Source organism: Anabrus simplex, chromosome 2, assembly GCF_040414725.1.
Source record: "Anabrus simplex isolate iqAnaSimp1 chromosome 2, ASM4041472v1, whole genome shotgun sequence".
Lineage (NCBI taxonomy): Eukaryota > Metazoa > Arthropoda > Insecta > Orthoptera > Tettigoniidae > Anabrus > Anabrus simplex.
Window position 1 is genome coordinate 951,618,282 of NC_090266.1, and position 227,850 is coordinate 951,846,131.

The following is a 227,850-nucleotide window of genomic DNA, read 5'->3' on the forward strand; positions in this document are numbered from 1 at the left end:
TTCTCCACCACAATCACACGCAGTAACCTACACATGGCAGATGCCGCCCACCCTCATCGGAGGGTCTGCCTTACAAGGGATGCACTCGGCTGGAAATAGCCACACGAAATTATTATTATTATTATTATTATTATTATTATTATTATTATTATTATTATTATTATTATTATTATTATTATTATTATTATTATTATTATTATTATTATTATTATTATTATTATTATTATTATTATATTTGAGAATAGAGGTGTCTTGAGTGAATACCACCGCAACAACGCCGGGGCCCCCTATGAAAGAAGAAAAGAAGACGTCGAAGAAGACACCTAAACAGCCCCAGCACCATTGCTGGCTTCCCTCCTCCACATACGGAGGCGTGGCTCCAGGGAGCACTGGAAGCTGGACAGTGGGACTCGTCCTGTAGTCCAACAGCCTGGACGCCACTGAACCCGCGCAAGGAACCCCGCAGTGCCAAGATGGCTGATGCCCTATAACAATGAACATGGAAAGAAAACGGACATGATTTGTGCATGATACATACTCCTCAATAACATAACCTGGAATCTGCCAGCCCACATTCTTGTATTTGCTATCTACAAACTGTCAGATTTTACATGTAGGCATATTTCTATTTCAGCCTATGTGGTTTTGTCCTGATCCTTACTACTCCATTACACCACCATCGATACCCATCACCACATCTGGCCTGGTAACATGCGGAGCATGGTGACAGGCAGATGTTCCTGTGTATCACACACCCAATCCTCCCTGCTATCTCCTTCTTCTTAGAACTAAGAGCACGTCGGAGAGGATGTATAACTGTAGTCGATCGCTACGCGTGGAGCGCCCCCTCCCACCAAGAAAAACCACCACTCCATTGCACTGCGAGCTTCGGTGTTATCCGTGTCAGTCGAAACCCTTGATAATGCCGAGCGCAGTCTTCGTTGAAACGTTGGGAAAATCACATGCTCCTGGACCACGGCCCACAAGCCCGGAAAAGATTGACATGATTTGTCTGAACTACGTTGCCTCTAATTTATTTACCGCCCTCGCATACGAACTTTAGGATATATATTTTTGATTTCTTATAAGCGGTACATGATAAACCATTCCTGTTTCTAGCAATGAATTCTGCACACAAATTTTGGGGGAGACTATACTTATTTTGCTACCTGGTAAACATTTTCCAAACATGATTAAATTAATTCTAATTTACATTAAATCTCGAACCTCGATATACACAAAAAATCTGTACGTGTTATGTCAATTCGGATGGTATTTTCTCGAAATCAGCAGATCGTTTTCCATACATTAACCTCTCTTCACCAATATAGGGAAATCATTGCATGCTAGTGTTATGTAAAGGCAAGTAGGAATACATAGATTAGAATATACAAGCAAATAATGCTCACATGCCGTAGAAGTAATATCAAGTTCTTGGAAATGTAATTTAAATTGTATGTTCTTTTGATGTGATAGGATTGAATGTGTTTTAAGTCTCGGGTACGGTTTATTCCAGAGTTAAACTAGGTAACTCTTGAATTGAACAGTTGTTAAATTTGTTGTGATTAAGGGTGATGCTGATCCGTTGGAGATAATGGCGTCCAGGTTGAGGGAGATCGTTGGTTCGATACAAAGTTTCGAGGGTTGGATCGTGAGACGAGATAGTGCATGCCGAGTGTGGAGCATTTCTTTGTAACTGTCATCACAAGATTTCAGGTGTTTTAATAATGTGACCGAGCTCCATAGCTGCGGTCGCTTAAGTGAGGTCACTATTCACTGTCGGCAGCCCTGAAGATGGTTTTCTGTGGTTTCCCATTTTCACACCAGGAAAATGCCGGGGATGTATCTTAATTAAGACCACGGACGCTTCCTTTCCACTCCTATTCCTTTCCTGTCCCATCATCGCCGTCGTTCTGGAGGATGTATTCATGCCCCTACTAAGAGATGAAGTGAAGAAGTATAGCAGAACGGTTTGAATCAGTGTGGGATGTTCCGAACTGCGTTGGAGCAATCGATGACAAAGTTATTCGGATAGGGGAGCTTCCCAAAACAGCGTCAACCAATTTTGATTATAAACATTCAACCGTTTTGATGGCATGCTGTGCTACAAATATACTATTTACGATGATAGAATGTCGATATGCTGGAAGAAGTTGTGTTGGGGGGCATTTTTCATGCTTCATCATATAAGCATTGGTTGACCAGATCGCATTTTAATATTCCGCCACCATAAAAACGTTCACAGGATGAAATTGAATGCCTCTTCCCCTACTAATTCTGTGGAGACGAAGCATTTCCACTATCAGGTTACCTTATGAGATCTTAATCAAAAAAGGTTCTGGACAGCGTCAAGATTATTTTCAGTTACAGATTAAGTCTGGAAAGGAAGACAATAGAATGCATTTTTGAAATGATTTCCGAAAAATCTGAAGTTCTCAACAGCCCTATTCGTCGTCGAAGTTTTGAGAAGGTTAACGGCATTGTAAAATCTGAGAGAAGGAATTAGGTACACAACCACAGGAGAATCAGAGAACTTTTATGGAGATGCTCCCGATGAAAATATGGTTGTCCTTGAACCTTTACCTCAACACCCAATTAATGAACAATCCACGGCTAACTATGCACTAAACTATTTCGGCAATTATTTCATTATTCCTCGTGCTGCACTGCATTGACAATGGATGTATTGCATGTGAAGCGCGCAAGTTAAATTTCAGCGTTCACTTTGGACTTATCCAATTATCATTTGAAATTTCGCACTTATACATATATTACACTCTTCGTCAAATCTGTTGTACTTAAAATGGAATTTCGCTATTTTTATGGGTGTAGACATATACTGTAATAACAAATATATAACACTTTTTACCTGTCAAGTTAAATATTTTTCCGATCTCTGACCATGCCTGTTCATTTAAATCCTTTCTTGAATAGCCGTCATTTGAGAAACTGTACAAAAAGTCCCTATTTTCAACATTCTCGACGAACAGGGTTTCCATAATGACATAATGATTGACCGGAACAGGACAATAAAGCGGAGAGGATTCGTCGCTTCAAGCTCGCGATTTGTACTGCATGTAGCTTGTGACGCGCATCCTCCACTTCGCATCCTCGGCCTGTCCTAACCGCCTGCATGAAGCCTCCCAAACAGAGAAGTGTCGAATGGGCTACAAGGTGTCACCAGCTTACCGGTTTTTTGAAGCTCCGTGTGCGAAATTTCAAATGAGAATTGGATAAGTCTAAAGTGAACGCTGAAATTTAACTTGCGTTTATGTGCTAATTTATTCAATTTTATTCGTGTCAGTTTGTCTTTTCGGAACAAATTATTTTTAATCAATCGTTGCCCATAATTTATAGGATAGCTTCACCTTGGTTTCCTTCCTTCCCAAAAATTTAGGCCGCTGTCAAATGTATACATTCGCAAGTTAGAGTGCGAACCGCACATGCCTGATGTCGCGAGTATAGTCGGAGCAATACCAGATGTTGGTACAATACGGGGAGATAATGAATTATAGTTTTCACCCAGTTTTAGCTTAGGCTCATGATTAACTGATGTTTAGTTCTTGGCGATTTGTGATACAAATTTTCCTGTCACCTCGTTTCATTATCATTGTCCCGTCCTTCGATCATGTATTTTTCATTCCGTACTTCAAAGTTGCTTCCTGGAGGAGTTGTAGTTTCAGGGGAGTGAGATCTTGTCGGATAGTTATGTGTGTGTCCTTCAGTCCTTTCCTGTTTGAGAATATTGCGTTCTTCTTCCGATAGGACGCAAACTTCACTTTCTTCTAAACAGAGATCAACCCCAATTTCCCCAATAGTATTTAAAATTGTCGTCCGTATTCTTGTGTGCGGTCTCAGCTACACCGAACACTAACTAGCACTGGCATCTCGTGTAACTGTTCCAGATCGTTTGTATTTTCCTGTAAAATGGACTCTAGTTTGTTTATGACTGTCCCTATCGTACAGAGGACCCCGTAAGTATTAAATTACCATTACCTATATTGGCGTCTATAGTCTCCTGCAATTGCAGTCATGTACTCTTGTATTAGTTTGGCAAGGTGTTCAGGATGTCCCTGCTACACAGTGCGTCCCAGATGGCTAGCTTGAGAAGGCTATCAGCACTTGTTTCACTTCACGTGGCATGGTATTTCTGTCTGCTGGTAGATCATAATCATAATAATGTGAGAAAAAAATATTCGCATCACAAATCGTTTACACTGAAACAGTTCGAGTGACGTTTCGTAAAGTTCACAAGAGATGGGTCACAACATTTAAGGTCTTTTAGCAAAATGGTGAGTTAGTTCATTGACAACCACACACCCAATCCCATTTTCGTACATATTTTTGAAGTCCTAGTTATATGTTCTATTTTATCCTTAACATCTTATACAACTAGTAGGGAATATGTCACCTACGCGACTGCTCAAAATGCAGATCGTTTGTTTTTTCCTGTAAAATGGACTCTAGCTTGTTCATGACTGTCCCTATCGTACAGAGAACCCCGTAAGTATTTAATTACCATTGTATTGATGTCTACAGTCTCCTGCAATTTCATTCATGTACTCTTGTATTAGTTTGGCAAGCGTATTCAGGATGTCCCTGCTACACAGTGCGTCCCAGACGGCTAGCTTGAGCAGGCTATCAGCACTTGTTTCACTTCACGTGGCATGGTATTTCTGTCTGCTGGTAGATCATAATCATAATAATGTGCGAAAAAATTATCCGCATCACAAATCGTTTACACTGAAACAGTACGAGTGACGTTTCGTAGAGTTCACAAGAGATGGGTCACAACATTTAAAGTCTTTTAGCAAAATGGTGAGTAAGTTCATTGACAACCACACACCCAATCCCATTTTCGTACATATTTTTTGAAGTCCTAGTTATATGTTCTATTTTATCCTTAACATCTTATACAACTAGTAGGGAATTTGTCACCTACGCGACTGCTCAAAATGCAGATCAGTGGTGATTGATTTATACGAAGTTCGGGTCGTTGTGGACCTAATTCCGTTGCCGGTAATAGGTCCTCTTAATTTAGAATTCCAGTTTGTAGATACCTCATCCGATTAATTTCAATTACTATAACTGACAAATCACACACAAATAAATGAAATGTACGAGGGTTATAAATAAAGATCGGTCATGCGCAAATAAAATATGGGAGCGATCAAGTGGCACTGTTGTCGATGTGTAGTGTGCATTCGATGGGCATCTAGTTGGGAGTGTTGTCTCTGTGTGGCGTTGAAGTACAGAGTGTCGATTTCACTGCTCTAAGGCATGTTTTCGAAATGTGATCAGCGTTCGTGGATTAAAATCTAGGTTGCCCGTGGCAAAAATGCATCATTGTTATCGATGATTACGTGAAGCCTGTGGCGAGAATGCATTACCATATAGGACAGTTGCACGATGTATCAAGGCGTTTCGTGCGAGTCGGAATGAAACTGCGGATTCACACCGCTCAGGTCCATTCCCCAAGATCGGATTTACATCGTGAGTGGTCTCGTTTCCGTAGATCATCAATGGACTGTCCGGGAATTATCCATGTGACACATACCGACGAAATGTCAGAACATGAGGAAAATTGTGTCCCGTTGGGTTCCAAATCAACTCACCGACGTACAGAAATGACACCGGTGTGCACTGGCTGGCATCCACCTGGACAGATACTGCAAAGAAGATGCATTTCTACAGCGTATTGTCGCCATTAATGAGACGAGGGCATGAGCCTTAATTAAAAGGTAAATCCAATGAATGGCGTCACCCGGGTTCGCCACACCCACAGAAATTTCGACAGGAACCCACTCGGGTGAAGCTTATGCTGATTGTGTCATACGACTACGAGGGTGTTGTTCTTGTGCATGCTATGTCTGAGGGATAAACCGTCACCAGTGACTGATGTTGCCGATTTCTGAAGCGACATCTGCATCCAGCAATGAGGGGCAAACCTCCACGTGTATTCCGAGACGATAATCCTATCATGTTACATGACGACGCACATTGTCATGTCGCAAACAATATCAAGCTCTTATTGCAACGGTGGCATTGCAAGATTTTGGAACACCCTCCGTACTCACCAGACACGAGTCCTTGTAATTTTGACCTGTTTTCGAAGTTGAGGGAACCACTTCGACGACGCCGATTTCCTCACGGGGCACCTGTACTCCGCGCAGTAGGGCGCTCCGTCGTTGTAATCAATAGAGAACGCCTTGCCAATGGTCCCAACAGCTTCCCTACATTTGGTAAGAATGCAATAGACTTTGCGTTTGACTACAGTGAAGGAATGTAATGCAATTGTACTTGTTAGTTCATTAAATATTGCCACTACTTTGTTTACAGCCCAGGTATCTATGCTGCTAGAAGAAGGTGAAACAACTAACAAATCCCTATATGAACATAACGTACCAGATTTTTAAAAATTTCCCCCTGCTAAAAACATCTCAAATCTACTAGGTCAATGGAAAAGTTGCTACAATGGCATCACTGCTTTGATTCACTCTAAAACAATGGAATCTAATACATGAATTTTTCTCTTCTTGTTTTAAATTTTTCGTCATAATATTTGTGTTTCTAGTTTCACACATTTCCTATTATGATAAAGCTTTCCTTCGCTCAAAAAAGGGGGCTGAAACTTCCTAGGAAAAATAGGAAAATCCTTCGAACTCCCAGACTGCTCTAAAGAAAGTCATCAAAACTGTTCCAGTCACCATCTGTACAGAATACCAACTATGACGAAGATTTGTATTACAGCACCGATATTCCCAAAAGCTTTGTGGCCTTAGTCAGTGCATGTTGCTCGTTAATGAAAGAGAAAGTCCACAACTAGAATGCAACCACTGCTATGTTGCCAAGTTTTCCAACATATGAGAAAGGCGTATAATGCACAAATGCCAGAAAAATAACCTTTTAAAGAAATATAACATCATAAATAAGTGTTCTCTTAAATGTATTAATTGATGGTAGGGTACGTGCCCGTGTGACCTAAGGGTAGAACCGTGCATGAAAAGAACACCTTAACTTATGTTACTCAGGAGCGTTACTTTGTGCGACTGTGTACTGTCCGCCATGACACTATAATAAGCAACAAAGTACATACCTTGTGCGGATTTCGAAAGCGGGGGAACAAATAATAATGAACCAGTTTGATTATTAGTCACTGTTGACCGTGAACAGCTTACTTAGCCAACCGTAGGCAGTGTTCTGGTGTGTTGTAACGAACCAGTTTGATTATTAGTGACTGTTGACCGTGAACAGCTTACTTAGCCAGTCGAAGGCAGTGTTCTGGTGTGTTGTGCTTGTGGATGAAATTTTAAAATTAATGCACAAACTAGAGGATACAAACTCCTTTAACTGTGTTCAGTACATGAATACAATAATGTAAATGAACATGGTATATATAAAACTACCAGAGATAAGAGCAGTGCACAAACACAAGAAGCTGCTAAGGTTAGTGATAAAGTAGACATTACACAGTATCGTACTGTTAATGATGGCGGTGTGTTGTGTAAGGTTAATACCCAGATCGATAAGCTAAATTATATACAAATTCACCAGGATAACAGAACAGGCTGTTGTATTTGAAGACATTGATGTTGATCCTGAGGAGCTTGCTGCGGAGCAGCACTATGGTGTTTAAGTAGTACCTTTTGAAGCTTCTAGTAATAAGGAAGATGTCTTAAGAAATGAAAATATACTAGAACCAAAAGAAAAAACCGGGAGGAAACTTAAAGTCAAATATGAATATATCACGAAGATTAAAAGAAACCGTTGTTTTGAAGGATGTCAAAATCAGAGCGAAATAACAGCAATTTTTTTATCATTTTTGTGGCATAAAAGGTACACAGAGACAGAACAATTCGTTGCCATCTTGAGTTCAACAGGTGTTAATTAAAAGAAAGATAACTAATGCAGCATTAAGTTATCGATTGAATACTATTGAACAATGTCATTATCGAGGGTGTGAAGAAGAGTGTGAGCATGCAGCTTGTTTTGAAGAATTTGGATGTATCCCAAATGCGTATTACATATACACCAGTGCCGGCTTCAGCAGCAGTGTTGCTGTGCCACGACCGTATGCTTTAAGACGTCAGTAAGCATTACAAATGTCGTTGAACTACTATTACTACTACTACTACTACTTAAAATGAGTACGGTATATAAAATTCAAATATCCTGCCAAACACATCTATTCACTGAAGTCATCTCTATGGTTTGAGCCTAACTTCAAAATAAAATTTCCAATTCTTCGAGTTCTATGAAACCTTGTCAAGTCTTGTTTGGCACGGTGAAACCTGCCTTGGGTTAACAGAATATCAGTAGAAGAAAATCCTGTGCGGCATGCAGCGGTAAGATGGCAATATGTGCCATTCTTCAGATGGCACAGGCTGTCAAGCCAGGCAGAGGCCACCCACCAGGCCTTCTGCAAATACAGTGGAGATAATACGCGACACTCTGCGAGATATCGAGGGACAGCGATTAGAGCTCTGTCTAGCGGAGTGACCTGAGAGTTACTGATTCTGTCATAAGAGCACGTGTACTTATTTGTGAAGTTTTTGGGGTTACTTGTGCGTTTGCATTAAGTTGACATAAGTAAATGGTAGCGTGTGTCATTCCTTTATATCTCCTGTCAATATGAGTGGAAAGATATGTGCTGCGTTTGGCTGCAATAAATATGAAGTGCAGAAGGATTCTCGGTCTTTCTTCCGTTTCCCTCGTGACAAGAAAATGTAAGTAAATACTCTGTTTTCATATATATTCTTTCAGTTACAAAGATATTTTTATAGAAGGCATATTACCTAAACTTCTGACCTGCGCGACCCATATTTTAGCTGGCTTAAAATGTAATAAGCTTATTTTATTGTATTAGTGCAGCAGTTAACCTTCAATACCGATGTGTTGTTGTAGGTGTGATCTGTGGGTTTTGATTTAAGTAAGGAAAATGCTTATGCATATGTGTGTGGCTGGTTGTGTTCCAAGTTACCCCAATTGGGATGCCGTAATGCGCTGTCAAGCACTGAAGAAAATATGGGTGATGATGATGATGCAAATTTGCTTTACCCTAATGTAATGGCAAGTATTGCTTATAGGGAAATTTGAATGTTTTTGCGGCTAAACTTATATATTTTTTCTGTTAGTAGGCTTCAAGCTAAAAGGAAAATTGGCCAGTTCTTAAAAGTAAATTCATTGAGTCGTGCGTGTAAGGAATGTGCCGATATTTTTATTGACAAGTGTTCTAATGTGATATACAATGCTTTTAAATGAGAAAAAAGACAAATCTAGCCGTGAAAGTTCAGGCAAGTATGCTAAAGCTAAAAATGTAATGCATAAATGAAAGATCACAGCAGTCCATTTCACATCTTGATTATATGTCTAATTTCAGTCTCTAAATAATAACCTGTTAAATAATTCTTTCATGTATCCAGAATTGCTTTTGCAACTTTGAAGTTAATATTTTAGCAACACATTCTTTGTAGACGTAATTTATTTATCAATTTCCGTAAATACATTTCCATTGATATTTGAATTTAGCGCGAATTTTCAGGTCACGCCACTAGGAGCGCCACTTCCGAATTGACACCCATTTTAACAAGATTAAATCTGGAAGTTTCGCGTATTGTCTCTACTGTATTTGCTTTAAGGGAACCAGGTAGTGTGGAATGACCGAAAATAGAATTTGTTTTAGGTTCAAAAAATTCACCATTCTTTCCCGATTACACCAATATGTAACACATAGGTATAGAAAATATATTTGAGGTCTTTATTGATAATTGAATGTAACCTTGCATACGTTAATTACATGAAACGACACGCCCTCAATTTGTATTCCGGCAATATTTCTCGTTCTACTTCCTGTAACTGAAAGTGGGAAATTTTGTCATCTTGGGAGATTCTTTTGTTTGTCACGTTGGCTAGCGTGTGTACGCATTTATGATTTTCATTTGTTTTCCCGCCTCTCAGTGGGCTTTGTTTATAGTGAATTTGTCGACGATTAGGCAGAAGGTTGCGAAAGTTGAAGAGGCACATGAAGATACAGAAGGTTACTGATGGTAAGGCACTAGGAGGTCCTGGCCGACTGACAGACTAAGAAATAGACTTACTGCAGACTTACTTTCGTTTAGCAATTAGAAGAAACACCAACAAATTGAAGGCCATGCATGAGGCTGTGTAGACGTCATTTCTACACAAGTGCTCCACTGACGAAACGCCACAGCATGCTCTCTGCCCTAAAGGTCCAGACTCTTGGTGTAAGTACCAGCGATCCCAAATTACTGGGGAACAGTACCGGTACAGCCATAAACACTCTCTCCCCTATGCAGTAACGGAAGTCATGAAACCTATTTACAGGGACCTGAGCAAACCTGAACACCTGAAGAAATGCTTGCACAGAAAGATTAAAAACCCCAATGAAAGTCTCATTTTATCTCGCGCCTCCTTCCATTTTTCCGTTTTGTTCCATTTTCCAAACATTCTTAAAAATTTAAGAAATTATTATTGTACATTTTGATGGGTGGATATGTGAAGTTTAATGACCTTGTACTGCATATGTGTAAACTCCCCAGGAAGAAGCGAAGAAATTGGCTCTTCTTAAACCCAGCCTTTTCTCTTTATTTAAGCTAATTATTACTACACATTTTGAGTTGTGATTTAGAAAGGCGTACTATCACACCAATTTTTAATTTAGTAGAGTTTCTTGCTATTGAGAAAAATAATATCGATATCTGACTTACTTTACAGTAATGACGACGGGTAAATAAGATAATGTTGAATTAAACAAAAAAACTGTCGTTTCAACTGCAATATAAAAATGAAAATAACTTAGGTCTAAACCCTTTTCATGGCACCATGTTCAAAGTATATTTTGCGAACAGATGTCCCGTTTTGAACCTGAAGGAATATGGTCACATTGAGCGTTTATGGTAGATTTTGGTACCAGGTGTGACACTTTCTGGAATTTCCACAGTTTGTTTTTTCGAGTAACAATGTGATAGTTGTTTTACTTTGTGTGAACAGTGATAGCAGGACCATGTAAATGAGATTTCTCAGGTTTTTCGGGTGCTTGTTTATAATGTCTTCACTTTTATCGTCTTGGACCTAACCTGCAAAATAACTTATATCTGCCACTGATATACGCTATAGAATTGTTCACCTACAGTTCTGCCAGGGATAGCTGCCGATAAAGAGAAAAGAATCAGTGAGTTTATTAATACATTTTTAGTAGTTCCCTACATTATAGCCGTTAGAAAATTAGAAAGCTGTACCATGCGTCAGAAGATTAGAAAGCTGTACCTACCATCCAGCGTATGAAACTTAACAAGTTTCCAAAGACTATATAAACAGGATTCATAGTTTAACGACAAAGCTCAGCAACTCGTAATGTGTTTCAACGCATATTTAAAAGAATTTAACCTTGGATTTCATGTCCCCGAAAAGGACAAGTGCATAAAATGTGAAAAGTCAAACATGTTGTGGAAGAAATCCTTGATCCTGAAGAAAAAACAGGAACATCAGAAATACAAGTGCCTGAAAAGGAATAGAGAAATATGGAAAAACATTGTTCCAAGTGTGTTATTCCAAGCATGTATCATACCGAGTATCTAATACTGATGATATTGTGTCGACTTGGCGCGGTAGTAAAATAAATTAACACTAGACTGGTAGCTTCTATACTGAGATTTATTAACTAAGCACTAAACTACAGAGGACTGCACATAACTTTCGCTCACAACACACAGTTCACACGCGCTCTCTCTCTCTCCCCCTCTCTCTCTTAGTTTCTCACTTGTTCCAACACTGCAGACTATTCTTACTAGCTAAACAGTTATGTCACAAAGTCAAACGGCTACACGCTCTCTCTCCTTCGTCGTCAGACCGTACTGTAGCACGCCAGTCCGACAGTCACGTACTTCACATTACTGGCAGTCACTCACTGACTGGGCTTACGACTGAACTACACCAACTACGACCCAGACAAGTCACTCCTCTCTTATATATCTGCTCCGGTCCTTCCAGAACAGTTCCGATGCTGGATGATCCAGGAACCTCGCGAGACGGAAGACTACAGGTTAATCGCCTGGTAATTTCCATAGTCCCATGGCGCGCTAGCGTGGACGGAAGCGAGAGGGGGCCGGTCTAGCACTTAAGCCCTGTTCGTGATCAGCGTGGTCGCAGCGTAAGCGGGTGGGCCGATACGGTGATGCCGCCAGCCCGTAGCAAGTTGGCATAGCGGACGCTATAACCATTACACTGCCCCTTCCCGAGCTGCTCCACGATACGACGCCAAGCGATCCAGGTGAACAACCATCATCTTCCCTCGGGGAGGCCGCCGGATCCGGTAGACATCGTCACCAGGATCAGCGACGTTATACTGCATCATCTGGCCCATACTCCTTGTACGTAGGCCCGGCTCGCAGCGCAGGTGCGACACAGCTGGAACATCCTCTCAACATCGTTCCTCAGGTGCAGCCAGTAGTAAGGCTGTCGGGCACAATCTAGGGTCTTGTTCACCCCCAAGTGGCCGGCAGTAGTGCCCCCATGCAACTCAGTCAGCACTTCTTTCCTCATGCTATTGGGAATCATCAGCTGGGCAATGTGCTTCTTTCCGTCGGTCGATTCCCACACACGGATAAGTACCCGGTCACTAACTATGAGAGACGCCCACTGGGCCCAGTACGCCTTATAGGTTGGACTGCGTTCGGCGATGCCTTTCCATTCCGGTCTCTGCCCGGACTATACTTCCCGTAAAATCAGCTCGATGTCGTCGTCCTTAAGCTGTTCCCTCCTGAGGGCATCTCGACCCCATCCTTCAGCGGTGGTTGCCCTCACGGCCCGGACGTCCACGATGCCCGCTTGTCTCACCACTTTCTGGCAGTGTGCACAGTTCTCAAGGCACATTCTTCTCGACAGAGCGTTGGCGTTGCAGTGCTCCTTTCCTTGTCGGTGCTCGGCGGTGAAGTCGTACTCCTAAACGCGTTGTACCCAGCAAGCTGTCTGTCCTTCTAGGTTTCTGAAGCTTAGTAGCCAGGTCAATGTGGAGTGGTCGGTGCGCAGACGGAAATGCTGCCCATACACATACTTGTGAAGTGCTCCAAGGTCTTCGCGATTGTGATAGTACATATATCACACCCCCGAATTATATGTAGAAGTTAGAGATATTATTGTCAGTATTCCATTTATTATTATTATTATTATTATTGTTATTTTCAGTACTTCATTTGTATAGTTTGTCATTTATTTATACTTGTAAGCTGGAAGATATCCACATATGTAGGTATGAGTAATATGTTTTGCACGAGTGGGAAAACATTGCTTTAATAACTCTGGTAATTTGGATGAGTCATGTGGCTACCCCAGTGTTTGTTGTGATGTACTTGTGTCGGGAAATTCCATGAGTCATGTATATATCCCAGCCTGATGAGATGAGCTTGTTGTTGTATTAGGGAAGTTCGTTGACTCGTGTAATAAACCCCAGAGTTTGTTTATCTCTTGGAAGCAAGGAGAAGTTCAGGGCATGGTCTTACCAAGAGGTTCACTCATGATTGGCTGGCAAGCACCAATCCAGACGTATCATCTGGGAGGAGGGGTATGTTGATGTATATAAAGGTTGATCATATGGCGGCAACCAGGTGACATTGTAAAGGAACGAGAAGGGAGACAACTACAACCAGTGACACTGTATAAGAGAACCACACTGTACGAGAATTAAGAAGGACCACAACTGACACACTGTACGGGAAGGAAGTGGCGCTGATACACGGTACTGGAGTGAGACGGCTGCAATGGACTGGACTTCAAACGTTCGTGGAGCGTAGCCTTGTTATGTTCGTGGAAAGTGGCTGATCGACAAATTGTGGAGAGCGTACGCATTAAGTATTGTAGTACTTGTGGAGGTCTGTTATTATATGTTGGTGAAAGCTATCTCAGACTTTCCATAATTTATGTTGAGGATCGACAGGCGTGTGTTGCTAAGAATGTATATATCTTTACAACAAGTGTTAAAATATGTGAACACAGTATTACAACGTACAGTATCTGTGTGATGTGATAACTGCTGATTATGAGAACCAGCAAGTCGAATTGATACAGAGACAGTGAAGGGTATTTATCTATATATATGTACATTGTTCATCGGACTATCTACAAATGGTAGTTTAGTTCTCGCTTTCGTTTTCCCACTGTTTTCATTGTTGTTGTTGTTGTTGTTGTAAATATGGAGTCTTCCAGCAATATTTTATGTGTGTATTATATGTATAATGTTGTATGTTGATGAGGTCCTCATGCACGGATTTTGTTAAGAATATAGTTAGCTATTTTAGAATCAGTGGAGTTTTTGATGAACCTAGGTGCAGTTCCTACATATTTAGTCGTTTTCAGGAGGTTAAGTAAGGCCTGCAGCAGATGTACCAGTACGCAGCATTATGTACACGCCCTGGGATATAAAGTTTATCATGCTCTATCAAAATTCGAGGGATCCATTCTAGTGAACTCTGACGCCCATTCTACGGACAGTTCGGTTAACTATTTTTATTAAAGTAATTCATTTAAAGTATTCTATGAAGTTTTTGAGTAATGTTATTTACATATTTTTATTTATATATTATTCATAATATATTTTATTATTATTTATTGTTAGCCATCAATAAGTTACAGTTGGTTTCCCAACGTGTGGCTGAATGATTGGTACATCTGTTAGGCTTATAAGCGTAGGTGCACTTGTCAGGTGTGGATGGAATTCTGGAAACTATATCAGTGAAGTGTTTTATATGTACGTGATTTGTATATTGGAGTATGAAGAAATGTTGTAGTGAGTCGAGTATTATAAAACTGAGAAATAGAGAGGTTGTTAAAGTTGCTAGTACTATGAATCAGGATAAGAGAAGTCAAAAGAATTCCACCACATTGAGTTTATCTAATTTAAGTGAGATTAGCGAAATGGCTGATAGTAGGAAAGATCAATCGGTAACGGTAGGCGAGGAACCGAATAACCCGACTCAATCTCAGCACGTAGGGTTTGTTGAGGAAACGGTTCAAGGGGAGGCTTTAACTTTTAGTATGATTAAATCGCTATTTAATGAATTGTCTAGTAAAATCGATAATCAGAGTGTTGAATTAAACAGCAAGAGTGATGAATTGTCCAGTAAGATTGATAGCAAGAATGAAGAGTTGAAGGGTGAATTGTCCAGTAAAATCGATAATAATAGTATTGAATTATCCAGTAAAATTTATAGTCAGAGTAAAGACTTGAAGAGTGAATTGAGTTTTTTAAGTAATGAAATATACAGTATTAATAGTGAATTAAATTCAATTAGTACGGAACTGTCCAGTAAGATTGAGAATCAGAGTAAGAAGTTAAATTCAGTGAATGTTGAATTGTCTAGTAAAATTGATAGTTTAAGCAGTGCTGTGAATGGTAGAATAGATGAAATGACCAGAAGTTTGACCATCAAAGCAGGGAAATTCAGGAAGTCAACAGTAAGGTAGAAGCTCAATGCTTGGAACTGACCGAGAAAATCGAATGCCGATTTAATGTAGTTAGGAAGGAATTTGTGGAAAACAGCAAGGAATGTGATAAAAGAATAAAAATAGTGGAAGATAAAGTCGAAGAAATAGACAGAATGAAAACCAGTCAAAATGTTTTAGTGAAGCGAATAGATGAGAAGAATGAGAAGTTGGACAAAGACCTTAAGTCGGTAAAATATGACCTCAAGTCAGTAGAAGGAAATGCCAGAATGGTAGTGGAAGAAGGAATTAAATCATGTCATGTGAAATTAAGGCAGGAGATCCGTCAAATCCAAGTAGGTAGCAGCATATGTAATAGGTACGGTACGTATCTTGTACGAAGGACTCTGAATTACCCAAGTTTAATGGTCGGCAGTTTAATCCGATGGAATTCTTGAAAACGGTGGAGAAATGGTTTTCAAAGAATCTTGACGATGGTTTGATTGAGTGGAGCATGGTGGATGAGATGTTGGATGTTGCATTTGTTGGAGAGGCGAGATTTGGTTTCAAGTTTACAGAGAGGGTATTTCGAGTTTGGAGGAATTTAGGGAGAAATTTAGTTCTAAATTTTGGAGTGAAGCCATTCAGGGAAGAGAAAGGGAACGCGTGCTATTTGGCAAATATAGACCTCAGGAAGGTGTGTCTATGACGGAATATTTCTTGGCGCATGTTCTGATCAGCCAGAATATTGAAGGTCTAGCATCGGAGAGAGATACAGTTCGCCAGATGTTGAGGCATTTGCCTGAGAAGGTCGGATTAGCTGCATGTATGCAGAATATCATTACGATTAAGGAATTAGAACAGTTTTTAGAGAGGTTTGATGCTTTGGAAGGGCAGGGGAGGACTACGCAAAGTGAAGGTAGAAATTACGGGGATAATGGGAGACAAGGTAATCAACTAGGGGGAGATAGGAATAATCAGAATTAGAGTCATTCTAGGCAAGGGAATCAGGGTGGTAATTCCGGAAGGGAAAACAGACACTTTAATCAGGGAGGTAATCACCAGGAAGATTATGGCAGAAGACCTAATCAAGGGGAACCAGAAAGTAGGGGGCGTACGGATCAAAGACCTCCAGATCAAGTGCAGAGACATGATAATAGTGAACAGTCCACGTCAAGTAATTTAAACTGGAATCGGACTTCTTAGTTGGGTCGGATAGGCAGTCCGATACCGAAATTCCTATTCACGTGATGAAACAGGTAAGTTATGATTTAGACGTGAAAGAGGAATTATTGTATGACCATGTGTTTTGTGTTCAGGGTGATTTTGAATATAGGGGGCGTGATGAAGGTAAGAAAGATGTGTCGGATGTCTTAGTCTGTGCTAGTGGTGATGGTAATAGCGGTGTTGCGATCGATAATCTTGTGGAAGTTTCTGAAATTGAAAGTGACGTTTTTTGTGAAGTTGATGAAGGTTGTTTTGTGAGTGAAGAGTGTTCACGGAGTATACATCATGAGGATATTTTTGTCCATTTAAGTGTACGTGAGGAGAGTAAAGTTCGGTCCATTATATGTGAAAATGGTGACTTTGAGATTAATGAAACTTCTGATAAGAGAGTCGAAAATAGCAGTGTTGTTGGCATGAAAGTGGTGCAAGTAGGAGCTGATATGAAAGGTGGTGAAAATGGATTAATTGCTGGGTCATTAAGTAGTAATGATAGCAATTTCGAAGTGTATTATGGTAAGAATTTCAGTAATAGTGTGAACGTGAGTGAGAATGGAAGTGTGCGTGAGATGAAAGAAAGTCTATTCAAGCGAGTGTGTAATGTTTTATTTAAGGCTGAGAGTTGTGTGAATGATTTGAATGACGTTCTGAGTGATAGCGATGTGGAATGTGTGAAAAAGTATGTGACTTGTTTGCTTGCATTAATTATGGGTTTGTGGAAGAGAAAACATAGTAAGATTCCCGAATGTTTCAGAAAGAGGGATTTCTTGGTTATGAATGTTCTGAATGAAAGCTTGTATGATTCTTGTGTGACTGAATGGGATGAATGTTTGTGTGTAAGATAGAGTGGATTCTAGACGTAGTTAGATTTTATTGCGGTACGCATTCCTCGTTTATCGATGCCAATGTTAAGTTTATATATAGTTTTTCAATGATATCCGCGTCCGTATACTGTGGACAGTAGAATAGGCAAGTGTGCTTATACGCTCCTAACCACTGACAACAAGGTCCTTGCGACATTTAATATCTATAGCCTTCGCAGATATAAGAGATAGGATCTGCACCTTGGATGTATATATTATCAATTATGAGTTATGTGTACAGTAGCAAGAAGGGATTGTGTTCAATAGATATTAAACAATCAGAGTTGTATGTATATAGCCATATTATTATTATTACTATTATTATTATTATTATTATTATTATTATTATTATTATTATTATTATTATTATTATTGTTTGGACAAATTGTATTTCGTGTGTGCGAATACAATGCAGTAGACGCAATGTATATATCATTATTACAGTAAATTAAGTGTTCAGTTAAGTCATTATAAGGTTATGTATGAAGTTCTGTTTTATGGTGAATCATAATATGTGATATCATCGATTCACCAAGGGGGCGTTATGTGATAGTACATATATCACACCCCCGAATTATATGTTGAAGTTAGAGATATTATTGTCAGTATTCGATTTATTATTATTATTATTATTATTATTATTATTATTATTATTATTATTATTATTATTATTTTCAGTAATTAATTTGTATATTTTGCCATTTATTTATATTTGTAAGCTGGAAGATATCCACATATGTAGGTATGAGTAATTTGTTTTGCACGAGTGGGAAAATATTGCTTTAATAACTCTGGTAATTTGGATGAGTCATGTGGCTACCCCAGTGTTTGTTGTGATGTACTTGTGTCGAGAAATTCCATGAGTCATGTATATATCCCAGCCTGATGAGATGAGCTTGTTGTTGTATTAGGGAAGTTCGTTGACTCATGTAAAATAACCCAGAGTTTGTTTATCTCTTGGGAGCAAGGAGAAGTTCAGGGCATGGTCTTACCAAGAGGTTCACTCATGATTGGCTGGCAAGCACCAATCCAGACGTATCATCTGAGAGGAGGGGGATGTTGATGTCTATAAAGGTTGATCATACGGCGGCAACCAGGGGACATTGTAAAGGAACGATAAGGAAGACAACTACAGCCAGTGACACTGTATAAGAGAACCACACTGTACGAGAATTAAGAAGGACCACAACTGACACACTGTACGGGAAGGAAGTGGCGCTGATACACGGTACTGGAGTGAGACGGCTGCACTGGACTGGACTTCAAATGTTCGTGGAGCGTAGCCTTGTTATGTTCGTGGAAAGTGGCTGATCGACAAATTGTGGAGAGCATACGCATTAAGTGTTGTAGTACTTGTGGAGGTCTGGCATTATATGTTGGTGAAAGCTATCTCAGACTTTCCATAATTTATGTTGAGGATCGACAGGCGTGTGTTGCTAAGAATGTATATATCTTTACAACAAGTGTTAAAATATGTGAACACAGTATTACAACGTACAGTATCTGTGTGATGTGATAACTGCTGATTATGAGAATCAGCAAGTCAAATTGATACAGAGACAGTGAAGGGTATTTATCTATATATATGTAAATTGTTCATCGGACTATCTACAAATGGTAGTTTAGTTCTCGCTTTCGTTTTCCCACTGTTTTCATTGTTGTTGTTGTTGTTGTTGTTGTTGTAAATATGGAGTCTTCCAGCAATATTTTATGTGTGTATTATATGTATAATGTTGTATGTTGATGAGGTCCTCATGCACGGATTTTGTTAAGAATATAGTTAGCTATTTTAGAATCAGTGGAGTTATTGATGAACCTAGGTGCAGTTCCTACCTATTTAGTAGTTTTCAGGAGGTTAAGTAAGGCCTGCAGCAGATGTACCAGTACGCAGCATTATGTACACGCCCTGGGATATAAAGTTTATCATGCTCTTTCAAAATTCGAGGGATCCATTCTGGTGAACTCTGGCGCCCATACTACGGACATTTCGGTTCCTTCACGTTTATTAATTTATGAAGGTTTTAGCACTATTTTTTATTTACATATTTTATTCATGATTTTATTTATTATTATCATCAAAAAGTTACACGATGTCCAGCAATTCCCGACGCATCACGCGGTAATTTCTCTTTGCTTTTGACAACGTCTTGCTGAAATAGGCGATCACCTTCTCCTGGCCGTTTTGCACTTGTGAGAGTACCCCACCAATTCCACGTCGCTGGCGTCGGTGTCTACGATGAACTTCTCCCCAGGCTTATGGTATCCTAGGATGGGTGCCGTACACAGGGACTCCTTCAGCTTCCGGAAGGCAGCCTCCGCCTCACTTGACCATTGGAAAGGCCTCCTCTCTTCGGTGAGCCGTGTAAGATGCTTTGAGAAGTCTGCGTAGCCAGCTATAAATCTGCGGAAGTACTTGCAAAAGCCAAGGAAACTCCTCAGTTCTCACTTGTCTTTCGGCACCGGCCAGTCCCTGACAGCTCCTAACTTCTCCGGATCCGTGGCTACTCCCTCCGATGAAACGATGTGGTCCAGGTAGCGCACCGCCTTCTGGACAGCTGGCATTTTCCGGGATTTAACTTTAGGTGAGCCCCAAGTAGCCTCTGGAACATTCTCCGCAGGTTCTCAACGTGCTCTCTGACCGTGTAACCCACAATAATGAAATCATCCAGATACACGAGGCAGGCGTCGTGAGATAGCCCCCTCAGTACAGACTCCATCAGTCGCTCGAAGGTCGCCGGCGCGTTGCAGAGGCCGAAGGGAATCACGGCGAACTGGTAGAGCCCTTGGCCCGTTGAGAACGCCGTCTCGTCTTTGTCTTCCGGATGGAGCGCCACTTGCCAGTACCCAAACTTCAGGTCCAGTGTCGAAAACCACTGGGCGCCAGATAACGTGTCCAGGGTGTCATCTATCCGAAGTAACGGGAAACAGTTCTTCTTCGTGACGTCGTTCAATTTGCGGCAATCGACGCAGAAGCGGAGCTCACCGTTCTTTTTCCTACACCAGGACCACTGGCGATGACCATGGGCTGCCCGACTCCTCGATGACTCCCCGCTGCTTCATGTCACCTTTGCATTTTTCACCATGATCTAGGTTGTACGTTTCAATTTCTTCGCAAAGTGAGAAGTCTTTGCGAACGAGTAATCCGATCGAGTTTCATCCATGAGCAAACTGCATTGGCCTAATACTTTATATGATTTTAATGCTTTACTTTTTGTGGTGAAATTAACGGTATAATTGTGGTGCCGTTAAAGATTTTATCAAGGGGAAAGAAAGGTTATTACAAGAAGCTGGCTGTGCGAAGTTGTCAAGGGGAAACGTGATATCCCTTCTGGCAACTTTAAAAATAACCTGATGATGACACACATTAATGTTAACGAGAGTACCGTCAACACATACAGAAGGAAATTCACCCTTCATTAGAAATCCCGTCGCTATATTATGTGGATTATCAGGCCAACGTACTATGTTAAGAAATGTTACATTTACTGTAACATCTACGACTTTGGAAACAGTTCTGCAAATAATTGATTTTGATGTCCCATGCATTGCTGCTACACCGCGCAGCTGGGCACACTTCCTTAACCATTGTAAGCATATAAGAATTTGTTCTTTTTCGGAAAGGAATTGACTTCTTTTTGTTGCATGTTTCAATAAATGACCGATCATTTTAAGAATATAGTCAGTCTGTGTTGGGGTAATACGAAATCACTCGCGAAATTCCGTCGAAGTGAGGTTATGAAAATTAATGCTGTCTCTGTGCGTTCTCTTAATGGATTCTTCATCACTGTCCTCATTTGATGCCAACAAAAGCTCTCGTCGTAACGTGTTTATATCACTAAACCAAATTCTACGCCGAGAAACTAGTGTACATACTTGTTAATTAACAGACGAAAAGGGAATCATATCTTTGCAAGATTTATGAAAATTTTCACGAGGAACATAACAGGCTTGAAAAGTGAAAAGATTCTTAACTTTTCACTTTGCAAGCTAAATCTGAAAAGTGATGGTGGAACAAAATCTGAACTGAGAAGTGCAAAGTTGCAAAGTTCGTTCGTGGAACAGGACCCTGGCCGATTTCCAACTTCTTCCCCAGGGATACCCTGTGGCTGTCGGATTGGAGCGGCGTCGCCGATGTTAATGCGATGGCACACTCCATCCCAGTGGCGTGCGGTGAACATATTCATTACCCCAGCTGCAATAATGTTGTTTAAATATAAACAATCGTAGCCCCACTACACTCTCTATAGTCAACAGTACCATTTTATAAGGCTGCATTTTTCGTGGAATGGCCTACCCAAGAAAGATCTTTCAAGAATATTTTCAACCACACGCTCGCACATTCTTCCAAATTGATATCCACGGCAGTGACGACACCATCATGACTTAATCTATAGCAGATTTTATATAATGTAGTTACAGTTTCATCCGGTGACGCTTCGTGATAGTACAAGCACGGTTTTCACACAAATAGACAGGGACTATTTGTTTTTTACTTAAAAAGCCCAATCTAAACTGATCAGCACAATTTAACTGGTATTTTACCGTCGCTGAAGTTTTATAGTTTCACTCGCATATTGATTGTACGTGCATCAACGATAAACGAGGGAAAATATTTGTCATGATGTATAACAAACGTTATATTCATGAAGAATGCCACAGAACTCGCGAAACCTTCACCTATAATCCAAGAGGAACACTACAAAAATTGACTATATACCACCATCACAGACAACCAAATACAAAATTCTTTTACTTCGCGCTTAACCCTGTGTTCATGCTGGGCAACCTAAATACTTTTCTGCGGCTATCGGAACACATACTCTACACGTGCTATCAATGAATTGCTCGAAGAAACTGTATACATGCCGAAACCCAAGACTAAAATATATTCTATATTACAATTGATTTCATATACTGGTTCTATTTTTATTAGCAAGACGACGTGTAAGTGGCTATACTGTTAAGATGTTGATATTTTTCTTGCAGGATCTAGTGGGTGGCGCTGAAGACTTCAAGTGTTAACTATTAAAACTAACATTTCATTACCTAAGCTAGCTGGCCTGTCGCCGTAAATTGCTATCGGGGGAGAGCCTACAGCTCCGCCCAGCTCCCAGGATAAGGAAACTTCAAGTGCATGCATCACCCAAGCGATTTTAAATTTCGCTGGGGTAGCTCTCTTTTGCGCCTGCAAGGCAACCCAGCTCGCTGGAGAAGCTGAATTGTGGTAGTGCGAACGGATTATCGAGACAGCTGTACTTGGCTTGGCTTAGATGTCCGCAATTTTTTTAACATTATAAAAGGCGTTTAGTGTTAATACAAAGTTCTTTACCCCAGCAGCGCTAATAATTTAGAATACACAAAAAAATTTACAAACCTTTTTTCAATAATATCTGTTACTGGGCTCGCTATATGTTCTGGCTATATTGAATCAAGACCTTAGAAATGCGGGCTGTACCTTATCCAGTTTAAGTACTCTAGATCCACATATTAATTTTTACACTGGAATCTGAATCAAAACAGAATCTCAGTTATTTAGACTTAAGCATTACTAGACACTCCAACGAGCTATATTATCGTAATAATAATAATAATAATAATAATAATAATAATAATAATAATAATAATAATAATGATAATAATAATAATGATAATAATAATACTGTTATTTTCTTTACGTCCCGCTAACTACTTTTATGGTTTCCGGAGATGCCGAGGTGCCGGAATTTAGTCCCGCAGCAGTTCTTTTACATGCCAGTAAATCTACTGACACGAGGCTGACATATTTGAGCACCTTCAAATACCACCAGACTGAGCCAGGATCGAACCTGCCAAGTTGGGTTCAGAAGGCCAGCGCCTCAACCGTCTGAACCACTCAGCCCGAGTATATTATCGTATCTTCAAAAAACCAACTTAAACAGTTAGTACAACCCAAAATGATTCTCCCCATCCTCAATCCCATGAAAAAAGCGGCATACTGTAGTATGTTAAATAGAGCACTCACCATCTCCGTATCTAAAGGCCGGTCTCAACTGATTAACATTTAGCAACAACATGTTAAATGTTAAAAGTGTTAAATGTTAACTGGTGACACCATCAGCATGTTAAATGTTAAATGTCAAATACTGTTTCATTTAACATTGTGTCCACACTTAATAAACATGTTAAACTTAACATCCTTTGTTTATATACAGGTAACCACATTGAAAGCTTTAGATAGGGAAGAATGGCGGAGTATATTTCATCGGCTAGAGGGCTGAATATCATGATAGTCACGACGCCTCAGTCATGAGGCAAAACGAAGAAGAAGAAGTTCATCCTATCAATTTATGGTAATACATTTAGATAGTGTCTAGTATTTTTAAATAAGGACAATGGACTCAGATGAAGAGGAATTGGCCTTTGTTATTGCCACTGTTGCAATTTAGAAAAGCAGTTTTATTAGGCACATTTCCTCCCCTCACTATGCTCATTGCTTCAAAAGCAAACCACTTTGAAGTATAAACTTCGTTCGCTCCCGACTACCGAATTTTCTGAACTTTCTGCAATTCTCGACTGTACTGGGAGCGGAGGGACGCTAGTTTTTTTTCATTTACTCGCGGGAACAATTATAGATATTTTCGAGTTCCTGGAAACTGTCTGCTTTCTTCGCTTTATATCTGTATTCCTCTGATGAGACATCCCACAAATAAGACCTTTCTATTATATCATTAATTAAGTCCAGATTAATCTTCTTGCTCTACTCCATTCCCGACTATACATTTTAGTATAGTGCAGAGAGAACGACACACGTGCGTGTACTGTATTTGTAGCTTATAACAAAGAGAAGGATTGTTGCGGAGTGTTGTAATTATAATCCTACTTCATGAGGAGCACGTCGTTTGCGTCGTTTAGGTTATGTGTTGCCATGGAAACATCATGGAAGTTGCCGAAGCTGTGCCGACAACGCACGAACAACGAATTGACTTGACATGTTTTCCACTTGGAGCGGAAAACACGCCAACATGTTAAAAGTGTTAACTCAACATTCTGAGTAAACATGCAAAGTCAATTGGAAGACACAATCACAATATACATGTCAACTGTAACATGTTAAATTCAACATGTTGGTGTTAAATGTTAAACAGTGGAGACCGGCTTTAAGAGAGACCTTCAAAATGAACTGAATGTTATATAGGACCTAGTTTTTCATAACATTTAAATTCTTCATGTACCAGGATGTACACCTGCCCCGTTCATTCAAAAGAAGCGCCTTGGAGAACGCCATCTGATATATGAAGTTTGCAACAACTAATACAAGTAGTTTGGACTTTTCTCTACAGATGTCTCTACTAAAAAACTGATGTTATGCCCTCTGATGTGAAGAGGAATTATTAAAATTGTTAAGTAATTTTATATTTTTAAGTTTACTATACTGAATTGATTATTCTTTGTTTTTGATCTCTTCCCGCCAACTTCAGATGTTGGCCAATAGAAAATTTTGTATGTTTATCTTTCAGCCAATCAAACTATGTCTAGTAATTATTTAATTACCCAATAAGAATTGGGGGTGTGTCAGGCCTTACCCCAGAGCTCTCTAGAACCTTCCTCTCAGGTATAAAAGCTGGTACATTTTCGACAAGGTCGTCTTATACTTTGCTCCAGTCTAGTGTGTGTGATTGTAAAGGGAGGCGGGGTTGCCTCACCCATCATTGAGTAGTCCATCAGCTCAAGGTAATGGCAGTCCTCATTTTATGAATTGATAGTTTTTGAAAGCTAGCTCGAGGGGAAGGTTTCCGATCCTTAACTATGTAATTTTAATTTTCTGAAATGTAAATCCCAAGTTCAAATGTCAATTTCAAACAAGTCGAAAGAACAGCTGAAATCAGGGAATAGGGAGTGAGATACCCTCTCGCATTCCCTATCAACTTAATTTTGAGGTGACTATGATTTTGTAATAGTTTATCATCTCTGTAACTTAAATATTTTCTCCATCTAGTCACCTCAGTAGTATAGGATTCGCCCCTGTAACTTCGGGCTATAAGCCCAAATAGGATTTTAAACTTCCATTTCTATTTTCAAGGAGCGCAAGTGTCCGCGTCCTCACCATTTTGAGTTTTTGTCCAGTAACTTAACCTGTTGTTTTTCACAAAAGTCTGGTAGGATGGGTACTCGATAGCCCTGTCAAACATTTTCATTCCCTTAATGGTAAGATGTTAGACTATTGAGCATCAAAGACAGTAAATACTGTTTGAATTGTAAAATGTAGGTTGTGCCTTTGATAGGCCAGGACATTTCTTGAAAATATAAATTTTATAGAGCAAAGATGCTCTGTTTATTAATGTAAAAGTTGAATGGTGTCTTTGGAAGGCTATAATGTTATAAGGTTTAGAGAGTAATCTCCTAGACAAACTTGTAGAGCAAAGAGGTTCTTACCTTTGTTTAAAAGAAATTGGGAGATCCGCCTCCTTCACTGTTTGTTAATGGGAGAAGTTGTGTTCATACAACATTGGTAATTAGGGAGCTGCAAGCTCAAGTTTGCTAATTTGTCATTTGTTGATTGCTCTGATTTTCTAAACATTGTCACCCAACTTGTAAGCAAATTTTGGTACCTGAAATTGTAAAGTCTAACTTTGAAAAAAAAAAAAAAAGAGAAGGAAATATAACTCTAATATTAAAGCTTTAAATTAATCTTTGACTGACTAATATAGACCCATTCATGCACCTTCTTTCATCTCTGTCCACCACGGTAGCTCCGTAACACTTCAAGATACACTCGGTATACTCAATGTGGATAAGAAGGGTACCATGGTCAACATATTGGAGAACTGTTACATTAATTTAGAACAGCACTTTAATCCTAACTATAATATTAAAGAAATCTATGAAAAACCTAATATTCTGTCTGACAATCATTCCCAAATACGCAAAGTATAAATGTACAAAAGATGCAACGTTAAGTCTACCAATCTACTCATCCCCACCTACCCGCCCCTCCTCACAAATCCCTCCAACCCCTAACATCATAAGCTAAGCCTCCACTCTCTTTTGGCAATCAGTTTGGTGTTAGTGTCCATGCCGAGTGCACACAAATTACGAGGAACATGGGGGCGAGTCTCATATAGCTATATGTTAATCTTGATCTTTCAGCTGCCCTTCTTATCTTGAAATTCACTTCAATTTTTTTTTCAGATATTTACTTCACACTGAATTAAAACAAAGATCATTACATCTGATGGAAAGGCCACTTATTCAAGTTGTAAATGTTCCCTTCAGACTTACAGTATATAAACTGTTACTCGTATATTCTATTCAATAACGCATAACTTGTAGATCGAATGGGTCCACAATACACATAAACAATGAATATCAGCTTCAAGATCAATTCTTGACTCAAGATTACTTGTTTATTACAAGGACATTGGCATAGTCCAACAACACCATTCATACCAGTTTTAATGTGTTATTTTAATTCCAATTTTAAATGTGTAGTCTTGACTTCTTCACTGTTTTAGATTAAGACATACCAATTTGTAGTAATTTATTTCCAATTTTGATCATGGCTGAAGATGTAACAAGGTCAAAACTAGTACCAGTAATATAAGATATAATATTAATCTAATGGTATTGAATTGGGGGACATTTCTCTACCCTTTGATAGTGATCAATTGTCAATATGGACCATAATGTAATTTGTAACTTACCACCATCTCTACTACCCAGCTGGCCAGCATTCCGAAGGCAAATTTTTCTTTTTTTCTACCAACGGTACTCAAACTGGCTAAATATGGTGTCTGACAAAGTGTTGACACTGTAATGATCTAATAACTAGTCTAAAAATTTTTGTTGAAAGAAAACTGTTCATGTAGTCTGATTTCCTACCACATGGAAGCTCTCAAACCAGCCTTAATTTTGTTTCATTGGGCTATAGTTTTTTTCAGAAATTGATATTATAGAAGACAACAGTTAAGTACTGAGCGGACATATACAACAAATTTATAAAATACAGTATATCAAAATTCAATTTCGAAGATATTTAAGAAACGATAATAAATTGCTCACAACTTTCCCACACCCAGATTCTCTTTCCTGCTATCTACCCTTTTTACCCTTCTTCTCACATGCTGACTAAGTAGTGTTCTGTAACAACATAGCTGGTGTTTTTAATGTTAGGAATATCTCGTATGACCTCATGAGTGGAGATTTTCATTAATAGTTCAAAAGAAGTTTAAAGGCAGTTCTGTTGCACAATGGCGATTTACTACCTTCTATTGCTGTAGGTCATTCCGTCCATTTAAAAGAATCGTACGATACTTTGAAAGTTCTGCTAGAGATTGTGATGTATGCGGAACATACAGTATGTGTCTCTGTTATTCGTACAGGCTTCTATTTTTTATCAAGTCTCATATATTCACATTAACAGTTGAGAAACTAAAATTAAACGTACCCTACGGGTAAAAACATGGTTTGACAATGATAATTCTTTAGTGAAAACCATACTCATTTAGATACAGGCAGGAAGATTTGATATTAATGTGCCGGCATCGACAAACGGGTGTACTAGTTGTATCCGTACACATGGGCAGGATGATGCGCACCATTTGTTTGCGATGCACGGAAAAATATCAGTGACATCATACGACTAGTCAAGTGCATTAGTCTTCTTCCTAGTGTATCTATGGTGGGAATGGGTAGGTGTGTAGAGTTAAGTACGAAGCGTAAGAACGTTATACTTAAACTGGCACTTAAAGGATTTTCGTTACGAAAGAATGGGCAGCTGGTCAATAGAACGCATTCTACGATGCAATATGTAGTTGATAAATGTAAATACAATGGCACTATAAAGAACACGCCAAGGAAACCCAGGAGAAAGTGAACTGAAGGGGAAGAACGGTTTGTTGTTCGAACGATTAAGTCAGATTCCAAATTAAATGTACCAGTATTGAGGTGACTCACGGGGGAACGAACTGGAAAGATCAGCAACTCCACCATCCGTCAGAATCTGTATCGGCATGGGTACTATGGAAGAATCCCTCGGAAAAGGCCATACGTAAGTAGAAAACACAGACGGCTTAGACTGATATTCGCTAAGGAGCATATAAATAAGGAGAACAAATTCTGGAATGATGTTATCTGGTCTGATGAGACAAAAATAAACCTTTTTTGGTCAGATGGCATCCACAGAATATGGAGAAAAATTGATACGGACAGTGATGTGGCAAATACACTTCCAACTGTAAAATAAGGTGGTGGGTTTGTAATGCTTTTGGGCTGTATGACAGCCAGAGGTGTAGGTAACGCGCATTTCATTGACGGAATAATGAACAAGGAGGGCTATAATGCAATCCTTGAGGGCAAACGTGAACCGGAGTGCCGAAAAATGGGGATGCCACCTGTTTATATGTTCCAGAATGATAATGACTCAAAACACACTGCCGAAATTAATAAGACATGCTTCATCTGGAACATTCCTAAGCAGCTTAGAACACCTCCCCGGTCTCCAGATTTAAATCCCATCGAACATCTCTGGGCTACATTGAAGAGGAATATCCGTAGGCAACGTGTGCTTACGAAGGAGGCACTTAAAAGTGTGATTCTTCAGGAATGGCAGAAAATCAGCCCGGGCATGTGCAAGAAATTAGTGTATTCAATACGGTGACGATGTCAGGCAGTTATAAAGGCTAGGGGATATTCCACTAGGTACTAAAATGTTCCAGGGACCCTTTATTTTTTGTTTACTTCAAGTGTTCAATTTGCCTGTACGAATAGGAAAGATACAAGATTATGGGCGAGCTTTTCTTTAATAGAAGCCGTATGATTTGTTAACATTGTTGTAAACAGATATAGTAGATATATGTTTTCTGAAGGCTTTGTTGAATGTGTGTTCAGTGAATAAAATCCTTTTTAGTTTATTATTTTCTGGCAGTGCGTTGAGGTACTAACGCAAACAGCCCGTACGAATAGAATAGGTACATACTGTAAATGGAACGTCTGTAGTGATCTAAAAGTGCTCTCTTTTCTTCTAGGCCAGCAATCATAATTGAATAAATATTCCTGTTTTCTTTCTGAATGGGACAGTAGGACTAAATCAGAGCATTAGAGCAGAAAGAAATTTTCCATAAAGGAACAATTCAGTTCCTGGAGAAAAGATGTGAAGTATGAAACACTGGTTTCTCCTTCTAATGGCCTTCTTCCACCACTCCATATTAAATTAGGCTTGATGAAGCAATTTGTTAGTGCTGTGAATAAGGACAGCGATTGTTTCAACTTTCTTATTACAAATTTCTCACAGAAAACTAAAGCTAAAATAACAGCAGGTATTTTTGGTGGACCCCAGATTCATGAGCTTATGCAGGACGGGACCTTTCCTCAGTCGATGTCAGAGTTAGAGAAATCAGCATAGTTGGCACACACAAAAAAGTGATGGAAAACTTTCTTGGCAACAAGAAATCTGAGAACTATGAGGAAATTGTGGAGGAAATGTTACATTTTAGAAATCTTGGTGTAGAATGAGCATTAACAACTCTTTAACAGTGCATTTTCTCCACAACCATATTTATTACATCGCTGCGAATCTTGGTACGGTGAGTGAAGTACAGGGTGAGCGGTTTCATAAAGATATTAAAACAATGCAGAATCTGCTATCAAGGCCATAGAGATGTGTCAATGAGGGCTGATTACTGCTGGTATTTGAAAAGAGATACTAGTGAAAGGCATACCAGAGCTTAAATAAAAATTAAATTTTCTTCTTCCTAACAGTGAAAGAAGTTTGGAAATTCATATTTACTGAAATATAGCTCTCTTTCTTTCAATAAATTCATTAGGTATTGAAGTTAAAATTAAACCTATAAGAACTGATTTGTCTTAGTTATACGCCTTTAATACAATATTTCATTTAAAATATAAGTACTTTAACCCTAGAATGGTCGGGTGGAAAATTTAACATGAAAGGTCGGGCTGGTCTGGTAGACCCCAAAGGAAAACTCCCATAAAACGTTTTAAAAATTATTTCCTTTTACAATATAAAACATTGAATAATAATATAGAATGTTCTCAATAACTTTAACTCAAATTTATATTTTTGCATTGTTTTATTAATAAAAAAAGAACTGCAAAGGAAAATAATCTCAACATTTTAGGTGGTACAAGTAATGCTTATAAAAAAATCATGACAAAGTCCACTTGATATGCCAGTTTGATAATACTATTTTCTGTAAATGAACTCATTTGCAGTGCAAATGGCTGCCAAAAAGTAGCATAGATTTAATATTGTAACTAAATTACACTCTAGTGAAGTTCCTGAACTATTAATGCAGTTTACACGTAACCTTTCCACATGTGTCAGGCAAACCCAAACTTTGCAGATCTTATAAAAAATAAGGTTCCTAGAAGGAAACCTTGTTTTTGATATAAAGGCCAAAGGCAAGCATTTATACATGTGGAGGCACATGCTTCCCCTAGTGCACCATCACTGCATTGTCCTACATAAGAGGCTTGCAGTGGTGTCTCAACGGCGCACTCGCCGCCAGCGTCTTGGAAAGGTGTAGCAATCCAATTGATGAGCCCACTGCTACACTGGGGCGGAACGCTGGTAATTCCACGATTTAATTTCGTGTGGCTATTACTAGCCGAGTGCAGCCCTTGTAAGGCAGACCCTCCGACGAGGGTGGGCGGCATCTGCCATGCGTAGGTAACTGCGTGTTATTGTGGTGGAGGGTAGTGTTATGTGTGGTGTGTGAGTTGCAGGGATGTTGGGGACAGCACAAACACCCAGCCCCCGGGCCATTGGAATTAACCAATTAAGGTTAAAATCCCCGACCCGGCCGGGAATCGAACCCGGGACCCTCTGATCCGAAGGCCAGTACGCTGACCATTCAGCCAACGAGTCGGACAATTCCACGATTGAAAAAGCCTAAAGAGCTTAAAGTTTTTTGCAGATCTTGTAGAAGTTTTTTGTCTAGTTGTCCTTGCACATGTGATATCTTCCTCTATTCCCAGGCTCCAGCAATTCTCTTTTTTCAATAGCTGCACCTGAAAGCCTTTCAGCCAGAAGTCAAATTTGTCAAGGTAAACAACTTTGATGTACTTACTCTGCCAACTGATTTTCCAAGCTCCTTGAGGAATACATGCCTTTTCATAACCATAAGGTTGGATCTTAGCGTAACATATACATTTAGGGCTGCAATATTCAAGAAAACAAAGAATAAACAAAAAATGGCCAGCATCTTGTTCCCCCTCGTAACTGTACATTCTGCACTCATACCAACCACTTCATCAACGCCATCCTTGGTGCCATTGCAGGAAGCGATGACTTTTGGATTCCTTTTGATACCGTTTTCTTCATCGATTTATACAGTGTTATACATAGACAGACATGCCAACTTTCAAAAGTGAAAAATCAGGAGAAATTTCGCAGTGAATCGCGACGTATTACGACACATTACTGATAGCAGAACATGTACAAATTCCTGATAATTCTATACATTAACAATTCTATTTGTCCATATATATATTTTTCATCATTTACATGTGAATACTAAATACTGGACATACCTGAACTGTAGGAACATGTGACTTCTCATCCTTCAACATGGTGATCACATTACGAGTAATTGTTGTTCAACACACCAGTAGCTGACTTAGCTCTCTTTAGAACTCGGAACTAAATTTTTGCTCAAAGCACTTCCCATGCTGAACTGATTTCAGGGTTAAAAGTTTCTCCAAAGTTTGTTCAGACAGCAAGGATCTGAACTGTGCTTCTGTCTTTGTGACTCTGATCAAAATCCTTTCACATTCTGCATTGCTATGTGGAACTGATAAAATAGCAAGCATCACCTTAGAGAGTCTGTCACCGGGCGAGTTGGCCGTGCGCGTAGAGGCGCGCGGCTGTGAGCTTGCATCCGGGAGATAGTAGGTTCGAATCCCACTATCGGCAGCCCTGAAGATGGTTTTCCGTGGTTTCCCATTTTCACACCAGGCAAATGCTGGCTGTACCTTAATTAAGGCCACGGCCGCTTCCTTCCAACTCCTAGGCCTTTCCTATCCCACCGTCGCCATAAGACCTATCTGTGTCGGTGCGATGTAAAGCCCCTAGCAAAAAAAAAAGAGTCTGTCATATTTAAGTACACCATCAGATGATTTCATCTGACCTACCAATGCCCATTGGACATCAATTCTTCCTTTTGCCAGGCCTGTTTCTTCGAGCTGAAAGTTACAGAACTGGGAATGCAGAATATCAGTTTCTTATCCAAATGTTCCGTTTCACTAGTCAAAATGTTCGAACACTTGTTAATGAAAAATCTAAGGCTAGAAAATGATGCCCTACTTATAGCAGAAATATTTGCAACTTCTGCATTAATTAAAACTTCATCTTTGAATGGAAATTTGTGTACCATGTAGTCACACGATGAAGAGAAACACTTTCTAACAGACTTTGAAGAATATGCACTTTTCCTCAGACTTCAAGGTGTTCACTAAAACAAACGCAGAGTTCCCTATCATCAGATCACAATCACCCTTTTGATTTGCTGGAGTATGATAATCTACATCAAGGAGAGAGGAAGATCTTTTAATAACGTCTAGTTTCACAAACCTTGCCATCACATTCTTCAATAGTTCCTCCAAAACTGACCTCAATAAGTGGATGAGTGGCATACTTGACTGAAGAGCTATGTTTGGATTCTCAAAGATATCCATAAAACTTGAGAGGAAAAGGCAAAAAGGTTTATGTAAATTTGATGAAAGGAACATGAAAAGTCGTTCTTCATGTGACAAGGCATGCCTCTTAGTGTCATAAGTAGTTTCATTTTTCTTAGTGAAACTGATGATTGGGGTTTCCTTTTAACTGAGTGAGGTGAAATATTATGACAATCCTTATCGTTTTCAGACAAACAAGACACATCTTGTTGATGCTTGTTGTTTAAAGGGGCCTAATATCGAAGGTCATCGGCCCCCACAAGACACATCTGCACTTAAACTGTGCTTAGGAATTTTATAAGTCTTCAAAGTTCCCATCTGAGAATCCTTACAATTTCGCTCCTGAATAATGTAACCAAAGGGTCCCACTGAAGCAAAATCCTATCTAAACACCTTCTTAGTGATAACCATCGAGTAGGCACATGCTTCAGAATTTTCCTGATCTCGGTGTTGTGTAAAGTCTGAAATTCTCTGAACTTTTCTTTCCTCTTTGCACTCCTTTCCAGATAATAAAATATATCAATTATACTTCATCTACATTTACGGGCAAGCACGCTGCACCCTTCTCGGCAGCAAGATTAATTAGGTGACAAGAGCAGCCTACGATGATTATGTTACTATTTTCCCGCTTCAAACATCCTGCCACACCATTCTTTAATCCTACCATTACTGGAGCATTATCAGCTCCAAGAGCTAGGCAGTTTTTTTTAATTGGAATGCAGAATTCCCGAAAAGTTGAGATCAAAAGATTGGCAATGTTAGCTCCAGTAGCATTCCCTTCTAAATTAGGCACAGAGAGTAGACAACTCTGAATTTCATTGATTTCAGGCCTAAAAAATGTTACAACAATGGGATATATTTTCAAGTCGCGTTTATTGCTACCACCAGTAGCAACAGAAAATGCATTCACCTGCAAATGTGATACAATTTTCGCCCTTTCTTCCATGCACATTTCTGTAATGATAGCCGCTGTTTTCGTTCTAGCACACCCATATCGTTTAGCGATTTCCGAATCAGGAAACATTTTGCGAAACAAAGGTCCCCGCATGATCGGCACAATTTACAGGCAGGTTATGTTTTACTATAAATGACGTAAATAACGCCTTGGCATTCGTCACAGGATTTACATCTTGGTTTTTACATGAAAAGTTCAGTTTCTGGTTTCTTTCTACACACTGGACACTCTCCTTATGTTTTTTTTGTTTGCATACGCTTGAGTACCTATATCGCATTTCCCACCATGTGCAAATGAAAAATCACACCTACATATAGTACAGAATGTGAACATTGTCCCTTTCTGGATTCACTCAAACACGGAAACTCTTCCCTATAAGCACTTTTAAACACTGCATCATATTTCTTTGACATTTTGGCCAAAACAAATATTAAGGCACAACACAAGCACTTCTGCAGGTCTTACCCCGGGTAGAACGACTATGGTGTGCTACTTCTGAGGTTAGGTTACTACAAAGAGAATGTTACTCGCTTGCAAAGAGAATGACTGTATTATAGACCAAAGAGGAGCACATGACTGGCCGCCGTGCCTCGTACTGCCATCTGGTATTATTATTAGAACTACTATCGACCAGCCATACTCGGCAATATATCGATAGAACGAGGAAATCCGCAGGAGTTTAAAATACGAAAATTACTCTGAAAATCGGGAGATCGGGAGGAACAATGAAAAATTGGGAGACTTGGCACGTCTGCATAGAGAAAAGTAGACGTACACATCTGTTACATTTTGGCATGTGCAACACGATGGTAACCACCTCCTAAAATCCAAACATATTTGAATATTGTTCTTTTCATTTCTTTGCAAGGAATTCCCCTTGTATTTCCTCAAAGTACGAACAAGCAAAAGTTTGTTTCCTGTCAGAAGTTTGTTAGTGAGCCTGTGAAAGGTAAACCGATTATCCAGTTAAATTTTGACCAATGCCTTTTACTGGATCCACTAGTCATAAGCAAACGTCGTCAGACTTATTACTGGCACAAAATGGGCTTTCTGGTTGAGTTTCAGCATAAACAAAGTCTTTAACATAATAGCTCCTAGCACAAGGCATCATGAAGACTTTTATATCATATTTGGATGGCTTAGAGGGGATATACATCTGAAATCAGCACCTCCCCTTACATGGTACTAGCATTTTGTTGACAGTAACATATTCTGAAAGTAATACCTCTTACAATTCAGTACAATGAGGTCCAAGAGCTCCATAAGGGCTGCTAAATTATCTTTAGACTTTCTTCCTTTCTGTGAATGGATATCATCAAAACGATGACACGTATAAGAAACCTGAACCTTTCCAGAGACCTAGCAGCTCTAAATATTATAATTCCTGTTCCCTCTGCATCCCGAAAGTCCTCAATATTAATTTTACTTCAATGTAATGAGCCAGCAAGATACAGGAGACTAAAATAACGATCTATTCGTTTGTAGTTTCGCTGCACACAGCTGGGTCATGCTTGTAGTTAGATGTAACTGATCATATAAAATTACTGATTGCACCAACTACCAAACATACATGAGGTTCATTGAAAAATAATGATGATTCTAAGGGAGTGTGCATTCATAGCATCCCTTACAGGTCTTGGTAAATAAGTAGAAACTAAATCGTGGCTTTGTATTTGGACATTTTTTGGAAATCTGTCTTTTTTCCACTTAAACTTATTGTCTTTACCAAGAAGATAATGACAAGGATTACCCTCATTTGGAACATACCTGCAACTTGTGCCTGTAGCATTATAAACACTGTTGTCAGATGTAGTGGCTTCACTGATGTTTGGAATGTTGATAATACCCATTTCTTCCTCTATACCATTCACTATTCGAATAACTATTAGAATCATGTTCACTGCTCAACACGATATCTGGGTCAGCATCAGAATCATCAAATTCACTGTCATCGTCACATAAAATCCTCTCTATTTCCTCCCTTGACAAAGTTGCATGTGATGCCAGTGTTAAAGTTTCTATAATATGTTGATTACTATTGTCTGTTTAACAATTATGCAATGTACAATCCATAAAACCTAAAAGTAACTAATATATCACACGCAAAACCCACTAGCATGTTGGACTACAGTCATTACATAAACGGTTGGGCTGAGTTTGAGAGACCCATGACTACTTTGTGATAGTTACAAAGATTCTTCAATGAAGCCTCATATTTACTCCTGCAGCACATTCTGAAGAATGTTTCAGGAGAATACAGAGTGCTCAAAACCTGTAGTTGCTGCGGCCTTGTAGTTATCATGAAAATGTGTACTAATGGGTTCCACACACCCAGGCCCCGATTTCAAGTAGTTAGCGCCCTGGGCAAACATTATTTAACCGTCCACCCCTCTGCTCGTTTTTCTGTTCCTTTAAAAAATAATTGTTTACAAATTAAATATTAGACTTTTCAAGATTTTGAGTTTTAAAACAGCACATTATGCAAATGCAGTTAATTCTCGTAATTAAACTTATCAAGCAATATAAGAATGAGGCTGTTTTTATTTTTATTTAAAAAGCCGTTGGTTTAGCTTGATAGTTTGCATGCAAGTAAATAATTTTAGAAATAAGACACATTTTCTTCATAAAATTTAAATATATAGATTAAATTCAGGTTTTAAAGTTAGAATAGTTTAAAGTGTTTTGTACAGTCTAATAAAATAATTGGAATAATTTGTGGAATGTAAAAGTAATTTGAGTGTAATGAATTTAAGACGTAATTCACGCAGGCCATAATTACTCAATCCGCCGGCCGCCGCCCCTCAAAAACTGGCGCCCTGGGCAAATGCCCAGTCCGCCCATTTGTAAATCGGGGCCTGCACACACCCAGCTCGACTGTTTTGCCCAATACAGTAAAATTGAAAACATTTGAATTCGGAGCATTCGTATTATATACTATATATCCAGGTGGAAATAATAATAATAATAATAATAATAATAATAATAATAATAATAATAATAATAATAAATTCCTTTTGTAGACCAGCAAATTACAGTAATGTCCCTTTGAACATAGGCAACTATGGTAATTCAAACCCGTTTAAATATCGTGTAAGAATATCACTATCTAGGGACGATATATACATACATACATACATACATACATACAATGGAACCTCGATATCTTGAATCACCTCAGGAGATAAATTTTATTTAGAGTTATTGAAATTTCGATAGATACAGAATACCGTTTTTTAACTACGTATAGCACATAATTGAATCATATGTAACTACGGGCTTATACTGAATACACTATTTTTAACAGTATTTAAAAATATACAAACACTCTTTTATGGCATCACTTTAATTATAACCCTTATTATAGCAACCTTTTTAGAAGACAGAATACAGTACATACAGTAGTGAAACAAGAAACATACCTTTGGAAACAATCTGTTAGTCTCTTCTATTTGTTACTGTTAATCTTTTCTCGCTTCACGTCAAAACTTCTCGTCAATACCACGCAGCCGAGATTCGTAAGCAGAGCTTGTCATCCGAGACTTCGGCGGTTACTTTTGTACGTGACCGGTAATTAATTCACACCCAAGAAACAGCGAGGGTTCGCTAATTTTCCGATCATTACAAGTTTTAGTTTTTCGGTTCCTGTCATATTGTCTCCCAGCATCACTGTAAACCTTTCTTTACTTGTTAACTGTTCCTCACAAATCACAAATGCTGCATTGTACAGTTAATATTGCACAAAATTCGAGTTACAGAGTATTTTTTGCTTCAAGGGAGGAAATATTTGCTTTGAGAAATATGTGTAACTGAATTTCGAGTAATAGAGATAGTAAATACATGTGAAGAATAGGACAAACAGCTGGGAAATTTAAGATACTTCGAGATACTGAAAATTCGAGTAATGGAGGCTTGAGATATCGAGGTTCGACTTTATAGACACAAGACACACAGAGAGAACAATTCATCTGGACTTTGCAATAGAGTTAAATAGACCATAAGGAAGATATGCATATGTTTACACTAGATTAAATAACTGATTGAGGATTTATGCTGAAAAAAAAAAAAAATGAACATAGTTCAAAATTTCTGTAATAACTGATGTACATAAAGGGAGATTGCCAGTTAAAAACCTTCCCCATGGAGCTGATTCTTTACTAAAGAAAAGCTGCTGTGCCAATGTTATGATCAATTGCAAGATGTATCTTCTGTGAAGAAAATAATTATCTGAACTAACAAAGTTACCAGAAAAATCATATAAATCTATAACCATCAAAATTCTGTATTTTTCATATTAAAAATTATTTGTGTATTAATAACATTTCATCAACATTTTTGTCTCATATGAAAGTATATTAATAAAAATCTTCTTACTATTTTGAAAAAAATGATACTGTTCCTTCAAATAATATTTTTATTGATGTATGGAAATGGATATCCACTTAATTTTTCTCCAAGTTCATTCCTTCTACTGTTTCATGCACATATGGAGAGGTCTTGTATGGCTTCATGATGGCATGGGATGATTAAAACTCAGCTACAAATTAATCAAAGCACTTCTGCATTTTCTATTTCAGATCATACTATCATTTCATGACAGATGACTTTGCATAGATTATGAAGGATACATGTACTGCAATAAGGTTCATGATCACTTTTGGCAGGCTCCAACAGGTATTTACAAGAGAATTCTAAAGCCTGTATTGCCCACATCAGGTAAATGGGATGACTACTGAATGTCTTCTATAACTCCTAGCATGCAATCAAACTGTCACAAAACATAAGTGGAATCTTAATGACACAACAGGTGAAAATTGTTCATTAAATAAATTAACTTTATTTCTTCTTGATACCATAAAATCATATTAGTACCTAATAATCTACACATCACAGTTTATATATATTCATACAAAGAACAAACATTTCAACACAATGTCTTTTATAATAATGCAGGTCTCTGGACACACTACTCGGTTTATTCATGGCTTGGAAATGTCCAAAATTTTACAAAATAGACCTTAACAGAATTCAACAACTAGGTATTCAGTATCACCAAATAAAAATCCTATACTGTACTTATAAAATATATAGCATGTCTACACGATAGGAGTCACCGAGAAATAATATGTTCATCAGTACAGTTTTTTTTTCAGATTCAAGACGACAATGTCAAAAGCCATACCACATATGTCCATGCACCACAAAAACTTGAGCAGAGAAATGTCACACAGCTCAGGTTTTTCACATTTAATGCACAAATCACAATTCTGCGACTAGTTCAGCTTTGGTTCACGTATTCCTGTGAAAGGAGAAGAATATTAAAATTATGGATTGTCCAGTACAAGCTAAGTAAATGGGATGAAAAGAAAATATACACATACACAGATTAAATCTTTATTACAGACTGTGTGTAATCCAGACCCAACTGGAGGTGAAAACAGGAAACTGATAATAATAATAATAATAATAATAATAATAATAATAATAATAATAATAATAATAATAATAATAATAATACAGACTGTGTGTGTATCAGTATATAGTCTGAGAACCTCAGTGAATGAAGCAAGTGCACCACAATGCTCTGTTGAAAACTAGAACTGTGGTCTCTTCTGTTTCTACACCACTTACATTGAAATCTTTATAAACCAAGTCTAATCATTGTCCCTCTAGGTCTCTCTCTATTCTTTTCTTCCTTCCATGGCCAAATTCACTACTCTCCCAGGCAACAAATCCTCCTCCATTCACTTCACATGAACCTATCACACAAGCTACAATAGTTCATGCAAACATGTTCATTCCTAAATTAGCATCACTACAAATACCCTTTCATCATTGTTCCTATGTATTTGTACAAGATATAATTTTTATTACTTTGGTAAGCCAGAAAATGGTGTAATGTAAGGGTAGATTCATCTGTAAATTCACTGTATTAGTTTTGCTACATCTTGATTCACGTTTTCTGAATACTCTACACTTACCAAGTTCTTGAAATTGTCCATCTGCTCCAATTTATTATTCCCTACCCGACATTCTAACATTTTAGGATTCCAGCCAACTGATATCATTTAAATATTGGACATGTTGGTTTTCATTCCAAAGTGCTGCATTTCTTTTCCAAATTAATACATTGCAAGTTTTTGACACAGTCTGCCATTAACACCAAGTTACTGACAAGTCACACTTACAGTACTACATTTTCATCCAACTCAATCACAATATCCTACCAATTTACATCATTATGTACATGATCCATGCACTACAAAACATAAGCTTAACCTCCTCAGTAACAAATCTGTTTTTGCATTCAATGTGTTATATATGACTAAAGTAACTTTAAAATATTCACCATAGAAAATCAGTATGTTTGGTTACATTGTTTTATGACATGCAGCATATATGCCACATCAGTGCTCAAGAGGTGATTTAACTACAATTATTCTTTTTTTTGTATACTGTATTATTGTGAGTACACAAAACCACATGTAGACTATATGCTACATACAAACTGGGGAGGATAACAATTTTTTCTTCTCCCAGAATTTTACAAGTGTATAATGAAAATATGGTTCTGACAGTCCTTTTATGGTCTAAAAACCACATCTATCTTATCATATCCTCCAACAATTATTCTGTTCTCTTTTCCAAACTGGCAAACTTTTTGCTTGGTGTAGTGATTAAAAAAGACTTATTTAATGTAGTATTTCCTTGTTTGCAGACTGATGCAACAATTACTTTCATAGAATCAGAAGAAATTCTATCCAAATCCTATTACTCTATGAAGTCACTTAATCCCCAACTTGCTAGTACATTTGACCCATTCTGATAGAATTGTATCCATTTTTACTATTTTATGACACTACAATCCATTTACTATCCTCTTCACTTTCTTGGGTGCAACTGTTTTACCATCACTGACCTCAACCCAATTAATTCTGCATTACCAAACTTTAACAGAAAGATTTCCTCTTACATCACATAACATTTTCTAAAGAATGTTTTGATTTGTCCGAAGATTTCCTAGGATCAACAAGGAGTTTATCCGACATCCCTTTTGCCTCCCTTTTTGAAACACTTTATCACACTTTAGATAGGTTTACCTGAGACCTGCTTGTGTGTTTTCTTTTTTGTTTTTTAACTTTATAGTTTTACTGCTATATTACTGCTCAACAGTGCAACAGAGTCAAAATAACTTGAACCTGCACTGATTTAGTGCGCACCTCAGTGTTGAGACATACCTAGTCATTTCTGAGCAAACCAGCTCAGAGAGGATATTTTCAATCCCTTTTTCAGCCTTCAGTGCTTGTGAAGCAGAGGTCAGAGATGGCATTTCATCTCCCAATGCTCAGATATGGATAAGTTAGTGCCACTTGACACGAAAAATTGGGTGGCATCGAGTGGTGGGTTTAAGGTGGTTTCCTACTCTAACGAGGACACCTTGTTAGTTGCAACCTTAGAGAGAATCCATTTTTAAATGTACTCTAGCTTATGGAAGTAACCAATTTCCTGGGATGTACTCAGGACTATCCCTGGTCTTGTATGACAGGTAAGTTAACAAAAGTAGTTATCTTCAGTGAACAGAAGGTTCCCCATTGTCAGCTAATACACAACAGAAAATATTATCAAAGATGGTGCTTATTCCTTGTTGCATGTTGGGCCAGTTTTCAACCTCACCTCCAGAAAGGAAATGTGGGCATTTTTAGTCATTGTAATAAATATGGAACTAAAGCTGTTTGCTAATAACATGGCTGTCTCCAGTCATGATGATGATTGTTGTTTAAAGGGGCCAAAGAGATAGGTCATCGGCCCCTATGGTATGAGGTGTAACAAAATGCAAATTAAAACTTCAAAATGTATCCACTGACTAAAATCTGAAACAAATGGTGATGAGAAAATGATCGTGAAACAAAAACAATCAGTGGATCCAATTCACAATGTCTTATTCATTGGGATGATGCTTATTATCTAAAGGGGTCCAAAATCCAGGTCACCGGCCCTTCACAATGGTATTAATCATTGGTAAAGCAGAACCATGGTGTTCCTCCTACAGTGGTACTAATCACAGGTAACATAGGCTCATGGTGTTTCTTGCATGGTGGTACTAATCACAGGTAATATAGACCCAGGGTATGTCACACACAATGGCACCACTCGCAGTTAATGCAGACCCATGGTGTTCCTCACATAGTGGGACTAATCACGGGCGCTGGTATTCCCGTGGTGTTCGTCACTTGGTGGAACTAATCGCAGGCCACGTCAGAAAGAGGTACTACTCATAGGTAACACAGACCCATTCTGAACACAGCGGAACCGACCAGTGGAATACGCATGATGACCTCTATTGTAAGCAACACTCAGACCCATGGTTTTCTTTGCATGGTGGTACTAGTCGCAAGTAATGTCGACCAATGGTGTTCCGCACGTAATGGTACTAATCACAATTATTCTCACGGTTATAATTTCATCATCCCTTGGTCGCCCCTTTCAACAGGCAGGTGATACCAGGGGTGTAGCCTTCGCCTGTGTCCACCCACCCAGAGAGAGAGAGAGAGGGGGGGGGGGGGGTCTTCAACACTTCGAAAATGAAGTGCCAGACAAAGAACGACAACAGCCACAAAGAGCATGAAAATGGAAGACTCCTTAGGCCTCGAAGGCTCTAATACTGTCGGGGTCAGGAAAGAACAAGAGCTGACCAAGGGAGGTCGGACAGGATAGATGAAAGTGAGGAGCCCGGCACAAGTAAATGGAAGCAATGCCAGGGCTCAGCTAAGAGCCCCATGGTCACCAACCCACACTCCCTAGTTGAAAGTCCCTGGGGCCCTTTTAGTCACCTCTTACAACAGGCAGGGGATACTGGGGGTGTACTCACCATGTGCCTCCCCACCCACAGGGGGTTGTCTCTAGTCAATGCCTGGCCCACACTATGTAGCAATGTCACAGAGAGAGGTAGTCACCGTCCTTTAACTAGACACAGCTGGGAATAAAATAAAGTCCCAGCTACTTGTATTTCTTTTTTGCTATTTTGCTTCACGTCGCGCCGACACAGATAGGTCTTATGGCGATGATGGGATAGGAAAGGTCTAGGAATGGGAAGGAAGCGGCCGTGGCCTTAATTAAGGTACAGCCCCAGCATTTGCCTGGTGTGAACCCACTATCTCCTGGACGCAAGCTCACAGCTACGCGCACCTAACCGCACAGCCAACTCACCCACTGTAATTTGTATTTCAAAACAATGATGAATCATTGTAGACCTACATCACTGTGAACATTGTCTTGTAAGCTTGAACTTAATATTTAAGAAGGCAATCAACAAAACAAATACATACTATGTCATTAAATATTTCTTTATTTATAATATAACATATTAGTTTGCCTGATGACCTTATGGCGATGACTTATAAAATTTCCTTTCGTTTTTACACTTGTCCAGGAATTATTTCCTAATGAATATTTCAAAATACATGCTCACTATCACAGGGAACAAAAGCTTTTATAGTGCTCTCTTAAATTTGAAATAGTAACTAACTTCCCGAAACTTAATTTCATAAAGCAATACACTATTTACCATGTTATTATCAGTTATGAGAGACAATGTTTTTAATCCACATAAATGTATTTAAGCAAGACATCTTTACACGTTTTTAAATCTGATCCTGTAAGTTTTTTTCAATTTGCTGCATGTCGCACCAACACAGATAGGTCTTATGGCAACGGTGGTATAGGAAAGGGCTAGGAGTGGGAAGGAAGCGGCCGAGGCCTTAATTAAGGTACAGCCGTAGCATGTGCCTGGTGTGAAAATGGGGAGAGCATGGAAAACCATCTTTCAGGGCTGCTTACAGTGTGGTTCGAACCCACTATCTCCTGATCGGTAGCTCACAGCTGCATGACCCTAACCACATGGCCAACTTGCTCGGTCCCTGTAAGTTTGTTAAACAAGTTATCAAGTTAAATCACCTATTTGAAATTACCAAAGCCAGAAGGAACTAAAATGCTGTTTTATTCCTGGCAAAACAAAACAATCATCTATCTTTAAAGTCTACAGATCATTTTACATAAATTCCATCAAACTAAGGGTTCATGACTTTTTTGTTCCCAGAAGTTTAACAACATTCTTCTCTCCCAACCACCACAGCACAATTAACTAATTAACAAAGATTGGAGTGTCCACCTATTCAATACCGTAAATAATACTGTGTCTCGCATATACAGTAGGCTGTACCTTTTTTTTCAAAGTTTTAATTTTGCAATGCACAGATTATTGTTTTACTCATTTGGGCCTAAAACACCCGAAAACAATTTTTTTCCTTATTTGGAACTGTGCAACCTGTCCCGACTCACACACAAACATGTCCATACAAGTTGCGTCACAAGAGTGGCGCTCTCATTGTTATTGTCACTTAGTTTTCGCTTATCGGGTAGCTAGCAAGGATTGTTTTATATTTCAAAGATGTCAGTGGGACTGAGGAGCAATAAGAAAAGTATTTTCTTGGTTGGTGAAGTAAATCACCAAATAACAGGCACAAAATTACCATCTAATCGTCAAGTTCTCGCAGTTCGATTTTTCAACATACGTGAGGTTAAGTTGACTGTTGGTGAAAGCGTAAATCTTGTCATTTGGGCGTGCAATATATTCTGGAAAAAGGCTAGAATACCTACCAGAGCTGTGCCTAATTGTGTTAAGAATTTAGTGGTTCTTTATCAGGTCTGGCAAGAACTGCAAAAAAAATAGCATGAAGATTCAGGATTTACATAGGCGCCGCGAGGAGAACATTCAACTTGAATTAGATGATTTATTCAATATCGCACATGCTGATGCTCTCGAAAGAATAAAAATCGAAGAAGATAAAATATTTTTGCAAAAGCAAAGAGAGATGCCTAGCAGGGTGCCTAGCGGGTGTTGACAAAAAGTTGGCTGAAATTGAAGAAAGGGCCAGGCTGAGAAAACTCCCAGAAGACAAAAAGAGACTAAAGCAAATGCCTTCCGCGAGCTCATTGGAAACTGCAACTTTACAGACCTTTGATACACATGAAGATGTAGAAGAACAATCTACAAGCTCTGAAGAAAGCTTGGAAGAATCTCTGCCATCCACATCTCAGTCTGTAAGTTCTTTAGCTACGTCGACAGGAAGAGGAAAAAAAGATTTTATCACATCTAAATTAGTTGCAAATTTAGACAGATGTCATCTAAGCATCAGAGATTCTGTTTATATAACTCAGTCTGTAGTAGAAGCACTTGGTCTTAGTTCTGACAATTACCTGACCAACAAATCTTTTACTCAACGCATTCAAACACAAATGAGAAAAAAAGATAGAGCGGGATCCATTAAATCCAATTTTCAGAATAACATGCCCGAAGTAGTTACTGTTCATTGGGATGGAAAATTGTTACCTGCTCTGGACGTAAGAACTTCTAAAGAAGAATGCCTACAAATTATTATTTCATATGACGAGGAACGACAATTTCTTGCTGTGCCGAAGTTAGACAACTCTTCCGGCAAAGAGCAAGCGAAAGCAGTATCAAATGCCCTTCATGACTGGAACCTGGATGATAACGTACAAATAATGTGCTGTGATACAATAGCATCTAATACAGGATGCTTGAACAGAGCGTGTGTGCTTTTAGAGCAAAAACTAGAAAGCAAGTTTTTACTCTTTCCTTGCCGCCATCATATTTACGAACTGGTGCTCAAAAGTGTGTTTGAATCAAAGATCCAACAAATCACCAGCAGTCCTGATATTCCGCTGTTCAAAAAGTTTAGGGACAACTGAAAGAATATTAAACCTAGTGCCATCGAACTGTGCACTGATTTTGTCTAACAACATCTCTGTGAGGCAAATAATATTGAATTGGTGAAGTTTTTTAACAATGATCTGGCAAAATTGACTGTATGAGATGATTATCGCAAGCTCATTGAGCTCGTTTAAGCTCGCTATTGTTTTTCTGGGTGGAGACATTAAAAATAACAAAAATCAGACCTCCTGGTGCAATGCATCAAGCACGATGGATGGCAAGAGCTATTTACTCTTTAAAAATGTGTTTAATGCAGTTCCAGTTTAAAATGAGCGCTAAGGACAAACAAGCTTTACAAGATGTTTGTTTATTAATTGTAGCAGTTTACGTGAAGCCCTGGCTTGGATGTAGTTTGGCGATAAAAGCACCGAATCAAGATTTTTGTTTTTTAAAGACCTTAAAAGATTACGAGAAAGTTGACAAGTTGATTTCCACTGCGGTTTTAAACAAGTTCAGTCAACACTTGTGGTACTTGTCGGAGAAAATAGCCATCCTTTCAATTTTTGATGATGAAGTTGATGAGTAGACCAAAGGAAACGTTGTAGAAAACTTACAAAATGAAAGCTTTGGTGATTCCGGAAAGAGATATGTTCCATCGAAAGAAGAGATGTCTGGCTCTCTATACGGCACATAGTAGACTAGTATTGTTTAATCTGGTATTTAATTTAGAACTTAGTTGTTTTATTTATAGGCATTACAAGTTTTTTTTATCTTGTGTCAGGGAAATCTTTGAGTGACTTTCTTTCTGTCAAGAGTAAAGGTTTATTTTCACGACTGCAACTTGACAGTGGTTTCCTTCAAGGACTTGTACCTTCATGGAAAGACAACGTGGCATTTGTGGAAGCTAAAAAGAAGGTTTGTACCTTAAAAGCAGTTAATGGCACAGCTGAAAGAGCTCTTAAACTAATGACAGACTTTCATGGTTTGATTACCGCAGGTGAAGAACAGAAGCAGTTCTTACTACATTGTGTGCAAGAACACACAAAAATTTACCCAGACTGTAAAAAAAAAAGAGACTTTGAAGAGGAAATATCCAAACGATTAACTATAAAAATTGTATCTTTTTTGTTATTTACAAGAAGAGCATTATATAAATTTCTGTTTTCATTTATATTTCTCTAAAATAATTGTTTTGGGTGATCATCTACAACTACATTTAACCCGCCATCGGTAGCGTTGTCCTCATTTACGCGAGAGGTAGCATGTATAGGCGCTCCTTAACATCAGCTTGGTATATGATTTTAGTTCTTATACGGGCTCTTCTGGGTAGTTTGAATAAATTATACTAGTATTTGGTTATTTAGTATATTTCTAGGTATATACATATATATGTATATACTTACATATTTGTATATATCCACAATTGTTTATTACCTAAATATTTGCTACTACAATTTCGACTCTTACACCGTTTTCGTTCTTTTAGACGGTAATTATAGTTTTGTTTTATCAGACTGGTTTTACGTTAGCCCTTTATATTTATATGAATCTACATAACTATCACTAAATATTATGAAAAGGAACAAAAATCCTTGGCATTACAAATGCATATTACAGCACAAAACAAACCTTACCATGATTTGTAAGTCTCATTATTTTCTATCATTGTCCTATTCACTCATTCCTTTCAACTGTGTGCACTTCCCCCACTCCTCCATGTGACACGTGTGCATGAATCATCGCGTAACGAAGCAAAAGATGTGACTAATATACTCATTTGAGAATATCTGGAGTTTGAAAAGTTTGAGTCTTAAACCAAAAACTTTTCTTAATAAGGAATGCTTTTGTTAGGAGCTACCTAACAACAATACCGATGGCGGGTTAAGAGACACTTTAAGCAGCAATTTCCTAAAATTTTTAGGCCCTGTCGGCACGGGTTAAAATTAATGTAGGAAGTTGAAATTCCGTACTTGGGTAACTAATAGACTAATAAACACAATAACAGGGTATGTGTTTCAATAAATGAAAGATTTTTTTTCCCCCCCCTTTTAAGGGACACCCTAATATACAGTAATGTCTTTACCAATTGTGATTGAGACTGACGATGACCCAGTGGAAGGGTCAAAACTAGTCCCCAATATGTAATGATTAAATTAAATTAAATAAATTAAATAAAATTAAATAAATAATTATAACATATAATTTACGGTACTGAATAGGTGGGCACTCCTATCTTTGATAATAGTGATAACTGTCAATACAGCCCAAATAAAATTAATTTCACACCACAGCAGAGTGCGACGATTCCAAGTCCAGTTGGTAAAGGACCGTGAATAATGTGGCCATGATTCACTCAACCAATTTCCACGTTCCTTGAAGCATTTTTGTGCTTACTGTCAGTAGCAGATATGCTTTGCTCTGATGAAAACCAACTGAACTTGGCTGAAGCTTGGCGGCTATTTTGCTAAAGACTCGTTAAAATAAATTGGCATTAAACAAAAAATAATGAAAATGAAATGGCATATGGCTTTTAGAGCCAGGAGTGTCCGAGAACATATTCGGCTCGCCAGGTGCAGGTCTTTCGATTTGACGACCGTAGGCGACCTGCGTATTGTGATGATGAAATGATGATGAAGAAGACAACACATACACCCAGCCCACATGCCAGCGGAATTAACCAATGATGGTTAAAATTCCCCACCCTGCCGGGAATCGAACCTGGGACCCCAGTGACCAAAGGCCAACACGCTAACAACTTAGCCATGGAGCTGGACACAAAAAATAATACTTATTTAATAAACATTGAAGGGAGGGGTGTGAAAATGGGAAACGACAGAAAACCATTTTTTAGGGCTGCCAATGGTGGAATTTGAAGTCACTATCTCCCGCATGCAAGCTTATAGCTGCATGACCATAACCGCACGGCCAACTTGCTTGGTGAAAGAAAGATGGTTAGTGCAGGTATGCAGGAAACTGCACTACCACAAATATAACTGGGGTGATAAACAGCCGAATGCATTCCTGATAAAACCGGTGGTCACTGATCGACAGCACAATGCGTTCGCTGAATGCAAAGGATGTTGCACTTTGTTTTTGAGCACAAATCAGCCAATACTTCAGCTTTAGCTGATGAGAAACCTTCAGATAATAAGTATGGCAGCTCAGAAACACCTGATAGTGCGTTGCACAATTGTGACAACACATACACTACATAATGGACTTGTTAAATTATAGAAAATTCCCACCTATACAAGTTCATATGTTTATTTTTATATATTACATATTTTGTCCTTCGTAGAGAACATCAACAGCTTGAAGCTCAATCATTGATAAACTTAGAATCAAGGTATCATTGCAGGCAAGGTATATACAAAGTTAAAATATTCTAAAAGTATACCTATACTGAAAAACTGAATATTAAAATACATTTGCAAGTTTGTACTGTGTTAAAATAACATCTTATAAGATTAGAGAAGTTTCATTTATTCAAAGAGCAAGTGGTATATGATGTGATGTGCAGTATGAAAGAAGTTCTCTTCAGAACTATACACTTAGTTTAAAACTTGTACAGGCATTTAGTAAAATAAGTAGAGTTCATGCAACGTGCTCTATGTTACGTAATGAAGTTTAATTAACCCTGAGAAATGACAACATGTCAACTATTATTGAGTAATACTTGAAGTGGAGCTTTTCTTGTAGTTGCAAATTAAGGCTGGACTGGTAACGTATGATAAATGTAATAAACCTATAAATGGAGAGGCCTAATAAAAAAATGTTATCAGAAGAAGAATTTGAACATAAATAAATTGGAACAGTCCTTGCCGGCCCTACACTACTTGACCTGTATCAAGTTGTTGCAAGTCTGAGGCCCAGTTTATCCAATCTCAGTTAAAAGAACAGTAAAGCACTGTTTGTTAACACAGCATTAAAAATTTAGCAGCATGTTAAGATTCCTGCGTTTATCCAAACATTTCCTAGGAACTGTTAGCGAACACGGTGTTAACTCTCACAAGAGTCACGATCATTGAGAATCTAGAAGGCAGTTTTTGAGTGCACTCCGATGTGCTTTTGTTTTAATACAGCTGTAAACCAAGATGCATGAAGTAAACGTTTATTAGAATTTTTTGTCTTGATCGTGGATTTTCTGTTGCTCTATAGACCAACATGAAAAAAGCCGAGAAGAGAATGTGTAGTTCAAATTTCTCTTCTTTTGGAAATATTTCCAAGTATATACATACGTATTATGGAAAGTAAGCAAAGTAATGGATCTGTGCTCAAAGCTGTAAGTGACTCTTACCAGAAAATTTTTAGCGAATTCAGTGTGCATACTGATCTTAGCCAACATACAATTATGCAACTGAAAAAACTGTATGAAAATCATCTCTTCTGTTTCTTACTCTTTCCGGAAAAGACCTATCATATTTCAAATATCACAATACAGAAGTTCTGCATCTAATGCACCTGCCATATTTTGAGCTAACAGAGAATTTAACTGCTTGAAACCTGGGCAGTTAAGTTAACTGAGAGTTTAGCAGATTGCTAGCCTTAACCAATGTTGAGTAAATGCTAATTTGGTTAAGTTTACTGTTAAATTCTTTAAACATGCAGTTACATTTTAACTGAACTTGAATAAACCAGGCCTGACACTAGCTGACTGTTGCTACATGTGCTACGAGTGTGGAGGAGAGGTCAGAGGGGAAACTGGGAGTGAACTTGTAGAGTAGGTAGGAATGTGTTTGGCATGAGCTGACGAGGGGGTAGAGTGGATGAGGGGAGTTTGTCTGCCTGGTTGGTGGGAATGTTCTGTTTTACCTGAGAGGATGTTAATTTGTTTAACAAAATTTCATAAAACTAGAATTTTAAGAAAAATGCATATGGATTAAAATAAATATTTATATCTGTTTCTTAATTTAGAACTTTGTTTCCATTAATACTTCATTAAAAGATGGGTCTAGTACAATAGTACAATGGCACAGTTATTGCGCTATTGTACTAGCTGTAGTACCCAGCATTGCCTGGATAGTTTTTGAATGTTTACCTTTAAGATTGTGTTACCAGTTGTGTGTGAAGTGAATTTTTATACAATTCCTTTTTGACATGTTGACTAATATTTTACGATCTATTACGTAGTTTTAGTTACTTAGATGTGTTTAATTTCAAGGTTTAGATTATTTAATTTTCAAATAAAACTTTATCCTTATGGAAATTCGAAATGACTGAAGTATTTCATCCTGTCAAAAAAGTAAGCAATAACTACAGTATATGTAATTACCCATTGCACTATAGATACGATGTACACTGTTTAAGCTGTCATTGAGACAGTCACCAATCAGCCTTGCGACCCCTAAAGCAGTGGACTCAGCACTAATCCTGGTAACTCAGACTCCCGTCTCAATGGAGGCTGAATGTGGACTTAAACGTATCCAGAGCGTCAAAATTCATCTCAGCGACACATAAACAACGGATTTGACATTATTATAGGTTATTTTCCATTATTTTTACATGTCATCACCTCCCATTCCCCACCTCTAGCGGGACTTGGGACATTCCATCCCCAAAGTTCCTCCCCCACCTCCACATGGTGAGTCATATGTGTACCAAGTTTTGTTGAGAGCTATTCTGGAGCATACTTCCTTACACCCATAATCTCGGTAATTTTTATATTCATTTTCACCCCCGACTGTGCCTGAAGTATGACTTAACCAGCACCCACAGTGTCACAGTTCAACTCACGAGGGAACGGTATGAAGTCGAGCGGCGAATTTCGATTTCATTTTTACATATTTGTGAAGGTCTTTTTAAGCTGAAACAGGCAGTGGAAGTCTAATTTTTCGCTGGTCCTTTTTAAGGGGCCATTTGGGAGCTCAAAGTTGGCGGTGCGAGCAATGAATTGTACAGTACGTGCCGGCACACGTCAGCGGCTGTCTTGCCTCGCCTTCCCTCTCCACTCCTTCGGTTCTCCTCCCTCCCCCACCACATACGGCTGCCTACAGTTGTAAACAGGGGATTGCAGGTGAATTCATTATGGAATAAATAAACAAAAATTGTTTACAAATCACTACATAACATACAAATAATACATAATCAAATATCATCTGCATCATCATACATTCAAAGTGTTAAGAAATGACTTTATTCTAACACAGTCTGGCATTGGTCCATTGTTCATGGCATGATAGTGAAAATCTAACACAAAATGTGAATAACAAAACACAAGACAGCAATGTGCGCACCTTATAAACGAAAAATTGGTACAATAATTTCCAGCACACTTTGTATCAGTCAAATCATGAAAATTCGTTTGTGAGACAGTATGAAATTGTGGTATATTGTCAGTACTGGAATAACCACCCACTTGCCAAGCATATTTCAGCATTGGTACAAAACAATCACCTTGTAATTGGTTATGCGCTAGTATTTGACTAATTATAATGAAAAGTCTGTTTTTGGGTTTTAATTTTGAGTGGCCGTGTAAATTCCTTACCCGGCAAATGTTTTCCATTCGACGGACTAAACATTTTAGTTGTCGGAAGAGTCCAAGATCTGGCAAAGATACATAGTTCCTTTTGGTATGTATTCAATTTGTACATGTTTGTTCGTCAGGAATTCAAGTTTTGCATTTTTGCCTTGGCTACTGAATGGATCTATGAGAAGAAGATTTCTTCCGTCTTCCTGTAATTGTGGATGGAAAACGTTTTGAAACCAGTCACGTACATGCCCTTTCCCCATTTTCCCGGAAGATGAACAATCAATTACGACATTATTTAAAGGCATCCATGTAGGCTTTGATACTTTCTTGTACTCTAGGTCCAAACCTTCCATTAATTTCTTGGAAAACGATCAAGAACAAATGTCCCATTTCTCCGGCTTTAGAAATGTGATATTGCACTGTGTGGGAGTGCGTAAAACTATTTCGGCAAACAAACGTAGCAAGAACGTCTTTCACACCATGAAAATCATAACTTCTCTGTGTTGCCATTTCGAACTCAACTCAGGACTGGTCCGAATTCCAAATATTGGCATCCGGGATCTCTTTCTTTTCTTGCAATTCATTAATGAATGTTACAGACTTTCTGGCCACTTCGTGTCGTATTTCTTCGTCTGTTTTAAATGTTTTACTGACTAGTTTGGTTACTTTTCGGAACCGAATTTTCAAACGCCTTTTAAGGTTTGTCAAGTATGACTCGCTTTGGAGAGAGTGTTTGGGGCAAAACAACTCTCTACCCTCATCAATCCAACGCTCAATGTCCGATTTTGTGACATATAAATAACGCATCCTTGCCTTGGTGAACTCTTCTTTCACATAAGCTCGAACCATCGCACATTTCCTAATTTCTCCATTGTCTTCAACGTAGTTGACGATTTCATAAATTTGTCTCCGAGTCTTCTTATACTTTCATACGGCGTACATAGGTCCTCGTTCCTTTATTTTTTGATACATGTCCAACAATGATTCGGAATCATAATCTTCCACTGACTTACAGGGCCTTCCTCAGCCATCACAAGACTTGTTATCTTCGTTAAACTCATCTCCGTGTTTGCGTTTTTCAGTGTTGTTGTCCCCTCCTCAACGCCATCTTCGTCTTCTGAATCAATGAAAACGGCTTCTTCCTCCTGAATAAATTCGCATTTTCTCTCCAAAATTGCATCAAACGTTGTCTTTATTTGTTTATACATGATTTGCTCTTCATCGGAAAGCTCTATAGATTCCTGAATATTAACACCGTAGGCATTAATAAGAGCTGCAATAATGCTGCAAGCGCCATAACAAAGTAAAGAATCCAACGCGATCTCCTGTATGTGGAATAGCCATCAGTCGTGGAGAACTTGACCAAATATAATAGGACTCGTCTCATATACACAACTGTTGGCAGCCGTATGTATTGGGAGACAGAGGAGAACCGAAGGAGTGGAGAGGGAAGGCGAGGAAGGGCAGCCACTGGCCGTGAGCGCCGATGTGTGCCAGCATGTACAGTACTGTACAACTCAGGGCGCGCACCGCCGACTTTGAGCCCCCAAATGCCCCCTTAAAAAAGACCAGCGAAAAATTAGACTTACACTACCTGTTTCACCTTAAAAAGACCTTCACGAATATGTAAAAATCAAATCGAAATTCGCCGTTCGACTTCGTACCGTTCCCTCGTCATAGACCTTGTAATAATGGATTCGACATTAATATCAGTCGTTTTATTTATTTTTATGTTTCCTCCCCAAATAGTGTATTTTCCAGAAGGTAAGTCATATGTGAAACAAGTTTTGTTGAGAGCTATTCTGGAACATACATCCATAATCTCAAGTTACTTTTTACATTAATTTTCAACCCTTCTCAACCTCCATTCTGATTGCGGCTGAAGTACGACAACCAGCATCCAGAGTGTCACAGTTCATCTCAGTGACCTTGTAAACAATCGATTCAACACTGATATCAGTCTTTTTCATATATTTTTATATTCCACCCCCTCCCCATAGGAGTGTTTTCCTCCAACAGTATTTTTTTCAGATAGTACGTCATGTGTACGAATACTGTATGAGGGCTATGCTGGAAGAAACGCACATTCATGTGTAATTTCGGTCATTTTGGACATTTTCCTTTTCACCCCTTCTCATCTCCATGCCAATGGGGGCTGAACATGGACTTCAACGAAATCCGGAGTGTCATTATTCTTCTCAGCAACCCCGAAACTATGGACTGTAGGGTTGGGCACTATGTCCCTGTTTCGGCACAAGGTGCCGGTGCACAGTTACGTTCCGCTGTTCCAGAACACCGAGTGTCAATTGTTCCGAAACATTCTCAAGCGAGCCGGAGACACTGACTCGCTGTCCCATCAGAAGCGCCGCTATGCACTGCCCTTCGCCTACTAGCTGAACTGTGCAGCGGGCGCACGGGACGCGGGACTGCAACTGCGCAGTGTAGAGAGAACTTCGAGAGGCAACATTACATGCTCCGCGCCAGTGGGAACTGGGAGTGTGCCTGTACGGAACGTGCTGTGTGGTGTGTGCCTGTGTGTAGTTATGGCCATGGTTCAGCACAAAGCTGCAGGGAACGTGAACGAACAGTCGGAACACTGAAATTCGCGCCCAATAATCACGTTAAAGGCTGCTATTAGGTTAAGATTTTTCCGGTCAATATAAAATACTCATAACACGGTTACAATGGCAGTGCAGGTGTTTAAAAGTAACCAATTCAAGAATATTTTCACCAGTTGAATGTATTGGCCTGTATTGTGAGTAATTAGTGAGTAATTAATATCACGAAAATTTCCCTCAACACTTTCTCGGGGATTGACGTTAAACATTAATTTGGACTTTAAGGAAACTTTTAAGCCCAAGAAAAATATGGGTCGTCGCTTTGGAATTAAAAATATAACTGGATGAATACATTGTTGTACTTTCCTGCTGTTAGGCCGGACGCACATTGAGAAGCAGTTAGCCGCAGAGCAGGGAAGAGCAGAGCAGAACACCGCGAAGCTTACGAAATTGCGAAGTGGACGTGAGCGCACATTGCCACGCAGGGTCTCGTCGGTTTTCAGAAATAACATGTTTTCTTAAGACTGTGTGATACTGGGGCATCCAGTATAAAGAGGCTCTTTTTTCTTTTTCTTCAAGCATTCGCGATTTTTCTCATTTTGTTAGTCATCTTCACAATTTCCCTTGTGCTGATGGCAACGCGGTTATTCAGCTTAAAACAATCGCAATAAAAACAACCACCTTCGCCAGTTTACAAGACTGAACAATATTTCTATGTTACAGATATTCGGCGTTCATATGGACTAAGCAAAGAATTTAATTCATGATTATTTTTTATATTTTTTACGTCGCACCGACACAGATAGGTCTGATGGCAACGATGGAATAGGAAAGGGCTAGGAATGGGAAGGAAGCGACCGAGGCCTTAATTAAGGTACAGCCCCCCCCCCCAGCATTAGCCTGGTGTGAAAATGGGAAACCACGGAAAACTATCTTCACGGTTGCCGACAGAGGGGTTCGAACCCCCTATCTCCCGAATGCAAGCTCATAGCAAGGCGATCCTAACCGCACGACCAACTTGCATGGTAAATTCATTAATAGGATCACAGTGGGGGAGAGGGAAAAATATGTATTTACAAATGTACTGCTAGATTTTCATCTAGTTGTCACAAGACACAAGATACTAAAATCAATCAACATTGACAATCTGTTGTGAATGCGTTTGCATTTATATTTGACAAGACATGATTACGTATTTATCTCTTCACATAAATGTGATGATGGATGACGGCGACGGAGTCGGCGATGATGCTCTCCATAATCAACATTAGATCTTTGTCTTAAATTCTATATGTTGCGAGAACTTGGGTCATGGATTGTTTCATAGATATATGAGGATTACATGCTTTTGTTTAACGCCGCACTAACATATCGAAGGTTTTCGGCGACGGAAGATGGGTGGAAGATTGGGAAGGTAGCGGGCGTGGCCTTAATTAAGGTACAGCCCCAGCATTTGCCTAGTGTGAAAATAGGAAACCACGGAAAACCATCTTCAGGGCTGCCGACAGTGGGGTTCGAACCCACTATCTCCCGAATGCAAGCTCACAAATGCGCGACCCTAACCGCACGGCCACTTGCTCGGTGGATTACATTTTAGGCCTTTCTCTAAACTACCTTGTTACGCAGCGTGAATAAAATGATTTATAGCCTGGACTGTAGTGCCTTATTCCCCGAATTTACATACCGATTTTAATTAAATTCTGTTCAGCCATTTTCTCACGAACATACATACATACATACATTCATACATACATATATGCGTACATACTGCATTGCAGTCCACATGATTCACATAGTACCTACAAAACATGGCGCGACTGAATGGCTGTGGTAATTTTCTCCTCCATTTTTTAACTGCGTGACACGTGCGCAGGAAACTGTGTTTCGAAGACATCCCGTGGTAGGCGGAAGTACGTGCAGAACCGGCCTGCTCTGCTCTGTCCTGCCGTGTCTGTCAACTTGCGATGGTGCAATGATTTGTGTGGATTACAAAAATCTGCTCTGCGCTGCACTGCTTTAGCTGCTTTGCCTGCGTCCCAATGTGCGCTCCGCCTTATGCTCTCTGCACTTCGAATTCCTTCCCTCTCAACTTCCATTTACTTTCTTCAATATCTCGAAAATTTCCCTCAACACTTTCTCGGGGATTGATGTTAAAAATTAATTTGGACTTTAAGGAAACTTTTAAGCCCAAGAAAAATACGGGTCATCGCTTTGGAATTAAATATATAACTGGATGAAAAAATGTTGACACTCCAACACAGGGCGGCACACAGCCGGTATCGACAGGCAGACACAGCCAAGGCCGACTAATCTATCTAGTGCGGCCTTGGCACAGCACGTTCGGTTCAGGCACATTCCAGCTGAAGCGGAGCATGTCCTGTTGCCTCTCGAAGTTCTCTCTAGGACGCAGTTACAGTCCTGTGTCCCGTGTCTCGGCACTCTGTACCGAAGCACTCCGCCTCAAGTTCCTAATGTTGCGGAACAAGTGAATGTTCCGGTCTGCCCAACCCTAATGGACTGTACATTAATATTTGACATTGTCTATTATTTTTATATTTCACCCCCTTTTCCGTATTTGTTATAATTCAACCCCGCCTCTAGCGGTGCTAGCGGTACCTTAGCCCCATAGCAATTTCTTGCAGATAATTTATGTGTGTACCTAGTTTGGTTGAGAGGTATGCTCGAACATACACACATATGTCCAAAAACTCTGTCAATGTGGTCATTTTCTTTTCTTCACCCGTTCTCACCCCCTTCCCACCCTGCCGACTGGGACTGAACTTTGTCTTAAATGGCATCCAGAGTGTCACAGTTGATCTCAGGAACCCCAAAAACTACGGATTTGACTCAAATATCAGTTGTTTTTTTATTATTTTTACATTTCATCCCTGCCCTCGGGGACTACAGAATTTTTCTAGATGTTAAGTCATACTTGTACCAAGTTTGGTTGAGAGCTATGCTGGAACACACGTCCATTACCTCATTCATTTTGGAAATGGACTTAAAAATGTCACTATTCAACTCAAGTGATCCTAAAAAGTATGGATTCGACACCGATTATTTTTATATCTCACCTCCCCCACCCCTACGCTTGCTAGGGTTGTCATATATATTCATCTAGTTTTTCTCCTGATAGTAGGTCTTAAGTGTACCAAGTTTGGTTGAAATCACTCCCGTAGTCCCGAAAACTATGGATTCAACACTAATATAGGTAATTTCTAGTTATATTTCACCCCCTTCCCTTGGGGTTCTAGAGGTATCTTGCCCCTGCCCCCACATATCCATAATTTTGGTCACTTGGAACATTTTCTTTTTTTAACCTCTTCTCACCCCCCCTGCCAGTTATAGCTCAACTTTGACTTAAACAACATTCAGAGTGTCACTGTTCATTTCAACAACCCTGAAAACTATAAATTCAACACTATTTTTGATTATTTTTATACCTCACCCCTTCCAACCCCTACTACTGGGGGTGCTAAGGTTGCCCATAGCCCCATGTGTTTTATCTCCTGATAGTAAGTCATAAGTGTATCAAGTTTGATTGAAATTGCTCCAGCAGTCCCGAAAACTATGGATTCCAACGCTATTATTGCTCGTTTTTAGTTATATTTCACTCCCTCCCCTAGTAGTTTTCATGGTGTCTTATCCCCACAGTATATTTTCCAGATAGTAAGTCATACTTGTGTCAATTTTGGTTGATAGCTTCGCTGGAACATATATACGTACATTATCTCGGTCATTTTGGCCAATTTCTCTTTTACCCCTTCTAAACCCATATGCCAACGGGGCTGAAGTTTGACTTTTAAAAAATCTGGAGTGTCACTATTCATCTCAGCAGGTCCAAAAACTATGGATTCAACACTATTTTTGATTACTCTTATATCACACCCCCTACCACTAAGTGTGCTAGGGGTGTCTCACTCCCATATGGTTAGTCTTCTGATAGTAAGTCATGTGTGTACCAAGTTTGGTTGAAATTGCTCCATTAGTCCTCAAAACTATGGATTCGACACATATTTATATTTCACCGCCTCCCTTGGGAGATCTAGGGGTGTCTTGCCCCAACAGCCTTTTTCAAAGATAGTGAGTAATATTTGTACCAAATTTAGTTGACAGCTATGCTGGAAAATACACACATACATCCATAATCTAGGTCATTTTATTTTTTCACCCTTTCTCACCCCATATGCCAGATGAGGCTGAACTTGGACTAAAAATATCTGGAGTATTACTATTCATCTCAGTGACCCCGAAAAATGTGGATTTCACACTATTTTTGATTATTTTAGGGATGGCTTACCCCCACAGTGCTCGTCTCCAGATAGTAAGTCATAAGTGAACCAAGTTTGACTGAAATATCTCCAGTGGTTTAGGAGGAGATGTGGGACTCTCTCTCTCTCTGACAGATTTGATGTATAATGTAACTTACAGCGACATGCAGTTCCTGGTGTTCTCATCTTGGGGGAACTGTGAAAAAGAGAAAACTGTGGAAGTCCTCGATTCACAATCTGACCAAGAATAAGAATAATAATAATAATAATAATAATAATAATAATAATAATAATAATAATAATAATAAAAAGAATACACTTACAGCATAGGTAAATATGTACTGTCTGTACTTGCAACTTTCAAAGTTTTGTTAACAAATTTTGATTTTGCTGGCACTACCTATAGAATCCTCCTCTGCGAACCATGTGACCTTGCCGCGGTGGGGAGGCTTGCGTGTCCCAATGATGCAGATAGCCGAGCCGCAGGTGCAACCATATCGGATGGGTATCTGTTGAGAGACCAGACTAACGAATGGTTCATCGAAAGGGGGGTAGCAGCCTTTCGATAGTTGCAAGGGCGGCAGTCTAGATGATTGACTGATACGGCCTTGTAATAATACTCAACATGGCTTAGCTGTGTTGATACTGCTACACGGCTGAAAGCAATGGGAAACTACAGCCGTACCTAACTCCCGAGGACATGCAGCTCTCTCTGTATGAATGATATACTGATGATGGCTTCCTCCCGGGTAAAATATTCCGGAGGTAAACTAGTCCCCCATTCGGATCTCCGGGTGGGGACTACACGAGAGGGGGCGATCATCAGGAAGATGGATACCGACATTCTGCGAGTCGGAGCGTGGAATGTTAGAAGTTTGAATCGTTGTGGTAGGTTAGAGAACCTGAAAAGGGAGATGGATAGGCTAAAGTTAGATGTAGTTGGTATAAGTGAAGTACGCTGGCAGGAAGAACAAGATTTTTGGTCAGGCGACTACCGAATTATCAACACAAAATCAAACAGGGGAAATGCAGGAGTTGGTTTAATAATGAATAAGAAAATAGGGCAGCGGGTAAGCTACTACGACCAGCATAGTGAAAGAATTATTGTCGTCAAGATAGACACCAAACCAATGCCCACCACAATAGTACAGGTCTATATGCCTACTAGTTCAGCGGATGATGAAGAAATCGAAAGAATATATGAGGAGATAGAAGATTTAATACAATATGTAAAAGGTGACGAGAATCTAATTGTGATGGGAGACTGGAATGCAGTGGTAGGCCAAGGAAGAGAAGGTAATACAGTAGGAGAATTTGGATTGGGACAAAGGAACGAAAGAGGAAGTCGGCTGGTTGAATTCTGCACTGATCATAATTTAGTCCTTGCCAATACTTGGTTCAAACACCACAAACGACGGCTGTATACGTGGACGAGACCTGGAGACACCGGAAGGTATCAAATAGACTTCATTATGATTAGGCAGAGATTCAGAAACCAGGTGTTGGATTGCAAAACTTTCCCAGGAGCAGACGTGGACTCTGACCATAACTTGTTGGTCATGAAATGCCATCTGAAGTTGAAGAAATTGAAGAAAGGAAAGAATGCAAAAAGATGGGATCTAGACAAGTTGAAAGAAAAGAGTGTGAGGGATTGTTTCAAGGAACATGTTGCACAAGGACTAAAAGAAAAGGCTGAAGGAAACACTATAGAGGAAGAGTGGAGAGTCATGAAGAATGAAGTCAGTAGGGCTGCTGAAGAAATGTTAGGAAGGAAGAAAAGATCAACTAAGAATCAGTGGATAACTCAAGAGATACTAGACCTGATTGATGAACGACGAAACTACAAGAATGCTACAAATGAACAGGGCAGAAAAGAATACAGGCGATTAAAGAATCAAGTGGATAGAAAGTGCAAGGTAGCTAAGGAAGAATGGCTGAAGGAGAAGTGCAAGGATGTCGAAGGCTGTATGGTCCTGGGTAAGGTAGATGCTGCATACAGGAAAATCAAGGAAACTTTTGGAGAAAGGAAATCTAGATGTATGAATATTAAGAGCTCAGATGGAAAGCCACTTCTAGGGAAAGAAGACAAAGCAGAAAGATGGCAGGAGCATATCCAACAGTTGTATCAAGGTAAAGATGTAAATAATTTGGTTCTGGAACAAGAAGAGGCTGTTGATGCTGATGAAATGGGAGACCCAATTTTGAGGTCAGAGTTTGACAGAGCTGTGAGTGACCTCAATAGGAACAAGGCACCTGGAATTGATGACATTCCCTCTGAATTACTGACTGCCTTAGTAGAAACCAGCATGGCAAGGTTATTTCATTTAATGTGCAAGATGTATGAGACAGGAGAAGTCCCATCCGATTTTCGGAAGAATGTTGTTATACCTATTCCCAAGAAAGCCGGTGCTGACAGGTGTGAAAACTACCGCACCATTAGTTTAGTATCTCATGCCTGCAAAATTTTAACACGTATTATTTACAGAAGAATGGAAAAACAAGTAGAAGCTGAGTTGGGAGAAGATCAATTTGGCTTCAGAAGAAATGTAGGCACACGTGAAGCAATACTGACTTTACGTCTGATCTTAGAGGATCGAATCAAGAAGGACAAGCCCACGTACATGGCATTCGTAGATCTAGAAAAGGCATTCGATAATGTTGATTGGACCAAGCTATTTATGATTCTGAAGATGATAGGGATCAGATACCGAGAACGAAGAATTATCTACAATCTGTATAAAAATCAGTCTGCAGTGATAAGAATCGAGGGCTTTGAAAAAGAAGCAGCAATCCAGAAAGGAGTGAGGCAAGGCTGCAGTTTGTCCCCTCTCCTTTTCAATGTTTACATAGAACAGGCAGTAAAGGAAATCAAAGAGAAATTTGGAAATGGAATCACAGTCCAAGGAGAGGAAATCAAAACCTTGAGATTTGCCGATGATATTGTTATTTTATCTGAGACTGCAGAAGATCTCGAGAAGTTGCTGAATGGTATGGATGAAGTCTTGGGTAAGGAGTACAAGATGAAAATAAATAAGTCCAAAGCAAAAGTAATGGAGTGCAGTCGAACGAAGGCAGGTGATGTAGGAAATATTAGATTAGGAAATGAAGCCTTAAAGGAAGTAGATGAATATTGTTACTTGGGTAGTAAAATAACTAACAATGGCAGAAGTAAGGAGGACATAAAATGCAGACTAGCACAAGCAAGGAAGAGCTTTCTTAAGAAAAGAAATTTGCTCACTTCAAACATTGATATCGGAATTAGAAAGATGTTTTTGAAGACTTTCGTGTGGAGTGTGGCATTGTATGGAAGTGAAACATGGACGATAACTAGCTCAGAAAGAAAGAGAATAGAAGCTTTTGAAATGTGGTGTTACAGAAGAATGCTGAAGGTGAGATGGATAGATCGAATCACGAATGAAGAGATACTGAATCGAATTGGTGAGAGGAGATCGATTTGGCTAAATTTGACGAAAAGAAGAGATAGAATGATAGGACACATCTTAAGACACCCAGGACTTGTTCAGTTGGTTTTTGAAGGAAGTGTAGGTGGTAAGAACGGTAGGGGTAGACCAAGGTATGAATATGACAAGCAGATTAGAGCAGATGTAGGATGCAATAGTTACGTAGAAATGAAAAGGTTAGCGCAGGATAGAGTGGCATGGAGAGCTGCATCAAACCAGTCTATGGACTGATGACTCAAACACACCTATAGAATAATCTCCAGCTGTCACTGGTGTGTACCAAGCAGCTTATGGAGGGGGTGGAGTGGAGTGGGGTATGTCTTTTGGGTTGTGTGTGGGTTTGTCTGCTGATTCTTTTTAAATATGAGTCTTCTAGAATAGGAATGACTGTGTTGAAGAGAATATTTGTTTTATCTGAGATTTCATGTAAGTTGAAGTTAGGATTGGCGTATTGGTCCATGTTGATGTAAAAATCTTCCATTAGATTGAGCAATGAGCCTGTAGGGTTCATATTTAAAATTTCCATGTCATTCTCAATTTTAGTGAACTTATGTTTATGATTCTCGACATGTTGCAATATGGATGAAAAGCGATTATATTTAGTGGCATTGATATGTTCGTTGTAGCGAATAGAAAAACATCTGCCGGTGCGCCTGATGTAGCTGGCTTCGCAATCATTGCATTTCATGCGGTATACTCCTGAGTGGCTGTAATTGTTGTTTTCATTGACGGATTTAGTATTATGTAAAATGGAGGAGTTATTATGTGTGTTCTGTAAGCTATTCTGAGATTGTGTTTTTTGAAAATATTGGTTATGGGGTGGATGTGGGTGTTGTTAAAGGCAGAAAGTGCATAGTCTTCCTTAAGTTTGTTGTTTCTACTTAATTTGGATTCCGGTTGATGTTTTATTTTGTAAATGATTTTGTTTATCATGTTTCTATTGTATCCATTATGCTCCGCTATTACATGAGTTAGGTTAAGTTCTTTTTTTAATTCTTCCTGAGATAGGGGTATGTTGAAAGCTCTGTATATGATACTGTAGTGTGCTGCCTTTTTGTGTGCATTACGGTGAGTGGAATATAATTTTATAGTATTAGATGTTTGTGTAGGTTTTCTATAGATTTTGTACGTTAAGTGGTCTTCAGTTTTAGTGACAGATAAATCAAGATAATTCAGAGTGTGATCTTTCTCAGTTTCCATTGTAAATTTTATATGTAGGTCAATATTGTTTAGCTGTTCAAGTATATTGTTTTCGTTTGTGAACCTGCAGTCTATGACAACAAAGACGTCTTCTACAAATCTGCACCAGAATGGTATATTGTTCATTTTGCTAATTTCTGAGTGTTCTAAGTGGTCTACGTAGATCTCAGCTAATATTCCTGAAGCTGGCGAACCCATGGGAAGGCCTTGCTGTTTGTAGATAGTATCATGGAATCTAAAGTAATTATTGTGGAGGGCAAATTCAAGTAAATTAATGAATTAATCAATTTCAAGGATGCTTAGATTACTGTGATTTCTTAAATTTGATTCAATTAATCTTATTGTTTTCTGTACTGGTATGTTAGGGTACATGTTAATGATGTCATTTGATGCTAGAATGTGGTGTTGCTCAATTTTCAGCTCTTTCGTGATGTTACAGAATTCTATTGAGTTTCGTACTGATTTCTTGGCTAAGAATGTGTAGTGTTCTTTGAGAAATGTTTGTATGAAGCATGATAATTTGTAAGTCGGGCTTGATCTATAATTTATGATCGGCCTCATGGGTACTTTATCTTTGTGGATTTTAATTAATGTTATTTGTTTTACGTCCCACTAACTACTCTTTTACGGTTTTCGGAGACGCCGAGGTGCCAGAATTTAGTCCTGCAGGAGTTCTTTTACGTGCCAGTAAATCTACCGACACGAGGCTGACTTATTTGAGCACCTTCAAATACCACCGGACTGAGCCAGGATCGAACCTGCCAAGTTGGGGTCAGAAGGCCAGCGCCTTAACCGTCTGAGCCACTCAGCCTGGCTTTGTGGATTTTAGGGTAGGCTTTTGCAGTCGGCAGTTTTGGATTCATTATGGTTACCTTTGTGGTTTCTTGCTTGTTAAGGAGAAAATGGGTGTTTTTCAATAATGTTTTGAGATTTTTTTTTGGATACTGGCAGTTGGATCTTTTTGTTTAATTTTGTTTTATTTGAAAGGTATAGGAGTCGTCCAAGAAACACTGTTTAGTTTTAGTGATGTATTCGTTTCTGTCGATGATGACTGTGGTATTACCTTTGTCTGCCTTAGTTATTAATAGATTGTTATGCTTAATTTTGTCTTTGAGTTTCCTGAGTTGGATATTATCGGTTTTGCTTCTATAGTAGCTGTTGTTGTTGTTGTTGCCAATCCTGTTTATGTATTGCGGTAATTTCTTCTTAACCTCATGTCTGATATCGCGTAAATTGTGGGGAATTTTATTTAAAGCATTTTCAGTTTGAGCAATGATGGTTGTGAGGTTATGAAAGGTTGATGTGTTTAGGTCCTTTGCTCAATATACTGATTTCTGTTTCATCGAAGTTCGTGCCTGTTAAATTCATGATGGGTGGGTGAAAGGTGTGTTTGTTTTTTTGTTGCATTTGAAGGGGGTGTTACTGTCTTGTTTGTTTTGGGGTTTGTGACTGTTTGAGTGCATTTAGTTTCTTATCTAACGTGTACTGTTTCCGGATAGCTACGGTAGTTATTTTGTCTTGGGTTATTTGTTGGAAGTTATCCCAGAAGCTATGTGATAAAACATGCAGTACGCTCCCGACCACACACACACACACACACGCACGCACGCACGCACGCACGCACGCACGCACGCACACACACACACACACACACACACACACACACACACACTCTCTCTCTCTCTCTCTCTCTAGCACACAAACCATTTGGCAGGCACTCTCTATCAGTTAATCTAATTCCTACCTTTCTTTTTCTTCTTTCTTACATTTTTTGAATTTACATGAGCAGGAATGCAAGTATGAAGAGGGGAGCTCTCTCAACCTACTTTCATATAATTTAATATGTCATACACAGCATATTATGCCTCAACAAGGATTCAATTAAACTAGCACGTATCAGCAACGATATAAACTAAGAATGAACACAGTACCTGTTGAACAAGTTACAGAACCTCAATTTTGCTGAACACAATGTTCCCCGCATATTTGCGGCCCTACAATGCACCTAAACATAGCTATACTACAGTTGGACATAACGTCGGCATACAGCATAGATATTTGAACTTAACATCAAACCTCAGTGACCTCTTGAACTCCAAGAATTGTACCCTATTTTTAACCTTTTAGCAATACAACTTTTGGAATACGTGGCACTCATAGGACTCCAGCAAGCCAAAGCCCTTTATTGTACCATATGTAAATACCATAACATTATGTATTTTATTAGAATAGTGGCATTCTTGTTTCATTTTAGTAGTGTTTTATTCTGCACAATCGCTATTAAGCAGGTTCATCAACAGCTGATGATGACCTATTTACAGGTCGAAACCGGTACTGTCTTTTAATGTAAATATTCTAGACACTTGGGTAAAATAAAGTATTGATTAGGTGGACAACTCATCCTTCATACTTGTGGGCTCAAATTATCAATACGGACATGAAGCTGATAGATTATAGTAGATCTGTGGTGTTCTTCACATAGTGGTACTAATCACAGGCCACAATACTCATGGTGTTGTTCACATAGTAGTAGAGGCGGAAAACTATCGAAAGTGCTATAGATAGTTATCGATAGCGACCACTATCGTCTGACATCGATAGTCAGTTGCCTACTATCGATAGTCAACGATAGTTTTCTTTTTTCGTTATTGGCTTATTTTTCGCACTAACAGAAATTGTACAGATGTTTCACTGTTTGGTAGTAACTTTAATAACCCGGTTTAAAATTTTGAACTTCATATATAGATGCCCGAAAGCAAGATACCTGATGTTTGGAAGTGGTTTAGGCATAGTGAGGATGAAAAATTAGCTAAGTGCAACGAGTGTAGAATACTGTAATAGAACCCCTACACCAGATTATCCGCAAATGGAATTATATTAGATCGTTCAGTATTCACAGCATTACATTTTTTCCACACGAATGTATGTGCTAGATCTACCAACACCATTGTTTCCAGCAAAATATTTTCCTCACATTCATTAGAAATACCAGGTCATCATGCAAAAAATCATTATTACTACTATCAGAATTACCAGTATCATTTAGAGATTCATCTTTGATGTAGGCAAGTCCTTCATTTTGTCATCAGACAAACATTTCTTCCTTTTCGCGCTCGCCATTTCTGTTTACCTTGTCAGCTGGCGAGTTAGAGATTGTATAACTTATAGGCGAGAGAAGATAAGGCAAATTTTAGGCCAAAGGCTTCACGAAAGCAACTGAAAACTCTCCTGCCATCCGTGCAGAAGGCTGTAACACATTTTTTCCAAAGATATTACTATACCCGAGAAAATGTCGGGCAATCGCAAATGAACACTGCAGCTGAACGAAAATTTCTCGGGCGGTCAAGTTATGGGCAAGCGCGTGCAGCTCGAGAATGTCTCGGACGTGCCACTAAATAGATTTATGAGTGATTCCGATTTGAATTTCAGAAATTACATAGCATGAAATAGTTGTAATTTCTACTGAATTTTTGTCTGGATTGTGTTCAGTGAAGGTCCTATTTTCATGCATAATGATATGATTCTTTCCACTTTTTAAAAACTATAAATTACTATCGATAGTTTGCCGCCTCTACATAGTAGTACTAAACATAGGCAATGTACCTTTCAGTCACTGATAAAGATCCTGACTTACCTTTTCCTAAAATATTATATAGATATACACTATCTACACACTTCACAGTTACTCAGAGCCAACACTCAATCAACATTTAATACGAAGTCTGAGCATCTCCTTTCGACTATTAACATAATAAGAGGCAGCAGCTGCATTCTCAAGCTAAAACACTTCCAGCATCGCTAGTCGAGAACCCATTCTTCACTTCTGCAACGGGATTGAGAAGAATGCCGGATCCAAACTACATAAGTTACAATAATCATAAGAACAACGTCAACCAGCCGCTACCTAAATATTATAAAATATCAAAGCCATTTTGACAGTGCTGATGTAATTATTTTATTATTATTATTGATATATACAGTCGTATCAGCACACACTTTATTAAAACATAACCGGTTTTTGGACACTAAGGTCCATCATCAGTGTTAATATTTAAATTTTAAATTTAATTTCACGACATTTGACGACACACTTATGTGAAATTAAATTTAAATTTTAACACTGATGATGGACCTTAGTGTCCGAAAACTGGTTATGTTTTAATAAAGTGTGTGCTGATACGACTCTATATATCAATAATAATAATAAAATAGCTACCTGAATAGTTAAATAATCTTACACTCAAAACAAAACCTCAACTAAGAGTGGTTAAAAAATGACAAATTCTAGAGAACAATATTTTAATACTTCAACCAGTTTGAAAAGAATTTCCAACCAGATTCCATTTAACATGCTAAAAAAACACAAACGTGTTCAAGTGGAACTTTTAATATATAAACTAGGATCACAGTTTTAGCCATAGACATTCAAACCAACATTGAAAATACGGACATAACAATCAACTAGTTCTTAAAAAGTTTTTTATTCATAAGATTTCATCAACAACAATCACCCATCTCATCCACACTTTTAGATGCTTTTCATTATGCAAATTGTCAAATAGAACGTACAATAAGACTTTTTAACTTTGTATAAAGTAGTATATATATAATATTATTGGAAAAGGTAAATCAGGATCCTGATCAATGACCAAAAGGTATGAGATAAAGGCTGATGATGCCCATACAAAGGGCAAAACATGTCCCAAAAAATTATTATGACAAGATATAAATCTTTACTTTACTTTTATCGAATAGGTGGTTATCAATAAACATTCACGACAATTTTTGATTTAACATGCAATTCAATACGGACCAACTACGAGAATTATTACTGGAGTGTGTATCGTAGAGATAGGACAGGAATGGTAGGAGGGGGCTTATTCATTCTGGTGACGAAAGACTTTGTAAGCTAAGAAAAAGTTAAAGATAAGAAACATGAAATTCTAGGTGTAAGACTCATTTCTAAATAAGCATCTTGATGTCTTTGGAGTGTACAGACTGGGAAAGGGTAGCGCTGCCGCTGATTCAGAATTATTTGATATGATAATCAACTATGTGGGAAACAATATGGAAAGGATTGTGATTGTAGAGGGAGATCTCAATTTACCAAATGTCAATTGGGAAGATAATGCGAAAGACAGGAAGCATGACCAAGAAATGGCAAATCTATATATATAAAAGAACATGTCCTGACTGACTGACTGACTGACTGACTGATTCATCATCACCGAGCCAAAACTACTGGACATAAAGAAATGAAGTTTTGGGGATACATTCATATTAAGATGCAGGTGCTCGCTAAGAGAGGATTTTTGGATATTCCGTCGTTGAAGGGGTGAGAAGGGGGGGGGGGGGTGAAATTTTAGAATGAGTGTATCTATATCTCAAAACTTTAAAAGTTTACAAATGTAAAAACTGGTATTTGGAATCTCCTTTAAAAATAAGGAAACACGTGATTTTTTTGTTTTTGGAAAATCCAAATAGGAAGGGTGAAAAAGGGGTTGAATGCCTTTAATGAGGATACTTATATTTCAGAAACTGAAGATATTACAGACCTGAAAATTTGTATTTGGAATCTCCTTAAAAAATAAAGAAACACATTTTCTTGTTTTTTGAAAATCCAATTAGTGGGAGGTGAAGAGGGGGGTGAATTTTTAAAATGAGTATCTATTTCTCAAAACCTTAAAAGTTTACAGATGTAAAAATTGGTATTTAGAATCTCCTTTAAAAATAAACACGTATTTCTTTTTGAAAATCCCAATAGGAGGGGTGAAAAGGGGTGAATAATGGGTTGAATGCCTTTAATGGGGGTACATGGATCTCAAAAACTGAAGATATTGCTGACCTGAAAATTAGTATTTGGGATCTCCTTTAAAAATAAAGAAACACGTATTTTTTAATTTTTTGAAAATTCAATTCATGGGGGGATGAAAAGTGGGGTGAATTTTCGAAATGAGTATCTATATCTCAAAACTTTAAATGTTTAAGATGTAAAAATTGGTATTTAGAATCTCCTTTAAAAAAAAAGGAACATGTATTTTTTGTTTTCGGAAAGTCCCAAAAGGAAGGCTGAGAAAGGGTGAAAAACGGGTTGAATGCCTTTTATGAGGATACTTATATCTCAGAAACTGAAGATATTACAGATCTGAAGATTGGTATTTGGGATCCCCTTTAACAATAAAGAAACACGTATTTTTTGTTTTTGGAAAATCCAATTGATGGGGGGATGAAAAGGGGGTGAATTTTTAAAAGGAGTTGCATTCCTTTTATGAGGACACATATCTCAAAAACTAAAGATATTAGAGTCGTGATAATTGGTATTTAGAAGATCCTTTACTATTAAAGAAACGAGTATTTTTCGCAGGAAAATTCACTTAAGGGGGGGGGGGGTAGAGCGAGTGTGAAAGGAAGTGAAAAAAAGTGATTTATTTTTATGGAGATACTTATATCTAAGAACTGAAGGTAACAGACGTGAACATTGGTATTTGGAATCTCCTTAAAACATAAAGAAACATGCTTTCCTTTTCGGGGGGTGGGGATAAATAAACTTAACGGCAGTCGTGTGAAAAATGCGTTGAAACCAATTGATTTTACTGTTCATAATGTACCTATTCTGATCATAAACAGATCATTTTTCATCTTTCCTTTGTTCACTTTCAAGAGCCATTTTTTCCTTTGGAGTACATAAAGTTAGATTACAGTAGATTCTCCTGGCATATAAATAAAAGTTTAAACACATCTGAAATAAACTATAGGAATGATATTGGCTGTGGAACGGTTCACCTCTATAATAAGGTCAATAATGCTCGGAAGTATATTATTCGTGCCGCCAGAAATCTCGCGCACTTGCCTACGTGCGAAGATGGTGCTGGTCAGATTGTCAGCAATGACAATGGCAGCAGATGTAATTTACTGCCAAAAGCGGTCTTGCATCTTGATGTGGGGTCCAGAACATCAATAATAATAATAATAATAATAATAATAATAATAATAATAATGTTCTGGACCGCCGTCCAACTGTGCGGACCGCGCTAGAAACGGGTCCTGGCCGGGTAGCGACTACGAATGCACTCCGGCCGCGGGTTCAGTACCGCCAAGGCACCCAAGACGACACCACGCCGTATCTCCTCAAGGATTTGAACCATATTAAAAATGCTTATAGGAAAAGATGGCAAAGATTTAGGGACCCAACTGACCGAGTGGAATACCTGGAATTATCACGGGAAGAACGAAATCAATTGCTGGAAAGAAAGATTGAAGAATGGGTGGAACTTTGCCGTAATCTCTTAGAAAACGAATCAGATCACGAATTTTGGCAGATTCTATCAGAAAACGAGTCACATTGCGAATTGCGGCGGATTATATATAAAACGTTAAGCATTCAATTATAAATTTCATTATAATACCGTAGCGAAGCATGGGTATCTTGCTAGTAAGTTAATATGGGAAGGACAGCTGGTTCAGAAAGTGATGGAAACAATCAGAGGGAAGAATATTCTGGACGTGGTGTTGGTAAAACTAGATAAGCTCTATAAAGAAACCGAAGTAACAGATGGTATTAGCGATCATGAAGCTGTTTTTTCCGTAGTTAAAGATGTGTTAGAAAGGAAGGTCTTAAAAGTAGGACTATTAGGCAGTATCATATAGCTGATAAAACAGGCATGAGGGAGTTTTTAAAAAGTAACTATGATTGGTGGAAAATCGTAAATAAAAATGTAAACAGACTCTGGGATGGGTTTAAAGCAATTGTTAAGGAATGAGTGAAAACAGGTTTGTACCTTTAAAGGTGGTAAAGAATGGTAAAGACCCACTACATTATAACAGAGGAGTAAAGAGACTAAGAAGGAGGTGTAGGTTGGAAAGAAATAGTTAGAAATGGCTGTGGAAGTAAGGAGAAATTGAAGGAACTTACTAGGAAATATGAAAGTTTCTTTTAAAACAACCAAGAACAATGTTCATCTTTTCTTCAATCAGCACACTATCAATAATGGCAGTATCAAATTTCAGAAATCAGGTGTTTACAAATTAAAGTGCCAGCAGTATTCCGCCAGTTATATTGGATAGACAGGCCGCAATCTTAACATAAGGTATAATGAACATGTTAATGCGTCAAAGTACGGCAGATTCTCAGCATTCGGTTCTCATATGGACGACACCAATCATACATTCACGGGCATACAACAAGACCTTCAAATTCTCCATTTATGTAAGAAAGGAAATCTATTGAACTTTTTAGAAAACATTTTTATAAATATTGATAAAAAATGCACCCCGATTTATAATCTTAATGAGATATCGGAGGATATCAATATACTTTGACGAGTAAATCAATAAATTCTTTTCACGAAGGCGCGTGAGTAATACTTTACCTCACGCCTCTCCCCTTACATCAAACTCCCCTCACAGTCAGTCCTCAACGACCTTCGAGGACGTCACTCAGCTTTAGCACTTGAGGTGGAGTGGTTGACGTAGGACGGGCAAGGAAGTGAATGACTGGATGGGCACTTAGTTCACATTTTAATTGAATTTTTTTCTTCAGTTCATTCATAGTTTTCTTTTTTGGGCCCCTATTGTCAACACACAATCAGGTTCAACTTGCATCATCAGTATAACTCCACCTCCCAATTAAGAAAGCTATTTTAATGTGGCATCATCACAACACTGTTTTATGTACAATATGCACATCATTTTATTCGCACAGCCACTTACGGTGTTTTATAATTGACAATTCATTGTTTTGAACAACAATTTTAACCTATGATTTTAATTGGACTTCATGCTTCATATCATGTTCACGCCACACCATTTTAATATTGAAGAATGACAAGACGCCATCACGCCGCGTCACAGGATACAAAGACTTTTTACTTACATATTTTAACGTGTCCTCGCCTTATTTTTAATGTTTTGTATTTGTGACTGAAGATGTCCCATAAGAGGACGAAACATATTTCACGAGTGTAATTTAATGTAGTCTTTTTAATAAAGACAATTACAGTATTGTAAAGGTGCAATTATAAAATCCATATTTTCAAAAGTTTCTAGAAAAGAAGTCAGCTAATGATAGCAAGCATAATTGGCAGTCAGAGAAATTTTAGTGAAAAATGGAAGGGTACGTATAGGTATTTTAAGGCAGAAACAATTTCCAAGAAGGACATTTTAGGAATCGTTAATGAACAAGGGGAGTGTGTATGCGAGGATCTTCAAAAGGCAGAAGTATTCAGTCAGCAGTATGTAAAGATAGATGTTACAAGGATAATATCCTGTTAGAGTATGTGGCTCAGATGACATGAAGTGAGATTAGCATTCATTTTGCTTACATTATAAAAATAAATTACTAAACAGTAAGAAACCAATCCCAATCCATCTCATCCTAATAAAATAATAATAATAATAATAATAATAATAATAATAATAATAATAATAAACAGGCCAGTCAGTTTGACATGCATTGCATGTAAGCACTGAGGAAGCCTTCTTTCTGATTATATTAGACATGTTTGCGAAATTAATAATTGGTTCGATAGAAGGCAGTTTGAGTTTAAGAAAGGTTTTTCCACTGAAAGTCAACTTGTAGGATTCCAGCAAGATATAGCAGATATCCTGGATGCAGGTCAAATGGACTGTATCGCGATTGATCTGTCTAAGGCATTTGATAGGGTGGATCATGGGAGACTACTGGCAAAAATGAGTGCATTAGGACTAGATAAAAGAGTGACTGAATGGGTTGCTATATTTCTAGAAAACAGATATGATATGAGTAAAGAAGTGGAATCAGAGGTAAGGCCTTTTGCACATGATGTTGTTCTGCACAGAGTAATAAACAAGTTACAAGATTGTGAGCAACTGCAAAATAACCTCGATAATGTTGTGAGATTGACAGGTTAAAAGTTAGGTTGTGAGTTTCAAACAGGAAAAGTCCTCACAGTTTTCATTAATGCATTGATGGGGTGAAAGTACCTTATGGAAATCATTGTAAGTACCTAGGTGTTAATATAAGGGAAGATCTTCATTGGGGTAATCACATAAATGGGATTGTAAATAAAGGGTACAGATCTCTGCACATGGTTATGAGGGTGCTTAGGGGTTGTAGTAAGGGTATGGTTCCAGTGTATGGGACCCTCACCAGGATTTCTTGATTCGAGAACTGGAAAAAATCCAAAGAGAAGCAGCTCGATTTGTTCAGGGTGATTTCTGACAAAAGAGTAGCATTACAAAAATGTTGTAAAGTTAGGGCTGAGAAGACTTGGGAGAAAGGAGACGAGCTGCTTGACTAAGAGGTATGTTCCGAGCTGTCAGTGGAGAGATGGCGTGGAACGACATTAGTAGACGAAAAGTTTGAATGGTGTCTTTAAAAGTAGGAAAGATCACAATATGAAGATAAAGTTGGAATTCAAGGGGACAAATTGGGGCAAATATTCGTTTATAGGAAGGGAGTTAGGGATTGGAATAACTTACCAAGTGAGATATTCAATAAATTTCCAATTTCTTTGAAATCATTTAAGAAAAGGCTAGGTAAAGAACAGACAGGGAATCTGCCACCTGGGCGACTACCCTAAATGCAGATCAGTAGTGATGGAATGATTGATACAGTCTTGATAGGATGGTAAAACACTACATTATCGCATACATGCTGATACACAGCAATGAATGTTTGCCTATTGGATGTGTGGCAATCAGGAAATCATTCTTTGAACAATCAAAGGGCAGCTTCTGAATTACCGTATTTCTCTGAATCAAAGACGACCCTGCATGTAAGACTATGTCTACTTTTCCTTCAAAAAAATTAAACCAGGCTTAAAAAGTGTTTTGTGAAATCATATGAATGCCTTTCTTGTACAGTATACATTTTTAGACTATCTTTCTTCACGCCAACGCCGAACATTGGCTTTTGTTATGCCGTTATTTTCTTGCAGCTGCACAATTTTTCTTTATTTCTGCAAGTTTCATAACCATTAAATTAAAATTGGCATCATAATATTGAACAGAATCCATTGAAAATTTGCCTGCATTACCTGTTCCATGTCTCTACAGTATGACGATCCATCAGGAAAATATTCCTGCTGCCTATAAAACCGTTACTTTTACTAAGTGTCGGGTATAACCGGCTGTCACTAGATGCACGTCTCGCTTGCTGGCTTCGGCCAACTTCAGCGGCTAGCGATTTATAATGAAGATGCGGACGTTGAAGGTCAATTAAATTTATTGTGCCGTGGTATGGCCATTCCGCCCCTGCGTTTTTAACGCACATACCTCCCAATTTAATCTTCAACTTCTTTAAAGCGTCCTTGTTGTGAGCCTCTGAATGCATTTATTTGTACATTATGCATTTTGAAGCTTCTCGTCTTCATGCTACAGCGGAACATTAGCTTTGGTTATGCCGTATTTTTTTGCGGCTGCGCGATTATTCTTCATTTCCGCGTGTTTAATATCCATGAACTTACAAATGGCATCATAATACTGACGAGAACCCATTGAAAATTTGCCAGCAAAACCTGTTGCACGTGTCTTCACAATACGACGATCCATCACGAAAATATTCCTGCTGTCTGTAAAACTGTTAATTTTACTAAGTGTCAGGAACACTAGATGAATTATAACTCCTCCACCGAGTAGCCATGGCCTTTCTACGAATTTGAAGGCTCTCATGTTTTGATGACATTCTGTGGATTCGAAAAACGTTTTCGTAGAGGCTAATACAGGGACATGTTTTTATCTATACAGGGGATTGTCTCGCAATCGGTCTGCGAGCCTGTCTCTCGCCAAGTAGAATGTTGGTCTTCTTCATTATTTCCCGAGAACCAGTGACGTTATGCAGAGGCGCTGTACAACCGGTTGCCGAAGCTAGCGATGTAGCCTACAGGCCTAACAAAGACGCGGACGTTGAAGATAGAGTTTCATGCGTGGGTGCATGGGAGGGGGACGAACGGAAGAAGCGTGGTTACCGTGGTGGCTGCCAATGGTGTTCATTACTGTTAGGTCGCGAATGCAAGACGACCCTTGATTTTTCGCACGAGATTCTGAGGGAAAAATACGTCTTGGATTTGGAGAAATACGGTACTAATATATTTGCTTCACCATAAATAAGAAGCATAGCAGCAAACTTGTTTAAAAGACAGCAGTTTTACTGTGCTTGCTGTCCATAGACAGACCACATCCGTTATTATCAGCCTAGCAATAACCAATTTGTGTGCTTGTTGCGATCCACAGCATACAGAAGCAGGCCACTCTACTGCTGCATGTGTTCCTCTTGTATTCCAGTACCTTACATAAAAGTACTCTGTTTTATGTCATACCTGTACCATCGTAATACCTAAACTATATGCAAAAAAATAAAAGTGGTTTTCATGTATGCCTTGCAAATACCAATCTCTGCTATCCTGCATGATTTTCCCTGTATATTAGGAGATATAGAGGGTTGTCATGCATTTGGCCTTTTATTTCTGAACAACCTAGTAATAATAAACTTTTCCAACTCTTGAAAACATTAACCCTCGAAGTGGCGGTCATTTATCCTGTAATGGCAGCGATATTTTACCGGTGTCGCAGACTCTTAGTATAAATTGTGTTAAAAATCGTTGACATGTTATACATAAACATCACACCCTTTTATCCTCAAAAGTACAAGGAATAAGATGATGATGATTCTAAAGCTGTTATTTATCATCCACAAAGTGTAAGACCAAAAATATGTTGAATTTGTTTATATTATTTATTTTTGCAAATGTTTTGCTATATATAATATGTTTATATTTAGGTAAATTTTAAAAAATGACATATACAAAAGAAGCACCAGTTCATAGTAAATAGGTGCGACCCAGTATATAGTTTATAATACTGTTCTTAGCTGGAAAAATTATACAACAATGTATACGACAATTGTATGCTACCACTTGTATATTTCACTCAGAGTCACTTGGGTGGTTCTTTCTTTTTACTCCACAATTGTCAGGCCTCCAGAAGTGCGCTAGTTTATGATAACACCCCTGGTGAATACCACCATTACACCCTCGACACCAGAATGTAGACTACTTCTCCTTCTTTACTTTCAAGCACACAACACATAGGCGATTGTTATTCTGTGGCAATTTTTCGAGAGCATGAGAAGGGCCTCCTGCATGACCTGTTGGCTTCACAACTGGAATTGGGAACTATAGTGATCATGAAGTCTCATCTTGTTAAAGGCTTATCAGCGTTCTTTATGTACAGGACGTATGTGTCAAATAAAGTCATATCTAGAAGATTTGAAAAAAACTGCTTCCAGTACCTTCTAGTGGGTCTGGAACAAGTGGCATGGAAAATGCACTTACCTTTATTACCTACACCTCCCATGAAGTTATTGTACTTATGAATCAGTAGCGATTTCAACCCCTCATTTCCCTCAGTGTAACATCCTGTTGTTTCCTTGTTTTCGTCTCTTTATAAGCAACCAGTAGAACGTCGCCTTGCCTAAAGTAAACGATTTTCCTAGGTTCAAGTTTTGTACCTAAAACAATCTGAGACAGTCCCTTTGAAGATTTATTCACTGTTCCTGTGAGGAAATGATTCAGTATTGCTGAGATGAGTGCATATCAACACTTCAGATTGATATCAGAAGGAAAACTGGCGACTAAAAACAGCTGGCTCAGCTGAGACATTCGTGTGGCCGGCCACTGAGTATGTAGCAGCTAGCACAAGACAGCGGAATTATGACGCTACTTTGGCAACGATTTACACTAGATTAGTGTAAGATGTTGTTATACAAACTATTTCATGATTATGGCCGAACATTTCTCCTTCAATTGATTCATAATTAGCACATTTCGATGAATAATAATAAGATTATCGAAATAAAATAAAGAGCATGTCAAAACGCCTGATATCAGGCGTTGCCACTGGGCAAACGCATAAAACGCCTGATATCAGGCGCTTGCCACTTGGAGGGTTAACAAAATTATAGGCTACTACTTAGGAAACACAGAGTGCTTTGTTTTCCATGTTTTCTGTGAAAGAGCTGATTTAGAGCAATCAGCATTTTCTTATGGGTTAGTTAGAAAGGTTTGAATAGCATATTTTAAATATGCCTAGGTTCTTAAAATTTGTTTCAATTTTCCACAGGAGACACATATTTGATGAGATTTCAAATTCAATCAGTGGACAGGAATAGATCTTACCTTACATCATTCGGAATATTTCAGTATAAAACCTGAATCTGCAATATCATAGCTGTAGGCAATCTGTAGCAATTTCTCAGGTGCTCTGCAAAGAGAAAATTAAAAAAATAGGTACTTTTACGTGACTGCTTATATTGTGATCATAGCCACAGATCCTTCAGTCTTATGTGAAACCCAAACAACAGAGACAAAATTTTTCATTATAAAAATCCCATATGCACTAGCCGGGGTTCATACCACGACCATCTTGTTGAGAAGAAAATGATTCTCCCACTCGGTTACCACAGCTCCAAAAAAGATAAAATAATTTCACCTTCAAGTTGTCAACAGATATGTAGAACATGAAACAATCTGAACTGCTTGTCTGAGAAACTTTAAAAACATATTTTGCTGTCACTCCTCCTAAAAAATTAATACTGCATACCTTAATGAGGATGAAATATTCTGACTTTTCTTGTGCTAGCCTTACATTATTTCTGAAAAGCAACCTTATCTTTGAGTGAGAGAAAAAAAATTATATGCGGACTTATACTCAGGGTTAAATAAAGAAAAGAAAAAATAGGCAGTTTACAATACACTAATAATACAGTATAATACAAATGACTCCAAAGTAAACAAACCTCAGGTAACAAGAATACCATATTTACTGCACTGAAGGTCAAGGAATACTCAAGTCATAAAATGACCGATGTACAACACTCTTGCCTGCCTGCAATGGCAGCAATAGCATGCTTAAGAATAACATGGGGCTCTAGCCAATTATTACCGGTATACATCCTATTCTAAGTGCATTATTATTCAATAAGGTAACTTCGTTGACAAGGTTTAATTCTGGTGGTTGGAAAATAATAAGAGATACAATGTTGCTCTATAAGAATCATCCTACAGCTTCACATTTTAAGGCAGTGAAGTAATGTACTGCAATTTGTTTACACAATTTCCTACTGGTAACTGAATTGGACGCTGCTTATTTAAAGATCACTTTGTTTGCTCAAATGAAACCGAGACTTTAGAACAAACATCGCTATTTGAAGAAAGAGAGCATTGTGCATGCATCAGGTGATGGCTACATACTGTAGTAACAAAGAAATCTGTTATCATCGGAAAATGCCAGCGTGATGTTTCGTACGTGTGGAAGCAAAGTGACTAGGTATGGTTTTGCCAGGAGTTAGCACGCACCGCAGTCTTACGTAGCCAAGCGCACCAATTCAAACATGCGAACTTTAACACTATCTGTAGGGCGCGCAAGTTAATTTCGGAGATAAATGTTTTGGCTGTTGCATTATGCTTGGCTCATTTAACATGTGTGCAAAATTTACGTAAGATCTGTGATTCTGTGGTACGTGCCTTTCTCTAGTGAGTGCATATTTAAAGTGCATGTATATATATTTATTTTCTTGCCATTTGTTTTACGTCGCACCAACGATGGTAATGAGAGATGAAAAAAGGGCTAGAATCAGAAAGGAAACAACTGTTGCCTTAATTAAGGTGCAAAAATAGGAAAACCATTTTCAGGGCTGCTGGCAGTGGGATTTGAACTTGCTATCTCCTGAATGCAAGCCGACAGCTATGAGATACAAACCACCTAGCCAACTCACTCTGAAGTGTATAAAGAAGTACCTTGTTTGTCATCTAAATGCTTGAGAAAACATGTGGATATAACACAGTAGCTATCAATAGAAAGCAGAACAGTGCCTTAATATGACTCAAGAATAAGGTTTGAAAGAGATAACCCACAAGACAAAGAGGATGATTGAAAATAAAAAGCACTACAAACCTTGCTTCAAATATTTGGAAGAAAAGCACAAAGTAAAAAGCTATGGACTCATTAGGACTGTTGTTTGGTGCTCCCGAGACAGTTCTGAATTCATCTATACATTTTTTGATAGCCCTAATTATGTTAAGACACACTCTGAACATTGTACATCATGAAGCTTGTTTATGTGACTGTGGGTGTAGTAGAGACTTTTGCTTTATAGTTGGGGGAGGGGGGGGGGGGGGGGTGAAAGAAGATTTCCTATAGATTTGAAAAGCGAATTTGTCTGAAGTTCTTGTGATTGTGATATCGGGAAAATTAATTGAATTATGGTCTTTGTCTTCCTTAGTGAACTCAATACAGTTATCTAAGCTGTTTAAAAATGGCGGCAATGGGTGTGTGATATATTAAGCGTAGTGACGGAAAAAGAAAAAAAAAAAATATGTGAGTAATATCCACAATTCTTCAGGAATATACTGGAGGTCAGTAACATTTAAAACTCAGGAAACCATTAAAACCAAATCTAATTAGCACTCAAACAGTTAAAACTAAATAAATAAGATAAATAACATCATGGTGTAAATAATGATATCATGGTGTTCGTGTGCTCCCTGTGTGGCAAGAAAATAAAAAACAATCAACAGGCTGTAGGCTATGATAGTAAATGCGAATGTTGGTTCCACATAACATAACATGGGTAAAAATGAATGAAGAAACTCTCCAAATTTTCCATAAGGAAGAACAATTCCAATGGTCATGTAAACTGCATTGCACAACCTAACATAAATGAGGTTATGGCGAAATTTTCAAAACAACTTGAAGAGTCCCTCAATGTACTAAAGGAAGAAAACAAAGAATTACTGAAATTATCAACCTTTCTTTCCTAAAAATATGACAACCTTAAGAACGAACTAGACACTTTGAGTAAAGATAAGAAAAATGCGGAAATTGCGACAATGGCAGCCGTGAACATGCTTGAAGACTTGAAGCAGTATCAACGCAAAAACAATTTACTAGTGTATGGAGTTCTTGCTGAAAAGGATGAAAAAGTGTTCCAGAAAGTAACCAAAGTTGGCAAGGCGCTGGGTGTCGATATAAAGCCCGAAGGTACTGACTCTGCACACAGATTTCCATCCACGAAACCTGGACTACAACCGATCGTGAAGTTTGTTAATCGATGGAAGAAAGAAGAAATCCTCAGTAGCAGATGACAAAGAAAAGACACTGAAAATGAACAAAACAGGATATCGTTTGGTAAATAACATCTATCTCAATGAGCACTTAATGCCTAGAAATGAGACCCTCGCCAAAAAATACCGCGAGCTACGGCAACAGGGAAAAATATTTGGCACATGGGTCAGGGACTGCAAAGTTAAGTTCCAGGACAGTCCTTCGAGGTTAGTGGCAAAACCTTGAAGTTCTGCATGAACTTGCTCACTTCAGCTGATCTGGAAACAACTAGATAATCTTTCCTTGTGTTGTACCCACTTCAATTCCAAGCTTTCTTCTCTTAATTTCAAATTTGGTCCTTACATAACCAAACATGGATCCTGAAAAATTTCTTAAAGTAGAAGAATTTAAATGCGAAACCCTAAATAATTATATAAAAGATAGAGTTTTAGAAAGTAGATCATTGAATTGAAAGCTGTACACATAAATGCACAAAGCATGAAAAATAAATTTGAAGATATCCAAATTATCTTAGATGAGATTAAAGAAGTAGATATTCTTGTAATCTTTGAAAATTGGTTAACCAACAAACTAACCCAGGCTTTTGAAATTAAAAAACTACATTTCTCATCATGTGGTAAGAGAGCAGTCAGGTGGGGGTGTTTTGCTTTATGTTTCAAACAAATGGAAAAGCAATGTCATAAAGGAAGTAAATAAATCTCATAGCATACTGCATGTCATGATTACAAAAGGAAATCTAAGATATGAAATCATTACCATCTATAACCCACAGGAAAGTAACTTGCCAAGTTTTATGTTTGATCTAGAAAATATCCTAAATAGTAGTTCAGGGCATACTTCAATAATACTTGGAGATACAAGTATAGACTTGCTCTCAACCTCCAGAAACAGAACTTTGTATGACAATTTAATAACAACTTACGGCTATATGATATGTAATAACAAATACCCAACTAGAGTATCAAAAAAAACCTCCACATTAATTGATCACATACTGGTCACAAACAGTAGTAAAAAAATGTCATGTATTCAATATAACAAATAACTTAAGTCATCACTACCTACTGGTATGTGAAATTTCTAGTGAAAAATCGGTTCCAGAAGTACCAATAATCAAAGATAGTGGCAAGCGATTTGTAAATTACAACAAATTAAATCAGTATATCCTACAAAATAAATTTAACTGTGAGGAAATGGACAGAAACACTTATTATAATAAATGTATCGAGTATATTAGCACGGGAATTGAAACCAGCTTAATTTCAATAAAAAGATGATGATGATGCTTGTTGTTTAAAGGGGCCTAACATCGAGGTCATCGGCCCCTAATGGTACGAAATGAGACGAAATGGAATGACAAATTAAAAGTCCAAAATTCTCCACTGACCAGAATTAAAAACGTGAGGATGAAGAATGAATGGATGGATATGAATTTAAAACAATCAGTGGATGTGACCCACAATGCCTTACATTCCCAGGAACGAACGTAAAACAATAGGATTACTGACCAAGGGACCGCTGCTATAGCATAACACTGAATCGATGATGCTTGCAGTCTAAAGGGGGTCCAAAATCCAAGTTATCGGCCCCTCATAAGGGTACTTATTGCTACGAATGTAGAACCATGGTATTTGTCATGTTGCGGTACTAATCAAAAGAAGCAGAGACTCGCGGTATTCCACACATTAAGGGACTACTCACAGGCTATGAAATTCGACATATAATAGAGACCTATGGTTTTTCTCACATTGTGACGCCATTCACAAGCAACGCAAACCTATGGTGTTCATCACATAAGAGTACTAACCACAGGGACCTGCACTATCCCGTGGTGTTCCTCATATAGTGGGTACTAATCATTGGCAAGGCAGTACCATGGTAGCTATCACCCCCTGGTCCTGCTCATATGGTGTGGTACTAATCACAGGTAATGCAAAAACTGACCGCATGGTGCTCCTGTGTGCTACTAATCACAAACCTATATGGAGAGGGCATTGTTGGATGCGCTTGAGAACGGTTGGCTGTTGAGAGAGCTCTTGCATTACTGTAGTGATAAAGTTGTTAAAACCTATTGAAATAGCTTAATTTTTTGTATTTGTGATTCATTTAGTGCTATTTATATAGTGGTGTTTAGTGCTTGTTGGTAGAAATTGGGAGTAGTGATATTTATTTAAATTCTATAACAAGTAATTCAGTTGGTCTTCAGTAAATTACGTTTTCTAGGTTAAGTAGGCTAGCTAGGTGAACCTTGTTTCTAATTTAGGTTTAGGAAATACTTTAGGTAATAATATTATCTTTAAAAATATTTGTGAATATTTGTAGGTTCGTTGGTATAATACTTACAAAGGCAGATTATCATAAGGAATAGTACCGTAACTTCCGCCGAAATTTCTCCTGTATTTCGTATAGATATCCATCCAAACTATCGCAAAGGTAATAATTTACTACATTAAAAAACACGATACGCCTGTAAACTTCCATTTAAAAAGTAGTTAATGAGATTACACAGTAATAGTTAACAGTCGTATTGTTATTGATTATTGTCGCTCCTCATATTCAAATATTGCATTGTTGACTACAGTCGTGAACAAAGGGAGTACTGTAGTCAAGTAAATATAAATAAAAATCAGCTGATCTTGTATTCCAATCATTTGTACTTCTGAGTAGGTAGTTAAAGTATCCGTAATTTATATTTCGCTCCCTCGATCTTTCAGTATTTATGAGCGGTTAGCTAATAATAATAAAGTTCATATATCCCAGTAATTGCAGTTCAAGTCCCTGGAGTAGTAGTAGTTGTTTTGATAGAAATATTTGAGAAATTATTGTAGACAACCTTGTATTTTTCAGTAGGCCTAATTAAGGACACTTTTATTCTCCGTCCTGTGGAGTAGGGAAAAATAATAGTAATCCACCAGCTGTAATAATCACATAACCACATTTCAGTAGAATTGTAGTGAAGATAAGGTATAATATATTAGATAGTATCTTGCCAGTTATATTCGTGTTTTTCTTAGTGTATGGCAATCCTTTCGATACTTAAGCATTTAACCAAATGCAGTGTAGTGTAGTGTAGATACATTGTAGTATAGATACAGTACATTTAGATAGTGCCGTATCTTGCCTGCTATATTCGTGTGTTATCTTTCGTGTGTATCTATTAGACCGTAATACTAATAATAATTTGTCTAAGCATTTAGCTTCGTTGGTAATCTTTGAGTACAGTAGTTCTTGCAAATTTCATTTCTGTTGTGATTAGTAGTGACATACAGTACCGGTATCGTAATTAGGATACATCTGAAAGTAGTTTAAAAATTACTGTAGTGTACTGTACAGTAGTATACGAGTAAATTCCTATTAGAATTTAGTGTGCTTATTTTATTATTGTAAAATATTTGTGTAGTACTGGTGTAGTAGAGGTATACGTAGAAACTCTTACTAAATACTGTTGTTGTAATTAGGATAGGCTTAATTGCAGTTTGGAATTGTGTAGTTCTTGTGTATTACTTTCGATATTCAGTAATTATCAGCAGTTTTTATCGTGTTAGGGGTTGTAGGATAAAAAACAGAGCACGACTAAGTAGTATTGTAGTGTTGTAGTCGTATATTAATTACCTTATTGTTGTGTGATCTTTGAGTAGGTACTATCCCAGACAATATATCCCTCCGTTCATTTAGTTTTTGCAAATAAGTTATTTTATTTTTAATTTCATTTTTTCCCCGTAAAGAATGGCTAAGGAGCGCGAGTGTACGAACTGTCGGTGTGGCGAGGCATTGAGGGCTATGAGGGAGGAGTTGGAAAGTTTGAGAGAGATAATGAGGATTCTCACAGAAGACAGGAAGGAAGATAGGACTCCCTCAAACAATGTACAGGTTACAGTAGGTGTACAAGAGGGAGGGGAAGGAAAGGGGGGAGTTGTAGAAGACAGGTGGTATAATGTTTTAAGGGGAAGGAGATTGCAGGCTAAGGGCTCTATTCAGGATCAGAATTCAGGACAGGTGTCTGTGCGAAATCGGTACGAGTCACTCCAGGTAGAACAACAGAGGGAAGATGAGGGACAGGGAACTGTTGGTGAGATGTGTGGAAGTAGGAGGAAAGGAAAAGGTAGGAAAGGGAAATGTAGAGTAGAGGATAGGAAAAGACAGGTGGAACAGGGTCATGGGAAGGAGAAAAGGGAGGAGGAAGTAGCTTCTGCAGCTATCAGGAAAGATAGGGCTGACCAGGAGGGGAGGGGATCAAATGAGGTGGGTGGGGTTGAGGCTCTGGTCATGGGGGATTCCACTGTTAGACACGTGGGGAAAGTGTGTGGAGGAAAGGGAACCAGGGTAGAATGTTATCCAGGAATTAGGTTGAGACAGATGTTGAGGAAAGTAGAAGAGAGGGAGGAGGGGAAGGAGAAGGTGGTAGTGTTTCACGTTGGTAGCAACAACATAAGGCAAGCTAATATAAGTACCAACATAGTTGGAGATGTGTGGGATCTGGTAAATGCAGCACGGGTGAAGTTTAACAAAGCGGAGATTGTTATTAGTGGAATACTGTGTAGGAGGGATACTGACTGGAGGGTGATAGGGGATTTGAGACTATGGAGTGGGTATGTGGGAAACTGGGAGTGAAATTTCTAGATCCTAATGGGTGGGTAGGAGATAGGGATCTGCGCTCGGATGGCCTTCATTTAAACCGCAGTGGTACGTATAAGTTAGGAGGTTTGTTTGGAAGGGTAATAGGGAGGTACATTCAGGGAAACGGGATGGCCTAGGGAGCGGTGATAAGGGAACAGGGAACTGGAAATCAAGTAGGGATGACATAAAATTGTTAGTGTTGAACTGTATAAGTATTGTAAAGAAAGAAATAGAATTAAGTAATTTAATAGATTTATATTTAGCAGATATTGTAATAGGAGTTGAATCATGGCTGAGAAATGATATAATGGATGCAGAAATTTTCTCACGGCACTGGAGTGTGTATCGTAGAGATAGGATAGGAATGGTGGGAGGGGGAGTGTTCATTCTGGTGAAAGAAGAATTTGTAAGCTACTCAAAAAGTTAAAGTGGAGACACATGAAATTCTAGGTGTAAGGCTCATTTCTAAAGATAATAGGCAACTTGATATATTTGGAGTGTACAGATCGGGAAAGGGTAGCACTGACGCGGATTCAGAATTATTTGATAGGATAGTCGGCTATGTGGGAAACGACATGGAAAGAAATGTGATTGTAGCGGGAGATCTGAATTTGCCAGATGTCAATTGGGAAGGAAATACGAACGACAGGAAGCATGACCAACAAATGGCAAATAAGTTAATATGGGAAAGACAGCTGATTCAGAAAGTGATGGAACCAACCAGAGGGAAAAATATCCTGGATGTAGTGCTGATAAAACCAGATGAGCTCTATAGGGAAACTGAAGTAATAGATGGTATTAGTGATCATGAAGCTGTTTTTGTGGTAGTTAAAAATAAATGTGATAGAAAGGAAGGTCTTAAAAGTAGGACTATTAGGCAGTACCATATGGCAGATAAAGCAGAGGCATGAGGTAGTTTCTAAAAAGTAACTATGATCGGTGGAAAACGGTAAATAAAAATGTAAACGGACTCTGGGATGGGTTTAAAGAAATTGTTGAGGAATGCGAAAACAGGATTGTAGCTTTAAGGGTGATAAGGAATGGTAAAGACCCACCTTATTATACTGGAGAAACAAAGAGACTAAGAAGGAGGTGCAGACTGGAAAGAAATAGAGTTAGAAATGGCTGTGGAAGTAAGGAGAAATTGAAGGAACTTACTAGAAAATTGAATCTTGCAAAGAAGGCAGCTAAGGATAACATGATGGCAAGCATAATTGGCAGTCATACAAATTTTAGTGAAAAATGGAAGGGTATGTATAGGTATTTTAAGGCAGAAACAGGTTCCAAGAAGGACATTCCAGGAATAATTAATGAACAAGGGGAGTGTGTATGTGAGGATCTTCAAAAGGCAGAAGTATTCAGTCAGCAGTATGTAAAGATTGTTGGTTACAAGGATAATGTCGAGATAGAGGAGGAGACTAAGGCCAAAGAAGTAATAAAATTTACATATGATAACAATGACATTTACAATAAGTTACAAAAGTTGAAAACTAGAAAAGCAGCTGGAATTGATCAGATTTCTGGGGATATACTAAAGACAATGGGTTGGGATATAGTACCATGTCTGAAGTACTTATTTGATTATTGTTTGGTCAGAGGAGCTATACCAGATGAATGGAGAGTTGCTATAGTAGCCCCTGTGTATAAAGGAAAGGGTGATTTACATAAAGCTGAAAATTACAGGCCAGTAAGTTTGACATGCATTGTATGTAAGCTTTGGGAAGGCATTCTTTCTGATTATATTAGACAAGTTTGTGAAATTAATAACTGGTTCGATAGAAGGCAATTCGGTTTTAGGAAAGGTTATTCCACCGAACCTCAACTTGTAGGATTCCAGCAAGATATAGCAGATATCTTGGATTCTGGAGGTCAAATGGACTGTATCGCGATTGACCTGTCTAAAGCATTTGATAGGGTGGATCATGGGAGACTACTGGCAAAAATGAGTGCAATTGGACTAGACAAAAGAGTGACTGAATGGGTTGCTATATTTCTAGAAAACAGATCTCAGAGAATTAGAGTAGGTGAAGCTTTATCTGACCCTGTAATAATTAAAAGGGGAATTCCTCAAGGCAGTATTATCGGACCTTTATGTTTTCTTATATATATAAATGATATGAGTAAAGGCGTGGAATCGGAGGTAAGGCTTTTTGCGGATGATGTTATTCTCTATAGAGTGATAAATAAGTTACAAGATTGTGAGCAACTGCAACGTGACCTCGAAAAAGGTTGCGAGATGGACAGCAGGCAATAGTATGTTGATAAACGGGGTTAAAAGTCAGGTTGTGAGTTTCACAAATAGGAAAAGTCCTCTCAGTTTTAATTACTGCGTTGATGGGGTGAAAGTTCCTTTTGGGAAAGGTCTTCATTGGGGTAATCACATAAATATGATTGTAAATAAAGGGTACAGATCTCTGCACATGGTTATGAGGGTGTTTAGGGGTTGTAGTAAGGATGTAAAGGAGAGGGCATATAAGTCTCTGGTAAGACCCCAACTAGAGTATGATTCCAGTGTATGGGACCCTCACCAGGATTACCCGATTCAAGAACTGGCAGCTCGATTTGTTCTGGGTGATTTCCGACAAAAGAGTAGCGTTACAAAAATGTTGCAAAGTTTGGGCTGGGAAGAATTGAGAGAAAGAAGAAGAGGTGCTCGACTAAGTGGTATGTTGCAAGTTATAAATTTCATCTTTTTTTGTCCATATTGAAGATCTAATTGTGATACAAATTCTTATAATTTTGTTAATTAATTTCGTGTGGCTATTTCTAGCAGAGTGCAGCCCTTGTAAGGCAGACCCTCCGATGAGGGTGGGCAGCATCTGCCATGTGTAGGTAACTGCGTGTTATTGTGGTGGAGGATAGTGTTATGTGTGGTGTGTGAGTTGCAGGGATGCTGGGGACAGCACAAACACCCAGCCCCCGGGCCACAGGAATGAACCAATTAAGGTTAAAATCCCCGACCCGACCGGGAATCGAACCCGGGACCCTCTGAACCGAAGGCCAGTACGCTGACCATTCAGCCAACGAGTCGGACATAATTTTGTTAATTACCACTTATTCAATACAATAAAAACGTAGTACAAACTTACATATTTATTAAGATGTTTATATGGTACATGTTTCGGTCCTTTTTCGTGAGCATCATCAGCCAACTATTATTCACTTAAGGTTGTATAAGATCACGAAACTATTCTTTTGGATTAAGATTATTCCTATAAAACTAATTGACAAATCTTATAATATTTTACAAGTCATATAACAATAAAATTATGTCTTTAAGTTAAAACTTTTGTCTAAAATCTATCTAACATTTTATTGACGAAACTCATCTGGTGAACATCTTTTAAATTGTTTAAAAATAAAAAATAAAAAACTTTGGAGATCTGGCTAATTGTATTGATTCATGTTGCTTAACTTGTATGATTGTCGTTAAAACGTCGTAAACTATATTGACAATTTTCTGCAGTTGATAATTGTCTATGTTATGGACATTTGACTTGTTCTCGTTGCTGGAGTAACATTTATACAAATGTATTGGCATTAATTTTATACTGTCAATAGGATAATATTGTTCGTGAACAAACTTGTTGATGAAACACTTTCTCGTATGTTCCAATATGGCTTGTTGGTATATCTGTAATGAAAGATAAAAAAATTATATGTTTATGGTTTTGATTATAATTCTGTATAACTTCTTATTGGACGAATTATCACTTACTTTTCTTTCTGCTGCGTAATTGTTGTGTTACTCCTAGCCTCTTGTGAACTACTTGTTGTTCTGTTTGCACTTCTTGTATTATATGAGTGAGTGTGGATGAGTTTACGTTTTGGCGGGGAGTGGGAAGGGGAAGTTAAGGTAGGCGGTGCATTGATAGCTGCAGTAGATTGTGGAGGGGATTGTCTAGGAAAAGTAAGGGGGGGAGTTGAGTTTGTTTGCGTCAATAAGCCATTAACTTTTGTCGGATTAAAATGTTTATAGAATTTATTTATATCTGATTTAAGCATTTGTATTAGTTCCGGTAATTGTTCTAAGATGGGGTTCTTTATTTCAATTTCGTCATTTAGGTTTTTATTTTTGTTGTATTGTTGATCTAAATGAATGTATATGTTTTCCAATTCCGTCATTTCTTTTCCTCTTTCTACTCTTCTTAAAATTTTTAAATCCCTTTCAATAGTTGTAAAACTGTGTCCAGTTTCTAGCAAGTGTGCACCCATTGCAGAATGTTTCTTGTGTTTGGCTGCATTTACATCTTCGAGATATCTTATCATAAAGCTTCGACCAGTTTGGCCAACGTACGAAAAATTGCGTTCTGTGCACGCGAGCCTATATATTCCAGATCCTTGATATTGATTACTATTTATATTAACTTTATTGTGGTTGAAGAAAATATTTCGGTTCGTGTTTTGGGTTTTGAAGGCAATGTTAATATCTCGTTTTTTGATGGTATTAGTGATTTGGTATATAGCTGGGTTAGTAAATGTAAAAGTTGCAAATTTGGATTTCTTATTTTTATCTGGTAAAAGATTAGTGGCCAATTTTATTTTCGCATTATTAATGATCTTGTTAACCATTTCTATTTTCTAACCGTTATTGAGTGCCAGATCCTTTATGAAATTAAGTTCTTTCTTTAAACTCTTACTTGTTAGTGGAATTTTTAGGGCTCTATAAACCAAACTCAAAAATGCTGCCTGTTTGTGAGAATTGGGGTGGAGTGACTCGTTTTTAATCGTTATTGGAGTAAACGTCGGTTTTCTATAAATCTGGAAATCAAATTTATTTCCTGCTCTCTTTACATTTATATCTAGAAAACTTAGCGAATTGTTCCTTTCATCTTCTTTAGTGAATTTTATGTTACTGTCTAATTTATTTAAAAAACTTATCTGTGCCAAATTTAGTAGACACTCAAAACAAAGTAAACTAAATCTGGCTAAAGAGCGAGATAAAAACACATTACAGAAAAAAGTTTTTTTTAAACTTACAACTTTATCGTACACACTTAGAAATCTTTGAGCTTTTAACCCCGTTAGAATGGCAATCAGTACAACAATTTACTAATGAGAAACTCGTTGGTATATTAGAAAAGGAACAAAAAACTCTAGAGAACAAAATATCACATTTAAGAGAGAACAAAACAAAATCCGATAAACGTAATACAAGAATAAAACAGACTAACTCAGACCTTAAAAACATCCCAACCACTGTAAATTTGTCAGATATCACCTTTACGGATAGTGAAATGAGGTTACTGAATAAAGGATAACCACTGTAGCTGAAGTAGAATCTAATATAGGAAAATTGCCTTTAGAATCGCAAAAAGATACAAGATTCGAGGTTAAAAAGAAACTTCCAATTTTAGTAAAAGAAATAAATAACAACTTAAATCCCGACCTCACTAAACAAATCAAAGAATTAAAGACTAAAAATCAACGAAAGCAATATAATAGTAACCAAAGCTGATAAAGAGGAAACTACAGTTATTTTAAATAAGTATGATTACATTAAGAAAACAGATGCTTTCTTTTTTTCAAATGGAGCCTATTCGATAATACAAAAAGATCCTACAGTCAAAATTCAACGGAATCTAAAGAAATTGCTTAAAAATTCGTCTTTCCTCTTTAATGAACTAGAGTGCCAGAAGCTGATAAATATGAATCCCAAGATACCGACAGCCAGAGCCATGCCCAAAGTCCATAAAGCTAAAATACCTATGCGACGTATAATCAACTGCATGAATAGCCCAACGTATAAAACATTTATTGCAGTAAAATAGCCATAGATTAGTGAAAGGTGTTATAATAATTTAACACTTGCACCATTGGTCGCATAGTCTCTGATTGATCTAGTCCTCTTGTTGCAGAATTCTAAGTGATATCGTTCACATAACTGTCCACATAATGTACACTTGCACGAGTTTGACGGTTCGTGGAATGTTGTGTTTTCGCAAATGACATGGTGGAATCCATGTACTGCAAGTCTTGTAAACACGTGCCTCGTCTCAAAATTTCCTGCTGTCCATGTACGATCGATCATGGCCCCAGTTCCATAGAATTCCGTGGGTACTTCTTCTCTTTTCCTTGTTAGTGCTCTTAGTAGGTTCTCCGATGCCGTTGTGTTACGTAGGGGGTACATTGTCCTTAAATCCTCTATGAGGAAAGTTTCCCGTGCGAGAAGGTAGACTAATCTGGATCTTGTTGTTTTTGCCACTCAGATTGCTCTTTTGATGTATGTTGCTTTAACTCTTTCCAGTGTTGCTAAGTTCTTTTCATTCAGGTGTGTCCATATAATTTCAATCCCATCCGTGAGTATTGGAACGATTTTCGATTTGAAGAGCGCCATTGCAGTGTCAAGATTTAGTGTTCTGATGAAGCTTATTTCGTTTATCGCTCTAATTGCTTGTGTCGCTTTCTCTATTGTGTGTGTAGTGAAGCATTTTGCAGACTGCTGGAGTGTTATCCCTAGATACTTGTATTCTTTGGTGACAGAAATTATTTTCCCTTCTAAGGTGATTCTTGTCGATTTTGGTATTTGCCCTCCTGATCTGAACACCATCATTTCCGTCTTCTCAGTGTTAATTACAAACTTGTGTTCAATGTACCATTTTCCCCACTTCGTCTATAGTGTTCTGCAGTTTCTTTAAGCTTTTTGGGCCAATCACAATATCATCCGCATAGGCGTATGCTGCTACATCTTCATTTTGTGCAATTTCCATAATGTCCTTCGCTGCCAGGATGAATAGCAGAGGGCTTAGTGGATCCCCTTGGAGTACACCATGTGTTTGAATTATCGGTTCTGAAAGGTCTAGGCTGTCCGAGATTCTTATCTTGTTCCATTCATTTATGGAGTTTATGATTCTTGTCCAGACGCTGTCTCTTCCTAGAGTTTCCTCGAGCTTCCTTTATATTAATGCTTGGTCCAGGAGATCAAAGGCTTTTGTGAAGTCTGTTAAGATTGTATAGTATTTTTCCTTCTTTTTGATGGCTTCCCATAGGTTATTTAGCAGTAGTTCCACCGCTGCGAGAGTGGATCTTCCTCTCCTAAACCCGAATTGAGATTCTGGGAGGTGCTCTTCAACTGTGTCCCTTATTCTTTCTGTGATTAGTTTTGTGAATACCTTAAAAGGATTGTTTTCCAGGGCTATTCCTCTGTATTTATTTGCGTCCTTCGAGTCTCCTTTTCCTTTGAAAATTACCTTTACCATTGATTGTCCCCAATGATCTGGGATTTTGGCTGTTTCTATGCATTTATTGTAAAGTTTCGTCCAAATTGGAGCTAGTAGATGAGCTGTGTCTTTCAGGTATTCACTGTATATCATATCCGGTCCTGCAGCTTTTTTCTTTTTTGTGGATTCAATAATGTTTTGAACCTCAGTTGTAGTAAGTGGAGACCATGCTGCCGTCTCATGCGTTGTATGCACTTGGTTGGTTTCCGATGTTCCTTCTCTTCCTTCTGTGCTGAGGGTGTCTTTGAAATGTCTCGTCCATTCCTCCATGCTGATATAGTGGGTCTGTGCCTGCTTTCGAGGGCGGATTGCTATGAATGGGTCTCTCCTGGCTTCCTCAACTATTCTTCTTCTTCCTTCTTCCCTGTATGCCGTTTTCTTCTCCCGTGTTAGTGTTTTGTAGCATCTTCTTTTCTCGGTGTATGTCTGAAGGAGTGTATGATTCTCGATGTCCGATTTTAGTTGGTGTAGAGCTTGAAGCACCTCTTTCCTTAATAGGAAGCACTCTTGATCGAACCATGCTTTTGCTGTTCGCTCTTTCCTGGGGCTGGCTGCTTGTGTTAAGAGTTTCTCCAGTTCATGCACAGCTTCCTCTACATTTGAGTTGTCGATTAGTGTTTTGATTTGTTCCATCTGTTCTCGGCATTCTTCCACTTTTCTAACATCCAATCTCCTTGAGAGTGGTCTCATTTCTTATTTTTTCTTTGCCTTCCATTCACTTTGTATGTCGATGCTTATTGGAATGTGTTTTCTTATTGGTGTGTGGTACGCGCACCAAAGTGGATTGATATCCCCTTTTATTTCTCCTCTTATGAGGGCAATGTCTATAGTGCTCTTGCCGTTGAAGCAAATATATGTAGGGACATTGGTGTCGTTTAGCAGGTTGAAACCTTCTTCTTGCAGTGAATCTATTACTAATTTTGTTTTGTGATTTGGTATGTCCAACCGACAATTTAAATCCCCTGCAATAACTAGAGGGATGTCTTTCTTGCTCTGTGTTATTTGTTAGCCCAATTCGTCTATTATATCTATAGCTGTAGCATTTGGCTGAAAGTAGATTGCTAATATTGTGATGTATTTTGTCTCTATTAGAATGGAGTGGTTCTGCTCTGATGTCGATACAATTGGTGTTATCCACGGTTTAAGAAGGACTGTTATTCCTCCTTGGGGTCTTCCTCTTTCTCCTTGTTTCGCTAGCAGGTGTATGCTATAGTATTCCGGGTGCTGCCAATGGTCTGTGAGAAAGGTTTCCGTGAATATAGCTGCGTCATATCCTTCAAGAAAGTCTGGTGGAGCTATGCATGCTGTGCTCTTTAATCCTTCTACGTTCCATAACATTATTTTCATCCTTCTTCTCCCATCGTTTTTTCCAAGTCTTGTAATTTCCGAGAGCTTCCAAGTTGTTTTATTCAAGTGATGTCCCTGTTTCTCTTCGAAAGGACCGAATAAAACGGTAGCGTCTAACTGTTACTCCTGGTGGCCAGAATTCCCTCTTGTTTGCACTTTCAAGGAAGTTGAAAGTATTCCTACCTTGAAAGCTTTGGTGCTGTATCTTGTTTCTATCTCTTCGCAAGTAACGTTCTCTGCGATTCCCTTTTTGGCTAGGAATCTTTTTACGGCGTCTTTCGTTGTCTCCTGTTTTAGTCTTCCCACATACAGCCGGGTGCTGCCAATGGTCTGTGAGAAAGGTTTCCGTGAATATAGCTGCGTCATATCCTTCAAGAAAGTCTGGTGGAGCTATGCATGCTGCGCTCTTTAATCTGCTTGTAAGTCATCGTCCTTCGCTCCTGTACCGTTCATGGTATGTTGCTGTCTCTCTGGGCGTCTGTGCCTTTTGTGGGTTTGTCTTGTCCATTTTTCCTCTTCTTCTTCATCATCCGTTGTCTGATTTTGTTCTTGGTGTTGATGCGGTACTTCTGCATACTACTCTTGTTCTTGCTTCCGGGTGGAGTGGTTTCCCCTTCCACTACTCTCCTCCGTGAGGTGGTTGATTCTCTCTCGTATGATGTCGTTCTTATTTATTCTTACAAATTCCTGTGGTACAGGGTTCTGCTGCTTTGTAGCTGCCATTTCCTCTTTAATCATATTTTTTATATTGTGTGTGATGTCTTCTATCATTGCTCTCATTTGATTGTTGACTTTTTCAGTAATTTTGTATTCTAGTGATTGATGTAGCTCGGGGTCCAGATCATCTGCCGTTTCTCCGGTAGGTGGCAGCGTGTGCAGAGTGCCTCTTGTTAACTCTCGTTCTTGGTCGCTAGATGGCGCCACTTGTCCTGCTACGCAGCTGTCGTTCTTCTCTTGTAAGCTCTCTGTTTGTGTTCCCTTAACCTCCATTGATGGCATGTTGTCATCATGGTTTTTTGATTTTTGAGCCTTTTTCTGCACAGTGATGTAATTTTTCAGTACACTCACCGCTTTTAGGATTTCCTCCTTCCTTTCTTTCTTCATATAACCTCCTGTTTCCGTGATATCTGTTAGGTATTGTAGAGCATCTTCTACACGAGCTTCCGTGTCGTCCGCCATTTTCAAATTTCAATAGCCCAACGTATAAGACTTCTAAATTTATACATCATTTTTTTAAAAAGCACTATAAATTTTACAATAATTCTACAATCAATAATTCAATAGAATTCTGTGATAATCTTAATAAATTCGAACTGCAACCACATCATAAAATGTGTTTATATGATATAAGTAACATGTACCCTAGCATACCGATCAATGAAACCATTAATATAATCAAACTAAATTTATTCAATCATAGCAAATTAAGTAGGTGTGAAATAGAAGAATTCATAAATGTACTGAGATTTGTTTTAAATAATAATTACTTCACATTTAATCAAAAGATATATCATCAAATGTGCTTGGGAATGGGTGACCCTGCATCAGGTACACTAGCTAACATTTATAAGGATCATTTGGAACATGTTAAAATTTTGAATAACATAGATGGACTAAACCTTTGGCTGAGATACGTGGATGACACGTTTGTTATAATAGACAGTAAACTGAACAATAGTGATAATATTTTGGATTTTTTTTAAAAATTAGAGAGTAACATAAAATTCACTAAAGAAGATGAAAGGAACAATTCGCTAAGTTTTCTAGATATAAATGTAAAGAGAACGGGAAATAAATTTGATTTCCAGATTTATAGAAAACCGACGTTTACTCCAATAATGATTAAAAACGAGTCACTCCACCCCAATTCTCACAAACAGGCAGCATTTTTGAGTTTGGTTTATAGAGCCCTAAAAATTCCACTAACAAGTAAGAGTTTAAAGAAAGAACTTAATTTCATAAAGGATCTGGCACTCAATAACGGTTAGAAAATAGAAATGGTTAACAAGATCATTAATAAGGCGAAAATAAAATTGGCCACTAATCTTATACCAGATAAAAATAAGAAATCCAAATTTGCAACTTTTACATTTACTAACCCAGCTATATACCAAATCACTAATACCATCAAAAAACGAGATATTAACATTGCCTTCAAAACCCAAAACACGAACCGAAATATTTTCTTCAACCACAATAAAGTTAATATAAATAGTAATCAATATCAAGGATCTGGAATATATAGGCTTGCGTGCACAGAATGCAATTTTTCGTACGTTGGCCAAACTGGCCGAAGCTTTATGATAAGATATCTCAAACATGTAAATGCAGCCAAACACAAGAAACATTCTGCAATGGGTGCACACATGCTAGAAACTGGACACAGTTTTACAACTATTGAAAGGGATTTAAAAATTTTAAGAAGAGTAGAAAAAGGAAAAGAAATGACGGAATTGGAAAACATATACAGTCATTTAGATCAACAATACAACAAAAATAAAAACCTAAATGACGAAATTGAAATAAAGAACCCCATCTTAGAACAATTACCGGAACTAATACAAATGCTTAAATCAGATATAAATAAATTCTATAAACATTTTAATCCGACAAAAGTTAATGGCTTATTGACGCAAACAAACTCAACTCCTCCCCTTACTTCTCCTAGACAATCCCCTCCACAATCTACTGCAGCTATCAATGCACCGCCTACCGTAACTTCCCCTTCCCACTCCCCGCCAAAACGTAAACTCATCCACACTCACTCATATAATACAAGAAGTGCAAACAGAACAACAAGTAGTTCTCAAGAGGCTAGGAGTAACACTAAACAATTATGCAGCAGAAAGAAAAGTAAGTGACAATTCTTCCAATAAGAAGTTATACAGAATTATAATCAAAACCATAAACATATAATTTTTTTATCTTTCATTACAGATATACCAACAAGCCATATTGGAACATACGAGAAAGTGTTTCATCAACAAGTTTTTTCACGAACAATATTATCCTATTGACAATATAAAATTAATGCCAATACATTTGTATAAATGTTACTCCAGCAACGAGAACAAGTCAAATGTCCATAACATAGACAATTATCAACTGCAGAAAATTGTCAATATAGTTTACGAAGTTTTAACGACAATCATACAAGTTAAGCAACATGAATCAATACAATTAGCCAGATATCCAAAGTTTTTTATTTTTTATTTTTAAACAATTTAAAAGATGTTCACCAGATGAGTTTCGTCAATAAAATGTTAGACTTAGATAGATTTTAGACAAAAAGTTTTAACTTAAAGACATAATTTTATTGTTATATGACTTGTAAAATATTATAAGATTTGTCAATTAGTTTTATAGGAATAATCTTAATCCAAAAGAAGTGTTTCATGATCTTATACAACCTTAAGTGAATAATTGTTGGCTGATGATGCTCACGAAAAAGGAGCGAAACATGTACCATATAAACATCTTAATAAATATGTAATTTTGTACTACGTTTTTATTGTATTGAATAGGTGGTAATTAACAAAATTATAAGAATTTGTATCATAAGTGGTATGTTCCGAGCTGTCAGCGGAGAGATGGCGTGGAATGACATTAGTAGATTTATAGGAAGGGGAGTTAGGGATTGGAATAACTTACCAAGGGAGACGTTCAATAAATTTCCAATATCTTTGAAATCATTTAGGAAAAGGCTAGGAAAGCAACAGATAGGGAATCTGCCACCTGGGCGACTGCCCTAAATGCAGATCAGTATTGATTGATTGCTACCTAATATAGTGGTACTATGCGCAAGTAAAAGCGACCCATGGTGTTCCCCGCGCGGTGGTACTAATCAGAAGTAGTTTCATGGTTCCAAGACAATCCCCCCTTGGTCGCCCCTTTTAGTCACCTCTTACGACAGTCAGAGGATACCGTGGGTGTATTCTTTGTCTGCGTCCCCCACCCACAGGGGGTTGTGTGTTTGGTCCGCGAGAGGTATTTTATTTCCCTCAAGTCCGCCGGCAAGCCGGTTAGGACCCCTCTATCCGCCACCTGGGGCACGCCATGTGGGAGCACCTCTCCCCCTGCTACGCCGGCGTAGTAGGTTCGTGGTCAATAAAAAGAAAGAACCCCAAAGGCATTCTTCTAAAACCTTGGGTTACCCAAGAATTACTATTCACATTAAAGACTCACTGTTTTCGAAAACAAAAGTAAGAAAAACCCTCTGCAGAGGTAATTGAGGAATATAAAAGAATCAGTAATAAAATAACCAAATTAAAAAGAGAGTTACAAAAATGTATTATTAACATAGATTACAAAATTGCAAAAACCAAAAAGAAACATGGTTAATAGTCAATGAAGTTTTGTTAAATAGGAAGCTTGGACATAAACATGCGATCAGCCATCTGGTGGTAAATGATGTCAGCATTACAAACACAGAGGATATATGCAATAATCTAAATGAACTATACATTAACATAGTTGAAAATATAAGAAAAGGTCGTCCTGAAGATGGGCAGGTTCATGGCAGCACAACAGCTGAAATTCAAACTAATAGTATTTTCATGTCTCCAACTGATGAATGTGAAGTGCTCAAAATTATCACTTCTCTAACATATAAAAATAATTTAACAGAAGACAAAATAATCAATGTCATGTTAAAAACCTGTGTTGAAAGTTTAGTGCCATATAATGCGGAAATTATTAACCGTTCAATTCTCAGTGGAGAAATACCCCAATTACTCTAACGTGCCAGAATTGTACCTATTTTTAAATCAGGAGATAATACAGATCCATCCAATTACAGGCCAATTAGTATATTATCAGCCATTGGAAAACTCATAGAAATGGTAGTAAAAATTAGATGGGTAAATTTTCTGTGTAAAACGAATTACTTTTCCAATAATCAATATGTGTTTCTCCCAAATAGAGGAACTGATAATTCCATACTTGATACAGTAATAGATGCCCAAAAGACCTTAGATGAAAATTAATTAGCAGCAGGGCTACTCATAGATCTTAAAGAAGCATTTGACCTGGTTGACCACAAAATACTTCTGAACAAGTTAAAAATATACTTCTGAACAAGTTAAAAATAGCACACAAATGGTTCCAAAATTATTTACCAAACTGAACACAACATGTGATAATTAATGATACTAAAAGTTCAAAACAAACATGTGGGAGTACCACAGGGCTCAGTACTAGGTCCTATTCTATTTTTTATTTATATCAATGACATACAATCTTTAACACTAAAGGGAAAATGTAAATTATATGCCAATGATATCTTAACTTATAAAGGACTAAGTGAAACACAAATTATGGAAGATACAAATTGTGACTTGAATAAGTTATGGGACTGGGCTTTATCTCAAAAAATGATCATAAATGTGACTAAAACAAAATACTTAATCTTTCATAAAAGAGCCCATAAGATCACAGCAGCTAATACTGTTACCCTAAAGGACCAAGTCATAGAGAGAGTCAACTCAGCTAAGTATCTTGGTATAATATTAGACTTAACACTTTCCTGGAAAAGCCATATTGATTATGTAATCAGCAAATTTACCCCTTTGATAGGAATAAAGCACAGATTAAGATACAGTAATTTCTCTCATCAACAATTGAAGTGCATATATTATGAAATGATCCACCCACATCTAACATACATACGCTTCATTTGGGGAAGATATGAAGTTTTTCGGAGTCAAATATTCTGCCATTCCATAAACAAATTGCATTTTCATCATCAGTCTTGTATGTATAACATAGACAGGAAATTAACCCTCTCTACTGTTAACTTCTCCCATTTTAGTGAAAATCATATATATGAAACTAGAGGATCATTAAGGATATATCCCTCTCACTCTAATTCAGTAAAGTGTGGAGTGAAAGGCATAGAATCATCAATGTTTAGGGAATATAATGTGTTGCCTCCTGTTATAAAGAACTCTAAATCCGTTGTATGTTTCAAGAAAAACTGAAGGAATATTACTCTTGTACAGATATCTTAATATAATCCCTATCTAACCAACTTTAATTAATACAATAATATATTGTCCATATTTAATATCTTACAGCCATGCAATATCTGAATATACTTCTGAAAAACTATGATGCTAACATGCTTTTAAAAAAAAACCAACTATGTCTTAGTTATCCAAAAATGTACTTGTCACTTTACTGAAAAATCTATTGTATATGAAATGTAATTATTGTGTCACCTTAAGAAAAGTATGTACTCTACTGTCCTTATCATGAGCCAAAGGTTCATGGGACCTTTTGTCACCAATAAATAAAATAAATAACTCTGTATGGTTTCCTTGTAAAATAAAGCATTTCCTCCATGGAGTAGCTGCCTTTCGATGTCTCACTTATAATTAAGCAAAATTTACTGATTTACCTTTAAACTAATGACTAAATGGTTAGCATGTTGGCCTTTGGTCCGATAATAAAATTAGCATAGTACCTGTTAATTCTGTGATTAATTAGAAAGGTCTTTGTAGCTTGTTTTGAACCCAGCAGCTACTTTTCAATGTAGGTTTTCCTGAAGCATACATCCCCTGAGATGACAGATGATCATTAAATTTTCTTCTAAGAAGATGTAAGGCTGGAGTATCTGGTTTCAGAAATAAATTATACCAGCCTGTGAAGATTTTCCAGCAAAATTAATTGTATGTGATATATGTTACATTTAGTGTCCTTATGTAAAAAATAAAACCAGAAGTCCATCTCATGTTTATGTTAAGGGAGCTTCGTTGTTGTAAACAAGGTTTGGATTGGTTGTATGGAATGCAGGTATGGACATGTCTGAGAGAAAATATTTTATGTGCTTTGTTTTGGAGAGGAGTAGGTATTCATATTGGAACACCGGAAGAACAATTAGAACAGTTGCAGTTTGCACATGCACAATGTCAGACAAGGTCAAAATGCCAAGATCACGTATCTCCGTAGTCTGGGAGGAGAATCTGAGAACGTGTGTCACGCCTTTGTCTACAAGTTACAACGTGCACTTGAAGTCAATTGAGTGAATAAGTGAGTTAGTTTGTGTTAAAATGGGAAGTGGCAGTGATATTCGGAGGCAAAAATGTGTGAACAATCCCAACTTTTTGTTATATATGTGGCCAGTATATACAATTAAAGGCCAGAAGTGAAATATTACGCCATTTATAAAAAGCCTGGACTTAGTATATTTTAACATGAAGTTAGGTGATCAGGACAATAATTTTGCATCCTATATTGTGTGTAAAATGTGCGTAGGAAACCTGCGGCAATGGTACAACGGGTTGTTGCCGTCAATGCCATTTGGAATCCCAATGGCTTGGCTGGAACAAAGAAATCATTTTGACAAATGTTATTTTTGTGTATGTCAAGTGTCCGGGTTCAACACGAAAAACAAAGCACATTGTATATCCCTGCCTTCCATCTGCTATAATCCCCGTACCACATAGACCCGATATTCCTGTCCCAAAACCATCAATACAGTTACCAGAGAGCATGTCTTCATCATCTTCAAGTGCGGAGGATGGCGATTATGATACCTTTGTACTGAATGTTGAGGATAAAATTCCATGTCTTTATAATCAGTGTGACTTAAATGGTTTGGTGTGTAACCTAGGCCTCACTAAAGAAAAGCGTGACCTTTTACGATCAAGATTAAAAGAGAAATTTTTTACTTCCTGGGACAAATTCATATTGTTACAGAAATCAGGAGGAAGAATTCCGGCAGTTTTTTATTCACGAAGATGAACTTTTGTTTTGCTGTGATATACCTGGCTTGATTAGTTGTCTTGGAACTATTTACTAAGCAAAGGACTGGCGTCTATTGATACCAATAAAAGAAGTCTCAAAGGTGTTCTTCTGCAAAATGGAAATAAACTTGCTTCAGTGCCAGTCGCCCATTCAACATCTCTTTGTGAAAACTATCACAATTTATCTATGGTGTTGCAGAAACTGAACTACAATGAACACAGATGGTTACTGTGCTGTGATTTAAAAGTGTGCAGTATCGTATTAGGGAAGCAAGGATATACAAAGTTCCCATGTTTTCTGTGCGAGTGGGACTCTCGGGACAGGGATCGTCACTGGTTAGTGTCTGAGTGGCCCAAGAGGAAACAGTTCGTGTCTGGAGAAAAAAACAAAACATATTGTAAATCGTCCATTAATTGATCCTCAAAGTGTGCTACTGCCCCTTTTACATATTAAATTTGGAATTATGAAGCAGTACGTGAAGAGTTTGGATAGAGGCAGTCCCTGCTTTCGGTACCTCTGTCAGAAATTTCTAGGACTGTCGGATGTCAAAATTAAGGAAGGTGTTTTTGACGGCCCCCAAATTCAGAAGCTTATGAAGGATTGCAAGGAATCAGCTTCATTTCCCGTATCAAATCCTATAATAATATATATATATATATATATACATACTGTAAGTATCAAAAAGGTGGAAATTTACTGTTATTGATTCATTGTAAGCTTATGAAGGATCCAACATTCAGTACGACTATGAACGAAACACAGCTTCAGGCATGGGAATCATTCAAGGATGTTTTTAGCAAATTCCTGGGTAATGTTAAAGATTTCAACTACCAATGGATTGTGGAAACCGTGCTGTACAACTTCCAGAAATTGGGTTGCTGCATGAGCTTAAAATGACATTTCCTGCACAGTCATCTGGATTATTTAAGAGCATTCAGCAAGGAACATGGTGAGCGGTTCCATCAGGATCTAAAAGAAATGGAATGGAGGTATCAGGGGCGATGAGACGTCTCCATGATGTCAGATTACTGTTGGTGTCTAGTGCAAGATAACATTACCTGAGGAACACAAACGCAAATCAACACAGCGTTCATTCGCATTAAAGTGCAGCAAACAATAGTGTTCTTGTAGTGAGATTCATACATTCTAGCAATGAACATGTTATTTTTTTGTATATTCGTTGCAATTTGATCGTCCCATTAAAATTACATATATTCTCTATTAGGGTGTTTTCTATCAAAATCACAACAATATATCAAATTTTGATATTAAATAGCAAAAAAACTGTACGTGATACGCCAAAATGGTTTGCACATTTGAAATCAGCAAACCTAAATTAGGGTAAATCACCTCTTCAACCTTTCGCCGGAGAGAACTTTTTTTTCTGCAGGCGGGTGTTATCTGAGTTAAAGGCATAAAGTGTACTTTGAAGAAAAGAAAAAAAAAAAAAAACCCAGCAAAATAGTTTTGTATGCAGGTCCTGCAAGAAAGATTTTACAGTTCCAAACTGCTTGTTGCTCTCATTTTTATGGTAGGGCTCACTACAAAATATGAGTGTGAAAGCTTCCCACTACTCAAGAACTCGATTAATAGACTGAAGAAGCGAGAGCCAACCTTTACCGACATGTTTCAAAAGTTTGTGACTCTCTGTGCTCTGTGCCACAAATTGCCTGGTAAACTTTCAAAGCGTTTTCCCTCTTAGAACTCTTACCAAGATACTAATATAACTGAACCAAAAAGTTCTCTATATTTACTGGTAATTAGGCTGCTGCTTTCTGTGCACAGAGGGATGAGATGACATGATCAACCTGAAATATGAACAGAGGAATGCCTGTCCTGCACGAATTTGGCAACATCTTTCTTTGCCCCCAATCAATGTATATGCATTGTCAGAAGAAAAAGAAATGTGATTATTCCCACGGAATGGCCAGAGAAGACAACACAATTGATAACAGAGAAAATTCTCTCACCTGTATTGTCAGTACTCACTAACAATGACAGCAGAAGAGCTGATATTTGGCCAATATGAGCATTAAAGTTTAACTGCATTTGAATATGTACTACTATCAGAAGCCAAAGAAAAATAAGTTTTTTTTGCAAAATCTCACATATTTCCTTTTATCTCCCAGATGCTGTGTACTGAACTAAACCAGAGGTTTTACTTCTTGCACAAATATATTTCTGCATTCTTTTAGAGTTGGGGAATATTGCTCTAAATAAATTTCCTGCATGATCCAAAAAAGGTAACGAGATATTATGCTTCAAAACAAATAATCTGAACAACAACTCGACATTTATCTGACACTTCTCCCCTTTAAAAGCATAAAATCCGTTTGGGCTCGGCATTAAAAAAAAAGTGCAGTTTCATCGGCACTGACAATAATTGTTCGGTGCGTACGAATTGATTACATCAGCCACAATTTTTCACCAACTGTCGGCATCACAAGTGTTCCCGGATTCTGCTTCTCCGCACACTGCCTGCTGTGTGATATTGCGGTGTTCCTTAAAATGCTGAATACAAAAGAATTATGATTTGACTCCAACTTAGCAGATATGAAGCACACTGTAGACTCACCGAAGTGAGTGAAAGGGCGGAAAGCTACCCCTGCATGTTCCGGAGAAGACGAGTTCTATCATGGTGCAGATAAATTTTGAATTTAACTGTGTAAAATACTATTTTTTAATGTAAAGGCAGTTTTGAATTAAAAGTCTGATTTTCGGTAATGGGACAGACATTGTTCTTCAAATTATCCGTATTTCGAATTAAACAATTTAAATAACATGTAAAACTGTACCTTATGTTTCTGGGAACGAGAGCTTCTTTGAATTAGATGGGATTTTGAATTAACCAATTTCGAATTATCGAGGATCTACTGTATATATAAATAGGACACACTGGTCCAAGTTGTAGCACATTGCCACAAGCAACCTCAACACATCTTTACCTATGCTAGTACTGTCTCATCACTCTCACCACGCCGGTGAATAGCATTACCTAGCCTCCCCTTCCAAGGAGGATGTAGTATAACCACTGTCTGATGAGTACTGCCCTCTGGGGGACAACATATACTTAACGTTTAAACATACAGCCCACCTAATTTATACATAAATTACAAACATAAAATTATTAAACAACAACAAATTAGCACAGTCACACTGAAAAATGTCAAATGTAAGAAAAGGTTAGCACATTAATGGTTACACATTTTCTACAGTTTCAACATCGCCAGAAAGAGACAAATTTTTGTAACTGGGCACTAGAAAGTCCCTTTGGATGTGTGAATAGTAGCAACTAGCACCAAGCCATCAGTCCCAGCTTGCGTATATACCACAATTCCTATCTGCCACATAAGATGTAGAGAGTTGTCTTCCTTCAGGAGAACCAGAGTTCCAGGTTGAAGGTTGTCCCCAATGACCACTTGATCTGCTGCTGGAGTTGAGACAGGTGGTCCCTTGATCACCACTTCCAGATGTACTGCCTGCAATGTTGTAGTAGCTGCCACCTGGACAGAACCTGAAACTGCAAGTAAGTCTGGCTCTGGAATGGTTATGTGAGGTTGTCCAATTAGGCAAGTGGCTGGGAGTCAGGAATGGATAATCATCAGGCTTATCAGAGTCTAGTTATCTGTCTCAAATTCAGGCATGCCTCAATCTGGACCAATAATGTGGAGAGTTCTTCAAAGTTTAGCCACAAGATTTCCTGCAACCTTCTTCAAATGGGACTTAGTAGACTTTATGCCTGCCTCACACAGCCCACCAAAATGAGGGGCATGGGGTGGAATAAAATGCCACTGTATTCCACACTTAGATGTAAAATCATCAACTTTCCTTTGATGTAGTTGAGATCTGAAGAGGTGCGATGCTCCTGTAGCTTGTTTCTTGCTCCCATGAATGTACTTCCGTTGTCACTGTACATGTTCCGGCAGATACCCCCATGCGATGTAAATCTATGTAGAGCAGACAGGAACACATCAGCAGACAGATCAGAGAGAAGTTCACGATGGATAGCCTTGGTTGTCATACAGACAAATAGTGCAATATAACATTTTACCTTTGCTTTGCTCTTACGTGTCCCTTGCTTAATGTAGAATGGACCCCCGCGGTCAACTCCACAGTTCAAAAATGGTTTGATGGGTTCTACCCTGTGGTGTGGGAGCTGGCCCATGAGTTGAGTTGATGTACTTGCCTTCAACTGGTAACAAGGAACATACTTGTGCATTATGTGCCTAATGACATACTTATCATTATGTATTTAATATTGTTCTCTAACGTTTGCAAGCAGAAGTTGGGCTCTAGCATGCAGAAGTCACATGTGCTCACACATTACTAACAACATGGTCACATGATGATTAGGGGGTAGGATGATGGGATGTTTCTGGCTGTATGGAGTTCGAGATTGTTCCAATCTGCCACCCACCCTTAGCATCTGGTTTGCATCTACGAAAGGATGACGACACTTCAACTTGCTGTCCTTTGCGACCGGTCTCCCACTCTCAGATCTTGAAGCTCCTTGCCATATTCTCATCCTTGAGCAGTACGGATAATCATGTGCGATGCCTCTTGAAGTTCAACTTCAGTCAGACCTGTCTCCTTGAGGGAGGAAGTCTGAAGTTGTTCATGTACCTCAGTATGAAGACCACAACTCTCACCAGCCATGGCCAAGATGAAAAGCGGTGGACTAAGTCTTCAAGGAAATGACTGACAACAAGTAAACAAACAGATGGTTTTCGTTGTACTGGTACATCAGTGAGTTTTCTTCATTTCGCTGACAGGCCAGGCTGACTGAGGCTGGTAGAGCCAGGACGGCCCCGCCCACCGTAACTCGTTGGCTTGAAGATGTGGTTTAATTCCCCTCGAAATGATGTCAGCTGGATTGTCCTGTGACATCACGTTTCCATAATTCCACAGATGCCAGCTGTTGTATCTCAGATACTCGTTTACCAACAAATATTTTCCACGATGCGGGCTCTCCTGCAAGCCAAGCTAGAATTATTGTAAAATCTGTCCGATAGTAGTTTTGTTTAATATTGAGGTTAAGTGCGAATGTAACCCTATCAACTAGTTTTATACCGGGCGAGTTGGTCGTGCGGTTAGGGCCGCGCAGCTGTGAGCTGGCATCCTGGAGATAGTGGGTTTGAACCCGACTGTTGGCAGCCCTGAAGATGGCTTTCCGTGGTTTCCCATTTTCACACCAGGTAAATAAATGCTAGGGCTGTACCTTAAATAAGGCCATGGACGCTTCCTTCCCACTCCTAGATCTTTCCTCTCCTGTCATCCCCGTAAGACCTATCTGTGTTGGTGTGATGTTAAAGTAGATTGTAATTAGTTTTATAAGGAGTAATGCACCACATAGTTCAAGTCTAGGGAGGGAAATCTGCTTCAGTGGTGCTACTCTGGATTTGGAGCTTAACGACATTATTGCTACATTATTCTTGACATTTATACTCCGCAGGTGGACAGATGCTTCAAAGGCCCTTTCTGAAGCATCGGAGAAACCGTGTAATTCACATTGTTTAATTTCCCCATATTCCGTCACTCTTCGAGAGATGTGAAATATCATTGAGTGATGGCAAATATACCTGAAGTTGTTCCCAAGTAGTTAATAGCCCAGGAGGCAAACTATGATCCCAGTCTACTTTCACTTGCCGTAAGTGCTACAAGAAAATGAAACACCTTATGAATACTGGACCTAAGAGTTTTAAGGGATCGAAAGTGGATGCAATGCAGGGTACCACACTCCATTTTGTTCAGGATGTGCTGTTCTGGACGTGACTGGTAGCTACAAACTGGAAGGTATCCTTTAGAGGATGCCATGATAGTCCCAAGGCCTTGATGGTACCCTCTTCCTTGTTATCCAGACTCCAGGGCAGTTGTGATTCTTGGTATCACTCTGAGAGTGGAATGGTTAGCACACCATTTTCGAAGCAGAAAGCCTGAGCTGCTGAGTAGTTGGATCACTCTAGTTGCAGACAGAGTACATCTTCAATGGTATCTACTCCACTCAGAACATCATCAATATACAAGTCTCTTCGTAATGTCTCTGACGCTCATGGATATTTCAGTGCACCATCGTTGGCAAGTTGTACCAGGCATCTCGTGACTAAGAAAGGTGCTGCTGAGGTACCATACATGACAATGGTAAGTCAATAAATCTGGATAGGTTCATTGGGTGATGAATGCCATAAATATGCTGCAGATCCTGGCCATAAGTATGAACTAGAATCTGCCTTTACATTTTTGTTACATCTGCAGTGAAAGCATATTTGTGTGTTCTAAATTGCAAGATGATAGAATACAAGACTTCTTGCACCGTAGATCCAACCATCAAGATATCATTCTGTGAGTAGTTACCAGTAGTCTTAGCAGCGGCATTGAAAACTACTCTGAACTCAGTGGTAGTCCTGGACTGCTTGACTACTGCATGATGAGGTAGGTAATAAGTTGGCTTGTTGGGTTGCCTTATCGCAAGTTCCATGTGATGAAGATTTGCATATTTTGACATAGTCCTTTAAGTCTGGTTGGGAATGTAATCTCTGTTCAATTTGACTGAGATGACAAGTAGTATATCTAAATGAATCAGTAAGTTTTTCATGATGTGTCCTACAACATATCTCCCAGTGTCATCCCTAGTAGTGTTGTTCACAAAGTGTTCTTTGCACTGACTTTCTTCCTTCTGATTTCCTCTTGTTTCCAGAACCATTCTTCTTGTGTATGCAGTTTGTTACTGCAAACTGCTTGCAGACCTTGGAGAGTGTTGTGGTATCTTGCCTGATAAGATCCAGCCAAACTCAGTGCCCTGTATTGTGGGATGATTTTCTCTTCAGTTGACCATGGCACAGTATGTCAAAAATACAGAAGATCCCAGTAATAAATCAACTTCACCTGGTGTGCTAAACTGAAGATCTGCCAAGAGCATCTCTTGTGGTACCTGCCAGTCAGACGCATCAAACTGTGCTGTAGGGAGCTGACCAATTATGCGAGGAAGTACAGTACAGACGGGAGTAGTCCTGTAGTCTGTGACCCTGGATGTAACTTGAATTTGACAAATATGTGATGATTCGATTGCCTTAACATCACTAATTCCCTTTATAGGTATCGAGTGCTAACTCAATTCAATCCCCATGAGATCTGCCAAATGCCTGGACATAAAATGCATTTGAAATGCATTAATATCAAGTAGAGCTCGACATTGATGCCCATTCCCTCATTTGCCTGTAACCACTACCAGAGCTGTTGACAATAGAACTTCTACATGCTTATAGTTGATCTTCACAGCACAGTAGGTTTGCTGCTGAGTCTGGTTGGTTTCTGATGCAGTGGAAGTATTGTAAGTACTCTGCTCCCTGTGCAAGAGAGTATGATGTCCATTATTGCAGATTTGACAATTTCCTGAACTTCACTCCTTCAAAGTGTGATTAGCACCCAGACAGTTAAAGCAAAGTTTACACTTCTTGGAGAAATATATCTTATTTCCAATTCTGGTGCTGCAAAACCTAGGGCATTTTGTTACGGTGTGAGAAGCTTTACAAAACTCAAAATGAGCTGCTGTTGTGACAAAGGACTTCTTACTATCCTTATCACTACCATGTTTGGGTACCACCTGTTCCTTGTCGCTTTGGTGTTTTTCAGGATTGATTAATTCCAGAGTTTGACAACTATTGTCCAAGAATGCTACTAAATCCATCAAGTGGAGGAACTTCTTATCTGAGGCTTTAGCTTCTCACTGTTTTCTAAGATTGAGGCTGATTTGATCCATCACTAAGTGAGATAACAAAACCTCATGCAGATGCACGTCTATCTCCAATACTTCGATAGTGTTCAGGTTGCTCAGAAGTTCATTTAATAATACTCTTAAATCCTTAGCTGATTCTATTTTCACTGATGGAAGATCTAGCAGTTGCTTAATGTGTAAGTCTGCAATCAGTCTGGGATTATTATAATTCTGAAAGATTAATTCCCAGGCTACCTTGAAATTACTTTCAGTGAGAGGCAAGCTTTCAAATAATTGATGAGGTTCTCCCAATTAGCATGACAGTAAGTAATAGTACCTCTGTATGCATGATTAATTGCAAAGCATTGGAAGGTATTCCAAAAGTGAACAAATTCAGAAATAATTCCTGTAAATTTTGGCAATGAAATTGTAGGGAGTCTTATTTCATGCACGCTAACAGTATTTGAAGAATTAGCCACTGAAGGGGAGGTATGCTCAACTTTGGTTCCAATGGAGTTTCCATCTTTGATCCTATTTCTAAGGTAAGTTCTTCAATGGATTCCCTGTCTGCATCATGGATTTCTTCGGTATCATTAATCTCTAACTGGGTTTGAACATCGTTGTATCATCCTTACCTGAACACAGCAACCTTTGCCTAACTCGAATATCATTCATATTAGACCCATCATTAAATGCACTGACAAAACTAGCTATACGCTTTATTCAAAACTTAGTAACTGCTCTCTTCTCTATCAGACCTTTTCGCTGAACAGGATCCATGGTGAAGGATAACAAGTAATAACGGAATATAAGATAAGGACTGGGAATGCCAGAGTACTTACAGATCAGAGAATGTATCCTTCCACAGAAGGGCTGAAGACCAAAGAGCTCTGAGCAGCTGGGCTGCACTCTGGTAGTCACCTATGAACTACTGCTACAGTCTGGACTGCTTCCTTGGAACCTTCACCAACTGTGTTGGCAAGACTGTATTCAGCCAGCGCTGTAGTTACGATGGCAGCGACACGCTTCAATCTCAAAGTTTAGAATTAATGATTAAGGTAGGTTAGTTGAATTTACTTGTTTGCACTTCACAAAACAATAGTCACTCGTGGGTGGTTGTAGGCTTGGCAGCAATACAAACACACTTGTAGATTTCACAAAAACACACATAAAAGAACTGTCACCACTAATTTGTGCAGGTTATAGCAGATATACAGTAATATTGCCACTGAATCATCGGGCACTGGAGGACCAAAATGTTTTGTCTCATGTTCGAGTTGATTAAACATATCACACGGGGCCTAGCTCTTCCCACAGTTCACATAAATGTACTTCATTATGTGCAAATGGAAGGCCAATAGAATGTACATTTCACTACTAAGTTATTAATTACATTAATTACACTGTACAAAATATATAAAAATAGGATGCTGTGGTCCATGTTGTAGCACACTGCCACGACCAATTTCAACACATCTTTACCCACGCTAGTACTGTCCCGTCACTCTCACCACGCCAGTGAGTAGCATTACCTAGCCTTCCGTTCCATGGAGGATGTAGCATAACCACTGTCTGATGAGTGCTGCTCTCTGGGGGACGAATATATACCTACCGTTCAAACAAAAATATTCTCATAAAACTGTTTGTACTAATCAGGTATGTAGTGCTAACCTTCACAATATCATCTAGTTTTTTCTTAATGGGAACTTTTCTGCCACATGTATTTTGCAAGGAAGGTTCAGATTTCCTCCTCTAAACAGTCCAAAGCATCCGGTAAGCAGGTCATCAATGAAGTCCTTAGCTGCAACATACCCTGATTCCTCTATTTTGAAAGTCAGATGTTTGCCCTTATTTTGAATGATTCTTTCAAGCCTTGAGTAAACTCTTAGACATCATCTTAAAAAGAGCAGGCCTCCCCCTTTTTTTTTATTGCAGTCCTTATTTTTTCATTTAATACTGTGTGAATACAAAATAAAGGGGCTACCTTTTATTGCTTCTATATTTTCCTACCGTTACAAAGGCAAACTGGTTACAAGCAGAGTTAACCCTTCCCAAGTGGAAAAGATTTTGCTTGTGAGCGTAATTTGATTTTGTAAAAATATTTTTTATTCTTAACACACATGAAAATGCAAATATGTAAGTACTCTTAAGGTTTATTAAGTCATTCATACCTGATTTCAGGAGGTCAGCTTGTAGCTATCCATATAATATTGAAAAAAATAAATCCTTAACTGCTGGTTTTAGTGCAAAAATAGCACAAGTCACAACAAAAAGTAGTCTCGATTAAGATCACTAAACAACTGAGCTGTAATTCACTTTCAGCCCTACTTCATAATTCACTATGACTACTGCTATAAATATTAAACTGGCAAATTTGTTAATAAACATATACAGTAACAATCTAACTAGTATTATGATAATTTTATACACATGATGTAGAGTCTTCCCTGACAATTTAAAAACTTTCACTTTTGTGATACGTTTCAAAGCATGAATCAAGGTGTAAGAATGGCTTTGCTGTGCAAATTGTACAATAATAAATAGTCTCTCTTCTTACTTTTTGGGCCTCACCGACAACACAGGCCACAGAACCCTTTTTTCATCATCTGTGACTGCTGTGTCACTTAGGTTATTTTCGCATTCCCTTGCAACGATTTCACTTTTCTTGCTTTCCCACTCATTATCACTCATTTCCGGGTATTAATCATCACTATTTAATAATTGCAACTCTATTCCACTGTTGTTTTGAATATATTTCCGCGACATAACATCTAGAAAAGGCAAAACACGGACTTTCATAATGGCAACAAATTTATATGAAGTACAACAGCATGAAAACTGAGCTTCAGAACAAACACCTTTCTTTAAATTCTAAATCCCTGTGTTTAGCCCAAATAAAGGCCCTGTCTATAAACTCCTGGCATCTATCGGCTAATATTTCAACCCTAAGAGGAAACATACGGTGGTAAAAGCACGCATCTCAAAATTCTGGATAAACACGACTATCGCTCGCGCAGGAGTAGACGGGTTCCGGATAAAGACGCGCAATGCTTGACTAAGGTTAAAGCTCACTCAGAACTTCAACCTCCAATAGCGCCGTAGAAATTTGCCGATTCTTTTCCTTCTTTCCACTTTTTGATGCAACAGCGCATAAGCTACATAATGGTTATCTCAGTTTTATTTGACAAAAAAATGGAATCCTTTCCTTTTTAATCTCACCCATTCAATTGAAAAGTTAATATCTGGTATAAAATAAGAATTTTCTAAAAACCTGAAATAAATCTGCCTGTTTTCAATATTAGGCCTAGATATTATTTTTCTGATATAACATACTTCAATACATAATTTGCCTACTCTTGTTACACAAATAGGTACATATTTCACACCTTGATATTACATAAAAATCCTAGTCATGATGATAACCCACAACCAGTGTCTGGCAGAGCTGGACACTGTATTGCAGTATGTCAAGTAGCAAGAGATTCGAAGCAACACCATCTGACATAATGCTTCTTAGAAAATGGTGCAATATATCTGCTCCAAAATGAGACTATATTTGAACAAAGGACTCTGAACTTATTCTTTAAAATTTATTTTTGTCTCTCTTTTTAAACTTGACAATGATAACCCATATTTAACACAGGTAGACTCACTCTATTTTAAACATTTTAAAATACTTATTAAACATTTATTCATGCATTAATCTTTGATTTGTTCTTATTTCCATGTAATCCAAGACTTTTGTAAATAGAGGAAGAGTGGGCCTCGGTTAGCTTACATTACTGGGGCTCTATTGTATTGAAACCAATTCTAGGTAGTGCCTTTTCTTGAGGTTGGCTGCCCAGTTGTACTTCTCCTTCAACAGTAATTACCACCACCAATTTCCTTTTATACCTTGAAATGTAATCAGTACTTGTAAGTATCTAGAATACCACAGGCATTACATGCTTCTTTATGATCTCTTTGACAAGTGGATTTGTTTTTGTCAGTCAGCTTTGATCATTAAACTTTGTGTTTTGTGTTGTGTTCTCTTCGAGTGGTGCAATTCATATAGGATGTCTACCAAATTCAGATTTTAAAATTCCCTGAAATTTTCCTGTTTTCCAGACAAAAAACTTTATTTTACCCCTAACACACACCTAAAAATAAAATTAGAAATGAAGTTTCCAGCTATGACAGTAATATTAAAATACATTTTGAAAACTTAACATCCATAAAATAAATGTGCAATTAATGTGCATATTAAATTTCACAACTTGAAGTTAAATTTAGTGCAATTAAATTCACTTTAAGATTTTAAAAAATGATTACCATTACTGCCTCAGTGAGAAAATGTCTTCATCTATAGCCACCAAAGACTGCCGAGCTTCTGCCATCAACCTCCTCTTCTTTTCTTGGAAAAAATCAATCCAGCACTTGTTACACACCATTTCTAACATTCTAAGGAAGTAGAAATTAAAGAAATTTTACTTGCAATGAGTGTCAAGAGGAGAGATGTGTTCATTGCGATGTCTAGGAACCCACCATCCCGGCCCCAGAAGTACATTTAATTTTATAACCTAATGTCAAGTTCATCCAGTTCTCGTTATCCCTTTCTAGTTATTAAAAAATAGGAACATATGAATAGTGAAGTTCCAAAAAAATTAAATTCTGTAGGTAATATCCCAGCCACAAACACAAATTGTGTTCTGCCTGCCACAGCTACCACAACAAACACTGTCATATACGACTCCACTGCTTTGCCAGTGAAGCTAGTGTACGTTTGTTCCCATTAATGTTTCCAGACTTTGAAATAGCTTCAAAAGTTCAATTGCACAGAATGAAAGCTGCATATACAATCACTCATGGTTTGGTTCCCTATTTTCATAAACAAGTTCATGAGACGCGTAGTAAGTGCACACATTTCACCGTTGGTTTTGACGAGTCACTGAATAAAATTTCTCAGATGGGTCAAATGGATCCTGCAGTTTGTTGTTTCAATCCTGATACAAATGTTTATAAAAAGTTCCTTCAGGACATGAAAAATTTATTAAATGATGATCCAGATACTCCTATTTTGGTGAACATCGGATCTTGTGGCTTGCATACTGTGCACAATTCATATAAAGTGGTAGAAAAAGAAACCCAGTGGAATATTGCAGAGTTTCTTCATGCTCTTCACTTCTCATCTGCCAACAGTAAATATGAAAACAAAAAAGTTGGCTTGATTTCTGAAGATGATAATATTTTTAATGGAAATGCTTCACTTGAACGTGTTTTTCCTGTAAATAAAGAAATAATAGTAGAGAACATGCTACAAGAATTCCTAGTAGCAAAAAGAATAATATATGATACTATTTCAAAGCCTTGGTAGAGGTGAAAAAGTCTTCATTAATAAAAACATGCTTCATGCTGCACAGAATCCTCATGCTTCGAATGTTCAAAATCTAAAGGAGAAATGTGAATCATCGGAAGTTGAAGATTCTTTGCTAAAAAAGAGAGAGAGAGAGAGAAAGGCTGCTTTGTTGCTGACAGAATTCGAAGAAAAGATCAATAGTCCAGCCCTTGTTACCCACTTTCAACACACGTACATGTAATTATTAGCTATAAATTTCATTTTTGTTCCGTACTGAAGTGCAATTATAAAAATATTTACAATATATCAAGTGTAACGTGCTGGCTGGGTAAATAAGTAAATAATGAGTACAGAACATGGTAGCGCCCTATTCCTAAGATTTATTAACACACACACACACACACACACACACACACACACACACACACACACACACACACACACACACACACACACACACCACACACACACACACACACACACACACACACACACACACACACACACACACACACACACACACACACAGAGAGAGAGAGAGAGAGAGAGTCATCGATTATTTACACTACACTCACTCAGCCACACTCGTTAGCGCTGTCACCGTCCACAGCCTACATGTCGGGATAGTATCTGCTGTTCACTTAATCCGTCGAACCCCGTTCGCAGTCTCCACACGTCGGCACCCAGTGTTCCCTTCGCATTGTTCCAGAACACCTCAGGTTCTTCTCCAGCAGCCGGCCTCAAGGGACACACACAAACACACGACATCAGGGAAACAGGAATGAGTCCTCGGCTCCAACAGGCAGATACTCCATCAGGTTGACATCTCAGCCCAAGCTATCACTGACTGCGCTCTTCGCTAACTCACACCAGCAAACTCAATCACGCTCTCGCTCACTCACTCAATAACTCCATCTAACTCTCACTGACTGCAGGCAGGTCGTTCCTCTCTTATATACCTGCGCTGGCCCTTCTAGAATCGTCCGGATGCTCTATGAATCCAGGAACCTCGCAAGATGGAAGACTCCAGATTGATAGTCGAGTAATTTCCGTAGTCCCATGCGCGCGACCACGGATAGAAGAGAGAAGGGCCGGCCCAGCGCTTAAGTGTTGCTCGCGATTGGCACGGTCAAGCGTAAGGGGGGGTGGGGCGATGGGTGACGAGTTCGGCCCGTAGCAAGTTGGCATTGCGGACGGTATAACCATTACATTGCCCCCTCCTTAAGGCTGCTCGTCCCGAGCTGCTCCACGATACTCTGCAAGACGGTTTCTTTGGTTGGCCACCACCTTCCCATGGGGGATCCGCTGGGTCCGGTCGACGGTGTCCTCGTCCCCGTTGATAACGATCAGCAAGTCCTCGCGTGGCAGCCGGAACTTCAGTGGTTTTCCTTTCGTCCACACCCGCGTCTACTTTCAGGGCTTGAGCGCCTTCGTAGTCCTCTGGTGCGATGCCGGGGACTGGTTTTCTCGCCCCAGATTTAGCCCTGCTGAATTTCCTTTTCTTTCGGGGTGCGGAATTTGATGTTCGTACCGGCACGCAGCTCCGTACCAGAACAAGTGTCCTGGTTAGGTGGCATCCTCGTTCGTTGGTCATCGCTTCGTCTTCCATGGGTGCTCTGTCTCCTAGTAGGGATCCCTCCAGCTATTCCATTGCAGTCACTGCCTCTGTCCCATGGGCCATCGTCAGAGTCTCTTCGTAGTTCTGTTTCCTGCTGATCGTCCTCCCTGGACGGATCTCAGCGCCACATAGTTTATCATAGGCGTCAGCCGCCTCGAGCTTGGGTGTCACCTCGGGATAACTTTTCCACAATCACGTCACCTAGTAGCTCGATCTCGGCATCGAATTCCCGCGGTGTTATATCGGTGCGCTGGGTCCTTGCCTGCAGCTGGACTCAGTAGGTGGCTCTCTGTTGCTGGACACCGCACCGCATGTCGAGCACTCCCACAACTTCCTCGTAGGTCGAACTTGGCTGGGGGCTGCGTTGTAATGTCATCTTCTGTATACGTAGTCCGGCGATCGGATATTCGGCACTCTTCTTGGATGTCGATCCGGTTTTGAACTGGGTCGGGCATGTTCTCTTGGAAGTAATCCCGTCGTCCCGTTGGGTTTCCAACTTCACGATAGCGGAGCCGCCGTCGCTGCTAGCAGGATTCATTCGCGTCTCCACAGCCATCGTTTTCGCACGCAGGGCACTTACTTCCACCGCTGGGCCTCGAACTCCGAGCTCCACAACCGTGAGCATCTCTTCGGACCGCTTCTTGTCCAGTTTGTTGTTGTCCCGCACTTCGTCATTGTCTACCTCGGTTTCGAGAGAGTGCACTTCGTCTCCTGACTTTAACTGCTCACTCTTCTGATCACTTAAGTCCGTTTCCAGCTGGTCCGGGATAGAACTCCGTTCAGATCTCAGTTCACTAACAAGTTCGCCATAGGTAGATAAGATTTTGTTTTCAAGCTCACTAAACTTGCTTAGAAAAATCTAAAGCTGTTCGGAATTCATTTCACTCAAAGAAATTTCTGCCGACAACAAAATACGCTACCAGGTACTCTATTCTGACACCAGTTTTAACGTGAGAGGTTATCCACTAGTTTATCCCACTTCTGACGCCAGTTGTAACGTGTTGGCTGGGTAAATAAGTAAATAAATAAAGGAGTACAGAACCTGGAAGCGTGCTATTTCTAAGATTTATTAACTAAGCACTACAATTACAGATTTACACACACACAGACGATAGCCAAGCTTACAACTTACACGGTTCGCGCTCTCTCTCTCTTAGTTCCTCTTATGTTCCATCCACAATGACACACACACAGAGAGAGAGAGTGTGTGTCAGAGTATTTACACTACACTCACTCAGCCACTCAGTCACACTCGTTAGCGCTGTCATGGTCCACAGCCTACACGTCAGTCTCGCAGGTCGGGATAGTATCCACTGTTCACTCAATCCGTCGAACCCCGTTCGCAGTCTGCACACCTCGGCACCCAGTGTTCCCTTCGCGTTGCTCCAGAACACCCCAGGTTCTTCTCCAGCAGCCGGCCTCAAGGGACACACATGCACACATGACATCAGGGAAACAGGAACGAGTCCTCGGCTCCAACAGGCAGATACTCCATCAGGCTGACATCTCAGCCCAGGCTATCACAGACTGCGCTCTTCGCTAACTCACACCAGCAAACTCAATCACGCTCTCGCTCACTCACTCACTCACTAACTAATTCCATCTAACTCTCACTGAATACAGGCAGGTCGTTCCTCTTATATACCTGCGCTGGCCCTTCTAGAATCGTCCGGATGCTCGATGGATCCAGGAACTTCGCGAGATGGAAGACTCCAGATTAATAGTCGAGTAATTTCTGTCGTCCCATGCGGCGCGACCACGGATAGAAGAGAGAAGGGCCGGCCCAGCGCTTAAGTGTGGCTCGCGATTGGCGCGGTCGAGCGTAAGGGGGGTGGGGCATGGGTGATGAGCTCAGCCCAGAGCAAGTTGGCATGGCGGACGCTAAAACCATTACACAAGTAAATGATATTTACATAAGTCTTGGGACTAGTTTCAGCCACTTAGTAGCTATCTTCAGCCAAATAAAAATTAAACAGTGTATGCCATAACTAAAACATACTTATATCATACAAAGACAATGTTGTAAGAATAATTATAACATTAAAATATATATAACAAAAATTAAGGTTATGATCTTGTCATAACATGATGCCTTTGAGTTGACTTAGGACCTCAGGCAAAGAAGTAAATCTGGAAATGATAGCCAGAATTAGAAATGAATAAATATACAGAAAAGAAATTAAAAAGGAGAAAAAGTATTTATGAGACTTGACTCTAATGTCTGATGTAGAACAAGCACTGACTTGCTGGAGGAAGCAGGCAGGCCATGTAAACAAAAGAGTTGATAGGGAACAAGCACCGACTTGCTGTGGGAAGCAGGCAATGTAAACAAAGAAGTAGATACAGAGAGGAGGTACAGAAGGGACGTGGGAAGGGGAGAGGGAGGGAAGAAGGACAGAAGGGGTGTCTAAAGTGGGGCTAAAGTGGGGCTAAAGGATGAGGAAAGAAAGAGTGCTGCTGAGAGGGGGATTTACAGAGATTATAGAAGAAAGAATTCTTTTAATCTGAGGCATGATTACTAAAAATAGGAATTAAAAGGTCAAATATGTTTCATTTCTCTGAAATTTAATTCAGATTGAAGTTAGGATTGAAAACTGTTCCATATGGATAAAACATTCTTCCGTAATATTGAGCAAGGGGGCCTTTTGTATAACTTTGAGAATTTTCATGTCTTGGTTGATATTAGTGAACTTATGGCTAGTATTACCCATGTGCTGTCCCATAGCTAAAAATCTGTTATATTTCAGGGCGTTAACATGCTCAAAGTATCTTGTATGGAAGCTCCTACACGTTTGACCAACATAAGATGCGTTACAATTATTACAATAGAGTCTGTAAACACCTGACTTTACAGAAAATTGTTTTATCCATCTGCAACAGTTTTTCAATCCTAACTTTAATCTAAATGATATTTCAGAGAAATCAAACATTTTATTTGAACTTTTGATTCCTATCATTTGTAATCATGCCTCAGATAAAAAGAATTGTTTCTTTTATAAGCTCTTTAAATTCCCCCCTTAGCAGCACTCATTCTTTTCTCATCCTACAGCCCCACCTTAGACACCCCTTCTCTTCTCCCCCTCCCTCTCCCCCTTCCCTTCTTTACCCACTCCAATCCTCTCTCGATCAACTCCTTGTTTTACATTGCCTGCTTCCCACCGCAAGTCAGTGCTTGTTCTACATCAGACATTGGAGGCAAGTCTCATAAATAATTTTTCTCCTTTTTAACCCTTCCCAAGCTGATGCTTATTTGGCTCTGAGCCAAATATTTTTTTCTGAATTTTAAAATATGAGGAATGTATTTTTCATTCACTAAATTTAATTATATTACAGCTGTATTACGCTTACTTGTTTGTACTGGAAGGTTGAACAGCATCTGTTGGCTGTAAAGTTGAATTTTCTTATTTTATGTCCTTACATTTTGTGCAAAAATGACATTTACATTTATACACTATACAACTTTTCTTCACAACACACAACACTTTCGTGGGTTTTTAGAAATGTCATGATGTGTGATACACCTCAAAGCAGCTATCGGGATGCAGAAAAGGCTTCTGGATGCAGGTTTTGCGATAATAAACTGTTTCCTTGCGTAGACTGGTTTTTTTTTTTGTTTTTTTTTACACATGACGCAATCTATGGAACCTTTCTTCCTCCTAGCCATAAACTGAGGTATTCCATTCAGGCGTTCTCTTGGGGACCAAGAGAGGGCTTTCCACTTTTGGTACAACCGTCTTTTTGCTTCGAGGTCACCCGTTCGAGGACCAGGGACTCAACATGTCCTTGCCTGAACTTTCTATGTGTAATTAGTTTGGAGTTATAGTTTTTCTGCACCCTTACATAGAGCAGATATGAGTTGACAATGCTTATCTCAAGGAGCCAGAAGAACATTTTTCTATACCACTTTATTGTCCTACGCATGAAGTGGTAAGAGGCTATATAGTGATCACTACGATCCACACCACCGATGTGTTTCGTGTAGTCTACCGTGATATTGGGTTTGTGTATCGGGGGTTTGTTTGGGTATTTGGAGGGGACTGATGTAACATCTGTCTTCGACACTTTGTGGCTAGTGCTCAACATGAAAACTATCCTTTTATTTTTCCATGCCAGAGCAAGTTTAGATTCTTTACAAAAAGGAATTATGTCCCCTTGTTTCATCTTGCTCAGATTTTTCTTTTGGAGCTGATGTGGCATGTCCTTACGGGATGGCATGACTGTACCTGTTGTTAGTACGAGGATTGGGGCAAAAGTCATGGCAACTATTTTTTTTCTTCTAGATATGTGAAAGAATCACAAACGTATATGTGTCGTGTGGAAGTTCTGCAGGCATAGTGTGTATGCAGAACAACAGATGGCTCTGTGATAGCTGGTAGTAGCGCAGCGAGGGCTGTGAAATCAGTCAGCTGGTGAGTGTCATGCGAGATGGAAGTAACCCGTGTTGAGCAGTGTGCTTACATCAAAATAGCCATTCTCCGAGGAAGAAATGCGACGGAATGTCACAGTGAATTAGTGGAAGCCTTTCGGAATAATGCCCTACCATACCGTACAGAACCACGGTGGGTTTCAAAGTTTCACACGGCAGAACAGTGACCGCACAGTACTACAGGGACTTCCTGGTGCGACAGGGGCGTTCGGGAGAAAAGTCTGGATCTTGTGGGGAGTGCAATAATACTGCATGACAACGCAAAACCACATAAAGCACAGTGTTTAGAGCAGCTACTGCGACGTTGGGGATAGGAAGAATTGGAGCACCCACCGCACTCTCCTGACATTATGCCCTGTGAATTTGATCTCATTTGAAAGATTAAGGAATCACTACGTGGTAGGCGGTTTGCAACACGAGAGGACATTGCTAATGCTGTGCGCCAACAGGTGACCCGATTCACACATGATGCGGCAAATGCTGAGGCAGATGGTAATCAACGCCTCCCACATTGTTGGCAGCGTGTGGTGTAAGTAGCAGGGGACTACTTTGAGGGTCTTTAGGCCCAGGTTTGTCATATCAACTTTATGTGTACTGTGTTGTCATTCTTTTGCACCGGGAAGGCCATATTGCCCTGTATACTACCGTAATAAATTAGTGTGTTACGATATTTCAGTGCTATTCATTGTCCACACATGTAGTTAACACCTTGTCCTTTCATCTGTATATGTCACATTTTCCAACCGGACTGGTATCTTCAAGAAAAAAAATAGTTGCCGTGACTTTTGCCCCAACCCTCGTATATTGATGTATAGGAGTTGGTCAGCTAATTGTGGTGTTGTATAATACCTTTCAGTATATATGTGATAGCCAGAAGGAGGGTTCTTGGGATTGTAGGTGAGAGAAGCAGCGAGAGCAGTAACAACCTGAGTGGTTTTTAGTCACTGCTGCAGTCAGACGCCACACTGTCACTTGTGCTATTCTTGCTCTCACACTCGTCAGTTTTCACTCACTGTCAAAAAAACTAATATCTGAAATAGGATCATCACATCCAAAGCAGATACTATTTATTCATCAGTTTGTAGTCTTTTCCAAGACATTATGTGAAAAGCATCAAACAAAAAACAGAAAAACTAACACACACAAACTCCTACGAATTATCACGTGCATGCAACAGAATCAACGGCTGGCTGCAACTATTTGTGAAGTCACAGAGGTTTCTAGCGGTGATAAGTTAACCATCAAACCTGTGTCTGCATGGTGCTGCCATCTTTTGAGCCTAGCATTTAACTACTACAGTGAAAATCGGCGCTGGTTTTGAATAAGAGCTATACCTGGATATATCCGTTCTCCACTCGTGGACAACAGATTGGCTCCGGATATATCCACGTTTCACTCGAGAAAGGTTAATTTCTTTTCTGTATATTCTTTTGTTCCTAATTCTGGCTATCATTTCCAGATTTACTTCTTTGCCTGAGGTCCTAAGTCAACTCAAAGGCATCATATTATGACAAGAATTTTTGTTATATATATTTTAATGTTATAATTATTCCTACAACGTTATCTTTGTATGGTATACATATGTTTTAGTTATCAGATAATCTGTTTAATTTTTATTTGGCTGAAGATGGCCACTAAGTGGTTGAAAATAGTCCCAGGACTTATGTAATATCATTTACTTGATATACTGTATTCAAAACGTGGACCCTCTTGTCAATTTTTATAATTACACATACATGTACGCACAGAACGACTGTAATTTGTTCACTTCTCGCAGCCTTCTCACTGAGGATGTAGTCGAGCGGTGCACAAGGCTGCCAACTTGTCTACTTAGGAATTAAGCCCACAGGTTGGAGCCACTGTTCATTGGTCTGGATAGACTAGGGTTGGGCCTGGACAAGACTAGTGATATGGGGACAAACAGACAGGTATAAAGACCAGAAACGACAATATGAAAAACACTAATTACTGAAGAAAATGCAAAAGATCGTGAACCGAACGGAATAACATGCACACCGAGCAAGGTAGCTTAACCACGTGGTGATGTAGACAATACAGTTAGCAGACAGGTTTTGAGATCGCACTCAACTGATATAAATCGATATGAATGGCAGCTTGGGATTGGCTGGATCAAGACTAACACATACATACTTACTTCACAAACTTGAAATCTCTAAACCAACAAACAATTTTCATCTTACAACGTGATGTCACTTTATTTCAAATCTTGTTCTGTATTCCCAAAATTATGCACACGTGATATTACAAGCTACTAGTCGTGCCTCAAAACTCTTGAACCCTTTGCACGAATGATAGGTTAGAAACTCAACATGGCACGGCCTGAAAGGTGTCACAATGCACTACACATTTACACAAGGCTTGCCTACGTCATCGATTTTAATAATAATAATAATAATAATAATAATAATAATAATAATAATAATAATAATAATAATAATAATAATGAGCACTCGTATGAGTATTAAGTTTCAGTGAATTTCACACTTTGCTGTATTCAGTCAGTGTTTTCTGTCTGTTTTTACAATTTACAAGGTAGTAACTATCGCACACATCATTAAACAGTGAACAAACACAGTCATCCGTTGGGTTGTGAAATTTTGTCTATGCACACATTTTGTGGTTGAAGCCATGTATCGGATTTAAGCAATTAGAAAAACTACGAATGAAATATAATTGATCAAGCTCGCCATTCCCAAACAACACAGAATATTCAACAGTAAGAGAGACCAAAACATCACAAATTTGATCGATCGACTGTAGTCATTACTGCTTGCTTTAGGCTATCCATATAGCTATTGATGCTATTGGTTACTTAACATTTGAGGTCACATTTATTTTTCAAATGTTTATTATGTTTTCTTCACAATTTTTTTCCTGGCATAAAAGACATGCCCTAGATTCATGTTATAAAAACTGAAAAAAATAAAATGCTTCTATTGTTGAATCCGTATGGACGGTTGAAATTCTTTCAAAATTGTACAAAAACTATTTTAATCCTCCTACTGAATACTATTTTTTTTTTTTTACGTCCAATTAAGATGAAAGTTCACACACAAATAGACAGGTTTCGACCCGGCATTGGGTCATCCTCAGTAAGACATGTATGATGTATTAAAAACATAGGACACACAAAATGAAATGTTACTTAAAGAGTTTTTAAAAAGCATGATAAAGTTGACAAACTGTGAAATGTTGATCGTTAAAACAGTCTTGAGCTTTTTAACTAACATTTCATTTTGTGTGTCTCCTATGTTTTTTAATACATCATATATGTCTTACTGACGATGACCCAATGCCGGGTCGAAACATGTCTATTTATGTGTGAACTTTCGTCTCAATTGGATGTAAAAAATATATAGTACCGGTATTGACTAGGAGGATTAAAATAATTTTTGTACAATTTCGTAAGAATTTCAACCGTATATACGGATTCAACAATGAGATTCACTGTCTGTAATGGGAATGCCATCCAGGCAAGAAAGAAAGGTAGCTTCTACCTTAATACGAAAGTGAAATTAGCGAAAATAGGTGAAGACATAACCTTTCTTAAGAGATGCTTTAAAAATGATGTGACACCTAAGTTTCTAAAATTTACTCAAAAGAAGCACAGGAACACTATAAGAACTAGATTCACTCAATTAAAGACAGATAAGATTTGGATAAGGGAGGAGATCAATTTTTTACATAAGAAAAAGTCAATTTTGAACAACAGACTTTACGAGGCCCACTTGGAAATTACCACACTTTTAGCCCCATTAGAATGGAATTCACTACAAAAACACATCACACACTATTTAGTAAACAAAATACATTAGACAAAGAATGGAACTCGCTCATAACCTAAAAAAAAAAAAAAAACAACACAACTTTGTCAATATAACCAACACAACTGAAACCAACATCAAATCGACGTGTTTTCATCCACCAGTTATGAACTAGAGTAAAGTAAGTCTTAGCAAAGTTGACCTAGAAATTCTGAACAGTGGACCCAAACATAATTGACCCACTACATCCAAAATGATAATTTACTGACCACTTTAGTAGAAACAGAAATGGCAGTCAACAAATTACCCTTAGATAAACAGGAAGACTAAAATACATTATGAAAAACAAACTTTTATCTTATCATAAACAAGTATTTAATCATAACACAGACCGATCCATTAATAAGAAGATTAAAAATCTCAAAGAAAAGTTCCAGGTTAATGACCCAATAGCAACTAAATCTGATAAAGGGACTGCAATAATAATCACGGAGAGGAAAGATTATATTAATAAAAACGCATTCATTTTTTGCAGAAAACAAATATGATGTAATCAAAAAGAATACCTTAAACAACTTGCAAAAAGAATTAAAATCAATAGTCAATAATACTACTTTCCTTTTCAACGAATTTGAAAAGACAAAACTCACTGCCATGAACCCTATGTTATCCGTAGCGATATTGTTACCAAAAATTAATAAGGCTAACACCCCTATACGACCTACCAGTATTATCAATTTTAGGGGAAGCCCAAAGTACAAACTATCTCAATTTATTCAAAATTTCTTTAGTAACATTATCACTACCAAGCAAACTCAAAGATAAAGAACTCCATAACTCCATAGAACATTTTTTTTTTGCTATTGGCTTTATGTCGCACCGAAACAGATAGGTCTTACAGCGACGATGGGACAGGAAAGGGCTAGGACTAGGAAGGAAGCGGCCGTGGCCTTAATTAACCCATTCCAGTCTGGGCCTTAATATACCTAAAAAACGTCCTGAACTGGGCATTTTCAAGGATTTTTAAAACATTATATCTCTGTACCTGTAGGAAATATTTGCATGATTATTTTTTCTTTGTGCTTGTTTGAGCATCTAGTTTTGAAAAATGCTCTTTGTATCATGTCAACTATCACTTGAGGTTTTAAAATTGTTTATATATTATACCATGTTTTGCGAATGGAAGAAAGGTCTGACGGATAACTAAGCAAGTACACTTCTCTGAAATACTGCTATATTTACCCTATTTTGCTAATATCAAATGTGCATTACAATTATAAAACAACAATAATAATGAGTAAGATATAAAAATAATAATTTTTCAACAATAATAGTAATAATTACAATAATGATAATGGCAGCTCTTATGAAATTTTATTTTAATTGATAAATATTGCCAAAAGTTACTCAAATGTTAAATTATTGTTCCATTTACCACAAAAGACTTCTGAGAAAGAGAAAATACAGTCTTCTAAACAGACAACTTTACTAATATGTAGACAATCTTACGTATTCACGCAAATATGAAATACGCGGGAACATGCGCTAGGCTGTAAAACGAACTCCAATCATAATGAAATGTAAGAAGTTGTTTCAAATTCATATGTCAATAACATGTTAATTTGCGCATAAACTTATAATATATCATAAAATATTGAAAATATCACTTCTGTCAAGCACATGTTTGCTGCGAGAAGCCATGTCTTATAGCTCACTGAGTGACAACATCTACTGATGCATGCTGATTGAAAATATAATAAATTCTCTGACTTAGACATATAATACTGCTATCTGCTCACATACTCTTGTAACTAATACATGAAGAAACACGATGTAACCACCAGAAAGTGTGCATAGTTCGGTCTCGATGTTTAGTGAATTGTCAAACCTTACTACGGGCTATGCCCGCAGCGCGGCCTGAACGTAATTTCGGCAGCTGCGAGGAGCAGTTAGACCGGAAAGAGTTAAGGTACACCCCAGCATTTGCCTGGTATGAAAATGGGAAACCACGGAAAACCATCTTCAGTGCTGCCGACAGTGGGGTTCGAACCCACTATCTCCCGGATACTGGATACTGGCCGCACTTAAGTGACTGCAGCTATCGAGCTCGGTCCATAGAATTTTGCAAAAGAATAAAACATACAAAGGTACCCAGAACACCACAAGATCCTTTCATTTGATGTCGTCAATATGCATGCTAATATCACTGTTAAAACCACTATAAATTTCATATGGAATAATTTAACCAAATTCAGTAAATTAAGCACTGGCGAAATAGACGAGTTCATAGGCCTATTAAAATTCTCTTTAGGTAATAATTATTTCATTTTTGAGAATAAAATCTACCAACAGACAGGTTTACCTATGGGAGTACCGTCCTCGAGTATTTTGGTGAACATATATATGGACCACTTAGAACACACAAACATCATAGATATGATCAAAGCTATAAAATACTGGTCACGTTATGTCAACGATGTGCTAGCCATCATAGATAGCAACGTTAATGAAGAAAATGAAATTTTTAGAACTACTCAACAGTTTAGGGGCTGCTTGGCCGAGGCGGTAAAGGCGTGCTCGGTTTGCCCGAAAGGACATGGGTTCGAATCCCCGTCAGGAAGTCGTAAAATTTAAGAAACGAGATTTCCACTTCCGGAGATGCATATGGCCCTGAGGTTCACTCAGCCTACACCACAAGTGAGTACCAGGTTAATTCCTGGGGGCAAAGGCAGCCGGGCGTAGAGCTAACCACTCTACCCCATCACGTGCCGAGGTTAACAGTGGTGGAAGCCTTTACCTTCCACTCCTCCAAGGGCCTTCATGGACTGTACGGAGGTGACTCTGCTTTTTTTTTTTTTTTTTTTTTTTTCTCAACAGTTTACATCAGAATATTAAATTCACTATCAGAATGGAGAATAATAACTCGCTTAATTATTTAGACATAACACTATCACGTCGTAAGAAATAATCATCTGGCATTTAACATTTACCGGAAACCAACTTACACTGCTAACACCATTAAACAAACATCAATACATCCTGAAGCTCACAAAAAAAAAAAACAGCCTACAATAGCATGTTAGAAAGAGCTTTAAAAATCCTGCTCTCAAAGAAAAATTTGAAAAAAAGAAACCACAACCATCTGCAAAATAGGGATTCAGCACAAAATTTATAAATTAATCAGTAAACATACAAACAAGCCCACAACTACTTTAACCAAAGAATCAAAAACTAAAGAAAAATATGCCACGTTCACATTTAGCAATAATAATACACACAATCACCAACGTCCTAAGAAAAGAGAACCTAAAAATTGCTTCCAAAACCAGGAACCCATAATGAAAGAATATTATTTAATTCTCACGCAGTAAATACTAGCAAAAAATACTCAAATTCTGGGATATATAAACTGGAATGTAAGGGATGTGGGTCAAGTTATGTCGGACAAACCGGTAGGAACTTCCTCATAAGATATACAGAACATCGCAACGCTTTAAAATATAACGACCGTTTCTCTGCCATGAGTAACCACCACAAAAACTATAATCACAATTATACTACAATAGATCAAGATCTAAAAATTGTACAACGTTAACAGAAAGGTCCATTACTCAACATTTTAGAGAATTTTTACATCAGTATGGATCAATATAAGAACTCAACCCTCAACTTAAAAGAGACAAATGAAAAAAAAAAGTAATATAATATGGGAAACTTTTATTCCAATCATTTGTAGTAAAAAACAAGAACATAAGAACTCACAATTATTACACCCTGTTTCAGTCACCATCACTATTATTCCGCATACTCTCGTTCTCCCGCAAGCACCGCCCCATTTCCCCACCCATAATCAGAGAACACAGGTGATACAAGCGGGCCACGTAACGTAAGTTAATTTTCATTCTTCATACCTGAATCTAACATTTCATTTTGTGCGTCTCCTATGTTTTTTTTATACATCATACTGTACATGTCTTACCGATGATGACCCAATGTCAGGTCGAAACATGTATTTATGTGTGAACTTTAGTCTTGATTGTACATGAAAAACACACAGTACTGACTAGGAGGATTAAAATAGTTTTTGTACTATTTTGTAAGATGCTTCTATTATGCAGATAAATATGGTATGCCCATTTTATCTGGCAGAAGAAAGAATTTCCAGATTTTTCTGAATTCAATGACATTTCCCGGCTTTCCATACTTGTGGACACCCTGTCATATGTGACTGATGATACTTCAAATTACCATATGCTAATTGAGTACTTCAGATATTTTAATTTTAAGAAGATTTATTTTGTACTTTATTTGTGGGTTACTGTAGTCATGTCCTAGTTCGTGAACCATGGGCAAAGGCTGAGTGGCCAAGTAAGTGGTCCTGAGAGTAGGGATACCAGTTGCTATGGAACAGGAGGGGGCATCTCGGACATATTCTGAGTCATGGCCCTCCTTGTGCTCAGGCGGCTAGGACTATACAATTCACCGGGGGTCCATAACCCGTTAGAGGAGAGATCCTCACTTGGACTATGTGCAATTAGGGTAGCATCCTGCTTCATGAATTTACCGAGCTCAGAACATTTTAAGCAAGCCTCCGACCTATGGGAGTAATGGAGTCCCACTCCCATTTGACAGGCAAGGGACTCCTTGGAAACAACTTTGCAAACGAAATGGAATTCGATGGGGAGCTATCAATATTAATGGGGCTTATGGAAGAAGGAAAGTAGAACTGGCTGAGTCAGCAAAGAGGATGCATCTGGATGTGCTAGGAGTAAGTGATATTCAGGTAAGGGGAGATAATGAGGAAGAGATAGGAGATTATAAAGTGTACTTGACGGGTTTTAGAAAGGGAAGGGCAGAGTCTGGGGTAGGAATCTTTATCAGGATTACCATTGCACGCAACATAGTTTCTGTTAGGCATGTAAATGAGCGAATGATGTGGGTAGATTTGCCAGTTGGAGGAATTAGGACAAGAATTGTGTCCGTGTATTCAACATGTGAGGGTGCAGATGAGGATGAAGTTGACAAGTTTTATGAAGCATTGAGTGACATCGTGGTCAGGGTCAACAGCAAGGAGAGAATAGTGTTAATGGGTGATTTCAATGCGAGAGTTGGGAATAGAACTGAAGGATACGAAAGGGTGATTGGTAAATGTGGGAAAGATATGGAAGCTAATGGGAATGGGAAGCGTTTGCTGGACTTCTGTGCTAGTATGGGTTTAGCAGTTATGAATACATTCTTCAAGCATAAGGCTATTCACCGCTACACATGGGAGGCTAGGGGTACCAGATCCATAATAGACTATATCTTAACCGACTTCGAATTCAGGAAATTTGTTAGGAATGTAGGAGTTGTTCGCGGATTTTTCGATGATACAGACCACTATCTGATCTGTAGTGAACTAAGTATCTCTAGGCCTAGGGTAGAGAAAGTGAAATCTGTCTGCAAACGAATAAGGGTAGAAAATCTCCAGGACGAGGAAATTAGACAGAAGTACATGCATATGATTAGTGAGAAGTTTCGAAGAGTAGACAGTAAGCAGATTCAGGATATAGAAAGTGAACGGGAGGCATACAGGGATGCTGTTGTAGAAACAGCAAGGGAATGCCTAGGAACAACTGTGTGTAAAGATGGGTAAAGGCGAACATCTTGGTGGAATGATGAAGTGAGAGCAGCCTGTGAATGTAAAAAGAAGGCTTATCAGAAATGGCTCCAAACAAGGGCCGAGGCAGACAGGGATGGTTAGAAATAGAGCGAAACAAATAGTTGTTGAATCCAAAAAGAAGTCATGGGAAGATTTTGGTAATAACCTGGAAAGGCTAGGCCAAGCAGCAGGGAAACCTTTCTGGACAGTAATAAAGAATCTTAGGAAAGGAGGGAAAAAGGAAATGAACAGTGCTTTGAGTAATTCAGGTGAACTCATAATAGATCCCAGGGAATCACTGGAGAGGTGGAGGGAATATTTTGAACATCATCTCAATGTAAAAAGAAATCATCCTGGTGATGTTGCAAACAGCCAAGCTCATGGCGAAGAGGAAAATGATGTTGGTGAAATTATGCTTGAGGAAGTGGAAAGGATGGTAAAAAAAAAACTCCATTGTCATAAGGCAGCAGGAATAGATGAAATTAGACCTGAAATGGTGAAGTATAGTGGGAAGGCAGAGATGAAATGGCTTCATAGAGTAGTAAAATTAGCGTGTGGAGTGTTGGTAAGGTACCTTCAGATTGAACAAAAGCAGTAATTGCACCTATCTATAACCCAGGGAACAGGAAGGATTGCAACAATTATCGAGGTATCTCATTGATTAGTATACCAGGCAAAGTATTCACTGGTATCTTGGAAGGGAGGGTGCGATCAGTGGTTGAGAAGAAGTTGGATGAAAACCAGTGAGGTTTCAGACCACAGAGAGGTTGTCAGGATTAGATTTTCAGTATGCGCCAGGTAATGCTACGAGAAGAATAGACAGCTGTGTTTATGTTTCATAGATCTAGAGAAAGGATATGACCGAGGGAGAAGATGTTCACTATACTGGGGGACTATGGAATTAAAGATAGATTATTAAAATCAATCAAAGGCATTTATGTTGACAATTGGGCTTCAGTGAGAATTGATGGTAGAATGAGTTCTTGGTTCAGGGTACTTACAGGGGTTAGACAAGGCTGTAATCTTTCACCTTTGCTCTTCGTAGTTTATATGGATCATCTGCTGAAAAGTATAAAATGGCAGGGAGGGATTCAGTTAGGTGGAAATGCAGTTTGGCCTATGCTGACGACTTGGTCTTAATGGCAGACTGTGCCGAAAGCCTGCAGTCTAGTATCTTGGAACTTGAAAATAGGTGGAATGAGTATGGTATGAAAATTAGCTTCTCGAAGACTAAATTGATGTCAGTAGGTAAGAAATTCAACAGAATTGAATGTCAGATTGGTGATACAAAGCTAGAACAGGTCGATAATTTCAAGTATTTAGGTTGTGTGTTCTCTCAGGATTGTAATATAGTAAGCGAGATTGAATCAAGTTGTAGTAAAGCCAATGCAGTGAGCTCGCAGTTGCAATCAGCAGTATTCTGTAAGAGGGAAGTCAGCTCCCAGACGATACTATCTTTACATTGGTCTGTTTTTAGACCAACTTTGCTTTACGGGAGTGAAAGCTGGGTGGACTCAGGATATCTTATTCATAAGTTAGAAGTAACAGACATGAAAGTAGCAAGAATGATTGCTGGTACAAACAGGTGGGAACAATGGCAGGAGGGTACTCGGTATGAGGAGATAAAGGCTAATTTAGGAATGAACTCAATGGATGAAGCTGTACACATAAACCGGCTTCGGTGGTGGGCTCATGTGAGGCGAATGGAGGAGGATAGGTTACCTAGGAAAATAATGGACTCTGCTATGGAGGGTAAGAGTAGAGGGAGACCAAGACGACAATGGTTAGACTCGGTTTCTAACGATTTAAAGATAAGAGGCATAGAACTAAACGAGGCCACAACACTAGTTGCAAATCGAGGATTGTGGAGACGTTTAGTAAATTCTCAGAGGCTTGCAGACTGAACGCTGAAAGGCATAACAGTCTATAATGATAATGTATGTAATGTATGTTTGTTTATTTGAAGCATATTAAAACCTGTAAGCTCAAAATACTTTTCATTTTTATTTCCTCAACTTTAGGACCTTAAAGGGTTAAAGATGATCTGATATTTTCAGGTAAGATGAACATCTAGAATAGCAAAATTAAATACAAGAGAGAAAAAAGCTGTAATGTGACAGAAAATTACAATAAATTTCAGATGTGAAAATATCTTCTCTGTCACTTTCAAAATGCTCTCTCTATACTACCTGCCCTTTACACTTTTAATTCTCACAATCTTTGACTAAATGCTCATGATCAGAATAAACAGAAATTGCCAAAATCAGTTACTGAGAGATAACAACCTCTTCATGAAAAAACAATGTCTAGGTAAAAAGAAAAGAAAAGAAAAGAAAAGAAAAGAAAAGAAAAGAACAGAAAAGAAAAGAAAAGAAAAGAAAAGAAAAGGAAAAAACCACCTAAATAAGTCACAACTGTATAAATCTGCTACTATAAAATTCCCAATGAGCCTTGGAGATTCTGACTCAGGTTTCAATGAATGCAATACTATTGTAACATTTCTTGCTTTTCTTTTCAAATCTGCTCCAATCCTAATGAACAGAAAATCTTTTGAATGGTGTCACAAGATTAATGAAGCATTCCAATGTCTAATTTTATGCAATCATTTTTTCTTATCCTAACCCACATGAAACATTCATAATTCAGTATTGCTCTAGAATACCAGTACAAATATTCTCAACAGGATAATTCCGTAACAATAGTTCCACTATGTATAATAATTTAAACTTACAAAAGGCAAGTTCAAACTGTATGTCCTAACTGATTATCATACTTATTTTAAGTACAACAGTTAAATATAACTAGTAATAAAACCATTATTTTGATCAGCTGAAATGGTTGCAGAAATATTCATGGAAATAATATTCTCAGAAATCGATCCAACTTAGTCAAAAGGATGAAACATTACAGTTACTACCTCCCAAAATATTTCCAACTTGAAAGTAGGATAAATGCTTTAGGTAAATATCCATTCAATGCCATATATCTAATTTTCCTCATTTCCTTTGTGATCATTTAAAGGGACGAGAAGTTCCACATCCTTTGGCCACTGGTTATGTATTCAAGCCAGTTATGACCGGGCTCAACTGTGTTTCAGGTCTGTTCTGGCTTTGCAATCATAATACCACAGCTCTGTAGGGAAAGCACCAAGAGAACAAGTTTTACTTCCCTTTCTTGAGTATACTGGCTACTGGTTAATACAAGCTTTGTCAGAACATACAGTATATTCACTAAGTCTAGAATAATTCCTATCTGAGGCAAACCCAAATTTAAGTAAAATCTATTAGCAACATTACATTTCAGAAACAAAATGCCCATTAAATGAGAATGAGTAATGAAATATTCTTTCTTGCAAGAAGAATTTTTTGGTCACAATTTATTAATCCAAAGAATTATTAATTATTACTCAAAAGTAGATCACATGATACCCGAAACACTTTGCATCAAGTCTTATAACTACTCATGAAGGCTTCTGGTACATGACAAAATCTCACTAAGCAACCATGTTCATTGTATGTTCTGGCCATCTTTCATAAATTATCACATCCATAAACCTACTGAGTTTTTTTTCATTCCTTCAATCAAGGCTTTCCTTTCAAATTACATATATCTACTCGACTGTTCCAAGTATTAAGAACATGTAGATTTAAAAAAAAAAAAATCAGTAGCAATTTCCAAGCAGCTGCCACTTCCTTTCCTGTCTCTCAATTCTAATTATAGTAGTAGGCCACATTCATGCAGATACAGATATAACATTTGTAGTGGGTATCCACAGGATTTATATCTACAAGGGAGGTGAATTATATTTTGATTATTAAAATGAAGTCTGATACAATACTAAATGCAAGGAACAAATAATACCATGTGCTCAATCTATTTTTGAGTGGAAGCTCAGTACTTAACATACCAAAATGAGAAAAGTGATAGAGAAATTAAAAGAAAAATGTTGTATCAATCAGTATTTAACATAAATTATGCAATTTCATATTCAATACAGATATCAACCTTGTACAGTTACTCAAAGAAAGAATGAGCGCATTGTATTGTTTGAGTGCCACACAGATACATTTTTCTCAGAAACAACTGAACATACAGATACAGTATATCATTTGTTGTGGGTATCCACAGGGTTTGTATCTACATGGGAAGTGAATTATTATTGATAATTAAAATTAAGTATGATATACTGTATTATTAATAGAGAAATGGTGTGGGAAACCCTGGAAAGAAAGGGATGTGGAAAGCAATCAAGAGATTTAGTGAAAACAGTGTACAAAAACTGTTCCAGTTGTGTCCAGACTCTAGTGGGAAGAACAGATTGGTTTAGAAACCAAACTGGATTAAGACAGGAAAGTGTTTTTTCTCCACTTATATTCATAATGATTATGGATGAAATTCCTTTCCCCCCCCCCCCCTCACACTCCGCTAAAAACTTTCGGCGTAGCCGTCGTAGAGGGGATATGAAGATGATGGTTGTGGGTGACAGTGATTTGGGGAATCAACAATACAGCAGTGCAAATCCAACTAGAGGCTTTAAATGACAATATTGAGAAATATGGTAATAAAATCAGTGGGGAGAAGAGCAAAACAGTGATGACAAGAGGAGAAAGAAAAAGAGAAGGAAAAGGAATCGTTAGTATCAGGGGACCTTGAGGTTGTTGAATGCTTCAAATATTTGGGAAGTGAAATAATGCAAGATGCAAGGCTGGATAAACAGATCAGCAGAAGGGTACAAGGTACAAGTTAAAGGAGAACAATAAAACTTTGATTTCCACCTATTCAATACATTAAAAGCAATTATAAAATTAGGATCTCATCCTTATTTTATTGCTAAATTATTAAAAACATAGGACATGTTTCGTTCAAATCCTGAACATCTTCAGCTAAACACATTCTTAATAAGGTTAAAACTGGTAACATTATTCTATAACTTACACTTTTTGTTTACTATTAACAAACTTAACCATAATAACTATTAAAATTCTCTTGAATATAAAACTTTATATATTACGTCGTCTTTTTAAAACAATATAACTATTTGTTGTGTTTGGAACTTTAAAACATTGTTCTAATATTTGAAATACAATGTCACAAGTTAGTCATGTATAAATACATTTACACTCTGTTAAAGTTGTTGAATATCTTAACATTATTTGTTGGAATACACATTAAAATTGATCATTTTATAATTGCTTTTAATGTATTGAATAGGTGGAATCAAAGTTCTATTGTTCTCCTTTAACACACTTTTAATATGGAAAAATGAGGATAGTCTCTGCAAGGTACAAGTGGGAAATATAGTACATTCTACCAGAATGTGAGGAGCTTGGTGTAGAACAGAGAAGTTCCTATGAAATGTAAAGAGATAATGTACTAGATGTGCTATACCTCTATATTAACATAGGCATCAGAGACTTGGACATTGACAGCAAGAGATGAGAGTAAAATTCAGGCCAGTGAGATGAAGTTCCTGAGGAGTATGGCAGAGAAGACAAGGAGAGACAGAGTGGGAAATGTGGAGGTCAGAAAAGAAAGAGGGATAGAAAAACTGAGTGATAGGATGGAGAAGAATAAATTAAGATGGTTTGGACATGTTATGAGGATGGGGGAGGGAGGGATACCAAAACAAGTGTTGGAGGCTAAGATAGAGGGCAAGAGGGAGGCCCAGACGAAGATGAACATTGTAAGGAAAAGAACACTGGAATAAAATTGTTGAAGAGGAGTGGAGGAAGGAGAAGCAACGATGGAGAAGTACCAACTCCGCAACATGGCAGGAGCTGGAGAAGGGGAAACTAAAATGATGATGAATTAAAATAAAGTCTGATACAATATTAAAGGCAAGGAACACAAACATACAATACCATGTGCTTGTTCTATTTTGAGCAACTATACATCATACTAATATATGAAAGATTTATAATGCTAAAAATAAATGTAACAAAACAAATTAAAAATCACAGTACCAAACTGACTATAATATGCTTTTAAAGAGGTGGTAAGCATGTTTTATTAATAGATACTTTGATTCCCCACTAAATTTTTGAGACATGTGAACTAACACCCTTCCCAATTTTTCTAGGATTAAAAACAAATAACATTTAAAAAAAAAACAGAATATAATATGAATCAATCAATCCTGATCTGCATTTAGGCGTCGCTCAGGTGGCAGATTCCCTATCTGTTGTTTTGCTAGCCTTTTCTTAAATGATTTCAAAGAAATTGGAAATTTATTGAATATCTCCCTTGGTAAGTTATTCCAATCCCTAACTTCCCTTCCTATAAAAAAATATTTGCCCCAATTTTTCCTTTTGAATTCCAACTTTATCTTCATTTTAAAGGCACCACTAAAAATTCATCTACTAATGGTATTCCACGCCATCTCTCCCGTGACAGCTCGGAACATTGCGCTTATAATACCAATATAAATGGTCCGTTATGGACATTCTAAATATAAATGGTCTGCTATTGAACATAATGTATTGGTGTTATAAATTTACTCATTCGGGACAAATATTTCAGGTTTCCTATGGGAATCAACATCTATATCACATACCATTTAGTTGAGCAGCTCGTCTTCGCAAGTCTTCCCAGCCCAAACTTAGCAACATTTTCGTAACACTACTCTTTTGTCGGAAATCACCCAGAACAAATCGAGCTGCTTTTCTTTGGATTTTTTCTGGTTCTCAAATCAAGTAATCCTGGTGAGAGTCCCATACACTGGAACCATACTCTAGTTGGGGTTTATGTCCTCTCCTACAACCCCTAAACACCCTCATAACCCTGTGCAGAGATCTGTACCCTTTATTTACAATCCCATTTATTATTACCCCAATGAAGATCTTCACTTATATTAACATCTAGGTGCTTACAGTGATCCCCATACGGAATTTTCACCCAATCAACGCAGTAATTGAAACTGAGAGGACTTTTCCTATTTGTGAAACTCACAACCTGACTTTTAACCCCGTTTTTATCATCATACCATTACCTGCTGTCCATCACAACATTATCGAGGTCATTTTGCAGTTGCTCACAATCTTGTAACATTTATTGTTCTATACAGGATAACATCGTCTGCAAAAAGCCTTATCTTTGATTCCACTTCTTTACTCATATCATTTATATATATATAAACAAAGGTCCAATAATACTGCCTTGAGGAATTCCCCTCTTAATTAATACAGGGTCAGATAAAGCTTCGCCTACTCTAATTCTCTGAGATCTATTTTCTAGAAATATAGCAACCCAGTCAGTCACTCTCTTGTCTAGTCCAATTGCACTATGTTTTGCCAGTAGTCTCCCATCATCCACTGTATCAAATGCTTTAGACAGGCCAATCGCAATACAGTCCATTCGACCTCCTAAATCTAAGATATCTGCTATATACTGCTGGAATCCTACAAGTTGAGCTTCAGTGGAACAACCTTTCCTAAACCCAAACTGCCTTCTATCAAATCAATCATTAAACAGTATGCTTACTCATGTTTAAAATTATATTCCTTGTTGAATGACTACTTTCTACTGAAGCCTGATTATGATCATAACAACAACAACAATAATCCATTTTCTTGTAACATTATTGCATTCAACAGCAGAAAAAGAACTAACGAGTCAACATTAACAGATCAAGGCGACACGAGCCAGTCGGTGCAACTGTTGTCATTCCTGGTAATGCTCAACTGTCTGAAAGAGTGGGATGTTCTGGAACTACTGTAAACCACAAGGATGTGACTTTCCATTTCAAAATTTCTGAATGCAGAGTTTGGAAACACAGCCATCTGGGTTAGAAGACAGTGGCGGTGCCACTTGGTTATCATGCCCCTCCCCTCCCTTGATTTCAAGTCAAAATCGAAACTTTAAGGTACAACTTTACACAGTGAGTAACACCAACTTGTGTATAACCAAGTAAATGAACAACAATGCAAAATGCTGAATACTGAGACTTCACTGTACTGAAACGTGTAGCCAAGATATATCTACTGCAATAGGGGCCAATGACCTACATGTTAAGTCTCTTTAAACAGCAATCATCATCATCATCATCATCTACTGCAACAGACTTTTCTTGCAATTAAACATTAATTCAGTGATAATTTCTTCCTTCATTCTTAACAGTCAGTCTTATCCTATGGAGATTCAAAAACAAAACAAAATATAAACAAGAAAATAAGTCATGATTCAGGGTGATCAAAACATAATTCTTAACAATTAATATTTACCTTTCCTTTTCCTGGGTTTAATACAGGAGGAAGAGCTGTATCAGTTACATGCTGATGTGGAAGTTCATACGTAAAGTTGGCATTCGAAATCTTCATACAATCTTCAAGAGTTCTTATAAAAGTATCACAGGTAGCACCCAATAAACTGGTGGCTTCATTTAGTTTCTACAAGAGAAAAGAGGCTTCTATAAAATATGTATCACAATACACTCTTACAATACAATGATTAAAGAGACCTATAACTAAGACTACCTCTTCAGGAGCAACACCATCAGCACAGGAGCCAGAATTTTATACTGCGATCCTTTTCCACGTCATTAAATCTGGTTATGGCAGCTAATCCCATTAAACTATCTTTTGAATCAGGATCAGATACACATAGCACTGTATTTACTGGCATAATTCTTACACTTGAGTTTTCGGTCATAATGTTCAAAGAAAAATGTGCAAGAATTATGCCAGTAATTTGATTTGTTGGTGAATATTTTACTGTGTAACTTAATTTTCATACAGCTTGGGTAATGGCATAAAATTAAGTACGGTATTTCATGAAGCCTAAATGTATTACATGATATTTTTAAAAATATGCTCTCTTTTACTGAACAGTATGTCAATTACGGTACTTTGTAAAGCCAATAAAGTACGCTGCAGTAAACCATGTGTGCATCTCCACTGCTGACCTGTCATTGTATTGAATAGGCGTGGCTACCTCAATCGAAAGAAAATTAAATCAATCAACATGTTATCACATTAGGTACCCAGTACTGGCAAATTAATATACCATAATATTAAAGTTTCATACCTGACTTACCAGGTCTATTCATCGTCACTCCTACTGGATTTAAAGATAAAAATTTCATTGTTCCGTATTGAAATTATTGATGTTAAAAATTAAATAATTGAAAAGGAAGTTCAACCTATTCAATACTTAAAATAGGTTGAACCTCCTTTTCAATTATTTAATTTTTAACTACTACTGGAATCGGTAGAATTGCCGTTATTGCCTGAAACTACGCCTTTCTATAATTACTCACCTTCACTTCCATCACGTGTGTTCGAGATTACTGTTTTCTTGAAACATGTGATACACTTTATGCAGGTTGTCCTTGAATGGCTCATTTATGGATATATCCAAATGATGCCATGGTCTAGAAAACAAAGAATGACAGCCAAGAGGATTTGTCGCACTGACCATGCATCACCTTGTAATCTGCAGACCTTCGGGCTAGCCAAGAGGATTTGTAGCACTGGCCATGCATCTCCTTGTAATCTGCAGACCTTCGGGCTGAGCCGCAGTCACTTGGTAGGACAAGGCTCATCAGGACTAATGCCATGGAAGGACCCAAATGGTGGAGTACAGATGTCAGACTGCCACGAATTACTTCCAGATCAGCCGTCATGTTGATCACAGCTGCTTTGTGTTTTCTGCTAATGTCTTCGAAACCTGAATATTACAAGTAGAGCTGGGAGTCAAAGCAATGACCGAGGTTGATTTCTCCAAACTGTAAGAGTCCAATCATTTACTGGGGTATGTCCATCCAGCCTTTCTCTTGAACATGAATCCACCTGGAAGTTGATTTTTTTTTTTTAAATATAGCATACCGAGGTATGGTTTCTTTTCATCCACAGTTAATATCAAGCATGGCTGTGCATCTTTCTCACTTCCTGCGGTCTGCATAGTTACGCTCTATTTTCCCTTCTCTTCAGTGGTTTGATTCTGAGGTATGTCAAAATTTACTGTCATCTGGTCGGCATTATCTGTTTGTGAAAACAAGCAAGCCTTCTCTTTCTAATAAAGTATCAATGAAAGTTTATCATTTTTGTTTCATTAGTCTTCTGGCATTCTTTGGCACTTGGCATCTCAACAGAGGTTATTTTGCTTCAAAAATCTAGCCATCCAGCCCCAACTCAGTTTGAAATATGAGAAACTGATGCCATGATTTGTGACTGTCGCATGTGCTTTAGGTTGCATAATTTCATGGGTAACTACATATTCATAGCTACGTAGAGCCTGAACATATTCCAAACATTCTTCTTCAACTTTGGAAATTTGTCGCTCTTTGTACTGTGGAAAACTTTTCATGAGTTTTTTCCTTTCTTGAGTTTATCGTTTTGCTTACATCAGAATCGTACAGCAAATTCAAAAACTGCAAATTTATGACCTGTTAGCGTGCTCCTCAGCATACTGTATTACAGAAAGTTTATATCCAGCTGTATTGCTTGAATATTTGCCCATCACGTTCGAAAGAAGAATACTGCACCAGGAAAACTTCACTAATTTCAAAACTGCAAGCTAGCATGCCTACATGATGTGGAAGAACGGGAAGGGGGGTAGGAAGCCAAAGGCACCCTTAGACCAAGCATCACAGAGGTGTTAGTGACCTTGATGCAACTTCTATCAGAGGAGCCAAGAAGGGGCAGAAATAAAGGTGATTTTCAAGCTTTAGAAGAGTAGACATTCCTAATTACAATTAATATTATTGTTGAATAGGATGCAAGAAGTACGTTTGGAATAATTTCTCCCCTATTTTATGTTCAAGAAATTGGGGTGCATGAAATAAACAAGGATGAAAATTGCGCTAGTAAATACGGTCTTCTGAGCTAATAAAGCCAGATATGACGATCAATTATATAAGCCACGCTGACAATAGAAGAAATCATGATATTCTAATGAGAAAATTATCTCAGTATCAGACCGTATCATACAGTGCCTCTTTGCCTTCATGAATTTTAGATTTTCAACCAACTTTCAAATGTGAAGAGCACAGAAGGCCTACGTGTGATGTTGTACCAGTGTGCTGAGTAGAACTTGCAGAGGAAACTAGTCTTTAAAGTCATCACATCACGATCGTTGTAAGAACGTGCATCCGGTGGTTACAAAATTCATCTATATGTCAAATGATAATGTTAATGGATTGTGCCAAGTGATCTAACATTGAAACATATGGGAGGAATGCTGAAACCAACAATACAGAGGTATTAATAGTGTCCGACTAGGTGAAACGGAAGTGAACACACATTAAGTACAATTTGTAGACGTTTGACATGTGTTGTTGGCATGGCTCGTTTGGCTGAACAGCATAGGTACTGTTCTTCATGACATTCGCTCATGGTTCAAATCTTTCCTTAAAAGATATTTTTGTTTTGCAATTGGAGCTCCAGCTATCAAACATGCCTGTTCGTGCCACGTATGATAAATAGGAAACTGTTTTATTGGGCTATACCGGGCGAGTTGGCCATGCGGTTAGGGGCGCGCGGCTGTGAGCTTGCATCCGGGAGATAGCGGGTTCGGACCCCACTGTCGGCAGCCTTGAAGATGATTTTCCGTGGTTGCCCATTTTCACACCAGGAAAATGCTGGGGCTGTACCTTAATTAAGGCCACAGCCGCTTCCTTCCAATCCTAGGCCTTTCCTATTCCTTCGTTGCCATAAGACCTACCTGTGTCGGTGCGACATAAAACCAATTGAAAAAAAAAATTATTGGGCTAAAGATGTTAACTGTCCCCACTCAAATACCGTGGTGTGCGATCTCAGTAGTGCTGTTCATTCCTTTGCTCCATATTCAACAGATGAGTACTTGATATGCTCCTAACTTGTGGCGAATCGAGCAAATCCATTACAGTACAAGCACAATGCATTTACCAAGAGAGATTTCCACACAGATGTCAACTGACTGCAGTCAATTTTAGTAATATGGAACGCTATTTGTGTAGCACAGGATTGCTCTCACAACTGCCTCCAATTAGAATAGAGAGGCACCTGTGACTACTGGAGCTAGTGCGGAGGTTGCTCTGAACATGCTACCGCAGATAACCTGCGCACGAGTACAAAAGCAGTGACACAACAGGTTAATATCTGCCAGTCGTCTGTAGTACGTGCAGATTTTGGAGCTCAGGCCAAATTTTGTGAATGGATTCTGGGGCAAACTGCAAATGATGGGGTGTTCGTCTTGAACCGCAACTTATCATTGTCATTGTTTTTGAATGAATCACGGTTTCAAAACAAAAGTACCGTGAATCGCCACAACATGCATTAATGAGCAGTGAATATCCCCGCTGAATTTTGCAGTATTTCAGGTACGATGGAGTGTGAAGTTTAGGTGTGGTATTTTGGTAACCCCCTAGTTGACCCACATTTCTCTGAGGGCCATTTGACAGGAGCCCGCGCACATTTTCTCCAGCATCAATTATCAATATTGTTAGAGAATATGCCTCCAGGATAGCACGTTACCATGTCATTTTAGCATGACAGAGCTTGACCACACAATTCAGCAGTCGTCTGCAATTACCTGAATGCTACACACCCTGGTCAATGGATGGGAATGGCAGGACCTGCCCCTGGCCTGTCAGATCACCAGATTTAACACCATTAGACTTCTCTCTGTGGGGCCATTTAACCCTTCATGGTCGGTGGTAATTCATGGCTTGGGCAGCAAAAAAGTAGAAAAATTAAAAAATGCATGCAAAATTTTGGAAAATTTACTAAAACTATGAATATATACCCAAATTAACCACATATCTTGTTTAAAAGTGAAAAACCCAAATCTGAAGTGGTCTGAAGACAAAATAAATATTGTCTTATTTTTTCATTGGAAGAAGGGACACTCCATAATATGATCCGACAACGGTTAACTTAAAGTACACGTTAGTCCTCTGTATGTCTGCCCATTAGACTCACTTCCTGATACAAGGTCGGGGATGTGGTGAGATTAATTTATAAGGCACATTTGTACAACTCGATGCCCTTTCCAATGTCAACCTCAGTTGAGGAGCTAATGAAGATGAAATGAATGATGGTGAATGAACTTGGGTAAGTAGGTGGAAGGAAACTGCTGTGGCCTATGAATAGGATCCGTCCCAGCATTTGCCAGAAGTGAAAATGGCAAATCGCAGAAAACAATTCTCCGGACCGCCACTAGTGGGGATCAAACTTGTGTGTCCCACAAATGCAGAAATTGGCTCCAGAGTCATAGCACAGCTAATCCTCTCAGTACGTATTAGTCCAATACTAAGAACTATACAAGGAATGTTTTTTAAGTAAGTGTCGTTTTGATATAGAACAAAATAATGTAATTTTCTAAGCAATTACTTTTTTTACAATTAAGCCTGTACCTTAAACTACTTCTCAACCTAAGTTCCAAGCATATTAAGGCACTTGTGATATCGTGAAACCAGCTTCTGAATTCTATCCTCATAGAAATCTGTCACCTGATGTGGCAGCCACTGCACCTTGGTCGTTTTTAGGTTATCATCATCATCAGCATCGTGGTGCTGACCTCCTAAATGCTTCAAGTGCACGAACAAGTGGTAGTCACTAGGCGCTAAGTCAGGACTATATGGAGGATGATCAAATTGTTCCTAACCAAATGAAGCGATGAGGTCTCGGGTTTGATCAACCGTGTGATGTGCATTATCACGAAGCAAAAGAATCTCCCCTTGTGAGCATGCCACACTGTTTGTTTTGGATTGCACAATGGAGTTTACATAATGTCTCGCTGTAAGTCTTTGCCTTTTTTGTGTCACACACACAATCAACACACCCTGACTATCCCAAAGCACAGTGCACATGAGTTTGCGAGCTAAAATTGTTTGCTTGCACTTGCACTTTCTTGGGTGATGTTGAGTGTCTCCATTCCATGGATTGCCGTTTTGATTACGGCACAACAGATGCCACACATTTTTCGTCGCCAGTGACTATTCTGGCTTAGGAACATATCACCTTCATTACTGTACCGCTCAGGGAAAGTTGGTTTTGTGCACTTCGGTACCCAGCATGAGCCCAACTTCCAATAATCTAAGCGTCCTGACAATTTCACAAAGAACACTCCTCAAAATTTCAGGCAACTCATAACTTAATGACGAAATTGTGAATCATCTGTTTTCTCAAACCTTTGCATCAAATTCTTGCACCAAGTCTAAAGTAATGACAGAAGGTCACCCACTACGCTTCTTGTCGTGGACATTAGTACGGTCTTCTTTAAATGCTCTACACCCATTTTCTTACCATTCTTTCGCTTACAGTGTGTTCTCCATACACTTCACTAATCTGCTGATGAATTTCAACAGTTTCATGTCTTTTGCATTTAGAAAATGAATCACAGTGCGTACTTCACACTCTGCGGGACCTTAATTGTCAGAGGCATTTTCAACACGTACTAACGTAAATACAGGTGAATGCTTCCGTAATAGCATTTGTGGCTAGCCTACAGATTTATGTACTGAGCGTGCATGCTCTGAACGACGATCAAAGCGCTGCAGCGGTCATATTTATAAACAGCATTTAAAGAACATGCTTCGTATGTACTAAAAGCAGTGATGTTTTGGTTTCATTTTATGTCTTTGTTCACCAAAAGTGAAAAAAAATTGTCAAAGAATAGTCACAGCAGTTGAACAAACATTATAAATAAATAAATAAATAAATAAATAAATAAATAAATAAATAAATAAATAAATAAATAAATAAATAAATAAATAAATAAATAAATAAATAAATAAATAAATAAATAAATAAATACATTTTTTAAATAAAGTTCTACAGAGTGCATTTTTCAACATTTAACTGCAACACTGATCTTTGATTGATGGGTTGTAGTTCCACTACTATTATTTACGTCCCATCCCCCTGTCGCTGCTAGTGCCACTTTTGCGATCGTTACTCTCAGATGAGCTGGAGAAAGAATTTTTGTCTTCAAAGTCATATCAACTAAAACCGGACACTTTTTTGTCTGCATCATCCAATATTCAAACTATATCAGCATCACTAATCTGTTTTTGAGATGCAATTTCACTGGAACACCGGTAAAATATGTAATAAGTACGCACACAAAAGAACTGTGTCATGCAACATGTGTATTACGCAACTCCCACTAATGGGAGAAAAAACATTTCAAGATAGTGGGGGAGATTTCACTCATCATTAAAGTTGAAGGAACAGTTCTGCCATCTATGAGCATATTTGTGTACCTCCTTAGCTATAAGGCTCCAAAATTCGAAGGGAACATATAGGTACAGTACATATTCAGTATATGGGGTATATGTTTCCGCCGTGAAGAGTTAAAGCAAGTAGTCTACGCACAACCACCGGCCATTTTCAGAGATTTTTATGTGCAGGCACGAAAAAGTCAGTTGCTGGCCAACTTCTTTGCCATTGAATTTGCATGGGGGGGTCAAAGCGAGGCAAATGGTCTTCAGATATGGAAGTTATTTTTAAAACAAACCCCAAGTTCTTATCTCGCTTAGTTCTCAGTTTGTGACAGGAAGAATGTCTCCTTGGGTTTTGGTTTCACGCATACGCTCTCCAGACAGTCGCATGCAGTGTCGTGTTTTGTTATAGTTGGAGACCTTTGTCTACCCTGATTGTTTTTAAATCTTCGTTTCTCAACAAACATGTTCATCGATTTCTTTATTTTGTGTGTGCTTCCATATACAGTATACTCCTTTCAAGACTCATGCCGCCTGTAAGACGCGGGCGAAGCAACTTCGTCTGCAAAAAGCCTTATCTCTGATTCCACTTCTTTACTCATATCATTTTTATATATATATATATATATATATATATAAAACAAAGGTCCAATAATACTGCCTTGAGGAATTCCCCTCTTAATTAATACAGGGTCAGATAAAGCTTCGCCTACTCTAATTCTCTGAGATCTATTTTCTAGAAATATAGCAACCAATTCAGTCACTCTCTTGTCTAGTCCAATTGCACTATGTTTTGCCAGTAGTCTCCCGTGATCCACCGTATCAAATGGTTTAGACAGGTCAATCGCAATACAGTCCATTTGACCTCCTAAATCCAAGATATCTGCTATATCCTACTGGAATCCTACAAGTTGAGCTTCAGTGGAATAACCTTTCCTAAACCTTGGCTTGTAGCATTTCGAGTTCTTTGACATGACTGAAAAGAAACACAAATAGTGCATGTTCTTATCATTTAAATTTAAAAACAAACTTAACTACGTCGAGCTGAAATGTTCCTTTACCAGCAGTGAAAAAATTACAAATATAGTGAATATTAAATAGGAGTTATGACATAAGTTCTATGCAATGAAGATTTTGCATTTGAGGTAACATTCCATTATACTAACATTTTAACACTCGATTATTCTCTAAAACTCTTTTTTGTTAACGGCATCAAATGCGGCTTGAAATTTTATACATAATCCGATATTCACCCATTTTAACCGATAACATTGAGATTGCAAGTGATAAATATCATTGTTAATCTGTATTGAAGATACTGAATGTAGGATGCTAAAGGGTTTATTGTGTCACCTATTCAATACATTATAAATTTTTAAACACTTAAGAATTTATTATTATTTCCTATTGAGACATGTTTCGCCCTCAACGAAGGGCAGTGCTAAGCGCAAACGTGGGAGAAGGAAAGAGAGACGAACAGTTTGAATGGAAAAAGAGAAATGGGGCTTTTACGTCTTTCCTGGCAATTTTCCCAATTTTTCTCTTCGTAAAAACCTTACTTGGACTTCGATGAATATTTGAAAAAAAGAATTAGCCGAATTGGTCCAGCCGTTCCTGAGTTTTGCACTTAGCAATACATTTAGCAATTCATTTTTATTTATATAGATTGTGGTGTTTTCAGTGTTTTTATTACTTGTAAAGCATTTTAAATAAGCAATTTTGAAACACATTTGCAGAAATTTAAAAAATTGGTAAATACGATTTGCTTTACGTCGCACCAACACAGATAAGTCTTATGGCGACAATGGGATAGGAAAGCACTAGGAGTGGGAAGGAAGCAGCTGTGGCCTTAAGGCACGGCCCCAGTATTTGTCTGGTATGAAAATGGGAAACCACAGAAAATCATCTTCAGGACTGTCAACAGTGGGGTTCAAACCCACTATCTCCTGAATGCAAAAATTGGTAAATAAACACATGATTTATTTTTTTCTAAATTTTGTCGTCGGAAATTCAGGTGTGCGGGTCTTATTCGGTGGCAGGTGGTATTTGGGATTATACAGTAGTTTCAGATGTTGGACCCTATAAATAAGTCCAATGCTAACCATACAATACACCTGACTGGAGGAGTTATTTCTTGTGTTATTCGTTTAACCTTTTGTCACATAGAGTATATAATATTGTGTGGGTGTCAATACAGAGAGTATTTTAAAAAATGACCAAAATTATTTTTTGAACAGTGTATTATTTTGTTTTCAATTATGGTAACATAAAAATTCACCAAAAAATTTTGTGTTATTTTACTTGTCACAGTAGAATTTTTCAGCACATTTGCAAGATGACCATGCAGAATTCCATCCCCTATGTCAATGCAAAACTTTTCTTTAAATCCATGGCGCTACAGCCCTGATGAACTTGGCCTAAAGTGACTGCAGCTCAGCCCAAAGGCCTGCAGATTATGAGGTGACGCATTGTCAGCATGACAATTCTCTCTGCCGTTATTTTGGCTTTCTAGACCAGGACACAAAAATTTAAGTTCCTTAAAATTCCCCTTAGAATTCAGGCTCTAAATCAATGGTGTCATCAACCTTGTGACCTTGAAATGGAAAGTTCCGATGACTGTCAGGACCAGTTTCTCACGATTTTCATCAATAGATTTTTCATTTCATTGTTGAACTGAACTTAAACATTCCGTTTTGTTTCACTTTCATACACTCTTAAAACTTTCTCTTTTAAGGAGGGCTGTTTGACGATAGCTGTTCTCGGAATGGTCTCTGAATATTTGAAGTACTCTATTAAATTTCATTAAAGGCTTAGTTACTAGAGATTGTAAATGGACTCTATTACGACCTCCTTCCTTCGGACCAAACAGAATATACACACAACAATAAGCACCTTCAGCCCACAACTTTTTGATGGAATCCATGGATTAGTTACGGCTCTATAATTCGTATAGTCACTGCACAACTCTTGGTTCTCAAAGTGCCCTATGTAAAGTTCATCACAATCATTAAATAGAGTTTAAATTAAGTCTGTGGTTCATTATTTCTACTACTGGTATTTATGGTTGCAATGCTATTATTATTTGTCACTAGTTTACCACATCTGTTCTTCGACAGAAGCTTGATTATTGTTTGATTTTTCATTCAAGTTTCTTGTCACAAGGTTTATTTCAAACATCAACACACCACTTCTCAGCGAACTATAATAGATTAGTCCAAGTTTTACATTAGACATCTTCAAATTCAATTTTCATTTTTAAAATCACAACCAAGGATGAAATTTCCAAACTGAAACTTAACTCCATTCTCTATAACAGCTACTAACGCTACAGAACATAATTACTGCACCATTTTCTTGTCACTAAGAGGCAGCCCTGGACTCGGACATAAATACAAGTACAATCTAAAGAGGCCAATGCTTTTAGGCATATGAGGCTCTGGTGGAGGTAATTCCACAAAAGTTCATCTAGCAGCATCAGCATTCCATGTTAGGGACGGCCTGAAAAAGTCCTGGCAGTAGGTATAAAATGCCTTTGAGTGTGGCGAGCCCATCATAATAATAGCCTATAAAATGACTGAGAATGAGTTGAGGCCTCTGAAACGGTTAGGGCGTCCCCCAAAAGTGACGCGCAGTTCCTGCTGTTCTCATTGTGGGGAAACTGTGAAAAATAGAAAACTGTGCAGGTCCTTGATTCACAACCCGACCCAGAAGACTGGAAACGGGAAATGAAGAATAATAAGAAACAAAATGAAAACCTTTCATAAAATAATAAATGTAGCAAATTGTGTGTGTTTGAAAATACATCTTACCCCTTAGTCCCGTTTCTTGATACGGGGTCGGAGATAAGATGAAATGAATTGGTATGCTTTTGTGATTGAATGCTTTTCTGATGCCAACTTCAGTTGAGAAGAAAATGAAGATGAAATAAATTATTGTGAATGAAACTGAGTAAGGAGGTGGAAGAAATTGGCTCTGGCCTATGAACAGGAATCGTTCCGGCATTTGCCTGGAAGCGAAAATGGGAAACCACAGAAAACCATTCTCAGGACAGCCGATGGTGAGGTCCGAACTCATGTGTCTCCTGAATGCAGAGCTGGGCTCCACAGCCACTCAGCTTGGTACGAGTGAAAACATTATATAAAATAAAACAACATGTAGCAGAATATAATTATGCATTATAAATGGTTTTATTATACACTAGATGTCAGCATATGCATATAACAAGGAGGTAAGTGATATGGAAGCCCGGGCACCTTGCCCCCCTACCTCTAAATCTGGGCCTGCATGTGAGCAAGTTCAATATCTTGCAACAATTTTATCCCAATAATTCCTTATCCTTTTATACAAAGATCTGTTATGGATGTCTTAGGATGTGCCATTAAACTTAACTGTCCCAGCTTGTTGCTCTTCATGCCAGTGAAAATGCCCTGATCTAAATTTATCTCAATTTTGGCACGCGAGTATACGAAAATCATTTTGTGTCATTAAAAATTTATTTCTGAAAACAATAAATTAGGCTTTGTAAAATTTTGGCTTTCAAATGAGCTTTTATTATCAATAAGTTACAACTCTAAACACATGAACAAAACTTTTTCATTTTCAGAACAGTTCCAGACATGTTACAATACATTACACTAAACAGAAGCAATAACACAAGTCTAATTGCAAATTTCTAATGCCTTACATTTTAGACCTAGGCTTTCAAACTATAGTATTTTCTCTCAATTTTTCATCAAACACGCATACCTAAAAACAACATAGTAACTTACTTCTAATTCTGGTCCACCTTCTTGTAAAGCTGCAGTTTTAACCATATGGACTTGTTGCATCAAAAGATCACAGTAAAGCCTCAATTCAGACTTCTTTGATTTCAGTGTGTCAGGATTGGAATCACCTGGAAAAAAAATGTAAAACATATAAAAATATACCATCAAACAATGGAGACCATTTAGCACATTTAAAGAAATTTAACTCACCAGAATCTTTTCGATTTCTCGTAGTGACACATGCTTTTGCACTTCCCAAAGCAACCAACCACTGCTGTCTCTCTTGGGATGTGGAAGCCTTAAGGTATATATGCTGCTCACCAGGAATGACAAGATCCATTCGTGTATTATCAACAGGGTTTACTGAAAAATTATGCAACATCTATAATACCACCATAATTGCCACAACCAATAACTGCAACAAATGAAGAGGAAGTCAACTTTTCTCATAACAAGACGTAAACTATAGCAAATAGTGACACCAAGAGATGATGAGAATGATTTGTGTTATTTCCAATATTGAAATAATTAAAGTCTGAGAAAGTGTAAAAATAATAAGTTAATAATGATAATAATATTCTGCCCTGAAACTTAAAGTACATCTAGTGTTCAAGAGATACAGGGAAAACCAGTTTATGACAATCTGATCACACTAATGAGGTACAGGAAGACAACAGAAATAAACAGAAGTACAAGAGAAGTTCTTTAGCATGCATTCATTCATTCATTCATTCATTCATTCATTCACATTCAGCAGTTAGAAGCTATTTCAGCAATTACTACTTCTTAAATTTAACACAACAGTAACCCAATTTCCAAACATACCGTAGAAGTTGTAAACAATCATTTCACAAGTTATATCTGAAAAACTTAATTTTCTTGGGCCTGAAGAAGATTACTAGACAATGGAAACATGTAACCACTTCTCCCCTTGTTGCATACATCGAATAAATGCCTCTTCCAGGTGGTTATCATTTCATGTCACTTGTAATTTTTATTTTTTTCATAGTTCCTCTAAATTTCATTTTCTGGATAAGTTGTTGGGGCTGCTTCATTTTCAGGTCTTCATACACGATGAAGATATGTCCTTTATAAATGCATATACCTTCAGGATCAAATAAATCATGAATGAAATGCCAGATTATCTGTCAAAAATACCAAAAGCAAGCAAACAAGCTTGTAATTTTACCTAACTGTTGGTACCATGATCATAAACAAGGGACCTCCAGTTTTATGTGGAATCCAAGCCATAGGAACATCAATGTTCATTTCAAAAATCCCACATGCTAACATATTTCATGCACCAACAAAAGAACTACATACCCTATGAACACTACTTTCAAGAATATATTGAAAATAAACTTACAATGGCTAGAATAACATGTAGTTGAGGTGTATATCACACCCATAACCACTGATTACAAAATGAATATCTCAGATGATTTATTCATTAATGACTACAGTGGAACCTTGATTCTCGGTTTTTGGAGGGACCACGGAAAAAAAAGTACAACACAGGAAAACGGAAAATCCGGGAACGAATGAACCATCAACAATTTGACTAAACATCACAAAACTGAAATATGTATACCTACTTATAATCTTACAAACATCCCTAAACCAAACCAAACTACAGCCTACCAAGTGACCGCTGCTCGGTCTGAAGGACTGCAAGTTACGAGGTAACACATGGTCAGTGTGACGAATACTCTCTGCCGTTATTCCTGACTCTCTAGACTGGAATCGCCATCTCACCGTTAAATAGCTCCTCAATTAAAGGTAATCGTAGAATGAGTGAAGGAACCAGACCTCATATCCAGGTAAAAATGCCTGACCTGGCCGGGAATCGAACCCGGGCGCTTTGGGTGAGAGGCAGGCAAGTTAGACCGTGGGGCCGGCTTTAAACATTACTTACCAGTACGGGACTTAAAAATCTTGAAACTTTACATTCGGTTTTACCGGGTAAACTTCGTCAGTTTCCTCTGAAAAATTCTTTCAGTTTAGCAACTTTGATCAGCCAAACTCTTCGAAAAATTTAATACCCATAACGTAAAGTCAAACAATCGACCACAGCAGTTTTCAATTCTCTAATCTAATAAAATAAAGCACACTAGATACAAAAGCGCCCAATATGATGGCGAAATCCCTTTTTATTATTCTTTCATTGTAATCTGGTCACCGGTATACTGTTCGTAGTCAGTTTATGGAAATCTTGTACCGCGTAAATTAGGCCTACATCGACTTTTAAAGCTTATGTTGAACTCGAGAATATGGTTTTGAATGTAAATTTCGATTCTCAAGTTCTCGAACGCATTACAATCAATCCTGCCCTCACTAATCACAATCAAATTGGAAAGAGAAAATATATCATTAACACTTCCGAAATTGCGGTTATTCGCGACCTTGAGCTCAGCTGGTCAGCTGGAAAGTACGGTCGCTGTACAAGTCAGTACAAGTGTAAAATGATACAAAGTTTTTAAACGTAACTTGCGCAAATAAAACGACTGCGGTTTTGATAACATTTTAACACAAAAACGTGAAATGAAGTGGGGGCGGAGGTGAAAGAATTGAAAAATTAACTGAATTAATTGTATATGGATACGTACATCTAATAAAAACTAAAAATGTTACAGACGTGAAAATTGGTATTTGCATCTCCTTTAAAAACAAAGAAAAATGCGTTTTTGTGGGGAATCATCTTGGGAGGCGGGGGTGAAAAGGAGCTGAATTCCTTTTATGAGGACACATATCTCAGAAACTGAAGATGGTAGAGTCGTGATAATTGGTATTTAGAAGATCGTTTACTATTAAAGAAACAAGTATTTTTTGCCAGAAAATTCACTTGGGGGGGGGGGGGGAAGGGGGAATGAAAGGAAGTGAAGAAAGTGAATTACTTTTATGGGGATACTCATATCTCAAAACTGAAGGTAACAGGCGTGGAATCTACTTTAAACATAAAGAAACACGCCCCTTTATTCTTCGGGGGGAGGGGGGGGGGTGTAAATTATATTGACCGTGCAATTGTCCACATCTATAATAAGGTCTATAATGCCCGGAAGTATATCATTTGTATAGCCAGAAATCCTGCGCACTTGCCTACGCGCGGCAATGGTGCTAGTCACATTGTAAGTAATGACAATGGCAGCAGATGTAATTTACGGCCAAGTCTTGCATCTTGCTGTGGGGTCCAGAACAACAATAATAATAATAATAATAATAATAATAATAATAATAATAATAATAATAATAATAATAATAGTAATAATAACCTAAATTCAACTAATATCACCCACCCTAATAATAATAATAATAATAATAATAATAATAATGTTTTGGACAGTCGTCAAAGTGTGCGGACCAAGCTGGAAACGGGTCCTGGCCGGGTAATGACCACGAATGCAGTCCGGCCGCGGGTTCAGTACCGCCAAGGCACCCAAGACGACACCACACCGGAACTCCTCAAGGATTTGATCCATATTAAAAATGCTTACAGGAAAAGATGGTAAAGATTTAGGGACCCAACTGAATGGGTGGAATATCTGGACCTAGCCCGGGAAGTACGAAATTGATTGCTGGAAAGAAAGATTGAAAAATGGGAGGAACTTTGCTGTAATTTCTCAGAAAACGAGTCGGATTGCGAATTTTGGCAGATTATATATATTAAACATTAAGCATTTAATTATAAATTTCAGTATGATACTGTAGCGAAGCACGGGTATCTTGCTAGTTAATTAATATAATTATTGGTCATGGATCATGCTGTTTTCCTTTCAACAAAAATAATTTTTGTGTTACTTATGATATACTTTTCACATCCATTTTCCCGTATGAACTGCTCGCACCAGTCATGATGGACAAAGATATTGAGAATTCACAGACACAGCGATGAAGTGGAATGCCACAGAAGAGAGTCGTGTCTACAGCAAAATAATTGCCATAGTAGTTGCTGTTTGAGTCATCGGTCCATAGACTGGTTTGATGCAGTCCTCCATGCCACCCTATCCTGTGCTAACCTTTTCATTTCTATGTAAATGCTGCATCCTACATCTGCTCGTCATATGCATACCTGTCTACCCCAACCATTCTTACCGCCTACACTTCCTTCAAAAACCTACTGCACAAGTCCTGGGTTCATTCTATCTCTTCTCTCCTCAAATTTAGCCAAATCGATCTCCTCTCACCTATTCGATTCAGTATCTCTTCATTCATGATTCAATCTATCCATCTCACCTTCAGCATTCTTCTGTAACACCACATTTCAAAAGCTTCTATTCTCTTTCTTTCTGAGCTAGTTATCGTCCATGTTTCACTTCCATACAATGCCACGCTCCAGACCAAAGTCTTCAAAAACATCTTTCTAATTCCTATATCAATACCGGTATTTGAAGTGAGCAAATTTATTTTCTTAAAGGCCTTCTTTGCTTGTACTAGTCTGCATTTTATGTCCTCCTTACTTCTGCCATCATTAGTTATTTTATTACCCAAGTAACAATATTCATCTACTACCTTTAAGACTTCATTTCCTAATTATAATATTTCCTGTATCACCTGACTTTGTTCGACTGCACTCCATTACTTTTGTTTTGGACTTATTTATTTTCATCTTGTACTCCTTACCCAAGACTCTGTCCATACCATTCAGCAATTGCTCCAGATCTTCTCCAGGCTCAGATAAAATAACAATATCACCAGCAAATCTCAGGGTTTTGACCTCCTTTCCTTGGATTGTGATTCCTTTCCCAAATTCCTCTTTGATTTCCTTTACTGCCTGTTCTATATAAACATTGAAAAGTAGGAGGGACAAATTGCAACCTTGCCTCACTCCTTTTGGGACTGTTACTTCCTTTTCAAAACCCTAGATTCTTATCACTGCAGACTGATTTTTATACAGATTGTAGATAATTCTTCGTTCTCGGTATCTGAACCCGATCACCTTCAGAATCTCAAATCAACGTTATCGAATGCCTTCTCAAGATCTACGAACGCCATATATGTAGTTACGTATCTATACTTCTCTAGTAATAATGGTATTTATCAATTTACTGCTAATTTTACTGTTGATTTGCGTGAAAGCAATTATTATCCTCCATTTAGGACAAAGATTACAATGCAATTTCATGGATATGGTTCATCCATGTAACTGGTATCAGTAGCCTCGTGGCTACCTAGCACATGTCACCCACATTTTCCCTCATTACAGTGCCTCGTTTCTTTATTAAAGGCACCACCATATAAAGCACTTCATTGAAAGTCTCACTATCCATTCATAGAAACTTCTAAAATACAATGTTAAAATTTTACCTTCCTCAGCCCAGAGTTTATAACATTATAAGCAAGCAAAAATATGCGATATCTAGGAACCCAGCATCCCGCCCCTAGAAGTACATTTACTTTTATAACTTAATAAAGAGCAGCACCCGCCGTCTGCCATGGCTAAAGTAGCTACTTGCATTCTCATTGGTCAACGTGAACAGAATGTGTCGTCATTGCCATCAATGCTGATAAATACATTGCGTTACCAAGCCCGGCTGAATAAAAGCACAAACAAAAAACACCAAGAGGCCTAGGGCCGCTTCACGGCTTCCAACCGTCCGACCAATGGTCTTGTCCAGGTCCTATCCTAACCGTCCGCACGACAAGAACCAGTCCAGACCAACAGTGTTTCCACACGAAACTAGAGGCCTAGGGCTGCTTCGTGGCTTCTAACCGTCCAGACCAATGGTCTTGTCCAGGTCCTATCCTAACTGTCCGCACGACAAGAACCAGTCCAGACCAACAGTGTTTCCACACAAAACTAGAGGCCTAGGGCCGCTTCGCAACTTCTAACTGTCCAGACCAAGGGTCTTGTCAAGATCTTATCCTAACCATCCGCATGGCAAGAATCAGTCCAGACCAATGGTCTTGTCCAGGTCCTATCCTAACCGTCCGCACGGCAGGAACCAGTCCAGACCAATCGTGTTTCCCCACAAAACTAGAGGCCTAGGGCTGCTTCCTATCCTAACCGTCCGCACGGCAGGAACCAGTCCAGACCAATCTTGTTTCCCCACAAAACTAGAGGCCTAGGGCTGCTTTGCGGTCTCTAACCGTCCAGAACAATGGTCTTGTCCAGATCCTATCCTAACCGTCCGCACGACAAGAACCAGTCCAGACCAACAGTGTTTCCACACGAAATTAGAGGCCTAGTGCGCAAGAACCAGTCCAGACTAATGGTTTTGTCCGGGTCCTATCCACCAGCTATCGAAGCACCACTCACTCATTAGTTCCCAAGTACAGAGCTTGGCAGCACTGAGCACCACTTGTCAACATCCTTCCCTAGCGTGTAAACAAACGAACGTTGTTCCGTGCACAGCTGAATGTAGCGAGTCCTGGGCTGCGGAAGGTAAAATTATAATAATGCAATGGTTCTTATTCTTTAATAATATTTGTATGACTGTTTTTTTTTTGTTGTAAAAACCAAATTTTAACCGAATAATTTCCCTTTCATACTGAGTTCAGAGAAAGCAAAGTCCCTGCAATTCCTATCATTTAAAACTTAAAATTAAAGGAGCCATGATGACACATTTTAAGAGCAGAGCAAGTTAGTCAGCCTACTGCTGGACTGGGGCGTGGAGGGCTGCACCCAATGTACCGCCCAGACTACCCAGCATATTGTGCCAAGTGTAAGGGCTTTAAAACAAAATCGTACATCTGAGTCACAGGCCTACTCGGTTTCAATATTGAGAATAGCTCTTTTCAAGGTGTATCATGAATTAAAAATTTCTCAAGAAGTGAGAAATGCTATTCCATATAGTCTGCTATAGCTTATCTCCTAATTAGCAATATACTTTGACTCAAATATGTGCAATTGCACTGCATAGGCAATGACAGAAGTCCCTAGATGCATGCAGTCAGCTGACATGTCACACCTCCTAGAACATTCGATTGTATCTCTTTTCTACACATCCTTTTTCCCCTTCCTCAAGAAGTATCAGTACTGATTATGGTTCTCTGAATTATGTAATCCTTAAGAATAGCCCCTGAATAATGCAGGCCTACTTGAAAGCAAAAGGTTGAAATGTGCCCTTTCAATTACCAATTATCTCACAAGCCGCCACTTTCAGTGACCCTTTGCATCCTTGGTTAACCTCTCCTTGAGATGTATAGTAGGCTAACACACCATCATCCAAGATGAACCATCTGGTCTGCCAGCCTAAAACAAGGGAGGAGGGACACTTCATGAGCATGCCATCTACTTGGTTCTAGAGCACTTTCAAGCAAAGCAATATACAGACAAAACATTTTCAGTATTTCTGACTCACCGTTCCAATAATTTGTCCACTTCCATAAAACCCCTTCCATATTAGTAACAAAATTGTCAAGGTGTCATATCTGACAGCCGTATATTTCCATGACCAATGAATTAGAAGTTCATCCTGGAGAATCAAAGAAGCGGTGCATGCATTTCACCGCCGATAAAATAATACAAATAAATATGCTTATAACTTGAATTAAACCACATCAACTCATCACTTTCTCACGACCAGAGACAAGATATCTTCGAAATTATAAATTTGCCTACTTTCGTAGTTTGTAATCAAATATCGGCACGTAAGGTTAAACACTTCCAGTGAATGTCAAAGAATTTTCAACGTGTATTGTATATGACATTTCAGTATAGCCAACACGTCGAATTCCAGTATAGCAAATCGCTATTAAACACGTGCAAACATATACAGCACCAGGAGTAGAAATGCAGAGTATGATGACTTCTGCAGGTTGATATGTTCCTACACTACGCGGCGCTGCTGTAGATATATTGTGATTTGGAGTTTGTTGTTTAAATAAATGATTTAAAACCGTACGTTCATTACTGTGATTTTTTAGGACTGTGCATTCTGTTAACTGACCGATGACTGTATTTATGTGCGATCTGTATTTCGTTCAAATTACGATATAGCGTTCTATATTTTAAAAGTAATATGTAAAAAATACGTAGGAAAATGTTGCGTTTAGTAATGATTTAATGACATTACTTCTAAAATTGGTTCGTCAGTATCTTAACGAATATCTCAAACGTGTATGTGTCTACAGAGCTAAGTGATCTTTCATTAATTCACCACGAAATCAAACTCAGTTGCAATTATCAATTATAACCATAAAAGCACATGTTCAACTGTTAGTGTATATGCTACGTAATATAATCATATTAAAACTGTGCAAGCACCTACATGATTGTTACCTGCCGGCATGTAATACACATTTGATTCCTACATGACTACCTAATTTATATGTTAACATGCTCAGCTTAATGAATCTTACCAGCACTTCACTCCATCAGGAAGTTAACTGGACACCTTGGACATTTCCCGGGTATGTTTTGCGGTCGTACAAGCTTTCATTTCTTTCTTTACTTCTTTTATTCGGAAGAAATCAACATCGTATATAATGGAAAATTAATTTTGGTACCAAGTCCTGAGCATGTTCAGTACAGCACCCACGTCCGTGTGAACCAGTAATTGGAGGTAAACTATTCAGGTATTCTTGAAATATTTCTCCGCACAAAGCTTATTGAACGCTGAGATTTCTCACAACAACTTCCTCTACATGAGGAAACATGAATAATAATTCATTCGATTGGTAAATGCGATAGTTGGATGAGTTACAATATTTGTGTAGACTTGTTAGAGCTGAAAACGGACTGTCACTTTGCTTGCATGTTTAGCAATATACCCACAGAAGTGAGGAATAACATTCAATTCTGAACTGGTGAAAGGAACTATTTGTTCATCTTCCGAACTTGATAATGGTGACTGATTAAAGGTAAGCTTGCTGTAAATTTTTTCCTGACCTGTACTGTGATTTTGGCATTCCCTTTGACAACAGCTTTTGCCATGGCTCAAATCTGACTGAAAAATGTTGACTGGCTGTAATAATGGATGTAGGACTCGTAACAAAAAGGCTTAGTAAGAGGGTTACACAAGACAAGAAATTGTAAAGAAAAACTAAATTTGATGAATTCAGTTGTTGGATAAGTGAAGGGTGTAATGTGGATACACTTTGGGCTAAATTTAAAGGAATCATTTGGGAAGGAGAGAAGAGATTTGTACCTGTTAGTAAGGGTAAAATGACCTCAGACACTGTTTACTTTGCAAGGGAAATAAGAAAATTAAAAAGAAAATGTAGAATAGTAAACAGGAAAATCAAAGAGGGTAGGGAGAGTAGAGAAACTAGAAAACAGCTAATGAGGAAACTGAATTGAGTGAAGAAGGAAACAAAAGAGAATTATATGAATGGCATACTTCAAGAGGGTAATGACCACAAAGGGAAATGGAAAAAGCTGTATTCATATATCAGGAATCAAAAAGGAAAAGGAATCCAAATTCCTACAATGGTGGGAGAAGGAGGTGAACACTATTTAACAGATACTGAAAAAGCAAACATATTTAGTATGGAATTCAGAGATTCAGTAGATGATTGTCAGGAGTTGGAAACCAAAACAGAAGATAGAGAGAGAGACACAGAGGAAAACAAGAAGCTTCTCATTCACAAATGAAGATATTTTCAGAGAAATAGAACTGCTTCTGCAAGGAAAAGCAGCAGGAAGTGATCAAATTACTGGGGAGGTATTAAAGACAATGGGTGATATGAATAAACCGGAGACGTGTCTCTTGTCTCATAAATATTAAGACATGTCTCAAATGTATATGAATAAAAAAGCCATGTCTCAGCAGTGACCTTTGCTCCTTGAGACACAGCTCGTTAGCGGATTCTCTCGGAGACACAACTCCAAATGTACCGTATATGAATAAACTGGAGTTTAGTCTCTCTGAATGGAGACTGGTCTCAGAATTTCTTGAGACAGCCCAGAAGGTGACTCAAGCCGATAGAATCAGGCTGAAAACGTGATGGCGGAGTTTATGGTGGTTTTACAACGGAGAAGAAAAATTTATAAACCACGAAGAAATTCTCTCGAACATGATTATAAATATCTCTACCGTTACCGGAAAGAAAATGTGGAATGCTTAGCACATTTTCTGGAGCGAATACACGATACATTCAAATAATAATAATGATAAAGATGATGACGATGATAGCCATTTGCGATAGGATTTACATGCATCATAAAGTCTAAAATGTTCAAAATCAAACCAGAAATATGCAAAACCGTGCAACATACACTTCTAATAATTTTCTTAGTAATTGTTACATTACTTTAATTATTCTTAATCTATTCTACATTTGTGATTTTTTCTGTACGTTGACATTTTTTCTATTCACAACTCGACTAACATTTTATAAATAAAATTAATTCACAATCACGGAAAAGGCCGAAACGAAACATAGCTATGTTTAAGATATGACTTACAATTATTCAAGGTTTTCATTATTCACTTTGTCCTGCTCCTTAGCTGAATGGTCAGCGTGGTACTTTTCGGTTCAGGAGGCCTCCGGGTTCGATTCGCTGTCGGGTCAGAGATTTTAACGTTAAATCCTCAACATTCCTGCAACTCACACACAACACTATCCTCCACTAGAATAACACGGCAGATGACACCCATCCTCGTCGGAGAGTCTGCCTTACAAGGGCTGTACCGGGCTAGAAATAGCCACACGAAATTATTACCTATTATTATTATTATTATTATTATTATTATTATTATTATTATTATTATTATTATTATTATTATTATTATTATTATTCACATTTTGATATCTGGAAGGATATTTTTTCAAGTCTGAAAATTATCGCTCTCTATCACATGTTGGCCAAATGGTACTGAACGAATGTGCGAGTATCCTTGGTCCTGGTGTAAGCTATCCCATTTATGTTTAAGTGCCGTAAAATTCCCTGCCCATGCCTTTTTCGAATGCACTGTTTCTAAGTTTATTTAAAAGTTTCAACCGGCGGCTCGTGCCCTTGAAACAAATATGCTGTAACTGGCTTCACAACATTTAACAAATTCGCATAATGACGTCATTCAGCCAATGATTTACTGCCTGTATGAGTGCTGCTCTTTCTCAACCATCGCACCAAAATCTCACTTGCGCCGAATACTACGAGGGAAGCATTTGGTTTGGATCAGACAGATTTCGATGAATCTTCCATGAATTGTCAATCTACCTGTCTTAAATTTATTGCTGATATTCACTTTGTCATAAAATCAACGACATGGTTATAATTAATTGCTAAAGAACAGCTGGGTGGTTTGCAGCTGTATTGACCTCGTGTATGCACTGTAGAAATGCACTGATAGTTATATTTTAAAGTTACATTAAACAGTGCGCTATAGAGTGAAAATTAGATTTTGCTCGTCAAATCCATTTTACTAACATGCACAGTATATGAATATTTCAAAATATTAGGCTTTTAATACTTCTTTGTCGTTTACAATTGAGGCTAAAATATGTAATATGAAATCATCGTCATTTGTATATAAACTTGCATGCTACAAATAGCCTTAAACTTTCGGATTCTTGTTGAAAGTGATTAATTTTGTCACACTGCGGGTAACCTATATAACAACGTCATGCAGCGATGTCCTGATGTCTTAATTGACCATCCTACCATGTTTCATTGAAATCGCTGCCATCTACACATCACGTTCCATTTAAAACTGGAGCAAAAATTTACTGTCAATAAATACCGGTACGAAACTGTTATTTCACGGCAGAACGGTTCTCACCATTGAGTTCCGGATGTCTTAGCTCATCATGTTACTAAGTTTCATTGCAATTTGTCCGGTCCAAATCAAACAACTCCCTTCGTTTATCAATATGGATAGCATTTTGTATTGTTTCTAAGTTTGCAATTTAGACAGTTTATACAACAGTATATAGGTATTGGTAGTATATTATATACCGGGTGAGTTGGCCGTGCGGTTAGGGACGCGAGGCTGTGAGCTTGCATCCGGGAGGTAGTGGGTTGAAGCCCCACTGTCGACAGCCCTGAATATCGTTTTCCGTGTTTTCCCATTTTCACACCAGGCAAATGCTGGGACTGTACCTTAATTAAGACCACGGCCGCTTCCATCCCACTCCTAAGCCTATCCCATCGTCGCCATATGACCTATCTGTGTCGGTGCGACGTAAAACAAATTGTATAAAAAGTACATTATATGCAGAAACACCCCTAGCTATGCACAGGTATGGTCAATAAACTCTTCATATTCGTGAAGAATGAAGTACGAAGCGTGTGCTAAAAAGTGTTTGAGTAATTTTCAATGACCGCAGAAAATTGTACATTTGTATGTGGATCCTGAATGTGATGATAAATACAATGTAACTTCTTACACAATATCTTGAAGGAAACTTACAAGAAAAGAAACCTTAAATCAGTCGTTCACAAGCTGGGGTTCAAGTATACCAAGTGTACGAGCCACTACGTTTATGTAAGCCTGGAAAGAATTGAAATAAGAACTAGTGATTATTGAATATTGATTAATACGAAAGGTAGCCTATAGTTTGCAGAATAGGCTCCCAAGTGAAACACAACTGAAGAAGAGGAAAAGTCTGTCCAGAACTATTCTAAATGAAAAAAATATCGGTGGGTGTTCCATTTCGGTTGTACTTGTTTGTTCTGCTCGTTTCTTCCTTTCATGTAAAAGATTTTCCATTTGCAGTTGCAAAATCTGTTTTTGCACTGATATGAGTTCTTCTGTTTTTTCGAGAACACACTGTCGCTTTTCAATCTTTTTCGCTTGTAAATCTAACACTTCCATCTGTTCCAACAAAACCAATTTTTGTAGTAATTCACTCGTCAGCTGACAGATACCAGAGCCAGTGTACGAGACTCGTCTCAAGCGGAAGGAGACAAGTCTCGTTAGCGAGAAACAAACTTTATTCATATACATGACGAGTTCTGTCTCGCAAGTGACTTCCGTCTCAATCCTCCTTCGAGACTTGTCTCCGAGTTACATCTCATTTTTATTCATATCACCCACTGGGGTGGTACATAGTGCCTTATTAAAAATTTCTCTTTGACTATGTCATAAATAATAGAGTAATACCAAAGGAATGGAAGGAATCTATAATAATACCAATTTATAAAGGAAAGGGTGATAAAAGGAAACCAGAGAACTACAGACCAATCAGCCTGACCAGTATAGTTTGTAAAATACTGGAGAGTTTAATATCAAAGTACATCAGAGGGATATGTGACGATAAAAATTGGTTCATGAGGAGCCAGTATGGATTTAGAAAGAAATTTTCTTGTGAGGCACAACTGGTGGGATTTCAGCAGTACATATCAGACCAATTGGATTCAGGAGGTCAGTTAGACTGCATAGCCATAGATCGTTCCAAAGCCTTTGATAGAGTGGAACATAGAATATTATTAAAGAAATTGGAGGGAATAGGATTGGTCGTAAGGGTTACACGTTGGATAAAAACATTTCTAAATTCAAGGTTTCAGAAAGCCAAAGTAGGAAATAATGTACCGCAGGAAAAGAAAGTTTGGAAGGGAATTGCACAGGGTAGTATAATCGGTCCGTTACTTTTCTTAATATACGCAAATGATTTAGGGAACAGTATAACATCAAAAATAAGATTGTATGCAGATGACATAATTGTTTATAGGGAAATAAATAACATTGAGGATTGTTCAGAATTACAAAGGGACCTTGAAAGTATCCAACAATGGGTTGAAGAAAATAATATGAATGTTAATGGAGGCTAATCAACTGTTACAACTTTTACAAACAGGAGCTTTAAAACTGAATTTGAATATACTTTGGATGATGTAGTTATCCCAAAAGATGACAAGTGCAAATACTTAGGTGTGAGATTTGAAAGTAATTTGCAGTGGAAGGGTCATGTTGATGACATTATTGGGAAAGCATACAGATCGTTACATGTCATAATGAGGCTATTTAAAGGATGCAATAAAGAATTAAAAGAAAAAGTGACTTAAGTATGGTTCGTCCATTATTGGAATATGCAAACAGTGTTTGGGATACTCACCAAGAATACCTAATAAAAGAAATAGATAGTGTGCAGAAGAAAGCAGCAAGATTTGTAACAGGGGATTTCAGGAGAAAGAGTAGTGTATCAGAAATGTTAAAGGAACTTGGGTGGGAAACTTAAAGTAAGATAAGGGAGAAAACTAGACTTATAGGATAATATAGAGCCTATACAAGAGAAGAAGCATGGGGAGATATCAGTGAGAGGCTTCAGTTGGAAAATAATTATATCGAAAGGACAGACCACAAATATAAAATTAGAACGAATTTTAGCAGAAGCGATTGGGGTAAATTTTTATTCATTGGGAAGGGTGTGAAGGAGTGGAACAGTTTACCAGGGGTAGTGTTTGATCCTTTTCCAAAATTTGTACAGATATTCAAGAAGAGAATAAACAGCAACTGAGAAAATAAATGAAGTGTTAGAAGGCATTCGACCAGTGCAGGTTATTGTAAATAAAAAATGTGTGTGAATAAATGAATTCGATCCCCTTGTCTAAGGAGTTTGGACAGTCAAAGTAGGGGACTACCTGTAGGGGTGAAGTACAGTGGGGACTTCGAGGGCCCTGGGACCGCTACGGTAGCTGTGAAGGCCCTTCAGGAACTCTGAAAAGTGGTGGCAAAAGGGGCTCTGGTTAAGACGCAGCAGGTCGTTATGCTACTTAGGTTCTAGAATGGTAAAAAAATAAGTAAATAAATGCAATGTAAAGTTTAATCTTATACCAGTTATATAGTATCATTTGAAGTAATTCCACATACTGTATATCAGTTGACTATATTTGTAAGTAGTACAGGAGATATTATAAGTATAATTTTGTAAACAATATAAATTTATTAAGGATGAGCTGTGTGTTTAATAGAAAAAAATGTTAGCAAAAAATGTATAATATTGTATTATAGGAAAATTTTCTTCTCTTGTTAATTTAATATTTAGTGCTTGACAATAATGTATTTCAGTGTACCATCTGCCACCGAGGTAGACACCTCATTTGCAAATAAAGAGATTTTGATTTTGAAATGATGTTAAGGATACTATCACTTACAGGCAGATCTTGACGTGGGATAGCCTTCGACCACTTTGAGAACGGAGTGGGATCTTTTGGGGGTGAATAAAAGCCGTATTTTCATTCGAATGTTTATCGTAACCCGACTTACAACCCGGGACATGGCAAGTTATAGGCATATTCAGATGTGGTAGTAAATTGAAGCATATACAAAAGTACACGTGCTACTTCTCAAATACTTAATTTTTTCACTTTTCAATTCACGAACATGTACACTGTATCTTTTTGCATGTGATTCAGAGAGGGTCGTCACACTATTCATTTCTATTCGTCCTGCCACGTTCGTGCGCAAACATTGGCAACGTAACCAACTAACGAGGACACTAATTCCTGATTGAAATCCTATCTAGATATGAATGATAATTATTTCCAAGCTCTGTTGTGATAATCTGCCTCCAATCCCCAGTCCGAGTGGAATTGCACGAATGATTAAGGCTTGAACATTATTTCACTATAATACGTGCAGAATAAATCTGCGCTGGATACGTAACTGAGGGCCGGCAAATCTATATATATAAAATAACTTGTCCTGACTGACTGACTGACTGACTGACTGACTGACTGACTGACTGACTGACTGACTGACTGACTGACTGACTGACTGACTGACTGACTGGTTCATCATCGCCGAGCCAAAACTACTGGACATAACGAAATGAAATTTTGAGGACACATTTATATTGCAATGTAGGTGCTCGCTAAGGGAGGATTTTTTGATATTCCGTCGCTAAGGAGGTGAAAAGGGGAGTGAATTTTTAAAATGAGTGTATCTATATCTCAAAACTTTAAAAGTTTACAGATGTAAAAACTGGTGTTTAGAATCTCCTTTAAAAATAAAGGAACACGTATATTTTTGTATTCTGAAAATCCCAGTAGGAGGGGTGAAAAGGGTGAAAAACTAGTTGAATGCCTTTAATGAAGATGCTTATATCTCAGAAACTGAAGATATTACAGACCTGAAAATTGGTATTTGGAATCTTCTTTAAAAGCTAAGAAACACGTATTTTTTGTTTTTGGAAAATCCAATGAATGGGGGTTTAACAGGAGTGACAATTGGGGTTAAATTTTTGGAAGACTATATCTACAGTATATCTCAGAAACGTAAAATGTTACAGACGTAAAAATCGGTATTTGCAGTCTCCTGTATATGTAAGGAAACATAGGTGATTTGTTTTTGGAAATTCCATATAACGGGAACTAGAAAGGGGGTGAAATTTTAAAATGAGAATGTCTGCAGTATATCTCAAAAACTGAACATGTTGCAGAAGTGAAAATGGTATTTTTTATCTCTATTAAAATAAAGAAGCATGTATTTTTTGTTTTCGGTAAAACCACTTGTTTGGGGGGTAAAAATTACTGAAAATGTGGTTTAATTATTTTTATTAGGATAATGATAACGCAAAAATGAAGATGTTACAGACGCGAAATTTGGTATTTGGAATCTTTAAAAATAAAGAAATGCGTATTCTTTGTTTTCGGAAATCCACTTAAAAGGAGGGGGTGGGGAAGAATGGAATTTTTTTTTTGAATAATTTGTATGAAGATACTATTATCTCAAAAACGAAAGATGTTGCAGGCGTGAAAATTGGTATTTGGAATCTGCTTTAAAAGTAGAGAAACACGTATTTCTTGGATTTCGGAAAATCCAATGAAGGGAGATGAAGGATATGAATAAATAATTGAATTAATTGTCTGAGGATAGTTACATCTAATAAAAATTAAAGTTGTTACAGACGTGAACATTCGTATTTGGATCTCCTTTAAAAACAAAGAAAAACGCATTTTGGGGGAAATTCATCTAGGTGGCGGGAACTGAAATGGAGTTGAATTCCTTTATGAGGACACATATCTCAAAAACGGAATATGTTACAGTCGTGATAATTGGTATTTAGAAGATCCTTTAATAATAAAGAAACGTGTATTTTTTCCGAAAATCCACTTAATGGGGTGTGGGGGTAGTGTGAAAGAAAGTGAGAAAAGTGAATTCCTTTTATGGGGTAACTTATATCTCAAAACTGAAAGTAAAATACGTGACCATTGGTATTTGGAATCTCCTTTAAGCATAAAGAAGCACGCCTTCTTTATTGTTTTTACTGTTCTTAATGTACTTGATTCTGGTCATAAAACGATAATTTTAATCTTTCCTGGGTTCGTTTCAGGAGCCATACTTTTCTTTGAAGAACTTAAAGTTAGATTACAGTAGATCCTCCTGATACATAAATAAATCTTTAAGCACATTTGAAATAAACGATAGGAATGACATTTACCGTGCAATTGTTCACCTGTATAATAAGGACAACAATGCAGGAAGTACCTACAGTATATCATTTGTATGGCAAGAAATCCCGCGCACTTGCCTTCGTGCGACAATGGTGCTGGTCACATTAGCAGCAATGACAATGACAGCAGATGTAATTTACCACCAAGTAGCGTTCTTGTATCTTGCTGCGGCGTCCAGAACATCAATAATAATAATAATAATAATAATAATAATAATAATAATAATAATAATAATAATAATAATAATAATAATAATAATAACAATAATAATAATAATAATAATAATAATAATAATAATAATAATAATAATAATAATAATAATAATAATAACATTCACATTATATTATATTATATTATATTATATTATATTATATTATATTATATTATATTATATTATATTATATTATATTATACACTGACTGACAGAGCAAATGCAACACCAAGAAGGAGTGGTCAGAACTTTATGCCAATTGCAGGGTAGACTGACGTCACTGAGGTATGCTCATGGTGTGAAATGCGCCGCTGTGCTGCGCACGTAGCGAACGATAAATGGGACACGGCGTTGGCGAATGGCCCACTTCGTACCGTGATTTCTCAGCCGACAGTCATTGTAGAACGTGTTGTCGTGTGCCACAGGACACGTGTATAGCTAAGAATGCCAGGCCGCCTTCAACGGAGGCATTTCCAGCAGACAGATGACTTTACGAGGGGTATGGTGATCGGGCTGAGAAGGGCAGGTTGGTCGCTTCGTCAAATCGCAGCCGATACCCATAGGGATGTGTCCACGGTGCAGCGCCTGTGGCGAAGATGGTTGGCGCAGGGACATGTGGCACGTGCGAGGGGTCCAGGCGCAGCCCGAATGACGTCAGCACGCGAGGATCGGCGCATCCGCCGCCAAGCGGTGGCAGCCCCGCACGCCACGTCAACCGCCATTCTTCAGCATGTGCAAGACACCCTGGCTGTTCCAATATCGACCAGAACAATTTCCCGTCGATTGGTTGAAGGAGGCCTGCACTCCCGACGTCCGCTCAGAAGACTACCATTGACTCCACAGCATAGACGTGCACGCCTGGCATGGTGCCGGGCTAGAGCGACTTGGATGAGGGAATTGCGGAACGTCGTGTTCTCCGATGAGTCACGCTTCTGTTCTGTCAGTGATAGTCACCGCAGACGAGTGTGGCGTCGGCGTGGAGAAAGGTCAAATCCGGCAGTAACTGTGGAGCGCCCTACCGCTAGACAACGCGGCATCATGGTTTGGGGCGCTATTGCGTATGATTCCACGTCACCTCTAGTGCGTATTCAAGGCACGTTAAATGCCCACCGCTACGTGCAGCATGTGCTGCGGCCGGTGGCACTCCCGTACCTTCAGGGGCTGCCCAATGCTGTGTTTCAGCAGGATAATGCCCGCCCACACACTGCTCGCATCTCCCAACAGGCTCTACGAGGTGTACAGATGCTTCCGTGGCCAGCGTACTCTCCGGATCTCTCACCAATCGAACACGTGTGGGATCTCATTGGACGCCGTTTGCAAACTCTGCCCCAGCCTCGTACGGACGACCAACTGTGGCAAATGGTTGACAGAGAATGGAGAACCATCCCTCAGGACACCATCCGCACTCTTATTGACTCTGTACCTCGACGTGTTTCTGCGTGCATCGCCGCTCGCGGTGGTCCTACATCCTACTGAGTCGATGCCGTGCGCATTGTGTAACCTGCATATCGGTTTGAAATAAACATCAATTATTCGTCCGTGCCGTCTCTGTTTTTTCCCCAACTTTCATCCCTTTCGAACCACTCCTCCTTGGTGTTGCATTGTCACTGTCAGTCAGTGTATTATTATTATTATTATTATTATTATTATTATTATTATTATTATTATTATTATTATTATTATTATTATTATTATTATTTTCTGGACCGTCGTCAAAATGTACGGACCGAGCTGGGAACGAGTCATGACCGGGTAATGACAACGAATCCAGTCCGAACGCGGCTTCAGTACCGCCATGGCACCCAAGACGACATCACGCCGGATCTCCTCAAGGACTTGTCCATATTAAAAATGCTTATAGGAAAAGGTGGCATAGATTTAGGGACCCAGATGACCGGGCGGAATACCTAGAGCTAGCCGGGAAGTACGAAATAGATTGCTGGAAAGAATGATTGAAGAATGGGGGGAACTTTTCCGTCAGATCGCGAATTTTGGCGGATTATATATAAAATGTCAAGCATTCAATTTGAGTATAATACCGTAGCGAAGCACGGGTATCTTGCTAGTAGCTTAATATGATAATAGTGGAAACGCTCCTCACTTAACACGCAGATCAGCGGCGACAGCGAGTGGTGCTGCCATCCAGAGACTCGAAGAGAGCGCCAACAATAGGCGCTATTAAAATACTTCTCATTTCGACTTCGAATCCAACGAAATACAGATTTTAAGACGTTTACGTCGTTCTTGTAACAAAATATAGAGAAGAAAAACGGTGGATGTTTATCTGAAAGAACCAGTGATAAGAATAAAACAAATGTATTATCAAATTAAAACATTACATTCGATCGTCATGTAATGACTAGGGCCTACATTCTCCAAGAGCAAAGCACACATGCAATATCTTTTTCACCTTGATATTTTTACTGGCAAGCTTTTTCTGTGTTGAATCATTGGTTCAATAAACATATGCCTTTAAGAGGACTTCGAAAACCTTGTTGGTCAATAATTTTATACAGCTGTCACATACGCCTTCACTACATTCATTCAATGACAAAACTGTCAGTTAATTTTCTCCTAATTCCATGTGTGATTTCTAACAAAAACTCACAAAAATATCTTCAAATGTTCCTGATATTTTAGCACCTAACCGATCGAGTTGTCCGTGCGACTAGGGGCGCGCAGCTGTGAGATTGCATCTGAGAGATGGTGGGCACGAACTCCACTGTCGGCAGCCCTGAAGATTTTTTCCGTGGTTTCCCATTTTCACACCAAGCAAATCATAGTATCATACTCCTTCATTTCTATGTGCAAATTTCCCATTCTGTAATCATTATCATACGATGACAATACATCGCTAAACTCAGCACGAGGAAAATTGCTACAGGCCCAGCAGATGACATAAGGGTCTGCATTTTCCTTTGGTCTTCAGAATTTCATCTAAATCTGCTCTTCTGCTCTTTACAACCCACTGAGTACGCTAATAATCGATTAAATACATAGGTACAATAATAACAATATTTTTAAAAAAGTATGTTCGCATATTAGAAAAAATACACACACGTAAACATTAACAGGTAGGTCTATACTCACAGCGCTTTGTTGTTAGGAAATCTGCAAAATGACTTGTGATCACTTTGTCTTTTATAATTAAAGCACCCACACATTGCACAAATAACTCCTCTTCCTGCCATTTGCAAAAAAGTGAAACATAACAAGCACAAAACAATCTGAATTACTAATGAGACACTTCTAGCATACACTGCTAACAGCAGTAGCAAGTGTTGTTAGCTCCTCAAGCCGCTAGATGGCACGCAGAAGCGGTGTCGCTAGTTTCTCGCAGGAGTTTCCACTATTATCATACTAAGCTATTGGAGGTCAGTTAGACCATCTGCTGGTAAACTGGCTGGAAGGTACGCGGGAAGTAAAATACTTGCGGGTGTAAATCAGCTGGTACTTTGGCTTGCGTGCAACCACCTCCGCGCAGGCGCTAGGTAGCTATCCAGAGCTAGACACCGATATACGAGGTCGGCTAGACTGATTTTCAGCGTCTCCTCGCTTTCGAGTGTATTGTGTTGTCAGGACGAATAGAAATGAATAGTGTGACGAATCCCTCTGAATCACATGCTAACAGATACTATGTACATGTTCTCCGCCACCTGCAGCGCTGCTGTCGATAAAAGGTACAAGTACGCGCGCTACTTTCGGCTTAATGTTGAAGTGTGTACACAGTTTGTGGTCTTTTCGATAGTTTTATATTTTCTCCAGTTTTATACGTTATCTGGAGTTACCTTTTCGTGAATTGAAAAGTGAAAAAGATTAAGCATTTGGGAAGTAGGACGTATACTTTGGCATATGCTTCAATTCACTACCTCATCTGAATATGCCTATAACATGCCATGTCCCGGGTTGTAAGTCGGGTTACGATAAACTTTCGAATGAAAAACGGCTTTTTTTACTTCCAGAAGGTCCCACTCTGTTCTCAAAGTGGTCGAAGGCTATTCCACGTCAAAATCTGCTATAAGTGACAGCATCCTTAACATAATTTTTCAGTCAGATTAGAGCCATGGCAAAAGCTGTTCTCAAAGGGAATGCCAAAATCATAAGTACAGGTCAGGAAAAAATTTTCAGCCGTCACCATTATCAAGTTCGGAAGATGAAGAAATAGTTCCTCTCACCAGTTCAGAATTGAATGTTATTCATCACTTCTGTGGGTATATTGCTAAACATGCAAGCAAAGAGACAGTCTGTACAGCATGCATTGGTTCTCTGCAAAACAATACAGAGGAGACAAAAGGCAGTCTGTTTTCAGCCCTAACAAGTCTACAAAAATAATGTAACTCATCCAGCTATCTCATTTAGCCATCGAATGAATTATTATTTATGTTTTCTCATGTAGAGGAAGTTGTTGTGAGAAATCTCAGCGTTCAGTAAGCATTATGGGGAGAAATATTTCAACAATGCCTGGATAGTTTACCTCCAATTACTGGTTCTCATGGACATGGGTGCTGTACTGAACATGCTTAGGACTTCGTACCAAAGTTAATTTTCTATTACATACGATGCCGATTTTTCCGAATAAAAGAAGTAAGGAAAGAAATGCAAGCTCGTACGACCGCAAAACATACCCGGGAAATGCCCAAGGTGTCCAGTTAACTTCCTGATGGAGTGAAGTGCTGGTAAGATTCATTAAGCTGAGCATGTTAACATATAAATTAAGTAGTCATGTAGGAATTAAATGTGTATAACATACCGGTACGTAACAATCATGTGGGTGTCTGCAGAGTTTTAATATGATTATATTACGCAGCATATACACTAATAGTTGAACATGTGCTTTTGTGGTTATAATTGATAACTGCAACTGAGTTTGATTTCGTGGTGAATTAAGGAAGGATCACTTAGCTCTTCAGACACATACACGTTTGAGATATTCGTTAAGATACTGACGAACCGATTTCAGAAGTAACGTCATTAAAGCATTACTAAATGCAAAATATTTCCTACGTATTTTTACATATTACTTTCAGAACAAAGAACACTATATCTTAATTTGAACGAAACACAGATCGCACATAAATACAGTCATCGGTCAGTTAACAGAATGCACAGTCCTGAAACATCACAATGAACGTACGGTTTTAAATCATTTATTTAAACGACAAATTCCCAATTTTGTCACATCAGATCTCATTTAGAATCACATGTTCGGAGGCAGCTGATCACTATATATATATATACAGCAGCGCCGCGTAGTGTAGGAACATATCAACCAGCAGTAGTCGTCACACTATGCATTTCTATTCGTCCTGGTGTTGTTTTGAATTTCATTCAACTGATCATACAGTGACATGGGACACGTCAGTAATCATATTTACAGTAAAAAAGGATAAAAGAGTAATATGCATGCTATGAGAAATAAAGAGAAATATGCAACGTAGTAAAGAAGCACAAAAGAAAAAGACGACACATAAGTTAATTTTCAAGAGCAAAGTATTTTTCAATACAATAAAAACAATGGTTAGAAACAAATTTGAATACTTCTTTCTTAAATTTTGGACATGGTTTTATATGCTTAATGAAGTCTGTCAATTTATTAAACAAATGTACTCCTGCATAAATCAATCTCGGTTCATAAAGCTTAGTTTTGTGTGGTTATATGTGCAGATTGTGTCTGTTTCTAGTATTATACTGTACCAGTAAAAGAGCCCGACTCTCAAATTAAATTTTAAAGTAGCATGACTATAGTTCTCAGGGCGAAAAACTGGATTAATTGTAGCTAGGGCTCGGTACAGGAGGTAGGGTCCTATCTACAGAAAAACTTTGACTCTGATTGCACAAGAGTTTATTCAAATAAGTCATGAATTTGCACATCACCTCTAAGTAGAAATGGATTGTCTTCCTCGTATTCCAATAGTATGGCTCGGGTTCTCCAGCTCACCAAGCCAAGCTGGTTGAAGCACGTTCCAGAAGACTCCAGGGATTCCAGGGATTCCAGGGACTCCAGGTACTCCAGGCAGAGGCATCTGGACTGTCTGGATTGACGGCAAGTAGAGATGTCTCGAACTCTGAGGCCCGGGTTGAACCCCGGTGATCCAGGTGATGTTGTAGATAGTCATGTACAACCTCGCCCAATGAGACTGAAAGGATTGATGTTCCCAAGGTCACTAGTAGCACTGAGTCCATGAAAACCTTGGATGATCAACTTATAAGCAGAGTTCTTGATAATTGTACATCAAGACTTCCAACACTCCTAAAACGATATGAGTGGTATTAATAATTTAGAGTTCATCACTAGGAAAATCCTCGCCCCTGAATAACTTTTGGCAACGAAAAATACAAGTCCCTTCTTGTGAAATTATAGTTAAACTCAAAGTTCATTACTGGCGAAGGTGCAAGTCTTTGCCTAAACTCGAATGAAAACACAAGTCCATTCACTTGGAAGTTTGAATATATTTAACGTTAATCACTGGTGAAATTCATAAAGTCTTTGAGTGACCACTGACGAAAACACAAGTCCTTCCACATAAATAAATTCACTGACGAAATTTATAAGTCTTTTAAACCAACACTGGCAGATGTACAAGTCTTTGAGTAAATGTAAGTGCAATCCTAACTTCGTTTAAAGCCGTTGGAAAGTTAAAGTTCATCACTAGCAATGTTAATCAATCACTGCCCATTAGAAGGATGAGTTCCTCAACAGTCGCAAATATTCCACGTAAATAATACAAGGGTAACCTGCCCAGTAATGGACACCCTTAAGGAAATTTTAACTTTAATAATTTTTTGCTACTCCCCAGTCATTATCAGAGATAATTTGATACTTTATTGTGATACCTACTGGCTTCTCTCATCAGTTCTGCTAATCCTTTTCCTCCTCTATATTTAATGTTTTACTGAGTTTACATATCTGTAAAATAAATACAGAAATGCTAATAGTGGACACCTTGAAGACCAGTAGTGGACACCCAGTTTTGGACACTTGTTGGAACTGAAGGAAAAATCAACTTTATGAACAATAAATACCTCTGATGTTAAAAATTAGAAAAATTAACTTTTATTGACCCTCAAGCACAAGAAAAATGTCACCTCAACACTACAAAGAATGTTTCACTGGCACTCAGGACCTCTGAAGTAATGTCGTCCCCTAACAATTTGGTATGGTTGCACAGTTTTCAAAATTTGACTTATATTTACACATTGAACATCTTCAACATCAGGAAATATATAAACATTATCAACCTTGGTGGATTTTCTCAAAAATTTTGCAGTTACTAATCCTCCACTTACTTCCACCACCTCTCCGATGAAGACCTTCTTCGTTTCTCGTTTAGTCTTCTCATTATAAACAAATTCTGCAACAATGAAATTACCTTTTTCTACCACTCCATCGAAAGGTTGGGAAGATGCTACCTCATCCTCATCCTCACTAATCGTAAGCTCGGAAGCATCAGACTCGTCATGCACCGAAAAATTTGCATTTTCATCACTCTCTACATCACTCTCTTCAATGATCTTTCTCTTCTTGACCTTAGCTTTTCCTGCCTTCTTATCCTCTCTGTCCTGCTTTCTCCTCAGTTTTTCTCTTTCTTTTTCTACTTTCTCTCGTTCTTTCTTCTCAAGATAACTCACGAAAGAATCTGATGTTACAACAGAAGGTAGGCTTAGCTTCCTTCTAACTATTTTTTCCTCACGTTTGGGGTAGAAGAAGCATTTTTTGAAAGGAGATGGAGTTTTGTAGTCTTTGAACTTTTCCAGCACTTCTGGTTCACTCATTGCAGTTTGATCACTAGCTTCAGCACTACAGTCACTGTTGGAAGAAGCGGAGGCTGCCCTGTGTTCATTTAGCTCAGAGAACCCCTCGCCTTCAGATGCACCATCATTTGGTTGTTGTTCTCTTTTTTTTGATCTCCAAAGGTTATACAGCAACAATGCTTCTTCCTTTCCTTGCCAATCATTTGGAAAGCACTCATTGAACATACTCAGTAGTTCATTATCAATGTTCTTCTCTAATTCCCTCAAAAATAAAACACCTGATAGTTCTCTCTCCAGTTGCTTCTCCTTATTATCTCCACGACATCTAACTTCAATGCATTTCGTGTAGTCTACTGCATTTGCATCGAATGGGTAAAGTCCACATTTTCTAAACCCATTAATAATGCTCTCTTTTGTAGTATTTTGGAAAACAGTAGACAGAAGTTGAGCAAAGGTGTGTCTGGTAACTTCTTGAGGGAAATGTTCATACTTCCACACTTTCACAACTTTCGACCAACCTGTCTTAAGAGGCTTGAACACACTCACATCAGCAGGTTGTAGAATGTGAGTGCTGTTAGGGTGGAGACTCACGAGAATTACTCCCAGGCTTCGACACAGTTCACTAGTGTGTAAAGTTAGATGCGAGCGGTGTCCATCAATGAACAGAAGAATGGGGAAAGTGACACCTTCCTTCTTTAGAGAGGGGACGAAGTGATTCCCGATGTACTCAAAAAATATCTCTCCTGTCATCCAACCCGATGAAGTAGCACCGATTCCCCAAGCTGGAGGATGATTTCGGGCGATGGCGCAGGGGATCCGCACATATGGATATAATACCATAGGCGGTACAATCCAACCGGCAGCTGAAAATGCAGCCATTACTGTCAACTGTTCCTTGCTGTTGTTTTGTTCCACACAGTAAAAATCATTCTTCCCCTTTAGTCCAATAACCTTTCCATTCTTTGGGCAAAGAAGAAAGCCCGTCTCATCCGCGTTAAAAATACGAGTGGGATCTTCTAAAATATGGAAATAGCCTTCTTCTTTTAAGTAGACTGCAAGTTCATTGAACCAACTTCTTATTCCTGCCTCTGTGACCTCAGCTCGTGACCGTGTTAAGGCTTCGGCAGTTTTTTCCTTTACCTCAGTATGCCGAGACAAGAACAATTGCCACCACTTCTCACCAGGAATGTTATCCTTGAACAATTGTTTTGAAGGACGATTAGGGAGTTCTTTTTCCTTGTCGTCCAGAAATTTTTTCACCGTCATAAACACCATGTGCCGCGTTAAGGGAAACCCTTGTTTAGCTAGGTCGATCATCCATTTCTTTATCCTCGACTCCAACTCTACACCAAGAACTGGATCTGGACCCATTTTCCTCTTCTCTTGGCTTTCTCCTGATAATTTTCTTATTAAAGTGGACCTGGAGTGAACAAAAATAACTACTGTAGTATGTAACTTAACTGTTCAGCTGTTAGGTATCAATATTTACATATTTATTTTCGAACACATACCTTGGAATTTCGAATGCCCGGCTGGCCTCCTTTTTTGACATGCCATTTCTCACTGCTTCAATGGCACTTTTCAGGTTATCCTCTGTGTAGTTGAAGAAAACCCTTCGAGGATGACGCTTGTCCATTTCTGTTCTGAAGTAAAACTGTGGAAAATGAACAGTAATTAGGAAATGAAAGAGTTTAAGAAGGGTGTCCACTACTGGGATTGGTCTTCCAGAGATGGACACCACTGTGTCCATTACTGGAATTTTCGCTAAATTAACCTACCAATAATGGACACCCCCATGAACGTGCTTCAAAGTCAACACTTTGAAATTATTAAATGAAAACATGAACATTTATACTATTTTCATGTGGATGCCATGTTCCAAAACATAATCAAACAAAAATCTAAATGGATGCGATTGGATTTAAGTAACTACTCACCTTAACCTGGAAGACATGAAACACATGCTCTCATAAGCTGTCAGCCATATTTATTCTCCTTCCTGTTGCAGGTGCACCAACTTACTTTATCTAATACCAACATTTCACTTGTAACATGAATGGCAACATACTAATGCACACTTCAAACCAAAAGTAGTGATAATATTGATTTTGTAGACCTTTTTTTGCCAGCTTGTGTCCATTACTGGCTGGGTGTCCATTACTGGGCAGGTGACCCAAGTCCATTTCACGAACACTTAGAAAAATTCCAATCTCCAATACTCGTAAATAATACAAGTCCATGCAATGATCACGTAGAAAAGTTCTGGTCTCGAACACATGAAAATACACTGACTGACAGAGCAAATGCAACACCAGGAAGGAGTGGTCAGAACTTTATGCCAATTAAAGGGTAGACTGACGTCACTGCGGTATGCTCATGATGTGAAATGCGCCGCTGTGCTGCGCACGTAGCGAACGATAAATGGGACACGGCGTTGGCGAATGGCCCACTTCGTACCGTGATTTCTCAGCCGACAGTCATTGTAGAACGTGTTGTCGTGTGCCACAGGACACGTGTATAGCTAAGAATGCCAGGCCGCCGTCAACGGAGGCATTTCCAGCAGACAGATGACTTTACGAGGGGTATGGTGATCGGGCTGAGAAGGGCAGGTTGGTCGCTTCGTCAAATCGCAGCCGATACCCATAGGGATGTGTCCACGGTGCAGCGCCTGTGGCGAAGATGGTTGGCGCAGGGACATGTGGCACGTGCGAGGGGTCCAGGCGCAGCCCGAATGACGTCAGCACGCGAGGATCGGCGCATCCGCCGCCAAGCGGTGGCAGCCCCGCACGCCACATCAGCCGCCATTCTTCAGCATGTGCAAGACACCCTGGCTGTTCCAATATCGACCAGAACAATTTCCCGTCGATTGGTTGAAGGAGGCCTGCACTCCCGACGTCCGCTCAGAAGACTACCATTGACTCCACAGCATAGACGTGCACGCCTGGCATGGTGCCGGGCTAGAGCGACTTGGATGAGGGAATGGCGGAACGTCGTGTTCTCCGATGAGTCACGCTTCTGTTCTGTCAGTGATAGTCACCGCAGACGAGTGTGGCGTCGGCGTGGAGAAAGGTCAAATCCGGCAGTAACTGTGGAGCGCCCTACCGCTAGATAACGGGGCATCATGGTTTGGGGCGCTATTGCGTATGATTCCACGTCACCTCTAGTGCGTATTCAAGGCACGTTAAATGCCCACCGCTACGTGCAGCATGTGCTGCGGCCGGTGGCACTCCCGTACCTTCAGGGGCTGCCCAATGCTGTGTTTCAGCAGGATAATGCCCGCCCACACACTGCTCGCATCTCCCAACAGGCTCTACGAGGTGTACAGATGCTTCCGTGGCCAGCGTACTCTCCGGATCTCTCACCAATCGAACACGTGTGGGATCTCATTGGACGCCGTTTGCAAACTCTGCCCCAGCCTCGTACGGACGACCAACTGTGGCAAATGGTTGACAGAGAATGGAGAACCATCCCTCAGGACACCATCCGCACTCTTATTGACTCTGTACCTCGACGTGTTTCTGCGTGCATCGCCGCTCGCGGTGGTCCTACATCCTACTGAGTCGATGTCGTGCGCATTGTGTAACCTGCATATCGGTTTGAAATAAACATCAATTATTCGTCCGCGCCGTCTCTGTTTTTTCCCCAACTTTCATCCCTTTCGAACCACTCCTCCTTGGTGTTGCATTGTCACTGTCAGTCAGTGTAATACAAGTCCATTCTGTGAACACTTAGAAAAATTCCAGCTTCGAAGACGCGTAAATAATACAAGTCCATTCAATGAACACTTAGAAGAATTCTGGTCTCGAACCCATGTAAATAATACAAGTCCATTTCACGAACACTTAGAAAAATTCCATCTTCGAAGACACGTAAATAATACAAGTCCAAACACTTAGAAAAGTTTCAGTCTCGAAGGCACGTAAATAATACAAGTCCATTCAATGAGCACTTAGAAGAATTCTGGTCTCGAACCCATGTAAATAATACAAGTCCATTTCACGAACACTTAGAAAAATTCCAGCTTCGAAGACACGTAAATAATACAAGTCCAAACACTTAGAAAAGTTTCAGTCTCGAAGTCTTATGAGTTCACTTTATAGTACTTGGAAGAATCATCTTCCCACACTTGTATAATGACAGAGTTCCACGATGATAGTAGCAGCAAGAGTGTCCCCGCTGACTACTCAGCTGAGACTGTCTGAATAGGCTACAGTAGGTCCTCCTTTTATTCAATCCGGGATGTCTACGTCATAATACGGTTTGATTGAATATCTCCCGAATCCCTCGATGGATTTGCTTGAAACTCGAGCATTGGGACGTTTAGGTGATCCCAAACAAGATGACATATAGCTCGATTCGCTAGCATCATTATTATAGAAATTTCAAAATTTTCTCCATCGAACTCTCTACAACATGTGACGTGGAATCCAGAAAATACCAGTCAAGGCTGGTAACACGTGTTGAGACGAGCGGGCGGTCTAGCTAGCCCCTGTGGGTACGTCACCGCTCACAGTCGTCATACACTCGCTAGCTGGTCCTCGCTGCTGGTAAACAAACCAGGCGCGCTCGGAACATTACGCGTGGTAAATAAACGTAACTTATGCTCAAAAAATACTTATGTACAGGTCGTAACCGGTACAATACGTGTGTACAACTGAGTTTATGGTGAAACTGATTACATTCCTTTTCATATATACAAGTATTTTGAAGATATCAAGGCTAGGCAATGGTAAAATAGAATAAAGTTTAAAATATTTCTTGCAGCTTGTCCTCCTGCCGACACAGGCCATTCACCTAATTATTTTCTTTTGCAACTTAAAAATGACTTCTCTATATCGTGATTTCTCCCAGTAAATGACTCCATAGGTTAGTATGGGATGGACGTATGCAAAATACATTATTCGACAAGCCTCTTAATTATAACTATTTTTCAAATATATTAACATGAAATGAATTCTACTAAGTTTTCCCTATAAAATCTGTATGTTTTTCCCAGGTTGATGATTCATCCATCCACAATCCAAGAAACTTTGTTCATGATGAGCACTCAACTATTTTCTACAAATTATATTGGACATATTTTTATATTTAGAATAATCTTATGTTGATATCTAATCTCAGAGGTTTTCTGTTCACTTAATATTAATTTATTATCTTCAAGCCAGGTCAGGATATTACACACTATATTGCCTGCCTTTAATTCTAACCCTGCAGAACTTTCAGCAACTACAAAAACAGTAATATCATCTGCAACAAAGTTAATTGCACTTCTTGCATATCATCGACAATTTGGATTATATCAATAATAAATACAAAAACTAATAATGGTCCTAAAACTGGCCCCAACCGAGCTCGATAGCTGCAGTCGCTTAGGTGCGGTCAGTATCCAGTATTCGGGTGATAGTAGGTTCGAACCCCACTGTCGGCAGCCCTGAAAATGGTTTTCCGTGGTTTCCCAATTTCACACCAGGCAAATGTTGGGGCTGTACCTTAATTAAGGCCACGGCCGCTTCCTTCCCACTCCTAGCCGTTCCCTGTCCCATCGTCGCCATAAGACCTATCTGTGTCGGTGTGACGTAAAGCAACTTGCAAAAAGCTGACCCCTGTGGAACACCATGTTCTATGTTTCTGGCACAGGATTCTACATTCTTAATTTCATTTTGGCTCAAATCAGTAACGGTGTCATGTTTACACTATGAGTGTTTGGCTGTTGTTATGGTGATCTTTGGAAAAAAACGTATGGCGGACACTGTAATGTGTGAAATTGTGTTTTCGTAATATAGTGTTTATTTTATAGCTGTTGTGAGTGTTTATTATGTGATCAACTGGTTATACCTATACCGGGTAGGCATAGGTCCCTAACAAATTGTGGCGACCCTGCCAGGATACGTATTAATTTACACAACTTGTAGATTGTGTTGAAATGGAGAAGTTAACGAAAGCTCGGAGGCCGGTTAGAGCGACTTTTACGAAAACGTACAATTTGCTCTTGCAAAATTTAAGTCAAGAAATACAAGACGGCATTCATGAAGACACGTTGCAATCCTTGATAAATAAATTGGAAAGGTTAGGAAAGGAACTGGCATCGTTGGACGAAAAAGTGTTAGATTTGTTGCTAGAAAGAGAAGGAGACGACGAGTATGACCGTGAGTACGAATCTATAGACAGTTTTAGAGACAAATTAGTGATGCAAGACAAAAATATGCCCTGTGGTTACAAGCTAATAATGCCAATGTGTTGGAAGTAGTGTCAGGTAGATCAACGGTATCAGCTGAGAGTAAAAACAAAAGGCAATTGAAATTACCAAAGATAGAACTCGTGAAATTCGATGGGGAGGTTAGGAATTGGTTGGAATTTTGGGGACAATTTCGGCGCATCCATGAGGACTCTGAAAGTGAGGATGAAGATGAATTTCAATACCTAATCCAGTCCACGAAGGTTGATAGCCGAGCTAGAGATTTAGTTACCAGTTTCCCCCCCACTGCTGAAAATTACTCTAAGGCTGTAGAATCCCTTAAGGGTAGGTTTGGAAGAGAAGATTTATTGACAGAATTCTATGTCAGGGAGCTCATAAGTCTTGTAGTAAAAAAATGTTTCTCAGACAAGGGAGAAGCCTATGCTTGCTAGCTTATACGACAAGTTAGAAGCACAGCTGAGAGCTTTAGAATCAATAGGCGTTACTCGAGATAAGTACGGCTCGATGCTCTTTCCGTTAGTAGAACCTTGCTTGCCTGAGGAAGTATTACGTGTCTGGATGAGGAGTTCATCAACGACTAAAACGGATCAGGATAATGGACATGCTGATAAACTGACCGCGTTACTTGGTTTTCTGAAGGGTGAAGTAGAGAGTGAAGAGAGAATTACATTCGCTCAAGCTGGTTTTGGACTATCTAATAAATCGAGGAGTGCTAAGATTAAAGAACGGGAGCGGGAGGAGCAAGGTTTAGCTACTGCTAGTGTACTTTTCGCTGGAAAAGGAAACAGTCTGGAGTGTGTCTTCTGTAATAAATCACATGACAGCAAAGGGTGTCATCTGGCTCAAGAATTGAACTTAAGGGATAAACATAAAAGGTTGTCAGAGAATAAAGCTTGTTTTATCATGTCTGAAGGTGGGACATAGGGCTGCTAATTGCATTACGAAACTAAAATGTCTCGTGTGCAGTGATAAACATGAGACTATTATGTGTCCCAAATTAGATGTAAATAAAGGGGGTTATAAGGGTGATGAGAAGAACCAAGAATGGGGTTCAAAGTTGTCAGGTGGCCCAACTGTAACCCTTAACACCCAAACCAGTGATAATTCGGAAGTACTGTTACAAACTCTTGCAGTTAGATTAAATCATCAAGGGAAAGAAAGAACTGTACGGGCATTGCTGGATACAGGCTCGCAGAGATCCTATCTATTGGAGAAAACTGCCGTGGAAATGGGGTATATTCCATCAAAGACTGAAAAAATTGAACACAAGCTTTTTGGGGGTGCTTCAATCGGTGCAAATGATCATAACCTGTATGAGATAGCTATTGTCAACCTACGTCATTCAATTTCTCAAAACATTAAGGTGCTGGGACAAAAGGTAATTTGTGGTACAATCCCACGTTTAAAAGGGGGTCCTTGGATGGATGAGATCAGAGAAAAGAAAATTTGGCTCTCTGATTATGGTCCAGAGCCATCGGAGATTGAGTTACTCATTGGTGCAGACATCGTGGGAAGTTTATTGACCGGGGAAACAATCAAGTTGAGGTCTGGTTTGGTTGCTGTTAGGACCACATTTGGTTGGACAGTGATGGGACAGCTCTGGAAGACAACTGAGAACTCTAACACAGTGTCTATGGTGAACTCTCTGTTTGTGAGAACGGCTTCTTTGGGTGAACTATGGAACTTGGAAAGCATAGGAATTTGTGATCCGACCGAGACGTTGTCGAAGAAGGAGATTGAAATGGCAACATTGAAACATTTCCAAGAAAATGTTAAGATAGATGAGGAAGGACGATATGAAGTCGCGCTTCCATGGAAAGAAGATCAGCAGCTATTGTCAGACAACAAGGATGTTGCATTAAAAAGACTGGTTTCTGCAACACACCGCTTAATCAAGGAAGAAAATTTTGAGAAGTACCAGCAGATGCTCCATGACTGGCAAGATGAAGGGATAATTGAAGAAGTTGGCCAAGAAAGCTCTCAGGATGCTGGGTACTTTTTACCGCACCGAGGAGTTTTTAAGGAAGGATCGACTACAGCAGTGAGGCTGGTGTTTGATGCTTCATGTAAATCGAAAGGAGGACTATCACTCAACGACTGTCTGGAGAAGGGACCTAATCTATTAGAAGTAATTCCATCTATTTTGAACCGGTTCCGTTTAAACAGGATTGGCGTGATCTCAGACATAAAGAAGGCCTTTCTTCAAATCGCAGTCGCTGAAAGGGATCGAAACTTTTTGAAATTCCTGTGGTGGGAGAATTTTTCTGTGGGAACTCTTAAAATATACCGCCACAAACGGGTTGTTTTTGGAGTTAACTGCAGTCCGTTTCTACTTGGAGCGGTATTGGATCTTCCTTTAAAGAACAATTCGTGCTTCCGTGAAACCGCAGATAAACTGAGAACATCTCTGTATGTGGACAACTGCGTCACTTCCGTGAACACAGAAGAAGAACTTAAACAATTTGTGGATGAGTCAAGGGAGCTACTGTTGCAAGGAAAATTTGACCTAAGAGGGTGGGTGTACACCAGGTTGACTCTGGAGGATGAAGTACCTAAAGTGACACCTGTTTTGGGTTTGTTGTGGGACCCCGTAGCTGATGTTTTGTCATGTAAAATGGTGAAGTTGAATGACTCTGATGTTCTCACAAGGAGGACAGTTTTGTCAATGACTCAAAGTATTTTTGACCCAATTGGTTTTACGTGTCCGGTTTCCATTGTACCTAAGGTTTTACTACAGGAAAGTTGAAGAGAGAAAGTAAGTTGGGATAGTCCGTTAAGTGAAGACACCCAAATCAAATTCAATAAGTGGTTGAAGGAGTTGTCCTCTGTTGCTGAAATTAAAGTGCCTAGAAGATTTTCTAGTTGTGAGGACAAATCGTCATGGAGTATGCATGTATTTTGTGATGCCAGTCAACTGGCTTATGCAGCCGTTATTTTTTTAAGATCTTTCAATGGAAAAGAGTTTGAAGTGCGACTGGTCGCAGCAAAATCAAGGGTAGCCCCCTTAAAGAAAATAACGATACCGAGACTGGAGTTATTAGCCTGCACTATAGGCTCACGTCTCGCTATTTCTGTGAAAGAAAGTCTGAATCTGACGGACATCCCAGAGTACTATTGGAGTGACTCTTCTTCTGTGCTATGTTGGATAAGAAGAGAGGAAGCTTGGGGAGTGTTCGTCACTAACAGAATGAAAGAAATTAGATTATTATTATCTAATCCTAAGTGTTGGTTTCATCTACCAGGCACAGACAACCCAGCAGACCTACCTTCGAGAGGTTGCTCTATTTCGCAGCTGATTTCTTCTCGTTGGTGGGAGGGACCCGCTTGGTTAAAGTTGGAAGAGAACAGTTGGCCACCGCGCGCTGTAGAAATTAATGAAGAGGAGGTCAATGCAGAAAGGAAAAAAGGCCTTGTTACGACTACTATGCTTGTCTCCCAAGGAAAGCAGTGGTATTTAAGATTCTCTTCTCAGTATTCAAGAATCGTCAGAATGGTGGCCTGGATGCTGCGGTTCATCAACAGTGCGAGAAAGGGCGTACAGCAGAATGTTGCTTCTGAATTGGATTATTTGGAAATTTCAATGGCGGAGAGACGACTGTTGAAAATTGTTCAAGAAGAGAACTTTACTGAAAGGGACAACCAACAAACATTGTGCCTTTTCAAAGACCAGCTGGGCCTCATCAGGGTTAAGACAAGAATAACCAACAGGAAGGATGAAAACGATTTCCGTACACCTGTTTTATTGCCATCAAATCACCCTCTGACTGAGGTGATAATCAGAGAACACCATTTGAGAGCTTCTCATGCTGGTGTTCAGATTCTACTCGCCATACTGCGGGAGCACTACTGGATACCAAAGGGAAGAAGAACAATTCGCAAAGTCATCAGGAAATGTATACAATGTAGAAGATTCGAAATGAAAAAATCAGTTCCTGAAACGCCAGCCCTTCCAGAAGATCGTGTGAGAGATGCAGGTGTATTTGAAGTGGTAGGAGTCGATCTTGCTGGACCACTATTTCTAAAATCTAAAGACAAGGCTTGGATTGTGATATTTACATGTGCAGTTGTTAGAGCAGTCCATTTTGAACTAGTAATGACTTTGTCGACTGCAGGGTTTTTACTAGCCCTTAGGCGCTTCATAGCCCGACGAGGCAGGCCTCGTGTGATTTATAGTGACAATGGGACAAACTTTGCTGGGGCTAACAAATTGTTCGGCAACATTGATTGGAAAAAAGTAGGTGCGGAAACATCGGTTACTAGAATAGAGTGGAAGTTTAGTCCTCCTTCAGCTCCATGGTGGGGTGGATTCTGGGAGCGCATTGTGCAAATGGTCAAGAAACTATTAAGGCGTGTTTTAGGCAAGGCTATCTTGACATATGAGGAACTGTTGACTGTTATTGCTGATTGTGAATCCGTAATTAACTCCAGACCCCTCACCTACATTTCAGAAAGTCGTGATGAATTGGTACCTCTAACTCCGTCAATGTTTCTTCAGGACATTCCCATGGTTGGTACTCCAGATTTAGTCAAACTAGATCAGGTCAGTCTCTCAAGAAGATTTCAGTACCTTCAACAGCTGAGGAATGAACTGAAGAGAAGATTCCGACTGGAATATCTGGGTAGCCTTCTGTGCTGTCCATCGGGCAAGGAGCCTGATCGGCATTGGAAGGTAGGAGATGTGGTCATCATTGGTAGTGATGACAAGAGAAGAATCGACTGGCCCCTGGGGAGAGTGACAGCTATATTTCCAGGTAAAGACAAAGTGATCAGGGTAGTTCGGGTGAAGACATCCACAGGAGAACTCATCCGTCCTACGAGGCACCTTTATCCATTGGAGGTTGAAGGTGGGAGTGAGGAGATGGCCTTACCCAGTGATACGGTTCCTGAGACATTAAGTCTCGGCAGCCGCAACTTCACCAGGAGTGGAAGAAGAGTTAAAATACCTTCTCGCCTCTGTCTGTAAACATTGTGTTTTGATTGGTATCAAAAGGTGGGAGTATGTCATGTTTACACTATGAGTGTTTGGCTGTTGTTATGGTGATCTTTGGAAAAAAAACAAGCATGGCGGACACTGTAATGTGTGAAATTGTGTTTTCGTAATATAGTGTTTATTTTATAGCTGTTGTGAGTGTTTATTATGTGATCAACTGGTTATACCTATACCGGGTAGGCATAGGTCCCTAACAAACGGTATATGGTATCTCAATAATCTGTTTTCTATCCCCTAAACCTGATTTGAACTAGTTATAGCCATTCCCCGAAATGCACGCATGTCTAACTTATCTAAAAGAAATCTGTGGTCAGTTATATCAAAAGCTTTTGTTAAGGTTAAGAAAATGCCTAAACAAGCACTCTTACAATCTAGTGTGTTATATATCTGTTCAGTAAAGTTAATGAATGATGTGGTAGTTGATCTATTTTTACGAAAACATTTTGGCAACCAGTTAATATATTATGCTTCATTAAGGATGATAATATTCCATCGTACATAATTCTTTCCAGTATTTTGAAGAATACATATGGGTGGCAGACATGCCTATGGTTACCAGCATCTCCTTCACTACCCTTTTCATGTATCGGAACAACTTTGGTTACCTTTAATTTGTCCGGAAATTTACCAGTGGTTTGTGGCTAACTCATCAAAAAACAGCGAGGCTTGATTATATATTGGTAACAGCATTTAATGAGGTTTTTTAAATAGCCATTTAAACCAGAATACTTCTTTTTACCCATGTGTTTTATTATCTTCTCTATCCTTTGCTCAGCTGCAGGAGTAAGAAACACGGATGGAAAATTCTTATGAACTGTATTCAAGTTTGTTCTTATCATTGATGTTTGAAAATTTTCCGTTAAACTCAAAACTGCTTCTGGAAAATAGTTACTAATGATTTCTGCAATTTCTTATGGATCACTGACTTCCTTCCCCACATTTATAAGAATAATATTCTTTTTTTGTTGGAACTAGAGTACATTTAGACCTATTTTTACACCTGTTAGCTCATTCTTATTGTACAATATTTTGGCAGCCTTCAAAACTTCTCGATATACGCTCTTATATTTTTTATAATAATCCTTCAATTCATATGAGGTGTTACTCCCTTTCACAAAGTTGGTATAACATTTTAGTTCCTGTTTTCATCCACCCATTCCCATAATTCTTTACAATTACCGTTTTGACTGGTATTGCCACTTGGTGATAATAGTGGAACAAATCCAAAAACTCACTGAAGGCCTCATTAGTTCAGTTATTTCTGTATACAGTTTCCCAAGACTCCTTAGCCAATAACTGGTTAAAAAATCAAATATTTTCCTTGTTACTCATTCAGGTTTCTCTGTAAATTGCATTTTTAAATTACAGTTTCATATTACCCTAAAATTTACATGCACAATTTGAGTAAAATGATCTGAAAAACCTGTAAGAAAATCCTCTATTTCATAATTCCACATTACCTCATTCAAAACATCTACTGCTGACTTGGTAGCCCCAGATAATCTATTTAGTTGATTTACAACTGCCTTTAGACCATACAAGGAAACATTTCTAGCGTTTTCTTATCTTGCCCAGCTTTATTCTCTAAAAAATCTACATTAATGTCTCCGATGATTATTACAATCTTGTTCTTATTCTGTAGGTCATCTAACATAATTTCAATATTATTATAAAAGTTTCAATTTTACTAGAAGTATTTCTATAAATGCATACAATTATTAACTTATAATCCACTAGTTCAACAAAGCTATCCTCGAAATGCTCTTCTACATTCAGGTACTAAAAATTATCCAATTGCTTACATTTGATGTTATTATTCACATATGTACATGAACCTCCACACTTCATTTTACTTCTACAAAACTTACTCGGCAAGAGCATAACCTTCTAATACAAAGTTAGAAATCTCATCCTCTACCAATCAACGCTCAGTTAAACATAAAACATCATGCCCTTCCATACTTAAAATGTTATTACTTAAAGATTGAACACGTCTGACTCTATGGTGTAGTGGTTAGTTGTGATTACGTGCCATCGCCAGAGGCCCTAGTTCTATTACCGGATCTGCCGCGAAATTTGAAAAAGTGGTACTAGAGCTGGAAGAGGGTTCACTCAGACTCGGGAGGTCAAAGGAGTAGAGGTGGGTTCGATTCCCACGTCAGCCATCCTGGAAGTGATTTTCCGTGGTTTCCCACTTCTCCTCCAGGCGAATGCCGGGATGGTACATAACTTAAAGCTACGCCCGCTTCCTTCCCTCTTCCTTGTCTATCCCTTCTAATCTTCTCATCCACCCGCAAGGCCCCTGTCCAGCATAGCAGGTGAGGCTGCCTGGGCGATGTACTGGTCATCCTCCCCAGTTGTAACCCCCGACCCAGAGTCTGAAGCTCCAGGACACTGCCCTTGAGGCAGCAGAGGTGGGATCCATCGCTGAGTCCGAGGGAAAAACAAACCCTGGAGGGTAAACAGATTAGGAAGAGAAAAGATTGAACATTCTGGTGGAACAAATTTAGCTCTCTCTTTAGATGATTACTATTGTTACCTTTTACCTTAAAAATCCTGCTCTAGTGGTATTGGTCGTTTCCTTGTCCTACTTGACGTTCATATTTCTGATTGTTTAGTTTGCCCTCCTTCCTGATGGTGCTCCAACATTCAGCTTCTCCAGCAACTCCTCTTCTCGTTCATCTAAGTGACTCCTACTGGCGAGCTCAATGGTTTCCTCGCGAGTTTTCCCAGAATACTCGGTGCTTTTCGATATTGCTGTCTCTGATGATTGAGGTGGAATCACATTAATCCCTTTCAGCTGATTTTCTTCTCCTGGGCATCCTTCATTAGTGATAGCACTATGACGGAATTAACACAAATAAGCTCCCCTCATAGACATTTCTGCAACTGGATTTTATTACCGTAGAAATCTGTATACAGATATTGTTCATCAAGATGTGGACTAATGTTATTTTAAATGTGATTTGAAGTCACGAACTGCTCATATTTTCCGAGTCTGAGAACGTGGTTCTAATCATTTGAACTTTACTTGGTATCGATTGGAACTATGTTTCAGACTGTATGCCTCTGTCTGATGCTGCTCTCTCCCGAAGGGAGACTGAACTTGCTTGCTTTTGCTCTAAACGACTGCGCAGCCGATCACGCAGCGACCTGGCGCGTGTAAGCGAGCCTGTGGATGCTGAAGGAGAGGCGAGTCTGTCTACTACGAGCTTGGAGGCCGGATGGGCGCTTTATTCACGCCTCGCTTTGAATCCATCCGATCCGATGGATTCTGGTTGATCTCAAAGATACGACTGGGTTAATTCCCCATGAAAAATTCTTCATGCTCTTTCGGGTTTGGTCCAGAAAAACCTTCGCTTTAGTGTTTGTTTTAATTATGTGACTTTCTCATAGCCTCATCATCGTAAGTATGGCGTGTGCCTTGAAATTTCGACTACACCTCCGAGACTGTGGGTTTCGGTCGCATATCACAGTATCATACAACACTGACTTATTATCTACCACGATAAATATCATCATCACAGTCACTTAATATTCACTTGGCGTACACATTATCACTTATAAATTCACATAACATCGTCTCATATATTAATTATCACTCGTACCTTCACATTAAATACATTACTTACCTGTTAATTGTCTTCTTGTAATACCACGATATGCCGTAATTGCTTGACCATCATTAATAACCATGCTCAACTTATAGTTCACCATTTAATTCGCGATGTTCACTCACAACATTGCACGCAACAAACCACATCACTGTTACCTGTGCGTAGCTAGCATTTACGTCACAATGCAGATATGAGTACATTATACACCAACACATGTCACATATGCTCACATAAAATCATTAACCAAGCAGCAGTTACGATACAAGTTGATATGAACAACGTCGAAGTGGACTCCCAACAATAAAACAATCACAAACGCACATAATACTGTGCAAATTCAAATATCACATCGCCAAACGCGTATATAAATCGCTACATGCCAAAAGTAATTCAATATACCCAATCGCTTATTGTGTACTCATTCTCACGCTTCCACGAACTACCTCAGGACGTCACTTAACACTACATAATTACATCTTACTACTAAGAAATGAATTAAAATCTACCATGAAAATGTATTATAAATATCTGGATGTTTACTGACTTGCCGACCAGGGTATAGGGGTGCGCATGGTCCAGGAAATCCTCCCCGCAACCACGCCATTGCCACGGCCGGAACCCGCTCTCACATTTTAACCTTGCATATTATTACACAGATTCATTCTCCAAACCATCATATTATTCACAATGAGAGCAGACCTGAAACAATGTAGTATTAGATTAACAAGTTCACATACAGCCATTATTATATTCAACAATAACATACACTCCTGGATGTAAGTAATTATTTACAAGATACCGACATTAAATCGTTAAATGCGTCGTTGATTTTATGTAATGGCTTGGCTTTCATACAACTTCTAATATTTCCTCACTATTTGCCAGTAATGACACAGATTTAAAATATCCGACGTATATTATGATTCCTTTTCAAAACTCTGATAATATACACTTACAGTCTTACTAATAAAATGTCCTTATACAGTTGTTTAACTCTTGTTTAGTTATATAGTGAATAAACCCTGTATAAGCGTTTTACATTTTTCTTACTAATAAACGAGGTATACGCATTGTATTACTATACAGCACGTATACACTCGTTCCAAGGCGTAGGAATCTCTTCCTGCAGATCACTGGCGTATTTCGCACGTTCACCGCCTTTATGATCGCGTCTGCTGGTTATCTACGAGCAAAACTTTCCGGAAAGTCGCATAGTAGTACGGCATATCGTAAAGGCAGTGGCAACATTAAGTGAGACAGCTGGAAATTGGCTGATTGGCTTATACCAAATACAGTAGAGACAATACACGACACTTACGGATTTCGCCTTGCTAACATGGGAGACAATTCGACGGTGGCGCTCCTAGTGACTTGACCTGAACAAATCGCGCTAAATTCAAATATCAATGGAAATGTATATACGGAAATGGATAAATAAATTACGTCTAGAAAGAAAGTGGTATTGAGATATTAACTTTGAAGTTGCTATAGCAATTCTGGATAAATTAATGAAGAATTATTTAAAAGGCTATTATTTAAAGACTGAAATTAGACATATAAACAAGGTGTGAAATGGACTGCTGTGAAATGGCTTGATCTTTCCTTTATGCATTACTTTTTTTAGCTTTATCATATCTGCCTGAAATCTTACGGTTGGATTTGTCTTTTTCCTCATTTAAAAACATTGTATCATCACATTAAGACATTTGTCAATAAAAATATCGGCACATTCCTTACACATATGATGCAATGAATTAACATTTAATAGCTGGACAATTTTCCTCTTAACATGAAGCCTACTAACAGAAAGAAAATCTATAAAATCCCGGCTTTAATCTGAGAAGAGGGATAAAAGAAAGAAAAGTTTGAAAATGTTGTCGATAGTGATGCTTTGAGGAATATTAACGTGCAATTAGAATAAAAATATAACATACCCTTGGCTGTATAGTCGAGGATTTTTAAAGTCGCGGGCCTGGAAATGATCTGAACAGATCTTATAATTTTTATATAAGCGTAACGCCCCTTCTTTCTTGTACACTTTATCCAAATCGCTTCTGTGACATTTCAAAACCCACAGATCACACCTACAACAACACATCGGTATTGAAGGTTAACTGCTGCACTATACAATAAAATATGCATATTATATTTTAAGCCCGTTAAAACATGGGTCGAGCAGGTCAGAAGATTATGAAGTACTATAAAAATCTCTGTCACTGGAAGAATATATATGCAAACACAATATTACTTACATGTTCTTGTCACGAGGGAACCTGAAGAACGACCGCGCATTTTTCTCTACTTCGTAATTACTGTAGCCAAACACAGCACATACCTTTCCCCTCATGTTGAGAGGAGATATCAAGGAATGATACACGCTACTATTTAATTATGTCAATTCACTGAGAACGCATAAATAACACCGAAAACTTCACACAAAAATGCACGTGCTCTTATGACAGAATCAGTACCGTTCAGGTCTATCCGCTAGAGTGAGCTCCAATAGCTGTCCCGCGATATCTCGCTCAGTGTCGTGTATTGTCTCTACTGTATTTGCTTATACTGATATCAACATTTCTTCAGCTTGCTTGTGTAATGAACGCCAAAAAAGAAATGGAAAAGCTTTAAAAAAAGATCAATAGCTCCTAACTGGGAGAGTACGGAAAACGTAAGCAATTGTAATTGAATCGGCGAGTTGAAAAGGGCACACATTCCAAAATCCTTACTTTTCAGGAGAAAGGTAAACCTGTTTTGTAGCTAAACGAAATGTTTGATCAAAAAAGTTTCTATTAGGCATTTATACATCATATTTCTGCGTATTCAACTACAAAGTGTGGCAATCGTACGGTTTTCAAGTTATACAATTTTTTATGTCAAGGAATATGTCCTTTTTATACTCAAATTTGAGAAAGATCTAAGATCTTTGTACTCGCAATTTCAAAAGTCTATTTAGCAGTAACACATTATTACACAAACATACGCCCGACCATAATTTCTTGTATAGTTATTCATTGTCATTCCGTGAGACAGCTGGCAATTGACTTATATTGATATCAACATTTCTTCAACTTGCTTGTGTAATGAACGAAAAAAAAAAATGGAAAAGCTTAAGAAAAGATCAAAAGCTCCTAACTGGGGTAGTACGGAAAACGTAAACAATTGTAATTGAATCGGCGAGATGAAAAGGGTACTCAATCCAAAATCCTTACTTTTCAGGAGAAAGGAAAAACTGTTTTGTAGCTTAAAAGAAAGGTTTGATCAAAAAAGTTTCTATTAGGCAATTATACATCATATTTCTGCGTATTCGACTACAAAGTACGGAAATCATATTACGTATGGTTTTCAAGTTATGCCATTTTTTATCTCGAGGAGTATGTCCCCTTTTATAGGTTCTCAAATTTGAGAAAGATCTTTGTACGGGCAGATAATGTATAATAAACTCGCAATATCAAAAGTCTATTAAGCAGTAACACATTATTACACAAAAATACGCCCAACCATCATTTCTTTTATAGTTATTCATTGTCATTCCGTCTCTTTAAACTGTTTTACTTTACGAAGATGTCTAGCGTCCATAACCTCTGAATGGTGTATGTCTTCTATGCTTAAAATGTCGTGAAGATCATCAAAGGTATCGTCCATTCTTTCAATGTTAAATGGATAAGTCGAATATTTCACCACGATTATATCACTGTAGACAATAAATACCACGAAAATAAACTGCTCACTCGTTTCTTTTTCCGCTACTCGCTGCTATACAACGCTTATACAAGGGTCCTGGTCTGTATAAGCAATCCAATGAATAACTATAACAGATGTATACACAGGAGGCTTATACACGGTTTATTAGTAACGAATTTCACATAAATGGTGTATAAACCTTGTATAAAAGTTATAGACCGTTTATTAGTAAGACGGTTAGTTTTCCACAAATATTTCATGAAATCTTCTTAATTCAACGGCTACAATTTCATGCTTCACACACGCCGACGACAAGCCAATAACAATGACAATGATCTGTATTCCACCTTCACATTATAACAAAGGCATGGAACAGAAGTATAATAACTTAGATGTACTATTTCATCTCAAAAACATAACATTACCAATCGATACATAGGTGTGGCACCGTCACACTTGCAACTATCGATATTTCATTTTACATGATATTAAACTATTTGCGTTCCCTTTAGTTTCGTCTCGTATAATACATTATATACACTGACTGACAGAGCAAATGCAACACCAAGAAGGAGTGGTCAGAACTTTATGCCAATTGCAGGGTAGACTGACGTCACTGAGGTATGCTCATGATGTGAAATGCGCCGCTGTGCTGCGCACGTAGCGAACGATAAATGGGACACGGCGTTGGCGAATGGCCCACTTCGTACCGTGATTTCTCAGCCGACAGTCATTGTAGAACGTGTTATCGTGTGCCACAGGACACGTGTATAGCTAAGAATGCCAGGCCGCCGTCAGGGATGTGTCCACGGTGCAGCGCCTGTGGCGAAGATGGTTGGCGCAGGGACATGTGGCACGTGCGAGGGGTCCAGGCGCAGCCCGAGTGACGTCAGCACGCGAGGATCGGCGCATCCGCCGCCAAGCGGTGGCAGCCCCGCACGCCACGTCAACCGCCATTCTTCAGCATGTGCAAGACACCCTGGCTGTTCCAATATCGACCAGAACAATTTCCCGTCGATTGGTTGAAGGAGGCCTGCACTCCCGACGTCCGCTCAGAGGACTACCATTGACTCCACAGCATAGACGTGCACGCCTGGCATGGTGCCCGGCTAGAGCGACTTGGATGAGGGAATGGCGGAACGTCGTGTTCTCCGATGAGTCACGCTTCTGTTCTGTCAGTGATAGTCACCGCAGACGAGTGTGGCGTCGGCGTGGAGAAAGGTCAAATCCGGCAGTAACTGTGGAGCGCCCTACCGCTAGACAACGCGGCATCATGGTTTGGGGCGCTATTGCGTATGATTCCACGTCACCTCTAGTGCGTATTCAAGGCACGTTAAATGCCCATCGCTACGTGCAGCATGTGCTGCGGCCGGTGGCACTCCCGTACCTTCAGGGGCTGCCCAATGCTCTGTTTCAGCAGGATAATGCCCGCCCACACACTGCTCGCATCTCCCAACAGGCTCTACGAGGTGTACAGATGCTTCCGTGGCCAGCGTACTCTCCGGATCTCTCACCAATCGAACACGTGTGGGATCTCATTGGACGCCGTTTGTAAACTCTGCCCCAGCCTCGTACGGACGACCAACTGTGGCAAATGGTTGACAGAGAATGGAGAACCATCCCTCAGGACACCATCCGCACTCTTATTGACTCTGTACCTCGACGTGTTTCTGCGTGCATCGCCGCTCGCGGTGGTCCTACATCCTACTGAGTCCATGCCGTGCGCATTGTGTAACCTGCATATCGGTTTGAAATAAACATCAATTATTCGTCCGTGCCGTCTCTGTTTTTTCCCCAACTTTCATCCCTTTCGAACCACTCCTTCTTGGTGTTGCATTTGCTCTGTCAGTCAGTGTAATTTACATAAAACTTAAAATTAACCTTATATGTCTAAAATTATACATCCTCACGCTCAAAAATGAATATAAAGTCCATTCCTTCACTTTTAATTTCTTGCGTTCGCGAAATGTATACATGAATACACGTCCTGACTGTTTCGGCGCCATGTTCCTGGATCTCGACTTCTATGTCGGCACTCGTGCTGCCGCCTTCGTTCCACATGGAAACGGCACAATTGAAAAAAAAACAGGCAATGGGTATCTCCAAACACAGCGCGCCATACTCCTCGCAGTAGTTCTTGTCATGGCCGCATCTGTCAAAACCTACCTCGTTGGTCAAAACCAACTATGGTAACTACAAAAGAAAGAAGACTATATAGTGGCTAACACAAGGTCTATATACACAGGTCTGGTCACGCTCCAAGAATTCTTTGCGTCAGCGGCCGTTTTGGGGATTAAAGATTTATACTCTGCGTTATCCAGTCCAGTGACATTAAGTTGTCATGGGTTATTAAGTCACCCCAAATTGCAAAATTCACTCATGTAAAGGGGTACTTAAATTCCCGAAATATAAGAATAGGAAGGCAACATGGGTACAGAATTTCCATCGTGATACGTGGCAGCCCACAGAACATTCGCAGCTGTGTAATGTTATTATAAATTTTGTTAGATAAAAATAAATAATCACCAAGTTTACGGTATTATATTTGCTTTTGTAAATATCTTGTCTGCCAGATTATTTTTATTGACAATATCTTGATTATAATTTTATCCTGGAGCTTCGTTTTGAGGAATGCCAGTTTGAAATAAAGAGAGCAAGATGGAAGCAACCTGCTAAAATGGAATGCCACCTCTATACTCTTCGGCATTCCTAATCCCCCGAAATATTTCTAGTGCAGTGGCGTGCACTGAACCCCAACTACCCCAGCGCTACTGGGGCAAAAAATTTGTATTTACATTTTCTTATTATTCCTTAAAACGTTTCTTTATCAAGTCAAAGAACTTAAAACATCTTAGTCAAGACAAGTACAGCCGTTCTCTCTACGGCAGTTTCTTTGCCGGCACGAAACCAGTCCAGGTCTCTCCAGCGAGCTGGGTTCTTTTGCCAGCGCGAAAGAGAGCTACCCAGCGAAATTCACGTCGCTTGGTTGACGTATGCGTTCAAGTCAACTTTTCTCGGGGAGGCAGGGTAATAACTGTTGGCATCGGTCGAGATTCGAGATTCACTGGCCGATTGCAGAAACGGTATTTAGACGATGTCTACGGTTAAACATTGCCTAAGTATGGCTGCCGCATGGCAGAGACGTTATTTATCAGTTAGACGATGTCTAAAGCCGATGTTCAATCGGTCATGTTTAAATACTGCCGAGAGTACTGTTTAACCTGAAATGAGTGGAGTGAATCACAATCAGAGGTTATGTACCATGGAACATATAATTTGTATTATCATGTTGAGACGATTCCTGGAAGAAATGTTAACCCGACGGCCTCTCTATGGGTCGCCCGCTGCTAAATCGCAGCAATTCGCTTGACATGTGTGGGAAGATAGATCTTAAAATAAGGTTTCGCTTTTCGAGAGTCTTATTTCTTGAGACTGACGAAGGGACAGTCCGGTGTCAACTTGAATGTAATTCTTGGCAACCGATATATTTTATTATATACATGGGTAATTTCCATGCGATTATACGTCACTTCGACTACATACATGTCAGAATTACGTATCCCGATCGTCAGAGGGCTATCACATACATCAACCGGGAGGGATTCACTTATATTTACTGCCAAGTAAACACACATAATCGTGAAAACTAAAACTAAAAAGTAGGTTGTATGGGGTTTATATATATAATCGTAAAAGTTTTTGGCAACTATCAGATAGGAAAAATGCAAGTGGTGGTGATTATTATTTAAAGAGGACTGGGGAAGAAGACCCGTGGCCATAATAACAGGCCTAGTATTTGTGTGGTGTAAAAATATGGAAACTATGGAAAACAATTTTCAGGGCTGCCGATGATGTGTTTCGAACCTAAGATCTACAGAATGCAAGCTACATCTATATGGCCCGTACAACACACTCGGTTACACATCACTATTGCTTCATCTTCCCTTCGAAGCTAGGTACCGTTTTTATGAGTAGATTACACTAACAGTAACAACGCTATAATCAAAGCTACACTTCACCGTACAGTGGCGTGTCGTTTTAGTGTCGATAATATTATGATGAGATTTAATTTCCATCGAAAGTGATACTCTTATCTGTGGGCACGTCATGCTCATGCTTAGCCATATTTGAGTAATGCGTAGGAAGACAAACAGCTTACTGGTGTTCGGCGCGCGCACCGACGAATTTCGTTTGTTGCGACAAGCAAAGAGTTGCATGAAAGATACTTCTGTCTCCGTTTTCAAACAACAATTGAAACTTTAAGCGATGTCTAGTTAAACATCGACTGAACATTGTTTATGCAATGGAAGATCGTGCTCGTCTTAGACGTCGTTTAGGTAGACGTTGTCTAAGGCTTAAAACTATTCATCGTTTCTGCAATCGGCCCACAGCGTCTTACGGCGGGGAGCAGATACAAGTTAGTTCAGCGTCACACACCAGAGGCTACAAGATAAAAAAGCATAGCCACTGGCAGATAGTCTTGCGAATAGCTATTTTATGAAATAAATTGTAATAAAAGTATTTTATTGTTGGATTTCGATATATATGACGTTTTTGGGGGCGAATCATTGATGGCACGGGTAGAGGAAATTTTTTGGTACACACGGAAAAATAATTAGGTTGCCCAGCTTGAACACAGAGCAAAGCGCGAAGTACAAAAAATGTTGTATTTGGTTGCTCTGTACGAGTGGGTTTGCCGTGGTATATTGTGAATTTTTGTAGCGTTCCTCTTGAATTATAGGTGAAGTTTCGCGAATTCTGTGGTATTCTTCGTGAATGTAACAATACGCTATGAGGAACGTTTTCTCTCGTTTGCCGTTGCTGTGCCTTCATTCAGTAAGCGAGTGAAACTGTAAAGCTCCGGTAACGGTAAAATACCTACTAGAATGTGCTCATTCAGTTTATGTTAGGATTTTTTAAAACAACATTTGGGTCCAATATATCTTTGAAAACCACAAATGTGCTGTTACAGAGCGACAGCGGGTGAAACTGTAAGTAAAATGTTTACAATTTGCTGTAGCTTTAGGTGTGATGGTTTCGCCACTGCCATGAATACAGATTTGGAAATATATGCGAGTATGTGGTTGAAAATATTCGTATTCAAGTGAATTATAATTTCATAAGTTCTTCAGTACGTACATTTTTTATTCATTTTCTGATCTGTTCTTATTAACACTTAGTTATCGAGTGAATTTTTAAAATAATAATTTTGGCTTTAGAGAGAGTGGTGGGGCTGCGATTGCTCTGTATTTTATTTTAATTTTTGCAGCTGGGGTAACAAACGTGTTCGCTGCACGCCACTGTTCTAGTGTGTCAGAAAGGCCACGAAGGAAAGAGGACTGCCTTCAATGCTTGTATTTAAACATCGTATTTGCCCATATATTGTTATGGGAGTTTATCGTAACAATTATTGAAATAATTTAAATAATTTAGTAATTTCATATAAATCTATGATCTCTCAGATTCTTTAACCTTTAGACACGGTTTTTCTTAATAATAATAATAATAATAATAATAATAATAATAATAATAATAATAATAATAATAATAATAATAATAATAATAATAATAATAATAATTGCATACCTTGTTCACTTATTATGATTATATAAAATGTATATCACCGAGCAAATGGCTGCGGGGCTTGGGTCACATAGGTATCAGTTTGCGTTCGGGAGACAGAGGGTTCGAAACTACTGTCGGCAGCTCTGAGGATGGTTTCCCGTGGATTTCCATTTTCACACCAGGGAAAAACGGGGGCTGTACCTTAATTAAGACCACGGTCGCTTCCATCCCACTCCTAGCCCTTTCCTTTACCGCCGTCGCCATAAGAACTATTGGCGTGGGTGTGACGTAAAGCGAATTGTAATAAAATGTATATAAATCTATTACAATAGTAAACTCGTGTCCTCACCCGAAGTGGTGTGGCTCTTTTTTCACACACACCCGCAGTGGAAGTGAGATGCAAATACCATTTCTACCACATACCATCCCTCCTGCTATTCTTAAATTTCCCGCAGTACCGTGCCGGGAATCAAACCCGGGCTCCAAGGACGACAGTTAATAACACTAACCGTTAGGCTACGAAGGCAATTTTCTAATATACACATGCATTCCTGTTGTTGGGAATACCCTAAATTGCTTTCTGTAATATTTATTTTAGTAATATTGCGTTAGGCCTTAACCTACTTGTAATTACTTAATTTTAACTGTCCCCCCTTCTCTGATCATTATATTACTTTGTTCACGCTTAGGTACCCTAAATTAGGCCTACTGACTGAAAAGTTTTTATGATAATTTTGTCATATAGGTCTAGTCTGTTTTTATGCCATTGCAACGGTTCACAATATATGAAAATAGAGTTTTATAGATGACAAGATGTATATTTCACATTATTTCACAATTCGCATGTTATAGGAAAACTATCAATTACATATAATCAAAGACAAGAAACTAATTTTGACAGCTTTTGTGTTCTTAAATCCATTTTAAAAATCTGAAACGCGCCTATATGTAACGTGCGAAAGCTGCGGGAAATGCCCAGACTTAGTAACAAAATGGCGGTTCCATAAGTAACATTCGTGTCCCGACCTGTGTATACTGACCTTGGGCTGACATGTCTGCTACAGAGCTCTGGATAGTGGCAAGGCTGAATAACGACTGGTCTAACTTAGAAACATTCTCTATATGACCAAAAATGTAAGTCATTAATGAAACCAAATGTTGAATAAATATGCTTTTAAGTAACAATATGGCCAGGTACTGTATACCCAACAACACTACACCAGTACGCTAACAACAGAATAAGGATATCTCCCTTTAGTATTGATATCAACATAGAATGAAGTCTATTTGCTTAACGTCGCACCGACACAGATAGGTGTTATGGCGATGATGGGACAGGAATTGCCTAGGAATGGGAAGGAAGCGGCCGTGGCCTTAATTAAGGTACGGTCCCAGCATTTGCCTGGTGTGAAAATGGGAAAACCACGGAAAACCATCTCCAGGGCTGCCGACAGTGGGATTCGAACCCACTATCTCCTGGATACGAGCTCACAGCTGCGCGTCCCAAACCACACGGCTAACTCGTTCGGTATAGAATGAAGGAACCACATATTAGCATATGTAGAAATTTCATCTGACCCCGGTGTTTCTGTGCAAAGACTTCAGTTATTTTCCATGGAGTAACGTGAATATCCTAGTGTATGTGCAAAACGGTCTACCATTTAATCTCTCTTCAGTCGTTGTTGAACAAAGGCAGGTCTTAACTATTCTAAGATAATAAAAGTCCTGTTTTGATGAGAATGCAGGCCTAGTTACTGACAAAATTGCAATAATTTTAAGAAGGCCTCGTATATTAAGGTAACAACCATTCCTAGTAAGTGATAACCCATTGGAAGCTGTTTTCGTTCTTTTTTATTTATGACATAATTTCCAGTATGACTGGCACCGGTGTAAATATATTTCTCCTCTCAGCTCAGAGTTGTGTGAGGTAAGTCACCCTTAACCTTCTATGTGGCTTTGAAACCTTTGCAACATCCACAGCTGATGTTTAGCACGAAGCTGCTGTACGACTTTGTAAAACAAACATTTGTACTTGGTCCTCAGAAAAACGTGCTCTTAACTCTTACATCATATAATCTTAAACTGAAATTTACACTACAGTACGACAGTACATTATCGGGACAGTAAAATGAATGATAGCTCTGTGAATTTGTCTGGTTCCTTTCAATGTACTGACAAACCAATTTAAAGATTTTCATTCAGTAAAACTGCTCTGGAATAAACTTCGTCAATATTTTCTAAATTGAAAATCTGTAGTTCTTCAGTGTGTCAGTTGTATGAAGTACTATTTAATCTAATTTATAAAGACAACCAACATATGGTCATGAAATTCGGACTATCACAATCAAGGAAGGCCTTTGTAAAATAATAAAATAAGCCTACTTCGAACATTGGTATAGGCATTAGAAGGATGTTTTTTAAGACTTTCGTCTGGAGCGTGGGAATGTAAGGAAGAGGAACGTGGACAATAACCAGCGCAGAAAGAAAGAGAATAGAAGATTTTAAAATGTGGTGTTAGAGAGGAATGCTGAAGGCGAGATTCATAGATCGAATCACGAACTGAGAGATACCGAAATACTGAATCGAACTGGTGACAGGAGAATGATTTGGCGAAATTTGACCAGAAGGAGAGATAGAATTATAGAACACATCTTAAAACTCCCAGAACTTGTTCGGTTCGTTTTTCAGTGAAGTGTAAGCGGTAAGAACTGTAATGGTAGGCCATGGCAGGAATATGACAAACAGATTTGATTAGATGTAGAATTCAGCAGTTCATAGAAATGTAAAGTTATCACACGGTAGGGTGGCATGGAGGCTGTATGAAATCAGTCTATGGGCTGATGACACAAACAACAACAATAAATACAAGGATGTATACTAGAGTTTGCGGAAATCGGTAAGGTTAGTGAAAATACATCTACCACTTTTTCCAGTCTGACAATAATTTTAAATTTGCGATGGTGGATAGCGTGGCTTTCACTGGAGTCCTGTTTACTTCTTCATGTTCATCAACAGTTTATTCGAGGAAGTAAATTATTTCCGGCAACATATCATGGAAACTACTACTAAAATGTTTTCATTCCTTCCCTGAAGGGGCAGGCGGGCCTTTTAGACGGTGACGCCGTCTAGCAGGCCAAGCTATTTGTTACCGTGAAGGAGATGGTCGGAGAAGATGAGGGGGTTGGCGGAGTGGCGTATACTAGGAACTGTCCCGGCATTCGGCTTAGCGCAGGAGAATGGAAAACCACGGAATACCATTCTCAGGACAGCCAATGGTTGGGGCCAGCCGTGAGGTCCAGCCCTGCCCGTCTCCCGCATGCAGAGGCGTAGAGCCACGGTAGGGCCGTGGCCACCCCTCCTCTGCTCGGTTGGCCGGTCAGAGTGCAGAGCTTTTGGACCACGGAGCAGCCATGGACACTTATGGCCGAGACCCACCCTGCATCTACCTATCTATCATGGAAAACCAACACTGAATCATGTCTCTCCACCAGGCACGTTTTACACAGTGGTTTGAGCACTTTCACTATTGATTCAGGTAAATGGTTTTGAAAATATTGCTTTCAGCGATGTAACCCGTTTTGCATATTCTTTTGTTGTCCAGAAAATATTCCTGTTTTTGAAAATTGCAAGCCTTTCATTTAACTAGATTCAGCAGTGATTAGCGCAGTGACTATAGACTGCTAATGGTTACAACATGATAATTCGTGCTGCCATATTGACCTTTCCATTGCTGTATAAGCTTCCGCCGTATATCTTGAACTGTAAATTTAATATTACTAAGCACGGTTTATATGAAGCTTGATCCTTCTCCTATTACGTGTTTTACATTTACAAATCGTGCGAAAAATTCTCTTATTGTATTACTTTTCATATTTAAATACCTGATGACTTGACTTATACCCTTAAACTCCTGATGAAGAAAATATTGCTGAAACCAGGTTTCACTAGTTGGTTCTATGGTGAGCTATATGGTTTAAGTATCTCCAAACTTAGGCCAGCGGTAGACTGTCCTCTTCCATTGATCTTCTCTACATCGTCCTGAGATTTCTCTTCTCCTCTCTCCCTGCTGAGTAACTATAGAGCTTGTTTGGCGAGTTTGTAGTCATATCTCCGCAATGTGTATCCAGTCCACTGCCATTTCCTTCTCTTGATCTACTGTTCGATCGGAAATTACTTCCGCATTGGATACTATGTCTGGCCAGTGGATACATAGTATACTTCTAAAATATTTGTTTATGAATGTCTGATTCCTTCCTGTCAGTTGTTTCGTTACCTTCCTAGTTTCACAGGTATACAGCAAGATAAATTTTACATAGCCATTAAATATCCCCAATTTGGTTCTAATACAGAGATAATTTATCTCCATATGGGCAGTAGCGGTGTTTGGGTTTAAAAGTGCGGGGGCAAAAAATATACAGACAACAAATATTACCCGGATTTGTGGGATATAGAGGTCGTGGGGGGTATATATACATCAAAACTGAAAAAAGGCACTACAAAATGGTAAGTTTTTGTTGCTCTCTGACGAATTTCGAATGAAACCAGGTATGTCACGACAATAAACCAACTGTTCTTCCATTTTGAAGGACTCGGTAAATTCTTGTTCTCAATTCATATACCAATAAGATGTGACTTTTGGTGAACGAAAATTGTTTTCTTTTGATCTAGAGCCCAGTATTTTGCTCTTATCCTTGGCAAAACCTAAATCCTGCACTATTTCATTCAACTTGGTTTGAATAAAAAGTTGGGGCTTACCCTCATAAGTGGGTGGTGAGAAATCTTAATCTACATTAAGGTTTATTATAGCCTACTCTAGTTGAGTCTATGGGATAGGAACTGGGACGTCCAGTCCATGGGACACATGCAAGGCCTTCTGGTTATTTAAATTTAAACATTCATTTTGTTATACACTGATGCCTTACTCAAACAGAAGTAACAGCTACCATAGTAATTTTTTATTCACACTATATCATAGGAATCCCAAACAACATGGATTTCCATTGTCCCAGTGTGTTAGTCCTTTAACACAAGATTTACATGCAGTATGTGGAGCTCGCTTCTTATCCTGATTTCAAAGTTTAACTTTAAAATAAACAAAATACTCTCTTAATCATCAACATCATCAATGTCCCACTCCAGTCACCCGGCTGTGGTTAACAAGCCTCCTCCACTCCTTTCTGTCTTTCCACTTTTCCTGCTCCATTACTTCCGCCACATCCAATCGAGCTTCTCTAATGTTCTTCAAAATCTGATCCATCCACCTTCTTCTCGGTCTTCCAACTGGTCTCATTCCCTTAACTTCTATTTCTAATTCCCTTCTTGCTACCCGTTCCTTTCCCATTCTTTTTACATGTCCAAACCATCTCAGTCTTGCTTTCTGTATCTTCTGTACTAACGGTTTTATATTTAGCTCCTGTCCGATTTTAATATTTTGAATTCTATCCCTTCTTGTCTTTTTAACCGATGTTCTTAATAAATGATGTAATATTATTTTTCTGCCTTTGCAGCAAGCATGAACCCCATATATAACAAAAGTTGTTAGAATTGTTTACACACTGTAGCACTGAATACAACACAAAGCAAGACTAAAACTGCACTGAGTAGTTAACATTTAACATGTTGAGTGCCAGACCGAAATTCACGGGATTGCCGTCTCGTGCTGTGAGCTAATAACCTCCAGTTACTCCCTGTTGCAAAAACGTTCACAGGCTTAACCAAGCAAGTGATCGCTCAAATGGGGATATATTTATGATATACTAGGTTAACTTATTATTTATGTTAGGTCAAATATTGCGACCCCATATGGGGTTGTATTGGTCATTACGAATTGTACACGTACCCTCGCCCCCATATAGGGTCGCACTTATACAGTAGTTAATGTCCTGACACTCGGCCATACTTACCTTTTCCTTTGCAAGGACGCGTTAGCTTGTTCATACTCCGTGCAAAATTACGATCCCCGATTTTGGGTAAGAAATGTCTGTAAATGACGAACTTCCGGTTTTAGGTTAGGAAATATTCGTATACAATTTTGTTATATAAAGTAGTGATAATCTTGTGAATTTGGTAAATTAGGATGTAAGAGCATAATATTATAAGAAGAATTGGTAGTTAGGGAATATTGAATATGTATATCATTATGCTTGTATAACTTTTTTTTTTTTCTAGGGGCTTTACGTCGCACCGACACAGATAGGTCTTCTGGCGACGATGGGATGGGAAAGGCCTAGGAGTTGGAAGGAAGCGGCCGTGGCCTTAATTAAGGTACAGCCTCCGCATTTGCCTGGTGTGAAAATGGGAAACCACGGAAAACCATTTTCAGGGCTGCCGATAGTGGGATTCGAACCTACTATCTCCCGGATGCAAGGTCACAGCCGCGCGCCTCTACGCGCACGGCCAACTCGCCCGGTGTATAACTTTTAATTGAGGTAAGAGTCTGTACACATGTCCTAACAGTGACGATTGTGCAACATGGGAAACAGTGACTGTATCGCTGAAGATCAGTTAAAATTATTGAAACAGATTGATTGGAAACCAGTTATACGGGTAGCAAGAAGGGAATTGGAAAGAGAAGTTAAGGGAAAGAGACCAGTTGGAAGACCGAGAAGAAGGTGGATGGATCAGATTTGGAAGGACATTAGAGAAGCTGGATTGGATGTGGATGTGGTACAGTGTACAACGTGGATGAATGTGCAAGATCACTGTTTGCTCTGTACCGGGTGCAAAATCACTGTAATTGGATTCTTCCTCTGCATCATTATTGTCTGACTTGTTCAGTAAATTGTCCAGACTATCCGCACTAAGTCTTTTGCTGCTCGATTTACTCATAATGACTTAAAGATGGTAACGAACAAACTAACTCACACAAAAGGAAACTCATAGCACTGCCTACATACATAAATAATCCGTGCACAAAATAGACAATGACTTTGTTACCCTAAAAACCACTCCTGACATACTCATATGGGATCGCGCGCCAAAACAGGAATTCACAAATGAAGGGTGGGCTATGCAAGTACTTAAATAGATGGCCAACAGGTGGCAGGAAGGGGCTTTATACGGCTACGAAAAACACACTTACTGCGCACCCAAATGGGTTCACACAGTTCTCGATTTCAAACGAAAGTACGACCCCATATGGGGACGTGAAGTTCAAAAACTTGACTACTCTAACGCACCCGAATGGGGTCGTTTGGCACTTAACGTGTTAAACTACACTACCGATGACCGCAAGTAAATTAAATGCGACGAAGGGCGTTATATTATGTTTGGACATCTTCCTTTAAAAGCTGGATTTTTCGTATCTTAATAGAGATAAATAATACAAGATCTGGCACTCCTCTTGTGTTTCACCATTGAAAGATTTATTCCTAGTTTCCTGACAACATATTGGGCACGTTCAAAAGTTTAAACACATGATATGTTGAAGAAAAGTAATTCAGGGGTGTGCAATCAAAGGGTGGTTTGTTCTGCAGAAACATATATATTCGTGAAGTATCACTCGTGTGTGCTAACATAATTTATGCTCTACTACCATTGTTATCACAGATGAGATATATATAGTATCCAGTAAAATTAATGCAATATCAAATTATGTAAAATCTGTACGTGCTAGGACATGGTACACTATACAGAGTACTGCCATAAGTTCTGTCAGTACAATCTAAACGCTCTGTAGTATGGTAATTGTGAATGAAGAAGTGTGGCGATACTGTATGTCGTCTTCCACAAGACCACCTTAATGACAACGCCAGTAACCGGCTTGCAGTGTGCCAACAGTAGGCAGCAGTGAAAGATTGAGTGGGGAGTGTATGAGAATTGCATCTCACTGTATAGACAACTAATTGTTTATAGGACGGGGAGTTAAGGATTGGAATAACTTACCAAGGGAGATGTTCAATGCATTTCCAATTTCTTTGCAATCATTTAAGGAAAGGCTAGGAAAACAACAGATAGGGAGGGAATCTGCCACCTGAGCAACTGCCCTAAATGCAGATCAGTAGGTAGTGATTGATTGATTGATTGTTTGATTGATTGATTGATTGATTGATTGATTGATTGATTGATTGATTGATTGATTGATTGACAGAGAGCTAAAGGTTGACAGTTTACCACCTTAAGTGAGGTAATAATAGATTTTGAAATGTTGATACTATTGCAAACTGTCCACTTCATGGCCGTATCGATGAGTATAATCAACAAATTAATCTAAAAAGCCACCTAATCGATACTTTATTTCTTTTGCCTTTGGCAAACTTAAAAATACATTAACAAACACAGTACATGTTTCAACATTCTGTGCCTCCTCTTTAAGGTTTATTATTATATCCTTGCTGCTGTGATCCAATAAGTATATGTCATCGACTAAATCCAAGTTCTTGAAACGAGGAGCAAGATTCCACTGGATACCCGAACGACGATTCATTGCACTTAACATGATAGTTTGTAGAGTAGGCATCCTTATTTCACACCAGTGTTCACTTTAATCGTTTCTGTCCACTAACCCCGGCGTTCAACCTGGCATGAGTAGGCCTACTTGTCATACTTGCTCCGAATCAAACTCATACGGCACATTTTTTCGGGATCCGGTCTCGGATGATACATGGAAGGATCTTACCAGGCACTGAAAGCCATGTAATGCCTCGCCAATTGCCACAAACTGATAGGTCACCTTTCTTGGGAAGTTAATTACTAGGTCTTCATTCCCTTTCATAGCAAGCTTCTTCTTTTCACAAACAGCTGTGAGCAGTGGAAGCAGCATATAGGTCGTTGTCCTGGGGTCTGTTTTAAGGGCTTCAGGGATTCTATTATATACTCCTACAACTTCGTAATTTTTCGAAGGTACGATGGTATTGATTACCTCCTTCTTGGTTAGTGGGTTTGCACAGATCCCTAGATAATCTGCTATCTCCTTCATCTCCTCGACCCCACCAATTTCCTCATTGAAACTATTCACGACATTAGAAAATTTCCCGCTCCATATCTTCAATTGCTCTTGTTCAGAAGAAAGCACGTTGTCATCTTTATTATTAATTGTCATACTGCTGCCGAATTTCTTATATGCGAGTTGTATTGTAATAATATAAAGGGTTACCGTAATTCCTACATCTGCTGCGTGCTCAGCTTCTGCGGCTGGATTGTGGGCGAAGATCCTTTCACTTTGTGAAAACTGGGTTTTACTGTTCAGATTGATTGCAATGTAGTCCTTCCGTGTCCCCACTTTAGCTTCTTGCGTTTGTGCCGCATTTTACTTAGCTTGCCAAATTTCATTTCTTGGATTAAATTCCAGGTGACTTGTGATATCAATTCAGGTCTTCCTCTCCATTTCATGCCATGTACTGCCTCACAGGTTGTATTGGCATTTATTCCTCAGTTGTTCAGCATTCTCAGTTTCTCCAACCCAAACATGCAACCCAGATAAGTGAATCGCTCTCCGTCTGCTTTTCCAATCCCTGCACCATGTATTCCACTGACATGATCAAGGCCTTGATTTTCAGCTCCAATATTCGCATTCATATCTCCGAATAAAATCAAGGCGTGCCCTTCCCCGTACGCTGTGCAATATTTCATGAAAACTATTTCGTCTTATAAACTTAATTTCTTTCCTCCTTCAGCCATTCCAGCGGACGCATAGTATTGCATTATGGTGACAAATCTTGCTCTGGATACAAATAGAGCAATAATGATATGTTCTGACATGGGACGCCATTTCAACAAGCTCTCCTTTGTCATGTTACTCGAAGATCAAGGTTAACCATCACTGCGGTTATCTTCATCTCGACCCGAATACAACAAGGTGGTTCACTATATAGTCTTAACTTCTCTATGGCCAGTCCGTCTCGATACATTGAGACCCAAAATTGCCAGGCGATATAATGTCATTCCTTCTTCAGGTCTTACAATGTACTACGTGGTCTGAACGTTCAAAAAAAAAAACAGTTCGAGTGCCCTCTCTCAGAGCAAATATCGTACCTGCATATTCTATCCAGCTATTCCTTGCTTTAGTTTCCTTGATTTTTTTCTATTCGCATTAACTTACGCTATCGGCCTAAGTCCCCTACATTGGTGGAGGTCTGTCCCTTACATATTCTATGCTTGCGAGAGTTTTCGTTTGGGTGTTCTCTCCCTTAGCCTTTAGGGATCCCTCCCTCATCCACAAGACAGTGGTTGCTATCCTAAAAGCTGGGTTGTCTCTTCCGCCAACTCCCCTGTACCACGATCCATTCTTTCCGCTTTCATTATCGTTGAAGAACAGAACCCAGTATGGATGCCAATTATAAAGAAAGAAAACTTTATTTGACTTTTTACGGAGACAAACATATTTTGCAATAGATTTTATTTCACACAGTAGTTTGCCATCGCTTTGTGCAAATTATAAAAATTCAGTGCATGATTATACAAAGTTCAAGGCAACTTGCATTTCTGTTTTGATCACGTTTGTACATCCCCTACTCTTAACATCTATCTACTTGTTATTCATAAGACAAATAGTCTCTCAGTATGAGCATATATATGGTTTTGCTATGAGCATACGTTCCCTTTGTTTGGCAGAACAGGAAATATGACTCTAAATCCCTAACAATAACACCTGAATGTCAACATAATCTAAATAATTACATTCACGTTTTATGGAATTGTGAAGCAGATGGTTAGAACAACTAGCTTTGATGATATTCCCGTTCCCATTATTTCAAAGTTTCATGATTGAATTGTGCTGTCCGTAATTTACATTGGCACCATCAGCACAGTATGATTATATATTACTGGCACTCAAATTGACTTTAATGAGTACCTTAATAACCTATGGATATCAATTGCAGTTTCTTTTGCCTGTTCTATGAAACCCAAAACATTGATTTGTATTCCACTGACGGGGTCAAAATATCGTATGACAATGGGATACATTTTCCTGTTCAGGTGAATGGAGGCATCTGTTGTTACATAAAATAACATGCTACACTTTTTGGAATCATTTAACACTTCCAAAAATCATGTACACTTCTTGGGGCAAGTTCGTTCTTTACAATTATTTCAGCGTTTTTTCGTCGACAAGAAATGTTTTTGGATCCATCAGATACAATGAACATATGTTTTGAATGTTTGATGGCACAGTCCATGTTCCTGTAGCTGAGTGGGAAGCTTGTTTGTAAACAAAGCCACGTGTTGTTTGACAGCTGCCATCCTTAAACAACAGAGCATCGCTAACATCAGTGCTGCCATCTTTACGGCTCTAAACTTTATAGCTGCTACCTTAGGCATGTAGTAGCAGGCAATTTGAAAAATTTCACTTGCTTTTCTGACAGATTTTAAGGTGTCATCTTTAAACAACAGACTATCGCTAACTTCAGTGCTAGCATCTTGACGGGTCTAAATCTTCATTGCTGCTACTTTATGCATGTAGTACCGGACAATTTAAAATATTCTACATGCTTTTTTGACATCTGTCAAGATAACAGCCGCAATCTTTAACTACGTGCACATGGCCTACTTGAGTGCGCTATCTTGACAGAAGTAAACTTTATAGCGAGGATTTTAACGGCACTAAGCAACGCTACAAACAAGCAAGCTGCTCTTCTTTTCATCCTACTGCTATCTTAGTTATAAAGCAAGCTGCCCTTCTCAATATACTTACCATCTTTTAGCGAGCTGCCCTTCTCAACATACTATTTTCTTAGAGAATTTAGCTTTTAAACGAATCTGCTGTTTTCAACACTGTAAGCCATTGATGATACACTTACGATATTAAACGAAGCTGCTGTTACCTACAACAGGTGTTGAGAACACAGTTTTTTGTGTTTAGAATGTGTTTACTGCTTTGCAGCAGATACTTTTGTAAATGGATTTGAACAGAAAAAAGTATCGTCTACTGCAATGGTAGCAAGACTAGAATCGAACACTATAGTCGATCAACAGGTGTTCAGAACACTGATTGTTTTGTTGAGAACATGTTTACTGCTTAGCAGGAGATACTTCTGTAGATCGATTCGAACAGAAAGAAAAAATGCTCACTGCATCCCTTCACTACATACTTACCGAGCTCTCCTTCTCAACATACTGTTCTCTTAGAGAGATTAGTTTTTAAACCAAGCTGAAGTTTTTAACATAGATTTAATGCAAGCTGCTCTTCTGAACACTCTATGACCTTCTTTTCTGACATACTTAGTTTAAAATATAATGTAACAGCCTCTTCCTCCTCCTCCTCCCTCTTCCTCCTCAAGTGATGTGCAGACATAGAATTTAAGCATAGGATCCTAACCTTATCTTGCAAACAAGAGGAGGGAGCGGTAGGAGAAGGAGGAGGAGGAGAAGGTAATACACATGTGGATGAGGGAATACATAATCTAAAATAAAAAATATGCCAAATCTACATTATTTATTATTATTGCATCTTGTATGTACAAGTTTCATCTTGAATCATTTACTGTACTACAGCATTAGTGATTTCCGCTTCTTATATGTACATTCTCTGCATCTTGAATGATAATACTATTTTTTACAATGTTGGTGTACCTCCCCCTTCTTAAATGATAATGCAATTCCCTCTTTCTTACAAGTTAATGATGCATCTTGTTATGCCAATTCTACATTATGTATTAACATTGCATCTTGTATGTACATGTACAAGTTAATTATTGTTTCTGCATCTTGAATCATTTGCTGTACTACACTATTAGTGATTTCTCCTTCTTGTATGTACAACTTAATCATTCTGTGCATCTTAAATGATAATGCAATTTTTACAATGTTGGTGTACCTCTCCCTTTTTAAATGATAATGTAATTCCCCCTTCTTACAAGTTAATTTATGCATATTGTTGCTGTACCCCCATGGAACACTAGTAAGGGAATCACTATCCCATACACGTTTGTCATCGAAAGGAAGCAATGAACATTTATTTTGCTCGATCGTATATACATGATGTTTGCGTGATTGAATCCTTTTATGTGTACAGAAAGCGGCATTTCTATATGTGAGTACATCGCGATAGAGTTGAACGTGTAAACGGCTAAAGACGCTTGAAAGTACGCCTTTTGCGTTTTTAACACATTGTGAATTTTGAGTATCATAGGTATACATTTTTGGTGCTAAACCAATAAACTCAGTCATTATATTCATGCTACATTCATCTTTCATAAGCCCTATGACTTTCTTGTTCTGTGGCTGAATGTTAAATGGATTAGTAGGTGAAAAGGAAGTAGTGTCAAAGCATTGAGAATGGTTTCGCATCACATCGTAGACGTCGTTCTTCCGAATATTATAAATGAAACTATCTGTACCCATATCCAAAAGTGTAAGATTAGAAAACTGTTGCTTTGCAAATCCATAGTGAAAATCATACATTTTTAATTTTTTAAAAATCAAGTACAGCCATTCCTAAATAAATTGGCTTTCCCATAGACGATCTCAGTTTTTCATTTCGATAGAAATAAGGTAACGATCATTAACATGATAGGGTTTGAAATTTGGTTTTGGGATGTACTTGCGTGCCCCATACCGGCCATCCCATTGATTAATTAAATGAATGTCGTGATGTTTGCGTACATTTTCCATGCTTTTGCCATAGATCGAGTTATTCATCAGTTTGAAAATACGTACTCTCACATGTTGTTGTAGCACGTTGACGATGTACAGTATTTAAATCTATGTGCAATTTAAGCCGTGCTACCTTCTTAGACGCGACGATAAGGTGAATACACTCTAACCGTAAGCCGTATTCGAGACATTGATCAAGACATTGTATGTGGATAACATAGCGCTTTTTCGGAAAAAGAGTGGCTAGCAGTTTACTATGTTTCGATGTATCTATAGCTGGAATCATTTTTCAACACAAAAAGGAAGGTCAGAATGTGAATCGTGCAGATGAGAATGGTATGCAAATAGGCTCCCAGCATGTAGCCTCGATTAGGATCTTTAGCAGCCTCAAAAAAATCAAAATGTTGAATTTCAGTTTCTGTTAGCCATACAAAATCTTTACGTGGTAATGGCTGTGACATGGCCCACCCACACAGTTTATTGACATCGAAATACATCAGATAATAATCTTTTTTCTGTGAATTATAGTTGTCAAGGTAGGGATTATTCGCGATCGCATGCCTGTTGACAAGCGAAACTAGTCGGCCGCGGATGCCGCGTTCAAAAAGCAAAAGCATGTCGACATCTGTAAGATCAAGATGAACACCGGTACACTTTAGCATCGCATCCCATGACAGACCGGGTGTTGTGTAGTAATAGCACGGGTCTAATCCGTAAATAGTTTAAACATATTTTACGAAAAGTTTTCAACAAATCACAGAGTAAAAGTGTATCTACCTTTAAATACAAGTCTGCATATTAACCTAGTGTGTGTAGATGAAACGTTGACAACACCTGGCACGCATGTAAATAGTCTTCATCAGAAATTGATACTGTATGCTTATCGTATGACGATGAGCTGTGTGACGGTGTACTTCATTCACTGAACACACTTGTAAATGCAGACTGAGGAGGTAATTTTATTTGTTCTAATGTTTGAAATTCTGAATATAAACCTAGGGCTGAATACCTTTCCTTATACAAAGTTTAAATTGTTGAGGATATGGAAAATACTCTCGAATGTATTTCAAGTCGCCGCTTGAAAGCCCATTTACAAGTGTATCAGTGAAAAGTTCATAAATTTATACGAATCTAGAAAGCGAATGCTAATATCGCCTACACGATAACTGAATGAAATAAAGCGTTCATGATTTTGCGCAATCAAAGTGAACTTTGTACAATCGAAGTGTGCAAACTCACGAACAATGAAGTGGCTCTCGTAGCCTGACAAGTTATGGAAAAGCATGGAATAAATTTAGGTACACGATATGAAAGATTGCACGAATCATGAGCAGGTCCACGATATTTCCAGGTGAAATGGCAGTGATCTCTAACCTTAATCTGTGGAAAAATAATTATCTCTTTACATATGTGACATTTATCGGTTTCATCATGCAAAATCATCTCATCCAACGTCATTTGAATGGGCATCGGTTGCTAAATAAGCATATGAACGCGTTGTGCTAACTCTTGTAATTCTTTTAACAGCCATGCCGTACAGTTTTCTCCACAACACATCTTAAAAAAGGATAGAGATGCATCGAACAAACGACTTTGTAAGCTACTGAAAACGGAGTGTGCTTTTGCACGTAATCCTTGTAGGATTCGCTCAGATCTGGTTGGCAATGATCAAAAGGTACAGTAAAACATTCAAAATCTGCATAAACAATGAAGGGAACAGGTTCCTGTCGATAATAATTCACAAACTTCATTTCTGCATTTTCTCTGGTTGGCAGAACAAGTTTTACGGCTGGGTGTGTTGCACAATCAACCAAGTGTGTAGCTAATATGCTCTCTGTAGAAAAGTACTGCAAACATCTGCCACATATAAACTGATTTCCTCTAAGCAATGAAAGTTGAGAGTTTGACAAACGGGAAGGTCTAGTTATAAGACAGTAGTGGCTTGTGTTTTCATTGCAAACATATAAAAGATGAAGATGGTGTTTTTTCGGAGAAGAAGCGGTGTAAAGTTGTCCTACAATACGGTCTCCGTCGACAGCGTATACAGAAAAGTAAAAATTAGGGTTGTTTTTTTCAAACATAGAAATGTTTGTTAAATCCATTATAAAAGAAACACCTTCTAAATTTAATGACTGTTGGACCTGATTAAATATATTCTTAAACTGAGAAGTTCTTGAATGATGGCGTGTTGCTGGTTTTAACGCCATTGCGATACACCATAAAAAACTATAATCATCGTTATTCTCAATATTGATCACTGCTTTCTTAATTACAATCGCTTGAGGAAGTTGAATATTTCGCCTACCTGAATTCAAGGGGTCGAATTTACACGCATTAATTTGAAGATGCGAAATACTTTCAAGTACCTTATTACTCGCCCCTTCTTCAAACTTTTGAAATTTAGAGAGCAATTCATCGACAATGTTTTTGCGAAACCATTCCGAAATATTGTCTGAACATATGAGTTTCGTTATTTTAGAAGAAATGTAAAATGTTCCATGAATTTCCTCATTATCTTTGAAAAGAATGAAGGAACAAGCAAGGCTGACGTTAAGTTTTAGCGCCGTATGCATACTCAGCAAAGAAGTGACTTTTCCTTCGAAAACATTGTAGCAAGAGAGTAAGAAAGAATTTGGATCTAAAACATTCAATGAATTTCGTATAATACCTCTTATTATACGCGACGAAGAACATATATATATGGTTTCCCACTTCGCTGCCATAATTACACACCAACAAAACTAATGATACAAGATTTGTTCTCCATTCTACAAATAGATCGTTGATTTAGTTGTTCTAATTCTAAATCGGTTAGCACACTGGGTAGAAATACTTGGAAGTCCTCACAGAGGCACAACATTCTTTCACCAAATTGCTTTTAGTTTCCGAAGCGAAATCACTTTAAATAGCCGATTTAGTAGAAGGTTGCTGAGCCGCCTGGTTAATCCGTTCGAATTTTCTGCAAAAAAAGCGAAATACTATTTTTTAGATTAAAAAACAATTTGTACATATGAGTTTGATATAAAGATGGAAACATACCTTACGATGTGCACGTTCAATGTAGATATACCTTGTGTAGACAGCAAACTGCGACTCGGATGAAGTAAACAGCAAATATTAATCACGACGCTAATTCTCGTTGTAGCTAGAAAAAATGTTAATATATGTCTGTAGCTTGCAGGATAGTTATATCTTCAACAGCTTTGTTATAGAGAGCATAAACGTCACTGAAGAGGCGTACTAGGCAATGTAGCTTTCCTCACCGTGCTAAAATGCACGCAAACCTATAAGCGTTAGTTTTTACACAAGGCACTCAGCTTGAAGTTTAGTCAGATCCTCAACAGCTCCACTATACTAGAATAGGCAACACTGAAGAGGCGTACAAAGTAAGGTAGTTTCCTGTTCCTTTCTTCACTAAGAGTTAAATCCTCAACAGCTCTGCTATCAGCTGTAATAGATAGCCTACGCATCAATGAAGAGGCTTACTAAGTAAGGTAGCTTTCCTCACTGAGCTGAGCCTACTAAAATGCATGCAACCCTATAAACATTGGTTTTTACATCAGGCACTCAGCTCGAAGATTAGTCGGATCCTCAACAGCTCTACTATAATAGCTTTTGCATCACTAAAGAAGCGTACAAAGTAAGATAGTTTCTTGTTGCTTTCTTTACCGAGCTAAAATGCAAGCATTAATCGACCCTACAAGCAGCAGTTTTACACCAGACACTAGCTCAAAAGCTAGTTAAATCCTCAACAGCTCTGCTACGATAGCATAGACATCACTAAAGAATCGTGAGAAGTTTGTAGCCGCATGCATTAGCAAACAGCCAGCTCGTAGTTTAGTCGGATCCTCAACAACTCCGCTATGAGCACGTTAAGCCATGTATAAAACTGAGACAGATCAATAAAATTACTATTTTTAGCAGATAGTACTCGGATGAAGTAGACGACAGATATCAATGGCGATGATTTTCTAAAAAAAGGAAAAAATCGTATACAAAAATTCCATAATAATAATAATAATAATAATAATAATAATAATAATAATAATAATAATAATAATAATAATAATAATAATAATAATATTCAAAGAATTAAACTTACTTTTTAGCAGTGGAATAATATAGACGGCAGATACCAATCACGATGGTGAGCTTCGATCCGGTGAGAGAATACAGTAAATTGGCTATTCGTTTATATACACAAATTCATATGATCAGCACTTAACACACTGCGACTACGTCTGCTGTGCGTTTCACACACACAGAGTACTTCCTATCGACTGCTTTGGTGCTAGGGAGGGAGCAGAAAAGTGTTTATGTTAGCATGCTCATTGAGTACATTCGTAACAAAAATTTACTCACCAACTTCCTTGGTCAACTCTTGTTCTTTTCAAACTTAACACTGCTACTTCTAAAAGAAGCGCTCGGTACTATGCCTTGTCAAGGAAACTACTACGATAAAAATGAAATGAAATGGCGTATGGCTTTTAGCGCCGGGAGTGTCCGAGGACAAGTTCGGCTCGCCAGATGCAGGTCTTTTGATTTGACTCCCGTAGGCGACCTGCGCGTCATGATGAGGATGACATGACGATGAAGACGACACATACACCCTGCCCCGTGCCTACGAAATTAACCAATTAAGGTTAAAATTCCCGACCCTGGCGGGAATCGAACCCGGGACCACTGTGGCCAAAGGCCAGCACGCTAACCATTTAGCCTTGGAGCCGGACACTACTACGATAAATAAAGTATGATTCGAACTTACCTCTTGACGGTATTACTTGGGTTAGCGACTACAAGGCTCCTGACATGAATCTAAACTCGGACGATAGCCCTGCAAAGAATTGTGCTGTTTCTTGCCCGCATATATAAAACTATAGGATTCGAACACACTATCTTGTAGAACGCTTACCGAGAAATCGAACGGGGAGTATGTGTGTGTACCGCTGCAAATCTCTGTCTTTACTGTGAATCAAACCCCTGCAGAGACGGCAAAGTGCCGGAATTTTGTCCTACAAGTGTTCGTGGCTGACGTACTATCGAACTGAGCTACGATCGACCTTGTCAAGTCACAAACCGCTGCTGAGACAGTAATGTGCTGGAATTTTGCCCTGCAAGTGTTCTAGGCTGACGTATTTAAAATACTATCGAACTTGTCAAGTCGAACAGCTGCAGAGACGGCGAAGTGTTGGAATTTTTTCCTGCAAGTGTTCGAGGCTGACGTATTTGAAATACTATCGTACCCGAAGTCAAACCGCTGCAGAGACGGCGAAGTGCCGGAATTTTGTCCTGCATGTGTTCGAGGCTGACGTATTTAAAATGCTATCGAACCCGAAGTCCAACCGCTGCAGAGACGGTAAATTGCCGCAAGTTTATACTGCATGTGTTCGAGGCTGACGTATTTAAAATACTATCCAACCCGAAGTCGAACCGCTGCAGAGACAGTAAAGTGCCGGAATTTTGTCCGGCAAGTGTTCGAGGCTGACTATTCCTGTCTTTACTGAGAATCAAACTGCTGCAGAGACGGCGAAGTGCTGGGATTTTGTCCTTCACGTGTTCGAGGCTGACGTATTCTCTGTCTTTACTGTGAGTCAAACCGCTGCGGAGACATTGCCGGAATTTTGTCCTGCAAGTGTTCGAAGTTGACGTACTATCGAACATGCCAAGTTAAAACAGCAAAGCCTCAACTGATTGAGCTACTGCGAATGTATCTACAGGCTGTTGCAATACAACTTGTGTACATTCTTTTTGTACAGTTTCGATGTACGTTGTACTCTCCCGAGGTAGGCGAAAAGTGCTGATCTTTACATTCCATAAGCGGAGATAAGCGGCTGTGTTCTGGCGAGAGCTCATAAGTCCAGCAGCTTATAATTTATACGTCCAGTATCCAGTATTCGGGAGATAGTAGGTTCGAACCCCACTGTCGGCAGCCCTGAAAATGGTTTTCCGTGGTTTCCCATTTTCACACCAGGCAAATGCTGGGGCTGTACCTTAATTAACGCCACAGCCGCTTCCTTCCCACTCCTAGCCCTTCCCTGTCCCATCGTCGCCATAAGACCTATCTGTGTCGGAGCGACGTAAAGCAACTAGCAAAAAAAAAAAAAAAAATATATATATATATATATATATATATATATACGTCTTGGCTAGAAGCTCTAAAATATTTTGTTTATGCCTCTACAATTTCTTTATGCTAGCTTCTTACTCCAAGTTCGTCTCCCAACGATTTTTATGTTGTCTACGCCCTCTGTGTAGCGTGTCTGCTTCTTAGCTGGAGGTTTTGGGTTCGATTCCCAGCTGGCTTGTGTTTCGGGGAGTCTATGAAGTATCTGCTGAAGTTACGCTAAGCAAGTCAACGTGTTTTCAAAAAGGCTGTTGCACTGTAGAGGATTAGTTTTTTTCTTTTTGTTAATGACAGCCCCGTGTTTGTATAAAATGTAGAGAACAACGTGCTGTCTGCAGAAAAACACCTACGGTATCCCCTGCCTGACGTAAGAGGCGAATAAAAGGGACACCAAGCACATTGAACTGGAGAGCGTGAGTTTGCGACTACAAAGCCCTTAGCTGAGTCCTGGCATTGTTTTCACTACTTACTTGTGCTAGGCTCTTCACTTTCATCTAACCTCTCTTAGTCGCATGCTTCTTAACCGGAAGTCCCGGGTTTGATTCCTAGCCAAGTCAGTACTAGCAGAATATGCAGTAGTAGTAATGACATCTTAGCGTTGAAGGGGATAAGGCTAGGACAAGATCTACATAGTAATTGAACCTAGGGTTTACAAAGCAACTGCTAGCATTCCCGATTTAACTAGCAGGAGATACTGTGCTTATTAACTTCTTACTCCAAATTCAATTTCGCAGCGAAATCAGAGATTTTTTTTAGCCCGGAAGTCCCCGGGGGACTTGTTTAAATCAAAGCCTCGACCTTTCAAACAACGTGTTCATGCCTTGCTATGTGTCGCAGCTTCTCGCCAGGACACCTCGAGTTCCGGTCTAGAATAACAGTCGCGCTGACACCCAAGCCTTCGTTCTGAGCGCAGCCGCTTCGTAGACCAAGGCTGGAGTGCCATAGAAGTTTAGTTTTTCTGCTAGCCGACAAGTTCGATTTCCCAGCGAAGTCATTAGAATAACACCTATAACATCTACGGTATCCCCTGCCAGATGTAAGGGGCGACTAAAAGAGACTCCAAAGGCTTTTAAATAGAGAGCATAAGTTAGCGACTGCAATGCCCTTAGCTCAGTCATGGTATTGCTTTTACAGCCTACTTGTGCTAGGCTCCTCTCTTTCATCTAACCTCCCTTGGTCGCTTGTCTCTTAGCTGGAAGTCTCGAGTTTGATTCCCGGCCAGGCCAGTACTGTCAGTAGTAGTAATTACATCTTAAAATTGAAGGGGATAAGGCTAGTGTAGAGATCGAACCGGAGTTTACCAAGCAACTGCTAGTATTCCCGATTTACCTGGCAGGAGATACTGTACCTATTATCTTCTTACTCCAACTGTAGCTCGAAAGATAATTAAATCCGCAACAGCTCTGTTATCAGCTGTTATAAGCAGCCTAAGCATCACTGAAGAGGCCTACTAGGTAAGGTAGCTTTCTTCACTGATCTAACACAATGCTCTCTTGTTTAAAGATGCGAGCTGTCAAAAAAAATGTCGAATTTTTTATATTGCCCTCTACACATGCATAAGGTAGCAGCCATAAATATTTAACCACGTCAAGATGCCAGCACAGAAGTTAGCGATAGTCTGTTGTTTAAAGATGGCAGCTGTCAAAAAGCATATAGCATTTCTAATTGCCCGCTACTACGTGCCTAAGTTTGTAGCAACAACGATTTAGCGCCGTCAAGATGCCAGCATAATGCTCTCTTGTTTAAAAATAGAAGATGTCCTCTTGACAGCTGTCAAAAAAGCACGCGGAGTTTTTCAGATTGGCCGCTACCAAGTGCATAAAGTAGCAGCACGATGATCTCTAGTTTAAAGATAGCAGCTGTCACCTTAGCAGCTGTCAAAAAAGCACGTTGAATTTTTCAAATTGCCCGCCACCACGTGCCTAAGGTGGTAGCCATGAAGATTTAGCCCCGTCATGATGCCAGCACTGAAGTTAGCGATAATGTGTTGTTTAAAGATGGCAGCTGACAGCTGTCAAAAAAGCACGTGGAAATTCAAATTGCCCGCCACCACGTGCCTAAGGTAGTAGCTAAAAAGTTAAGTGCCGTAAAGATGGCAGAACTGATGTTAGCAATGCTGAAGATGGCAGCTGTCAGCTTTCAAAATCGCACGTGGCTTTGTTTACAAACAAGGGCACGTGGCTAAGGTAGCAGCTAAAAGGTTTAGTGCCGTAAAGATGGCAGCACTGAGGTTGGCGATGCTCTGTTTTTAAAGATTGCAGCTGTCAGCTTGACAGCTGTCAAAAAGCACGTTGATTTTTTTAAATTGCCCGCCACCACGTGCCTAAGGAAGAAGCCAGGAGGTTTAGTGCCGTAAAGATGGCAGCACTGAGGTTAGTGATGTTCTGTTGTTTAAAGATGGCAGCACTGAGGTTAGCGATGTTCTGTTGTTTAAAGATGGCAGCTGTCAGCTTGATAGCTGTCAAAAAAGCACGTGGCTTTGCTTCCAAACAAGATCCCGTGCTCACCCAGTGTCAATGACCTCGGGTGCTGATGCTAGAGAAAATTAGTACACCTACTTGAGGAACACCCTGTGGCTTGGGAGCACAACAGCCCTACTACTCATGTCAATTGGGAAGGTAATGCGAACGACAGGAAGCATGACAAAAATGGCAAATAAGTTAATAAGGGAAGGACAACTGATTCAGGAAGTGATGGAACCAACTAGAGGGAAGAATATTCTGGACGCGGTGCTGGTAAAACCGGACGAGGTGCTAGAAAGGAACGTTTTAAAAGTAGGACTATTAGCAGTACCATATGGCTGATGAATAAAGCATGAGGGATTTTTAAAAAAGTAACTATCCGCGGTGGAAATCGGTAAATAATATAAACGGACTCTGAGGTGGATATACAGCAATTGTTCAGGAACGTGAAAACAGTTTTGTACCTTTAAAGCTGGTAAGGAATGCCAATGTCCCACTATATTATAACAGAGAAGAAAAGATACTAAGGAGGAGGTCCAGGTTTTAAAGAAATGGAAATCGCTGTGGAAGTAAGGAGAAATTGAAGGAACTTACTAGGAAACTGAATCTAGCAAAGAAGACAGTTAAGGACAGCATGCTGGCAAGCATAATTGGCAGTCTTACAAATTTTAATGAAAAATGGAATGGTATATATAGGTACTTTAAAGCAGAAACAGGTTCCAAGAAGGACATTCCAGGAATCATTATTGAACAGGAGGAGTGTGTATGCGAGGATCTTCAAAAGCCACAAGTATTCAGTCAGTAGTATGTAAAGATTGTTGGTTACAAGGATAATGTCCAGATAAAGGAGATGACTAATGCTCAAGAAGTTTTAAAATTTACCTATGATAACAACGATATTTACAATAAGATACAAAATCTGGAGATATACTAAAGACAATGGTTTGGGATATAGAACTATATCTGAACTACTTACTTGATTATTGTTTGCATGAAGGAGCTATATCAAATGAATGGTGTGTTGCTGTAGTAGCCGCTGTGTATAAAAGAAAGGGTGATAGACATAAAGCTGAAATTTACAGGCCAGTCAGTTTGACATGCATTGCATGGAAGCTTTGGGAAAGCATTTTTTCTTGCAATATTAGACATGTTCGTGAAATTGATAAATTCTTCGATAGAAGGCATTTCAATTATTTTACGAAAGGTTATTCCGCTGAAGCTCAACTTGTGGGATTCCAGCAAGATAAAACAGATATCTTGAATTCAGGATGTCAAATGGACTGTATCGCGATTGACCTGTCTAAGGTATTTGATATAGTAGAACATTGGAGACTACTGGAAAAAAATTAGTGCAATTGGACTAGGCAAAAATGTGCTTGAATTAGTGACTGTAGTTCTAGAAAATAGAATTCAGAGAATTAAAGTAGCCGAACCTTTATCCGACTTTTTAATAATTAAGACGGGGATTCCTCAAGGTAGTATTATTGGATATTTATGTTTCCTTACATATATAAATGATATGAGTAAAGAAATGGAATCATAGATAAGGATTTTTGTGTGTGATGTTATTTTGTATAGAGTAATAAATACGTTACAAATTTGTGATTAACTGCAAAATGACCTTGATAATATTGTGAGATGGACAGTAGGCAATACTATGATGATAAACGTGGTTAAAAGTCAGGTTGCAAGTTTCACAAACAGGACAAGTCCTCTCAGTTTTTTTCTGCGTTGATGGGCTGAAAGTTCCTTTTGGGGATCACTGTAAGTACCTAGGTGTTAATATAAGGAAAGATCTTCATTGGGGTAATCACATAAATATGATTGTAAATAAAGGATACAGATCTCTGCACATGGTTATGAGGGAGTTTAGGGGTTGTAGTAAGGATGTAAAGGAGAGGGCATATAAGTCTCTAGCAAGACCCCAATTAGAGTATCGTTCCAGCGTATGGGACCCTCCCAGGATTACTTGATTCAAGAACTGGAAAAATCCAAAGAAAAGAAGCACGATTTGTTCTGGGTGATTTCCAGCAAAAGGGTAGCGTTACAAAAATGTTGCAAAGTTTGGGCTGGGAAGACTTGGGAGAAAGGAGACGAGCTGCTCGATTAAGTGATATGTTCCGATCTGTCAGTGGAGGGATGAGGTGGAATGACATAAGTAGACGGATAAGTTTGAGTGGTGTCTTTAAGAGAAGGAAATATAACAATATGAAGAAAGAAGTGGAATTCAGGAGGACAATTTGGGGGGAAATATTCGTTTACAGGAAGGGGAGATAGGGATTGGTATAACTTACCGAGGGAGATGTTCAATAAATTTTCAATTTCTTTGCAATAATTTAAGAAAAGGCTAGGAAAACAATAGATAGGGAATCTGCCACCTGGGCGGCTGCCCTAAATGCAGATCAGCAGTGAATGATTGATTGATTATTTGTCATTCAGTAATACTCACATGAGTAACACACATATTTCATTATCCTTGCTTTCTAGTGTAGAATAAGAAGAGACTGAATACCGTTCTGGAATTTATTGATATATTAAATACATAATTTAAAACATTTCATTTTATTATTTTGCCAGTATAAGTTCATTTTCAGTCATTCTTTGTCCACAAGGTTATTGTTTCGTATTCTTAGGAGTAGTTTATTTATTTACTGTTTATACTACCGATAAACCAGTTGGACGCAATACGTGCTCCAAAATTAGAGGTACGCTCTCGCCTTTTCACGCCCGTAAACACGAATGATTCTCCAAAGGATACCGGTATTTTACTGAAACTCGCAGTTTTCAGACAGGTGTTGCATATGTTCACTGACCTAATACAGGAGTGCCTACTACTGAGTAAAGAAGCTGCTGAGAGTGAAAAAGCTTGAATTTCTGGCCATATGATTGCTGAACATTGAATACTGAAGTATCATTGCTATATAAACCAGGGTGTCGTGGAAACCTACGACATCCATTCACGAAAACATCAATTTACCCAGAAGGAATTAATGTAATTTACCAGAAGGAATTCATGAAGGAAGAAACAGAAGATCGCATAGAAAAAAGGAACATAAAGCTTTTCTGTAATAAGAGATTCAGTTTCTCAAGAGAACATTGGACGACGCCACAAACGGCTAGGTGGAGGGTTAAATTATCTACTTACTTACGAAGCATCATTGCGTTTTCTCATATGGCACGAATTTCCCAAATGCCATTCAATATAATTTTTCCACTCTCTTCAAACCTGCTCTCGCAGATTTGCGAATATGCAATACAATTAGTTGCTGGAAACATCATATTTTGTACGCCTATGTTCATACGGATCATACCATCATATTAAACCTTGTCTTGCATAAAAAGGAACGAGGGCGAATCAAAAAGTAACTTCCACTTCCAAGTTATGGCCATTTAGGAAACCACCTACACATAGGCAACACGGCTAGGACAACATGCACTGCGCGAGATGACCGTGAGGTTAGAGGCGCGCGGCTGTGAGCTCACATCCGGAAGATAGTGGGATCGAACACCACTGTTGCAGCCTTGATTATGGCTTTCCGTGGTTTTCCATTTTCGCACCAGGCAAATGCTGGGGCTGTACCTTAATTAAGGCCACCGCCACTTCCTTCCCATTCCTAGGGCTTTCCTATCCCATCATCGCCAGAAGATCTATCTATGTCGCTGCGACGTTAAGCCAATTGTAAAAAAAGTAGAACATACAATGTAAGTTCACTTTTCCACATAGTGCCCAAGAGACTGTAAATATTTCTCGGAACGGTCAACCAGCTTTTCCATTTCGGATGCGTAGAAATCACCTCCAGCGTTATGTAACCACCTGGAGACAGCTGCATTCACCTCCTCATCGTTTCGGAATCGTCATCCACCGAGATACCTTTTCGGCTTACCGAACACATGATAATCGCATGGCGCTAATTCTGGACTGTATGGAGAATATTGCCATATCTCCCTCTTGAATTGCTGCAGCAGTTGATGGGCCGTGTGAGGTGTTGCGTTATCGTGCAACAAAATCACACCAGCGCTCAATTTCCCCCGCCACCTTTATCTAATTACCTTACGCAACCGGTTCAACGTTTGACAGTAAGAAGCCGAGTTGATTGCCGTGCATTTCGGCAAAAATTCCACGTGCAACGCACCCTCCATGTCAAAGAACACTCGCCTTTACCTTTCCTGCTGAAGGTTGACCTTGGCCTTCTTACGTGGTGACAATGTGGTGTGCATCCATTCCATCGATGTTCTCTTTGTTTCAGGGGTGAAGTGGTGGACACACGTTTCATCACCTGCGATGATTCGCAGCAGAAAATGATTGCCTTACACAAAATACCGTTGCAAAAATGCCAGTGAAGATTGGAAACGTCCCTTGTGAACATCGGTGAGCAGACTTAGGACCCACCTTTGACACATTTTACGAAATCCAAGGTGCTGGTGAACAATGGAGAACACACTACCATACGAAAAGTTCAGCATGCTGGAAATTTCTTGCAATGTTATGCGTCGATTCTCTCTAATGATACCAACCACACAGTCAGCATTTGCAACTGTACTGGACGTTGCGGGCCAGCTTTTTCGTTATTCGTCCGTGAAATCGGTGCATCCAGTGTCAAATTACTTACACAACTTTATAATATCTGGGCTAGAAAATACACGCTGACCACATACAGCAGTGATTTCACGATGAATGTCCGTGAAATTGAGCCGTATAGCCCGTAGATTTTTTTCCTATTTGCTGTACGTCGCACCGAAGGTGAAGAGCAGTGAGAGTTCAGAAACAATGGGAGCTGCGTCAGCGTTTTTCCACGGGTGTCGGGTTACATCCGGCCTAGTAGTGTAAGAATGCCGGTTGTGGATCAAGGACATCGACCCCTAGTCTAGTAGTTGTAGAATGCCAATTCGCGGATTTTGCGTAAGAGAGCAAGCCTAATCTCACATTTGCCTTCTTGCGAGGCCTAAACTAACTTAAACGGCTAATTGCCCTTCCTGACACCTAAGAGAGCAAGCCTAACACCACAACCGCCACCTTGGAGGGACTAACGTCAAATTTTACGGTCAGATGCCCTTCCCGACGTAGAGAGTCGCCATTTTGGAGTGGCATAATCTCAGTTTTACAGGCAGATGCCCTTCCGGACGGGGACAGTCACCATCTTGAGTGGTAGGACAATGATTAATCTCGCGTCGCCATCTTGAGTAGTAGAACAATGTGGATTCGCATAAGAGAGCAAGCCTAACCTCTTGGAGGAGTCTAATCATAGTTTTACGGCCAGATGTCCTTCCCAACGTGAATTGCACATGATTGCGGCTATACACAGGCTCTTACGAGACTAACACATATAGCCTGGGTCAGAGGTTACTGTACAAGATGGCGGCTACACATAGGCTCTTGTGTGACGGCCTAGGGGCGCTTGAGCAAGATTGCGGCTATACACAGGGTCTTATGAAGAAAGCTGGCCCATGGGCTACTGCGCAAGATGCCAGCTATACATGGACTCTTACGGAGAAAGATGGCTCAGAGGAGACCTAGGACTTAAGGAGACGGCCTAGGGGCGCTTGCGGAAGATGGAGGCTATACACATGCTCTTATGGAGAAAGCTAGCCTAGAGGCTACTGCGCAAGATGGCGGCTATACACAGGCTCTTATGGAGAAATATTTCCCAAGGGCTACTGCGCTAGATGGCGGCTAAACATAGGCTCTTATGGCCTCCTCCGCTTCCGACGGGATACATCCGCCCTCCTCCTCCGATGGGGCGTAATTGGTCAGCTTATAGCTTTGTGTCTCTATCCGGCAAGTCTAAACACGCATAACTATGACGACGCGATCTTACGCTTAAGGCTTCACGCATCACAGGAGTGAGCACGTGCTATTATTCTGTTTTTAACCTCCAGTGATGACGTCATCATGGTTATGCATGCTTAGACTTGTCCGTTATCAATGTTACTCACTCAAGCCTTTACAGATGATATAAAAAGAATTTTTCTTTTTTCTCCGAAGAGGTCAGCTCATAGGTTTATGTCACCATCGGACAAATCTAAACATGCATAACTATGAAGACGCGATCTTATGCTTAAGGCTTTACGCATCACAGGAGTGAGCACGTGCTATTATTCTGTTTTAACTTGCAGTGATGACGTCATCATGGTTATGCATGTTTAGACTTGTCCA

The 227,850-nt window shown here is 38.8% G+C and overlaps 1 protein-coding gene across 6 annotated transcripts; it reads right to left on the bottom strand.

Moving 5' to 3' along the window:
* Positions 1-38,960: 38,960 nt before the first annotated feature.
* On the bottom strand, positions 38,961-157,977 carry LOC136863209 (pleckstrin homology domain-containing family A member 3). Of its 6 annotated transcripts, none has more exons than XM_067139576.2 (9): positions 157,586-157,977; positions 157,360-157,476; positions 150,498-150,650; positions 150,291-150,415; positions 138,602-138,766; positions 113,889-114,838; positions 77,990-78,074; positions 59,334-59,371; positions 38,961-39,445 (listed from the first exon to the last, which is right to left on the bottom strand). In XM_067139576.2, the coding sequence occupies exons 1-6, from the start codon at positions 157,623-157,625 to the stop codon at positions 114,806-114,808; spliced, it is 633 nt and encodes a 210-aa protein (XP_066995677.2). In that variant the 5' UTR covers positions 157,626-157,977; the 3' UTR covers positions 38,961-39,445; positions 59,334-59,371; positions 77,990-78,074; positions 113,889-114,805. The 6 variants fall into 6 exon arrangements, with proteins under 6 accessions (XP_066995677.2, XP_068082445.1, XP_066995676.2 ...); XM_068226344.1 differs by having other exon boundaries at positions 59,205-59,371; XM_067139575.2 differs by lacking the exon at positions 59,334-59,371.
* Positions 157,978-227,850: the final 69,873 nt, after the last annotated feature.

Excerpts from the sequence above, each read along its gene's own strand:
- LOC136863209 (XM_067139575.2), bottom strand. The coding sequence starts at position 157,625 with ATGGAAGGGGTTTTATGGAAGTGGACAAATTATTGGAACG. Across the intron at positions 157,477-157,585 it reads GTGGACAAATTATTGGAACG|GCTGGCAGACCAGATGGTTC; the intron begins GTGAGTCAGAAA and ends CCCTTGTTTTAG. Across the intron at positions 150,416-150,497 it reads GAGAAATCGAAAAGATTCTG|GTGATTCCAATCCTGACACA; the intron begins GTGAGTTAAATT and ends TTTTTTTTCCAG.